This window comes from Camelus ferus, chromosome 10 (genome assembly GCF_009834535.1).
Source record: "Camelus ferus isolate YT-003-E chromosome 10, BCGSAC_Cfer_1.0, whole genome shotgun sequence".
In the NCBI taxonomy this organism is placed as follows: Eukaryota; Metazoa; Chordata; class Mammalia; order Artiodactyla; family Camelidae; genus Camelus; species Camelus ferus.
The window spans coordinates 31,063,942-31,289,048 of NC_045705.1; the positions used below are offsets into that span (position 1 = coordinate 31,063,942).

The 225,107-nt window shown below is 40.1% G+C and overlaps 4 protein-coding genes, 3 long non-coding RNA genes and 1 pseudogene across 15 annotated transcripts; 2 read left to right on the forward strand and 6 right to left on the reverse strand.

Moving 5' to 3' along the window:
- Positions 1-7,963: 7,963 nt before the first annotated feature.
- Positions 7,964-25,233, reverse strand: MTCH2 (mitochondrial carrier 2). Its single transcript, XM_032488669.1, has 13 exons — positions 24,989-25,233; positions 22,686-22,770; positions 22,426-22,532; positions 18,750-18,776; positions 18,059-18,121; positions 16,493-16,550; positions 16,170-16,221; positions 15,669-15,728; positions 14,496-14,589; positions 13,709-13,756; positions 12,927-12,994; positions 11,309-11,384; positions 7,964-9,487 (listed from the first exon to the last, which is right to left on the reverse strand). The coding sequence occupies exons 1-13, from the start codon at positions 25,073-25,075 to the stop codon at positions 9,401-9,403; spliced, it is 912 nt and encodes a 303-aa protein (XP_032344560.1). The 5' UTR covers positions 25,076-25,233; the 3' UTR covers positions 7,964-9,400.
- Positions 25,234-34,796: 9,563 nt separating this feature from the next.
- Positions 34,797-71,680, reverse strand: AGBL2 (ATP/GTP binding protein like 2). Of its 9 annotated transcripts, none has more exons than XM_006190284.3 (18): positions 70,285-71,680; positions 69,965-70,100; positions 69,616-69,679; positions 68,408-68,545; positions 65,941-65,994; positions 64,962-65,147; positions 62,050-62,157; positions 56,564-56,717; positions 54,084-54,866; positions 52,434-52,590; positions 50,085-50,211; positions 49,452-49,552; positions 48,334-48,452; positions 45,076-45,142; positions 43,913-44,041; positions 43,291-43,398; positions 41,281-41,370; positions 34,797-39,779 (listed from the first exon to the last, which is right to left on the reverse strand). In XM_006190284.3, exons 2-18 carry the CDS (start codon positions 69,998-70,000, stop codon positions 39,606-39,608), a joined length of 2,595 nt encoding a protein of 864 aa, XP_006190346.2. In that variant the 5' UTR covers positions 70,001-70,100; positions 70,285-71,680; the 3' UTR covers positions 34,797-39,605. The 9 variants fall into 9 exon arrangements, with proteins under 9 accessions (XP_006190346.2, XP_032344561.1, XP_032344563.1 ...); XM_032488670.1 differs by having other exon boundaries at positions 70,227-71,680; XM_032488671.1 differs by having other exon boundaries at positions 39,637-41,151.
- A 144-nt stretch (positions 71,681-71,824) lies between these two features.
- FNBP4 (formin binding protein 4) lies at positions 71,825-101,813 on the reverse strand. Its single transcript, XM_032488678.1, has 17 exons — positions 101,494-101,813; positions 100,501-100,599; positions 97,041-97,177; positions 96,531-96,714; positions 95,771-95,918; positions 95,539-95,659; positions 94,124-94,459; positions 93,006-93,213; positions 90,403-90,527; positions 89,396-89,500; positions 88,474-88,607; positions 87,287-87,474; positions 82,439-82,749; positions 82,169-82,313; positions 81,471-81,814; positions 74,747-74,904; positions 71,825-72,880 (listed from the first exon to the last, which is right to left on the reverse strand). The coding sequence occupies exons 1-17, from the start codon at positions 101,792-101,794 to the stop codon at positions 72,790-72,792; spliced, it is 3,135 nt and encodes a 1,044-aa protein (XP_032344569.1). The 5' UTR covers positions 101,795-101,813; the 3' UTR covers positions 71,825-72,789.
- Positions 101,814-103,680: 1,867 nt separating this feature from the next.
- On the reverse strand, positions 103,681-142,683 carry NUP160 (nucleoporin 160). Its single transcript, XM_006190267.3, has 36 exons — positions 142,536-142,683; positions 142,164-142,275; positions 138,584-138,794; positions 138,044-138,266; positions 136,703-136,781; positions 136,059-136,173; positions 135,123-135,281; positions 131,247-131,324; positions 130,868-130,965; positions 129,072-129,156; positions 127,160-127,228; positions 125,589-125,672; positions 125,132-125,302; positions 124,287-124,386; positions 123,845-124,010; positions 123,258-123,385; positions 123,013-123,173; positions 121,125-121,258; positions 120,233-120,303; positions 119,391-119,550; positions 118,702-118,771; positions 118,009-118,107; positions 117,150-117,269; positions 114,561-114,656; positions 114,367-114,461; positions 114,173-114,269; positions 113,974-114,079; positions 111,795-111,955; positions 110,647-110,707; positions 109,823-109,933; positions 109,518-109,641; positions 108,773-108,874; positions 107,996-108,137; positions 106,383-106,508; positions 105,218-105,322; positions 103,681-104,770 (listed from the first exon to the last, which is right to left on the reverse strand). Exons 1-36 carry the CDS (start codon positions 142,633-142,635, stop codon positions 104,681-104,683), a joined length of 4,209 nt encoding a protein of 1,402 aa, XP_006190329.1. The 5' UTR covers positions 142,636-142,683; the 3' UTR covers positions 103,681-104,680.
- Positions 142,684-142,689: 6 nt separating this feature from the next.
- LOC116666372 lies at positions 142,690-213,189 on the forward strand. Its single transcript, XR_004323196.1, has 3 exons — positions 142,690-142,726; positions 145,635-145,716; positions 212,903-213,189. It is a non-coding gene; the product is annotated as an uncharacterized LOC116666372 (long non-coding RNA).
- Positions 152,761-167,678, reverse strand: LOC116666375. The gene is made up of 3 exons (XR_004323198.1): positions 167,496-167,678; positions 163,277-163,402; positions 152,761-152,878 (listed from the first exon to the last, which is right to left on the reverse strand). It is a non-coding gene; the product is annotated as an uncharacterized LOC116666375 (long non-coding RNA).
- LOC116666374 lies at positions 162,067-181,147 on the forward strand. Its single transcript, XR_004323197.1, has 3 exons — positions 162,067-162,076; positions 165,791-165,792; positions 181,053-181,147. It is a non-coding gene; the product is annotated as an uncharacterized LOC116666374 (long non-coding RNA).
- On the reverse strand, positions 210,876-210,992 carry LOC116666724 (annotated as a pseudogene).
- Positions 213,190-225,107: the final 11,918 nt, after the last annotated feature.

Here is a 225,107-nt window from a genome sequence, read left to right on the forward strand (position 1 = left end):
TGTACAGTATGCTACCATTTCTGTTAAAAAAAAAAGAAAGTAAGTATTTGCTTTTATCTGTGCACAGACTACTTCAGAGAGGATCTTCTAGAAATTATTAACAGTGGTTGCCTCCTGGGAAGAGGAATGGTTATGGGAGAGAGACACACTCTTCACTGTTTCACCCTTTTGTACTTAAAATTTTTAAAAGGTGGGAAGAACCACTATCTTTTTAAGCACTTCCTCGGTTCCTACTGGCTTCTCCTCAACCTGAGGTTGGCTGGAAGCCCTCACCTCTTTCACACGTACCACTGTCAAACTTCCTTCAGCCGGTGCTAGTGCAGCTGATTTTTTAAAAGACACATAAATGCAGGTCTTTTCACTTCTACATTCATCCTGTTGGTTTCAGCTCGCTGTTTCAAGATACTTTACAATCTTGATTCTGACATCCAAATATTAGCTTTTCCTCCCAATAATGGTGCCATCTGCACTGTGAGTGTGGCAGAGACGATTAACAACAACTAAGGTGACCAAATGCCAAGGCTACAAGCATGAAACTTAAGACTTCTCCCCAGATTCATATCAACTGAATAACCAACTTGGGGGGAGGGGCACAGTGGTTAAATGTGCTAGAAACCCACCCGACTGGGCAATCTCTGAGAACCTTCTTTTCCTGCCGTCTCCTCAGTCAGGAGGCATTCCATGTCTAACTGGAAACAGGGTACGCTACAGCCAAGGAAAGTTTCCTAATGGCTGTCAAATAAATAACAAACTAGATTATTGTTGGTATTATTTACTGTATCTTGTTTTCAGTGAAGATAACCATTCTTTTTCTAAGTGTTCTCAAACCCACGGTTTAATATATTCCAGAATAAATTTGGGGGGAATTCACCTGAAATGTACCCACCTAGAGTTTCCAGAATCTGCCTTTCGTCTCTTCTGATACCAGGACATCCACAGCCATTGGGCACCGAGGCCCCTTTCCTTTCCTCCATGGCTTTCTCAGCTACCTCGGCAAGGGTTCCAGGATCTTACTTGCAACGGTTTTTCAGTACCTTGGGACTCGCAACTCATTTTAAATGCCTGGGTGCCAAGGTTTTCTTACTATCTTCTCTTCTCTTTGGAGCCTCAATTTCCTCTAAACCATGTTTTGCTTGACTCAGTTCAGTTGAGAGCTGCTTTTCTTTGGGGGAGAATGAAGAAAATCAGGGCTGAGTATTCTGCTTTCTGACAACCTTCACTCCCAAGTGGAACCCTATCCCCCCTTTATTCCTCTTGCTCTGAACATAACCAACGATATCTTTTATTGTCTGCACTTTTTTTTTTTTTTTTGCAATTTATCAAGGACTTTAACCTTCCTCCTCTTACACCTGCTTTTTCGTCTGTCAGAGAGCTCTTTGCAGAGCCACACGGTCTCTTCAGCTCTCCCTCCTTTTCCTGTCCAAGAATTTTTTGCAAACGAGCCGTCCTCATTTCCTGTTTCAGAGCTTCTCATCCCTCTTGTGCCATGTTCCCATTTAAGTCTCTAAACGTGAGATAGTAACTTTCCTCTAACTTTTTCAAATCATTTTTCTAGGACTCTTTATGTATTCGCTCATCCACTCATTCCATTCCATACCCAACACAGCCTTCCGTCTAGATTCCGCTTTCTCCCCTAGTTCCTGTACCACTGACAGCGCCAGGTAATTTCTTCCCATGGTCAGAAGTAAGGTTGGGGGAGCAGCTCTCTGGTAGTGTTTTCCTCCCACTGAGAGAGGACGGTCGCTGATGCACATGAAGAATTGCTCAGCTGCTCAGCTGCTCAGCTGGTATTGGTGCAGGACTGTGGTTACTGGGGCGGGGTGGGGGTGGGGGTCTCCCGGGCCAATGCACTGCTGCCCTCAGTCAGAGCAACGCGGGGCAGATGGGAGGGACTCCCACGGGGACCTGGCTTCCTAGCGCTCACCTGCCCGCTTCTCCCAAAGGCTCCTCGCGCCTGGCTCCCCCCAGATGGGCAGTGCGCTGCGGTGGAAAGCGCGCTGGGGCTGGAGCCAAGCATATTCAGGTCTGAACTCTAGCTCTGCCCCTTACTAGCGAGTTATTTCAATCTCTGAGCTTCCATTTTTTTCACTTGAAAAAATGGGGATATTATGTGGTTGACGGGGTGATTAACATATTTACACACCTGTGCATAGGTTTCAATACCCATCAACCCCTGCGCTCATCTCAGTTTGGTGGATTTTCACAGGTTAAGTTCTTGGTGGACTGTGCCACTTTCTTTCCCTCGCTGGTCAAGCTGATTCTTTGTGACAGGTTGCAGTCTCTGTCCTTGCCTGGAAACCTTTCTTTGATGAGCCACACCCCTCCAGCCCAATGTGTGGTAGACCCTTGAATCTGGTTGGCGAATCCGCAGAGACGGGGCCAACTGTATATGGTTCCGATGGGGCTGACCCTGGATCCTGACATCTTGAGGCTGGGCCTGAGACTCAGGTCTGCCTGGTAGAGTACTCCATCCCCCAGACACACCGAATGGAATGGTTGACAGGTGGACACAAGCCAGAGTCCTCCAGGGGATTCTTGCTGGAACTTCCCTAAGAGATATTGACTTGTTCTCTGAAATTACAAGCTCTAGGAAGCCGTGTGAGCGAAGCTGCCAATTGTCATCGTGCTGCCAAGTGGAGTGAGCCTGTTTGAGAGGGAAACCAGGCAGAGGTCGCCCAAGGGATGGGGCGAGTGGGAGTCCTGATGCCTTTGTTCCAACCACCAGATTAACCACAGGCCATTCCTGTTACTTGAGCCAGTAAATTCTTTCTCTTAATTAAGCCAGTTTATGAGGCTTCTGACCCAACAATACCGTTGCATATTATGCAACCATAATCTACAACTTGACCCTTTCATTGTTATAAAATCTCAAGTTCCCTCTCGTTTCATTTTTAACCCCTTGTTTAAATCCATTTCCCCTATTCTGATGTAGAAAAGCAGAACTCAGTACGTGTCCATGACATATCAGAAATTCCTCAGACTTGCAGATTCAGGTCTGAATCCTGGCTCTGTCATTTATCAGTCTTGGGCAAATCAGTTTGCCATTCTGAACTTCACTTTTCTATCAGTAAAATGGGGTAATATTTTGTTTTTTTATATGGCTGTTTTACTGGTTGGAACTAATGGATATACGGGCAGGTCATGCAGTGGGCCACCAATAAATATTCTCTCATTAGGTGGTAAGTCCGTTTGTTATCTCAATAGTTTTTACTCTGTATAGCTGTCTACAGAGGCACTGCTTTCCAGGTCACATCTCTTAGCCGCCATGGTTTCCAGGTTTATCATGGACTTGACCAAGGAGAGGGCAGGAACTCACAGGCTTTGGGAAAAGATGGAAGATGAGGGGGTGGACAAGAATTTCAAAAGCTCAAATGGAAGAGAGATGGAATTAGTCTTTTAAAAAACATTTGCAACTGCAGAACTTTACACCCACTTTCTATTTTTAAATATCCTTGTCTCTCAGCTTGGCTTCTCCTGCACAAGGCTCCAGCGGAAGATAACAGACCCAAAGAGCAGCTGCGAGTGAGGCGCAAATATGCAGAGAAGAGGACATTGTAGGAGAACTCGGACTGCATAGCTTGGGCTTGGGGTTTGTGGATTTAAGGATGCTAGGGCAAGAAGTCTTAAGATACTTAGGTCAGAAGGAAGTATTTTATTCCTCGCCGGAAGCCTATATAGGCAGAGAAAAGTTGTAGCCATCCTCCCACACCTGAGTCATGTCAGAGCTCCAGCTTTATCTGCTGCCAACGTCCTGCGCTGGAGGCAACAAGACGAGATAGAAGGCTGCTGCAACAGCTGAGCAGAGATGAAGCACCAAGGCGGTGGGGAAGGAGGGAGGATGACAAATTCAAGAGGTATTTCTGAGGCTCCAGCAGTGACTTCTTAGAAGAGGGAGGGGTAGAGAGGAATCAAAGTCATCTCTGGGGTTTCTAGCTTGGGAAACGGGGTGATCATGAAGTGTTCAATGAAGTTGGAGTATGCAAGTACCACGGCACGCTTGGGGAGTTGGGCTGAGATGTAATTGAATTTGAGGATCCTGAATGTCATCCATTCATTCAACAAACATTTACTGAGAACTCTTAGTTACTGTTCTGGGTACTCATTATATGGCAGAAATATAGCTTTGAAGAAAGGTTAGGACCCGCATTAGAGATGCAATTCCACTTGCCCTCAGCTCTTGGCCTTTGCCAGCTCCATGACCTTGCCCATATTATCTCTACTTACACTTGTAAAGTATCCCCTTGCCGTCTATAGCCGTTAACAGCTACCACATACCAAATATTTACTGTGACACTGCACTTAATTGACACTCCAGTAAGAGGAGTGCTATCCTCATTTTAGAGATGAGGAGCTTGAGGCTTAATACGATCAAAGAACTAGTCCAACGTCGCACGGCTGCTAAGTGACAGAGCTGGAAATTGCTCCCATTCTGGCATCCTGTCTCCCAGTAGCCTAACCTTAAAAAACCAGCTCGGTGTGGGAGGGGGTGGATATAGCTCAGTGGCAGAGTGCAAGCTTAGCAAGCACAAGGTCCTGGGTTTAGTCCTCAGTATCTCCACTAAAATAAATAAGTAAATAAATAAGCCTAATTACCACCCCCCCCCAAAAAAACCCCAAACCAAACCAACCAAACAAAAATAGCTCAAGGGCCCCTCCTTCATGAAGTTGTCCCCGAGTTCCTCCAGCTGGTTGTGGGCTTTTCCTATTGTGGATCCCAGGGTGCTTGGTTTGGACTTCTCCTGGCACATCCTGCCAGTCCAACGGCCATCACAGCAAGTATTTAGGAGACTCGGTGAGAACCTCTCAGCGTTCAGGCTTTGCTGTTTTACACATGGTTCCATTTAACCCTCCCAACATTCCTAGTTTGTATGGTCAGAATGCACCCTCTTCCTCAGCGCACAGTAAGGCCATGGAAGACAGGGAGGGATTTCTTACATCCTCTGCTGCCCCCAGCACAGGGCTCTGCACACTTACTGAGGGTTGTACTTATAAACCCTAAACGCGGGCCCCTCAAGGGAGGAGACACGGGAAGCTAAATTCCAGGGGAGTGAGCAGTCTGAAGTGAGGCGCGGCCCTGCTGTTTCCGTTTTCACCCTCCTTTCTTGTTTCCAGCCAAGGACATTCTCACCAGCCCCTGGGATGCCAGGACGGCAGGGCCCCAGACTGGAGAGAACGCGAGTAGGCACACTTCTGTTTCTTGTCTCACCTCTGGCTCCTCATGCTACTCTGGAAATAAACTGTAAAACCTAATAGATTTTCCATGGAAATGTGGCCTTACCAGGGAACAGTTCATTCTCCTGGCTGCGTGAGTGAGGCAAAAACTGGTGCTAGAAAAAGTTCTCTTCTCACACACAGTGTCATCGTGGAGACTTCAGGACTGTTTCATTATTTGCTCTCCCTCTCAGCAAGTAGGCGAGCCTTGAGTAGCGCCTCCAGGTCACATATCTGTTTCTCCCCCTCTTTTCCTTGACACTCTCCAAAGCACTGTTCCCCAGCCATATTTTGGTGTGTGGGACTGATCTGAATCTATCTGAAAACATTCCTTTTCAGGGTGGCAGTAAGTTGGTTCCAGAACAATTGTGGTTTTTAATACAAAATTTGCCTAATTGGTCCCGGCTGGGAGATTGGGGCCCGAGCTGCAGAGGAATCCACTTACGAGAGAAAGGCAAATGGTCTCCCCAGCATTTCATCTGGTGCCGTGGAGTCACGGCAGTGTGTGTGGAAGATGTGCCTCCCGGAAAGCCCGGGGAGGCAGCAAACCTTTCTCTTATGAACAATATTGGTTAGAAGGGAAACATTCTCAGTTGTTTAAGAAAGTTAATTGCTATTACCATCCAAGATATTCTCTGGAAAAGAAGGTTTTTGTTTTTGTTTTTTTTTGTTTTTTGTTGGTGGCAAGAAAAACAAAACTTTCATTTGCAACTTTCCCTCTGGGAAAAAATCAGAGTTTAGGATTCCAGCTCTCTCAAGTCTGAAGAGATAAGATGAGGGATCAATAGAGGGATGAGACTAAAATGAGATGTCACAGGTGACATCCTTAAATAAGCCCAAAAAACCTCTCCAGAGGAGATAAAACACACATCTTTGTCTACATTTAAAAACAAACAAAAAAACCCTACAAAGATACAAATTATTACAGCACTTAAGAAAGCAGCCTGAATGAACCCATCCAATATGCAAGTATGTTCTGGCAGAATCCAGAGCTGACATGTAGATCACTTTCAAGACATACCCTTCAAAGGTAGTAAAAGTTCCAATACACTGGACTGATGACTTCTAGGAGTAAGTCTTTACTGTATAGTAACTTAGCTTTCTATCTGCATAAACCCTAACAGTCTAGAAAAGTAATGGTGATCAGCTCTATTTTCAGTTGCTTCACCCATTTATCACTCTGCAGAGGCAAAAACTATGTCCTTCCTGATTTAGGACCATTCAATTCTCTTCTGTGGGAGGCCTGTCATTTGGCTCACTGATTTGTCTAAAATGCAGAGCCTTTTTCCTCAGATGGATGAATCACTTATCATGTGGTTCACTGGCTACTTTCTTCTCAGCATTTCATTGCTTCTATGAAGCAGTAAACATGCGTTGGAATTCCAAAGACTCAAATTTGAACTCAGCCCTGAAACTTACTAGCCACATAATTTCAAATGAGTTACTTAATCTTCGAGTCTCATTGTCTTTATTTCTAAAGTGGGGATATCTACTCTACCAAAGATTATGAGAATTCAGACTTAAGACGACAGGCTTGGCAGTCATTACTCCCACTGTTCTCTCTCCTTACTTCCTTACCAGCTACAGCACTTTAAACTGACCAACTTCATAAAGAAAAATGAAAAAGAAAATAAACTGGCCAACTTCATGTACTGTTGCTTCACCAGCTACAGTTTTTCTACAAAGCCCAGGGAGGCTGTTTTAGTGGGCCTGTTTAAAGGGCTAAACATGATTTTTTTTTCCTTCAGATTTCAGATCAGAGATAAGAAAAGCCACTGTTGTGTAAGCCTTGAGCTTGGTGCTGGATGTAGTTTCCGTTTTGTCAGTTTAGTCTGCAGTATAATTACGAGCCTTGGGGGAAGGGGAACTTGAAGGCAAAAGATCTTATCTGGTTGGGAGGACTATGAGAAAGCTCACAAAGAGATGGCACTGGAGGTGATTTCTAGAGTAAGAAAATTTTGCAAAGCTAGGGTATATTTCAGTAACACTAAGAAGCTGGGATACAGGACTATGTTTAAAGTTTCTTTCATTCCAAGGTTGCTTGTATAGCCTGGACTTTTACAACCACCCCAAAAGCCCCAGTAAATCCCACATTCTTCTCTTCAATCAAGCTTCAATGACCATCACATTCCCTAGAGAGAGTATTTCCTTGCACCTAGCTCAGTACTGCCAAGGTGAACCATTAGCCCAGTTTCACAAGTGCAGCTTACCAGATAATCCTTATCTAAATTTACATTACTTACATACATAATGAGCCATTTCATTATTTCCTGATTGTGTATTTTAAGAGTACCTATCTACATTTACTAGCCCCTGAATAAACTTCAGACCCTTGAGTATGTTAATACCTCATAAAACTTTATGAGGGGGGCGGGTATAACTGAAATGGTAGCGTGCTTAGCATGCATGAGGGCCTGGGTTCAATTCCCAGTACCTCCATTAAAAAAAACCCCAAACCACTAGTAATAAATAAATAAATAAATAGACCTAATGACCTCCCCCCGCCCAACGAACAAAAACAGGATCAGAGATATAGTCATATTACCCTTACTGTACTTATAGTTTGGATGCCGTTAGATTGATTGACCAGTACTTTGAATAATCCCAGGCCTTGGTGAAATTTTTGCACAGCCCAATTTATCTGGGCAAAACCAAAGCCTTGGCGCCCTCTGGCGGTAGGTGGTTCTCCTAGTCAGACAAGCTTTCCAACTAACAGGAGTGTGTGAGCACAGAAGCCACAGGATAATAAACATGGCACATTTACCTAGATCATCTTTACTGGAAGATTTTTTTGGGGGAAAAAAGTAGGTAATGCAAAACATTTTTATAGTAAAACAAATGCAGATAATATTGAATAGAATATAAAATTTACATTAGTTTGAGACAAAGAGACATCAAAGACATTCAAGGTAAGCTTCTCATGAGCTTCAGGCTATATTCCTAAACCCTGGGGGAGGGAGGAGACCCTGCATGCTCACTCTAACATTGTGGGTGCTGCTGCTTTGACAGGAAAGTAGCAAATTCCTCTGAGAAACAGCAAATTAAGTGCTTTCTCATTTGGCAACATCCCAGTGGATTATTTAAATAAGTAAAACCAAGTGTTTCCTCATTTTAGAGCATTTTAACCTGCTTTCAAAAGGCCTGAGTAAATAAGAGCTTTAGGCTTGAGGTGAAATTTTATTTCCTTCTAAAGTGATTCTCCTCCCCCCCATAAATGTGAACATGCCTGAGGGTATGACGTGGGTATGACATGCAAGGTGATTAATACCCTAAGAACCCCGTGGACTTGAGTCTGCATCACCAGACATGAAGTTACACGTACACCTTCCAAGGGTGTCATTAGGAATGAAAAATAAACTACTCACCTTCTGCAACAACATAAAGGAAACAAACATAAAAAACGGAAGAACAAAAGATTATATACAGTTAGAACCGTGTAATCATGTATTTTAGGGACTGGCAAAAACTTAGCTCTTAGAGAAGGGGGCTGATGCTGCAGTATTTGCTTTTCACATTTTATATAATAAGAATTTCTTTTGGGAAAAAAAAAAAGCCATTACGTTTCTTTCCCAAATCTTGCTTATTTTCGGTAGTTGTCCTTTTTTTGGTTGTTGGCGAAAATTTATTGCTTTGCAGTAATAGGCTGAAGGCGTGCATGTCTCATGCAGAGATTTTCGAGGGTAATTTAGCAGTATATTGTCCTTTCTTTGAAGTATGAATCAAATGTGCTTAAAAGCATTTAATGGGAGGCAGATTCTGGTGGATGATACTGAGTTTTTAGGGTCTACTAATGAGAAGGTAATTTACAACCTTCCTTATTGTTTGCCTCATTAATTTTCTTGTTTTACAGAATTATTTCTCTTCCTTCTTGGGATTGTACTCTTCATTTTACAAAACCTGAAATTAAGACTCAAATCACATGACAACTTTCCTGTATTTCGAGGTAAATGCAACTTTTTCTTTAGGTAAAACAGTCTGGAGCAAAAATGTCCCACTTCAGAATAACTAAAGGAGGAATATGTGTTTTGCTGGGAAAAAGAACAAAAAAAGGCAGACACCAAACACCTCCATTTTCCCAAGATTAAATGATTATTAAAAAAGCGCGCCACACTGTGTAGAAATCAACATTCTCTCCCATAATTCTGTGCATCGGGGACTATAGAAATGTCACTGTCCCTGCCCCACATCTTCAAATTAACATTCTCAGGTCACAACAATAAGTCTTCCCAAAGGGGACCTTCCGGAAAAACAAGCTATTTCCTCGGCTCATATTTCCCTGGAAAGAAAAAAAATACGAATAAAGTCTGTGTGAAGATGAGGTCAGCCAGTCCAAATCAGCAGAGACATCCAACTGGACATGTTTCTGGGAGACATGATTGTAATGACCAGGACAAAACTGGGAGCGTCAGTGCAGAGGGGCCATTTGTGTTCTGATTCAAGCTGAGCTTCTTGGAATTAGCAAACCATAGTTCTGCCACATGGATAAGGCAAGAATTTCGTACATATTTAGACAGAATTCCCAGTTTGGATTCTGGCTTTGTCCCTTGCTAGATTACCAAATGAGTCACTCCATATGAAGTGCTGAGAAGAGTCCTAACACGCAGAAAGTGCCAGCTTTTATTTATTTTGAATAGAATGGTCAGGTTTCTAGGGAGTACTTATAAAATCTTACAATTAAAGTCGTAACGTTGTGAGCATTAACTGAGCGGACTCTGACATCAGACAGTCTGCACAGAGATCTTGCTCTCCCAAATACAGGCTGTGTGACCTTGGTGACGTAACTGGCATTATTTAAACTGTTCGAAATCCCAGTTTCTTCATTTGTGATGTGGGACGATAAAGAATGGTACCTATTCTCATGTGGTTATTTTGGGGGTAACATGAGCTGATTCATGGGAATCTCTCAGCATGATGCCTGATACAGACAATCCCGAGCCAAGATTTGCTGTTGTCTTAAGCACTTATAGACCAAACGTTCCCTCGGTAAGGCGTCTGATACCGTAATAACTTTCTGTCTGCTTTCTTTCTATAGCAGGGGGTTAGTTACAAAGTGGGGGAAAGAAGGGCCACCTTTCCTTTTAAGTGGGGACCACAAAAGGAAACTGTCTAACAGAAAGTGTGAGACTCAGACTGGACTGTTCACGCGAGGTCTGTCCAGCAACCATCCGAGGTCCTGGCCTGGTTCGCGGAGGGGCTTGTAGGACACGATAAGCAGAAGCCCCCCAGCAGCACTTGGGCTTTTCATTCAGAGGTCAGGCTGGGAAGCCAGAGCCCCGTGAACAAAGGCCTTTCTCACATGCGTCACTAGTACTGTAATATAACACAACAAAGAGCTTTTTCATTCACTTTTTTCCATGAGCCTTTAAAAACTGCTTTTCACTTGAACCCAGCTTTCAACTGATGGGCCATTTTAAGTGATTCTGTGTTAAATTCAGCACAAAGCCAACCATCATTTTGGTTCCTAATAAAGCTTTGTCTAGATTGATCAAGAATTTTTGGTTGTAGACAAACTACTTCATAGCAGTAACAAACAATAAACTGGAGTTTGGACAAAATCATCCACTAAGACCACACAGAGTCTGGACAAAAGACTCTAGAAGTAAGAGATCAGTTCTACTAACTTCACTATGACAAATAATCTCACAAAACAACTTCTTATTTCTCAGTTTCTCCATATACTGCAGGAAAACACCTGAATATATATAAGGAGGTTTTGAAAAGTTACAAAAAAGTGAGTATGGAAAAAAATAACCTGAAATCAAGGCCATCATTTTAACAACCAGGATAAGTGTCTACCCGGACCTTATCTGTAATCTGAATATGATCACTCAAATGCCTCCTAGATCACATCGAGGGATCTTACTTCTTTAGCACCTGTTCTGATGATTCCTAAGCAGCACATTTTCCTACTGTGCCAGAGGTGACACACGGAACTTGAGTGAACGTAAAGGGTACATTAATTCGTAGCTAAAGGATAACATACAAGAATTAACCCGGGATTCCAGAGACATTTAAGAAAACAAACAAAACAAAATAAACTATGAGGAAGGGGTAGAGAGGGAAGGAGGGAAGGAGGGAGAGAGGATGAGAGAAGTACCTCTTTTTGTAGCATGCACCAGCAATCTATCCAAGAATTATATACTGGGGAGTAGGGAGGGCATCCACCAGCAAGCCTGAAACAGGAAAAAGATGAGCTGTTGAAGTTAATGTTTACAAAACACTCTCTCAAGAGTACAATGAATCTTTGTCAAAAATATTCTGCATAAGGGAGGAGGGCATAGCTCAGTGGTAGAATGCATGCCTAGCATGCACAAGGTCCTGGGTTCAATCCCCAGTACCTCCATTAAAATAAATAAATAAACCTAATTACCTCCCCCCAAAAACAAACAAACAACAATATTCTACATAGAAGGTTCCCTGAGAGGCAATTTTAGTTCTAATGACATCCTCTACTGGAGCAGGGGAAGGACCGAGCATCCAAAAGGGTTCTCCCTCCCTTACATTTAGGTTTTGAATCAATGAACAGAAGAGGGGTAGGGTTAGCTCAGTGGCAGAGCGTATGCTTAGTAGGCACAAGGTCCTCGGTTCAATCCCCAGTACCTCTATTAGACATAAACATAACCAACTGCCCCAATAATATTAAAAAAAAAATTAAAGAAATAAACAGAAACTTCAATCAGTTGTGTCTTTTCTAACACATCTCATTTTCAATTGGTGGACACATGAAATTCTAGAACACAGTAATTATATGATTAAAGAGCAGGGAAAGGGGACTTAAAAGCTAAGTGTATTCAAAAGACTCCAAACATGACAGTGGATATAAACAGTGGCTCTTAGTCAGGTTCAACCATAAGCATTTCCTCTCTAAAAAACTGTAAATAATAATAATGATACATTTAACTCATCCTTCAAGTCTGCTCTGGACTAAAATGTGGCAGCTGCTTCATAAATCACAAAACGAACAGAATGTAACATGATATGAAATACCATAACAATGCTGAAAACTCCACACGACTCTCTATTTGACATCTTGTTTGAAAACGACATGTCTAGTGGCATACTGTGGCAGGTACACTTTTGTTACAGAGTTCTGAACTAAATCAAGAGGCAAAGCTTCTGTCCAATCTAGTAGTTGCTAGGCACCTAGAAGCTGGAAATCAGTGGTGTCCATCACCACACCCAACCCCTTCTCGACCAGCACATGAAAGGCTGAGAAACTTTCCATTCTCCACTCAAATTTCCTACTTTTCTCTCTTTAAAACTCATTTTCTCCATGAAGCCCCTAGGAAAAACAGGTATAGGATGTCATTCAATCCCTGATATACCATTTTGTAACTTTCATAAAAGAGGGAAAAGATTTAAAATAAAGGAAAGAAAAAATATTATAAAATAAAATAAAGATGTGAACATAGAGTAATTTGATAATTATCCCACCCATTTTAGAAAAGAACCTACACTACTGGCAAGTGCGTATTATTTATAAGCACTTGAGAAATATTATTTATGCGCTCTCCATTCCAAAAAAGGGTGCGAACTGGCTGCTTATAATATAAATTGATGGCACTGCTGGTACATGGGGCAGACTAAGAAAAAAACTAGGAAATCTAGCAATAGCATCAACTCTACCTTTCTCCCCCCAAATGTCTACTGGGACTGCTCTAACCGTCAGGCATATAGGCAGCCAACTACTAAGATGAGAAAGGCAAGGCACTCACCCACAGTTGTTGACAGCCATAAGATTGGAGACAAGCACAAAGGGATAGGTCAACATACTGGCAAAAAACTGTAAAAGAATAAAAAGACCACTAAGTTCCCAGGTCATTCCTAGTCTTCTTTATTCTTCTTCCTCTCTCTTAGTCCTAGTGCCACTGTGGCTTTCTCAGCATCCAAGGAGAGACTACATGACACATTTTGGAGCCTAGAGATGCTTCCACCTTTTAACATAATATTACATGCAACATTTTAATGAAAGACCAGGAGACTTCTCTTATTCTGTGACTGAGTCCTCATTCAAATAAAACCAAACTTCATTATTTAAGAGAAAAGGTTAAATACAACTAAATACAATGAAGCATTCCAAAATATCCCTGAAGAAAATAAAACAGGTGCATCTTTCCAAAGACAATGGGAACTACTTCAGAAGTCTATTCCTGGAAGACTCCATATGATTAAAGAGGGTGACATTTCCAGATTGGATCAGCAGGATGCGGTGAGCAGCAGGCCTGAGACGCAGGGGCAGCCGTGATGAGAAATGCCCATACACCTGCTCTGAAGGCTGAACACCACCAAACTGTGTGGGCTTATTACTCTTACTGTGATGCAAGGATCTGGGTTCTTCTTACCGCTGACTAACATTAACAAATTTGAGAGACTTTCCTGCGAGACAGCTGGTTGATTTAAAGCAGTGATGACACAGGCCAAATTTAAAAGAGAAGAAAAGAAAACAAACCTATTCCTTAAAGGTTAAGAGGATTAAAAAAAAAAAAACAAAACTCACTCCTGTGACAGCTTGGGAATAACTCTTCATTTCATTCATGGTGGAAACCTAAAACAGGAAGAAAGTCTTTATTAGAATGAGCAAGAAGATTAAGCTGATATTAATGCTAATTGTCTCCAACCATACTAATATAGTCTCTCTCTATTTCGAGAATGGACTTCCACATCCTAGAACTACTGTCCTGGGAAACCACACTTACGGTCTACTGAGGGACAAGTCTTACCTCCAGACACACCTAGCTGTGTACCAGACGCTGTGGAGAAGATCGGCCTCTATACTCAGGAAACCTAGCACACGGATTTAGTCCGACCCCCGGGTGTGTTCTAGCTCCCACAGGCCATGGGGCTGCCCGTGTACAAAGAGGCCCACAACTGCTAAGGCTGCAGAAACATTGCTTTGAGGGAAGGCTGATTCTCAAACCCCTACCGGCTGCAGTTTCTAGAAGACCCAGTACAGGAGTCCCCTTAACACTTCAGATTAGACGGACACCCCGATTACACTATAAAACTGCACTGCTTCATAGTGTCCTCCAAAATTAGGTACTGATAAAGTAATTTCCTTGTAGAACGGAGACAGGCTCCCTCTGCCACACCCTAGAGATCCTCTGGGTGCATTTCTCTACGGTAAACAGGTAAAATGGTCATTCCATTAAAAACTTGACTATTAGCATCTAGCTATTAATGAGTCTGGCACACAGCCAACTGCCATCTGACTTCAAAGCTAACCTAGCTGCCGGCTGACTACAATGAAGCCAGCACCTGCACAGCTCATCAAAGGCACAACCTACCCCACTGTCCAGTGCATAGGTGTTGACGAGGTAGGCCAGCGAGTTACAGAGCCATAAAGAAATGATGTCACCTAGCAGGCGAGGAATAAGACCCCTACATGAAGAAACAATAAAAAGAACCAAAAAATGGGAATAGTAAGAAGATAATCCACTCAATACAAACACTTCTCAAAGTATTAGATTTCAAAACATTCTAGAGAATTGAAAAGACATCAAATACCAGAATCTAACCAGTTCATTCTAGTTAATATAATTGTACTTGAGGCTAATCTCTAATGACTTTCATTCTCACTTTAAAAATCCAAGTCGGCTATACCCTTCTAAGCTATGGCCAATGGCTCACCTTACTGTAAGCAGGGAGGCCAAACATTTGCCTACTTCAAAGAGACTTACATATGATTTTTGCTTAACTACTTGATATTCAAATTTGATAGTGCAAAATATGAGAAACATTGCAAAATGAGAAAGGCCCAAACACAGATACAAGGGAGAGACGTCAAAGACGTTCTCCCAGGGCCTGGGTAATCTAGGTGAGGCAGTGTGGAACAGTGCGATGAACATGACCTCACAGGCTGAAGACAAAGATAAATAAAAACCCAATTACCTCCCACCAAAATAAAAAAAAATAATAAACAAGGTAAATCCAAGGGAATGAATATAGCATTCTCTTAGGATAAGGAAGATACAGTTAGATGAGTTCCCCATTTTTCAAAAATTCACTTTCCTCATTTTATCAACTATACATAGTTGAGAACTTACTATAAGGGTAGAAACTTGGAATGAATTTATTTGTTAAAAGAAGAAACAAAACTCACATTTCATATAGTTTGTTTTTGTTTCAGGGAGAGGTAATTCGGTTTATTTATTTACTTATTTATTTTAATGGAGGTACTGGGGACTGAACCCAGGACCTCCTGCATGCTCAGTACGTGCTCTACCACTGAGCTATACCCTCCTCCCCAAACCCTTATCTCAAACGTTTTGGGTGTTCAGAACAAAAGTCCGGGATCTTTACAAGAGAATTTAAGTCACAGGGGCCTAAATAGAGCTTAACACAGAGTAAACTCAGAGGGTACATTTTCCCCAAGGATTAAACAAAGAGTCATGCCCTCATTCTCATTAAAGCTTTCCACTCTCACAAAAATCACCCACACAAATCAGTAGTTTACTCACGCAAAAAATCCTAGGATGCCTTCTTCCCGATAGATAGTTACTATGGAGTCACAAAGTCCACTAGGTTCAGAAGAAGGAAAGGCAAAATACATTAAGATTATTTTGGAGTTATTAAAAAAAAAAAAACAGTGTTCAATTACCACTCTGACAAGGTCAAATTTACATTCCCCATGCAGCCCTTTCTACCACCCTCACTCTGCAAAGACAGCTGGATTTGGAGACAGAAGTGGAGATATTACTATCTAAGGGTGTAATCACATGGAGTCAGGGTGAATTTTGGCTTCGGTGGCTCTGCAACTTACTGAGAGCCTGGGTAGGTTCCTAAAAGTGTCTGGGCCCTTTTCTTCTATTTTACTGTTTTTTCTGTGTGTGTGGTCAAATGATATAAGATATATGAATTTGTTTTGTAAACCCCAAGGCATCATAAAAATGTGAAGTATTATTATTCAATTCTTTGGCTTCAACAGAGCTCCTTGAACACTTGAAAACAAAAACACTTACCAGTACTTGGATTCTCTGCCAATGAATTGTACCATAGATCTCAGAGTGATCACTGTAGAACATAGAGAAAAAACTTTTTAAAGCTATATTGAGATAAATTTTGATAGCCCTGAAAAAAAAAAAAAAGTTTTTCCACCTAAAGATACTTTGCTATTTGGATAAATTAGGTAAAAGCCAAAACAAGGAAGCAAAACAGAAAACAAAAGCCACGCAGGCAAGGGACTTTAGTGAACTCCCACGTCAACCGATCTAAGTAGTCAGGAGAGATCATGTTATAAAAGAAAGATAAAAAATCAGATTTCAGGTATCAACTGCAAACATACCGTGGAAGGGATGTGTGATGAGGGTAGCAGCAGAACGAGCCATCATCTCTCGAGTTGTCTAGGAACAATCAACACACACTTCTGAAATCTAAATAAATGACACTCAAATTCCTGTGAGCAGTCATGTGGGTGGACACTGCAGAATGAGGAAGTGAGCGACCAGCACTCCTGTCCTGGAGTCAGGAATCGGGAATACAACACACAGACACCACATAGTACACTGGCATTCTAGCACGGCTCTCACTTGTGGATTTCAATGTTCTGTTACAGTTACTTCTCAAAATTTCTCTGCAAAGCAGATTTCTGTTATCACCTCAATTTTACAGATAATAAAAACAAAAGCAAAGAAACAGAAGGTCACCAGCAACCAGTAACCTAGCTGGAATAAAATTATGAGGCCTGTATTAGATTAGTGAGCTGCTCCCTCATTGTGAACGATTTCAGAGACTCTGATATCTATACTAGGCAAACATCAGGCTCTGTTTAATCTGTATCAACATCTCAAGGAGAACAGAATGATTTTGTTTTGTTTTTTGACCACAATCCCAAAACTGTGCAGTATCTCAGAGCTGCTATATTTATCCTAGTTTATCGTTCTTGTCCAGGACTTGCTAAAGAGGTGAGTAAAAGACAAAATTCAATCACAGTCCTTGGAGGTGGGCTGTTAAATATAGCAGGTCTGTTACTCATTTTTTGCATTTAAACATTATCTTCGGTCACTCAGTTAAGAGATTGCTCACCCCTTACTCCAATGGTAGTTTTCAGAACTTATGGGACAGGATGAACTAAATGAAGTTAAGAAAATATAAAATGCATATTAATAAATGTATCTCTACTTTTTTTTTTGGTGGGGGGAGGTAATTAGGTTTACTTATTTATTCTTAGCGGAAGTACTGGGGATTGAACCCAGGACTTCATGCATGCTAAGCATGCACTCTACCACTTGAGGTATACCCTCTCCCCCTGTATCTCTACTTCTGAAGAAAATCACTTCATGAAAATTTACAGAAAACCAAGTTGACTCATATGATGTCTAGACCTACAGCAATACTTGTTTGGTAATATGTATTTTGGCTGGCAGCTTTTACTGAAAAATTATGACCTCACTACAGACAATTAGACAATGTAAACACTACGAGTAAAAGAGTATTATTAAGTCAGGCATGCAGCAAACTCTAATAGCAGAAGACAGGAGTGGGAATCGGGCAATGAGGACATTCCAAAGTCAGAATGATACTGTACAAGCATTTCTGGATATATAATATCCAGCTGACAAAGGGCCTGGTCACTATTTTAACAATTTTGGGCCAGAGATTTTCAACTCTGTTATAAGAGGTTTCAGTAGAAACCTCTTCAATTTTAAAGATGAAACAAATGGGCAAAATATGATTCCTTGAAATGCATCTATTCCAAACAGCAAGCAATGTTCTACATGCAGTAAAGCCCAAATTAAATTGAAGGTCTAATTTCATTTGGAACAGACAGTGAACATACAGGCCGGATGATCCTGATTCCATAACTGCCACCTGCATTTGCTCTGAATTAGGGACGTCATAATCATCTTACCTCCTTGATAACTCGGTCAAAGGAAGATGAAACTTCTTTCTGTACATTTCCAGATCCTGACTCCTGGAAATTAAAATGAAAGAAGACAGACATCTTGATGGTATTTATTTATTTATTTATTTGGAGATTTAGTTTATGTATTTTTAGAGGAGGTACTGGGGATTGAACCCAGGACCTCACGCATGCTAAGAATGCAGTCTACCACTTGAGCTATACACTTCCCCCTTTAAAAATTTTTTTAATTAAAAAATTAAATTAAATTAAAAATTAAATTTAAAAAATTAAATTTTAATTAAATTAAATGTTAATTAAATTAACTTAAAATTTAATTTAAAAATTTTTTAAATGGCTTGTTCAACTATTTTATTTTTTAAAAAATGTACTTATTATTTTTTCATCTTTTTTGGGGGGAAGGTAATTAAGATATTCATTTCTTATTTTTTTAATGGAGGTACAGGGGATTGAACCCAGGACCTCAGGCATGCTAGGCATGCACCTTACCACTGAGCTATACCCTCACCCCCTTGATGGTTTTAAATAGAACTGTTCAAACTGGTGGCCACCCTGTATATCAACACTCTCTGAGGTGAAAGAGAAACTGACTGCTTGTCCCTTCTCCTAAAGAGGACCAAGGAGCAACAATAACTCACAGGGGAAATGAGCTCATGCGTACAAATTGGTTCCAACATACCTCCACCTTGTCACATTCCTGGTAATGCTACAAAGGAAGAGAAAAGAAAGGATGATTAGGGCTACCACAGTGTTACTGAGACAGGATGTAAAATGAAAACTCTATTGATTGGCAGAAATTAAAAATAGTTGGTTTTTTTTTTTTGGCTATAAAACCCCAATTAACTTCTATTTCTAACTAATCAACTGGAAATAAGTATCTCTAAGACAATCCTGTTGCTAAGTTTAACATATTGATTATTCAGCTCCTAAAATACGCTCATCTAAAAGAAGAAAAAGGAAAACAAAACAAAAATCCAAGAACATTATTTACTAAACATACACACATAACAGAAAATAAATTGGTAAAAACATAGCCTAGCACTAAGGCTGTGGAAAAACCCTCAGGGTTTTTCATGGAAAAAGCCAGTCCAATACCAAATTAGGGCAAGACTCTTTTCTTCACTGTACAAAGAACAGAGAATTGGTGCTAAGTCTGAATAGCTGAAATTGCCTGGCTTTTCCTTTTGTATCTGACTCTGTTTCTAAACCACACATTAGAAAAGAGAGCATGAATATACCACCAGAGCTGAGACCATACTGGCAGAGGAAATATTTGTGGGATATTTCAGAAATAGAAGATGGGCGAGGTGACATACAAGAACCAGACAACTGACCTCCTAGCCATAACCAGGTTTTAAAAATAGACAACACTGTCTTTTGTGAAAAGAATTATGTTTTTTAAAAAAATCAGAGGCAAGAGAACAAACATCATGATTAAGTAAAATGATGGGTTTTGGTCAGCTTCCAGGTCTTTGGCCAGAATTAATTCTAACAGTTTCAGGTGTGTTTAAAATTCTAACTCATTTCTAGACTTTGGTTTCATTCCATTAATAAAATTTTCTACCTGTCTCTTTTACATTATTCTGAACAGATTTGAATTTAATTCTTGTTTGGATATACAGAACTCTTTCCTACAAAGGCTAACAGTTTCATCAGCCCTGAACTGGACTTTCCTCTTGACTGTATGAGCTGCTTGTGACACTAAGTGTAGAACCAATGCCCTGTTCTATTTCATTTGTCTGCGTGTGAAACACGTATTCCAGATACCTGGTTATGTCAAGTTTGTCGTACTTTTCCTTTACATGAAGGAATTTGGTCTTAAGCAGTAATTTCATTCTTGTTCTAAGTCTATATGTAAACCTCTTTGAATCACATGACAATTGTTTTTTCCACATGAAAATTTAAACCTCACTTGGGTAACAGCTATTCTTCCACTGAGCCAGAGCACGGGGTGACCGAAAAAGAGAGTAGTAATCAACCCACCAAGCACATGGGCCCACTGACACTCCATCACCCTGACCCATGGGGCCCCTGAAATGGTGCTTCTACATTCCGGCCCCAGGCATGACGACCGGAGTAAGCATAATGGATGAGAAAAGGACTGAGGGGTGAAGCAGCTTCCACATGAGGAACCGACTAGAAAACCTCTCCAATTCAATTCAATGAAGTCTGAAGACAGTTTAAAACCCAAGCCAACTAGATCATGAAATTGTTTAACAAAATCATGATTTGTTCATTAAATGATAAAACAGTAGAATTGGGACAACATTAAAGCCTTAAAAGGTACATGAAGGGTTATCTGAGTACTACTGAAAATAAACAGTTCGAAGAAAGAGAGAGAGAGAAAGAGAGAAAGGGAGGGAGGGAGGGAGGAAGGAAGGAAGGAAAATGCAAACAACAAACAAAACTATACTGAAGTCAAGATCACACGTGACTTTTTAGAAGAGGATCCACATGCCCCTATTCTAAAGGAGGCACTTCAGAAAGGCTTGAGACAACAGGAATCTCCTGGAATACCAGATTATCAAGGAAGGATGAAGGTTAAGTTGGGTAGGCTCAGAAGTCCAGATTCCACAGTTGCCCTATGAGAATGTGAAGAATCCTAGGAAGCAAATTACCCCTCTAGGACAACTATGTCCTGAGCTAGATCTTCCTCCAAAAAGGCTCCAGACTCTGGCAGACTTTTTGAATCTGCAGACTTCAGAAGCTTTAAAACAGCTTAAATTGATAAAGCACATGGTCCGTCATCTTCATAAATAAGAGTCCAGTGGAAATGTGAAGATGTGCTTGATGATAGAAGAACAGCTGGCTCCACCATAGTTCTGCTGTTTCACAACCAGAATCCAAACATTCTCAAGAACCCCAGGGGCATTTTATGGTCCAGACTTCCAATGGTCCCCGTTCTTTGGAAAACATACACTGACATTCCTCAAAAGTTTGCTTCATCAAGTAATTTCCTGGACCCAACATGTTCTCCATTTACACTGAGAAATTATTCTCCCCCAACTGTTGGATTTTTGAACGTATATGAAAATTTTGAAGATAAATGTGACCCACTCTTAGGGTTAGTTAAGTCTTAAAATTAAAAAAAAAAAATCCATGGCAAAAAAAAAAAAAGAAAGAAAAGAAAAGAAAAGAAAAGAAACAGTTTGTAAGTAAACATTTGGAATTTAGCTCATCTAATTAGGTTGAAAGTATTATACAGATTTGGTTAGCACACACTGCTACATTTCTGAGAGCCACAGCACAGAAGATAACATACCCTTGGTGCCAGTAGAAGACAGAATAATGAACTAAAAAACCCATTAGTTTTAGATTCTCAACCATATTCATGCTGAACAACCTTCCTATGGACTGTTCTAAATGGTACAGAATTTGTATTCATAATACATTTATAAATATAGCAAAGGGCAATTCTGTTTGACCTACATTGTAACTGACTGGTGCAAATGAGAAACCAGTACAATCAAAATTATAAGCTTTAGCATTTGAAGTTAAAAGAAGCTGGCAAAACAAAAAGATCACTAAGAAAGAAATGTAATTTTGATGTTTTTAGAAACACTTTATGAAACATCTCAAACGTACAGAAGAATTAAGAAAATATTTCACCTATGCATCCGCCATCAAGGTTAGATTTTGCCCTTTATGCTTAAGATTTCTTGCCTTTGTAAAATAAAACGCCACACATATAGCTTAAGTTCCACCCCTCATTTCTTCCCCCTTAAAAAAAAACCAAACTTCTAAATGTATGCAATACAACACATGTACAGAAAGAGCACACAAAATACAAATGCACAAGGTAACAAATAATTAAATGGCAAATATCCATATAGCCATGATCCAGATGAAGGAAAATCACTTCCACTACCTTAGAACCTACCCCATGCACAGTCCCTCTTCCTCTTCCCACAAAGACAGACTACCCTGACCTTTTAAGTTTATCTTGATAAATTAAAAAAAAAAAAAGTTTGTAACAGAAAACATTTTACTAGGAGAAACACTAGACATAAGAGGAAAATAACTTTAAGAAGAAATGGGTGTTTTAACCAGTTTCTATCCTCCTTCAAAGAAAGAAAATGAGCTATACAGGTGCTCAAATAAGTGTACATAATTTCTGCTCAGAACTGGTCCAGACGAAGAACATTGGGTAGCTCAAATAAAATTACTTCACTTTGGACAAATTCTCCCTGCTCCCCAGGAAAGAATTAAGAATGGGTATTTCAAGTAAATCTTTTTCAAGAGGAAGAAAGGCCATAGCTATAAATATGTCTCTGAAAGTGCTCTGGATCAGTAGAACAAACTGTGCATAATAGGTAATCTCAATCTATGGGAAGAGGGATTGATTTTCTTCTTACCTGTAAAACTTTACCATGGACCACAGTTCCAAGGACCCCTGAGCACAGTCTTGGAGTTAAGCCCGTGAACAAGCCACGCTTCCCGTCGATGCTCGCAATGTGCTGAGCTAAGAACACAAGTCAGAGGTTCACATTCTGGTTGAAAGAAATGATTACATAAAAATTTCAAGGAAACATGCTTTCTATATATTTTCTTTCAGTTAACTCCTGCCTATCGCAGTCCTCAGTGTCATCCAGCTCCAAATAAATCAGACACTCACCGTAACAAAAGAGACCAGGAAGCTGACATACTTGCCGCCCAAAAATATTTCGTCCTATTGTTGGAGGAAGAGGCTCATATCCCACCTTTAAAAACAAGAGAATATAGCAATACTAAGCAGCAGTCTCAGAAATGCCTTGGTTGTAAGGTCTTGAATAAAGAACAAAATTATTTTTTCCCTTAGCTTTTAAACACATAATTTAATAACTTCGTAAAAGGAACTTCTCTCTTTTAAATAAAGGGCTATGTAACCACACAAATAGATCATGTAGACAGTGACACGGGACCCATCGCAGAACACTGGACACACCTGTCTTCACTAAGGAACCAAATCTTTTTCTTTTAAGGAACCAAATTTTTAACATGAGTTAAAATGCAGTGTAGTTCCAAAACAGCGATGAAGGATCATCCTTGCCAGTTTTTTTTGTTTTTTTTTTTAATTTTGTCACTTGATTAAGACTGGCTTCAATAAACTCCAAGTTTTCCTCTGGTTCAAATTTTACAATGCAAACCATGTAGCTGAGATGGACTAATATCAAACTGAAAATAGAATAAGGAAACTTTTGTGTTAGGAAAGCTGCAGTTTACTGAGGAGGCTCAAAAATCTAGCACATTTTAAATATCTGGACAAAGTGAGAAAACTAAGCCAGCATCAACTTCATATCTGGCTAGCAGGACACTTAAAAGGCAAATGCAGATACAGCTGGATAATTCATTTGGGAAATAATTACAAGTGCATGTTAAAGGGACAGACTGTCATGAATAACCTAATGAAGGCCATTTTAGAATTAATGCCATCATTTTATTTCTACGGTAATATTCAAACTCTTTAGTGCCAAAGGAATGCTTTAGAGAATGAACACTGTTGGAAGTGGTTTTGACTCTACTGCTGTGATTCTTAACTTGTTCAATTAAATAACTCCTGGCTGAACTCCCTGAAAGTGTTACCATGCAACTCTTTTAAAAACTGAGTATTTGGGAATTTCACCAAAACTCGAGACACTTGCCAACACAAGGATGTTATGCAATGAGGATTAAGGATATTTAAGTTTTTGAGGCAAGAGCTCTGAATATCACTAGAAAACCTTGCCTCTTTAAGTACTGAACAGTGGGCTTATATCAGATTTACTGCAAAATGCTGTTACCTCAGATACTATTGAGCTACAAATGTGTCAATACTGTTTTAGATGTCACAATACATTTCAAAGATTTTTTCCTTAATCTAAATTACTTATTTCTCAATAGCTTTTTACATACAGATTCTGAATCCACACGGGTCAACTCAACAACACATAAGACAGATTAGAATCATCAACTCAAAAAGAAGTAATGGGGACCTCCCTAGTGTCCTGCATATTTTGACAGAAAAGTAGATGGTGAGGATAGGGGTTCTAGAAACTGCTCCCTTCCTTGGTACAACATATGATGTAATTATGTCAACTCTTAAGTTTAAAAAATGAATGACATGCCCATCACAGGGAAATTTACAAAGACAACTGAAAGTACTATCTAATAGTTGATCATTAGCTAAAACCTGGCACATTTGCCTGTGAATATAAAATACCACTTAAGAATTATTTCACAGTAGGTTAGAAACTAATATATATACTTAAACTGGCTAAATGTCTTTCAGCTGAACTGATTTCCAGCTCTGACAGATGTGATTTTCATTGTCATGGGCCACATGGGCTGCTGTTGGAAAGCGCTCGGTGGATCCTTCCGAAATTTGACTCAGCAACCACTTCATTATCACTTCTGAATGAGCTCCTTGTGTTTCTCTGGGTATCTAGTGCTAAAATCTCAGAACAGAATAGCAGCAGTAACAGTAGGGGGAAAAAAAGGAGAAAAGAAAACCTCATAAAATGTTGGCTCCCCTCTAATTTCAAATTTGTGTTCAAACAGATTTCCTGTCTTGCGTTTGGGGCCCGGGAGGAGAGATGAATGATAATTCCAGAGGGACGGAGAGGGGAGGGTTGGGAAGTCCGTGGTGGCGCCCGGCCAGGATCAACCTCAGAAAAGGAAAAACAAAGTTCAGGGGAGCCACCGGCCACGGCAGGGCAGGGCGGCAGTTGGCTACGGGAAAGGAGAGGGCCTCCCAGCGAAACTCTGGAAGGCCCACGGGCAGTGGAAGCTCCGCGGACGGTGGAAGTTGTCCCTGCGGGGAAGGAAGGGACAGGCAGCAAAGAAGGAGCAGCATCTCGGGAGACTGAGGGCCTGGGAAGGTTGGAGCCGGTCCTCACGCGCCGTGGGCAGCGGCGATCTAACAGGGCGCCGGGCGGGGTAGGGAATGGCGACGACTCATACCTGGATGAGCACCTTCACGTACATGAGCGGCTGGGACAGGATGGTGAGACCGGAGCCCAGGAGCACCTGACTGGCCGCGTCCGCCATGATGGCACCCGCGGACGGACAGACGGACGGAGCCACCAAGCGACCGAGCCGGTCCGGGATCACGTGCCAGGGCCGCCGGCTTCACTGGCCCGCCCGCGGTGCGCGCGCACCCACGCACCGGCTCGCGCCTCGCCGCCCAGTCCCCGCCCACCGCCCCGCCCCGAGAAACGGCAGGCGCTCGCGAGCGGGCGCAGCGGGAGGCGCGGGGCTTACGGACCCGGGGCGCATGCGTCTAGTGGATGGGATCCGCGCCCTCCACTAGGAACGGCGGTTTCTCCTGCGCTTGCGCAGGCCGGAAGCAGCCCCGCGGTGAAGAATGGGCGTGGCAATGAGGGAGTGACCCTGACAGCAAAGGCAAGGTCAGAGGATTAGACAGAATTGAAAAAGATCCTTCGCGGTTCTTCGCCTCTGCACTAGGCCTTTTGGCATCAGCAACGTAACAGACAAAAGGTATTCAGTATCAGAACCAGAAACAATCTAATGGTCAACAAAAAGTAGATAAGTCTGAATAATAAATCCATCGGGGGTTGCTATACATGCACTCATTCATTCAGTTCTTGTTAACTTCTCGGAAATGCCTTCTTCTGACCTCTATTTAAGTTTACCTCCCCTTGAGGGTAGGGTACAGCTCAGTGGTAGAGTGACTGTTTAGCATGCAGTAGGCCCTGGGTTCAATCCCCAGTACCTCCATTAGTAAATAAATTAGCAAGCCTAATAACCTCCCCCCAACACACAAAATTTTTTTAATAAAATAAATTTACCTCCCCTTTGTTTCCTACCACATCGTCCTGCAACACTTATAATTGTGTGCAATTTATCTTTTTGTCTCTTCCACCAGAAAGTAAGCCCCGTGAGTTCAGGAGACGGCACAGCCTTTGTTCCTTGTGTTTTCAGTGCCTGGCATATACTAAGTGCTCAATAAATATTTATTGCATAAATGAACATTTACTTCAGTGCCAACCAGGCTACAGGTAGGCAAAAAGAGGCAAAAAAAAAAAAAAAAAAAAAGGCATTGTCCTCACCCCTTCAGCCCAGGGACACAGGTCCTATTATCAAACACTTGGGCAGAGCCTGACACAGAGAATGAATAGAAAAGACTTGCATTTGGATCCTGGCTCTCCTTTGTATCCAAATGATTCAGAAGTCATTTTATCTTCTTCTATTTTCAGTTTTTGTATCTAAATCTAAGGATAACACTGCTACCTGCCACTCAGGGTTATTCCCGAGCATTAAGCGAAACCGTGCATAGGATGAGATTTTAAAAAACTGTATATTGAAATACAAATATTAGTTTTAATTAATATTGTCCTTTGCTCAGCACAGTGCTAGGTAATTATTGAGAGGCAATTTACAGAACCGGAGGGAGCATGGGCTTTGAAGTCCAATGGACCCTAGTCCAAATTTCACCTCTACCAATTATTAACTGTGTGTGTGTGAGACGTTAGGCAGATTACACGACCTCTCTGAACCATAGACACATGAGTATAGTAATGTCTATTTCATACAGTTGTTGTGAGGATGGAATGAAGGAATATGCCTACCCAGCCTGACACACAAAAATATAATATCAAATTGTAGCTTTTAGAGTTGTAAGAAACTTACAACTTACAAGTTGATTCTAACTAAATTCAGAAATTTTATAGACATCAAAACGATGTCTAACAACACTGTCTAACCAGAAAAGGTTTGATGTCTAACCCATAGAAATCATTTAGCAAGGGGACTCTTTCTGATTTTTTTTTTTGGATGTACAGTTGATGTACAGTATTATATGTTACAGGTGTACAACATAGTGATTCACAATTTTTGAAGTTTATATTCCATTTATAGTTATTGTAAAATATTGGCTATATTCCCTGTGTTGTACAATATATCCCTGTAGCTTATTTATTTTATACATAAAAGTGTGTACCTCTTAATCCACTACCCCATCCTGCCCCTCCCCCCAGCAAGAAGACTCTTTAGTCATGGATTTGTTCATTAATGGTGCCAACAAAATATCCACTGTGTCTGCCCCACTGATGTCTGTGGGCACTGAGAGGTACAGAATCTCTTGCAAGGCTGTGTGGTTGGGAGATGCAGGCTGCCCCACCATGTTGCCCAGTGGTGCAGGGCAGAAGCAGCCCATGAAATTTTGGGAAGAATCTTCAGAGAGGGAACTGAAATCAGAGGCATAGATAAGAGAGTGTAAAAGGTATAGGGCTGCTATGTATAGCAGCCTGAGCTGTGCACTGCACAACTCCAGAGAGTGCCATTCACAAGGACTGTGATTTAAATGAATGGTGTTCCCTGATATCATTCAATATGGGTGATCATGAGTTGTATTTGATGACCCATGCTCAAGTGGTGAGAGGAATAAGAAAAGTCAAAAGGGGCAGAAATAATTAGGAAAGGAAACAGAGCTGGAAGAGCACAGTGTCACTGAAGTCAGGAAAAAGGTCTGGAAAAGAAAAGCTGCCAAGAGGTCAGTAATAATGAAGCCTAGAGAAAGATGAGTGGATTTACGGGTTAAAAGACTGCTGGGCTGGGAGGCAGTCTGAGAAAGATCAAAGGTCCTGTACCTTCCCCCCAACCCATTTTCCAAATCTGATTCTGCCACTTGCTAGTTGACAACCTTGAGGGAGACATTCAACCTCTTTGTGCTGAAGCTGGAGTGAATAAGCCCTCCTTCACTGGCTCATTGTGATAAATTTCAGAAGCTACCTGGCATTCCCTATTCCTTCTCTTCATTTTATTTTTCCTGTAGCCTTTATCACCTTCCAAAGAATTATATAATTAATTTTAAAATTTGCCTCTGCCCCCTACCCCTCCACCCACCGACCTCCAGGAAGGCAGGTATTTTGTCTTTTTTGGTGTTCACTGCTGTGTTCTCAGTGCCTAGAACAGTGCCAGGCACATAGTAGGTACTCAATAAGTATTTGTTGGCATAATTATTCCAGGGAAACCTCTGGAATTTACTAGGGAGTGAGTGTCAGTTGCCTTCCCAGGTCTAGACTGCTCAGTCTTCCTCCGAGTTCCTTCCTGTTCCTCAGCTAACTATAGATCAGATGATAGCTCTCACAGTGCGCCCTCATGTTTTCCTTTCTTTCTTTTTTGGGGGTAGCTTATTTTTTCTCTATTTGTCATTATCTTCCTGAGTATTTTTAAACTGCCTTCGTCTCAACTGAAATACTCATCTGTTCTCTTACTTAGGACTTTCTGTGTGAACCTCTTCTTGTTTAAGAACATGCATTTTGTCCTTTATCACTTTGCCCATCCTTGGCCACTGGCCTGGGAGAGGCTCATGAAACTGAAGAAACACTTTGGACTCCTGGCCAGGTTACGTAGGATTTGTTACAGTTCGACCAGCTCCCAGACGTATTGACTCCTTTCTGTTTGTCCCCCAATTAATCATTTTCTCTTACAAACTTTGGTAATTCCTTACATCTGCTTTCCTTGCCTTTATTTAGTTGTTCTGTTTCTAGCTTAAGTTAGATGCTATATTAGTTTCCTATTGCTGCTATAAATTGCCACAGACTTGGTGGATTAAAACCATACAAATTTATTATCTCACAGTTCTGCAGGTCAGAAGTCCAGTAGCCTTGGATGATTTCCAACTCTGGGTTCCATAAGGCTGAAATCAAGGTGTTGGCCCACTGAGCTCTTATCTAGAAGCTTCTAGAGAACTTACTTCTGGGCTTGTTCAGGTTGTTGTCAGAATTCAAGCCCAGTTCCAGTGGTTATAGGACTGAGGCTCCCATTTCCTTGTTGGCTGTTGGCCAGGGTTTTTTCTCAGTTTCTGGAGGCTGTTAACATTCCCTGACTCAGGGCCCCCTTCGTCCATCTTCACAGCTGGCAGTGGTGGGTCAAGTCTTTCTCATGCTTCAGATGTCTCTGGTCTCCTCGTCTGCCGATACGATTTCATGTGATTACACCCCTACCTGGATAATCCAGAATAATCTCCCTATTTTAATGTCAGCTGATTAGGAACTGTAACTCCATCTGCAAAATCCTTTCGTAACAGGACCTAGATTAGTGTTTGATTAAATAACCAGAAGATGGGAATCTTGGTGGGGGAGGGAGACCATTAGAATTCTGCCTACCATAGATGTGTTCATGACTGTAAACACTGAAGTATGACTTTCCTTTTGAGCACTGTTTTAGCTCATAGATTCTAGTATGTTCTTCAATAGTTAGCAATTTTGGTTTCAATTTCTTCTTTGACCTAAGATTTGTTTGAACTTTTTTGATTTCTCAGTGGCACTTTTTCTTTTTACCTCCCAGATAACATTGGTTACTAGTTTTATTGTTTTCTGTTCAGAGAATGTTGCCTTTTCTATTTTTGATTTTTGGGATTTTATTTATAAATTTATTTGTTTGCTTTATGGCTTAATATATGAGTGATTTTAATGTATTCCATTAGCATTTATTTGCAAAGGACTTCCCCCCCCCCCCCCAGATTTTACTGTTGTGTGCGTATTTTAACTTATTTTTGTCCGCTTGATCAAAGAAAGGTGAAATAAAAGCTCCCATATTAATGTGTATCTAATTCTCCTTGCATTTCCAGTTTTCTCTTTATAAATGTTGATACAATGTTATTTGGTATAGAGAATTTGTAACTACTAGAGCTTCATTGTGTACAGCACACTTTCAGACAATGTGTCTTGTTAAATGCTTTTGGCCTTGAATTCTATCTTATCTGGAGCTTAGACTGTGGCCCCTTATTTCTTTTGTTTGCATTTGCATAGTGCTCCTCTGCCCTTTCACTTTCCATCTTTCTTAGTTTCCTTGTTTTAGGTGTGTCTGTTGTATATGCCATATACTTGGTGGGTTTTGTTTTGATTCAACCTGAAAATCTACAGTTGTCCTGCAGTATCCGTGGGGTCTGCATCCCTGGGATTGACCAACCTCAGATCAAATTCATGATGAAAATTTTCTTTTAACAGATGTATTTAGCTGATTTACATTTCTTGATATGACAAATACTTTTGGCCATAGTTTTGTTATTTTACTGTACAGGTTTTTTTTTTTTTTTTTTTACAACATTTTAAAGAAGTGTTTACAACTTTAAAAGTAGCTTTTTGTTGATAGCTCAAAAGTAAACTTTCACCATATGAACCATTTCCTTTTTGGTGTGTGTTGGTATATTTGAGAGGTTTCTGTTGTAGATATAGTGGCTATTTTGATGACCACAACTTTGTATACAATACCTTATTCTTGATTAGACGGTATCTATTGATTCCCTACTCTTAGCAATGCTGAAAAGTAAATTTATATTCACTTGTTTTCCTTCCTCATCTCCATCATCTTCCTGCCTGCCTGGTTCCACATAATTGTACTCTTGTATTTCAAAGTGTTCACACATGGTGTCCATTATGTTCACACTTATATCTTTAAATATATTTATATACTTCTATTACTTGATTTATCAACTTTACATTTCTTTTTATGAAATCAGCATCATTACCCTACTTTTCACATTTACCCCTCCTTCTCTTTCAACTAGTTTTATAAATATATTAAGTATCACAAGTGAACTTGTTTACAAAACAGAAACAGATTCACAGACATAGAAAACAAACTTACAGTTACTAAAGGGGAAAGTTTGGGGGGAGGGATAAATTAGGAGTTTGGGATTAGCAGATACAAACTACTATATATAATATAGATAAATAGCAGGGGAGGGTATAGCTCAGTGGTAGAGTGCATGCTTAGCATGGAGGAGGTCCTGGGTTCAAACTCCAGTGCCTACATTAAATAAATAAACAAATACATCTAATTACTCTCCCCCCCCCCAAAAAAAGCAAAACAAACAAAAAAATAGATAAACAGCAAGGTCATACTGGTCAGCAGAGGGAACTATATTCAATTGCTTATAATAACCTATAGTGAAAAATAATATTTGTTATGTATAACTGAATCACTATACTGTATACTCGAAACTAATACAACATTGTAAATCAACTATACTACAATTAAAAAAGTATATTAAATATAGTTAACCCATTGCTAAGTTTATAAAATTTTTATTCCGTTTTATAATAAAAAGCTTTCACATTTAAAAAAGTCCCAAGACTAGCATAAAATAAATGCCTTTAATATTTTCCATGAATCCTTTTGGTATAGTTGTCTCCATTCGTCTCTTGGTTGATCAGAGTTCATTTTCTAGTAGATTTTTTCAAAAAAGGATCAGGGAAAATATATTCCTTTAATATATGCATATTAATATTTTAAGTCTATTTGCCTGGATGACTTAATTTCACGTTGAATTTCAATAACTTAGTAAGGCATGTCTTAGTGCAGTTTTATTTTTATTGTTATTAATTTTTCTGAGACCAGGTGTGATCTTTCAATATGCAGGTTTAAGATTTTTTATGCTGGGAGATTGGATTACATCTTTTTACGATTTAATATTATGTTTGGAATAGCTACTCTATTTACATAATTCAAAAACAGAAACTTACCTGAGAGGTGAGGACTGTTAATTAAAGTAGGTTATAAAGCAGTGTATACAGTATGATCTCATTTAACAAAAATACATTTTTTGAAAAAGAAAGAAGATCTGGAAAGATACAAAATAAGGTGTTAATTTGTAAATCAACTGTATTTCAGTTAAAAAAAGAATATAAGGTGTTAACTATGGTCCTCTCTGGGTGATAGCAATATCGGGTTTTAATTTCCTTATTTTTGCCTAACTGACCCTCTGATTTTCTATAATAAATCTGTATTGTTTTACAATAATAAAAGGCATGAGGGGAAATCCTCTCCAGGGCTTCTAGGAGGCTTTCCTGGCCAGCACCAGTGATGTCACGTGGACAGCAAGTGCCCCTGATATAATGTGATGAGAGGGCGTTTCACCTCTGTGGCCTTCTTTCCACAACCCCATAACGCTAGTCAAATCATAAGGACTTCAGACAAGTCTACAACATACCTAATTGGTGCTCCTCAAAACTGTCAAAATCATGAAAAACAAGGAAAGACTGGGAAACGGTCACAGACCAGAGGAAACAGGACAGTGAAAGGCAATGTGATATTCTGGATTGGATCCTGGAACAGAAAAAGGACATTAAAGGGAAAACTGGTGAAATCTGAGTGAAGTCTGGAGTTCAGTTCATAGCAATGTACCAGTGTTGTGTTGGCAAATGTACCATGTGAGGTAAGATGATAACAGTAGGGGAAACTGAAATAGAGTGAGGGGTATATGGGAACTCTATTGTTGCAACTTTTCTGTAAACCAAAAATTATTCCAAAATAAAAAGTTAAAGAAAGAAGAAAGACACACAGGAACAGACGTTCTTTCACTGAGTGTTGTTGGACCTGGTGGTTTGCCTCGATCTGCTGCAGCCACACACGGTAACTTGAGGACAAAGCTGGCACTGAAGGTGGCAGAGCTGGAAGATGGTAAGGCCTGGATCTTTGATGATGCCGTTGAACTGCTGAATAAATTAACCAGTCCTGGAGCTGCCCTACATCTGGATTCCTTGTTTTTATGAAGCAATAACCGTGTTTTGTTTGAATTGTTTTTCCTCCTGCGGACTGTGATTGAGATCACTCTAGTTAGGAAAGGCAGATGAGGAAACAGATTGGTGCGCTGAAGTGTTCAGGTAACTGAGGTCAAAGTTTCTAGGAGGCAAAGGAAGGGCTGGTGGCTTCTGCCTGGGAAACAGCATCAAGACCAGCTTTGCAGAGTGGGCTGCTATTTGAGCTGAGTCTTGAAAGATGACAGGTGTTTGCTAAGTAATGAAGTGGGGGGTGTGGAGTGAGCTGAGAGGGGTAGTTAATTTTCCAGATTCATAGCGAATGTTGGAGGCTGAGGGGGCCAGCAGGGCCATGTCAGAGATGGGCACCTGCAAGCGGACCAGAGTGATCGGACTGGCCTTGTAATGGGCTTGACTTGGCCACTCTGGGTCAGCTGGGAGACCAGATTTAATAGTTTAGGAGGATGAGGATAACCTGTACTGAGTGGGTAGAGAGAAGTTTATGGATTTACTTAGGAGGTAGAGTCAGTGGTACCTGACTGCATGTGGAGGTACAGGGTTACAAGCATGGTAATGATGGTGGCACTGTTTACTGAGAGCAAGAAGACAGTGGGAGGCTCTGGTTTAAGAAAAAGGTAACAGAGTAATTCCATTTGGGAAGTGTTGCCTTTGAGGTACAAGGGAAACCAAGTGGAGATGGAAGGGAGACAGCTGGACCTCGTGGGCTGGGGTGTAGGAGGCCTGACCCAGTGTCATCATGGGTTATAGGTGCTAAGGCTTACAAGTAGGGTATGTAGAGGAAGAAGCCCCGGGACACATTCAGGGAGCTAAGCTGAATGTTGTCTCAAAAGATAAGCCGCCATATTGCATTGTGCGATGAATGTTCCAGAACAGGGTGTCCAGTTGAGCTATAAGTCTGGCCACAATATATAATTTCAATATTTTTAGTAGCTACATTAAAAAAGTAAAAAGAAACAGGGAAAATTAATTTTAATAATACACTTCACCCAAAATATGATTTCAACATGCAATCAATATAAAATATTAATGAGATTTTTAGTCTTTTTTTTTTTTGGTACTAAGTTTTTGAAATCTGATGCATATTCACATTTCAGTTTGGACCAGCCCCCTTTCAACTGCTCCATTGCCACCTGTGGTTTGTGGCTGCAAACTGGACAATTCTAGACTGAGGCAGATCTAGGTTCAAATCCTCTGGGAGACCACCTTTTCTCATCTGTGAAACAGGCGTGGTATCTATCTTCCATGCATAAGGTAAAGAAAGCTCTTGACACATTGTGGGTCTACAATAAATGGGGGTTAATATTAAGGAAGGTGAGAACTTTTAGAAGGCAGGAAGTGTAGATGGCAAGGAATGGAAACTTCACAGGGACATGACTGAAGGTTTTGTCTTTTCTTTCCAGATGGGAAAGGCTTGGTGTGTTCTGGGGCTATGGGGATGTTGCCGGTAGAGAGAAATACAGAAGAGGGAATAAAACAATGCAGCAAGTTTGAGAAAAGGTGGAGAGATGGAATTGAAACATAGGTGAAAAGGTTAGCCTTAAACCTGAAGCTGGGCATGTTTTTCTCTAAAAATAAAGGAAAGGGAAGTCAGGGTGGACAAGAGTGATGGCTACTAACCAAGTGCCTTCAGCGTGTCAGGCACCATACTAAGTACATTATGTGCGTTCTCTCATCCTGTCCCCCAGGAACTCTGAAAGGTGGGTCCTGCTAGTGTTCCCATTTCACAGATGAGGAAATTGAGTCTTTGAGAGAGTAACTTGCCTAAGGTCATAAAACCAGTAGAGCCAGCATTGGAACCCAGGCATTTTGATACCAGAGTCTCGATTTTCTTTTTGGGTAGAATGCCCCTTATTTTTCTTTGTCTCACATTTCACCATTAGATTCAGGGTATGCATTTCTGGCCAGAATACTGCACATGTGTCCTCAGGTGTCACGTCAGAATCACATTATGTCCATCCGTCTCTCAGTGGTCCCTCAGTCAAGATGTCCAATTTCTTCCTTAAACAGTTACTATTTTTTCTTTACAACTAGCAAGCAATCTGAGTGGACACACTTTGAAACCATGCAAATATCCTGCTCCTCACATTTCCTCTTAAATTTAGCCTCCAATGACGGTTCTTGCCTGATGTCATTTTACAATGGTGGTTGCAAAACGACAACCCCGACTCCAGTACTCCCTCCACACCACCGTCTGACTCTCAGCATTCATTCTACTTTCTTTCTCTCCTCTCTCTTTTCCTTTCTCATTAATATGAACTCATTGATTCCTAATTTTTTCAATGGGTTATAATTTATTCATGTCCTTAATCATTTTGGCAACTAATATCCCAGACTCAGCTGGGGGCAGCCCCTTCAAGCTGGCTCTTTTGTCCTGTGACATGCCTCCTAATTTTTTTTTAAGTACTTTCTTACTTTTTGGCATAACAAAATGTTCCAGCTTCCTCATCTCGTATCTGCAATGCGCCAGCCCTGAAAGCAGCCATTTCTCTAATGAACCCTGATTCCTTTTAGTGGGGAACAGTATGAGAGAACAAGGTCTCAGTGCAAAATATGCTTCCTGTTAATGGGGTGTGTTTGATTTTAGACCCTCTTAGACAGAGCTGAATATAGATACATATGTGGTGTTTTATACACACACACACACACACACACACACACACACACACACATCTATGAATATACTTACCTACATATTTTAGAAATCATGGGTTCATGCCAATATCTCCTATTCCAGTCCATTTCCACAGGGTTTTTTTTTTCTTGTTTCCCTCCACTAAATATTTGTACATTTCTTCTTCCAGAGTGAGAACCCTGGCGCTTAACAATATCAACACATTTATTTACTTGCCCAATCATATAATACACCTAAAGAAGTTTCAGAATCATTTTGCCAATACTAGTACAAAAATAAACCTACTAAAGAGAGTTCATAATTCACCTGCAGTTTTCTCCCTACCCCAACCCCCACCAGAGCCCAGCTTCTTAACCACTGTGTGGTAGCAAGACTGTTTGCTAGGAAGTAACACGAAGGTAGCAGGGAGGGAGCAGGGGATGTGAGGAAGGGGAGGAGGTGTGAAATAGCCACAGAGGAGGAAGGGTCAGAGAAGTCAGTTTCAGAAGCAGAGGATACATTTCTGAGGCTGGAGGAGATACGGGAGTGGTGGCCCCGGTTCACTCGGTGACGTTTTCCCGCAGCCATTTTGGCAGCCTGGCTGTAGGAGTGGAGAAGACAGATGGTACGGGTGGCAGGAAGAAGCCAAAGTTGGGGAGCTACCAGGTAGATGTGGCAGAAGGACAGAGGGTGAGGAGTCTGGGGTGCTGGCAAGAAAGTGGTTGACGTAATGCACCCTGGAGTCTGGGCTGAATGGGGAGGAAGTGAAGCCAAGGGGAGTGGCAGGAGTTTGGGCTCTGCTGAGAAGGGGTTTATCAAAGTGATTTCTGGTCACTGAATCCAACGATCGAGCCAGTTCCGGGGCCAAAGGGGAGAGATGGCTTGTGCCAAACTTGATATGGGCAAGATGTGAGGGGCTGTATTTACAGAAACCAAGTGTCTTTGTTTCCCCAAGGACCAGAGACTGAGAGAAGACAGAGAGAAGACAGAGCTGACCCAGGCCAAACAGGGAAGCTGTTTCAAGCACCTTTTTGCAATCTGTGATCAACAGCTGGGGAAGTGTTCAAACAAATGTGATTTTCTGAAAATGAAGAGACCTTAGAGTCACTTCACTTTAAAGTCAGGAAACAAAGGTCCAGAGCTGTTAAGCAGCTGCACGCCTCACCCTCAAGCCTGGGTGGGATCCAAACGCGGGTATTTTAAATTTCAGCCCATGGCTCTCTAACCCACTACGATATTCTAAAGCTATAGCAGAACGTCTTACTGACAGGCTGGTTTTGGTTCACTAGTCTGTTCTCCAGCTGGGTTTTAAGCACGGGGCAGGAATGGAGTCTCACACATCCCTGCGTTCTCTGCAGTGCCTAAGTCAGCCACTGCTGAGTGCATTCTTTCTGATGGATGAATTTGTGGGACAAGCCCGTATCTTAGGGTAGGAGTGTCAGCAGGGAGTCAGAATTTTTACATAGCGTTATTTCTCTCTATATTCTTAGGGATCCTCCTTTCCTTTGATCCTTATTAAGCAAGCAGTACTCTGGGCATGTAGCGTATACTTTGTCACTATAGCTTTGTCTGTAAGCATATTAATTAAAATAATGCCTTTCTGAACCCAGTTTCACAAGAAAGCTTGTTTCGCAGAGACCACATGACTCAGCTGCACAGAGTCAAGGTGGAATCCACCTAAAGGGCAAAAGAAATTCCAAGCTTCTTTTTAAATTTATCAGGCAGCATCAGGGTGAGGAAAAGGGGATAAAGGTGGTGGTTCTCAGCAAGCATTCAGAGAGATGAGCTCATCCTTCCCAGGAATATTCCACTAAGAGATGGACTGAAATGTCACTGGTGGAGTGTAGCTGAACTAAACCTAGCCATGCCATACGGCTTGTCTTGGTAGTTTCCAAAGGCCAGAGTAGGCTTAGCAGCTTCAAAGTCACCCTGTGCGGAAGGTGCCAAGTCTCTGTGCTCTGGAAACAGCTCTGCTATTCTAGGTAATTAAATCAGAACTAGCCTGAGAACAGCCTGGAAAACCAGAAGTTAGCAGTTCTATTTCTGCAAAGCAGAACCTTTTGAGCGGCATTTTTGCCAATAGCTGGGATCAAATTTGATGACAATATGACTAAGCCAGTGATCAACGGTAGTTTCAGAGTGGCTGGGTACCAGCGAATCTACAAAATTCTTGTACTTTTTAAATGCCACATGGAAAAAAACACCTAGGATTTCTATTTTCAAGGAAACTATGTCTATACAGAGTTTCTATATTTAATGTTCCACCAAAAACTTCAGAAGAGTAGAGTAGTGCTTACCACGGTGATCACCTTGCCTGTTTAGACGTCCATCACCTGTCAAAACCAGAAAGGGGTACACTAATGGGAACCTCCATTACGACTTCATGGTCCAAAAAGCGAGGCTTCTAAGGAAAACGTGTTCGCCTGAAATCTATTTTGAATCTTAAAAAAATTACTTTCGTTAGTGACTATGCATTTAATTTATAAAGAAAACAAACTATATTCACAAAGCATGAAATTCTCTAAAAAATAAGACAGTATAAAGTACATTATTTCCCCCATATTCTTAACCTTTGTCAACAACCGTTCAAAGTACAGTTGATCTTGTCTTCTCATCCAACTAAAATGTTATTTTTCTCTGATTTCATTCTCACGGTTCCCTCTGAAGATGCTTTGGGTTGTTTCTCGTGCAGCCTGAGATTTATCACATTCACACAGTTAGAGTTAATTACCTTTGTTTACCATTTTAAAGTTTCTTGCCAGAAGCCCCTCTCTCAGCCTCCTACTGAAGCAGAATGAGAATGATGGGCACACTGGCTTCAATGCTGCAGCATGTAAATTCCCTGTGGGGCACCCTTTCCTAATCCACACAGGAAAACTTGCCCACCTTTTCTTAAGAAAGCCAGCTACCCCTTTACAGGGCTGACTGGGTTCCACAGCCATGGCCTTTCAGCAGTTACTGGGTGTGGAGGCTGTGCCTGGACTGCGTAGCATTCTCTCCTTTTTGCCCCTCTGATATCTTAGGAGCCAAACCGCATCTCTCAAGAAGCTTTTTGCTCTCAAAAAGCACTTAAAAAATAATCTGATCATGTAGTCTGATTTTTGATTCCAAAAATATCACACTGGGGTGCTTTTTCTAAACTTCCTCCAAAATTATCTGGAGCAAAAACAAGTATTTCTGAACAACTTTCAAACAAGGTTTGCCCTCACAGTTTTGTTTTGGGATTTGTCCTTTAAAGATAGCCTTTTAGGAATAAAAAGTGGGCTTTTGGCTGGGTGCTTTCTAGATACTTAAAATGCTAATAGTTTTAGGGGTAAGGTGTGGAATAGGTCATTTGCAAACTCCTTTGTAAAGAGTGTGGGCAGATACTCCCTTTAAAAAGATTCCCACAGTGTGTGTGAGGGATGGCGGGGGGTGGGGGGAAGGTGGGCAGTGTGTGGGAGCTCTCTGTACCATCTCCTCAATTTCTCTGTAAATCTAAAACTGTTCTCAAAATAAAGTCTATTAAAAAAAAAAAAGATACAGACCCTGGGATTAAAAAGTGTTGCCATTTGGTTCTAATCTCGAGTCGGCCAGGTAATGGTGGTGGCTGAAAGGGTTTAAAAGTGATAACGAAAAACATACTAGGAAACTCTCAATCCAATGTGAAAGGAAGAAGGTAAAATCAAAATAGGAGGCCTGGCATGAACTGGAGTGACCATCCTTCAACATGACTCTAGCATGTGGACGTGACAGGCTGTAGCTGGCAGATGGTGCTTGGTGCTTGGTGCTTGTGAGGGATGTAAAATCTAACATATCTATTCACATAAGATTATGCAGTTAACCAACCAAAGGGGACAATTTGTAGGAGAGAAAGAATTTTAATCAATGGGTTAAAAAAATTACATAACCATGTTGAACATAATACATGCAACATTGAATTCCATCCAGGTAATAATACTTGAGCGGTTTTCTCTATGTGCGAACACCTCATCCTCAGCAAACCTGAAATACCCCAGCCTGAGTGATCATTGATTGCTAGAAAGCTTTGACACAAGACTTTTTAAGACAGCAAACTCCCAGAATATGTTTAAAACACAGTTTGATCTTTTAAAATTGACTTGCACATAATTTTTGAGAGACTACCTATTGGTTAAACTGAGGTATATCTGTGTTACAGTTTCATGAGCACACTCTTCAATTTCTGATAAGGGAAGCCTTTTTATACATTGCAGTAAACTATTTTTTCATAAAATGAAATTTTAATTCATGAGGTGTACATCTTGAGAGCCCATGTGCAGTGTAAGTGCATGGTGTGAGGACAGTGCATGATGAACACACAACATAGTACACCACAAATGAACACAGTTCCCTAGCACACAACCCCTTTCCTTTCTCCTTACAAAACATGTCTAACCCAAAACACAGCGAGGAAGTGCCCGTGTGGCGTGGCCCAGGCTCCCTACGGGTAGGTGTATATGTGCAAGGATGGGTATGCCACTGTGGCCGTGTGGCCTCTCTTTGTGGCAGGGTATCTGTTTCTGGACCAGTTTGGCTTCATATCTGGAGCTGGCTCTTGGCTGGAGTTTGTGCTTCTCTTCAGAGAGCATGATACTGCAAATCCTGGCTTCTCTCTCTGTGCAAACAAGATATAAACGCTGAATCACTTTATGTTGCAATTCCTAAAGTTACAGTTACGGTTGGGGCTGGTTTTAAGAGTCAGAGAGAAGTATTTGCATTTCCCCCCAAATACCAAAGTAGCTGACATTGTTACAGGGCAGAGGTGAATCAAGCATTTGACCTAATCCCTGAGACTGCCAAAGAAAGGTCCATGGGCAATATTTTAAATGCCCTGAAAAGGCCAGGGTCTGCATTTTGTAAGCTGTTTTGCTTTATAAGGTGGGAGACTGCCCCATTTTTTTAAAATTCTGCTTGTCTGATATGCCACAGAAGTTAAATGCCTACATCTCTGTTACAGAAATATTAAACGAGAAATTTTAAGAAAATGAAGTGAAAGTAAAGGTTTGGATGGCATTCATCCATTACGTTTGGTTTCACTGAATCCCTAGTTACGTGTTACAGCCTAATGAGCATGTTTCAGTTGTGGGATATGGTTTTAGCCACCCACAGACGTCTTGCAATGAATGCTGAATGAGGAAAGAGGTTAGTCATCAGTTATTAGCGTGTCAGGACAGAAATCCTCTTAGATTTGACTCTGTCTACACCTCTCTTGTCACTGCTCCCAGTTTCCGTTATATCTCGGTGGTTGGACTGTCTACCTGTTACCTCTCCCAGAGGATCGTGGCCTTCAGGGAGGTCTCAGTTCATACAGTCCTCAAAGGTCCCACACGTAGTAGGTTCTCCAATAAGATATTGATGGATAAATGAGAGCATTGTCCCGAGAATTCCCAAGCAACAGATTTGGGAAGACAGCAGGACTTCATCTTGAGAGAAGTGTCCACTATACCTAGTCCACCTATGTTAACCTGGGGTCCTCAGTCTTTGCTCCACCCAGACACACGTGAGCAGCACCTTCCCACAGACACACCCAGGGCTATGTGAAACCACAACTTACCAGCTGCTTCTCTGCCTCTTTTCCCTCCATCTCAGGAAGGAATATGCAACTACAAGTTATTATAGGGATAAATATGAATTCATTCTAACTTATTCTTCTAAAATAAAGCAAATCATTTACAAACCTTGGTACCAAATGATCACTGTAACGCTGGATGTGAGGCACAGCTCACAGCTGATGGCGGGACCCCAGGCGTGGCTGACCTCTCCAAGGTCTGAGAACTGCTGTGCTCACTGTCACTTTTCGCCTGAAATGTTGCCATCGAGTAACAGAATAACTGCCTAACAAATGCTTGTGGAAATAAAACTAAGTTCTCCAGGGCAAGCTTTGGGCCCTGGGTGGGCTTCCTTGGGTCTGCAGTACCTCATGGGCTGTGCCCCACGCCGCTCAGGTGGTTTGTAGCCGGAGGGTGCAAATTACCTTGTACATACATCTGAGCAGAACAAATCCAAGAAGGTGTACCTGTGTGGACGGTGGCTCACCACCCCTCCAAATCATAATACACCTGAAAACCAAATAAAATTAATTTCTGGCATACATGTATACATATTAGGCAAAATACCTGCATTCTCTCCTTGTTTTTAGTCAACATCAAGGTGGTCATTTCTGATGGGTCCAGGGAGGTGCCTCTGTCTCTTCCATTTGCCTGTGACTGAAATAAATAAAACACATTCTCACTAAGTTTTCCACTTGGACAAGTGTGATTACATAGACCACACACTGAGTGCTTTTTATTCACGCATGTGGATTCATTATGATACTCTAACACACAAAGAGGCAGGAAACAAATAGTAATTTGAAGAAAAGAAGGAAACTAATGTTTATTGAATGCCTACCATATACTAGGAATTTTTCACATTGAATATTCTCAACAACCTTATGATGTAAATATTACTCCAATAATTTAGATACAGAAACTGAGCCCCAGGGTGGTTAACTAACTCGTGGAAAATTACATAGTGGGGCTGGAATTGGAACTCAAGACAGACTTCATAGCTTGGCTCTTGCCACTATTACACTACACACCAAATGGCCCTCAATACTGAACAGAGACAGCTGTGCTGTGTGGGCACCTCGGTGGAATGCTGTGGGACCTCAAAGTTAACTACAGGGCAGCATTCCACAAGAGGAGGGCGGAATGCATCCTATCCACTAAGGATCAGCTACTATTGGACCCAAACCTATTTTTATATATAAAAGAAGCAAGGATTTTATAGCCACAAAACTCCAAAGTACTAAAAGTTGGTTGGATGCTTCTTCTGTTTTCCACTGCATCCTACTCTGTATGTAACCTCCTGCTTACTTGTTAAAATCCCCAGCAGACTCTAAGGTCCCTGAGGCAGGGATAGTGTTTTGTTCCATGTTGCATTCCCAGCATCCAGTAGATGGCCTGGCATGTAGCAGTTACACAATACAATTTGTTGAATGGATAGATGGATAGTCAAGGAGCCTGCTCTCATGTTTTTGGTATAAAATCACAATTCATCAATATATGACATCAGACTTCAGTGGTGTCTGATCCAAAGTAATGTCAGTGTCCCCGCCAATTTTAATGTCCCCTGCTCCCGGGGCACTGACAGTAAGGGTGACAGAGGGCTATTGCATTTTTCACCCTGTAGGAGAGACGTACTAATTGGGAAAACCAGAGAATCTGTAACAGTCAAGAATGGAACAGAATAGAGAGCCCAGAAATAAACTCATGTGTATAATTAATTTATAAATGCAATTAATTTTCAACAAAGCAGTCAATAATAAACATCAGGGGAAAGATTATGCCTTTAATAAATGGTGTTGGGAAAACTTGATATCTACATGCAAAAGAATGAAACGGTACCCCTACCATATACCATACATAAAAGTCAACCCAAAATGGATTAAAAATTTAAATTTAAAACCCCAAACTGTAAAACTCCTAGAAGAAATATAGGGGGTAAACTCCTTGACATTGGGATTAATTTTTTGTGTCTTGACATCAAAAGTAAAAACAACAAGAGCAAACATAAACAAACGGGACTAAGACTGAAAGCTTCTGCACAGCAAAGGAAACAATCAATAAAATAACATTTGTAACAAAGTGGATGAACGTGATAGAGGGCATTATGCTAAGTGACATGAGCCAGACACTCACAGACACTGCATGGTAGCACTCATATGTGGGATCTTAAAAAAAAAAATTCAAACTCAAAGAAACAGTAGAATGGTGGCTGCCAGGAGCTTGGCTGGGGTTGGGGGAAATAGGCGAGTGGTGGGAAAAGGGTATAAACTTTCAGTTACAAGATGATTAAGGTGTGAACATCTAATGTGTAGCATGGTGACTATAGCTGATAGTACTGTGTTGTTCAATTTAAATTTGCTAATAGAGTAGAACTTAAGAGTTCTTACCAAAAAAAAAAAAAGGTAAATATTTATTTGAGGTGATGGATGTGTTAATTAACTAAATGGTGACAATCTTTTCTCAATGTTTAAGTATATCGAATCATCATTAAAGTATACTTTAAATATATTATCCAAAAAATGTTTTAATAAATTTTCCATGAGTAAGTTAAAAAAAAGAGTCAAGCAAAAATACTACCTCACTCAACCTTGGTTTTTCATTTTTCATCATTGAAGAACTGGTATTCTTTGAATTTTTCAAAAAAGCAGGCTGCTTTTGCAGAGTAGATGCAAACCCTGCCATTCCCTAGAAGGATTGCAAAGAGAATGTTTTTCAACTGATCTAGCGCACTTAATCTGCTCATTTTGACCCGATTCACCCAGAAGTAAAAGTACCACCTCTGAAAGCACTTTTGTCTTTAGAAAGCAGGGGTACGGCGTGGGCATGGCAGCTGCGAAGGACGTATCTGAGTGTCCTCAGCCTGGCCCAGGATCGGGCCTGATCCCTCAGTGACCCAGCAACTCTGTACTAGTTCCAGCCACCACATTTCCAGTTCCACCTCTTTGCTCTGGATATCTAGACTTGGTCAAATCCCAGACTTGCTATACCAGAGTGTAGTGGAGGATTAGTGGGCCAAGCAGATATCTGCTCAGGGATGTCGAGAGGACCCTGGGGAGAGATCTGAAATCCAAATAGAAAGCTTCCCTGTCCCATTTCCCATTCCCTTTCTGGTTTAGGGCAAACCTTAGCCCTCTGTCCTGCTCCCTCTGTGGAAGACCCTTTAACCGGACGGCAGAAGTAGGCAGCAGAGCGCTCTTACTGGGGCCTCTTCTGTTAACTCTGACTCCTGCATCAACTTATTTTTCTGATACTGTATATTTCGCTGTTTCCTAGACTGAAGTGGCTTCCGTTTTTTCTTCTTATACATCTTCTTCTTCTTCTGATTCAACTATTCCAGAGAGTACAGAGAAATTAGTCACTGAGGAATCCAGAGGTCCGCCCACCCACATGTAGCACCCTTTCCACGCAATGCTCAAGACACAATGGGTAACCCAGCAGGCGGGCCCTCAGGGTGCTGAACTGTTGTTGGTTTGGAGAACAAACCAACAGTTCAGTTACCTCCTTACCATAGGCCCCTCTCCACTTAACACCCCCAAATCCCACTGTTATAGATACACTGCCAAAGGGGTACCTGTACCAATAACCAAATTATCTGTGATATAAAACATGAAGCCAGATTACTTATGGCAGTATTACCAGGGACACACAATACTGATTATTAGCTATGTAGTTAAAAGATAGTGATAGATTGTCACCACAAAGTGACTTTAATAATTAAGCAAATGCAGCCCAGGACTAGTTTTCCAGGCACCTAGGGTGTGGTGAAGCTTATACCGATGGGGCTGCAAATCCAGCTGAAGAACTCGTAAGGTCAAGTCTGGCTGGCGTGGCTGGCTCCTCCCGGCACAGCCTAATCTCATCCACAGATGGCAATGTTACTTAATGCAACTAGGAAATCAGGTATGAACCATAACAGGTTTTTTGCTATTTCTAAAGCTCTATATCATCTGTGTAAGAAAATGTCTGACAGGTTGGGGCAAAAAAATTACTTAATATGTGGAAGTCTAAAAAACTACCTAAGTCCACATGAACAAAGAAACATTTTTTTTTTAAAAAGTATGGCTCATTTTTAACAACCTCTATCTCTTAATATGGTTTTCACTTTTAGTTAAACTCCTCCCCTCACTTTTAGTTAACTTTGGAATAAATACGGAGTTCTCATAATTTTTTCTCCCTAAATTAAAAAAATAAAGTCATAAAGACAAAATGAAAGACTCCAGGGCAGGGTAACCAGTTAGGGTGCTCTTGCCATACTTTTTGCAGATCCCAGGAAAGTTGAAAATTCCACCAAATTATCCAGTAGTGTCCTGCTTTTTTTCAAAGGCTGCTACTTCCTGGACATAAGAGTCTGTAGAATCTCACCTCATTTGCTATGTTCAGTAGGTGAACAGGGAGGCCGTCTGAGAGGGAGCTGTCAGAACCACTGGTGCTGTTTCCAAAAGGAAAGGAAAAAGGGAGATACCTGTTACCACGTCTAGGATGTAAACATTTACCAGACCAGCTGCACGGGATTAGGGGACCTAGTCTGTTACCTGCCTACACTGTCTGTGTTTCAATTACTAAGAATTCCGGCCAAGCATATTCATTCATTCACTCTAAACAGCTCCCTCATGCCAGGCAGTGCACCAGGCACAGGAAGCAGAGGTGAACCAAGTGGCAAAAGAAACACCGGCCAGATGGGCAAAGCTGCCCCTGGCAGTGACGGGGAGAGGCTGGGAGAGGCTTAATGAGCAGCCCTAGAGGATACCGGGGGGCTGAGACTTGTCTGAAAGCAGTGGCTTTGCCTCGTTCATTCCTGTCTGACTGGTACCAGTTCAGAGAGCAAGGATCCTCCCAGGGACTCTCTAAAAATGTGTTGAATATGCAAATACATATATTTAATAACAAAGAATCTGTAGGTCACAGATTAGGAGTATTACTTTTATCACCTCAATTTCCCCTTCAGAAGATTTGCATGCATGTCCAGAAGGATCTAAAGTCTCCTCCACAAACTGTCCCCTCCCCCTCTCTTCAAAGATGAGGACGAGTGAGGACTCAGATAATCTGTCCTTTCTTCCTGCGTCGTGTCCTTTGCTTATCTGTCACATCGTATTTTCCCCTTTCCTGGGGTGTGGTTGGCTAGAACTGAAAGCTCTGCCCTATGACATGTCCTCCATATATAAAAATGTGTCTTAGGCACAAAACTCAAATCTCCTGGGAAGAGACAGCATTTCAAACTGTTCTTTTGCTCAGCCCTTTCATTCTGTTCATGCTCCCCCTCCCCCCAATCAGGGCACAATATGGAGCCCCACAGCAAGACAGCAGGAAGAAAGCCCTCTTGTCTCTGATCTAATTCCCAATTCCCTGTTCTCACAAGGCTTTTCCAGTCTGAGTAGCCTTTGAAGCCACTGGATAACAGCCTCTGCAGTCCCTGTTGGAGACAACAGAAAACTTTAATAAATGGCATAAAAGCATCAGATGCAGTATGCTCCAGAAAATGTTGAAAACCACGTATGTGCACACATACAGCAAACCCAAGCTGGGCTGCCGCACGCACACTCTGATCTCCTGTGTGACTGTGAGAAGGGACAGGTGGAGCCCCGTGGAGGCCCATGGTAGCCAGCTTCCTGATGCAGAGGCTGGCGAATTGGTTTCAATAATTCTTAACTAGATGCATCTGAGCATCCCCGCTGAGCCACTTAGAACGCAGTTAGGCTGTTTCTGAGTTGGTTGTCCCTGGGCCCTATGGGTATGAGCGGATTTGCAGGGAGCATTTTGTTTTTGAGGCTGAAAGCGAAGACGGGTTGGTGTGGTGGTCCTAATGAGTTAGGCAAAGGCTTCTGGGAGAGTGGAAGAGGCGACAAGGTGAATGGGGCACCCTACCTGGCCTGACGGTCTGGTTTAAGGTTCCTAAAGAGACATTTGGGAGACTTAGCCAGCAGAACCACATTAGGGCCCCCTCTTCTGACTGAGGACAGTGGGGCAGGCTTGTGGCACCCGGGCCAGTAAGCTGGAGTAGAAGGTGTTCTGGCACACCTATAAAATACTCCCCCTCCTAGGGGTGTCCTAAAATAGCTGTGGAGACTGCGAGAGTGGGCTGGGATCCTACACACTAAATGAATTCAGCAAGTATTTACTGAGCTCTCCCTATGTGCCAGGTACTCTTCTAAGTGACTGAGATGAACAAAATCCCTGACCTTGTAGGGGAGACAAACAATAAATAATAGACATAACAAAAGGTGGTAAGATCCTATGGAAAAAAGCAGCAGAGCATGTAAAGGGGATGAGGACTGGCAGGAGGGCAAAGGCAGGGGAGCAAGTTTCAGTATTAGAGTAATGAAGAGTAGGCCATATTGAAAAAGCTGATGATTAAGCAAAGACTTGAAGGAGGCGAGGGTATTAGCCATGTGAATATCTGGGGGAAGAACAGTTGGACCTGCCAGTGCAAAGGCCCTGAGGTAGGAGAGGACCTGGAAAGTGTGAGGAAGCATGAGGAGGCCAGTGTAGCTGTAGCAGTGTGTGAGAGGGTGAGGGTGGTCATAGAGGTATCAGGTGGCTAGATCCTATAGTCTTGTAGGCCACTGTAGGGTCTTTGACTTTTTATCTGAGTGAAGCAGGAGAGATGCTAAGATGTTTTGAACAGAGGGATGATATGATCTGATTTATTTTAAAAGAATCACTCTCCTGGTTTTCTTTTGGTCCTGCTGGTTCCTTCTTAGATTCATTTGCTGGCTCCTCTCTGTCTCTTTAACCTCTTACAGCTATGGTACCCAGCTCAGACTTAGATCACTTCTTTACTCTGCCTACACTTATTCTCTTGGGATCTCAGCCACTCTTAAGGTTTAAATACAATCTATCCTGTGATGACTCTCTCCACTAGACCTCTCTCCACTGAACTCCAGACTCATATAGCCAACTGCCTATTCAGCATCTCCATTTAGACATCTAATAGACACTTCAAACTGAACACGCCCAACGTGAGCTTCCTATCTTCACCACCCCCCAACCTTCTCCACCCTCTTCATTTTACCATCTCAGTTAAAGACAACTCCATCCAACCGATTATGGAGTCATTCTCTTTTTCTCTCATGTCCCACATCCAATCCATAAGCAAATCTTAATGTTTGAAACTTCAAAATACATCTAGAATCCAACCAATTCCCATACCCCAAGCACTACTGCTTGAGTCTAAGCCACCATCACCTTTCTCCCATAGTATTACAACAGCCTTCTAATGAGTGTCCCTGCTTAGACTTTCCTCTTTACAATCTATTTTCCACATGGCAGCCTCAGTATTCCTACTGAAACTAAAACCAAAGTCAGGTCATGATACTTCTCTACTTAAAACCCCCTAAAGGGTTTGCATCTCCCTTGAAGTAAAAGACAAAGGCTTTACAATTGCCTAAAAGCAATACATTACTTGCCTGTGCATCTCCCTAACCCTTTCCAGCTTCTAGAAAAAAAGTTGTCAGAGAACAGGCACTTGATCCATAGTTGTTGAAGGAATGAAGTGTGCTAAGTTGCCATGATTTACTCAATATTTTGTACCTGAGATGCAGAACTAACAAAACAAGAGAGTAAGCAAAACAGTAATTAAAAAAAAGTTAGAACCTATTTTTTCTTTGAAATGAAGTTTGTTACCTGGATTCAATGTCAGACAAAGAGATGTCACTCCAACTTCCTTCTAAATCCGTATCTTTGAATTTCTTATGGATTTCCTGTTGTAAGAGCGCCTTAAGCTCTGCTAGACACTGCATGAACTGCGGAAGTGAAAAAAACTATTTTTGATTATTCCTTTATTTATTAATCAGGTATTTATTAAGTATATGCTGAGGACATAAAGATGAGTAAGCTGTAACTTTGGCCCCTAAGGCCATGTTAACAGCAAGTTACAGGAGCTGTAGGAACAGACAGAAGTGTTTTTAGGGCAGAAAATCAATGAACATTGCTTTAGCCACTTTTTCCTGACTACAGCCAATTATAAACTTCTTGCAAAGGTCAGGTTTATTTTATTTTTGAATAGCAAGGAAGGAAAAGTTAGAATGGGGTTGTTGAGATTTGGGCCTATGACAAATATGCAGGCCCCATGTGTGGTCAAATTCTCTTAAGTATTTTTTATTAAATAGCTGCATCCAGAGTGGTACATATCGTGTGCTCCCAGGGCTGATGTTTCACAGGGGGTATAAGAGGTGAGTCAGAGACCATCAGAACAGACTCCTTTTTGAGAAGCTGAGTGATGAAGGGAAACAAATAATCTCCTGGAAAAATGAGGCCAAAGGAGGCCTCTGTGACTTAGGATGGGGGCAGCTTGAAAGCATCTACAGTTGAGCAGAAGAAGGAAAGGAAAAAACTGTGGTCACAGAAAACAGAGCAGGTAATTAATGAGGCAGGACCTCAGGGAGGTCATAGGGGAGGTTGGCAAGTGCACCAAGGGCAGGGGTAGTTTTGGAGAAGAGAAAGGACACCTGATTTTCTAAAACAGGAGAAAGGGAAGCAAGAATTGGTGCTCCAGGGGTAAGCCTGGAAGTGACGGCGAGATGTGCTGAGAGGAAGCTGGCGGGAGGGCCTCTCTCCTCGGGGAGTGTGAGGTTTCACCCACCATTTGCTGAGAGTTTGCAGCAAATTGTCTTTGATTTAAAAACTTCAGAAAAATATTAAGAGGAAAATAAAGATCACCTAGAATCCCACTGGGCTTACTTTGGACCCATGTGAAACTGATCACAGTAACATCACCAGATTTCTTGACACTCCATTTTTACCTTGGTTCGGTCAGGATCACAGAAATCCAGAAGGGTGTCACAGACATGATAACCTAGGGATTTTAGATCCTCAGTGGTGAAGTGAGTGTCTCTTTTATTGCCTGGGGATAAAATCCATAACACTTCTCATTAAATCTTAATGAGCAAATGCAAATCTAATCTATGAATATCTCATTAAAAACACCACCTCTGATTCTAAAATATTATGCTCCTGGACTGGGTCTCCTAGTTTTAGTTTGTTTCAGAAGAATCTCTGACAATGAACAAGTGTGCAGTTATGATGGCTACAATTACTGAGGTTTTCCTTTGTGGCGGGCACTTTGCCAAGTGCTTTACACGCAGTGCCTCATTGAGTCAGACCTGTAATGCAGGCACTATTATCACTGCCAGTTAAAGGAAGTTCAAACCCAGATCTGCCTGATTCCAGGTCCTGAGCAGCCACTATGCTGTACTATCTTATCAACTATATTTCGCACTCATATTTTGGGTTCTCAAATTTAGCATTAAGGCACAGGCAAGAAAATCCTCTAGGTCAGTTATCTCCCCAACATTCAAGGGGATTTCATCTCCCCAGTGCTTTGCTTGGTTTCCCCTTTTGCCATGCAGGCCTATGATACCCCAAAGAGAGCTCACCCAGGGTGGACCCGCCGAAGGTAGACTCCATGGTATAGCTGTTTAGGATTCCCATCCGCCACATCACAACACGTCCTGTTCCTTCTTTGCACTTTTGCACCTTAAAATTACAACTATGAAAAGAGAACTAAAGAAAAATCCAAATCCTCTGTTAATCGTAAGCTGGCAAATGTAAAATGTCTAAGATTCATTAATATGATACAAAAATGGTTTCCTTCAGGTCTATATATTATTTCCTAATGTATGGTCCAGAAAATACTAATTCTAAGTGATGCTAATAGATATTACAGAGGAAAAACTGAGTTCTGTAGTCACAGTGGTTAGGGGGATGAAGGTTTAACAAACTTAACAGGCTTCCTCTGCAGGACCTCTCAGAGCACTTACCATGTAATTGTGGACTGTGACCCTCCAAAGGGGAGGGACTACATTCTACATTCTACATTCTGATGTTCACTGCCATGAACCCTTCCTTCTCTTCCCCAACTTACACTTTGCAGGACTTCCTTGAACGCCTGCTTGGGAATGTCAGCTTATTTTATTTAATTTTTTTCATTTTCTATTTTTTTTTAACACCTTTATCATGGTATGGTTCCTGTACAGTAAACTACACGCATACAATTTCAGATGTACAATTTGATGAATTTTGATAGACGTATACACCAATGAAACCACTACCACAATCAAGATAGCTAATGTTAGCTTACTTCAGCATTCAAGGCACTAGCCAGCCTTTCTAACACTTATTTTCTACCTTGCCCCAACCCGAACCCTCGGATCCAGTTGGGTTTATCCTCTATCTGCGACTGGAGTATGTCCCAGCCCTACAGTCTCTGCCTAGAACTCTCCCGCTCCCTCACACTGACATTCTTCCTGGCTTGGAGTTCAGTATCCTCCACTGTCTTTCATGACCCCCCCAACTCCTTCCTCCTTTGGAGTTGGTAACATATACTTGGCACCTATCCCAGCCTAACTTATCCTGTTGAGAATGTTTGACATTTGGAAGGCATCTCACTCCCAGTGATTTCTAAATTGTGCTCTCTGAAATCCAGGGGTTCTCCTGAGGAGCTCTGGGGAGCTCCTGCCGCAGCGACCAGGAGGAGGCAGGACGGGCAGGCTTCCACGCCCTCCACGTGCTTCCATTAGTGCAGATCTGCTTTTCTTTGTTTTAGATACTGGGTTCTGGATGTGATTATATGAAAAAAAAAAAAAAAAAAAAAAAAAAAAGAGAGATCCCTGGAAAAAAATAGGAAGACTAAAAAAGGAAAAGAAAAAGAAAGATGGGAGAGAGGGAGAATGAAGAAAAACTTCCTTTTTCTTTTTCTTACATAGAAGAGTAGCAGATACAAAATATTTGTCCTGTATGTCCTTATGTGAGAAAATATGCACTATCATTTTACTACTTTTCTAAATCCAACCTAACTTCTTCTTTCTAATGACAGTTACATTTTGCAGATCTGTTCATGATGTTGAAAGCCAGCTTCTAAACAAGTGCCCACACAGCTGTCACAGAGCTGTTACTCAGTCGACTGTTAAGGACTGTCAAGCTGTTTTCATTAGCCCTTTCATATCTTACAGTTCTACGTGACCTTGTATTACCTGAACTTTTCTGTGGCGGCTCATATAACACTAGCATTTTGTTTGTCCTTCAATCCCTTCTTCCACTGACAATGACAGGATGAACAATGACAGAGAACTCCATCTAGTAAGACTTTGAACTTGTGCCCAGCAAAGTAGCCAGAGCAATTTAAAAAAAATCATCCTTATTGAGATATAACTCACATACCATAAAACTGACACATTTAAAGCACATAATTCAATGGTTTAAATATATTCACAGGTTTGTGCAACCATCACCACAGCCTAAGTTTAGAACATTTTCATTTTCCCCAAAAGAAACCCAGTCCCCATTAGCAGTCACTCCTCACACCACCCTCCCTGGACCAGCTCCAGGAAATCAATCAACTACCTTCTGTCTATATAGTTGTGCCTCTTCTGAACATTTCATAGAATGGAATCAGGTAATATGTGGCCTTTTGTGTCTGGCTTCTTCCACTTAGCATAATGTTTTCAAGGGTCATACATGTCCTAGCATATCAGTACTTAACTATTTTTATTGCTAAATAACATTCCATTGTATAGATATACTACATTTTATTTATCTTTTTGTTGGTCGATGGATACATAGTAATCCTTAAAGCCACACCTTTCTAAATTTTTGAAGTCAAGGTTGCTGGGACTTACCCAGATAATGAAGAGATACAAAGCAGCAAATCAAACACGGCCTAGAGGAAGCAGTGAGTTATCCTTCTCCCTTCTGTCAATGGACAGAAAGTTACCTTACTTGCTTACCTTATCTGGTGCATTTTTGCTTAACATTAAAGGAAAGACTCGCTCATGAAGCCAGAATTTGCGATCGTTGTTATTGCAGCCATACAGGAAGATATTATTCTTACGGCTGTGGCCATGGAAATCACAATACAAGAGAACCTCCCTTTCTTCAAGAAGTCTATTGGAAAAAAAAAAAAGAGCAGTCTATTGAGAGGGCAAAGGATTCAGTGGACATACAAATGCATGAGAATAATCAAGGGTCCTTTGTAGTCTCTTCCTTAAGTATGTCTGTTGTTACTTTGCCTTCTAAGAAAATTTTAACTCCTAATGGCCCCCAAAGGACCCTGTCCCCAACCTCAGCCTCTGCTGGAAACATGACACTGGTTCTCCTTGCCCGAGTTGGTCAGAGGGACTTGAAATGGGTGATGGAAAGGCCTTGTGTAAACTGAGAAGAAAGTGGAGAAAATCTATTTAAAGAAAGCTCACTCTAGTGCAGACCTGTCGAAAGAGGAGGAGAGAGGCTGTTATTGCAGGGAGGGAAAAGAACCAAAGAAGGCCTTGGTTTCTGACATTCCAGGGCTAGCTCCTCTGAGACTCAGCTCTTCTTTGTCTCCTGATCACCAGGACATCCATTTAATCTTCCAAGCACGGTCACCTTCTTTATGTTGATGATGAAGAAGAGGATAACAACAATGTCACACGTTTACAATGCGCAGGGTACTGCACTAAACAGACTACATGGATTATCTCATTGAAGCCTCACGGTAAGCACCCAAGGCAGGCATTACTATCCCCATGCTACAGATAAGGAATCTGAAGCACAGGGAGGTTAAATCACTGAAGTGGTCACAGAACCAACCAGTAGTGAAACCAGGTCTCAGACTCAGGCCTGTCTGACCCCCAGGTACAAGCTCTACAAGCTCTTAGCTATTCTGCCTACCAACCCAACACCACTCCCAGCCTTTCACACAGATGTGGGGAGAAAGTGTGTGTGGCCACATGTTCTTATGTGCGGCAGTCTCATTTCCAGTGAAACGGAAGCTTCTTTAAGGTGGGTGCTATTACATCATAGGCTTCAACTGTTTTTACAAAGGCTTGGAAAATGTAGACTGATTTAGTATTCTTTCTTTATGAGAGGCAATATAAGATGGCAATAAGGAACTCATACTCTGCAACCAGAGAACCAGCTGTATGACCCTGGGCAAGTTATTTAACCTTCCTGAGCCCTAACTTCTTCATCATATACAAAATGGGGATATTGATTGTGCTACCTCATAGGGTGAATGTGACGATTAAATGGGTCACTTGGGGAAGGCACTGAGAATACTGCCTGTCATACCTAAGCAGTGTCTAATTATTAGGTGCCATTATTATTATTATGACACATGTTTCATCAAGAAGACCTATGAACTCCTTGACTTCTGACCTTTTCCACTCAGTCGCTTCACTTATAAGTGAAATGCCTCTAGCTGAAATGCTGTATGCTCAGTTTCAACCGAATGATAAGACATGATTTCAAAGTTTGAAAATGAACAAACCCACGTGGCTGCAAAGAGAACAGCGAAGACTATCTCCAAAGCCACACCGCAGTCCTCCAACATCAGAGGAGACCTCACACCATCAGACAGTGCTCATAGCATCCAGAGAAAGAGCAGCAGGTAGAGCTCTCACCTCTTGATCATGTTCCTGGTGTGCCAGACGCAGGGGAAAGACTCCTTCAGAATGGTTTTATAATGCCTGTTCAAGTCCCTTCCGGCCAGCGAACACCGATAATTCCCCACGATCACCCCGTCTGGATTTAACATGGGAACCACTTTGAAGATAAAGGTATCTCTGAGGAGCTGGGCGTCTGGGGAGTTGCTCAGGATGAAGTCCAAAAAGCCCTTCATGATCCAGGAGCCGTTACTTTCCCCGGGGTGCACTCTGGCACTCAAGACCACAGCTTTCTTCGCAGCTGCCTCTTGAGGGGTGCGGGCTGGGTTGGTGATGGTGAGCAGGTAGACGGTGTTTCCTGCTAGGCTCTGGCATAAAGTTCGGAGTTTGCAGAACTGAGACTGGACAGGGTTGTTTGTCACCGACAGTAGGTAGCACTGCAAGTCGGTGTACGTATAAGGGTAGAAGTGTGCAAAGAAGCAGGTGTCCTGGTCATGTGGAAACTGAATGGTCCACGTGAGACAGTACAAGGGCTGCTGCCCATCATCCGAGTTGTTCCTGTAGTACTTGATTTCATCTCCTTCCCTCCTCCAGCCGATGCTGTGGGTTTTGGCATCCAATTGGGAATAAAAGAGAGGCTTCATCCCGACAGTATAAAGGCTCTTGGGCTTTAGCAAGTTGACGATGGTGAAGCGGTAGGTGGCATCCTTTCTGGTGTTCTGAACTCGAAAATAAAACCACTGCGTGTGCTTTCTTGTGTAGAGGTCAGTTCGCAAGGTGAGTTCATACGTGTAGGTGTCTCTGTAATAGAGAAAACAGAAGAATATCTCTGTCATTCCATACCCCCTTCAAAAAACATAGGGGAAAATGCTGTTTTCCCCAATTAAAAAACAGGTCTTATTACAACAGAAAAGCCTGCTCCTTCAAACATTTATTTTCTCATTTCCTTTGTTCTCTAACTCACATATTAGGCTAGCAGGAACTTGAGGGAAGATAATTTTTTGGGGGTGGGACAGGAAGAGTCTCAAACTCACAGTGCTGCACAGCATGTCTGGGAATGCTATGAGCTTCTTGGCATCTTTCTAGAGCATCCAATAGCAGTTTCTAACCACTTCAACACATTTCTCTGAAACACACTGAAGAGCAGTGAAGCCAGAGCCCTCTGCTGGCTTTCGGTCACATCCTGGACACCGTCACTGCAGAGGAGACCCTTCAGCCCTCTGTGCTGTTTTATAACCGATCATCACTTATTTGAAAATAAGGGGGCATCTCTGGAATGCTTTCACCTGTTGAACTTGCAGAAGACAAGACACAAATGCCAAAAACCACGAGACCAAGTTCACCCACGTGCCTAAACAGCGAAATGCAAATTAAAATAGGATGTCATTCCCCCCTCCATCTCATCAACATACCAATGTTGGGAAACAGGCACTCTCACACACTGCTGATGGGGGCTGAAATCACAGGGAGGGCATTTTGGCAAAAACTAGCAACAGTGAAGTGAGTGAATCCTGGCCCAACAATTTTATTTCTAGACTGTATCTCATAAAATCACACATAATTTATAAATATAAATGCCTGAGTGTTAATTCATTAAGAAAAAATTATAAACATCTTAATTTCCCATCAGTTAGGGTCAAGGTAAATAAAATATGGAGTATCCATACAATAGGACAGTCTGAGCTGTTAAACACGAGGAGTTACATCTGTGATACTGCTTTAGAAAAACACCTAAAATTTATTAAATGGAGAAAAGCAACATGAAAAGCAGTATGTATACCATTTTCCTAATATATATATTAATATATAACTTGTGCATATTACACATATACAGAGGGAGAGAGAAAAATTAATAAAGTATTATCAGTTGTTGCATCCGAGAGGTATGATTATAAGACTTCAATTTTTTATGTTGGCATAAAAATATATAGTATTTTTATTAATACTATAAAAAATAATAAGCAGAAACCCCAATTAAATAAAATTGGGAGATCAGCAGGGGGAGCTCTCATGCCCTGCAGCCACAGCCAAGCCCAACAAGAAGACTTTCTTTCCCGGCAAGGACTCAGCCAATAAAAAGCCATGGACCCTCTGTTTACTCTGGGCCTCCCAACTCCCTTTTCCTCACTGTGAAAGCCTTCTCCTTCCCTTGCAGCGTGGGACTTGCACGTGGTTTCCCAGGATTGCAGACCCTGAATTGCCATCCTCTACAGATCCTAATAAATGGATGCAGAAACAGCTGATGGACTATCTGTTTCAGGTCAACAATACAAATTTCAAATGTGCACTAATTTCTTTTGGAAGCAGAAAAAACAATTTGGATAAATTTTTATTCTGGGGGAAAACACAAGTCACAATTATTCCATTTTTCTTCATCATCCTCGTAATTCTTTCTCATCACTTCTTTCAGAAACTCTCCTGGCTCCTAACACGATTCCTGAAGACAGTTCTGTTATTTCAATCATCATCCCTTTGGGAAATTCCTCTTTGTTACTCACACTCTGACAGCTTTTTGCAGGTTCCCACTCTCAAACCTCGATTCGAACAGTAGAGTATTATCTTCTGGTCCTTGCAAGGTGACAGCGAGTTCCTTGATAACCCCTCGTTTGCCTCCCACTCTGGAACGGGTGAAATAGGAATCCTCCGTGGGCACTGCAGACAAGATGGATGTATTCAGGCCAGGATCTACTCAGAATCCATTTATTCAGCAAATATTTATTGAGCCCTCCGCGTTGACTATTCTAGGTTAACAACAGTGAGATTTCAAATTTTCAATTGTCCTTGCTGAGACTTTTAATTTTTAAAAATGTATTTCTTCGAAGAACTTTAAGTGGTTTAGAGGACTTCCTTTTGCTGCCTGGCTACCCTTGGCATCTCAGATACTTCCTGTACCCATCTAAACCCTCATTTAAAAGGAGGTTGGCAAAAAATGACATTCCAAGTGGAGCACCTGAAAACATTTGTAATCTTATTCTACAAAAACAAACAAAAAAACCCAAATAGTACTTATTAATAAAAAAAAAAAAAAGAGAGAGAAGAGAAACGGAAAAACAAAAAAGAGAAAATAAAGTACAGTCCTTATCATTTTTTTGGTGTATCCTTCCAGATTTAAATTTAACAAAAACAGAAGTTTGAGAAGAATTGCCATGGGTAGTTTGCCTGAGATGGGAACCAAAATGTCATAATAGTTAGTGAAAAGGTTATGATTGAAATTTTATCTTTAACATGAAGCTAAAACAAAAAATTATGAAGTTTATTTTTATTCTTATTTAAGAAAACTTATAAAACTTGGAAGAATAATCAGTTGTTGATTTTTTTTTTTGGGTGGGCTTGCAATTTTTCAGATGAATTCAGTTAGGGTGTCATGTGACACCTTTGATTTTTGCAGTTGCTTTTGCAAAACTCTTGTAGGGCTCCAGTGAATGAGAATTAATAAAATGGCCACACTTAGGCTAACAGATTGCTTATTCTTATACTTGCCCTTAAAACGGTCAATTAACCTGACTGACCAGTTGCTACTCACAGCTCCAGGCCCATTGTTAAAATAAAGCTATTAATTTTACTGCTTCTGCTTTATTCCAGTAATCAAAAGTAATAATTATGCTTGGTCTCTGAGTCATTCTCCAGGGAGAAGGTCACGGGACTGTAACCTTATGAAATAGCTTGAGTTACCAAGAAGATCACACCTTGGGTGCTTATAAGATAAAGAGATTGAAAGAGCAACAACCACTAGCCTCTGTACAACTGGTCACCTGGAGACACCATGATGCCACTCTGAGTCTTATAAGAAGAAAATAATCCTGTTGTTATCTATGCTTTATTAAGCTATGGCTATATAATCACCCTGCCCCATTCCCAAGATGGGTTCATAGTTTAGAAAGCACTAGCCTGCTGTGAGGACCCTTTGCCCAGCAAAGCAATAAAGCTGCCTCTTTTCTTCTAAGCTCTAAGACTCTGTCTCTGAGTTATTTGGCTCATCAGGGATGGGGGCTGATCTTTCAGCAACACCAGTTTTCTGAAGGCCTTTCTTTGTACCACAATATTCTTCTCAGTGTGTCCAGAATAATCTATTTTGTCATCTTTTGTTGATTTTTCTCTTTAACTGTTAACTGATAAAAAATTTCTAGATTCTTATTTGTCAGTGGCTTTGCAAATGATACAAGCAATTTATCAATTTCATACAATCCTGAATCTCCTGTAAGTTCACTTTGCAACTGATTTTTAGTGTATTTGCTTCATACTGTCAGATGTTAATAATATTTACCAATCAGCAAGTGACTGATGCCAACAAAGACGCTGTCCATGGGGCTTGCTGATAACACAAGCATTTAACAGAAATGTGTATGGGGCCTGATTTTATAAGTAGTTAGTTCATTAGCAAATATTTTCAAATTATGATGACTTTTGCTTTGATATGCAATCTTGTCACTGCGGAGATTTAGCAAATAAATATTTGGATAATAAATGAAAGCAAAGGAGAAAGCAAGCATATGAAGTGAGTGAAAGAAAAAAACAAGCACAGAGGAAGTAGCAGCAGCAGCAGCAAGAGAACGTGTAACCCAATTACGAGCCGAGGACCTGGGCTGTTCAGTCTCTTCATGGAACCACAATCAAAGTTCAGACCAGCAACCAGGTATCATTAATATAAGGATTTCAATATATTCTTGAGTCTCTCAGATAACATTAAAAATGATCCAACAGAGGAGGCGGGGAATAGCTCAGTGGCAGAGCACATACGTAGCATGCACGAGCTCCTGGGTTCAATCCCCAGGGCCTCCATTTAAAAGAAAAAAAAAAAGATCCAATTCATAGCCCACAGTGACATTTCTCAAAAAACAAAACCTCTTTCTGTTTTGCCCCCAATATTCTTATAGCATGTAGTTGCTCTAGGGCTCCTAAAACGATAAACTCCCAGATTCTCCCTGGAGCCCCATCTCAGTTTTCTGTTCCTTCATTCCTCCAGTAGAGTGGGCTCAACTCTCCTAGATGAATCCAAAGGACAAGAAGATCAAGACAGCTGCCACAAAGGTGTGTTAACAAGACAACAAGGACTGCTCACAACAGCTGCAGTCACCAGGAGAGTGAGCTCTCGGCCCCAGGGCTTCTTCCTATGCAGAAATACCCCTGAATAAAACAGATGAGGCAATGGGGATTCATGGGCATCAGGTTTACTGAAAATGACTACAGCAAGGTCAACGAGAGGTAAATCAGGCTTACAGTATCCAATAATTTCTGAGGTTGTAGGAGTAGGACATTCCCTGTTATTTATAACCCAAGTCTACCCACTTATGATCTCAGATTTTAAAGTCTCCCAAACTCCTCAGACATTCCATAAGGTGGAGCTAGGTGCACCGTGAGTTGCTTCACCTTTTTATTTCACTGCATATAGCTTTTCCCAAAATATTATTAACATGAGAACTCAAAATCAAGGCAACTGGGAATGCAGCATGTGCAATCACATGTCAGCTGGGCCTTCTCTGCAAAAATTGGCTCATTTTTTTTCTCTCCTTGTAGGAATATAAACACACTGCAGCCAGGGGGAGGGTATAGCTCAAGTGGTGGAGCACAAGCTTAGCATACAGGAGGTCCTGGGTTCAATCCCCAGTACTTCCTCCAGAAGTGAACAAACCTAGTTACCTCTCCCTGCCCAAATAAAGTAGTTAAATAATATAATAATAAATTAATTAAAAAAACACACATTTGTGGCCCTTTTATATTTTTGGTTATTTCTCCAAAACCTCCCCTGATTCCACCAACTTAATACATTCTATTTCTATTAATTATATTTAGTACATATTCTTCCTCCAATAAAATAGATTTCCTTTCTGACCCTTACTATGTATTGGCTCCTTGTTCTTTAACATGACATTTCCTTTCTGTCTTAAATGTTACTATTATCACCTGCCTCACATCCTCCCCAGAACTTTTTTTTTTGATGCTGTAAACTCACATTTTTCAGTTTATTTATTTCATGCATTAGGCATGTGTTCCACATGGGTCTATGGGAGTTGTTCTGAGAAACTGAATGTGTGGCTTTCTTCTCTTAACAGATTTGAAGCTTATTTATTTTCTTTTTGATGTATGGACATCTCAATATAACAAAAATGTTTCACATCATTTGTAAGTCACCGAATTCAGCCTGGCCCTGTGTACAGCAGAATTTTTACTTCTTTTAAACACTTTTTAATTATGACATCTCCCCAGCACTTTTTATAGTCTATTTTCATTATAGCTATTTTAGTGGGTGTGAAGTTGATTCATCCTTTCCATAAATATCCTTTATCAAGCAGAGGAAATTTCCTTCAATTTCTGGTTTTTGGAATGTTCTAATCATGAAAGGCTGGATTTTGTTGAGTACATTTTCTGCATTGGTTGAGTTGATGATGTATTTTTCCCCCTTTGTTCTATTAATGTGGTGGGTTACATTGATTTTCTTATGTTGAATCACCTTTGGATTCCTAGAACAAATCTCCCTTAATCATGGTGTATAATCCTTTTAATATGCTGCTGGACTTGGTTTGCTGGTATTTGGTTGAGGATTTTTGCATTTATATTCATGAGGAATACTGATCTATAGTTTTCTTGTGGTGACTTTGTCTGGCTTTGAATACTGGTTTCATAAGAAGAGCTGGGAAATATTTCCTCCTTCTCCTCTGTTTTCAAACTGATTAAAAATTAGTACTGTTTCATCTTTAAATTCTTGAAACAATTCAGACAAAACCTGTCAAGTCATCTGGGTCAGGGATTTCTTTGTAAGAAGACTATAAATTAGTAATTTAATTTCTTTGTTACAACTTATTCACACTTTTTATTTCTTCCTGAGTCAGTTTTGGTAAATTTGCTTTTCCAACATTTTTTTTCTGTTCATCTATGTTAATTTGCTAACATAAAGTTGTTAATAGCATTACCTTATTGTAATTCTTTTGATTTCTACAGAGTTGATGTTTATGTCCCCGTTCATTCCTGATTTTGATAATTTGTGTCTCCTCCCTTTTTCTTGGTAGGTCTGGCCAAACTTTTGTCAATTTTGTTGATGTTTCTGAAGAATCAGGTTTTAGTTTGATTTTCTGGATTATTTTTCTGCTTTCTATTTCACTTATTTCCACTTTCATCTTTATTATTTTCATCCTTCTGCTTGCTTTGGACTTAGTTTGCTCTTGTTTTTCTAATGTATGAAGGTGGAAGCTCAGGTAGGTGATGTGGGGCCCTTCTTCCTTTCCATTATAGGCATTCAAAGCCATAAATTTAGCTTGCAGTGCTTTAGCTGTATCCCATAGACACTGATATGTTATCTTATTTTCACTTGGCTCAAAACATTTTTGAACTCTTACGATTTCTTTAACCCATGGCTTACTTAGAAGTGTGTCGTTCAATTTCCAAATATTTGTACATTTCCCAGATTTCATCCTGTTGATTTTTAATTTAATTCTACAGTGGTCAGAAAATATATTTTGTAGGGCTTCAATCCTTTTAAATGTATTAGGACTTGCTTCACAACCTAGCATATGGTGTATCCTGGGGAATTTACCATGTGCCCTTGAAAAGAACGTGTATTTTATTGTTGGGTACGGTGTCCTGCACGTTTTTATAAAAGACATGCATTTTACCCCTAGCATGCCTACAAATTAATGCAGGAAGCCACAGAGTAAATGACAGTCAAATGCACATACCACACAGTACTCACTATAGTACAGGAGATGGAGAAAAGAAGAGCAAATTCCCCAAAGATTCAACATCTGATTTTCAGAAAGGAGAATAGTAAGGAAGAAGCTGTAAAATGGACTCAGAACAATTAAGAAAAGGTACTGTCATATTAAAAAATAAAAATTTAAAACTGATTGGTCATATCAGGGCTCCCACTCAGGTTGGTCTGGAAAAGACAGTTTATCACTAAAATATGAATTTTTAAAAATCACTTTTATTATAGAAAATATGTTTAATGTCATCATTATTAATCATTCACGGTTCAGTGTAATGACAATACCTGAATCTAACTGATAGACAACTGTGCCTCCTTCCTCTCCTACAATTTCTGGTATCTTTTCACTTCCCGTAGGTTGATAGAAATGTTCTGGTTGAGGTGGAACCCACTCTGAAATAAGACATTAAAAAAGTATAAAATAAGAATATAAAAGGCACTTTATAAACTAATATAAAATTATAATAATAATTATTCAAATGGCTAGTTTGGTTGAATCAAATCAAATTCCCACCCTAAGTTTCCAGTTTGTTTATAAATTAATTATATCTTGCTTCTTTCTATAAAGACTATGGAGACATTTTTAACAAAAAGCATATACAACAAAAATACAAATTTTAAACAGAAGACTTAAAAATAAGCTAGAAAGGTCAATACAGTTCCTGCAACAACTCTTCAAAATTTGTCTCTGAGCTTCCTTTTTGAGTTAGGAAAATATGATCAGCTACATACTTTGAATTACTATAGAAGAAAAAGTATAAATTTCTTCAGAGGAAACAAGGCTTTTTCATCAACATTCAATTTTAAAAGATTTTCCTATGGGACTGGGGCAATTCCTCAGTATCATTTTAAGTACAGTAGCCACTGATGAAAACCAAGGGCATAAAAAGACATAACTCAAATTCAATAGTACATTAAAAAAATTATACATCACGATCAAGCAGGATTTATTCTAGGGATGCAAGGATGGTTCAATATTCAAAAAACAGCCAATGTGATACACCGCATTAACAAAATGAAGGATAAAAATCATATAATCATTTCAATAGACGCAGAAAAAGCATTTGACAAAATTCAACATCCATTTTTGATGAAAACTCTCTACAAAGTGAGAATAGAGGGAACATACTTCAACATAATAAAAACCATATATGAGAAGCCCACAGCTAACATCATACTCAGTGGTGAAAAGCTTATGCCTGTTCTCACCACTTTATTCAGCAGTATTGGAAGTCCTAGCCACAGGAATTAGGAAAGAAAAAGAAATGAAAGGTATTCAAATTGGAAAGGAAGAAGTAAAACTGTCACTATTTGTAGATGACATATATATATAGAAAACCCTAAAGACTCTACCAGAAAACTGTTAGAACTAATAAGAAATTCAGTAAAGTTGCAAAATATAAAATCAACACACAAAAATCTATTATGTTTCTATATACTAATAATGAACTATCAGAAAGAGAAATTAAGAAAACATTCTTATTTACAATTGTGTCAAAATAATTAAATACCTAGGAACAAATTTAAACAAGGAGGTGGAAGACCTGTTTGTTGAAAACTATAAGGCATTAATGAAAGAAACTGAAGACACAAATAAATGGAAAGATAATCTGTGCTCATGGTTGGAAGAATATTGTTAAAATGTCCATACTACCCCAACAATTTACAGATTCAACGCAATCCCTATCAAACTTCCCATGGAATTTTTCACAAAAATGTAACAAACAATCCTAAAATTTATATGGAACCATAAGACCCCAAAGAGCCAAAACAATCTTGAGAAAGAACAAAGGTGGAGGCACCACGCTCCCTGATTTCAAACTCTATAAGCTATACTAATTAGAACAATAATGGTATTGGCATAAAAACAGATACATAGATCAATGGAACAGAATAGCGAGCCCAGAAATAAATCCATGCATATATGGCCAATTAATTTATGACAAAGGCTTCAATAATATACAATGGGGAAAGGACAGTCTCTTTAATAAATGATGCTGAGAAAACTGGCCAGCCATATGCAAAAGAATAAAACTTGACTACTATCTTACACCATACACAAAAAATCACTCAAAATGGATTAAAGACTTGAATGTAAGGCCTGAAGCCATAAAACTTTCAGAAGAAAACATAGGAAGTAAGCTCCTTGACAGAGGCCTTGGCAACGATTTTTTGAATCTGATTCCAAGAGCAAAAGCAAAAGCAAAAGAAAAAAAAGCATAAACAAACAAGTGGGACTACATCAAACTAAAAAGCTTCTACACAGCAAAGGAAACCATCAGCAGAATGAAAAGGCAGCCTACTGAATGAGAGAACGTATTTGCAAAGCATATATTTGATAAGGGGCTAACATCCAAAAGAACTCATGCAACTCAACTGCAAAAAAAAAAAAAAAAAAAAAATCCGATTTTAAAAAATGAGCAGAAAATCTGAAGACATTTTTCCAAAGAGGACATACAATGGCCAACAGGTATATGAAAAGATGCTCTACATAATTAATCATCAAGGAAATGTAAATCAAAACCACAATGAGATACCACCTCACACCTGACAGAATGGCTATTATCAAATAGACAAGAAATAACAAGTGTTGGGGAGGAGGTGGAGAAAAGGGAATGCTTGTGCACTATTGGTGGGAATGTAAATTGGTGCCACCACTATGGAAAACATTTTGGAAATTCCTCAAAAAATGAAAAATAGAACTACCATATGACCCACTAATTCTGCTCTTGGCATTTATCCAAAGAAAATGAAAATACCAACTTGAAAAGACATATGTGCCCCCATATTCACTGCAGCATTATTTACAATAGCCAAGATATGGAAGCAACTTAAGTATTCATCAATGGATGTAGATAAAGAAATTGTGTGTGTGTATATATATATACACACACCCCCCCCCACAACTTTATATATATAATATATATAATAGATGTATACAAAATAGATATATATGTAGATATATAGATATATAATATATAACATATATAATAGAATATTATTCAGCCATAAAAAAGAATGAAATTTTCCCATCTGTGACCACATGAATGGACCTTAAGGGCATTATGTTAAGTGCATTATGCTCTCTTACATGTGTAATCTAAAGAAAATGTGCTTCACCATGTAGAATTTAAACTGTAAGGTCCCGTAATTCAGTCTGTCAGAACAGGAAGCCCAGGACATGTAAGTCACGTTACCAATGTGATGAATGTTCTCCTTGATGACCTCACATTCCACTGGCCACCTTGGAGCCTGCAGTGGCCCGCTGCCAGAGAAAAAGGCAAAGAGACCTCTGGGTTCTCGAAGACGCAGGTTTACTTTGCCAAACTCATCGTGAAGAAGCTGTCTGCTCTTAAGAAGTGGTGAACTCAACATAAGAGAATCTGCCAAAGGGAAAGTGAATGAGTGTACAATTTCCTTGTCTTCCTCGGCAACGTCACTGCTCAACTGTAACAATTACGTAATTTTAAGCACCATATTAAAATATTAGCAGACATGCAATCCTATGACATGTTTCTCTTGTAAGGAGATTAAGTCCAGGATGGCAGCATGGAAATTACAAAATATTAAGTTAAAATTCTACACAGTCTATTGAATATTTAAATGTAAGGTTTTGGAGTAAGTGAGAAGAAACTTTTTCTAAAATCAAAATTAATGGGTCAAAAAACAATACAAAAACAGAAACAAAAAACAAAATTAATGGGTCTAAGACATGTCAACAGTGGGTTACAAATAAAAAGTTACCATAAAATGCGTGTTATTATTTTTATTTAGAGAGAGGCAAAGAAGACTTTCAATTCACCCACTAGCATTTTAGATAAAAGTACATAAAACTTTATTAGCGACAGTGAAATAATCTACAAACTGAATTTCAAGTTCATAATATAACCATTCAAAGGACAGAGAGACTTAAAAAACAAAGAGGAGGAAAAGATAGGGGCAGAAGAGAGAGAAAGAGAGGTCTTGAGAAATAAAGAATGAGAAAAAAGAGGAAAAGAAAGGCTTAAGGAGAAAGGGGGAAAAAAAGGAAATGAGAGGAAGAATGAAAAGACAGGAAAGTGGGAAGGATAGGCAGAAGGCCGCTGGAGTGTGGCTCCCAGCTCTGGCGGGGAGGGCAGGGAAGACACGCCCCCACAGAGGAGTTTCGGTTTTCTGGTCTGGAAGGTAACGAAATACCTCTGTTCACAGCTTCCATCTGTCTGTGCACAGCTGAAGATAGACAGCTAGGCCCTAGAACGAGGGAGGAAGCATGGTTTGTCCTACAGATCTTTGTCTTTTTTTTCCTGCCTTATCCCCTTGTATCTCCCCCCTCCACGCCCACTTTAGGCCCCTGCATTTCTATGTCTAAATATTTCCCCTACTGTTGAATTGGCGGTGGAGGGGGGAGGCAACAAACATTGGAAAAGATGGTAAAACTGCTCAATCTCACTCATAAAGAAATGTAAATCAAAAAGACAGGAAGATGACCAAAATGACCAGTTTTTAACCTAATAGACAAGAAAACATTTACAGGCTTTGACGTTCATCCTGGCAAAGCTTTAAGAAAACAAGTACTCTCAGAACCTGCTGGCAAAAAGGCAAACTGGTGTAACCTTTCTGGAAAGCAATTTGGCAGTAGCTAGTAAGACTTAAAATACACAAACCCTTGATCCAGCAACCCCAGTGCTAGGAATTACCTTACAGATGGTCTCACAAAAGCTCGTCAAGATACATGTACAAAGATGGTCACTGCAGTAATGTTCAAGTAACAAAAATGTGGACCAACCAGACATCCATCAAAAGGGGAGTTAAAATAAACAGAACATAGTAATGAGATGGAATACTGTCGGTGCCCTTAAAAAGAATGAGGTAGATGTTTTTCGTGCTCTATGAAAAGGCTCTATTATTAAACAACAACAACAAAAATCAAAGTTGGTGTATAGGATTCCCTATGAGCAGTTACAAAGAAAAAATATACAGATACATGAGGATATATATTTTTTTCCTGGAAAGAAAGGTAACAGTGGCTACATCAAGGGTGGGCAGGGAGGGATTTTAGTTTCCTTTTGTTTTTTCCTACCATTTGAATTTTCTAACCTTGTACATAAATTGCTTTTCTTCCTTCCTCTCTTTCTGTTTTTCAAACAAGCAGACTGTAACTCATTCCTTTTTTTACTTTTTCTGGTTTAAACCAACAACACATAAACGCTTTGCTACAAAGATAAAGAAAAAATATCTTCCTCACTCCAATGATCAAAATAGGGGGGAAAAAAGATGTCAGGTTATCAATTACACCCAACTAAAACTCATTTACATTGTTATGTTACTTCCACCAGCTGATTTTGCATTTGATGTTTATTATATTAAGATTGGCAATTATTTCCTATTAATGTTATTTTGTCAGCAAATAGGGCAGGAGGAAAGTGAAGGGGGCGGTCAGCTGGCTCTTGAGCCATCCCACCTCGACAGTCTCCTTTGCTCTACCCTTGCCAGGGGCTCTGGGACACAGGATGGAAGAGCCTTCTGGGCACTGGGGTGAGCAAATATATAAGATACATATCTGCAAATGGAATTTCTACTTCAGGGGTTAAGTACTGTTTTACATTTCCCAGGTGTTGCCAAATTGCCTTCCTAACTGCAGTGTAGGAAAGTGTGTTCTCCATCCCCTAACCGATACTAGGTATAAACTTAAAACATTTTTGCCCAAATCTCCTAATGTAAAAAATGGTACCCTGACATTTTGATTTGTATCTTTAATTAGAAGTGAAATTGAGCATCTTTTCTTTAAGCTTATTGTGTTTGCTTTTCTATGAACTGCTTGCCTTTGCCCATTTTCTATTTGACATGCTGATTTATGAGAGCTGTTGTGTTAAGATTAATCCTTTGACATACTTGTTACAGATACTCTTCTTCAGTTATTTTCCTTTGTTAACGGTACTTTTTTTCTATACAGAAATGTAAATTTTTGCTTTAAAAATTATCAATGTTATATTTATGACTTTTGGGTCTTGTGTCATTCATAGGTTTTTAGCTAGAAAAGGGAAACAATCAGATTTGCACATAAAAAAAGAAAATTGCTGTGTGGAAAATGAATTGAAAGGGGGCATAATGGAACAAGAGAGGAAGCCAGGAGATCAATTAAGAGGCTGTTTCAATAGTGAGGTGATGGTGGGTTGGGGAAGGTGGGGGGTGGGAAGGATGTGTAGTAAAGAGAACTGAATTCACGTCTGGTTGGATATGTGCTCTGGGAGAAATTCAATTGCATTCCTGTCCTTGGATTCCAGAAGAAACTTGTGGAATCCCCATAAATTATTTTTGCTGAAGCTAGCTGGAATTGGTCTCCACCACTCTTAGCAAAGAACCTTAACAAACATATCCATCAAAACTGCAGGAAAAAAAAAATCATTGTTACTCTTGACTAGAGTTTTAACAAATTTTCCAGCAATTTGGAGGAAGATCATCCAGAAGGCACAGAATTCAAACTTAAACCTACAATCTGATACAGCTCGAGAGAAAACATTTTTGAGTGATGTCAGAAACAGTGGCTAAGGCTCTTCCCCTGGCTTCTCCCACGAGAAGGCCACGTTAGGCCATGTTCTCCTGAATACCTGGAGCTGCTGACAGGCAGTGAGGGTTTTGGGGGTCACACAACGCTATTACTCACATAGACGCTTCTCCTTTTGCAACGGGTCCAGTATCAAATCATCTCTTTTTCCCAAAGAGCCACTCAGTAGGTATCGAGGATTATTATTCTTCCAAACGTGCTGGTGCGTAGCAGAGTTTGGTAAACTGCCTCTCTGAGCTAAGAATAGGCAGGTTAGTGAAAAGTGCTAGAAGGCTAGCTAGTTCATCACCTCTAACATTTATTTAGGTCAACACGAAAACCACTGCCAGCAAACTGCCACTACTATTCACCATCCATCACCACAGACCTTACAATGAATACAACCCATTTTCCAAATAGCTTTCACATTCCAATTTATGTGAGTTAAGCATCATTTTCTCCACTGCATGGTGAAGAGAAAACTTGAGAAGAAGTACATAAAGTGGAAAGAGAAAGGGCTTGGGAGGCAGAAAGACTTGTCAGCTACAGGACCAAGTGAAGGCAAGTTCTCTGAGTGGAAGTGGAGCACTCAGAGTGGGAGCTACTTTGTCCTGAGGAGGCTCCGCTGAATCTGGTAAACTGGAAATTGAGTTCTCAATAAATTAGTCATAACTTACAAAATGAACTAGCTAATAGGAAAGTTTAACAAGGTTGACAAAAACAAAATCAATATAAAACCTGAATTTTATTTCTAAATACCAGGAACAGTTAGAAAATCAAAATTTAAAAAGATGCCATCTATACTAGCATAAAAATATACAGTTATACGAAAAAAATTCTAAATCTTTACTGGGATATTAAAGAAAACCTAAGTAAATAGAGAATTAGACTATATGAATAGATTGGAGAATCTGGTATTGGAAAATTCTCACTTCTTGTCAAGTTTGATCTATAGATTCAATGCAATCCCAATAATTTTTTTAAACACCATAAGCCAATTCTAAAATTATATAAAAAGGCAAGAATAGCCAAGACGCTTCTGAAGAACAATAAGGGAGGACATGTCTTTCCAGATATCAAGACTATTTTAATGCCATGTGGTGTCATTAAGAAAAGGTGGTATTATTGAAAGAAAAACAAACAGACTCTTGTATGTATACAGGGAGACTCAAGAGAGGTGACATAGCCTAGCAGTGAGAAAAGGAAGCACTTTTCACTAAAGGTGCTTAAAAAATTTGTCACTAGTTTACTTAAGCACAGCTCTCTCAGTTGATCAATTTATTTTATGAATCCAGGAAAGGCGATGCTAGATAAGGATGAGCTATTACCTTTAAAATAGCCATAGTACTGGAGGTGATGGTACATAAAGTCTTCGTAAGGATCAGGAAGAATCTGAAATGAAAGGCATCTCAGTCAGGAAAGTGCTTTCATAATAATAATTAATTGTAAGAGTCTGTTACAAGAATAATACTGACTCTTAGCAAAAAGTACACAAGCATTGCTGCAGAGGACAGTATACCAACAACTTCAGCAAACAAACCATAAGATGACAAACACTTATGCAAATTATTCTATCTTTGGGATCAAGATCTCCAGCCAAGAAAGGTGCCAGCATTATATACCTTCTGATCTAGTGTTGGATTTCTGTGGAGTTCCTGGAGAGGGGTGTGTACTGACCTTCTGCTTTAGCTCGGTTTCCAATGCTGGGAACATGTTACCTCTGCATGGTATGCTGAAGACCAGTCAGTGACACGGGCAGCCAGGCACAACCGCTACCCAGTTTCCAAAAGGGCAGCTGATTACACAGGAGAGGCTAAAAAACCAGAGCAGGACAACTGAAAAAACTGTCGAAATTTACCCGCACCCCCTCCATCCTCCACAGCTCCCACGCTACTTTAGGAAAACCTGCAGCTGCGCTCCCTCTTCTCTGTCTACTCACCCTCTCAGACAAACAAGGACCCGACTGGTGGTGCCCACTACGAGGCCAGGATGCGCACCTGAAGAGTTGGGGAGGGCGGCGTGTCTTCCAGCATCCTTCTCCCGAGGTGCCTGGACCTCTGCTGGTCCCATGCTTCCTTCTCCCAGATAAGGGAGAGGCCCCCCACCAGGACGCCGCAGGAAAGTGAGAGAAAAGGGGATGAAGGATCCAGAGGAGTCGTCTCGCGGTAGATGGGAACGAAAGGTCAAGGACCTGGAGAGTGGGCTCTGAACATGGAATTCGGGATTTCAGGACTTCCTGGTCCAGAAGGTGGCGAAGCGCAGGTTCTCGAAGAGTCGCGGAGGGGGTGTGGAGATTTCCTACGAAGATAGAGGAAGGGTGCGACCGCCTCCGAGGCCCGGCTCGTCCGGAGCAGCAGGGGGGGGCACGGCGCCTGCCGCGGCAGAGGAGCTTGATCGAGGCGCAGGGCACGGCCCGCGCGTAGAGGACCCGCCGCGCACCAGGCAGAGGAAGCACTCAGGGAGCTCACCAGCCACAGCTTTCCGCGAGGGCCTCGGTAGCCTAGCAACCGCGAGGCGGAAGCTGGGGGGCGGGGCTCCTGGGCGCTTCCGAGGAGCGAGACCCCCTTTCCAAGGAAGGGGTGGAGAACCCGTGAAAAGCAGATGACTGACGTTGAGACACCAATGATAGCACTGGCAGCCCCACATTCCAAACTTATTTGCTGTTCCTCAGCTTTAGGAAACTGTTACTTATTGCTCAAAGGGATCCACTTCCCCTCTCTTTTCACCTTATATTCTCTCCATCCCGTAGCTAGAATTGAAAAAATGCCTTCTACCTTGAAAAAAACGACACAAAGTTAGTAAATTAAGCCCACATATTTTGTCTATTTAAATTGTCAGATTTTTTAAAAAGCAAAATTTTGGCAGGATAGTGACAAATGCACTTGTTTTCTGTGGCAATTCCTGGAAGTCTGAAAAACTGTTAGGCAGTTAAAGCAAAGGCTTTAATGAATGGCTAGTTGATAGCCTTTAATTTCAGAAATTTGCTCTGTGCAAATTACAAGAAAAGCAATTGATATACAAAATGGTAACCCCAAATGGTTGCTAAATGGTAAACAGAATCCAACACATTAGCATACATGACACTAATTAGACAATTATATGCATATATGTATATACACACATATATATATACTGGAATAAAATTCTATTGTCTTTGGTTAACTTTATGACTATAACCATAGTATACACTACCTTTGTAGTCAGAGGAAAAAATATAAAGCACCTTTATTGTTTTCAAAATATTAACCACATTACACCATTTCGATGATTTAAGCAAGCCAAACATTAGCGATTAGAGTGTAAGCTCCAAAATTTGTCATACCACGTCTTCTGGTACTAGAGGCTTGCTTTTCTAATCCTGTTTCCCTGTCCCCCAACTGGCTCAAGATCCTGCCGTTAGTTTTCCTGAGGGCAGTTCTTCAATGTTTGTACATGTCTTATACCTTACTTGATTAGAAAAAACAACTGACTTAAAGTAAGTCTTGGCTACACAGTCATGGAGTAACAGGCAAAACAGGAGCAAAAGGATAACCGATCAGAAGTATAAAAAAAGCTTTATTAGTGCATATATACAAATTTACAAGATCAGAAACTGGAGAAATACAAACAGCTTTAAAACACAATTTGCGTTTTCTTCAGTTTAAAGTGACTTTTACCTGATTGTGATACAATAGAAAGTACAGAACAGTAAACTGCTTTTTAAATACTGGAATTTTATGGAGAATACATTCACACATAAAAGGGAGGTGAACTTTGGGCCAAGGTATGACAATGGAGACACATCAATACATACAGTGGCTCTTGTTATATCTACTGCCACACATGTGAGGGGGAAATTCTCAAAAATCAAAGACATGAACACCTGCTTGCTGCTGCCACCTATTGAAATTTAAATATGCCACCTAGTATGTGAAATGACTGAGCTATCAGTTCTAGAATTTGTGAGAAAGAATACGCTAACGAGTGTGGCCATCTGTTAGCACAAGGTGTACCTCGGCACTTCAGGGGTGGCAGACTAGAGGACGAGGTCGGAAGGAGATTCCTATAATCCCAGTGAAGCAAGGTGGAACACAGAGCTGCCTTCGTAATTGCACTTGTTCTGAAGAGGTTAATGAGAGAGAGCGTGCCACATTAGGAACTACAACGAGCCTCTATTAGGCAGGAAAATCCTTCATTTTTTGTTAGTGAGTCCTCTACAGAGGAATCATACTCATGAGCCACACGTCCCAGATGGATGAGGTTAATGTACCTAACATGCTTTTTCCCAGTGTGAGAGTAAAGGCAGCAGGTCAAAGCATTCAGTCACCTCACCTTTCAGCAAAACAGAAAAATCACATTTCACAAGTGTGGGAATTTTGTACGTGTACGCTCTTGCCCAGGAAATTCATATGCTCTCCCTCATAACATTTCTAGTTTATTGACAACAGTAAAACTGGTTAAGACGCTGAACTGAACATAAAAAAAAATTATAATAAAAATAAAAATTAAAAAATTAAAAAAAACTATGTGTTTGGAGCCATTTTCCTTCTCTTCAGTCTGGCTCGCCAATCTTCAGGAAGGGCTTCAAAATTAGCATTTCTCTCTGCCATACCACTGTGAAAACAACATAGAGATTACTTCACTGGAAAGAAAACACTGTTCATTTCCTGGCAAATAAAAACCTCTAACTAAAATAAAAATTTGATCTATCATATATATATTCATGAAAATGCTTCAAGTTTCGCAGCTAAGTACCAACATATTATTCATCAAATTTCTGAATTCTTAATACTCTTCTCTATAATTTACATTAAATGTATATTTATTTTTGTATCTCCCCAGTAACCATTAAAGCCACACTGAAAGAATATAACACATTCTTGTAAAGGTATTTCTTGGCCTCTAGGAGTTATGATTCTTTGGATTGCTCTCTCATGGCTTATTCAATCATTGAAAAAAATCGATTAAAAATCAGATTCTATCTTGAAATTATCAGAATGGGTGCATTAGGTTATTTTAGATTATTAAAGGATCTAAGATAAATTACAGTATCTTTGTGACTTCCCCTCATCTTGAAATAGTTTGCTATTTCATCACTGTAGGAATTAGTATTATTCAATTCCCAACAACACTAAAAAAAGACTACAAAGAAAACTGAATAATAATGGAATTATCTACAAGGATGATACAAAAATGAAATAAATTAATCACTTAATACCATCCCTCAGTTTTCTCATTGTGTTGCCCCAAAAAAGTGTATCACCTTTCAAGGAAGTAAAAAAGTCTGGAGACATCATCTTCATAGTCTTCCCCCCATCCCCACCTACCCCCACCAAGAAATATTAAGACAATTCAGAAGATGAATGCAAAGAGACAGTAGCACTAAAGATTCAAATTATGATGGTAAAATTGACTAGACAAGTAAAATCTCAGACTGTAAGTGTTAAGAGGACCATAGTCTAGATGAATTGTCTCAAATTCAAGACTGATGAGTGAATAATATATTTCTAAGGTCAAAAAGGAAATATAGTATTCTCATTCAGAAGAACAACTTTCTTCATCCAGTATTTTCTAACAGGAACCGGGACCATCTCATTTTTCCTTAGAAGTTTATGGATCTAAAAATGAAAATGTTTTTAATTATGAAGCAAAGATGGCTATCCTCTCCCAAACGTTTTCATAAGTACTGTATTTATACATGTTAAAGTGCAAAAACCAGAAGTAATGATACGCTAGAACCTATCAGGGATGAATCTGAAATCTGGCATAACTATTTACAAGGTGAGTATGTTCCAGGTTTTGACAACTGAGCAATTAGTTGCATTCAAAGAATGTTGCTCATTTCAGTATGTGTAACTTCAAAAACCAGGAAAATAAAGAAAAATTTGAGTTAGCTATGTTTAAATTTTTATTAAAATTTCTAATTAAGTTTTCTCCTCTGTTACACCTGTAAATGATTTGCAAAATTAAAAAATATATACACACACATGAAAGGGTCTCTTGGATCTATATGGTAAATGGGGATGACTATTTTTCCTTGTATACTCAGGCTTAAGATAGTCCTATATCCAAGATGAACGATCAGTGGGAAGTATTACAATTCTGATATTTCTGATTCTGAAAAAGACTAGACCAAACAACAAGTTTATAGCTCAGAGAACTATATTCAATACGTTGTAGTAACTTATGGTTAAAAAGAATATGAAAACGAATATATGTATGTTCCTATGACTATTGTGCTGTACACCAGAAACTGACACAACATTGTAAACTGACTATACTTCAATAAAACATCTTTCATCTCAGAAAAAAAAGGCTAGACCATAATTTTTATAGGGAACTAAACATTTCTATGAATTAAAAACTGCTTTAGTAAGTTTGTAAAGAAATCAAATTAACGGCTGTGATTTAAAAATATGATGGCTCTAAAAGCACAGCCACCAGCACCACAAGCTGCCTGTTTGTGGTCTCTTCTTTTACCTGACCAGCTGTTGCTGTTTCCACTCTTCAATTCGCTTTTGTGCAGTTGATTCCCGGTCCTCTTCACTGGAACTAGAGTTCTCCTCTTCATCTAACTCACGCTGGATACTCTGCCACTTCTTTACCAGAGATGGCATTTTGGTTTTACTCTTCTTTGCCTATAACAAAGGTTAAAGGTCAGAAGGAATAGAATACTTTGATAAGGCAATGAATCCTCCACGTGAGATCAGGATCTTCTCAGTTTTAAGGAAGAAATGAACTTTAAAATCAAAGGAATAGCAACACTAAAAGTAAATAACCATTCTAACTTAAAGCTTGATTAAAAAATCTGAAAGTGTAACATGATATTTTATGAAATCAGGTCAGAAAATTTTCCTTTAGCCTTTTTCTATGGAATTTAAAACTGCTGCCTTTATCTCCTCAGAATTACAGTGTACCGTTTCACAATTTTAAATAGATGCAGTGTTCATATCAAGTGAAGAACAGCACTGAGAAACAAATGATCAGCTTTTCTGGAAAGAGCAAAGTCAAAAGCAACTATTAAATATGAAAAAGCAAAGAGGTACATCAAAACACCAATGAGATCAAGTTCTAAGATGAGATATAAAATTTTATTTTTCTTCTGTTGGCTTACTTTCATTTTCTAAATTGTCTACCATAAACACATAATCTCATAGCAAAAAAAAAAAAAAAAAAAAAAGATTTTCTATACATCCAACACGGCCTGCTCTATCACCACCTTGAGACTTCTAATCAATGACACTCTAACAAAGATGCTTTCCCTGACCACCCTATATGTACCATCTCCCAAAGGCCACTTTATATCCTCTTACACTGTTTTCATTGTATTTTTAAACATCAAATATATATTTGCTCCTGTTTCTGCAATCTAGTGCCCCCTACTCTCTCCAAGCCCACCAGAAGAAAAGCTCTACAAAAGCAGAGATTTGTCTGATTAGCTACAACTACAAAGCTCCTACAGAGAATGCCTGACAAATAGTGTGTATTCAGAATATACCTGCTGATATTTGTGATTATTCTTTGACAAAAGCCATTTTTATCCCCGTGATTTTGAAGACCTGGCCAAGTTACACTACAAACGTGACAAGGAGGCACTCAAGTGGCAGGTGTGATTGAGTGCTGTGCTCCTGTGAGGACTGGGTATGAGGGACCAAGCTGTTTTTCCCACCTGCACTTGAGAGAAGCACATTTCTTGATTAAGTCTCCAAAGAGTTGAGAAATAAGCTTAATATTTTTAGTCTTTTAAAACTACTTGGCTCCCTGCTCAATACTCTATTCTGACTGTCATTGACAGTTTTTAACTTTTTGGGTAAATGAATGTCCATATATCATGCTTAGCCCTTCCCACATTCCATTCTGTCATTTCATGTGTGGCACAACCTCACCCACTGCATACACACCCTTCCAACAAGCTCCAACACAATCCATCTTGGGTTAGCACGGAACCAACTTAGTAAAAAGTAACATGAATTAATAATGGTCAAGTGTGCATAGACGGCTCTACTAGGGGTATAACCTCTCACCAAACTTCAGCAAGTATGATTAAAAAAACACAGATCTAGGGAGTCATTGTGGTTTCATTTTGACTTCCATAGGGTTTCATAAATTTTTAGAATATTTGATCCCTATATGTCATGGGAAAGTAAGTTATGCTCTAGAAGTTATGTATTGCCTATCACATTAAAAACCATGGATCCAGAGTTGCACTGGCTGTTTGAACATATTTTTAATAGGGGAACACTGCAGTCAGAAGAATAAAGATTAAATGGCTAGAATTCCTTTTTTCTAGTTTATTTTGTAGTAAACCACAGACAAAACCCTTCAGCAAAAATAGAAGAAAAATATACTGAAAATATATATTGGTCTCAAATACTCTTGAATCTCAGAGGTACAATGTATATATTTCATATTCTTTAAAAATGGCCTCTAACAAAGATGGATCGTTATTTTCAGATACTAGGTTATATAAAAATGATATATTAATGTAGAATTCTGGATTTTCAAAACTACTGTTTATAAAAGCACGACTGGCTAAAAAATTATTGGTGAAAAAATGGAGGAGGAAGTAATCACCTCTCTTGGAAGGGTGGAGGAAGAGTGTGTCAAGGAAGGCTTCATAAGAGAAATGATTCCCGAGTGCTGATCAAACATTTAATCATGTAAAGAACGAACAGTATGGGACTGGAGGACAAAGTAAAGACATGGATGTGGTAAACAGTATGTTGGCTCAGGAGAACTCCATGTGGTACAGTAAGTAGCTAAACAACAATCTAGTCACGACATTATCCTACTTGTTGATTTTTATAACACTTTCAGATAGTTTCTGGAACCATGGTACCAACTTGGACAAGTAGTTCAATCCAGAAATATTTTATTTTTTGTGAACGCAAAACTCTTCAAGAAGGTTCCTAGAACCATTATAAGGCAAATAAATTTGTCCCACTGAGCCCTAAGGCAAAAGATTACAGTTGAGGCAGACAACAAAGGAATAGCACTGGGAATGAAAAAGCTGATGAGCAGGTTCCTTTAGGTAATTTAGACCATTCAAAGTGTCCATGAAGACGATGTCAGAAAGATGGCAGATTATGAAGCTCCAAACCCTTGTTCCCCTATGGAAAACATTATGTAAACAAATACAGATTGACTAAAATGGCTTTGTGGCAACTCTGGAAACCAAAGATCTGCAGCAACCAAAAGAATATCCAATCAAGAAAAACACACACTAAGAACAGTAGGAAATTTTGTGGCATGTCTGCTTGCCCTTGTACCACACTCTCTGCAGTGGTACAATGAATGAAGGGGATGGAAATGAGTGTACTGTCTGAAATATTCTAGCCTGTCTGTGGTTGCCTGAGGAACTGGTTTCTGAATTGTCTGACCTGGAGGTCAGGCAGGAATGGTGGCATATTTTGGATCTCACGTTAGAAGCCATGAAAGGCAGCGACAGGTACTGTGGCATGTGAAAACCACAGATGGACAGAAGTCATGTGGATGGCAGGGGGCAGAAGATTACAGGCAGAGGAATACAATGGAAGATATGAAGTTCATAAAAGAAGCATGTATGAAACTTAGGAAAACTGAAAAGTAAATGTTTAAGGGGAATGGGGCAGGCGGGTGGGGGGAAGCCAAGTCCAGGGAACACATATGCCCAGGAAAGACCCAAGAAAGATCTTGCACCTTCATGTTGAGCTCATTAATGAAGGCTCCCCCCCATACGGAATCAGTGTGCGAAGACTGGGAGAATTAGAGGGTGGGGGTACAGCTCGGTTGGTGGAGCTCACGCTTGACATGCACGAGGCACTTGGTTCAAAGAGAGAAAAAAGATTACTGAGAGAATTATTTTGTCTAATGTCCAATTTTCAAAAAAAGATCACAAAACATACCAAGGCAAACACACCTATTCAAGGGAATAAAATAAATCCCTAGAAACCAATCATAAACACATGCTTCATATTTACCAAAGATTTTAAAACAGTGGTCTTAAATGTGCTCACAGAACTAAAAGAAAACAAAGAATAAAAAGAAAGCAGGAAAATGACATATGAACCAAGTAAGAATACCAACAAAGAGATAGGTATCATTATTAAAGAGAACCAAAGAAAAATTGTGGAGCTAAAAAATACGTCAATGGAATTGAAAAATTCATTAATTTGACAGCAAACTCCAATAAGCATAAGAAAAAAAATCAGCAAAAATGATGATCAATCATACAAATTTATCGAGTCTGAAGAGCAGAAAGGAAAACAATGAAGCAAAGTGTACAGAGTCTACATAACTTATAGGACAGCATCAAGTAGACCCACGTATGTATTATGGCATTCCCAGGAGACAACAGAGAAAAGGGCAGAGAGCTTATCTGAAGAAATAATGGCCAAAAATCTCCCAAATGTGAAGACTATGATTATTTATATTCAAGAGGTGTTAACAAACTCCAAGCGGGATAAATCCAAAAAGACCATACTGCAACACATTATCAGTCAAAAGCAAAAAAGAACATTGAAAGCAGGAAAAAAAAAAAGCGACTTGTTTTATAAGAGGGATCCTTAGTAAGATGACGTAAGAGAATTTCTGGAAGAAATCGTGCAGGCCAGAAAGCAATGAGAAAATTGTATTTAAAGAGATCAAAGAAAAAAACTGTCTACCAGAGAATTATATACCAGGCAAAATTGTCCTTCATAAATGAGAGAGAAAAATTAAGACATTTCTAGATAAACAAAAGCTGAGAAAATTCATTAACCCTAGACTTGCCCTACGAGAAATGCTAAAGGAACTCTTTCAAGTTGAAATGAAAAGATGGAAAAAGAATATGAAAACAAATATATATATATATTCATGTATGACTGAAGCATTGTGCTGTATCCCAGAAACTGACACAACACTGTAAACTGACTACACTTCATTTAAAAAAAAAAAAAATAATATATATATACAAAAAAAGAAGAAAAATGATAGCACATAGTAACTTGTCACAAAAATTTAACATTCTCTGGTAAAGGTAAATACAAGGGCAAACATAAAAGCCAGTATTATTCTGATTTTGGCTCATAATTCTCCTTCTTATTTTACAGACTTTAAAAAACAAAAGCATAAAAAATAATTACAAATCCAAGTTAATGGGTAATGGGTACACAACATATAAAGATGTACTCTGGAACATCAATAACATAACAGCTGTTGGGGCAGGGGTGCATCTATATGGGAGTTGAGTTTTTCTCTGCAATTGGCTGTGTCAGTTTAAAATAGATATTACACGTAATTTCCACCATAACCACAAAGTAAACAATTACAGAATATACATAAAAGGAAATGAAAAAGAAACTAAAATGTGTCACTGAAAAAAATTAACTAAACCCAAAGGAAGGCACTAACGGAGGAAATAAGGGACCAAAAAAAGCTATTAGGACATACAGAAAACAAAAAGGAATAGTAAATTCTTCCCTATCAGTAATTACTACAGTGTACTAATAATTTACTAAATGTAAATGGATTAAACTATATAATCACAAAACATACTGGCAGAATGGATTTAAAAAACAGAATCCAATTCATCATGTCTATAAGAAATTCATTTTGTATCTAAGGACATACATAAGTGAAAGTGAAAGGACAGAAAACACATTCCATGAACATAGTAACCAAGAGAAAGGAGTAAATGGATTAATATAAAACAAAATAGATTTTAAGTTAAAAACTGTTTTAAGAGAGATAAAGGATATTATATAATGATAAAAGTAGCTTAACACTTAACAGTAGCATGCAGAAGAATAAAATAATTGAGAATAATTTCAGTGAAGGATGTGAAAGAGCTGTACATGGAAAACTATAAAACACTGCTGAAAGAATGACAGACTTATATGGAAAAGAATCCTGTGCTCACAGATTGAAAGATTCAATACTGTTTAGTGGGTAATATGACCCAAGCAATCTACAGATTAAATGCAATCCCTATCAAAATTCCAAGGCCTTTTATGTTGGTACAGAAAAGCTGACCTTTAAATTCATATGAAATTACAAGGGGGCCTAAATAGCCAATATTGAAAAAGAAGCACTAAGTCAGAGAACTCACACTTCTCAAATTCAAAAACATACTACAAAATTATAGCAATCAAAAAAGTGAGGGGGGAAGGTACAGCTCAGTGGTAGAGTGCATGCTTAGCATGCATGAGGTCATGGGTTTGATCCCCAGTACCTCCATTAAATAAAAAGTAATAATGAAAAAAAAATTTGTTAAAAAAGTGTACTGCTGGCATACAGACCAATGGAATAAACCCATAAGTCTATTGTGAACTAATTTTAGTTAAGGTCTCCCATTCAATGGGGGAAAGAATGGTCTCTTCAACAAATGGTGCTGGGACAACAGGATATCCACACTTAGGAGAATAAAACTGGATATTTACCTGACACCCTACAAAATTAATAATGGACCAAGAACTTAAATGTGAGTGCTAGAAGTATAAAGTTTTTAGAAGAAAACATAGGAGTAAGTTTTCATGATCTAGGATCTGGCAATGAATTGTTAGAGATGACGTTAAAAGCACAGCAAAAATGAAACAAACAAACAACCCCCCCCAAAAACCCCAGTAAGTTTATAACAAAACCAAAAATTTTTGTGTATCAAAGCACACTATCAGTGTGAAAAGGTAACTCACAGGATGGGAGAAAATATTTGCAAATCATGACTCTTATATGGGACTTGAACCTGTAATATATATGGAACTCTTACAAGTCTTACAACAAAAAGACAAAAAAACCAATTAAAAAATAGACAAAAGACTTGAGTAGACATTTCTCCAAAGAGAAACAAAATGGCCAAAAGGCAAATGAAAAGATGCTCAACATAATTACTAACCAGAGATACAAAAATTCCCACAATGAGATACCACTTCATACCCACCAGGATGGGTTTAATAAGTTTTTTAGAAAATGGAAAGTAATAAAACCAGGGGACTGGGGTAATAAGGACTGACTACTTAATGGGTATGGGTTCTCTTCTGGAGCTATGAAAATGTTATGTAATAGAGATAAGAGGTGGTGAATGCACCACATTATTTTTAATGGAAGTAACAGGAATTGAACCTAGGACTTCAAGCATGCTAAGCATGCATTCTACCACTGAGCTATACCCACCCCCTCTGAATTGCATACTTTAAATATCACAACAAAACAAAAACTTTCAATAAAAATTTAAAGAGACTGACTATACCTTCTCTTTCTTTCCTTTTTTTGTCTTCTCAGGTGGTGGCATTTTGGGAGCTGGCGGTGGTGGAGGAGGGGGAGGAGGGGGAGGAGGTGGCGGAGGTTCTATGATGGCCGTGGTAGGCACAGCACCTCGGGCCTGGACTGGCTGCAGTGTGGGAGCAGTCACTGCCATTGGGACAGAACATTCAGCATAGCTCATAATTGCAGAAGCTGATGCTAGTCCCAGGTAATTTGACTGCAGGTTCATTCCTCTGGCCTGATGACCCATTCCTGTTGCTGGATGGCTAACTGATACTGCTTGGTGTCCAACTCCTGCAGACTGGTGTCCAATCCCTGCCGCCTGGTGACCTAACATAAAAAACATTAAATGAAACTATAAAAAGGACACCGTGACAAAGCCAAGAAGAAGGGAAAGGGGATTGGGGGTTAGATCACCTACAAAATGAGTCTAATATACTTTTTCCTCAAAAATAAAGCCACATTTTCTGGTGGCAAAATACTAATTTTTGAGTAGTATTTTAGCATTAAGGTAGTTGAACATCAAGATCATTGATGTTATGTAAATGTACAGAAAACAATCTGGAAATGCACATGAACAGATTTTCCAATAAAAAGCCCTTAACATTTCTTCAACTTATGACATTTAATGCTGGAAACAGAGATAATACATTGATGAAAATACACTTTCATCACAATGCTTACCCGCAGCTATGGCAGACTGGCTGTAGAGGACCGGAGAGCTACCAATGGTAGCTGATCTCTGAACTACTGCAGTACTAATTTCTGTAGCTTTTCTCTTTATCGCTTTAGTGGAAGGAGAACTAGAGATGGTAGAATCAGCTGAACTCTGAAACAGAGATTCAGGTCAGTGGCTAAAGGCCCTGGTTAAAAACATCCTCTTTTAAAATAGAACAGCGTTGATCATGCCCCAGGTCCCCAAAACTCTTCAGAATGTCAAATGGCATTTCTCACCTGGCTAGTTACAACTGTGGTTTGTGCTGAAGGTTTCAATGGAGTATCCTCCTCTGTTCCTGGGGCAGGAGGCTCCTCACTTCCCTCATCCTCCATCTCTACCTCCTGGATCTCACCATCTTCTACAGGGGGAGGAGGAGGAGGAGGGGGAGGAGGGGATTCTGGAGGCGGAGGTGGAGGTGGTGGCATTTCCAAAGGTAACGGAGGTTGAAGCACAGGCACATTTGACTGAAGGAGGGTCCAGAATGGAGTAAGTGGCATGAGTGATGAAGAAGAAACTTGGCCAGAAAAGGACTCTTTACAAAGAGAACCTATGAAAACAAATAGGAGTTAGGGGAAAAGCAAGACTAAAACTCCATGAACACAAAAATGTTCAATTGATTGGTGAGACAAAATTTGTCCCACAGACATGTATTCTACAGTGATATCATAAATACTAAACTCAGTTCAAAAATGGCTTCCGTGAAAAGATCAGTTTATAGTATTTATACTTAGCACTCACCCCAACTGTGTTACACTAGTCTTTTTTTTGGTCCACATTTATGCATGAGTAAATGAAGCACATCACATCAACTCAATGAGAAATTTAGTCATCTGAACCTGAAGTTTTTATTTCAAAGATACACAACCAGAAGGTAACATTCTGGGGTTTTTATTTCAAAAGTGAAGAAGTGAATGATGTGTATTTGCAACACTGATTCCATGTATCTTATTTTTTAGTGAGCTGGATAAGTGATTGGAGATGACCCAGAGAAGTACTCATTCAAATTTTACCCGTTCTAATTAATTTGAGTTACTAAGTTTTATAAATCCAGTTGCAAGGTGGTACTCAACCCTATCATTCCTTCACACCTTTGTGTGAATTATTCATTTGCTAAATCACAGCAACAAATCGGAGGGTAATTTTTTTATTTCTGTGATGAGAAAAAGGGAAATTTAGGAAAATGAATCTTCAAGGTAAAGGATAATTAATGATAAATGATAATACACGAAAGAATGTTTTCAGGATACAGAGGATTTGAAATTGCTGTAGAAGTTAAATTACAGCTGAGGAACTGCAGGGTTAGGTTTCTTCAAAATCTGTGAGAGCTATAGTTAATTACTGTCCATTCTCTGCTGGGAAAAGCTTTAAAGATTAGAGAAAACAGGAAGATATACTTACTTGTAGCCTTCCCCATCCCTCTTTATCGTCAATAGGGAAGTTTCACAATATATGGGACTATTATATATCCCAGGAATGTTGAAGGGGATTTTCTCCCTAAAATCATAGAATTTAGGAGTAGAAGAGACATGAGAAATCATCTAGTTAACCCTCTTGTTTTAAAGGTAGTGAAACCCAGGAGGGAAATGACTTGCCCAAGATCATACAGCTCTTAGTGGCCATTTCTGACCCCTAGTCTAGTGCTATTTTAACAAGATGTCCTGGTGAAATATCAGGAGTCCAAGAGCTTTAGAAATCCCAAATAAATTTCACTTCTCATGGAGTAGAGATCCAGATGCAGTCACCTGTCAAACTTCATGGTCAAAACGGGTTAAAGAAGGACTATTATAAAAGGCTCTAGGTCAAGGATAAGGACTTTTACCTTATTACTTTGCTTAAAATACATCACACGGCACTCAACAATGTAAAACCAAAGCAACCATGAACCATCTGGCTTTTAGAACGGCTTTCCTTTTCATGGAACAGATAAATGATACATTATGTAAAAGACTTCATAGAACGTGATTCACATAGTTACTCTAATTATTTTGAGAAACTGCTTACTATTAAGGAAAAGGGCACTGAAAAAAATTCACCAGCAATCAAGATTGCAATTTTCCAACTAAAAGACTTCAAATACCTCATTAAACCTTTGTATTTGGTCATACCTAATATGAATTTCTACACTAACTTTTACAGTCTGGGTATGGGCAGACAGTCTACATTACATAGTAACAGTATCAAGATTACATCAGGACTAAGGTAACAAATATTCAGGATTAATAACTTACTAAACTTCTTTTTACTAAACCAACCACAACATGGTAGACAAATAAATTTGTCAGATTTTATACATTGATAAGTTACTCATCTAGAAGCACAACGCCAACAGTGGTACGTTTATGATGGTGAGAAGCTGCTATGCAGAGGAAATCAAGGAAACACAGTAGGTTCAAGGTTAATAATATGGTTTACAACCTTCAACAAAGTTATATCAGAATTAATTTAGCTTTGGGTAAATAGGACACAAACTAGACTTGATAATTTTAGATCATACAAGGAACATTTTTAGAGTTAATATTTAAATCCCAAACTAAGTTTACCCAAAATGTAAAAGCTGTATCTTAACATTGATAATTATCTCCTTTAGTTTAAACACAAAGAATTTCAAAAAATCCTAGTTTGAATATCCATGGATGTCATATTACATGATGTTTTTTAAAATTTCTAAATTTAACCCACTTGGTATATTTTCTCACTTAAGAGAACACCAAGTCTGAAGTCCAGAGAAGATTAAAATGATATACAAAGCTTTATTACGTGCTAATAAATTTTTTAAAAGTATAAGCTTAAAAACAGAATAGTGTCGGGATACAAATTTTGAATTCTCCAAGAGCTCGTATTTTCCCATACATCTTTATTTCTATTTAAATAGGAAACCAGGTTTCCTTTATTGTTTTTCTATAGTCTCTCCCAAAAGTATTACTGCTTAGCATTTTGAGGCAAGAATTTCCCAGTTTAAATCAAGAATAAATAAATAATAGCTCCATGGAGACTTTTTTGGAAAAGCAGCCAAACTTAACCTGACAAAAGCCCAACAAGACATACTGGGTATCTTGAAATATTGCTCATTGTTAGAGACATAATGTTAAACACCGAACAATGAACAAGGATTAAAAATGAACAAAATTTTGAAACTTCTTTGCTCCTCAATGTAGTTTTTTTTTGTTTTTTTTTAAAAAAGATTTTAATCACAGTTGGGCTGACAAAAGCATGCATTATAAACTTTCTTTATAGGATTAAAATAGTGATTAGTATTGTTCTTCAATTCCAAAGACCTTAGTAATAAAGGACTTGGATTTTATTTAGATCGAGTTTATCATGAGGTTTTTAGTAGCTCTCAATAAAGAGACTTATGTATATAAGCTGGTTTACTAGTGGCTTTTTCCCTGAGCAGACAGTACCAACTGTGTGTGTCATCAACAAAGGGAGAAAATAACTTAATATTTAACTCTAAGGTATTCACAAACACTTAAGAGTTGGCAACTCTATAATCTTCAACTTTGGAAAATACAAGGGACATCAAACAGTGGTCAAGATGGGAATCACCGAACGAGAACCACCATCGAAGCCTCTTCAGTTTAGTTAACTACTAATAGACAAACAAAAACAACTTACTAGAGACTTATCTACCATTGCTACCCAAAGAATGAGGAAGTAATCTGAAGAAAACCTCTTCATGAAAATGGTAAACTCTGTACCTTAAGAAAATATTTTTCTGAAATATGAAGCAGCAAATGATTCTTTTGCTATGTTCTAAAATTATCACTGCAGTCATAGGTGCTTATTTTGAGTGACCTCATAATGATTCCTGGGCTATTAAGAAGTTAACAAAATTATTGGTACATGACCAGTTTTATGCGGTACATTATCAGAACTTTTCTATTGGGATTGTGGAGCCAGCAGAACACAAGACATTTTTGATAAGCAAAAGAACTCACATCATTACCCACTATCCTACAAAAAAATTCTGTACCTTTTTATCCTCAAAGGTTTAGGATTTAATTTTCATTTAATTAAAAAAATCTGCAGTATAGTTGATTTACAATGTTTCAGGTGTACAGCAAAGTGATTCAGCTATACACGTGTGTGTGTGTGTGTGTGTGTGTGTATATTCTTTTTCAGATTCTTTTCCATTATGAGTTATTACAAGATATTGAATATAGTTCCCAAAGGTTTATGACATAACTTTAGAACCATTCCATAGATTCTTACCTTCATATGCCATCATTTAAACAAATATCCATCATTTAAACAAATATCTACCAGTTTTTTAAATCAAAAGGTTATTTCTTCATCATAGTCTTGACTATGCTTCATTATCCACTTATTTTTGTCATTCCAAAAAAGGTGAATTTGGAAAAAATGTTATCTTCTTTCACAAAGTGGAAATCAAGCCATGGCTCTTCAGATTCTGAGTAACTGAGGAACTATGTAAGTTTTTGTGCTTTTTTAAAAATTTATATAACCAAACTGAAGTTCTCTAAGAGTACTTTAACTGGATTGAGCCACATTGATTATTTTATACTAGAATATTGGTGGTGATTTGCAGTGATCAATTATCTTCCTTCTCTGAAACAAGTATGGTCCAAGTTTCACAGCATAAGGTCATTTTGGTTTGTAACAACCATACTTCTTAGGGGACTAGTGGAGTGGAAAAATGAGGTTGCAAAATCAATAGATTACATGTTCTACAGAGAGGCAGAACTAATCTCTTATTGCTCCACATAGATATTGATAATTTAAGTATCTGGTTCCTTAGCATTAATTAGAATTCCTGTTACTGGACATCCACAGCTTTGTCTGTGGCTTGACAGAGTGGTTACAGGACAATCTTTTAAAATCAAAATACATTAGCTCATCATGTCATTTTTTAGCAGTCTGATATCAACAATATGCTTATTTCCAACTAGTCATTGCTTAAGCTTTCTTCAATATAACTCCTGCATTCAATTTTTTTAAAGGGCAAGTCCATATTTTTTAGTTAGAAATTTCTGTGATTATGATTTAAATTATTTTCTTTCATGTATTATTATTTTTTCTCTAAAATCATTTCTCTCCAATTAATACAGGGTAAACTGTCCCACCTGTGGAATTCTCAGAAGATTCTGTAGAATTTGAGTCAGTGCCAGTTTTGTCTTTCAAGGTCTGTTTAGGAAGAGTCTCGTCTCTACTTTCTTGTGCTTGGCTGTCTTCCTCTTCCTCCTCACCATCTGGGAACTCCCACTGAGACTCGCCCGACTGTTCGTTTACATAGAAATATCGTCTATGATCCCTAAATTACAAGAAAGAAAACGCATGTTTTAAGACCCATTCTCCTACAAAGACACTTTCATTTGGTCCTGTCCCAGGACAGCAGTCTGCTCTCACAGGGACGAACCTCTTCTTAATGGACTGCTATTCACAAAGGCAACAAAGAGCTTTGACAATTGAGGATGGAGAACCAAGGATAATTCAAAGCTATTTGCACTGCCAGCAGCTCTGTGAATACAGCCCTGAGCCCTCTTACTCCAACAGATGACTTAGAAAACACCTCTCACATGTTTTTTTTGTGTGTGTGTGTGTGTGTGTGCCAATGCTTATCAGGGTTTCATGTTTCATTAGCGAAGGGACTCAATTTCCTAGAACACTAATTTCCCTTCCAAAGAAGAGAACAACGAAGTTTGCCAAAGGTGACTCTTCCCCTCTTGAACCGTGGAATTCACATTTCATACTCTTGATATCAAACACAGTGAAAGCTAAAGAGAGGGAGAGGATCTGGGAGCTGAAAAATAAAAGAGCAAAGATTTCAAATAACGAAAAAAAAAAATCAAGAAAAGCCAAATATAAAAAGAAATGTTTTCATCTGACCTGCTGGCAGAAGATAGTAATCTTGTTCTTCATTCACATCTTCAGCCTCGAAGCTTTCCTTAACTTCACCGAGGTTAATCAGGAGTAGTTGCTTCCAGAGGTCCTGTAAAGCGCACAGAGCTCTCGCATGCGCTTAACCCCCAAGCCCGCCCTACTCCGTGCAACAACACTCTGGAGTGAAAACCAGCTTTGTCCAATCTTGGGAAAAAATCCGTTACATGGAACACTTTAAACATTGTTTTTGTTTCTCCAACGTGTGGCTGGCCCAAACTCTGTAAGTGCTTGCGGTGCTTTGCCTGCCCAGCACCGCTAACGCAGCTGCTCTCAGTCTCCAGACAGGCTGTCAGGTCGTCAGGTGGTGGTGATCACAAATCATGTCTGAGATGTCAAAGGTGAAAGGTGAAAAGGGGAGAAGAGTGCGTACCTGTCCCAGTGGCAGGACCAGCCTTTAGGAGTGGCGTTTATTTCATACTGTTTTAGTTGTTCTGCTGCATCCTGAAGCTTTCGTTTAAGGTAGTTTCCATTAAGAGCCCCTTCCCGCCAGTCCGCAATCCGTGTCTAAAATCAACAAAGCAGTTAAGTTAAAGACTTACTATTATGTCAAGAGGCAGAGGTAAAAAAGATGTTAAGTCTTCTGCCATGACTGCATACTCTGGCAGGAGAACAGACCAAACAGAAAAAGAAATCCCATTTTAATTTCATAAAAAGTCTTGTTTTCTGCAGAGTTCTGAAAAATGATACTGGACCCTAGTACTGCCAAATCTCCAATATCTGTAAAAATGAGTAGCAGCAGTTTTGTTTCCTGCTTTGGACCTTAAGTATTAAGATGATTCCCCAAATTCTACTTTTTGGGTAGATAGTTCACTCAATTCAGTAATAGTGTTAATCAAAATTAAAGGTTTGGTTCTTAGGGAAATTAGTCAACTTCCTACAGGAATTCACTACCTGTTCCTACCCTGCTATTTATTATAAAGTACACAGGTTACAAATAGGACTCAGAACTTTTTTCAAAATTGGTTTATAATGCTTTAGCACTTAGAAGGTACTTTCAACATTATATGGTGGTCTCATCGTCATTACGAACAGAATTTTATTAGGAAAAAACCGTATTAGAATATATGCTTATTGAAGGTGGTTTGTATCATCAGTATGCACAAACTTTCAGTATTTAATTTCATAATTATGTTTTGTTTTGCCCAGTACATAGTTTTATTTCCTGGGTAGGGGTGGTTCAAATACACACCAAGATTAAAAATTTAAATTTAGGATTGAAACATAAGACAGATTTCTCACACACAGCATTTCCTTCAAATATTGACTATTTATACCAAAAATAGCTAAATTACCTCAGTCTGTAAAAGCAGCACATGAAAATTGGAGATGGACTGTCTATTAATGCCTAAGAATTCAAATTTACTTGTCAGGGTATTTGCCAGTTCTCCAATCTGAAACTGTAATGCAGGAAAGAAAAAAAGAAAAAAGAAAGATAGAATCAGCAATTTTTTTTATTATGTAAAGTCTTTCATTTATTATAGATACTAGAAAAATGGGTCTGCCTATAAACAGCTTTTCTCAAATACTGCAGTTAATTATCTGGAAGATAAAATCCTAATTTATAGTAAAATAATTCACACAACAAAATGATAAATAATGACGCAAGGTCTAGAGAAATTAGATACATTTTCTAACACAACATGTAAGATGAAAATAGATTCTAAATGACACAACTCCTAATACTGTCCAAACTATCATTTATCCATTACTAATTGCTTATTCTAGTGCACAGTGAACAAAATAATCCCGCCAGTCCCACCTACATGGTTGTACACTAGCTAATGACTTGATAAATCTTTCAAGTCAAAAGAATATAAGTGGTTTTCCCAACAGACCACACTTAAATAGCCATATTCTTACCAGGTCCAATTCTCAAGACATGAAATTGGAACCAAATATGCCTTTGTGTAAGGACAAGTAGTTCATGCAGGAATTAAATTAGTGACTTTAGTCTCTTTAGTACTTCCAAACTAGGGAAGCCTATATTTAACAAGCGACTGCTTTCCAATGGAGCCTTACTTGTAAGAAGAATTATGCATTTAGGATTTATTTTTAGATAATTTCTCTACATCAAATTAGTCTTGCAACTTCTTACTTCAGCCTTAAATACAACCTTTTCACCTAACCCAAAAAATGATTTACATTTAAAGACAGTAAAGTTACTTTTTACTATTTGCTAAAAGAAAGTAGTTCAAAGTTTAGGCAATTTAAAAATATTTATTTGTCAAGTTGCATTAAGATACACTTTCTTACCTCCCCTCCAAATTAAAATAAATCAAAATTAAAAAAAGATACATACTTTCAAATCTTGTTCATCTTCTACTTTAGGTGCTGTTTGTACTTTTATCTTTTCTGGAGATTCTTCTACTTCCATCTCTTTGTCTGAATTTTCATCTACTTTTTCTGAATTTTCAGCACCAACTGCTATAAAAGAAAATATGTGAAATTAAATCAAAAGGACCAAACATTTAACAGATCCCAAATAAATGTTCTTACCCCTGAGCAGAGGTGTCTGAAGGTTTTTTAATGCTCTTTTGCCTGTTTTCCTCGCCTGCTAAAGAAGCCCTAATGACTTGTCAACCTGTCTTTGATCATCTTTTAAAAAATGTATCTACAAACCATGGCTTCAATTATTTATGAAAGCTAGGTATCAAACCTAGAATATGTAAGGGTTCTTTATCAAGTGGGTTTTGGAAAAAAGCTTTCAAAATGAGACCACCATTTTAAACTACCAATTAACCTCCTTCCTGAACTGGTTAAGATTTGAAGACGATTTTTATTGGACCCACACACTCTTCTGGTTGGTGCTATCTGCTGGTAGTGGGAATCTCTAAGAGACTAGGTTTACCACAAACTTAAATGGACTAAAAGATATGAACTCTGTTATGTTTGCTTAACACCAGATTACCAACCTAATCCACACATACAAAGTAAATCAATCTCTCAGGAGGATCACAGATTTAAAAAAAAAAGAAGGAACAAATTTGAGTACCTTTTCTTAACTCTGGTTAATTTTGATCTAAAGAAATGTGACTTTAACATTACTTCTGACAGCTTTTATTAGCCTAAAATTTTGTATTAAGTACTTAACCTTATCATATAATGGCCTTAATCCTTTTGATTGTTAATAGTCCTTCTGCATTTTCAAACTGTCTAAAATTAAATCTTTCTACTCCCCCACTCACTAGTTTATTTGTATATTAGACATCTTACATTTGGTGGCAGGTTTAAGAACTTAATTTTAAGCAGTGCTAGAGCCCCAAGACTTGATTATTTTGGAGGGCAATTAGGCAGGATCTATCAAATTAAAACACACATACCCCTTGACCTAGCAATACAACACTAAGAATATATACTATAACGACACTAAAATCTGCATAAAGACAAAGGATGTACCAAGATGTTAATCACAGTATTTTAATTGTGAAGAATCATAACTAATGAGTATAATAGTTTAAAGAACACACGCATTCACGTGACGACAACCCACCCTGACAGAAGACCATTAATAACATTTCCAAGCTCCCCGGGCCTCTGTGCCATCACGCTCACACCAGACACGCGTACTCTGATGATGTCAGTTAAGTACCTTCCTTTGGTTTCATCACAGACAGATCTTTAAACAATATTTTTGCTTTTTTTCCAACTTACACACAGTGGATACTAACATATGCATTCTTCAGCGGCTTTTGAAATTCAACATTGCTTCTGAGATTAACCCAAGTTGATGCATGTAACAATGGGTCACTTATTTTTTAATTGCTGTTCAGTATTCAGTTGCAAGATTATACCATAATTTATCCATTATTCTTTTGATGGACACTTGAATGGCTTACACTTTTTTTGGATAACAGAAATGCATTAATTTTTAAGAGTGAAACAAGGACACAACTTAAATGTCCACCGATGGGGGAAGAATTAAATGAAGACATCCTTGCCGCTCAGCAGTTAAAAACAATTTTCAAGGCATGTTGGAAAAGTATGTTGCCTAACAATCCATATGGTTAATCTCATCTATGATAAAATTTACACATGCACATAATACACACACAAAAAAATACACAACTACAAATGTACATAAAAATTGAGGAAAACCCTAGAACAATATATGTAGATAAAGAATAAAGAAATGGATCTCATGGGTAGGGAATGAGAATAGTGAAAAGATGAAAGGGGGACTTCAAGAATTCTACTTCATATTCTTCCATGTTGTTGACTGGAAAGAAAAAATTCAAACAACGATGTTTACATTTATTACCTGTGTTTTGGTTTATTTGTTACACACACACACACACACACACACACACACACACACATTTTAATCATAACCTGTAAAAGGCATATTCTGCTTGGCACAAAGTTTAGTGATTAAAATTAGTTCTGATAACAGATTGGAAAAATGCAGCAGGGTCTCTTTTACATTACCCTGAAGACAACTTGGGTTCTCATATCAGTTCCAAACTATACACCCAACCAAAGGCCGGGCAACTTGCACCCAGAGAGAGAAGATGAGGCTGGGTTTGCCAGAGGTGGTCCTTACCTCCCTTGCTTACCAACTGGAAACAGAGAGCTAAGGAGAGCACTGGTCTTTATACAGTATCAAGACAATTACTGTAGCAAGCGATTAACGAAAAGGGGGAGAGGGACCCAATCTCACTTTTCTGTTTTTGAGGGAGAAGTAATCCCCTAATCAGTAGTGAATACACAATCCAACAAATGCCAGCCTCTCAGATTCTTACTCCTTCTCCACTAGAGGTGAAGCAGGGAAAGGTGGAAGCTTCCTTCCCTAAGAGGGTATAAGTGCTAACTCCCTCTATTTCCTGAAGACGGAACAAAAATAGGGTAAGAAGGATTTCTGCTGTACATTTTTCAACTCTAAAGTTTAATTAAAGCACAATTTACCAGTTTCTCCATTTTCTGGAGTGTCTCGTCCAGTTTTGCTAGAACTGCGGCTGGTAGATTCTGGACTGGTAGCTCGAACAAACATCTTCCATTTTCCTCTTTTAGACATAAGTCTACGCATTCCATCTTGAGATGCTGGCTGGCTGATATCAGAACATGGACTAGACCCTGACACACTACCATCTCCTTCTTCCAAGGCACTGCAACTCTGCCTACAATGAACGTGAAAATAAAGTCAGAGTGTCATTAACTGTTTATCTACATGTACGAGAGTAGCAAGAATGATAGCCATGTGTTTTTGGAATTTAAATCCTTTGAAGACAGGAAGTATTTCTTAGTATGTTTTTCCACCAGGACTGAGCATTATACGCTCCATATTCTATTGTTACTCAATAAATGCTTATTCATGATTACAGTTAACAAATACTGATCTGAAGGGGGATAGGTTCTAAAGATCCACCAACAGATTTCCCAATACATGTACACAAAAGATAATGCTTAACTTAGCTAGTCCCTCTTCATAGCTTCAAATTTTTCAAAAGGGGACGCTTCAAGGTGATATTACTGTTATAACAGCTGTTCAGATTTTATTTCATACTCAAGATACAGAGAGACAAAACTGTTCCCAATAAAATCAGGGCAGAAAATAGGTACAAATCAACTTTTCAATCAGGAAAGTTTCCTTTTTAAAAAGGAAAGCACATGAAATAATGAGTTCCTCTTAATTCTCCTGTTTTCTTACAAGGCCCACTTAACTATCCGAACAATGCTGTAGCTCATCACTGAAAATCAACTTGTACTTTAATTGTTGGGTTAAAAACCAGATTACTACAAGAATTAGCAATGCTTATTTGTTATGAAGCTAAATTAAAGATTATTTACTGCATCTGTCCTCAAATCAGAACAATGTTAGCTTCACTGTTTGTCAATCACCAAAAAGCATCATCAGGGACCCAAGTAACTGCAACTCCACCGTTCAAGTTTTTATTGCATAAGCTTAAACAATTCTAGATGAAAGGATAAGACGAACAAAATCCCAAGAATGGCTGTAAATTGAGCACCAAGATCCCAGAGTGTGATAGTACTGAAGGAAGAAAACATTTTTAAGAAAAACTTACTTTTTTCCTTTCCAATACAAGCTCTAGCTCAAGGGTATCTTGTTCTTCTTCCTCTTCACTTTCTCCAGACTGAACAACACTGCAAAGATCCTCCTGAGTAGGGTCTTCCATACTGTCCAACAGAATTTCCGGTGGCTTTACTACTGTTGCTTCTTCTGTTGTACTTGCTTCTTTCTCTTCTGAAACTGGCTCTACTTCTTTACAAATTACTTTTCTTCTCCATCTCTCTTCTTCCTCTTTTATTCCCTCAGGCAATAGAGGAGCAAGCAGTGATGCTGCCACCCCCTTCTTCTCCTCCTCACTATTTGAGAGAGCCTGAATTCCTTCATTTACTTCCTATAAAGAATAAAATAATCCCACTTCATTTTCAAAGAAATCTCACCCGATTATACAGTATATGTAATTGTTCTTGTTAAAAATGACTATACTTTTCCAGTCACTGGATATTCTTAAAAGCCACTGACTCCCATAAGATTAGTATACATATTTCTACCATTTTCCTTGTACATAATGGAAACACTGCTTTTTTAGGAAGGCAGTATTTGAACTAGAACCTAGTTCTGGGTGGGACTCAAACGTATCCTCCCTCCTAGTGTCTATGTCAAAAGGCAGACTAGTAAGACGCAGAAGCAGATTTAAATAAGATCAGAATTTTGTCAGTTCAACACATAACTGGATAAATCTTTACCTTCCTCTTCTATATGATGATATAACTTCACAAACACGTTGTGAAGGTGATTTAGAGGAAAGAGAAATATTTCTAAAATGAAACGTGTGATTAAAATGTCTCATTTTGTCACTGGGATATTCATTCTATACTCCTAGAGCTGTAAAGGTTAACTTATTCTACAAAAGCACTTTTTACAAAATTGTAAATCAACTATACTTAAAAAAAAAAAAAAATTGTTGACACAATCCCCTCCATCATTTAAAAATACAAGATAAGTTAGAATTCAACACAGTCTCTGTAGAGCACAACTTACTTTTTTTATTGACAAGACTATAAAAATGCTCAAGTTTCACCAATCGTTTTTAACTTTTAAGGTAGCTAATCTTCTTATTAAAAAAAAACTTAAGTGGAATCCCCAAATACAACTATTCTGGATTAGAGGAATTAGAGAGGGGAGCTGAGGCCCTGCCTGCCTGCCTTCCTTCCTGGCTGCTCCCGTGTCCTTTGCAATGATCCAAGGTGCCTCTATGGCACCCTGAAGCTCCAAAAGGACTACAGAACTGGGTGACTGCTATGAATGCCACAAAACAGAAACAGATGAAGTGAAATTTTAAGAAATAAAATTTATCCCGTTTCACATCTATGCTATAAAATATTAACAGAAGGCTTATATACCTGTGCCAGAATAACTTTAAAGTTCTTTAGATTGGAAAACAGGCAGATGACATTACGTTGTAACACTGACCTTTTTAACTTCTCGCTTGACTGTGACTGGTCCGCTTTTACTACTTGAAACAGAAGTATTTTTCTCCTTAGTATACATATCCGTATTTACCACAAAACTAGCTTCAGCACCTGTTACAGAACTAAAAAAAATATATGTATACTTAGCAAGAGAAGCAGAAGGCAAATATTACCAGTAAAAGATAATACTCTAATTTCCTTCTAGGTGATTTCTTTTTCAAGTCTGTTCTTACCTGGGCTGGTAATGTTGTAATCCCTGTACCTGGGTGGCAAGATACTGGGGTAACTCCCAAGTCACTTCATTTGTTTGTGTGTTCCAATAATAATAGCATCCCGTGTTCTCATCCCAGACCTCCTGCCAATCTCCCATCTCAATTCCAACTACAAGAAAATAAAATAAATTTTAAGAAGCACATATTCCTGTACAATTCTGACCTTATATCTCAAGTCAACTGTAAAGCCATAACAATCTAACATAGAGTTTCTACACCTCAGCGCAGCTAAACATGGCAGGACAGTTCTTTACTGTGGGGGGCAGTTCTACACAGTGTTCGGCAGCATCCTGGTCTCTCACCAGATGCAGCAACAGTCCCCCTAGCCCCACATTGAGACAACCAAAAACTCTCCAGACACTGTCAATGTCCACTGGGGGAAAACTCCTCCCTCCTGAATCATTTTTGCAAACATGGTTTAAAAAGCAGTTTGATAGTTGAAAAATGTATTCTGAACCCCAAAAGACTTTTTAAAATAATGGCTTTTACTATTTACCAGGCATAATCTGCCACTAGTTTATTAAAAAGCAAACAATCATCTTTTAATAGACAAAAAATATATCCTAGTATTTCTCATTTTCCAAATACTCTATTTAAAAAGTCAGAATCCTAAAGTCTAGGGCCAGAGCATATGGGCGTTCATCTCTGGGAACCTCAAAACCTAGAACACCCTTAAGAACTGCACTTTAGATTTCTTTGAAACTCAAAGGATCAAGCTTACCTCCTGCCAGTGAACACTGAGTATCATACTGCCACCCTGCAGTCTGGGTTGAGTCTGTTCCATTTGAAGCAGTAGAAGAAAGGGCAGATGTGGACTCCTTTGGCTCTGGCCGAGGTGGAGTTGGAGGTGGAGCAGAAGCTCCAACAGGAGCTGCAGGCTGAGGAGCTGTTATAGCATCAATCTCCTTTAGAATGAAAATAGTAACAAATGCATTAATTACATTAAACAACAACAGCAAAAAAAAAAAAAAAAAAAAAAGAGAGAGAGAAAATAGCAATTACTTAAAAAGAAAAAACCCCTACACACTGGGTTCTCAGCTTCTTAAGTCAAAACCCTCCTCTTCCCCATTTTTCTCCTTACAACTGTTACAATAAGAGAAAAGGGAGAGCTGGGGAGGGACTAAGGAAGAGAGGTGGAGAGGGAGAAAGATTGACAAGGAGGCTAACCGCTTGAAATTCAGGTCCTGAGGTGGCTTCAATAATTAAAAACCCAAACAAAAGCACCACTAACCGCTAAGAAGTTGGCCAATGTACTATCAATATCAGTTGACTGGTTTCCATTCGCTTCTTTAGATTGTGCTGGTTTTTCTGAAACGTCACTCTCTTCATCATCACTGTCAGCATATGCACCAAGCAAGCACAGACCTCCTAGAAACAAAAAGGTGAACATCGTTAGTGACAACAATGCCAAAAAGTCCTAGAAAAGTATCCAAGAGAAAATGTGATTCTTTAGCCATTTACCTTACTTACGGAAAATAATCTGAAAAAAGTCTGCAATGAACTACCAAAGAGGTATAATTATGCACATAGAACTAATAAAATCAATGTGCATAGCGATTGGACATTCTTTGCAAAATACATAATTAATTATTCAATCTCATATGCCCTCTGTGAAAATAACACACAGTGTATCTTGATTTTTTAATTTGTTGATTCAGGTGTCCATCTCAAACAAGTAAACCAATTAGGATTTAGTAAATGAAACAAGGAGATTTTCAAAGTGAAAAACAAAGCTCTTTTCCAATGATTTTTCCCTTAAACAAGAAGTGGTGAATTAAAACAGAACCCAAGATGCTAGAACCAAAACCAAAACAAATGAAAACCACAAAAAACTCCTTAGCTAAAACCAAAACTCACACTCCAGTAGTGCTAGGTATGGTCTCTGTAATGCTGCAATGCCATTTCCTTTTAAAAACTTTTTTTGAAATCATATTTTTTTTATTAGTGGATCAATGTTCATACCATTTCCTTTTGTATCACCTGTGGCTACTCCAACGTTACAATTAAGTAAGTACATATACCCTCTTTATATATCATTTTACTATAATAGGTAGAATATTTAAGTCTAGCTACACTTTTCAGTTATAAATGAGACTAAATTTCCCAGTGCCTGGCACATTCTATGTTGTCAATAAATATTGGTAACAAAGGAGATTAATCAGGAGATGAAAATCTAGTTCTCCTTGTCACAATTTCATAAATAAATTCATGGATTCACCTAAAACTAAACATAAGTTGCTTCATTTATCATACAAGAGTTCTTATTCAATACTTTAAATCTTGCTTCCATTATTTTTTTTAAAGTACACAGCTAAGTTGTTACACTATGTATCAATTCCAAAGTATTATTTTAAGCTAATTAGGAAAAACTTTAAGCAGACATTTGAGAAGTTACTAAATGTATCTCATTTTTTGGGCGGGCATACCAGTCAATTTCCCACATTTTCTGAACACGAGGTAAGGGTAGAAGTACATGAGAGATTTCCGTACAGAAAAAATCTGCACTTTAGTTTTCAGCACTGGATGGTTTTTTTTGGTGGGAGATGATGGGAAATTTATATTTTCACATAAACACTTCTTAGTTTAGACCATCGTGGGATTACATAAAATATTGTTAAGGGGACAGAAAGTAATGCTAAAGGAATAAAAGAAGGATAAAATCAAGTTATGAAATGAATATAAACCCTAAACATATCTCTGAAAATTTAGTTCATACATTAATAAAAACAGGCATGAATTCAGAGTAACACTAAAAAAAGACTCACATTATGCAGAACAGCGTAATCTCAGAAAATTAAAAGCCTCACGGGACCAGGCTTCTAGACTACCACTGGGAAGCTGTTGCTACTTGAAACCAGAAGCAAGGGGATTCTTTTGAGCCATTGCCCTTAGCGATCTTTTTTAAGATGAGTGGTGACTCTTCAAACCCCTAGTGGATGGTGCCACACAATTTGCAAATCAACTAATGATATCTGGCAGTGAATTATTTCTTACATATATACTTTACTTTCCTGGTAAGCTTCAAATAGTAACTGTGTCTTATACCTCTAGAAACTCTTATTATTTCCTTATATTATTGTTTGAACAGTGACTTTTAACCCTTTTGGTCAGATACAATGAAAATGATAAAACCTATGGATCTTTTCTCAGGAAAACACACTTGACTGTGCAATTTCAGGGGATTCACAGACCTCTAACACTCATCTATGAGACCACATTAAATACCCTTTATTAGAAGATGCTTAAATACTGCTGACTATTATATTAGTCTATTGACCTAATTTAACAGAATTTACTCTGAATTTTCCCTTAATTTCACATGCATACACCAAAATATTTGTTAGCATGAAAGTACCAGGAATGCTTCTCTATATTATAAAAGCTTAACTTAAAATAACAAAATTTAAATTTCACCTTTGTGCAAAGAAATCTGGCATGTTTATGGAGATAAAAGTAAAATTTTTAAACTATTATCATCTTAAAAAAATATAGTCTAGTTTACTTTACAAAGCCATCCAAATAATGGAAAACTGTTTACCTTTGGGTTTTGTTAGACAAATTTTTTTCCTATGGATCATACCAATTAGTAAAAAATGAATAAAGCTGATACATTCTTATGTTGCAGGATGAAACTGAGCAGAATGAAAACATTTCTGTTCACAAGGCACATAAAGGCCTGAAATGCTGAGTGACACCGCAACCAAGGAAATTTCTCATAGGAACATTTAAATTTCACCTACTGCACATGACTCTTAGAAGACCCAAATGAAATAAAACATGTAGTTTACACATACAAAATGGTTTTTCTCAGTTCTGAAATTTATCTCACAGCCTGTTTTACCTTATCTAATCCACACTTATTTTTGTAAGTGGCAAATGGGGGTGGAGGGAGACAAGCATCTTATTTTAGGTGTCATACTGTACAAAAAGTCCTCCAAATTCAAAAGAATAAAATTACTACCAATTATAGAGTATTTAGTAACTATATATATATTTTTAAAATTACCATCAGTTACAATTTGTCAATTTCTGGTGTACAGCACAATGTTCCAGTCCAAAAATACATTTAAAATTTTTAAGATACACAAAAAGTAGAGAAAACTAACATTCTTGGCACTTGTGTGTCAGAAATGTATATACATGGTTCAGTTTAATCATCAAAATAAATTTAGGGCTGTTAAGATCCATTACACAGATGAATAAGGTCCTGAGGTCTTAGTATGGATGCCAGAGTGGTGATATGAACCCAGGTTTGTCTACAAAACATTTGTTGCAAATACCTCTTCGTGAGTATAAAATATTCAATAAGAGCAATTTTCAGCTCCACAAACACCTACCTACTAGATATCAATCCAAGCAGTGTGTGAGAAAAGAAACATAATGAAAAGATGTAGTTGGTGTCCCTAAAGAATGCCAAAATAGTGGGGGAGCCAGAAAACTAGTTACAAAACAGCATCAGAAAAAAAGCAGTACAAACTATTTTGGCCGCAGAGAAAAAGGAACAACAAATTTTACATTGGCTAAAGCGTAAATATCAACAATCCGTCACAATCAAAAATTTTAAATTTCCATTTTTTGAGAACTATAAATTAATAACACTAAAGCATTCATCAAAACACTCCATACACAAGCCCAATGTGATCCTAATGAAAGATACAGTAGACAAAAACGGGAAAAAATAAAATCTATACCTGTTGCTTTAACGGCAGTGGGCCTGGTGGTCATGACTGGTTTAGGAGGATTCGGAACAACTCTGGGAACCTCCACCACCACTTCCTGTTCATCTGGATCTTAAAATACGAATAAGAGAACTACAGTAAGACAATGGAACAGAGAAAACATTACATGTGACAAAACAATCTTCGATCTGACCTTTCGAGTCTACATTTCTACATGTACGTAAAAATTACATGTGATATAATCCCAAGTTTAAACACACACACACACACACACACACACACACACACACACACACCACTATCTTCTCCAGGCTACCATAGGGCTTTTACAACAAGCACAACTAGAGCATATTTTTTTTTTGCATGAGCTACTCAACGTGATTTTTTTTTTTAAACACCTGAAATAATTAGGGGTCTTTCGGCGCCTGGCCCTGTAGTATCATTGTTCGGTTACTCTTAATCCAAGTACCATTCTGGGGATAAACACAAGTACTCGGGAACCCATGTTCCACTTCTCCAGGAATTTTTGTGATACCTGACCATTAGCGGTTACTTTCGCTTTGGCTGGCGTAATAAAAATGCTATGCTCACTTCTAAAGAATCTCTCGATTTCAACAAAAACGAAGGGAAAAGCAGATGACGTGCAAAAAAGGGCAGGATCCACGGTCACCAAACCTAGGACGCGGAAACAACAACTCTCACATTTACCCTGTAAGTTATCCAAAACGGAGAGCAGACGCAGAGTAGACAAGGTGCCCGGGCCAATCCAATCCCTGCGCCAGAGATGGCGTCTCCGGGTCGGCTCCGGCCGATCGCACACGAGTCGGCAGCCCCTTCCGCCTCCCGGAGGCCCACAGCCGTCCTCACCGCAGGCCTCGGATGTGGACGCCGCCCGCCGGGGTTGCTCTTCGTCTCAGGGCCTGGCCTGAAAGGCCTAGGCCGCAAGCCCCGAGCTCGACTTTCCGACGCCCCACCTAGGGGCCGGGGCGCCTCGCGCACGCTTACCTTCTGAAGGCGAGTCGTCGAGCGCCGCGGCGGCAGTCACCGCGGTCGTCGTCGTCGGGGCTGCGGGCGGGGCTGGCTGGCTGGGCACCGCCGCCGTTGAGTCCGGCTCGGTGTCGGGCTCCGGCTCCGGGTCCCGACCCGGTGTGCTGCTACGGGGACCCGGCGGAGAAAGCTGCAGGATAGGCCTACGGCCGGGTACCGCCCGGGACTTCTTCCCCATCGCGAGCTCGAGCGCGAGCCGCGAGCGTCGGACAGCCGAGAGGGCGGGCGTTCGGCGCGGCGCTGCGTAATCAATATTCATACACTGCGACACCGCCTCCCGCAAGGATCCGCTTTTAACCGGCGTAGCGCGCGCCCGCGCAAGCGCCTTGGGCCCTATATGAGCTCCTGGCTCCTCCTCACAGTGGGGAGGGAGGGCTATACCCACGGGGCTAGACGATTGGCTGTTTTGACTCATTGATAGAGCCAGCAGCCAATGGAAAGGGAAAAAGTGTGAGCGTCAAACCAATAGTGCGGAAGGGTCTGAGTTTAGAATTGCTTCCAATTACGTCAGACTCCATCCATGCGTCTTTTGCGGAGTCTTTTCTCTATCGCCTTGTCCTCCATCTTGTATCCGTTCTTCACTGCGTGCTGCTTTCCAAGCCCATTCCCAAGTTTCTCGCTGATTATTGTGGCTTACTTTGGGTATAACATTGAATGTTAAGTAGAATATTGAGTCTTTTAAGGTTTTGCAAATTTTTTCTTAGAGCACAACGATGACGTATTGTATTGTTTTATCAGCTAGAAAAAAAGCACTAGACGTACTACATACGAGGGAAGATCCTAAATTGTTGCGATGGGATATAGGAGACTTCCCAGTCTGGCTCACGGTACCTGCTTTATTAGATACTTCTTCGTTTAGTACTTGCCTCGCCCCTGTCCCGTTCTGGACCCGTCACTCGGAGCATTTCTCTCACCTTAATCCTTCACGGTAGCTGGAATAACTACACAAGGCAAAATTGTCTTACTTTCTCAAGACCCAGTGCAGGCATTACATCGCTAAGCCTTTTATCTCAATGCTGAGCCCCACCCCAGTACTTGACCTACTGATTAAAAAAAGTATAGGATTTTTTGTCTTAGGGTACAAAATTGGAAAGAGCTGTGAAGATTAAAAAGAAACAGAACTTTCTGTTAATAGGTACCATGTTCTGGTAGGAAAAAAAAGTATCAGGTTGAGGTAAATTAGGTTAATTTTGCTACCAAGACTGTGTTCACTGATAGAAGGCTTTGTAGAACAAATTAACTTTCTTACAAGATAACAAAAATCAGTGATAAACTTGGTAAGAACAGTCAATATGAGACTCTTAGTGTCATAAATTCTGTTAACAGAAATGATACTTCTGTCACAGGCTAGTAAGGTAAGGATCTTATCAGTTACATTTTGTCAAATTATTTAAGAATTATGAAGTTTCCCTCCAAGCGTCACACCTTTATTTAATGGTAGTTAAGGACTAAAAAAGAAGGGAGCTCTTTTAATAACAATTTGTAATCAGAAAATTGCCAAAATTGGGAAAAACAAGGAAAGATGATGCTATTATGGACTATAAAAATACCACATGGTCCAGAAAACAAAAATGCAGACCCAAAGTGGTAAGAAAAGTGAAGTGAAACTGGTACCTTCTGCTCTGGTGGGAAATCAAAGTGAAGAAGGTGGAAGAAAATGGACCCGAGAGTTGGCTCCAGCATAGGTTCAAGGTTTTGAACCAACACAGCCAGGACAGGAAAAGCTGGTCAGTGTCTCAAGAACTGCCACCATGGAAACCACTGCTTTGATCAGCAGTGCAAATGAACAGGTTTCTGGAACAGGGTCAGTCTTGAACCACTTCCCATCCTCCAGAAATGGCTACAACAAGGTTTGATATTTTTCAGACTGTAGGTTGTGATCCATTGGTCACTCATGACAAGACAGTAAGTGAGGATGCGCATTTCGTCAAAGCGTTCTCTTGGTTATATATGTGTATACAGGTCAAAATGTGTTATCTAGCTACAGTTGGAAGCTATAAGTTTATGGATGAGAGAGGACAAGGGCTCTGCAGTCCCTTTTTGCTAATCGCATCAAACACTTGACATTAATCAGGGCAGAACTAAAATGAAAAAAGAACCATATACCTCAGTTACCTACCAATACAAGTACCACAGGGAAACACATTGTTTTGTAAAATATATAATGTAAATATGGTATTGATAGCATCAAAATTAAATGCTTATGAAAAACTCAAGAAAGGTCAAAGGGGATACAAGCAAGTATTATACAGATCATTTCCTTAAAAGATAAATTTTAATATACAGAATAAAATTCAAGAGTTTATCTTTTCATTTCCCCCCAAGTTTGCAGCCATCAATGCCTTTGAATCTGATCAGGAAAGTTTATATTTTGGTCCAATACATTATTAGACTACCTGTATGATCAAGTCTGGCTTGATTATCGTAAATCATAGAGGTTAATGGAATTTACTTTAAAAATCTGTTACTTTTATAGATGATAACATTTCAATTTTTTCTTAGCTAAGAGCTTATTCCACTTTCGCCTCAGAAACCAGATTCAAGATAAGATATCTTCCTTAACAGCTGGACATCATGTTAGGCTTAATCTAGGCAAATTATTTAATACTTTATTGAATATCATTAAAAAAAACTCCACAATAAATAATGAAAAGAGTACACAAAATCATTAGCCTCTGTTTGCAATACAGAAAATACATGTCAGTTCTGGACCAAAATAATTCCATTGAAATACAAAAAGTGACAGGGAAGAATGAAAGGATTTGCAGTGACTGCTTTTGGTGGTCAGCTTACAACAAACCAACAACCGTCAGCTATTTTGGAAAGTGAAAGTGGGTTTTAATTTGCAGATAAAGAATGTCTTCGGTAGTTTAAAAAAATACAAACTCTAAAAAAGCTTGTGAATCATATACAAAAGCAGCTGTTTGAGACCAAGGCTGAAAACCAGAAATTGTGAGTTAGCACCACCAGCAAGCACAGGTCCTGTGACTCATCTGCCCTCCTCTCTTGTGCAGAATACAGACTTGAATTTTGGATGCATCATTTATAGGTATAAAAATCTGCCTGGAGTACAGGTTTCCTGTAGTGTAAAGTCTTAAGCCCTAAGAGGCACCTAGTGGTTACAAAGGCTGGGCAATCATCCATATCACAAGTTCCGACGATACAATAAATCCCGTGTTGCCTTATCAACTTTTTGCTGGTAGTCCTCTAATTTGTCAAGTATTTTCTGGGATAGCTGTAGGAGAGTAGAAGGGAATCATTAGAGAATAGGTCAAGGACTGGAAAAGACTACAGTTATCAATCACTTTGACTTTACCAACTAGATTTCCCCTAATAAAGCTGTTAGCCACTGTGCTTCATTTAATCCCCATTCAGTACAGGAGTCTGCTGTGACTCCATCGATAAAACTGGACTTTGCTGTTGTATGCAATACTCCTACCCTGTTTTCCTAATGAATTTTCTAAATATGCAAATCACACCAGTATTTTTAATAAAAGCTTTACTAGCTCTCTTCCCAGAACCAGAAAGGTTCTATCTGATCTAACTAATCCTTTCCTAAAGGGGTTGGGCAGCATGTGAAAGGCAATAAATGGCTTCTGCCCTCCCCTTGATCCTCGAGAACCAGAAGAGCAAGCCGTAGGTGTAACTTCTAGTGCAAGGGCTCAGGAAAGACTCTACTCACTGCAATGTTGTGACTGTTGGCACTGTTCTCTCCCAGAGCCTGGAGAAGCTGATCAATGGAAGAGTATGGGAGCCACACCATTGGAGCTGTTGCAGACAGTGGAAACTGAAAGGAAAAATATCTATTATTTGAAGAAAATCTGAAAAGTGGACCATTTCTAGGTAGTTACTTTCACAGGCCTCGACAACATGAAATGCTTTTTTCATAGCAGGAGATTACATGTGTATGTGTACATGCACGTGTGCACACAAGTACGCAACTGGAACCCTCCCCCCATGCCTTTTCCATTGGGGAACGTGTCCTTTTCTTAGTTAAATCAAATGTATTATTAAATTCACGTCTTCTTGGAGGAGGGTGTAGCTCAGTGGTAGAGCGCATGCTTAGCATGCACAAGGTCCTGGCTTCAATCCCCAGTACCTCCATTTAAAAAACAAATTATTAAAACAAAAAAAACCCCTAATTACCCTCTCCACCGAAATTTAAAAAAGAAAAAGAAATCTATGTCATCTTTATCTTAAAAAAGCCTTAAGGCCTATTAAGGATAAAAACAGTCAACAAAACTCTTCCCTAAATTGTCAATGAATGATACTATTTCCAGTCTAAAATTTATATTCAAATTATCTGGAAAAAAACTTTGGAAAAGGAAAATTCAGCTTCTGAAGTTCTGAATACTTTCTTGAGAGTTTAAGAACTTGGGTCTGTAGTTAACTAGACCTGGATTTTAGACCTGGCTTTTCTATTTACCATCTGTGTGAGCTTTGGTAATTTAACCTCTGAGCCTCTGTTTCCTCACTGGGTTAAAAAAAAAAAAGGATTAAAACAGTCCCTGATAGGCTGCTGTAAGGATTAAATGAGAAAACACTTGTAGAGAATTAGCACAGTCTTTGGCACACAGATAATGCCATTTTGTTCTTATTTATCTCACTCCTTCAAATATTACCTCATCCACATTCCCTTGATAGAGAAAAATGAAAGCTACTTCCCTTTTATAAACAGGAAACTGGAGACTCCTAGAGTGCCAGTTCCTGCTCTTGGAGAAAACTAGTTGTATAACTACAAACAGTGGAGGTTAAGCCCACTATTCTATAGTTCAATTTACTTCCAGATCCTGCTTTTACTTAGTGTGATAATACAGAATTAAAAATAAATGTGTACACAAGCCTACCTCAATTCCAAAGTACTGATGTCCTTTTCCCAGTACAGCATCCACATATTCTGAAACCAAATCCACAGCTTCTTCTAAAAGGTCATAGTTTAAGTAGAGACGGAGCAACTCAGCGGCATCAACCATCTGTAAAAAGTCAGTGATTTAGAACATTTACCTATTTCCATCTTACATGGGCACTGACCAAAGGATGTTGAGTGTCTGATTCCCTGGCATTTATACTTTTCATTATAAATAAATCGAGCACTATTGTTTACTTATCTTGGGATGAGGGATGAATTCCTAAGAGCTCGGTTACCTCTGAGCATCTTGTGAGGCCCTTTCTGTTAAGTGGCCTTCCTCCACTGTTCTGTGGTCTAAGACACATTTCAATTCTTTTCTATTTCAGTTTCCATAGTTGTAAAAGTCAACAAAACCTTCCCAGAAATGCTGACTACCAAAGAGATGATATAGTCACATTAATTCTCAGAAATATATGAATGACAAAGGTAAAAGAAGTTAAAAGAACCACCAACTTTAAATGCTTGAATTATATTTGTATTTAACTGAGGGTGAGAGAAAAGTGAATACAACCTCAGTTTGGAAGGGCTCTCCTAATGATGTCAACTATGCTTTCTCTATCTGATTTTTTAAAAATTTTATTTATTTACTTATTTAGAATTAATTTATTTTTATCTCTATCCGATTTAATCACAATCTTAACCTTTACCATCTTAGTTGCCTTCTCTACTTTCTAACTTAAAAAAAAAAATCAACTTTCTTGATTTTCAGCTTCATATTCTTTTTCTGTTGTACCAAATGTATTTCAAATACAGTAGTTCTCCAACTTAGTTGTGCATCAGATCAAATTAGGACCTTGTTAAAATATAGATCCTGGATCCTAACTCCAGATTTGATTCTGTAAGTCTGGGATGGAGCCCAGGAATCTATATTTTGAAGAAGCCCACCATCCAAATAATTCTGATGTAGGCGGCCCAAGAACCCAATTTTTTACAAAAAACGAAAGAAACACTTGTAGTATTTGAAAACTACTCCACCCGCTCTTGTGAATTTTTGAGTAATGAATAGTAAATGCTGTGTTATGCATATACTCATTATTCTAAATACACACTCATTGTTCTAAATACATACTCATCGTTCAGTGAGCACACAAGCATGCATTAACTTAATCACTAGCCCGTAGAATGTTAAGTCTGAACACCCAGTACACTTCATCAGGATTGAAGTAAACAGTTCTTAGCGTTTTTAGTTAAGACTGAGAAACTGTAAGCATGTAAGTTGGGGTGGGGAGGGTATAGCTCAGTGGTAAAGTGCATGCTTAGCATGCCTGAGGTCCTGGGTTCAATCACCAGTCCCTCCATTAAATAAATAAATAAACCTAATTACCTCCCCCCAACCCCCCCACAAAAGAATATGAAAATGAATACATGTATGTATTTCACTGAAACATTATGCTGTACATCAGAAACTGATGTACTGTAAACTGACTCTACTTTAAAAAAAAAGTCAGTATATTTCCATAAATTATCGCTCTTTCTTTTTAATCATCTTATGAAGTTTTTCAGGATGATAAACATCAGGTTCTTACTCTCTACAGTTAAGATACCACTCACCTTGTAACTGTTTATAAGCCAGTTAGGCAGAGGCACTCCATGAGACAAGAGCTTGTTGATTACACAGTGGTGATACAGGTTATTCTGGACTTTGTATCTTTCCAGGTAAGTTGATAATAGTCGCCATGCTTCATCTGTAGCACTTGATAAAAGCAGAAAGGACTGATGAGTTCCAGATTCTTAACAGGTAATTATAGTTCCATTCAAAGCATGTATTTATAATGGAAGAATCTTTGGAAGCTCACAACTGAATTGATAATACAGCTAAATGACAACTAACATCTTAGGGCCAGTGTGACTTAGGGTGGTTCTAGAAACTGGATGACTTGGATTCTTGTATAATTCTCTCCCAATAACAACATATGGATCGAACTATACAATTCACTTAATATCTTTGTTCCAGATTTCTAAAACAAGGAAATTGGCTCAGATCACTGTTTCCAAACCTGATCAATCATTAGAATCACGCCGAAGTTCTGATTTAGAAGACTAGGGTGATGTCTTTTAATCTGTATTTTAATAGTAATTCTGGTGTGTTAAGTTAGGGGTTGAAAAATAATGTCAGAGGACTTCAAAATTGTAAAATGCTATAATTCTAAAGTGCAAATCTGCATAATACAAATTGCAAATGCAATTCAAAGAAGGGAGATTTGCTAAGGGTTAGGGATGTTAGAGAAGTATTCTGAAGACACTGAAGTACATTCAGCTCATTGAGTGCACAGGAGAAGTATAGGGACGGTAAGCCCTCCCAGGGTCGGATGAAGACTGAGGCTGTACCTTGACTCCTTAGTGGTGATGACTGACGAGAGCTGATTGGCTGCCAGCCAGGCCCAGGCTTCTGCTTGTGCTGCCTCTCCTCCAAATTGCAGTTTGATGCATCTGCAACAAAAATGGTTCCAAACACAGTAAGCTAATCTGCCGACAAGCACCTCATCATTTTATTAATAAAAATGGAAATACGATGACAACACTAACTCTAGTCTATTGCTGAATTTACTACTGGGATACTGGCCCTTCCCTCTCCTCACAGCTACACAGCTAACTAGATGACCCACAAGGCCATTAATAAGTGTTAAGAGATAATTTATTTCCAAGAGAAAACTGATGAAAAATTCTAAAAGTTTAAAAAAATGTTTCCAACTCACAAACTACTTGACTATTTAGATACAATGTAACTTTAATAAGAAGTATTTTTTAAGTGTTTACAGGGGCCAATAGATGTCCCAAAGGATTGAAGAGAACATATGCCTTGTCTAAATGAACACCACTATTTAACTGCCGGGTGGAGCATATGGGCTTGGGAATGCCAGATCTGATTTCTCAAAAGAAGCTATAAATTAAGATTTAAAAAAAAAACCAAAAAAAAAAAAACCCAGTCAACTACAAAAAAAAAACCATTGTGTGGACTACAGAAAAACCACTTCTTTAAACTTGGCTCATGGGCCCACTGCTTCACACTAAGCAATGTATAGTATTTTTGCATTAAAAAATTAGGACTATAAAAAGACAATTTCATACATACTTGAAAGCAAGTCCCTCAAAGACTGGCGTTAAGGGAAGCTTAAAAGTCTGACAGAGTGATATGGCGGTGTCAAAAAGGCCAGCCTGAACCAAGAGAGTGACCATCTCCTCTGCTGATGAACTTCCTGTGGAAATGGAAAAGAGCTATCTTTAGTGCAACCAACAGTACGTGCAAATAAACCGAACCCAAAGACTTGTTGATGACTATCTCAGAATAACAACCACGTGCTTTACCCCTGTCTAGCACACTGTGCCCATGCCCCGCCCTACAACTTGTATTGTGCTGACAGATTGCTGAACGCCAACCTGCCACCGCGACTGCTGAGGGGTCGTGCTGCGCCAGAGTGAGGCGAGTGCGGGCCAAGGAACACTCCTTCTCCAGATCTTCCAGTTCCAGGATTTCAATCTGTCTGTTTGCTGTAAGCCAAAGAAAAACATTTCCAAGTCCCAAAGTACAAAGGAAGTGCCTGTTAGACAAACTCAGCCTGTCAATTTCCACTAAACATTAACATCCAGTTTAATTTCATGACAAAGGCATGAAGATGGGGAGAAAACAAGGGGCTCAAGACAAGCTAACTTTAAAAAAGCAGCAGCCCTGCTTCCTGCTACAGCTGAGTCAGATCAATGTGCTCTAGTATCGACAGCTGCCGATGAGGAGGCACCTGCGAGGCATTTCAGGTATAATTTCACTTAACTCAATTGAATTACAATTACGTAATTACAATTTATTCCTTAATTACACTTGCAAAATACTGTTATTTTTATGAATAAGAAAGGAATAGGCCCAAAGCGAGAGGCAAAATTAAAGCCAGGTGTGTCCAACTCTACAGCCCAAGCCTCCACGGTGATACCAAAGGAGCCCTGATAAAACAAATGTTTGGTACTAAGTGATTTAAACACAACAAAAACACACACACACTTTTTTTAAGCATTCTCATTTTTCATACAGGCAAAGAAAGCTTTCAGAGGGCTGCCAGACAACCTTTAGCAGAAAACTAAAAATAAATTAACAAGAAGGAACTTAACAATATTTTTATAACTACTATACATAATACAATATACTACAATATAAATATACATAACACTACTGAATTACTGTTCAGCAAAGAATCAGTGAGACCCTGACTCACTTGGGGCAGCTGTGCATTCTCCATCATGATTCCTCTTAGGGGATGCTCCCGGGCGATCATACTGAAAAGACAAAACAAGTGATTTAATTGTGAAAAACTGGTATTTTATTTTTCATATCATTAACTATGATCCAGAGCTTTCATGCTTAAATTCTCTCAACAAAAATTATGTTTATTTCAACTACACAGCTCTTCTTACAAAGATACTGAAGCTACCAGACAAAGAAATGGAGTTGTCTGCCAAGGTGGCACACTTAGCTAAAACACGTTACTGTCCAAGGGCATGGATTTGATCTCCATATAAACCATCTGACTTTCCTTGGTTCCAGATTTATATTCTCTACCCATAACCCTGGGAAACAGCATAGTATGTGCAGGAACTCTACAAGTTAGCTGGGACTATATGACCCCATGAGCAGACAGGAAAAGCTCAAGGTTTCCCTCCTTTAAAAATACTAATTGTAGATTAAATGAACAAAAATGAATGAAATAAAGCAGCTACCATTTACTGAGCACTTTTTGCAGGTCAGGCACTGTCACTGTTTAAGCAATCTACATGAATTATCTCAATTAATAGCTAAACAATCCTATAAAGTAGACATTATTATCATCAAACCTATTTTATGCAAGAGGATAACTGGACAGTAAAAGATTAAGTAATCTGCACATTCTGTTGATTCCTGTTTTGTGGTTGGCTTTATTCCTTTGATAACTATGTAAGTTTAAAAAGCTAAAGCTGTAAAATGTTCTTAGAAACAATGATCAGTACATATATGTAAACTGAAAAAAATATGTGCAGTATATTGTATGTATGTATTTACATGCAATATAATGTATATGTGCAGTCAAACTAGTAACTCTACCTAATAAAACTGAAAAAGGGAAAAAAAAGATTAAGTAATCTGCCTGAAGTTAGTCAGGTTGTCTAACTCCAAAACCACTGTGCAATACGTATTCCTGCCATAACTCTGAACTTGGGAACTTAAGGGGTAGTAATGTGTAACAAATGAATTGCTGCAAAAATTAAGTTTATAAATATTCCAGTGGAAATTTTAAATAAAATGAAACAAAATGAGGTAATAGTTTTGAAAGGACCAAACCAAATAAATTCAATGATCCCCAAATTCCAGGATGAGAAATTTTCATACCAGTGCACCGGATGCTGGCTGCACAATCCATGCATATTCTGGACGAATAAGTCGTAAACAATTAATAGCAGCCAGGTAACAGTTGCCTTGCTTCTCAAGTCCCCGGAGAGTTCGCACCTCTCTGCCAAGACGCATTCCGTACTCGAACATCACTGTGCCAGCTATGAGGCAGTAACACACATTAGAATTTAAAAAAAAGGGTATTTGTACACTCCTGTTCACAGTAGTAATATTCACAACTGCCAAAAGATGGAAGCAATATAAGTGTCCACTTATGAGTAGACAAAAATGTGGCATATACATACAATTGAATATTTATTCAGTCTTAAAAGGAAGGAAATTCTGACACGTGCTACAACATGGATGAACCTTGAAGACATTATGCTATGTGAAATAAGCAAGTCACAAAAAGACAAATACTGTATGATTCTGGTAACCAAATTTATAGAAAGAGTAAAATGGTGGTGGCTAGGGGTTGGGGGGAGGAGGGAATGGGAAGTTTAAGGAGTAGAAAGTTTCCATTTTGCAAGATGAAAACGGTTCTGGAGATTGGTTACACAATACTGTGAAGATACTTTACTAAATACTTAAAAATGATTAAGATAGTAAAGTTTGTTATGTGTATTTTACCACCCCCCTACCCAAAACAAACCTCACAAAACACCCTAAAACATCCAAAATGTTACTTCTGGTGTTTAGACACTACATTCCCAGATAGAACAGAACACTAGCTTAGAGAAATCAGTCTCAGCCATACTACCACCTACCCTCACCCAGGATTCTGAAACTGAGAAATGTCTGGGTGCTCTGTTCAGGAACACAGACTTTTATTTTTATAATACTTTAGTTATTACATAGGTTGAATGGAATACTGAAAAATAGATTGTTCTAAGACAGCACAGGACTCCAGAAACTAGCATTTAAAACTTTTCTTTCAGTTTTCAAATCAAATTATTTTTCATCCCAACAAATATTTTTAAGTGCCTGCAATATGTAACACATTTTCTCAGAAAAAGAGCCTTGCTCCAGAAAGACCTGAACATTAATCCAGCTAAACTGGTCTTAGGTTGATGTAAATGGATGTTGTCATTGTGGAAGCAGAGAGAGATCATGAATCATCTCTACTTCCCTTCCTGTATGATTCAAGAAAATAAGGACTATGCAAACATGTTTTACCACTAGGAATATTAAGAACATGACTATGAATTACTTCCATCCACTCTTCCCAATGACAATCAGCAAGAAACCTAATGAAAACTTCTGAGTGAAAACGGTATAAAAATGCCGGATGTTCCAAAGGGGAACCACAATGGTTATCTTGGAAAATATGATCTTAAAACAGACATGTAATTCCTTCATTTTAGCTGACCTACTGAAGACCTCATTAGTCATCACACAAATCCAAATTAAGAAACATTCTACAAAAATGACTGGTCTGTACACTTCAAAAATAACAATGTCATCAAAGGCAAAGTAAGGCTAAAAGAATCCTCCAGATTAGAGAAGATTAAAGAGAAACGACAGTTAAATGCAAGATGTGATCCTAGGTCGGGGATGAGGACAATATAGGGGGAATGTACTATTAAAAGAAATCATTATGACAATTGGCAAAATTTAAATCTAAATAGAACATCATATAAAAGCACTACATCTACATTTAATTCACAAAATTAGTTACATTTTCTTAATTTGATAATTGTATTGCGGTTATATAAGGAAATGTCCTTGAGATGCACCTGAAGTATTTACGCATTGAGACGTGATGTCTGCAACTTCCAAAAAGAATCAGCAAAAATAAGTAAGGATAGAGAGAGAAGGCCAATGGCAAAATGGCACGGGAACTTAAAACCAGCCTCAAGAATTCAAAGTGCCTCTGGTAAAAAAGTTAAAGTTTCCTTTAAAAGCAGATGGAAGATACACACAGAATGCCATCTCACTGGAAATGCCTCAGGAATGTTTCAGGATGGGAGTAAGTGCCTGTCTTTAAGGCTAACAGGTAATCTACAAAAACGTGAAGCTAATCTTAAACTTAAACGTAAGTTCCCCAAATGCTTGTGGAGAATACTTGTCCAATGGTAAAAATAAGGTAAAAATTATGTTAAGTCAAACACATAATATTTTTGTGAAACATGATAAAACTGATAAATTGCCTCCAAGAAAGACTGCTTCAACTGCTCACCCTTCCGGTAATTGTGGCGATAGATGTGAAAGGCATACAGAAGCTCATAGTAATTGTGAGTCATAAGGTCCACAGCTCTCGCACGGGATTCAATTATTCCTACAACCTGACAGAGGGAAAGCAATCAGATATCAAAGTCAGTAGCCATCGTGACAGCCACCAAGTTTATGTCTCATCATTCGTGAATACATAAAATTACCTCATTGTGCAGATTCACATAGGGAAACTCTACAAGATCCTGTAGCTGCGACCGTTCACAAAGAACGACCACCAGCTGCCGTAAACAATCTAACTGCCTAGAAGGAAAGAAAGGGATATGAGGGTAAAGTGTCTTAGGGGATTACACAGGGCTGGTCAATTGCCTTCTCTAAATAAGACCGTGAGGTTGACTACCTGCTGGAATCAGGAATCTGGGTTAAGGCTTCGTATGCTTGGCTATTGTGACCTAAATCCAAATGATGTTTGAAAATGCATGTCCTTAAAGTAGCCTAGAAATCAATAATAGGGGAAAAAAAGAGTAATAGAAATTAAAACACCACATTCATGACAAAATCAAGGGCAATAACTGGAGTAGAGTCGGTTCTTACCTGACTTTTCCAGTCATCACCTGCTTCAGTTATCGCTGATGTGGCCAACTGAATGACCAGTTCAGGCAAACCAACAACGTCTAGCAGACGCAAAACCTAAGGGAAAGTAGAAGAAATTTCCATTAAAATTAACATGGTGAAGTGTACTTCAAAATGAGATATGATTTAAAATCAATTAAGTAACTAGGTAAGATAAAGATTAAATTAAAGGTGCTGACAAGATGGACAAGATTTCTTGGTTAATATTTTAAGATTTTCCTTTAGATTCTACTGTTAAATAAGAGGCTTGTCATAAAACTCTCTTGGTTTTCTTTTGTTCACAGCTCCATCATCAGTGTGTAGTACATAATAGGCTCTCGGTAAATCTTCATTGAATAAAGAAACAAATACAATTTCACTACTAACTTTTCCTACTAACTAGATAGGCTACAGGTGTATTTAAAGCCTAGTAAATTAGCACCATAGCCTTATAAAAACCCTACAGAGAATACGTTACTGTTTGACATAAACCATTTCTAATACAACATAAAACAGTGCTCTTCAAACTTTTTTGTCTACTCCATTAAGAATGTCTGCATATACTCCCCCAGACATGTGCATGTGTATTTACTTAGATACACACAGTTCTCTAATAAATATGTATAATACACTCAAAATACAAATTTCTAAAGGATGAAAATAAGATAGAAGTAGTTTAAAAATTATTTTTATTTATTAGTACTTATTATCTTTTCCCTTTATCAACAGTATAAAAACATCTTTTTGTTCTGGATGCTTAGCTTTTTTTTAAGGTTATGCTTTTTAATGAAGTATAACACATATTTAGAAACGTACACAAGTCCTAAGCACATAGCTGACTGAATGTCCACCAAGTAAACATATCCATGTTCCCAGCAGCCAAATTAAGAATTCTATCAGTACTCCAAAGCCCCCGTGTGACTCCTGTCAGCCACTACTGACTTCTAATAGTTTCTTCTTTTAATTTCATGAAAGCAGAATCTATGGTATTTCTGTGTGTGTTTGCCTTCTTTTGCTTAACATGTTTGTAAGACTGATCTATGTTATTTCATCAAACAATTCATTTCATTGCTGTGTTATATCCCATTGAAAGAATGTACCATAATTCATTGATCCATTCTGTTAATCAAAGGTGCAAGCGCCAGCTCTTTTCCTCATTTGCCTGCATGTACTTGGTCAGTATTATCTTCAGTCCGGCTTCTTCGCAGGAATTTTTAAAAGCCGAGTCCATATTGTGAAAGTGATGTTCATTAAAATTAAGCAGTATAATGTGTCAATCAGCCTAACCAGGCAAACATAACCTACTGAAAGCAAACGGATGAGTGAGGATGTCGCCCTGTACCCCCACCCCTCGCTGGGACTCTCTTCCCTCACACACGTACCTTGAGACTAAGTGACAAATGACCACTTGGAAAAGGACCAAATAAGGGGACCAGAGTCAATCATATTAAACATTAGCATATCTGAATTTATTTCTTCTGTGAGTGAGAGTTCTAGTGTTTTCTTCCCAAGTCCCCCCACATTGGGGTCCACTAGAGCAGTGATTTTTAACGTTTTTCTCGAATCAACATGTTTCTTCTGATGAAAGCTGTAGAACCTCTCCACAGAAAAAAATACAAAACATTTTGCACACATTTTCAGGGGATTTATCAATACCTCAAACTTATCTGGCCTAAGATTAAAAAATTCATACTTAGGATTCAAAATACTTTTCTTATTAGTAGGGTGGTAGAGGATTATTAAAAGCTACACATATATCTTAGTATAAATTCATTTATCTCTTCAACAAGCAATGCACAAAAACAGTGACGCCTGCCTCTGTTGCATTTACTTTTTGGTAGGAAATCCAGACAGCAAATCTAAAAGATAACATCAAGCTTGTTAAATGTCATAAAGGAAAATAAAGCAGGGCAAGGAGGGAGATTGGCCGCAGCGCCTCACTCCGAACGTAAGGGAGGCAGGGAGCAGGGGTGCAGGAGAGCACGTGCACAGCAGCTGTTCTGCACAGGTGAGGCAGGGAGGAGCTCTCCAAGGTGACACAGGAGCAGAGGCAGGAAAGAAATGAGAGCATGAGAACCTTGACAACCTGGAGGAAAGGCATTCCAGGCTGAGAGAACAGCAGGTAGAAAGGTCCTGAAGAGAACAGAGTGTGTGCTTGGCTCGTATGAGGCAGTAAGAAGGCCACTAGCGTTACAACTGAGTGACCAAGGTAGAAGGAAAAAAAGGTCATGAGGGTGGCTCCAGGGCTAAATCAAAAACTAAGGCTAAATATGGCATTACAAGTTAATTCTTTGAGATGTCGGCAAGACTAATATGAAGTCATAAAATTCTAATGATGATGGGGCTAATAAAATGATATTATGGGAATTTCATTTATGTTAAAAATATCAAACTTGACTAAAAATATGTTTCTTCAATATCTCTAGGCAAATTCATTTTTCTTTTCACTTGTAAGTTGAGGGCATAATTAAATTTTTATGTTATTTTTCTCCCCAAACACCAAAGCAATGTATTTCAGATATATTTTTACACAGGGAGGTATAAGGGGGACCAAACCAGGACACAGTTCACCTTATCATAGTATTGCAGCCTGGGGGTGGACACGATCTCCCCGTCCTCCGAACGGACCAAGCGATCTAAGAATTCCTCTTTGCCCACTTCAGATGCTGCCTGGCAGAAACATTCCAGAGCCTGGAGAGAGGGGAAAGTACAAAGTGACTTATGACAGACTGTTCCACCTCTAGGTGCTGTTAAGTCAAGCGTTCCTGTATTGAGGAAAGCCAAAAAAGAAACAAAATTATTTAAGACCACTGACTGCATTTACAGTTTCTGCTATATTTATATTCTCAGTTTCTGTCATATCTCAATTCTTTCTGAAGCATCATTAAATATTTCTCTTTAATTTATCTATCTTTTTAGCTTAAATACTGTTAATTAAAAAGTAAACTTTAAAATAAGATAATTGATGGTAAATATGTGATACAGCAAATATAGCACCATGTTAACATTTGTAGAATTTGAGTTGGGGGGGTACATGATTGTTTAGCATAAAAATCTTTAAACTTTTCTATATGTTTGAAAATTTACATAACAGGATGTCAGGAAAAAATGAGAAATGTAAATCACCGTAACAGGAAAAAAACATTAAAAAAAGATATAATAAAAAATAATGTAACTGAAAAATAAGTTTTATTTATAAAAATCGATCCCTAGAAACACCTACACAGGGGCAGCAGGATTTTAAAGTTTTCATCTTCATCCTAAGTCATCTGCAAATTACATGAAGCTAAATAGTCCCCACAGACACACCATGCCCTGTGTTGGCACTGTCAGTCTTCTTTATTCTTATCTGGAGGATTCTATGCCTCCCATCCCCTCCCTTAGTGCCCTCCTTACACTAAAGGTTGCTCATCTGTCAAACAGAGGTTACCTTCTGTCCTTCTCCCGTCACCAGGTAACACCGTCCCAGCATAAATCGACAGGAACCAACATTGACTTGACACCAGGGATGTAGCAGTTGAATATAATCCTTAAAGGCATAAAAGGTGCTTTCTGACTAGAGAATAAATACTACTTAAAGAGAAACTCATTTTCAAGTTCTTCACAGATGAAGATAATGGTCAATCAACACAAAAGTTTCATTTCCAGAAATCATCTGGAGATTAAAACCTAATCCTGTTAATCTATTCTTATATTAGGTTACTGGACACTTAAAGAAAACAAACAAGACTCTAATAACACTAACACATGTAAACATACACTTTCCATTTTAGCAATCTCCCAACTTTTAGTATTTACTTGTTTAACTGACTAGATTCCAGTAAAGATTTATATAAAGACAATGGTATGTTTCTCTTACTATAAAGAGAACCTGTCTTACTATGAAGAGAACCTAATAGAATTAACAAAAAGTTCTCTATAAAAAAATTGTGTTAGGAATGATACTGTCAAGAGGGAAGTAAAGAAAATCTCTCTAGGGTATGTTTCAGTGTAACAGCGTGTAAATCATTATGGTTCTTATTATTAGCCCAATTAAGATTCAGGAAACATTTACAAACAAAAAAGTTCCAGCAATCCCATTCTTTACAAGAATTCTTATCCTGACATCTTCAACAGTACTTACCTGCAATTGTACATACTGACAATTTCCCATCAAACATTCCAGAAAGAGACAACCAGGATTGCTAGGCCATCTAGTCACTGATTAAGGAAATTATTTACAGACTTGGCAAAACTTAAAATATACACATTGGGCATGAAACTCTATGAGATGGCTTAATTTTTAAAAAGAAGGTAAAGAGAAGGTGGCAGGGCACATGTTCCTTCTGCATAACTATGTAATTTTGATATGAGACAAACAGTGAAAAGGTTATATACTAGGAGCCTAGCCACATAGATTAGAACTCAATTACCAGAGGGCTAAAGCATGTATTTCATCCCTGATTGCTCATTTTTAATTATAGCCAGTATACTGCACAAGCATACTGTGCCAGGGGATGGATACCCAGCACCTAACATAGTGCTTGGCATATAAAGACATTCAATAAATAAATTTCGTGAATGTATATTTTAAAAGAGATCTAGGTATTAAATGTGTGTGTACCAACAAAATCTGGCTCAACTCCCGAGCAGAAAAACAAAAAACATAAAATTAAAATAAAAATTGGGATATCTGAAAAAAAGTATTATCATTTCTTTTTGGGGGGATAAACACCCAACCTCATTAAAAATCTTCATTACACAGGCAGAGAAAGAGCCTTAGATTATTTGGATAGAAGAAACTTTTCCACTGGCTTTTAAATAAAAGGATACAAAAGCTGCAATAAATAACTGGTAATTGCGGTAATCATCTCAGGCCAATTCAACCCAGTTTGGCTTAGAGGTGCCTTTGGTTGAGAGAACAGATGAGATATAATGTGTTTTCTTGCAACTTCTTGGAAGAATAATTCCACAATTGTCTGAGGGCTAGATACTTAAAAATAAAAAGTTATGACAATCACTAACTTGTAAGAGTAACATCAATGTTCAATTAAGACAGTCTACCAATTCATTTTATGCCTGTAACAAACATTTATTATTTTAAAATATAAAATGCATCATTGGTGTAATCAATGGCAATATAAATAAAAGCAATCTATAAACTGTGAAGTACTATATGAAGACAATAAAAAAGCCACTTAAATCAACACTGTAGTCATTCCTTTTCTCTAGAAAGTGTTTACAATAAATACAGCCCCAAGATTCCAAGTTTTATACCAAAACAATACAAAATAAATTCTCCAGAATGGTTTTCAAGCGTAAGAGAGGGCTCCTTTTGAATATCTGTTGATTAAGACAAGATTACAAAAGCTGTATGAACTTGGTACATTTGAAAAATGATTTTGTTGAATTAATCACTGGAATATCAATATACAATGGAAAAGCAGTGGTGTATATATACATATGCAAACCCTTCATTTATGCCTGATCTGGGACTCCAGTTTCACAGGCCCCTTGGCACAACTAGGGGTCTGAGGACACAGCTTGTTTATACTCTCTCAAAGTGAAAACACAGTCTAGCCAACATTTCCAAAGCAAAGGTAGCAAAGGACCACTTTAATGAGTATGCAATAAATGCGAAACAAAATCAAATGCACATGGAGTCCAGTCCTTACCGAACTTATTTGCCATTAAAGCACCAGAGTCAGTTAGTTCCAGAACTGATAAATGTTGAAGATTAGACTCCCTGTGAGGAAAGGGGGAAAAAAAAAGAGCTCAGTAAATTTTCCTATGCTAAACATTACTTCAACAAGTATCCTATCAAGAACACTGTCCCTTCTATTAATAAATTACACATGAAAATTCCATTGAAAGCACAAAAAAAAAAAAAAATCCAGAAAATAAGCCATGGTTTAGGTTGTTGCCCATCATATCACTCAGTGATCCTTCAATGAGAAGCCAGAGCAGAAATTTTGTAGACCTCTAAGCCATAAAAAGCCTTCCCTTGTCAGAAAAAACCAAAATGGCTTATTTAACTGAAATGAAACGTCAACCTTATAGGTACGTATTGAGTTTTCTTTCTTCTTCGGGTTATGAAGAATCTCAGTTTACCTTTAATAACGATCACATTTTTGTATGTGGTCTAACTTACCCTGTGACCTCATCTTATTTTGCCTTCAACAGGCTTCGTCTTTACAGTATACAAAACACATATATAATAATAAACACACACTTACTATTTTCATTCTTATAGGATGCCTTTAACGTTCAGAAAATGGAGTACCTAAAAGCTCTGAATTTTAAAGGCAAATCATGCCATAGCATAGTATTTACATTTTTTTCTTCAAGACGAAGGAAAAAATAATTAAGCTCATAATTTATTTTTAAAATAATTAGAACAGGGGGGAGGGTATAGCTCAGTGGTAGAGTGCGTGCTTAGCATGCACAAGGTCCTGGGTTCAACTGCCAATACCTCCATTAAAAATAAATAAACCTAATTACAGCCCCCCCCCAAATAAAAAAACAAATTAAAAAATGGGAAAAAAAAAATAGAACAATGAAACTCACAGTGTGTCAACTGGAACATCAGTTGCCAAGCACTGACTTCCCCACTTGATGAGGGAATAAGACAACAGGAGGGGAGCTGTTCGATGTAGCAGGTCTTGCTGAGCCTGGAAGAGCTGACCAGCTCCCAGAATCACCTATACGTGACAGGTGGTGGGTGAGACAGAAATGGCAATTAGTAATGATAATGCTTAGGTTCCGGTGGAGGTAAGACAATACAGAGGGCATACATAAACGCAACACATGTATTACATTTTGGGGTAGCAGGTGGCAAAAATATCTACCCATTTAACAGTATGGAGTAATCAAAACCAGCTCACCAGGTCGTGGGAGCTACTGGTGAAAAAGAAAACAACAGAAAGCTTAACTTCCATAAATCTGTAGGTTCAGAACTCAAGAAGAGGAATGAAGCTAAGGCCTTTCTTAAGCTTCTGGTCTTGGGTAAAAATAGGTATGACCTTTAGAGGAAAATCTGGTAAGACTACCAAAAGCCTTAAAAATGTGCATAACTTGTGACCAGTTCTCTAGCTCTTACAATTTATCCTGGAGATATAATCAAAGGAGTACAGAAAGTTCTCTCCATAAGGGGAAAACTGGCAACAACCTGGATGGCCACAGGATTGGTTGAATAAGTTAATATTATACTATTAAAAATACTGTACTATTAAAACTTAAAAATGTCAAAGAATACTTAGTAACATGTGAACATGCTGGTGAGATTTGTGAAGGGGAAAAACAAAAACAAGCAGATTGCAAAAAAAATACTACATAGCATAGCCTAATTGTATAATTAAAATTTACAAACTATTTGTAGAGAAAAAAAAAGGTGTATACCAAAATGTAAATAGTGGTTATCACTGGGTACAAGACTATAGATGAATTTTTATTTTCTTTTTGTTTACATGTCAAGACTCTAAAATGAACATCTATTCTGTGTTTAGAAAAAACTGACAAAGGTTGTAATTAAAAAAACAAACAAACAAACCCAACAAACCCTGAAGAAATGGAAGAATCTACAAAGACTGACAAGAACTTAGTAAGGGCTGCCCTAAGTGACGGACTCTCAACAAAAGTTTGTTTCCTCTTGGTGGTCCTAAACAAATCTTCTCCCTAAATGTTTTTTCCTTATTTTTACCTGAAAGCCTGCCGCTTGCAATATATCTGAGTTAATAAATTCTAGTTTAAAACGTATAAATACCTGTGGGAGCTCCAAAGGCCTGTCAGTTACTTACACATTAACATGAATTAGCTTATTAATCAGACTGCTTCCTTGTCAGGCTCGGGTGAGAATAACTGAGTGAGAGACCAATGGGACTTTTGATGGTGGGCAGAAAGGTAATTTTTGAACATAAAACATTCAATACAGTGGGAGACAAGGACAGTAAGATGGCAAAAAGAGTCTAGTGGCCTAAGAGGAATAGGATGGAAAAGGAAGCACTGAATGGAGTTGGGAGGACCTCTTACCCCCAAACAAACTCTGCGATCTCAGAACTGCTTAGGGTAAATCCTGTACTGTAGAAATAAAGAAGTTCTTTTTCTTCTTCTTCCTCTCCTCCATGCTCAGTGGTACCCTGCTATCACATCCAAAGTCGTACTAATGATACTAAACTTTGGGAGAGCCAACCTGGGAAATTTCCCCACCATTATACATACAAAAGTTAGAGTGAAACAACCTGCTTCATACATGTTCCTAATCTGTAATTCTAGGTTATCATGCTTACACAGTCTTAATTCAACATGTATTTCTAGAGTAGCTACTAAGGGCCAAGCACGGGGACAGAGCAGTGAACAAGGACAGAGGTCTCTGCGCTTGTAGAGCTGACGTTCTGCTATGAGCTAAGGTCGAGATGAGGTTTCAGACTTTACCAGCTTTCCCCCAAGTAGTACTTACTGCATCTCCCAGCCTCATTAGTAACTGCTGCAAGATCAAAAGGTCTCGGCAGATGAGGAAGCGAGTACTGGCAATCTTACACACACTTCTGCACACAATATACCCTGCTGTGGTGCTACCATAGAGCTGGGAAAGATTCATTCGAATATTCAATGGCTGAGCTGTAATTAAAAAAGAAAAAAAAAGTTAAATGTGTCATTGTTTTCTCTAAATCAAATAGGAGCACTTATTGTTTTGCCATTTACCTGGATTGAATCCCTTTTCCATTTCCACTTCTGTTTCATAATCCATTTCCCGTATAAGAAGTCCAATGGCATGGATTGGGTTCCTAATTTCTTGCAGTTTACTACAAATATCCTCCATCACATTGTCTCTATAAGAAATTATAAAGTTCCTATTACTACTGAGAATACGTAAGACAGACTCTGCATGTCCTGTAAGCTAAATGCTCTATGAAACAGGAAAACCAGCCATATAATAAACGGGTGGAGATAATCACTTAGGCATACAAAATTCTCTTACTCCACGTAACAAATTTTCCCTCATCTTTTCAGAAGTGACAGATAAAACATGAGAAAAATACTTTTACATTTTAAAATGTATAGCTCAGTTAATAGCTAATACTGGACCATAATTTATGAGCCTGTTTCCAGACCTGAAATCAGGTATTAGATTTTCTGTCTAAAAGCTGAAACACCTACTTAGACTCACAGCACTTTGACTTTAAGCCACTACTTTGTACATAACTGAATGTACATTAAAAACATGATTTTGGGATTAAAAATTGCTAAATTCCCATTAGGAAATGGACTTTACCCTAAATTCTCCTTACACATCAATAGTGATCAAATCTTCCAGAATCTGTTCTGCAGCCTTTTCTGGAGACTGTAGGTTGTAACAACTCATTTCCATCATTACTGACATATCCATATTTACTGACTCTCCGATCAGCCGAAGGCATTTTATAAGACATATGACATCCCGAGCAAGATCCGCATCTGTGAGTAAGAGAAAGTTAACATTCATGTCTCAAGCCAACGAAGAGCTACTGATTAGTATTATATTAAAATAAAATATTACTAATTAAATTCCAGGTATCTATCTGAGGCCTTGAAGATCCTTAGGCCTCTCCAGTTTTCCTTAAAAGAGCTATAATGTGGTAAACTGACCAGGAAAGGTCACAGTGGCAATCAGTGGTTTTTGCATCCATTCAAAAGAAAGCATAGGGTTCATGTAGAAAGAGGCTTGAATAGGGAAATAACAATTACTATTACCATCAGATATGGTTGTCTCATCCTCTGTCAAAAGGTTCTCATCAGGCAGGAGATATAAATGATCCACTAAGGAGGAAGGCACAAGGAAAGACAGGTACCCCTGGAAATACAAATCTTCCAGTGAATGTTTAAAGGTATAAAATAGCTGAGACCTGAATCTTATTATGAGGTAACCCCAGACAAATCCAAACTGAAGGACATGTCAATGTCATGAAAGACAAAGAAAGGCTGACAATACTTGGTGATTAAGCTGAAGAAACTTGATAACTAAATATATGCAAGATCTTGGATTGGATCCTAGATCAAGAAGAAAATTATAAGCACATTTGGTAAAATCTGAACATAAACCATACAGTATTATATCAATAGCAAATTGCCTGATCTTTAAATTGTGCTGTGGTTACATAAGAATACCCTGGCTTAGGTAATCTTGTTCCTGAATAATCTTGTGCTTAGATATATACTAAAATGTAAGGAAAGGGGGAATGATGTAGACAACTAACTCTCAAGTGGCTCAGGAAGACAAAAACATACCTATAGAGAGAAGGAAAGCAAATGGAAGTTAACAAACAAAATCTGGGTGAAAGATATACAGAAGTTCTTTAGTCTTGTAACTCAAATTTGAAATCACTTCAATATAAAAGGTAAACAAGATGCAAAAAATTATAAATAATGCATAAGACTGCTTAAATACAAATGAACTATAGTTTTAGGAAACCTGTCACCTTCCCCCCACAAAAGCCCCACTGAAGTCCTAAAAGCTGACTACGACATGCAATAGACACTACATTCTGAAAGGCCCACTGAGCCGTTTAAAGGAGTTCTGCGTGCTTCAGCTCCCTTACTTTTTTCAGCAGGCACACCATGTTTGTGTGAGGATTCAAATGCAGGGCAAGAGGATGAGAAAGGGCTTCTTGATACTGAAGACAACAGGCATAGAATTTGCACCAGAATTCCTGCTGCAAATTTCGAAACTCTTCCTGGGAAAATTCATACTCTGTTACACTTCCTTGGAGCTGGCAAAGGAAAAAAAGATGAAAAAAAACTCTTGATAACATTTAGGATCCCCACCCCAAGCATAATTGTTTAGTATCCTTTTACTAAGCTATAGGCAAATGAATATTCTTCATGCATTACATGCCCTAGACTGTATAAATATATATGTAATTCTTTAATTAAAAGGTTTAAGCATTTATATTTCTTACTAACAATTTGAACCATTTCTCAGTACCAATCTATATTGAGATGGAAGAAATTATTGAGATGGAAGAAATTACCATTTGGTCTTTACCCAAACCTCACCTCACTTTCAACAGCTAAAGTAACTTCTTTCTTCAGTTCACTCCAGGAAAGATCTAAATTCCTCTCAGTTCCTCGACAGAAAATCTAAAAATAATAGACACTTCAGAGTATCACATAATACCAAAAACTGAATGAAAAACACTCCAGTTCAGAAAACACTATACAACTATACAATAGAGATTGGACATGCCTGAAATACACATTTACCCATAACACTGTGCCAATAATTTCTGATGTGAAATCATAGCAAGTTTGAAGTAGTTTCTATAGATCAGAATAAACTATAGAAATCCATGAGTCTAAAAGAATTATAAAAGGGTACAACTAGTTCATTACAAAAAGCAAAAGGAAACATAACAGCTACTGCTCTGTTGGAAGGAAGATATAAGATGATGTCAAACACACATCCTGAGTCTGGCACAAAGATAAGCTAGAATAGGGGGGTGGGGATGGGGAGTGTCACTACTGGCAATGATTCTCCTAAAGGAAAGCATCTGATAAATGCCTGACTGGTTATTCAGTCTCTCTGTGTGCAAGAGGTATCATGAGAAATTATACATCTGATTATTGTTAACAAGAAGTGCTGATGAGATGAAAGAAATACACCTTAGAAGAAAGTGACCCGTGTCACCCTGGAGTTTTATTAGAGAGAAAAGAGAAAACATGGAACTGCCAGATATTCGAGAATGGACCTAGAAAAGCCAAGGGTCTGGAAAATATAGCACTGAGGGAAAGTTAAGGAACTGGGTGTGTTTAGCCTGGAGCAAGAGAACATGGAAGGACTCTTAAAAGATTCGAAGGGCTGCTTTACAGAAGACAGACGTGGTCTATGGAATTCCAAAACAAAGATGTCACCTAAAGGATGGGGGTTAAGTTTGATCCAACATTGGGAAGAACTTTTAAATGGAACAATAAGTCACACAAGAGCTGGTGAGAAACTCGTCACCAGAGGCAGAGACAACTAGAAGCTGAACAGCTGTCTGTCAGAGAAGCCTCAGAAGGTATTTCTGCTTTGTGTGGGAGTTCAGATCAGGAGAGTCCAAGGAACCTTTCAATTCTATGAGTGATTATTCTATTTAAATTCATGAAGCTAAGTGGCAATTTAAGGAAGCCTAAGTGACCTTGAAGCTTAGATTTTTTTAGAGTTTTCTTGAACCTGAACCAAGCCAGACCTTCACTGTACTAACAAAAGGGTCAAAACAGAGTACCATCAAAACTACCCAAGACATCTAAAATTTCTTTCAAGTATAGAGGTTATATGCAGTGTAGCACAGTATCTTTTTACAGTAGTGTAGGCATAAGTTTCCCTTTTTACTACCAGTATGCTTCACTAGTCATTCAGAAAGTGCCCCCAATCCTACCTCCCTCCTGGGAGTCTTGCCATTTTAATGGAAAGAACATTTTAAAAAATTACAATCATATTTAAAAACACATGTATGTACAACTGCAAAAATATGTTCGGTGTTTAGTATATGCAAAACAATAAAAATTGAATGTAATCATTAATTATATAGTAATAGTAATGAAGTAAGAGATCGTCTTAAATAAATACTAAATATTTTCTCACTGACCTGTAAAGCTTTACATAAAGCTGCATTTATGAATCGTCCAGGTGTAAAAAGACTGTGCAAGTACATCTCCTGTTAGAACATTAAAAGAAGAATTAATACTATTCTAAAAAAGATAAAAACTGGAAAAATTTGAAGGAAGAACTCAAAGTTTGCATTTCTATCATATGAACGTGGAAATTTTGTCTTTCTGCATTTGAGCAATAACAGGTAACAGAGCAGGCATGTTTTCATGCTGAAAGTGAAGATTGCAAGTGTTTTCAACTCAACTAGATGTACTGTCCTGAAAATTCTGTGTTCTTCACGGAGCACCTCAGTGGGTTCCACTAGAAAACACAGCTTGTCAAATGCCAATCTTATTTTTTTTTTTACCTATTTTTTAAAATATATTTTTATTGAAGTATAGTCAGTTTACAATGTTGTGTCAATTTCTCGTGTACAGCATACCAATTCAGTCATAGGAACATACATATATTCATCCTCATATTCTTTTTCACTGTAAGTTACTATAAGATATTGAATATAGTTCCCTATGCTGTACAGTATAAATTTGTTTATCTATTTTATATATATTAGTTCAAATGCCAATCTTAAATGGAAGAGGTGAATGGAAGAGATAAAAATTTGGTAAGAGAATAATTAAGCTGATTTCTACACCATCAACAAAAGAACTCATTTTATGGTTCACATATAAAAGAAAAAGAACCAATAGTAGGTATTATAAGTAAAAAAACAAAAAACAAAAATAACTGCAACAAGCTCTCACAATTGGGGAAATGAAGTCTAGAGAATAAAATGAAAAGTCTTGTACTGCTCCTTATTTTGACCAAATTTCATAAACCAGATTTGTCAGTAAGCAGCAAACCTGATTGATCTTCATTCAAGTTTCCTTCCTTTTACCGAGGTTCAGGGGGATAATAAAATGACCAAAATGAAGGAGAAAAACAAGGATTTTAATAATTAGCACATGCTTTTGGTTTTTAGACAAAAGTCAAGTACCAATAAACTCTTGAGATTAGAGATTAACAATATAGCAATATTCAATTTCAGACATTCAAAGTGGGTTTTCCAATCTTACAAGTAGTCATCGTTTCAGAGCCAGAGCCCATCATCTTTAATTTCATTTTAACATTAATGCATCAACTGAAAACTTTTCCTTCCACTTATCTCAAGGGTGTCCCTGAAAAACAGGGAGACTGGCCTGTTTTACTCTATTGCCTTCTCACTTGAAGTTACATTCCTCATAGCATACACCTCTACCAGAATTCAGCTTACTTCTAGTTCATGTGCATATAATAAAATGAACTAGACACAGAATAACATGGTTAGTATACTGGACACCTACTGTCTGTATCTGTCCAGAATCCATGTTCCCTTCTTTTACTAACAAGTCCCTTATCTTTCTCTGGGGAACCATTCCTCCCCTACCCAGATGCAACTGACTTCACCTCCCTCGACAACAGCAAGGCACAGGCTGCATGTGTTTCTCATGCCAAGCCAGAACATTCTATTCCTTCTGATCAAAGTGACTATGTCAGGAATTAGCACATGACTCAAGCCAGGCCAGTGTCAACTCCGGGACCTGGGACAGAAGTGCTCCTTCCCCTAGGGCTGCTAAGTTCACAGAATGCAAGTTTGCTCAGGGAGCCTGCCTGACAATAAACCCAACAAGGAGGAAAGCAAAAAGAGACAAAGGAGAGATCAGGCCCTGAAGGCGTTGTTCCAGACATGGCTGAAACCAGGCAACTGAATTTCTCAGCCACACAAGCCAATACATTCTCCTTTACAGCTTACATCCGTTTGAGGTGGGTTTCTTCCCTCTACCTCTGAAAGAGTTCTGCTAATACAACGGGTTCCTTTCAAACTAATGATCAGGGGAAACCATCCCCTTACGTAAGACTTTAGCATTGCTTACTCTGGGGTCTTGATCATCTCTGATAACAATTTCTTCCTCTGGCAGAGGCTGCATAAAAACTGGATTCCACTGACCTGCAACATTACTACAGAGAGAAAAAGACTATCAGTCTACGAAAAGATGATGAATAAAAATGCTGCTTATGCTGTTGGCAGTATCAGGGCAGGGAGGGTCCCATCACTGAACTTCTGCAACTGTTGCTTGATCAATTCTATTAAAAACTTTTCCAAAAGAAGAGAAACATATTCATAGCAGAGTCTGGATTATAGAAGTGCTCTTACCCATCTTAACAGGCACCTTCCTGAAATTAAAACTCTAAACACAAATCTATAAATAATAATTAACTTTCATTCTACATTTACTATATGCTAGACATTATGCTAGGTGCAGTTAATAGATACTACTCACATGTGTCTCATGATAACTCTTTGAAGGATGCATTGCACTCATTTCGAAGATATGAAAAGTGGGGTTTGTGGTATCTCACAGATAGTAAGTAGTAAAACCAGTATTCATACACTCATCTGACTCCAGATTTTTTGCTTTTTTACCATTTTGCTTAGATGTCATGTATGAGGAGTATTCAATTTTCTGAGGTGTGGCTCAGGGTCAATCTGGGGGCAACCATTCCTAGAATTCTATTCTAGAATACAAGGTTATGAGGGTCTCTTTGGATTCAATTAGTTTACAGTTGACTTAAATGACATGGGGTTTATGAGTGCCAACCCTCTGCATGTCCAAAATCCATGTATAACTTAAAAAAAATTATTATTGCATAATTTAATTATTTTTATTTAGGCAGGGTGGGGGGGTGGTAATTAGGTTTATTTATTTTATAGAGGAAGTACTGGGGATTGAACCCAGGACCTCCTGCATGCTAAGCATTTGCCCTATATCTGAGCTATACCCTCCCCCTGAAAATCCATGTATAACTTACAGTTGGCCCTCCATATCTGTGGATTCAAGCAACCACAGGTCGAATAGCACTGTATACAGTATTTACTACTAAAAAAGTCTGTGCATTAGGTGGACCCCACAGTTCAAATACTTGTTGTTTAAGGGTCAACTGTAGTTTCAGGGATGTCAAGCTGCATTCCAGGGGATCCTCCACAGGTGTTTCAGGGATTACACAAGTGTTTGATTCAAAATTCATCTTTAAAATGTATTTTGTAAGTATTAAAAAATTTTAAGTGAATATCATGTACATTAAAAAAATCAGATAACAAACATATCACGTCTAACATTAGAGATTACCAATGTTAAATTGTATTATAATTTTATACTCATAAAATACTAATTTGTTATATATTAGAGTTCATTATTTTTTGAAAAAAAGGGTTTCCTGCTTTTTAAAAAAGTTTGAAAAACATGGTACTCATTCAATCTATTACAATGAGGAATCTATTACATTCACCCTCTTACGATGAGGAAACTGAGACCCCAAAGGGGTTGCAGTGTCTTTTGGAAGTTGTAGGTATCAGAAACAGTCTTTGCTCAGAAGGAAAGAAAATATCCAGATTAGAATTTTTTTGGATATGAGCTATCTTATCCCAAGAAATATGGTACTATTTTTTTTTAACCTCATTCCGACTTTAAGAATCCTTATTTTGTCCTAAAACCATGAGGTTGGAAATAACACAAAATTCAAAAGAAGTTATGTCAGAAAACAGGCAAATCCAGGGATGAATCCTTTAAATGCAAACATCTGACTTTGGTTCTACATAAAGAGCTCTCTGGTTTTCTAAGTATGAAACTGCTTGCGGTAAGGTAGGATGATAGAGGGGAGGGACCCGTACTGTTCAAAGTTGATGTATTTTACAACTGTTTGGTTCTCAGCATCATGCCACAGGGCCCAGATATCCGTGGAGGTTAAGGCAAAGTCAATCAGTGTCTCCTAGGAGGAAATGTAGGGGGAAAAAACAAACAAAAAAACAGGTTAAAATAAGAAAGAAAAGGTATTAATTTATGGCGACTTAAATTTGTATTGGCAGGAGAGGTAAAAGCATGAAAACAAAAGACAGTACCACATGAATTTGGTAAAATCCAAATGAAATTTTTTTGAGTGAAATTTCATTAAATACTCCATTTTTAGATTTCAATCCCATTACAACATAGTTAGTTAGTCAATGCTTCTTTCCTGTACTAATGTGATAAGCAAAGGATGATTCAACCTACCTGAGAAATGAACAGTGAGGAAATGTGATCTAGACTGTAGCGGTTGTTCTCAGTGCTCACCAACTGGAAAACGCAGAACTGTTAAAACACAAGTTGGTGATTTAGTACTTGAAATAATCAACAAGCTATTTTTCTAAGCAACACACTGGCATTCAGAAACCAAATGTTTTAAAAAGTGTAATAAATTACAGAAAGTATTTACCATCTGAACTATTTTGAAGCATGTGCTTCAGTAGTATTAAGTACATTCACACTGTTGTGCAACCAATCTCCAAAACTTTTTTCATTGTGCAAAACTGAAACTCTATACCCATTAAACAACTCCCGATTTCCCCTCCCTCCGGCCCCGACAGCCACCATTCTACTTTCTGTCTCTATGACCTTGACTACTCTATATAACGGAATCTTAACAGTATTTCTTTTTGTGACTCTGTTTCACTTAGCATAACATACTCAAGGTTCATCCATGTTACAGTATGTGTCAGAATTTCCTTCCTTTTAAAAGTTGAATAACCCATTTTATGTATATACATCTTGCTTATCCATTCATTCATCAATGAAGACTTAGGTTGCTTCCACTTTGGGGCTACTGGGAATATTGTTGCTATGAACATGGGTGTACAAATACCACCTCAAGACCCTACTTTGAATTCTTTTGGATATATACCCAGAAATGGAGTTACTTGATCATATAGAAATTCTATGACTAATTTTTTGAGGAACCACCATGCTGTTTTCAATAGTGGCTGCAAAACTTCACATTCCCACCAGCAATGGACAAGGGTCCCAATGTCTCCACATCCTTGCCAACACTTGATATTTTCTATTTATTTCCCCCTACAGTAGCTATCTTAATGTGTGTCATGGGGTATCTCACTATGGTCAGAAACCTATTTTTAAGTTTATATTTTTACCAAAGTACCAGACATCTTGAATGTGGATGTCTGTGGCAATGTCAAGTCACTGCACAAGTTTGTGAATGTGTTCTCTCACTTTCTGTACTTATGTTACTGCAAACTGGTAACAAACAATTTGTGGCTCAGGACCATTCCACGGACCACACCATAGGTCTACAGTAGGACTTCTGTCTTGAGATTTTTAATAGTGTGGAAATACAGATGGCATCCTTCTAACACTGAGGATATGATGCTTGAAATGATTAAACTAATGCACTTATTAACAGTATTAGAATCTAAAGAACCAAAAGAAAACTGAGAAGAAACAAATGAGATTAATAGGAATGGATGTAAAGCATTATAGAGATTAAAAAGAGAATCTTCAAATATGCAGATTAGGGAGAAAAAACACGCTGAAGAACAGTTTTTATTTAAGAAAAAAAAGACCTCAACTTCATTATACGCTGACTGGTAAAGAAGTGTTACATAGCTGCTAAGAAAGTGCATCTGATTTTAGGCCTCATTAATAGAACCATAATGCTCAAAACAAAGGAGGTAATAGCTCTGCTCAATTTGATACTACTCCTAGAATACCACATTCACCTTCAACATAACTTTCAGAGCAGTGGTTCTTAAAATGTGGGCCATAGATTCCAAGAAGTCCCTGAGACTGTTTCAATGAGGTCAAAACTCTTTTTTATAATACTACATTATTTGCCATTTTCACTGTGTTAATATTTGCACTAATAATGCAAAAGCAAAGGTGAGTAAAATATTGGTGTCAACGTGAATCAAGGGAGAGGCACCAAACTGAATATCCTTTCATGATAAAAACCCTTAACAAACTAGGAATAGAGAGGAACTTCCTCAACACGATAAAGGGCATTAATGAAACAATTCACAGCTTACATCACACTCAATGGTGAAACACTAAAAGCTTTTTCTCTTACATCAGGACCAAGACATGGATGTCAACGTTTGTCATTTCTATTCAACACTGTATTGGAGGATCTTTCCAAGGCAATTAAACAAAAACAACAGAAAAAGTCTCCAGATTGGAAAGTAGTAAAACTACCTTTATTGGCAGATTCTATTGTCCTATAAATTTAAAAAGTCCCACTCTAATCCTAACCCTAACCCTAATAAGAGTTCAGCAGGGTTACAGGACACAAGATCAATATTAAAAAAACTGTATTTCTATAAACCTGCAATGAGCAATTTGAAATGTTATTAAGAAAATAATTTCACTTACAATATAAAATACCTAGGAATAGACTGATAGAAAAAACCACAAGTTACACTCCGAAAACTACAAAACATTGTTAAAAAAAAATTAAAGATCTAAATAAATGGAAAAGCAGCTTATGTTCATGAACCAAAAGCCTTAATACTGCTAAGATGGCAATAATTTCCAACATGATCTACAGAGCCAACACAATCTGTATCAGAATCTGTGAGGTAATAATAAATATATATAGTGATCTCTGTCCCTGGCTTCTGACACCAGCTCCTAAAACCCTTTCAATCTCCTGAGTGATAAGGGTGCGAGAAGCATCTTTTGTTCTAACATTTGGTTTTGGACACTGGTTCCTGACACAGAGCTCCTAAACCTCTTGGAATTTCCTGGATGATAGGAACACTTTCTGTTCTAAGGAGATGACTCCTGGATAGCTTCAGGGTGGGGGCTGGTCACCAGAAAGACCAAGCTTGGAACTTTCATCCCTGACTCCCATCCTCTGGAAAGCAAAAGGAGGCTGAAGATTGAGTCAATAATCCACTATGGCGATGTGATGCAGCCTCCATAAAAATCCCTAAGGTACAGTGTTTAGAGAGCTTCCAGGTTGGTGAACACATCCATGTACAGAGAGGGTGGCCTGCCCCAACACCCTGGGACCCTTCTGGACCTTGCACTACGTACCTCTTCATCTGGCTGTTTTTCTGTAACCTTTATCATACAATAAATTCGTAAATAAAAGTGAGTCCTTCCCTAAGTTCTGTGGGTCATTTTAGCAAATTATCAAGCCCAAGGAGGGGGTCGTAGAACTAATCAAGAATCCAAGGAGGTAAGAAGGTCTCCATGTTTGGGAGTAGCCTGGCTTAGGGTGAGGTGCATGAGCAGGGCAAGAGGGTTTCCACATATATCGAAGGCCTGGCGCAGGGTGAAAACTCAAGCAGGATGAGGAGAGTGTCTATGCAGGGTGGCAGTCTGCACTGGGGCTTAGAGCCCAAGTAGGTGAGGAGGGTGTCCACTGCATGGGGGTGGACTATTGCAGAGTGTCAGGGCCCAGACAGGGTGAGGAGAGCATCCATATGGAGGGACAACCTGGACAGGGACATCAGAGCCCAACAGCGGTGAGGAGGGCACCCAAGCAAAGCAGCACCCAGCATGGGGAGTCAGAGCTCCAGCAGCATGAGAACAAACCCCACCTCACTGGAATGTTATTAGGATTAAATGGATGACATGTGTAGTGTGTAAGCCCACAGCAGGCATGGTCCAAGCGTTTGCTATTGATGTACATAAAAGGAACACATAATACCCAACAAGTGGCTGTTTATTATATGATTACACCATTACATTGCATCCTAAATACTTCATCTACATACACACAACAGATAGTGTCTGGATGATGAGCAAAATTATTTCTAAAAATTAACTTCCCCTCAACCACTTAATAGCACCTACGTCCCTATCATAACTCCATTGTTTTTTACCCATACTTTCCAGATGACTCTTTCTTGTTTAGTTTTGGGTTAATCTTTCCTTTCATACTCCTTTAAACTCTCTACCCCTCTTCATTGTGACTTCTCCTTCAAGATCTTTTCATTCTCATATTAGCATAAAACCAACAATCTCTGTGGAACAACACATGAAACATCTAGGTTGGTGTGCAGAGTTTAAACAGACTCAGTGAGTCTATAGCTACTTCCCACATCAGTCTACACAGAATACAACTTGATACGAGTCTTACTGGTTTCATACCTGTCCTCGCTTTGGTGCATGTATGTATATCCCCAGGTAGAGTCCCATGGAAGGGGAATAAGCAAGCCGCAGTTTGTGACCAGTCCCAGCAGTCAGCCGAAGGTCTTTATTCACAGGGACATACTCCAGCATGTCGGCGACCATCAGGCACATTTGGTCCTGCCCAAGGTAAGAGTTAATAAGTAGTATCAGAGAATATTCAGGTTAGAAAAACGCCTTCCCTTTTTAAAGAATGTACATCCAACAGGGGAGGGTATAGCTCAGTGGTAGAGTGCCTGCCCAGCATGCACAAATTCCTGGGTTCAATCCCCAGTACCTCCATTAAAAATAAACAAATAAGAACCTAATTACCTCCCCCAACAAAAAATAAAAAAATAATTAAAAAATTAAAGAGGGGAGGATATAGCTCAGGCGCTAGAGCACATGCTTAGCACGCACAAGGTCCTGGGTTCAATCCTCAGTACCTCCCCTAAAAATTAACAAATAAATAAACATAATTACCTCCCCCATTAAAAAAAAAAAGAATGTACATCCATATCTAGCAGCCTATCTAATTTATCTGCTGAAGAGTGCTTTTTTTAAAGGCTGAGATGAAAATATCTCTTTAGTTCCAATAGATAAAATCATCAGCTGTTTTGTTTGAAAATCTTGAAAACTATTTTACCAACTTGTATTTTAAAAACACATTTGTTCCTAAGTGAAGAGTATACTCTGTACCACCTCACTTTTCTGTAGGACTCATAATTTTCAAAATAAAAATACAAAAAGAGGAGAAATGTATGAAAAATAAAGTAAATGAAACTGTCTAAATATGAAAATTTCCAAACTAAAAGCTCTTACCAGAGCTCTTCTAAGAGAGGAAGTAAGATTTATTTAAATTCCCTTATAATTCGCAATCCTATTTTAACTTACAGTAACTATAAACGTAGCATTTACCTTATAAGACCACATTCGTAATTTATGATCTTGACACAGAGCAAAGATGAAGGCATCGTGTTCAACACAATGAACAGCAAGACTGAGGGGACGATCCGAAGGCCCCTGATCACCTCTAAAAACATAAGGCCAAGTTTTAGAGTTCTATTGTTGCAAATTATTTAATTATCAGAACTTGCAATTTAAGAGACAAGATACAATTATAAATGCACACTCTTAACAGAAGGAGCAATAGTTTTCAGGCTGGTCTAAGAGAATTACATTTTTCATTTGACTTATAACCAATTACTACGATAAATTTTAAAACTCTCTAAATATCAATGGAATACTGTTTTAAAAATCAAACTTTCTACTTCTAATATTACACAAAATTAGATTTGGTAAGTCAGGGCAGAGCACTGAACTGGATGTTGTGAGAAGAAATACAGTAAGCCAGTTTCTGTCATCAAAGTGTCCAGTCCCAAATGAAGTGGGCTCTGGAGTGTGGCTCTTCTCAGAGGGAACGTGATGCTGTGTAGCCCCTTCTCCTTCCTAGTATAATGTTCCACTGCCTTGGAGTCAGACTGGGAGCGCTAGCAAGTGCTGACCAGTGCAAAAAGATTAAATTCTCACGCCCTTTGATTTACCTACCAGAGACCACCCACCTGATAGCTGTTGGCATCCAGCCTATAAGCAACCGTTGCATTACTGAACTCTGTTTCAGCTCCACAACCGACACCATCCCTACAAGGTTGAAAACAAACCAGTCATATCCAAGGCACCTCTTGACCATACTTGGTGAAACCCAAAGGTGAGGAGGATGCAATCATAAATGAGGAATTTATGACAGGTGATGGGCTTCTACGTAATACACCTTTCTACATGTATCACACCTTAGATACTTTGAATCATTATTAGATCAATAAAAACAGCATCTTTACATTCCTAGAAGAAATTTTTGCCATTTACAAACAGTAAATTATATTCCTGCTCAGAAGAATCGCTTCATTCTTCCAAAAGAAACACTGGACACCTCTCATGTGCCAGGTACAGTTCTAGGTGCTGCTGATAAAACAGTCAACAAAACAAATTAAAATACTCCTGTCCTCATAGAGCTTACATTCCATTGAGAGGAAGAGAGAAGCAGGGACAGATAATTGGTTAGAAAAATAAAACACAGAAAGGGCATAATGAATGCTAATGGTGGGGGTGAAGGTGGGGTGTTGCAATTTTAAAAAGGTGGTCAGGGAAGGCCTCACTGGCACGGAATAAAGACCTAAAGGAGCTGCGGAAATGAGCCACGCTGGTATCTGGGGGACTATCCCCTGCAAAAGCCCTGAGGTAGGTGTGCTTGGAATGTTCAAGGAGCTGCAAGAAGGCATGTGGCTGGTGTAGAGCAGAAGGGGAAAGAAGAAGGTGAGGTTAGAGGCAGCAGGGCATCACCGTAAGGACTTTGGGTTTATTCAGAGTGAGATGAAGAACAGCCCTATTTGAGGGCTTTGAGGAACAGAGTGACATGACTCAACTTAGGTTTCAAATGTATCAGTCTGCCTGAGAAGTTTCTGCAGAGGGGTGAGGACAGATCTGGGGAGATCTTTAGGAAGCAAATGCAATAATCCAGGCAAGTGAGCGGTGACCTGGACAGGGTATTAGCAATGAACTTCCTTGTTTCAGTTAATTTACTTTAGTTACGGTACCTCAAACTGAAGGCAGATAACCAGTCAACTCATCTCTACTAAAGGCCTTAGAAAAGAACTGTCTTACAGTTTTGTTTTCTCTACTCAAATAAGCTGTACAACTCCTCATCCACTGTATAAAATCTTGCCCTTTTGGGAAAACACGGTCAAGCATTAGGGACTCATTAGGCAAACAATAATGAGCGACCATTTTAGGGCTAGTATAGAAACAATTCCTACATCGGATGATGGCCTTGGACTTCTAATGTCTGCTTTAATGCCAATATTCCTTTGTTTAAAATTAAACCCATGCTCAGCTCCCATTCTTACCGGGTATGTCATAAGGAGGTAGTTTAAGAACAAAGATTCCCCCAGAGGCAGATGGTAGAGCAAACAGAGCCTCCCCGTTGTTGCTAAGCCAGGCTGCTGACGTGGTAGAATTTGGTGAGAGTCCAGGAACTGCTGGAATTAACTGATAGTGGCAGGGATCCCTGAAATCAACTTTTCCAATGTCAGTGAATATTGATTGCATCTGACTTTCAATTACCAACTCCTGTGGAGTAATTAAAAAGAAAAATCTGTTAAATGAAAATAAACTGGATTTTGTGCAGTTCCTCTCAGTTACTACAAAAGTTTTTAAAGTAAAAAATTGTTGAGCTTAAAAAGAAAGCTATTCTTTTGTAAGACAACTATTCTTTTCAACTTAGAATGTGTCTTTATCATTTTAAATAGTAATCATGAAAATATGCTTCATTAGGGCTAGCAAGGAATCTGAATTTTCTTCAATTTTGCAGGACACTGCTTCAGCACTAAATCTGTGACAGTCAGAGTAACTTGGGAAATAAAGGATATTACACTTAACCAACTTACACTCCTGTACATCCGGGAAGGGTGTGGTAAAAGTAACCTGTGCACTGTTTGATTGGTTAATATCAAGATTATCACATGATTCTGAGTCTCAGAGACATGAACCCCTGCAGGTAAGAGGCTGCAATTTTGGAATTTGAGGCGAACTGCATTATTCAACAGATTTATGTCCAGTGACTCTTCCACCAGCTCCAATGTATCTCCAGAGGTCTTCCTATTAAAAAGAAAAGACATTTGTTTTAAAAGTTTATGCTTTTCTTTCTAACTTATTATTGCATTGAAATGTATGGCAATAGTGTCCAGGTGAAGTCTCTCAACTTGAAAATTTTGGATAAACAAACTCAGACCAATTCCAAACCACCACACTATATAGTCTACAAAACACAGCATTATATAAAATTCAAATCTTACTATACAATTGTTAAATGGAAGCATTCCCAAACTTGATAGTCCATTTTCTTTAAGAAGAATATTCAATGCCACTAAACTCCACTATAATGAAATCTCACACCATACACCCTTATTAGTTATAGTGGAATGTGGCCTCCACATATATTACTACAGTGTCAAACTACAATGACCTTAATAAATGTGAGTATTTCCCCTTCTGTGACATCTTCCTGCTAAGATGCAGGGCAGACTCTTCTTCAGGCACAGCTCTGCCACGTGGTAGCTTTAGAACCACAGAAAGCACCATGCTGGGAATGCCCGAACTTCCCATCACCCCGTCTACCACATTACCCGAATCCATTCTCTAGGTGATCTCGTTCAGTGTAGCAGCTTTAAATGGCACTGAATGCCAACAATTCCTCAACTGTGTCTTCAGCCCAGACCCTCCTTTGAACTCCTGACTATGCCTCAGCACTTCCCCTTCCGTATCTCACAGGGATCTCAAACCAAACCTGTCCAAAACAGAACTCTTGGACCCAGCAAACCCTCTTCACCTGTGCTCTTTTCCAACTCATTAATGGCCATCTCTATAACTTCCAGTTGTTCAAGTCAAAAATCTGGGGGTCACCCTTGAATCTTCTCTTTCTGTGTACCCTACATCTGATCCAACAGTAAATCCTAACAATTTCAACTTAAACCGCATCCACAATCAGAACCTCTCTCACTGCCTCTGCCAATACCAGCCCTGGCCTAAGCCATCATCATCTAATGTCTGCAACGTGGCACCAACCTCCAGGTGGTCTTCCTACTCCCACCCTCTTTCCACTACATTCTGTTCTCAACACAGCGGCCACAGCAACCCTTTAAAAACACAACTTAGACCATGCCATTCCTTCACTTAAAACCCTCCCATCTCACTCAGAGTACAAGTCAAAGCCTTCAAATAGCCAACAAGGCCCTAATCTGGTCCTTGGCTACCTTATTTCTCTATCCTTTCTTCACTCAGCTGCAGACTCCTGGCCCCTTGCCATTCTTTGAAAACAACACACAAGCTCCTGTCTCAGGGTTTTTGCACTTTTCATTCCTTTTTCTTGGAAGGCTGTACCTAAAATTCTCATCCCCCAGATATCCTTACTTCTTCTTCTCAAATATCAACTTATCACTGGGTCTTGCCCGACTACCCTATATAAAATATTAATAATAATTCCCCTTCCTTCTTCTCTATTCCACTTACCACCTTACAAACTATATTTACCTGATTTTAGGGGGTTACTGTTGATCACCTGCTCCCTCCACAAGAATAAGGACTGTGCTTTGTTCCCTGCTATATCCTCAGTCCCTAAACGTTGAGTGGAACATACTAGGCATTCAAAAATATTTCTGAAATAAATAAGATTTGTAACTCTAACATAGGTCTTTTCTTCTGAGCCTCAGACCTATACATTTCAATGCCTACTTCACACTGCCAAAGGGCTGCTACACAGATACTTCATTAGTACATCTAAAAGAATTATTCACATTTCTTCAAAATCCATTTCTATATCTCAGTAGATGACAATCCCTCTGCCCAAAGTCTGTTTAGTCACACCAGAAACCTATTTTTCCTTTACCATTCCTTATCCCATATCCGATCTATCATCAATTCCTAATGAAGCTGCCTTCTATGTATATCTTGAATCCACCTATTTCTTTTTTCCTAGTCACTCCCACAACTGAGTCACCAATATGACTTATTTGGTCCATCATAAAAACAAATTGTTCTTTTGTATTATACCCATCCCACCCAACTTACTTTCTGTGGTACCAACTGGTGCCTGCTGAGGCCCTGCGACTCCCAAACTCCCAGCCCTTAGGCATCTGCCTGCTCCTCTTCAGAAGGTAAAGTACATCCTTTTCTGATGTGTGTTTGCCCTAGCAGGATTAATAGCCCTGGGAAATGGCTAACCTCACAACAGCTCAGGCTGACTTGTCTCAGTCTGCGTTTCCTCCTTATCGGAGTCGTAAATTCCACTACCTTACCATACACCAAAGACCCTTACCTCACTCATAGCCAGTCAAAAATCTGTTCCCCTATTCCTTTGTGTTCACAGCCCCTTCCTCAATGAAAGGCCCTGCACGTTCACCCTCAGCGCTCACACACTTGCCTCTCCTCTGTGTGGCCTGCTGTTGTCTATGACAGTGCACCTAATAAACTCCTTCCCTATTTTCACCCTTCGTCTTTGGTAAATTCTTTTACCTCCCGAGACACCCTCCCACCCGTGTCCCTCAACACTTCCCACAAAGTAGACTGGTTATTTAAAAATGCAATTTTGATCACATTAGTAACCCTTTAAAACCCTCCAGTGAGCGCTCGATGAATTTAGGATAAAACCTAAAATCCTTAAATAGGACCTGAGGGTCCTTTGTGATATGAGTCCTGCCTACCTCCCTGGTCTCAGCATCTCTTCCATCATTTTCCATTTTGCCCACTGCGCTTAAGCCACAAAGACTTTCAGTCAGTCCCTCAAACCTGTCAAGGTCTGCACATGGACTTTGCGTATGGTGATCCCATTTGCTGAACTGCTCTCTCCCCCAACCCCTTGCCCGACTAACATTTCATCCTTCAGGTCTCAGGTTAAACGTGATTTACCTGAGGCCTTTCCAGCCCCATCAATAACATTTTGTCTTCCCATTAGCCTCTTATAGCCCCTATACTTTTCCTTTGAGGAAAGCAGGAAAAACTTGTATTTATATACCTATGTGTGGTCATTAGTTTTATGTTTTTTTTCCTTCTCAAAACTGCCCCATGAAAGGTGGGTCCACATCTATTCCTACACTGCTACAATATCTTGCATGATGAAAATGGTGATTGTTTTTATTCATCACCCCCAGTATACTTAGCAGTGCCTGTCATGTAAAAGCTCAAACGTATCTGTAGAATGAAGGAAACAGTAAAGCACTATAAAACTGGTCTTTGGGGCTTTATCCCCTACGCTACATTCCTTCCGCTTTTAGTGCTGCCTGAGAGGGAACCTCTTCTAGAACTCTGTGTCTCCTTAATTTCCCACTGATTCAGATATAGATAGAAAACAGTCTTTCTCTTTTCCTGCCAATAACCATTTCAGAAAATGAATGACACCTTGGGAACCACCACGAAAATTCCGAAGCCGAACAACCCAACCTTCCAGAGGGGTTTGACAAACACTGCACTTACCAATGAATGAACCTGTTTCTGGTGACGGAGAACAACTTGCCACTTTCCACATAGTAGAAGCCTCCCGCGCTCTCACTGTATTTCGCGGCTCCGGCCACGGCATTTGCAGTTCCTGCAAAAGGAGAGTGGGAAGCCTGCACACGTGGTTCTCCAGGGATGACACGCGCTGAGAAAGCGGAGGGTGATGGACTGACAACCCATACAAAACGAAGGGGGAGAAAAGGGGAAGAAGTAGGACACTAAAGAAGCTCTGATTCCGGGGCTATAGGCATGTGGGCTCAGAAGGATGAACTGGGGGTCAGAGATTTAGGGATCCACGGGAGGAGTCCGAGGGGAAGGATCGGATCGCGCCCTACGGGGATGCTGCCGTACCAATGCCGCAAACTGTGAATTCCCGAAAGTGCCTCGGCCTTTCGCGCTCAGCTCCGCTGAGTTCCACGAAGCTCCGTTCCAGGGCTCCCGCCGCCGCCATCTTCCCGCCGCCGCCGCGAGGCCCGACGGGACACCAGCGGGGCCGGGCGGTGGCGTCACTTCCGGAGGCGGAGCGAGCGGAGAGCGGACAGGTAAAGCGGCTGGGAAAGGCCCCGGGCGGGCTCCACTCTGAGCTGTGAGGCTTCCACCGACTTGGTTGGAGACAGGGTGGACAGGGAGGAAGCCGGATGAGAGGGGCAAGGGGAGCCTGCAGACTCTACCTGCGAGAGCCTTTGCGTGGCGGGCTAGGAAGCCCCAAGGAGCGGCGCCATTTTCCCGGCGGCCTCAGGGCAGGGGGCGGGGCCGAGTTTGTTTCCATTTTAAAAACCGCGGCGCGGGCGGCAGGGCTGCGCCCCCCGGGAGGGGCGAGGTCCTGGGAGGCTGGGCGTATGGCGCCCTCTGCCGGATTCCGAGTTTGCCGTCACCTCTCCCTGCTCCGCGGTGTCAAGTGAATCTCTGCCCTGTCTCCTTTTCTTCACCTTTCGGGGACCCTTGGGATGGGGAGTGAAGGGCAAGAGGCCTTTTGTTTGGTGTTGGAATTTTTTCAAGAGACTATATTCGTGTATGCTTATATAATGAATCATAATTTGTTCACTTAAACATTGATGCTGCCACCCTGCTGGGATTACGTGAATGCTGCTTGCTTGCATACGTGAAAAGGAATTTGCCTTTCCTTCCATTTGTGATCCTGGATGTTTGGAAGGTATTGCGGCTTTACCCGTATATTTAGAGCAGAACAGATGCTCGATTTGGGGGAAAAATGCTAATTTTCAGGGGGAAAGGTGTTTTTCCCTTGCTAGGCAACGTTTGTTAAGCACTTCTGTTATTGTTTCTTGTTGATACCGGTGGCCAGGACCCTTCTCTGTCCTTCTGCTTCATTCCTGTATTTTGGGTTGCTCTCCACTATATTTCCAGCTCACTCCTAGGACACCAACTCCGGCAATGCAATCCCTCCGTCCCACCTACAATCCATTGTTCCTGTCATCTTTTCACTGTCCCTTACTACTTTGATGTTTCCTTCTAGCTCTGCTTAAATTCCATTTAATTTACTCCCTTGCCTAGCTCTCCCTCATCATCATACTCAGATAAAAACTACTGCTTTAATTAACTCCAAGTCTGCAGCTGCGTAGAACTGGAGAAAAATGTGCAGATGCACTGGCCTGCCTCCCTCTGCCTCCATCATGACTCTGAACCTTCAGTGGGCCCATTCTGCTGACCAGCAAACACACTGTACAGTAAAGTTGCTTTCTACCTTTTGCCAGAAAGGAGGTACAGAAGAGGGGGTGACTTCCAGTCATACGTATACATAGGTATATTTGTTTTCATATTCTTTTTCATTAAAGATATTGAATATAAATCTACCTTCACTCAAAAAAAAAGATATTGAATATAGTTTCCTGTGCTATACAGAGGAACATTCTTTTATCTTTCCATTCAAACTTTTCCTCCTACAGCCTTCTGCATTTCCTTCTTAGGTAGCTGAACCCACTCCAGTTGATCTTACTTTACGCTTGCTCTCCCTGTCTCTCTGTTTTCCAAATACCCTATGATGTAACTCTTCCCAAACACCACGTACATTGTTTTGTTTCTTTTTGTTTGGACTCCTATCACAAAATACTGTATACTGGGGTTGGGGGGACGGTATAGCTTAGTGGTAAAGTGCGTGCTTAGCATGCATGAGGTCCTGGGTTACATCCCCAGTACCGCCATTAAAAAAATAAACCTAATTACCTCCCCCTCCCCCCCCAAAAGGGACTCTGGAGGAAAAAACAAACAAACAAACAAAAACCAAAATAAAAAAAAAGATTCTATATACTGGGTGGCTTAAACAACTGACATTTACTGATCACAGTTTTGGAGCCCTGGAAGTTCAAGATCAAGGCATTCAGTGTCTGGTGAGGGCCTGCTACTTGGTTCCTAGACAGTCATCTTCTTGCTCTGTCCTCAGATGGTGGAAGGGGCAAGGGAGCTCTCTAGGGTCTTTTTTATTAGGGCACTAATCCCATTCATGAGGGCTCCTAATAACCTAATCACTTTGAGATTATAATTTATATAAAGAATATCATATTTGGTCTTTGTCCCTCTTCCTGGCCCAGAGCACCTAAAACCCTTGGAATTTCCTAAGTGACGAGAGGATAGATATGTCTTTTGTTATGTTAATGAAGCAATGAAAGTTTCTGGGTAACCTAAGGATGGGGACGGGTTGCCAGGTGAACCAACCACTTGATTAGAGGGTTGGAACTTTCAACCCTACCACCCCAACCCTTGGGGAGGGGAGAGAGGCTGAAGGTTATGTTCAGTCTCCAACGGCTAATGATTTAATCAGCCATACCTCTGAAATGAAGCCTCCATAAAGCTAGAAAGGATGGGGTTTGGAGAGCTTCCAGGTTGGTGAACCAGAATGCATCCATGTTCCGGGCCCCAAACTCTATGGGAACAGAAGCTCCTGCATTTGGGACCTCGCCCTATGTATCTTTTCACCTGGCTGTTCATTTGTATTCTTTAATTCTGTTTCTAGTAAGTGACTGGTTTTTTGAGTTCTGTGAGTGACTCTAGCAAATTAATCAAAATTGAGGAGAACATCGAGGGAACCTCTGATGTATAGCCAGTCGGTCTGGCCATAGGTGACAACCTGGAGTTGTGATTGGCCTCTGAATTGGGGGCAGTGTTGTGGGACTGAGCCCTTAACTTGCAGAATCTGCTGCAATCTCCAGGTGGATGGTGTCAGAATTGAGTTAAGTTTGTGGGACACCCAGTCAGTTTCTGGGAGGAAGTGAGTTAATTGCTTGGTGGTGTGGAAAAACCCCACGCACTGGACCTCCCCAAAGCCCCTCTTTGAAATACCATCATATTAGGATTACGTTCAACATGTAAATTTGGGGGAGGACGTAAACATTCGGTCTGTTCCACTTGTTAAAAACTTTCAGGGGCTCCTGTAGCCCTGATTTTCAAGATCTTTGTCCCTATTCAACTTTATCTCTCTCCTTTTAATTTCTGCAGCTCCTTGAAGGAGAAACACTTTTTTTTTGTCCCAGTTGTGTGCTGCTGTCTTCATGCAGTGGGAGTACCCGCTCGAGTCCAGGTGAGATTCAGTCATATCTGAGCACATCTGTCAAACTGGTGCAGTGGACTTGCCAGAAACCTATTTGCAAGGGGACTGAAAAGAGTCTTGGGAAGCGGTTTTGCCTTGGAGAAGGAACCTGGAGCGGTCCAACGATGCCGTAAGACTTGGCTGTAGTTGAGGGATCATTTTGAGTACAGTGATTTGTTTCCCTCCCGACTTCCACTGGACTTGCCTCTGAGGCTGCTGCTGGCTGAGTGGGGGACTATAGCGAAAAAGAGTAAGTTCATTACAAATTCTATGAAACATTGAGGGCCCGCAGTGTTTCACTGAGACTGCTGTCACAGAGAGTGCAGGAAAAGGAGAGAGCCAGCATTCCCTCGGCCCGCCGCCAAACGACCCCAGAGCAGTTTTACCTATTTAAAGGCTCCAGCACGTTGGAGGGAGTGCTTTCCATAAGTCTGGTGACCAAAGGGGTGGGGTAAGTACCTGGCAAGAACTGGTGTCCGGTAGAGCAGGGGTGGTCCTCCAGGGAGCCTGGAGGCTAGCCAGCACAGCAGTTCTTAACCGTTGGCAGAACTACCTAGATTACTTAGAAATGGATTGTTTCCTAGGCAGATTGTGTCATGAACATAGACACCTCTTGGGTACTCCCAGAAATGCCTGAGGGACTGTTTAGCAGGGACTGAGAATCTGCCTAAGTAGGTGGGGGCAGAAGTCAGGAGAATTTGTTCGCGTTTTTAATGTAACTGTGCTTTTACTCATGGGTTGGGGAAACTTGAATTTTACCAAATTGAATTATTTCACTTGTGAAGATGTTGCTGGCGATTAGGTTTTTGTCCTGTCCTGGAAAGAATTCAGAGACGGGACACGGAGGCTAAGAATGTGAACTGAAGATTTATTAGGGGATGGATAGTACATTCTCAAGGGGAGAGCGGGCAGGCTCAGGTGAGCAGCTGCCCTGAGTTTCTTTGGCAAGTTGGTTACATAGAGTGTAAAAATGAATGGGCAGAATATTCACTGGGGAGGGAAGGGTTTGGGGTCATAGTCCCTGATTTTCATCCCAACTCCACCTTCCCAAAGGGAGGACGGATTTTTGTCCTTATTTAGTCTTGATCAGAAGTATCATGGCATTGGTGCATGATGGGTACTTCTAATCTGCAAGGCTAATTTTATTGAAATGAGGGCAAAATGAGCAAAAGATTACATTTGGACACTGGAGATTCCTGCATTTCCCCACCTTTTTTTTAATCAGCCTCCAGGTCGCTCTTCACTTCAAAAGCTGTGACCGCTGATCAGCCCAGAGGTTCCTGCTTTCCATTCTCTGCCCAGGGACCCCTGGTGCTTACATGATGTGTGATTTCCTGCATTTGGCCTGTGCCCTTCCTTTCTGTCCAGTTCCTGCCATTTGGCCTGCATCCCCCTTTCTCTGCTCATATCTAACTGTCAGCCTGCTCTAACAATGTCATCCTTCTTTTAGAGTTCTATGTGCTTGATTGTATGATTTTTTTTTATCGCTGCTGTAACGAATTACCACAGATTTAGTGGTTTAAACGATGATACTTTTATTATCTCACAATTCCATGGAAGTGCAACACGGTTCTTATGGGGCTAATATCCAGGTGTCTGTAGGGCGCTGAGGACTGGCATGGCCTCCCTGAGTCAAAACCAGCTTCTGCCATTTGCTTTATTTCTCAGATTTTTGGGGGGGAGGGGAGGGAATTAGGTTTATTTAATTTATTTATTTTTAATGGCGGTACTGGGGATTGAACCCGGGACCTTGTGCACGCTAAGCGCATGCTCTACTGTGACGGAAACAACAGGCCAGTCAAGAAACAAGCACCACTCGGAGGGTTGGAGTACTCAGATGTATTACGCTGGCGGGCTCAGAGGGGCTTCTGCTCCGAAGCTCTGAGCACCTCCAAGATGTGCGCATGAGGTTTTATAGGATAAAGTACAAGCTTGGGGTATTCGGCCAATAGGCATGGAACAGCTTTAGCAGCATTATCATCACAAAAGTGGAGGCGGGGAGGCAGCAAACCAACATTCCAAAGCCAGATATGTATCTTTGAAAACCCAGCTGGCTAGCAAAAAACATGAACAGCAAACCAACACTAATTAACCTAGATTTACAAGTTAGTCCAGCAGAACTCAGATTAGTATTCCGATACTTAGATTTGTGAGTTATCTTGTTAGATCAGCCCGGTTTTTCCTTCACACTACCACTGAGCTGTACCCTCCCCTCAAACTAACTTCTGAGTCACACAACCTGTGACCTTTGGGCCATTTAGTTCAGACTGTGTTAATTTCTTAGGTACTTGTCTATCACAGTGCTTTCCAAACACAGTATTTTCTCACATCTATAAAATTTTTCCATGTATAAAAAGTAAGAATTTAAAAAAGATTTAAAAATGTGTTACATAATAAATGGCTTAACAGAAAAAATTAAACTATTTAAAATTTTAAGTGTCATGCAATCAATATGTGATTTAATGTAGTTATGTTTCTTTCTTTCTCCCCCCAAAAAGTGGTTGTTAAATTGATGGAGCATCTTATAATTTCTCAGGAATCCAGGAATTATAATTTTTGACAGCTGTCTCATTCCTCTTCTCCAGCATCCATGAGATTTTTCAGAACTTGAAAGTTCCTCTGGCGGTGAGGGTATAGCCCAAGTGGTAGAGTGCATGCTTAACATGAAGGAGGTTCTGGGTTCAATCCCCAGTACCTCCTCTAAAAATAAATAATATAAACCTAATTACCTCCTCCCACCAAAGAAAAAAGTTCCTCATACATCTATCAAAATACATCAAAGTGTACATCTGAAATATGTGTAGTTAACTGTACAGGAATTATACCACAATAAAGGTGTTAAAAGTTCCTCATAAGTGTTTGAAGGGATGACTAAATGAATGAAAAATGCACATATACATTCTTAGAAAACTCAAATACCGTTTAAATGATCAGCATCCTGGCAGGGTATGGTTGTAACATAAGTGGAATCATATTGCCATCTAGTGGTTAGGTGGTAACTTCATTTAGAAACAAACGCAGAATGTTAGAGGAAGATTATTGCTTGTGCAGCAAGTTTTTATTTATAGATGTTTTCATAGGAAAAAATATTTTTATTTCTTGACACTATAGTCTTGGTTTTTCTTGAGAATGTCTTGGTTTGCCAGATCACCACTAATGAGTAAGTGTAAGTGAAGGGTATTATAAATTGAACTTTAAAGCAGATTTTCCTAAACTAACTTAATAGCTATTCCTTGAAAGAAGAATTTGGTGGTTGAAATAAGCATGGGAAATGATAATCAATAAAGTTCCGTGTATTTCTTTCCTTCAGAACTTTTCAAAGACATTAATATGATAGTGTGCTTTGCATAGCTCCGAGAGGGGCTTGTGTGTGATGTTTTCCAGACTCTATACTCTTTTCAAGAAATAATTCATTGAATTACTGTTCTATGGGTAAAAAATGTTAGGAAACACTGTTCTATTGTCATTTTCCTCACGTGTTAAAAAATCTGTTAGTGCATAGTGTTTTCCTGACTCCAGAGCCTTTTGTGACCTTCGTGTCCATGTTCTAGACACAGTGAGTTCAAGGAGCACTGTAAGAAGTCAGCAGTCATGCTTTACTAAGATAAGGATCTAGTTAATTTTTAGGTAATAATTTCTTTAATTGAAATTAGTATTATGTCACAATGAACACTTTGTGTATGTGTGTGTGTAATCTTTCTTTGACGTTCTAGGAATGTGGTTTCCTGCCGTTTGGACAGTTACTTTCAATAGTAGCTATTAGCAATAGCAGAATGACTTGGGATATAACCACAATGCAAATGACTTAAGATTTTCTATTTCTGTTAGGTCTTTTTATATTGCCTTTCACCAATGTGTTGCTGTATTAATCACAGCGACTAAATGTCAGATTCCTGGCAGGAGCTTCGTTTACCCTTCATTTATTCTTTCAGGCTTGACTGCACGCCTACCATGTGCTCGGCACTGGGGTAGAAAGATCCCTCAGAATATAAGCTCTTGTACACCAGAAATCGACACGTTGTAACTGACTATACTTCAATTTAAAAAAAAAAGAAATAGAAGATCTGTGCAGTCAAGTGTCTTGTCTGCCTTGTTTTCTGTTGTATCACTGAGGTCTAGCATGGTGATTAGCACTTACTCAGAGTTCATGATGTATTTGCGGAGAGAATAAAAATTTTATGCTCTCTGCTGTTGAGACGCGATCAGTTTAATAGACAAAGAAGAAATAGAGATAACAGTAAAATACGTTAATTATTATAAAAGAGATACCTACAAAAAGGAGAAAGAGCATTCCAGGCAAAAATTCTTGAAAGCATGGAGATAACTAGGGTGAGGAGTGGTTGAGAAGGCTGGGGTCATTTTGCAGAGAGCTTTTCCTTTCTTGCTGAAGAGTTTAGATTTACTTGACCGTCTTTTCTTACAACTCCGTGCTTAAAGTACTAAGTTCCTGTTGTAGATTTGGTATAGGAATTTTATTTGATCTCAAACCAAACTTTGTAAATAGTTAAAAAACTTTTTGAAAGGTGGATCTGACCTCAGTCTAGAGAGGCTTAACGTGTGTGACTTGAAACAGAGCAGACATCACTGTAAGGCTGGTAACTCCTGGGGAAGCCAGGATGAACTTGTAGGTTCTTAATAATTGTCCTGACATGCTGTTTAGAATTTTGAAATTCTCCCCAGGAAACCCCCAGAGCAGAGCCCTGCAGGAGGAGTTTCTTTAAAAATGCAAAATTGTGGAATAAATGAAGTGTGTCACTTGTCACTTCCTTTTTCATGATTCTTTCTACCCGCTTAGGAAACCATGATTTCTGGCGCCAGGACCCTCAGATGGCCCCTGAAAGCCCAGAGTTCCCACTCAGACCTGATCTTCCTGTGCTTTGGACTTAATCTTTGGGATCATATGTCTTGGATTTTTTTCACCTTTCATATAATAGTTCCCATAAATTTCAATATGTTGTGATTTCATTGCATCCTTACTTAAATGTTATTTTTACATTATTGGAAGAGCTTGCGTGTAATTCACAAGATCAGAAAAAAGAAATCCTTGCTTGAACTGTCCTGAGTTTTGCTTCTAACAGTATACATGCTATACCTCTTGAAACCAGCATTGGAAATGATCTGATGTGGATTCATTCTGAGATGCCGGTGATAATAAAAGCTTAATAAATTGCCCTTCCCGGAGGTATGGGTACTGCGTCACACATTGCCTTAGCGTGCAGAGCGTTGTCACTCTTTCCTCTCTTGCTCACCTTGCTAATCAGTTGCTGGGGAGGTGTCCTTTTCTACCTCAGTATCCTTTCAACACAGTGATTTGGACAGCTGCTATCAGCCGGCTGAAATTGACATGTGGCATATAATCCATGTACCATCGAATCCAAAGGAATGGAACTCTTAATGGTGGAGCTGGAGGCTTCACCAAGGAACCAGATGTGTAGGCAGGCTTAACAGGGGCAGTTAAGTCATCTCAATAAAATATGATTAATATTGAGATTAAAGACAAAGATCAAAGCTGATCCAGGAAAGAGTTTTATTTGCATGTATAGAGCCCAGAACTGCTTTTTCATGTAAAAGCACACAATACAATTAAGAAGCTAGAGATGCAGGTTTTTAAGTACAGATTCACATTTAAATCTAGATTCTTGAGAAGTTGCACCCACACCCGAGGCTTCCTTCTAATTCTGTCCCTTCTTAAAACCTCAGGGCTGTCGCTTCTTTTGTTGCTGTGAAATCGTGGGCAGTGCCAATCAACCTACCCGTGTTTTTGCATCTTCTTTTGCAAAATAATGATGGCAATTAATAACAACTGGGAGATTTTGCCATCTGTTTCATTCGTATCTCTCTTCATCTCCTCCTGTGAGTTCTCTAACTTTCTCCTGTTCTATTCCTTCAAAGAGTAAAAAGGTTCAAACCATAAAAATAGGAAGAGTTTTTAGAAGTATTACCCCTTCCTCATTTTGCCTGCCAAGTTTCCATTTGGTGCAGGTGCTGACAGATGTTTATGGGCAAAGAAAATAAGTTATTTCTATACCACAAGGCAAGGATGCTCGCTGACCTGTGTGAGGGTTAGGACTTTGATTAGAGGCTCCAGTTTGAGGTCAGAGGCCAATGCTTTTCTAAATCCCAGACTTTAGTTTTCTTTTAGCTCGCCTTTGTTATCGCCCAAATCCTGCAAGAATGTCTGGAAATTAAATAAGTTAAAATGTACGACCGTAATCTTGGGCCTGGCAGAGCTTCTATAGGCAACCACAGGTCCACACCCAGTAATTGTTTATACTTCTCCTGCATCCTCCAGGATCCTGCTTACGCATCAGTTTCTGTTGAGTAACTGTGCAGAGCCAAGTCAGGAACGGTAATGTTCCTTGTCTGCCTTCTTGGGCTGGCCTGACGCTGGCTCCTGACAATGCCAGGCTCGGGAACTATTTATTTCTGAACTCCAGCCAAGAAATCTAACAATTCTCTCCCTTCCTTTCCATCGCCCTCTTCTTCCTTACCAGTGCCAAGTCTGGGAGTTTTCCTCGTCTAGAGACTATACAGGCAAGGAAATGAACTTTCCTGGGATACGACAGACCACTTAACAGAAAATGTATCCTTTGTTCTCATTGAAATGCCTTTTCCTTAAATGACATCTCTCTCTAAGGCTTCTGCAGACGTATCCGCTGTTAGCTACTTAATTTCTGCAAGGTCCTTCTCAAGAGGCTACGAAGCAGGCATTGAAATTCTAGTTTTCCTGATCAGGAAGCAATAGCTCAGAAAGGAAAACTGGATTCAGTCAAGCAATTCTCTTAGTTGAGCCTGAATCCATTCTTTAAACTTATTTAAAAATCCTTTTAGCTTCTGGCAACCATGTCTAAGACAAAGGAAGCAAACTCTTATATTCCCCTACAGAAAATAGAAGCAGGTCTTGTTATTGATTGCTGACTCCACCACGAATCAGAAAATTTTACTTCATTTGGACATACCCAGGGACAGTCCAGCATGGATTACAGTCAGCAGGGATGTGGGTTCTACTTCCTGCTGTTAACCCGCCACTTGACCTTGGGCAGGTCACTTCACTTCTCTGGGCCTCAGTTTCCTCATCTGTAAAACAGGGCTGTTGGGTTTCATGATCCCTTTGGTTTCCTTCCAGTTTCAGAAGTCTACATGTGGGAAAAAGCTGAAATAAAGACATAAGGCTAAAATATCTTTAAGAAGTCGGCAAAATAATTATACATGTAAAACACATGAATAATCTCTGGTAAATAAAAATATGTATACATTTTGACTCGGCAGTTTCACTTTGGGGACTTAGTATCTTAAGGAAACAACGAGAGATGTGCTTCAAGATACAAGAATGACTGTCACAGTGTTTTTTTGTTTTTTGTTTTTTGTTGTTTTACTTTTAATTTTAAGGTAGTTTTAGATTTGCGGAGAAGTTGCAAAGACCAGTGCAGAGAGTTCCTGTATACTCCGTCTGCCCTCCCTCCTTCCCTCCCTGCTTCCTTATCAATAACATACTAGTAGGACACATTTATCACAAGTAATGAACCGAAACTGATACATTATTATTAACTAAAATCCATACTGTAATCATATTTCCTTACTTTTTACCTAATGTCCTTTTTCTGTTCCAGGATTTCTGTTCCAGAACACCACATTATATTTATTTATTTTTAATTTAAAAAATTTAGGTGGGGAGGGGAGGTAATTAGGCTTATTTATTTGTTTTTTAATGGAGGTACTGGAGATTGAGTCCAGGACCTTATGCATGCTAGGCACACACTACCACTGAGCTGTGCCCTCTCCCCCTACCCCACATTACATTTAGTTGTCATGTCTCCCTTGGTTCTTTAAGATGGTGAAAGATTTTCAGATTTTACTAATTTTTGCTGACTTTTGACAGTTTTACAGAGCGCTGGTCAGGTACTTTGCAGAATGTCTCTTGATTTGGGTTGGTTTGATTTTTTTTTTTTTAATTATGAGTAGACTGAGATTATCAATTCCTGGGAGGAAGATCACAAGTTGCCGTTCTTGTTACATCATATCAGTCGTACAAGATGTCCACATGAGTTTTCACCAATGATGGTAATCACATAGCAGAGGTAGTGTTTGCCAGATTTCGCTGTGCTATTTTTAAAAATTTAAGTAATTAATTATTTGGGGGGTAATTAGGTTTTTATGTCTTTATTTTTAATAGAGGTGCTGGGGATTGAACCCAGGACTTTGTGCACGCTAGGCATGCACTCTACCAGTGAGCTATACCCTCCTCTTTGTGCTATTTTTTTTAAATAATAAAACTTCTCAAGCTAGACGTCAGTAACAGGACTGTAGACTCCATGAGGGCAGGGGCTTTGCTTGTTTCACTCACTGCAGTGCACCCAGTGCCAGGCACAGTTCTGACACCTAGGTGTTCAATGAATAGAATTTGTTGAATGAGAAAGACCAATTTAAATAAATTAATTTATACAACATGATAGAATACCAGCAGTCATTGTGAATATTTAATGATATGGAAAAAATGTTAATGATAAATTCAATGAACAAAACAGATTTAAGAAGTTTCTATACATCCTATTTTCTGTAAAATAGGATTGTGCATGTGTAGAAAAAGTACTATGAGAATATGGTCAAAATGTTAACAGGGGTCATTGGTTATTGCTGGGTGGAAGGATTATGGGGGATTTAAACTTTCCTCCTTGTTCAGTAGTTTCAAAAAAAATCTAATAATAAAAGGGATTACTTTGGACATCAGAAAAACATACAATAAAAATGGAGAGAAGTTTTAACCTTCAAAAAGATTCTGGGCAAGAAAAACAGATGTTCCGATACAATGCCCAGCAACCACATTATTTAGCCATGTATTAGTATCTGAAGGAACTGAAATCAGTGGTGCAGTGCGTAGAGGGTGTTGTCCTCAAAATTCTGCAGTTTCTAGGAAACAGGGTACACTAGTCACCATCTGTTTCTGATTTAGGGCATTAGAGTTGCAAGATCATGAGCTGTATCTTTGTTACTCTCATAACAAATTGTTTAAAGTTAAAGAAAAAAAAACCCAGTAAAGAGCAAAACCAAATGCACAGGATGCCAGAGTGAATGGCATTATTGTATCGTTTGCTTTCTCCTCCCTGGGGCTTAGCATTTTAAAAACACATGTTGTGGTTTTTCTATGATTATCTTCCCACTTCCTGTGTTGTATCTCCCTTACTGTAAATATCCTTTTGTATAGTCATGCTTTTCTTTCCTTGTATCTCCCATGCATGTATGGCTTTCTTCATATTCACTAACTTTCTCCAAATTTCCACTGGATATTTTTCCTAATTTGTATGAATCCAATGGCATTTTTATTCTCTAACGAGATTTTTAGAACCCTGGTTTCAAATCCTCATTCTATCTTTTATTATAGCTGTGTGATTTGGGGAAAGTCACTTAACCTCTCTGAGTTCCCCCCTCAGAAACTGAGGACAATATTATGTACTCAGTGAAGTACTGCAAGGATTAAATAAGCTATAACGTAAATCTGTAGAGGAACTATCTAAGCGCTAGTCACAAACAGGGCACTTAACCTTTGGTATCTTTTACTTCCTTTTCCCCTTCCATGCATATTCTATTCTGTGTTTCTCGCCATCTTTCTGAAACGCCAAAATATACTGAAAGATGGAGTCCCAACTTAGGCTTTCAGTGTCCTTTTCAAATGAAGCCCAACCCATCTCACTGGTCTCACTATCTTCCAGGCACATTCTATACACACCATAGGCTCCAGCCACACCAAGTCACTGGCTGTTGCCTAAATACATGTCACTCTTTCTTCTCTGCTTGCCTTGACACAGGCTATTTTCTGTGTCTGGAAGTCTTTTGTGCTCCTACCTGACAAATTTCTTTGTGAAGCCTCTCTGACAGCTTGAGGCCCCTATGCTCCCCTCTGACCACAATAATTTGTTCCAACTTTTATTAAGACAATTCCTTATTCAAGTATCTATATCATTGACTCATTTATTCAACAAAGAGTTATCCAGCCCCTACTATGAGTCAGGCAGTGGGAAAGCAACCTCTAGTTCAGTTATGGACTCTGCAAGGATAGGGGTCTTGTCTTATTTCCCCCTCCCCAGGGCTTAGCACAGGAGAAGAAGAAACACTTAATGCTGGTTCGTTCAATGTTGAATAAAATTAGAGCACTTCATTTTCAATATGCAAATTGAAAAGTCATAATGCTACCATATACTTCCTCGTTTGCCTTTTAAAGGCAAAGATAAAAGTCACATATTTTCTTTTACATGTAACATATTGTTATGCTTACTAACAATTCCAGGGGGCTCAGAAATCTTCCTTTGCTTTGAATGTTCTCCATCTGGAAGAGTTTAGCTAATTAAGCCAAAGACTGCAGATGAGTTGGCCCCATTTATCTCTGATGGATGAAATCTTTTTCTCTCCAGAGATTCCTCAGACAAATAGCAGGGGTCAGTGTTATTTTTAGTAACATATAGTTTTGAAAGTCTTAAATTTTTTTTTTCAATTTCTAAATTTGGTAACACATACTTTTGAAAATCTTTCCATTAAAAATAATTTAAATTTACTAGTGAACCTTAGCCTGTACAGAAGCATTTGTCTCAACTCAAGGGGATGTTGAATTACCATATTGGAGGTTAAGTTAGCCATTAATCTACAAGAAAAGAAGTTAGAAAAAAATGCTTTCTCTTTCCTTTTTTTTTTCTTGGTAACTGCAGGATTCCTGTTGATGATAATATTCTGGGTAGCTAAATGGTGATTCAGAGAAAACTATTATTATCCTTCCTTTTGAGGGATTTTCAATTTTTGATGATTGTCACCATTTCTGAGCTTTCATTCTTGCCCTTCCCCTCTCCCATTCTCCATCCTCTCCTCATGTAAAGAAACATATGGCTCTTGTTTTCTTGCATTAGTTTGGATCCCCATTGTACAGTTCACAGGACAATCATGAAAATTTATGTGCTAGTTACATGCTGATTTCTTTGAGGTTCAGAGAGAAAACACCATATAACTTCACATTCACAACAATTCAGAAATGGCCACAAGAGCTGAGTTTTATTGATATAAATTCAATTTTTTTTTCTCCAGTTGGAAATAATTCATCCACCTCCTGGGTTATATCATGAGATTTAAACTGAAGGGCCCTGATAGGAAGGAGGTATATCAGGTTTTACTGAAAAAGAGACAATGCCAACTTTGATAGTGAATAAACCAAATTTAATGGCGAAGACTACCTGCCATCTTTGCTAGGAAGTATCAGCCTGTATGATGGATTTAATTGAATTTCTTTTTTGGGGTGGGGTGAGGGAGGTAATTAGGCTTACTTATTATTATTTTAAAATGGAGGTCCTGGGGATTGAACCCAGGACCTGCTACATACTAAGCATATGCTCTACTACTGAACTATACCCTCCCCTCAGGACTAAATTTCGTGGAAACTGAAAGTCAATAAAGAAAGTCAGTGTGTGGTAGCTCATAGCAGAAAAAAAATGTGACAATGAATATATGTATGTTCAGGTATAACTGAAAAATTGTACTCTACACTGGAATTTGACACAACATTGTAAAATGACTATAACTCAATAAAAAAAGTTTTTAAAAAAAAAAAAAAGAAAAGAAAGTGTGGGGCCAAAGAACCTGTAGAAGTTCCTCAGGCCCTAAGTGAGACCCCCTTTCACTTCCTGCCTGAGGTTGTCCTGCAGCCCTTCTCAAGACTCTGACTTCGACTTTTCCATCTTTTGGGGGTACACAGGAGCCCAGGAAAGGCAAGGACTCGGGTGAGGGTTGGCTGTGGTATTCAGATCGCTGAGTTTAATAAAGCAAACAGGTTCTATGGTCATCACAGCCTGAAATAATAGATTTGATCAAACCCTTAGCTCCTGGGTGGTATTTGGCATTTTTCCATTGCCCCGAAATTCCAAAGGGTGTCACCAGACACTTTTCTCATTTCTCTCCTTTGGGGCCCTCATGGAGGTCATTCTGTCCATCCTTCATTTCCCCGGTAGTGTCAGAAGAGGTTAGTCCTGTTTTGTAGCCTCGGGTAGAAATACTTCTATCTCGTGATTTGGTGTTACAAGAAGGGCGCAGGCAAGGCTTCGCTGTGTTCTGAGAAGGGTGTTACTAGGATACTGTTCTTTAAACTCCTCTGGAGGGATCCACTGGAGACACTGTAGTTTTAGAACAGTTGTGCTGCACCTCCTGCAACCTATTCATCCTTCAGGGACATTGTGCATTTTGTAATTCATCATTTTTCTCTCTTGCGCTAATGACTGAGAGGCTCTGAGCCAACTTTTGTCCCCTCTATAGCAAAGACTCCACAACTTGCATCTCACTTCTATACCTTTGCTTTCCCTCATGTTTCTTATTTCAAGTTTATTTGATCTTCCTAGACTGTTTGCATTTTTATAAGCAGTCTTAAATTCTTCGTGCAAGAAGATAGGTTGTAGATAAACAAGTAAAATAAACATTCGTGGGTCGGGCAATTCAGAGAAAATGAGTTCTCTCATTTCCCTTGCTAGGACTGAGAACTGTCAAAATGGTACGGATTGTGTTAGAAAATGCAGTGCCCCTTTGAGCATCATGGTGATCTGTATGGTATGGATAAATATGGCAACGAATGTATGGAGCCCAGGGATCAGTGAATGAATGGTGAAGTGGGAATCTAGGAATGCCTTTTTTAACTTGGTTTTTGAAAAAGATTAGTTCTCCTACAGGAGAAAAACTTAAGTGACCCAAAGGAAGTGATTCATAGGGGATGAAACCAGAGCATGGTGACAGAAAGCTAAAGATGGCATCCCAGAGGAGAAGTAGGAAGTGCCAAGCAGAAACTACAAAAATAAAAAAAAAATCCACACGTGTCGGAAGGCAAGTACATAAGCCATCTAAACCAGGGTCACAAGCTCCTAGCAAAGTGGCTAGAATTTCTGCTGATGAATTGAAGGAAATTTGCAATAAGGAAAAATACACCCATCTGAAAAGAAATCCAGTTCATAAGGTCAGCCCAACCCAAAACAACATCAGTGAACAGGAATTTCATTCTCTGAACAATACCAATCTTAGCCCTACTGTGGCCAGCTCATTCCTTTCCAAAGGGCACACAGTTCACACCTATTTTTGTACTGAAAATTCTGTGGAGAACTTTTGAAAAAAGTCCTGCACAGTCAGGAACCCTCAGAAAACGTGATTCTGTTTCCTTGTACAGCTGCATGGTGGCACACATCCTTTTACTGTGGTAGCAATTGCCAGCTTCACTAAAACTGCACAAATGGGGGTAGTGAAACCACCAGTTACCTCACACACAGCACACCTCTCAGGGAAAAGAGACAATGCCACATTGGAATATTTTACATTTAAGCACTAGCCTATAACAAATGACCATAGCCTCTTAAAAAAACCGATAACTAATACCAACCTCTTATAGATACGATGATCATAATAATTATAATAGCTCATACTGACATAATGCTCACTATGTACTAGACCAGTGCTAAGCATTTAACACATATTAATGCATTTAGTTTAATCCTCATCACACTTCCTTTTAAGGTAGTCATGTCACGTAGCCCTATATAGCTTTACCATTTTGATAGTGTCTATATGTATATGTCTTATTACCATATTCTAGGTCAAAATTTTCCCTGAGCCTGAATGTTTATGAGCTCCTTCAGATTACTTGGGCTGGTGGTATAAGGAGGTACCAGGTGGCCTATTCATTGAATTCCTGCTCTGTGCCCGTCCTATGCTAGGCACACATTACAACATCAAACCCTTAAAACAACCCTTGGAGGTGGTTTCTATTATTAACCCCATTTTACCTTTGCAGGAACTAATTCAGGAGGGCTAAGTACATTCAGTACCCTGCTGAAGATAGCACAGCCAACAAGTGGCAAAGTTGGAATTTCATTCCAGATTTGTTAAGCCCTGGAATTTTAGTTCTTAACCAAGAGTCTATGTTGTCCTTCTGGTAGACTCCATTTGAGGGTGGGGTTGTGTCCCAGTTGCTTTTAGGTTGAAAAGTTTAAGGTGTATTGGAACCAATATTTACTGAAGCCCGCCAGGCTCCAGGCACTGTGCTTAGGCATTAGGTATGCCATGGAGAACAGAAAGGGGGACTGGCCCTTGACTTCATGGGGCTTCTAGTCTAGTCAGGTAGACAGATAGAAAACGCAGACACAAATAAATAAGTACTTGGAAGGAAAACAAAAAAACAGGCTTCTTTTAGGAAAGTAGCAAGACCTATGTAATTTAGCTCCTGCCCACCTCTCCTGCATCATCTGCATCTCCTGCATCTCCTGAGCACCTCTCCTGCATCATCTGCTTGCCTCTCCTGCATCATCTCTTGCATCTCCTGCCCCTCTCTCCTGCATCATCTCCTGCCATTGTCCCCTCCTCCCATGAGTTCCAGCCCACAGGTCCTGCACTTTCCACTCTCTCTCTGCCCCTTGTTTGTTTCTTATGTACACTCATCACAGTTTACAATTACAGTGGATTTTTATCTTTTCTGGGGTATACTTCTTTTTAAATGATCAACCTCATTAAAATGTATGCCTTGAAGGCAGCCATTGTGTCTGTTTATATACCTTTGAGTCACTGTCATGAGCATATTCCTGGCTCTTATGTAGTGTTTGAAAATCGTTTGTCCAATGAATGAATACACAGGGTGACCTAGATGGAGTTGGGCTGGATCGGGGGAAAGATCTCAGTTTTTTGGTTCCACTTTGGATTTTCTCAGCCTCATTCATCTCTTGTTACAGCTATGCATGGTGCTAACAGTTTCACACAGGTGTAACCTGACCAGATTGCTCCCAGTCTGTACCTCACCTCTCTGGCTTCCTGCTCTTGCACGGCTCTGTTGGCACTACCAGGAGGCCTTCCCATTGCGTACGACCACACACACCCAGCCTAGAAATGCAGGGGAGTTAACATGCCATGGCTGAACCTTTGAGCATTGGGGGACAGGAGCCAGAGGATATCTCCCTTTTGCTTGCACTGAAGGATGGCCCCAAGACACAGTCTATTCAATTTCCTGGGAATTTGATCCTGCAGATTAAGTGATCAGTTGCATCTGGAGGCGGCCAGCACGTCCTCACATTGGCTTTACCTCCTTCCTCGCTTCTCTCCCAATTCCTCAGACCTGTGGTGCTGAGCGCCAGAAAACTCCCAGGGAAAACTCTCCGCCAAAATGCAAAAGCAAAGGAAAAAAATGAAAAGCAACGATTTTGGACCAGGCTGGCATACACTGTGAGCCCAGTCTGCCATATTTACTTTTTCTTAATCTAAAATAACAGAGATAACATACACAATAGACTTTCTAACTTGCCACTTTTCCCTTATCTTTTTTCCCTTTGTGAGCCTAAGACATCATGTTCTTTCATACAATCCCTCAAAAAAAAAAAAAAAAAAAAAAAGAAAAGGAAAAAAAAAAAAAAAACCTTGGTCATTCCATTCCCCGCTGCCCATGGAGAAGAACAGACTCTATCTGATATTTCAGCTGGAAGGCCGGGTGGCAGATTCTTTCCAATGGGGTGGCGACTTCCTCCCTACTTTCAGAACACACCCCTTCCCAAAAATACGCCCTCCTGGGCGCTCAGCACAAAGGGAGCAGACCCAGCTTTCAGCGTCAGCAAATGCCCACATCCCTTCCTTTTCCTTTTACACCCAGTGGCCTCGGAATGGCACAAGAGCTTGGGGCATCCGCACCGTAAACCTACGTAGAGCCCCTGTAGGCCTGGACGTGGCCTTACTCTCATCTCTTGCCCCCCTAGCTGGTCCTCCAAACCAGCTGCCATAGTGACTCCTAACTCGCCAATCTGATCACTCCATCTGCTGAAGAACTTGCCATGGCCTTGTAGCCCACAGCAAGGATTTGAAAACTCCAGCCTATGCGTATGGTTCTATGCAGAGGTTGGCTATAAAAAAATGATCATATTAAGATTCTAGTTTGTAGAGTTTAGGGTAGGACCTGGGAATCTGTGTGTTACTTTGCATTCTTCTGGTTGTAAGTGACAGAAACTCATCTCAAAATAGCTTAGGTCAAAAGAAAGGAATCCCTTATCTCCTTTGACTAGGAAGGAGATTATCTCAATTATATCTGGGGGACTTTAATTTATGGACATGATTGAGTGATGACAGGGAAAGGTCAATGTCATTGAAAGAAGAATTTATTCCTTACATTTCCTGAGAGCAGTGGGTATGTCATGCCATGCAGGGCACCTGGGGAAGCACCAGTTTGGGCCAGGAGGCAGAAAAGAGCCAGGGAAAGGTGAAGATCATGGCCTTTTGGGGGTTTCTGCAGGAAAGGCAAGGCGGGGTAGGGTAAACAGCTTGGGTTTGAATAATTCTGCTGGGCTTTGGGGCATAGTGGCTGTTCCGAGTTGTCTGATACCTGGCTCTGGGTTGATTTGGGACAGGTGAAATAATGGCTTGGTGAATGAGAGTTAGATAAAGGAGGTGATTTCAGAATGTGAGCTCTGGATCTCAGAGGAGATGGAAACAACTTCAGCTGTGAGTTTGGCCCTATGACTAAGGAATGCCAAATATACAAATAAAGAGTCTAAGAAATCAAAGAATAAGAATTTAGCAGGAATGAATCCAGAGCCGTGTGGCATATAAAGCAGCCACTAGCCACGTGTGGCTGTTGAGCACTTTTTTTCCTTTTCTTTTTTGCTGAACACTTTAAATGTGGTTAGCGCAGATTCAAATGGGATGTGAAATATATGCCAGCTTTCAAAGACATAATAGAAAAAAGAGAAAACTATGTCATGAATGATCTTTGATATTCATTACATGTTGAAATAATATTTTGGAAATGTTGGATTAAATACAATATAACATGAAAATTAATTTCGTTTCCTTTTCCTTTTGTTAACATTGCCACTAGAAACTTAAAATTGCATACTACAGCTAGCATTTATGGCTTACATTATATTTTGATTGAACATCATATTTCAATTGATCTGATCAAGATCAAATGATCTTCAGAGGGAGGGTATACCTCAGTGGTAGAGTGCATGCTTAGCATGCACAGAGTCCTAGGTTCAACCCCCAGTACCTCTGTTAAAAAAAAATACGTTAAAAATAAATAAATCTAAGTACCCCCCCAACAAAAAGATAAAATGATCTTCTCTCTCTCCAGCTCCCTCACTCTTTCCATAATTCGACTCTGCTCCTTTGGGCATATTTGGAGTTCATTCTTTCCTACTCCAAACTGTCCTCTTCTGTGTGTCCCGGGGAAGATGGCTGCTCTGGACTTAGAGAATTCCAGCTTCCTCATGCCGTCCAGAAGAGATGTTCTCCTGCCATTGCTCATGTATCAGTTTCTGAGAGACACACTCATTGGCCCTGCTGAGGTCACCTTCCAATCCCCTTGAAATGCTTCTGTCCAGAAAAAAACTTCCTATATCAACAGCTTGATTTTCCTGAGGTACAGGTGGTACCCTCTCATCCCCATGATTTTGTGTGTGCCAGCCCATCCGCCTGGAAGACCTTTCCTCCTCCTCCGCCTGCCTAATTCCTAACCTAGCCAGATTCTTTATAAAATGTGAAGCTCTGCTATCTCGATCACAGCACTTACCTCCTTTTATTGTCCTTTTTTTTGTTTTCTTCTCTGTCTCCTCCACTGACCTTTAGCTCTTCCAAGGCAGGCTCAGTCTCTTATCCTTTGATTTGGCCCCAGCTGGATAGTGAGTGCTCTGTAAACCTTGGTGAAATGGAGGTGAGCTTGTTCATTGTAAGCACTGTGCAAATGGTGAGTCTGAGATATCTGCTTTATGTAATGCATTGGCTTTGTATTGCCATGTAACAAATTACCACAAATCCAGAGGTTTAAAGCAGTACATTTTTAAAAATTTATTTGGGGGGGTTAATTAGGTTTATTTAATTATTTATTTTTAGGGGGGTACTGGGGATTTAACCCAGGACCTCATGAATGCTAAGCATGCACTCTACCACTAGAGCTATACCCTTCCCCCTAAAGCAGTACATTTATTATCTCACAGTCCTATGTATCAGGAGCCTGGCTTGGCTTAGCTGGGTCATCTGTCCAGGAGCTCAGCAAGCAGTAATCAAGGAGGCAGCTGGGCTACGATGTCGTTCAGTCTGCAGGCTCCACGTGGGAAGAGTTAATTTCCAAGATCATTCAGGTTGTTGGTAGAATTTATGTCCTTACAATTGTGTGATTGAGGTTTCTGTTTTCTTTTTGGCCATAAGCTGGGGCTACTTTTAGCTCCTAGAGGCTGCCGACAACTCCTTGCCAGGTGGCTCTCTCCGTAAGCCCCCTCGCAACACGGCAGCTTACTTCTTCCAAGCTAGTAATGGAGAGCAAATCTCTGCAGTGTGTGCTAACCAGGCGGAACCTTGTGTGTATAATTGTAACACTAATCACATTCGCCACATTCTGCTGGTTCCAAGCAAGTCAAAGCGCCCACACATACCCAGGGCATGTCTTCCACAATCGGCTATGTAACTTGTTGAGAGTCTGCTGTGTACCAGACACGATACCAGGCATGTTTTGTTGATTATTTCATTTAATCCTCAGACTACCTTGTAAGATGAATACTACAAGAGCTGTTTTACAGATTTGGACATTGAAGCCAAGAGAAATTGGTTTTGACTTGTTGAAGGTCCCACAACCAATACATGTCAAATCTGGGTTTCAGACTCAAGGTTGATCTTAAAATAACCTTCTACCCTTCAGACTTTATCTTTTAAACAGTTTGCCCCAGAAAACTCCTTTAAAATTGCCCTCTTCTTCCTTTTTCTCTAGGATAACAACAGAAATTTTGCTTCTTGGATTCATATTTTCAATCATAGTCAGAATGAATTCTTTCTGCTAAGAGGGGATGTCCAGATCGAAGCTGGCTCTTCAAGGAAACATTATGTTGCAGTAAATTAGGGCAGCCTGCCAAAAGAGGGAATGAGACCTGACCTGGATTTTCTCAATGCTGTTAGAAAATAATTATAATAACATGTCATAGTTACATAGTGAGTTATCAATTGCTGTCACATTTTATCTTCATTGTCCCTGTGAGTCAGCCAAGAAGGCAGAGATTTTTATACATTTAGTGTAGAGATTATTCTGTGTATATAATTTTGTACTTTGGATTAAAAACTTAAAATGTTATTGCATGCACATTTTCCCCCATATTCTTATATCTTCTCCCTAAACATGATTTTAGGTACCTGCTTAATACTCAGTTCAATGGATCTATCCTAGCTTACTCTAAAATATTTCCCTAATTTTGGCTATTTAGGTGTCTTCTTGTTTTTCACTATTGTAAAAAGTATTGTTATAAACATCTCTGTATGCACGTTTAAGACAGGGTCCCAGAAAATGAATGGCAGATGACACTCTCAAGCTCTTGGTCCAAACAAAGGCGTGAGCATAATAACCCCTACTCTTCAGGAGAGGAAACACACTTAGAGTGAGACTTGCCCAAGATCAAATGGCCCATAAATGTACAGTTGAGACTGGGATCTGAGTCTTCTGCTTTCTAGAACTTTCTAGTTCAACTGTACAACTAGCTGCTCACAGTCTGCTCCTTGGACCAGTAGCATCGGTAAACTGGGGAGGAATGTTAGAAATACGTTACCTCAGGCCCCACCCAGACTGTGAATCAGAATCTGCATTTACCATGATCCTGAGATGCCTCTATATGCATTAAAGTTTGAGAGCACTGCTTATGACACATCTTCCCAAATAATCCAGTGACGTGCTTTAAAATGAGGCAAACCACCACTGACTTTGGTGTTACCAGTTTCACTGCAGCTTTGAGATATCTCTTTCACATTTCCTTAAGGGCTGTGTGCAGTGTGCCCACCTCATGAAGGGATTTGTTAATTTCATTGTGAAACATCAAAATCTATAACTTGCCTCCATATTACACCTGGATATGGCCAAACCCTCCTGCTCAGGATCATATAAATAGCATTTTGGAATAATCTTCTGTAAGTATCATAGTGAAGGAGAAAGGGTATTATACCAGGAATTCTGGTCCAGGTTCCAACATTAACAAGCTGGGTGATCCTGGGAAGCCTCGGAATCATTCTTTATTGAATCAGATTCTGAGATGAGAACATGCTTTGTAAGTCGTAAGGTACTAGACACACCTGTTGGGAGCTTTTATTTAGACATCATCTTCCTTGTGAGAGAAATGAAGGTGCTTAGACCAGATGATCCTTGGGGCAGCTATTCAGAGGACCAAATCCTTCTGAGAAACCTATTTTAGGTTGGATTCCACCTGTGCTCCCCAGGAATATAATGGCAGAATCAAATCAGGATGGGTAAGAGTGAGAGCATGGAGGAACTGATCTTCAAAGTCTCTTTTAAATCTGTTGATCTTTTACCTATGATCTTTTACCATTTCAACATGAAAAAGGAATGAGAATTCTGGTATCAGCTGGTCATTTTAGACAGCTACCTGCTTCCGGGAAAAAGAGCAGCTATTCTATTCTTTAAAATTTGAATTTATTTCAAGTCCCATTTGTGGGATTAAAATATTTCTTTTTGTATGTGATTTGATCCATTTCACTTGCCTTAAGCACATTCAGCAGTCAGAGACCAGGCTCAGGTCTTCTCAGATGTCATTCCTAAAGTCACTGATCTCTGGTCTGTTTTCCTTTTTTCTCTCCATGTATCACCTTTCTTAGAGGAAAGAAGTTAAGCTTCATGTTATCTCAGTTTTGCAACCACATTTCTGAAACTTAGAGCTGAGCAGCATTATGACTAAAGAAGCAGCTCTTACTCGGCCGCTTGGAAAGACAGGTAGTTAAAGGAATTTATATGTCACATGCAGCAGATTTTTTAAAAAAAGAGATCAACAATAGCTATTTGCCCTGAACATCAAAGTAATATCTTCAGAAAAAAGAAACGTATTTTTGAGACTAAAATCTCAAACTTTTCTTTTGTTTTACTGTATTATGTAGAATCTGTTTTCTTCAAATAAATCAGATTATCTTTTCCTTTTTTCTTAGAGCTCCTTTGATGTGGGGGGGGGGGTGTTAAATTGAGCTTTTTAATAGTGAGAGGTCAGTATTTCTAAAATCCCTAGTTCCAAGAGGTGGGAAAAAGAGAACAGAGAGTATTTCAGTTACTTCCAGAATATTTGCACAAGGGTCTGTTACTTAATGCTTCTTATTAGGCATGGATGGGAAATTAGCCACTCATTCATTTTACACATATCTGGTAAAAGCTTATTATGTGTCAGACATGCTTAGAGATCCTGGGTGAGAGACATGGCTCCTGCCCTCAAGGAGCTTAGGTGGAATGGTGCTCGTGGAGAAGGGTACACACAGGATACTACAGAGATAGCAGGCACAGAAAATTTCTCTGAAGGGGTTGAAGAAAGCTCCCTAGAAGAGATGTCCCTTGGGCTGAGGAGGAGATAGCCAGGGGATGAGGAAGTGAAAGTATTTCAAGCAGAGGGAAAAGCAAATGCAAAGTGCAGAGGCAAGTGAGAGAATGTCAAAGAACTGAACGTGACTGGATCTTGGCAGGCAGGTGGAAGATGGGGAAAGACGCAGGAGCTGGAGGCAGAATACAATGCAGTCCTTGCCAAAATAAATCAGACAGACTGAGCCAAGGCCTCCACCGTATAAAAATTTCAGACTAGAGTTACTTTACAGGCACTTTAGAAATAATACCTGTTAGAGGAGGGAGGGTATAGCTCATTGGTAGAATGCGTGCTTAGCATGCACAAGGTCCTGGGTTTAATCCCCAGTACTTCTATTAAAATAAATAAATAAGCCTAATTACCTTCCCCCCCAACAAAAATTTAAAAAAAAAGAAATAATACCTGTTAGGAATGAATTTTAGTTTGGAGAAGGTACCATTTCAAGAAATCCATTGGCATCATAGTTCTGATTTTGCCTAGGCTTAATTTTTTTTTCTTTTTCTTTCTCCTTTTGAGTGCAACTGCTTCATCTGTCTTTGGAAGAAAATGAAGTCTCAGTACAGGCCGCGTTTCATGCAGTGCTCATTTGATCTGGCTGATTCAGGAAACAGATGCATCCTCTTGGTCTTAGCACAAATCGTTGGGGTTTCTTTTTTTTGGTTTCACCAAAGCCAGATCTGTGTCTCGATCAGCACAGAGGAAAAAAGTAATTACCGAAGTATTAGTGTGATTATTATTTCCTGATATGAACTGCTGCATTCCTTACTAGTATCTGGTTCTGTCCCTAGGCTGGAGTTAGAAAATTTAAAAACAAACTCTTCTCAGACATAAGCCTATATTAATTATTTCTAAACTTGTTTGCATGAGAGAACTCTTTGAGAATTTTAATGAAAAGGATAAAGCCTCTCCTCAGAAAAATTCATTTTCTCACACCTACACAATGCAGCATAGTTTTAAGAGGTTCACAAACTTCTTTTTTTTAAACTATTACACTTTTTTTCCCAAGTGTCTTTTTTTTTTTTTAATTTAGTTTTTTAAAGTTTTTTTTGGAGGGGAAGGGGAGGTAATTAGGTTTATTTATTTATTTTAAGAGGAGGTACTGGAGATTGAGCCCAGCATGCACTCTACCACTTGAACTATGCCCTCCCCTCTTTTATTTTTATTTTTTTGTAAGAAATTATTTTTCTATGTATTTGCAAAGTGAAAGGGACCAAAGAATGTTGTCAATTGCCAACTTTTTTTTTTTTAATGGAGGTATGGGGGATTGAACCCAGGAACTTGTGCATGCTAAGCATGCACTCTACCACTGAGCTATAGCCTCCCCACAAGAGGTTCATAAACTTCCTGATGCCCTTGAGGACCCTTGAGGAACTGTAGACCCTGATGATGAACCTCTGGTCTCTACAGTCAAAAATAAAATGGAAGAAGTGCTTTTTGAAATTGGACTGTAACAGTTTTTTGCTAGCTGTGGCAGTTTGGTAAATCAGAATAAACCTGATTGCAATGGCCATATAGTTGCTCAAGCCTCTGCTACAACACTGATTCAGTGGGTAGATCTCAGCTTCCCTCGTGTCCCGACCTCTATGCCAACCAAAACACAAGTGACGGTCCCACAGGAGCTGGGGGAGCAGGAAATCACTCAAGACTTTTAATTTTCTAAAGTTATCTCTTGAGACTTTTAATGTCCTAAAGTTCAGTCTCCCCATCCTTGGAGTTAGAAGAAGACCTGGTTTTAATCTTAGCTCTAACACTTTCTATTTATATAATTGTTGTGAGTCATTTACATTTTTTGAGAATCAGTTTCCTCATCTATAAAATGGTGGTAATTTTAATACCTTCCACTCAGAGCTGTTCTAAGGACTTAGTGAGATAACAAGTGTGAAAGTGTTTACCAGACACCTGGTAAGATGTTGCTTGACAAATGTTAACTAAAATGCAGTTCTCCTAGGGCAGAGGAAGACCTTTTAGAGACCCCTCAGTATTGAAGGGTGGGGGACTTCCAGTTTCCTGTCTGGCATGTAAAGAGCTTAGAAATTACTGCACCATCCTAACAACAAGTAAAAAGCTGAACAAATGAAAAAAAATTTTCCTAGATCCATCAAAGAAATGAGATCACAAGGCAAACCATTGAGACAGATCAGTAGATACAGAGAATCATAACTTATGGGAGCAGAAACCACCATGGGAATCAACAGTAGGGAAGGAAAACCTGAACTGTAGTTGACAAGTTTCTGGAGGCTCAGTGCAGACAACTCTAAGAGTTAAAAAACCCCAGGGGGACCCAGTCATAAGGGAGGGGTCCACACTTTTGTACTAATATTCCTCACAGTGAATAATGGAGAAAGGCACGCATACTTCCAGCAGGTGGAGGAGAAAAAGGAACCATTTTGAAGTATGTTAGAGTATTCTGTTCTTCTGAATAAGACCTGCCCTCAGGAGAAACTATTTTACCAGAGCTTAAGCTACTGGGGCTTTATCAGAGCCTAACTTAACCTTGGTGGAAGGGAAATATCCAACTCTAGCCCCCTCTAGCCTTCCATGTGGGAAAAGGGAAATTCATAGCCCCATACTGGCCCAACTGAGGTTGGGGGTGGATGGGTGTTTAAAGCACTGGTGAAGTTCGCAGTCCAGGATCACGGGCTCGCTGAAAGACTGAGACCTCATCATAGGACTATAGAACACTTCTTCTTCCCCCTCACCCTTTACCATCATGTTACTGAAGGCCTATTTTCTGCAGTTCTGTTTACACAGTGCATCATGTTCACCTTTCAACAATAATTTACAAGCACCCTAAAGGGCAAGAAACATAGTTTAAAGAGATTGAACAAATATCAGAACCAGAGGCAATAAGGTAGGAATGTTGCAAATGTCAGACAAGGAATTTTTTAAAACTATGATTACTATACCAAAGATTTTAATGGAAAAAGTAGACAACATGAAAGAACAGATGGGTAATATAGAGAGATGGAAATTCTAAGGAAAAAATAATTTTAAATACTAGAGATAAAAAACAAATGAAAAATGCCTTTGATGGGCTCGTTAGAAGAATGGACATAGCTGAGGAAAAAACTTCTGAGTTTGAGAATATGATAATAGAAATTTCCAAAACTGAAAAGCCAAGAGGAAAAAAAAAAAAAAAAAAAGACTGGGGAAAAAAAACCCCAAAATAGAATATCCAAGAACTGTAGGACAGTTACAAAAGGTGTAACATACATGTAACGGGAATACCAGAAGGAAAATAAAAAGAGAAAGAAATAGAAGCAATATTGGAAGCAATAATGACTGAAAATTAACTCAAATTCATGTCAGACACCAAGCCACAGAACCAGAGAGCTCAAAGAACTCCAAGCAGGATAAATGCCAAAAATGTTGCACATATGCATATCATATTCAAACTTCAGAAAATCAAAGATAAAGATAAAATTTTGAAAGAAGCCAATGGGAAAAATATCTATAGAAAAGAAAGGTAACAATTACATCCAACTTCTCCTTGAAACTATGCAAGCAAGAAAAATGGAATGAAATTTGTAAAGTGTTGAGAGAAACCCCCACCAACCTAGAATTCTATACCCTGCAAAATTATCCTTCAAAAGTAAATGAAAAATAAAGACTTTCATACACAAAAATTGAGAGAACTTGTTGCTTGTAAACATGCCCTGCAAGAAATGTTAAAAGCAGTTCTTTAGAGGGAAGAAAAATGGTATGGGTCACAATCTCACCTATAAAAAAGAATGAAATAATGCCATTTGCAGAAACATGGATGGATCTAGAGATTATCATACTAAATGAAATAAGTCAGAAAAAGACAAGTATCACTTATATGTGGAATCTAAAAAAATAATACAAATGAACTTAGTTACGAAACAAACAGACACAGACATAGAAAGCAAACTTACCATTACCAAAGGGAGAGGGGTGGAGGAGGAATAAATTAGGAGTTTTGGATTAGCAGATATACACTGCTATATATAAAATAGGTAAACAATAAGGTCCTACTGTATTGAACAGAGAACTATAATCAATATCTTATAATAAACTGTAATGGGTAAGAATCTGAAAAAGAATATATATATGTATGTATGTATGTGTGTGTATATATATACACATATATATTCAGGTATATATATATGTGTGTGTATATATATGTATATATACACACACACACACACTCATATATACATATACCTTAATCACTTTACAGCACACCAGAAACTAATATGAAATTGTAAATCAACTACACGTCAATTTTTTAAAAAGAAACTTAAGAGGAGACATTCACGAGACACTTCAGATTCTATGGACATTGAAAGGATAATAAAGGGGGAGGGTGTATCTCAAGTGGTAGAGCATGTGCTTAGCATGCACAAGGTCCTGGGTTCAATCCCAGTACCTCCACTTAAATAAATACATACATAAATAAACCTAATTACCCCCCCAACAAACAAACAAAAGTGATGCTTTAAAAAAATTTTTTTAGAAGGATAATAAAGAAATGTTATGAACAACTCTATGCTCACAAATTTGATAACGTAGATGAAATAGACCAATACTTTAAAAGACACAATCTGCCAGAACTCACACAAAAAGAAATAGAAAACCTAAATAGGTCTATATCTATTAAAGAAATTGAATAAATTATCAACAACCTTCCAAAACAGAAAGTACAAGGCCTAGAAGGGTTCACTGATAAAGTCTACCAAACATTTAAGGAAGAAATTATACCTGTCCTCTGCAATCTCTTCCAGAGGATATAATCAGAGGGGAGACTTCCTAACTCATTTTCTGAGGCCAGCATTACTCTAATACCATATTCAGATAAAGAAATTATAAGAAAAGAAAACTACAGACCAATATCTCTCATGAATTCAAATGGAAAAATCCTCCACAAAATATTAGTAAATTGAATTCAACTATGTTTAAGAAGAACTATATACACCATGACAAAGTGGGATTTATTCCAGATATGTAAGACTGGTTCAAAAGTTGAAAATCAATTAATGTCATCCATCACATCAACAAAATAAAGAAGAAAAATAACATTATTATAGGATTAGGTACAGAAAGAGCATTTGACAAATTCCGACATTCATTCATGAGAAAAACTCTTAGCAACTAGGAATAGAGGAATAGAGTTCCTAAACTTGATAAAGAACGTCTACAAAAACCTACACCTGATACACATAATGGTTAGAAAGTAGAAGTATTTCCACTAAGATCAGGAACAAGGCGAGAGGTTGCCTCTCACTACTGCTTTTTGACATTATTCTGGAAGTCCTAGCCAATACAGTAAGTCAAGAAAAGGAAATAAAAGATGTACACATTGGGAAAGGACAAATAAAACTGCTTTTTTAGGCAGATGACATGATTGTCTATGTAGAAAATTTGAAAAAAATCGACCAAAAAGCCCCTCATGAATCTAGTAAGTTATTATAACAAGATTTCAAAATAATAAGTAAATATACAAAAGACAATTGTTTTCCTATATACCAGCAACAAACACATAGAATTTGAAATTAAAAAAAAAAAACAAAAACTCCTTACATAGCAACTGCCAAACTGAAAAACCTACAAAATATTTGAAAAATTTATGAGGAAAACAACAAAACTCTGATGAAAGATATCAAAGAAGAGCTAAATAAATGGAGACTTATTCCATGGACAGATAGGAAGAATCAATATTGCAAAGATGTCAGTCTTTCCCAGCTTGATTTGATGTAATGCCAGTCAAAATCCCAGCAAGTTATTTGTGGGTGAAGACAAACCAATTCTAAAGTTTATATGGAAAGACAAAAGACTCAGAATGGCTAACTTGATTTTGAAGAAGAACAAAACTGGAGAACTGACACTGCTCACTTTCGAGACTATAAAAGCTGTGGTAATCAATACAGTGTGATATTGGTGAAAGAAAAGACTATTAGACCAGTGGAACAGAATAGAGAGCCCAGAAACATACTCACATGGATATAGTCAACTGATCTTTGACAAGTGAGCAAAGGCAGAACAATGGAGCGAAGATAATCTTTTCAACAAATGGTGCTGGAACAACTGGACATCCACGTGCAATAAAATTAATTTAGACACGGACCTTAACACACTTCACAAAAAGTAACTCAAAATGGATCATAGACCTAAATGTAAAATGCAAAACTATGAAACTCCTAGAGGTTAACATAGGAGAAAACCTGGATGACCTTGGGTATGGCAGTGACTTTAGATTAAACACCAAAGATATGATCTACTAAAAAAATAATTGAAAAGCTGAGCTTTATTAAAATTAAAATCTTCTGCTCTGAGAAAGACACTGTCAAGAGAATGAGAAGATAAGCCACAGCCTGGGAGAAAATATTTGCAGAAGATTCATCTTATAAAGGATCGTATTCTGAAACATACAAGGAACCCTAAAACTCAACAATGAGAAAATGAACAACCCAATTAAAAAATGGTCAACAGGCTGGATAGACACTTCCCCAAAGAACATATACAGACGGCAAGTAAACATATAAAAAGATGTTCAGCAACATATGCAATTAGGAAATTGCAAATTAAAACAATGAGATACCACTACACACCTATGAGAATTGCCAAAATCCAAAACGTTGACAACAAAAATGATGGCGAGGAACTCTCAGTTGTTAGTGGGACTGCAAAATGGTACAGTCATTTTGAAAGACAGTTTGGCATTTTCTTAGAAAAGTAAATGTACTCTGAACATGTGACCCAGCAATCATACTCCTTAGTATTTGCCCAAATGAAAACTTATGTCCACATAAAACCTTCACACAGATGTTTCTAGCAGCTTTTTAATAATTGTCAGAGCTTGGGAGCAACCAAGATGTCCTTCAGTAGGTGAATGGACTATTACTCAGTTCTAAAAAGAAATGAGCTATCACACCATGAAAAGACATGGAGGAAACTTTTAAAAATGCATATTATTAAGTGAAAGAAGCCAATCTGACAAGGCTATATAGTGTGATTCCAACTACATGACATTCTGGAAAAGGCAAAACTGTGGCAACAGTAAAAAGATGAATGGTTACCAGGGGCTGCAGGGAGGAGGAGGGGTGAATAGGCAGAGCATAGACGATTTTCAAGGCAGTGCAACCATTCCGTACAATAATGCAGTGATGGATACATGTCATTATGATCTGTCCAAACCCATAGACTGTACGACACCAAGAGTGAACCCTAATGTAAACTATGGACCTCAAGTGACAATGATGTGTCAGTGTAGTTCCACTGATTGTAATAAGTGTATCACTCTAATGTAAGGGGATTTTCATTGTGGGGGAGGTTGTGCTCATGTAAGGTCAAAGGGGTATATATGGGAACTCTGTACTTTTTTTTTTTAAATTTTTTGGCTGACAATGTTGTGTTAGTTTCTGGCGTACAGCGTAGTGATTCAGTTAGGGAACTCTGTACTTTCCACTCAATTGTGCTGTAAACCTAAAACTGTTCTCAAAAGTTAAGTTTATTCATTAAAAAAAGCAAAAAAAATTGTAGTGCACCTCCACTCCTACAAGTAACGTGAACTAAGAACAATGTATAATAAATAAACCTGAGGGAAAACATTATTTTTTTCATGTCATCAAAGCTTTTTTTTTTTTTTTGAATCGGAGCTTTTTATTTATATTTTTTAAATTGAAATGTAGTCAGTTTACAATGTTGTGTCAATTTCTGGTGTACAGCATAATGCTTCAGTCGTACATGAACATACGTACATTCATTTTCATATTTTTCACCAGAGCTTTTTTAAAAAAGAAAAAATTGGCAGGGACGGTATAGCTCAGTGGTAGAGTGCCTGCTTAGCATGCATGAGGCCCTGGATTCAGTACCCAGTACCTCCGTTAAAATAAATATATAAGCCTAATCACCTCCCTGCTGAAAAAAAAATTTTTAATCAAATTCTTTTTCTTTCTCGTGTGTGTGAGCGCGTGCGCACACACCTGCCTTGCTGATATCCAGGGAACACGCTTCATCTTCTAGCTGGGTAACCCAAGCACTGAATTCCCCAAGTACACAGTCCAAGATCATAATCAAGGACGTCAGAAAGGAAGAGTCCTTCAGTGAAAACCGTCATAGTCAGGTTCACAGACACCAGAACAGTTTCTTCTGAGGGTTCGTCATCAGGACTCCTGCCCCTGGGTCACCGTCCCAGCCAGGGTGCCCCTCCCCTCTCCCGGCATCCTCCCAGCAGTTGTATTAGTGAATCGAAAATGCTCCTATAACGCTGTGTAGCCCGCCCCTCGGAGGTGTTGGTCACCTTAGATGGCCTTTCTCTTTCTAAAGCAGAACTGAAACTTCACCTGGGCAGTCAGCTAAAGCAACCGCAGAACTTTCATTTCCTTTTATCTTAGGGAGAGTTTCTGAATGCTGTTACTTCACCAAGAGAAATTGGGTGCTGGGTGAGTAGTGGCTGAGTGGGGGCTGGGTTCACACCTGAAGTTCCTAATCCAGGAGATTGTTGGAATCACCTGCGGGAACTCGTGATGATAACGATTCCTAGGCTCCACCCCAGACCTACTCTGGGCAGGAGTCTATAATGTCTTACATGCTCCTCAAGTGATTCTGATGATCTCTTAGGCTTGGGAACCACTGGGCTAGAGAAAAACTACCTAGGGGAGGGTGTAACTCAAGTGGTAGAGTGCATGCTAAGCATGCATGAGGTCCTGGGTTCAATCCCCAGTACCTCCTCCAAGAATAAATAAATAAACCTAATTACCTCCCCACAAAATTAAAATAAAAGCTGCCTTCCCTCTTCTGCCCAAGAGTATTCAGCCTTCCCTAAACTGGACACATGTTTTATGTTTTATGATCTTTGACCACATCTCTCTCTTGCTGCTCCTTCCTATAATATTTGCACATACTTTATTATGTCACTTATACAGTATTATGTAGTTTTTCTTCTTGACCAGATGAGCTCCTCAAGGCAATCATGCCTTATTCATCTTCGTGTTTCCTGTACCCAAGGTTGCCATGTATAGTTGAGCAGGTTGTTCACTGTGCAAAGGAGTTCAGTGGGAGGGCTAAGTGGGTTTGTACGTGGGACTGGAATCTAGCCTGACTCACCAAGTCATGAACACTGATTTTGACCTCTAAATGTCTAGAGGAGGGATGCCTTTTCTTAAAAAGAATTTACTCACTTTTGGGTGGGGTGGTAATTAGGTTTATTTATTTACTGATTTATTTTTAATGGAGGTACTGGGTTTTTAAACCCAGGGCCTCATGCATGCTAAGCATGCACTCTACCACTGAGCTATACCCTCCCCTTGGGATGCCTTTTCTAAAAGAACAAAGGTGCTTATCGCTGGCCCTGTCTGCACTTAGCATCACATTAGTATTACAAAGGCTTATGTTTCCTGAACATCTATTCTAAGAAAGGCATGGGATTTAGTATTTTTGGTAGAGGGTAGGTGATTACATCATATTTGTTAAATTGAATTAAAATCCTTCTTTCTCATCTCTATCTCTCATAAGCTTCCATTTCTGCAAGGACCTGCAAAATATTACTTCTAGGTGAAGTCTTCCTCCAGCCCCAATTCATTGCCCCAGTTCATTCCTCCTTGGAGATACAGCAGCATCTGGTTTGTATCTTTGAACAGCACTTTCCATGCCCTTATGTTGGAGCTGGTGTCTCCCACTTTCCCGTGAGCCCCTCAGAGGCAGGGGCTACCTTATTTAGCCCCTACATCCTGGATGTCTAGGCATCCTAATGAAGCTGTATTAGATGAATGAACACCCCATCCTGAAGTGGCCCTTTAGATTCTGTGTTTCACCAGATCGTGTAAAGATGCAGTAGCTTTCATCCCTATCACCTGAAACTGGAAGCAAAATTTCAGAAATTACTGTTAATTCACCTCATTATATACATGTGTGAATATGTGTATGTATATATAGTGTGTATATTATATGTGTATGTATATGTGTGTACGTAGACATATATATTAACATCAGCTTTGTGGGCAGCACTGGGCCAAGTTAAATTGGTAATTGGCAGACAGTTCTGCTGGTTGTTCATCCTCTAATAATATTTGAGTGTATGCAATACTAGGTTACAGCTGTATGTCAGGAAGTTTGCATCTTGGTTTTACTGATGCAGTAGACAGTTCTGGGATTGCCCCATGTCTGAGATTTAAAAATAAGCCTTGCCCTGAGCTAATCTTTCTGCCTTTTGCCAGGAAAGAGGTTCAGAAGAGGGGGTGACTTCCAGTCATACATATACATACATATATTTTTTTCATATTCTTTTTCATTGTAGGTTACTACAAGGTATTGAATATAGTTCCCTGTGCTCTACAGTATAAACTTGTTGTTTATCTATTTTATATATAGTAGTTAGTATCTGCATATCTCAAACTCCCAATTTATTCCTTCCCACCTTTCCTCCGACTGGTAACCATAAGTTTGTTTTCTATATCTGTGAGTCTGTTTCTGTTTTGTAGATAAATTCATTTGTGTCTTTTTTTTAGATTCCACATATGAGTGATATCACATGGTATTTTGCTTTCTCTTTCTGGCTTAGTTCACTTAGGATGACGATCTGCAGGTCTATCCATGTTTCTGCAAATGACATTATTTTATTCTTTTTAATGGCTGAGTAGTATTCTGTTGTGTGTGTGTGTGTGTGTGTGTGTGTGTGTGTGTACTACAACTTTAAAACAATCTTAATTCAAAGTGCCATGGTCCAGAATCAAGTGTAGTTCCATCCGTGCAGCATCGTGACTCTAAGTTCTTTTGTAGATGATGCCAAAAGTAAACCTGAGTTCTTTGTCAATGTAAAGTCCAGATTAAATGGCTCCCATCTCTTTCCCCAGTTTGCCTAGCATCAAAGAAGAAATTTAAGACCTACTATAGGACGTGTTTATTGAATTAATGGGAGCTGAAGGTGCCAGGTACAGAGGCTCTCGCTGATGGAATCAAATTGCTATGAGGGCATCAAAAAAGGCACATTGGGCGGAGAAGCATTGGGTGTTTGATTAGAAACCAGGACCATTCAATACGCACATTTGCTTGGTCTTCCATGGGAACTGCAAAGTCTAGAGAACTTATTTCAAATCCAGGCACAGTTGGGAAGGCACAGGATTGGTCTTAGTCATTTTGACTTTTGGACCAGGTCCAATGCACCCAAGTGCATTCTTGGGCAGCCTCCTCTGGAGTTAGATGTTACATAGGGCAAATGGAATGTGTCCATACTATAGGATAGAGTTATTGAGAGCAGTTTTCCGGCAAATCAAGTCCTTGTTTATGCATGCTATTTCCCGCCTTTAGATGTGAAGTCATCTGCTCTTCTGGGGCCCCAAGTCTATCAGAGGAGGTGGGAAACAAAATTTGGCATCAAGTAGATGAAGAAAACCCCTTTGAATTGTAGAATTTGTGGAACTGTCCTCTTCAATAGCCCCAGGCTGAGCCCAGATCCTGGCATCAGACTGACCTGGGATCATGGCCAAAGTTAGAAATCAAGGGGAAGACAAGTTAAGTTTATGCTGTGGACCCAGAGTCGGCAAACTTCTTCCATAAAGGGCCAGAAGTAGTATTTTAGGCTTTGTGAGCTCCATGACCTCCGTTGCAGCTACTCAGCTGTGCTGCCATCACATGAAAGCAAGTGGCTGACGTGGCTGTGTTCCACCGAAGTTTTCTTTCCAAAAACAGGTGGCAGCAGACTTGGCCCACAGCCCATAGTTCACTAACCCTCACTCTGGGGCACCACAAACAGAAAATGGCATCTTCGAGAAATATCAAGTCTAAACTGTGATCGAAGAGCATTCTTGACTCTAGAAAAGGGACCCCTCGATTAGGTGGGCTTGAATCTCAGATTTATTATTTACAAGTTGTGGGACTTTGGGGAAAACACATAACTTCTCCCAACTTCAGGCTTCACATGTGTAACATGGAGATGATAAAACCCGCTCTTCCTGCCCCAGGATTACACTGAGGCTCGAATGAACTGTAGTGTATCAGCAGAAAGATGCTCTTATTAGCACTATTAATTGCAGAAACATCTTTTGAGTTAAAGACTAAAGCTCCTTCAGTGGAGGAGATGGTGTTCATTTGCCATTGACTCTTTAGTACCTGCCACAAATTGGCACTCAGAATAAATTTATTGACCCTGTAAATGAAATAGATTGGGGGAGGGTATAGCTCAGTGGTAGAGTGCTGTGCTTAGCATGCACGAGGTCCTGGGTTCAATCCCCAGTACCACTATACAAATAAATAAATCTAATTACCCTCTCCCCCAAAACCCAAAAAGAGCAAAAACTTTTAAAAAATTTAAAAAAACAAGCAAAAAAAAGAAATACATAAAATATTTCCTTCTTTCAAACCAGTGTGGCATTATTTGAATAGCCTGGGCAGATAGAAGCCCACAGTGAAATAATCTGAAACTAGCACATAAGCCATTTGATTTTCGGAGTTTAGCTACACTTGGGGAGTGTTTCTGGACCAACTTGCCTAAACAGCTTTGGACACATAGAGAAGTGCTCCCGTCAGGATATTACATACACATTTCCAACTGCACTCAGATATGCTGGAAGTGTTCCATCACTGAGGGAGGGTTTTCCCTCAGGCCCTTAAAAATTTCTCATCAGTAATATCCTCATCACAGGAGAATCCTAATTGAGCCCCTGGGACAGCCCCTGGTTTCAACCCTGGACCCCGTGTCTGGACATGACCATGGGCACAGACTTCTCAGACTCACAATCCCAGCTTGCTAAGCAAGTCGGGGGTTTGTTGGGTGTTCTACAGATGTGTCATGGCCAAAATAAAGGCTAAAGATAACAATCTGTTATGAATACTACTGATGCCACTAAAAAGAAAACGAAGCAAAAATCTTCATTATGCTTGTATCCTGGCCCCACTCTTTCAATTTCGGAGGCAGCAGGGAACAGTGGAGAGAGCAGGAGCTTTGAGGGCAGCCAGACCTGCGTTAAGATCATGATGACAGCATGTTAGAGAGTGTGGCCCTTTGTGGTTTACTTCATCTCAGTTTTACATCTCAAGATTACTGGGAAAATAAGACGAACCAATGTAAATAAAAATACCCTGTGCAGTGCTGCTGGGAACCGTTCTTGGGTGGAAGTGGAGGAACGTCCTGAGAGGTGAGGGCTGTTGTGGGCTGGGTAGCCTCCCCTAAAGGGGTCTCTACCATGGCCTTCTTCCAGGGCTTTGCCTTCTGCCCATCACATATAGGGTCAATGAAGATGAAAAACATTCCTGAGAGTAGATGAAAGACACTCCCAATCAGGGTATGATGGGGAGGAAAGTTTCCTGGACAGTCTTGAAGGAAGTGACCAAAAGACTAATGGGCAGGGAGAGAGGCCCTAGGTGACCATCCCAGGGAAAGGACCCACTGTTAGTGATTGGCTTGTTCGTTTCCTTTTAACATTTCCCTCTGTTAGCTTGTTTTTTTTTTTTTATTGTTGAAGTATAGTCAGTTTACAATGTTGTGTCAATTTCTGGTGTACAGCACAATGCTTCAGTCATATAGGAATATACATATATTCGTTTTCATATTCTTTTTCACCGTAAGTTACTACAAGATATTGAATATGGTTCACTGTGCTATATAGTATAAACTTGTTGTTTATCTATTTTATATATAGCAGTTAGTATCTGCAAATCTCGAATTCCCAATTTATCCTTTCCCACCCTCTTCCCCCTCCCTGTAACCATAAGTTTGTTTACTATGTCTGTGAGTCTTTTTGTGTTTTGTAAATAAGTTCATTTGTCTTTTTTTTTTTTTTCAGATAATACATATAAGTGATATCATATGGTATTTTTCTTTCTCTTTCTGGTGTTAGCTTGTATAATAAGGGTCTGTCTGCATCTAATGCAACACAGTTGCTTTTGGTAGCAATCTGAGAGTGTGGTGTACTGGTTGGGAAAGGAGGCTTTAGACTTAGACTACCTACTGGGCGAGTTAGTTGGAGTCTCTGAGTCCCACTACCTTCTTTCTGAGGGTAATAGTCTTCATTCTCTACTCTCTGTCTTTCCCTTGTCTTGAGGCTTATGCTTACCCAGAGCTTCCGCCTGTTTGTCAGTGCAGTTCTTTCAGGGCCATAAGGCTAATCACTGAGGTCTCTGGGCAGAGGTGTTCATTTGAGATGCCTCAGGAGCTGCTGGCCAGTCTATGGTTGCCTGCCTATTGGTTGGCTGCCCACCCCAGGTCTAAGCAGCATGACGAGCAGGGAAATGGGGTGGATGTGGTCACATAAAGTAACTCAGGGCTGGCTGCTTAGCCAGAGACTGCAGACAGGGCCGTTTCTCATAGGAGATTGTGGGTGTGATGTGCACCATGATAGATGCCCAGGACGCAGAGGTAAGAGAGAGAGCTGTAATGCAAGCTAGACAGTGGTAAATGCAATACAAGAAATGCTGATAAACAGCTTTAAAAGTTCACTTGAGAAGGAACTTGCTTTCTAGCTAGGGGAGTAAGGAAAAGACTCTATGGAAGAAAAGGCCCCCAGAGCATCTACACCGTAACTAAGTCAGTCAGGGCTCATCCCTGGACTCGAAGGCGAGGGTCAGTCCTACCCAGACCTCACACCTGGGAAATTCAGGGAGTCCCTGAAAGGAACTTGTCCCATCCCCTGGCCACAAGCATTGACTAAAGGAGGGGAGTATGACAAAAGTCAGGCCAGTCAGGGACAATGAGATCTACCAGGAAACAGACGTTCCACGTCTTTGCTGAATTTGACGTGGAAGCACGTGGTCTTAGAAGCCCCTGGCAGCTATCTTACAGACACAAGGGGAGAGACTTCTGAGAAGAGAACCCTCACTGAGGAAGTAGAGCTGTCACACAGAGTAGATGAAATGGGGTTGGTGGGAGAAACTGGGCCTTGGACACATCATTTTGGGAACATACGGGGAGTAGAGGGCAATAGTGAAATACACAATTCACTGGGAGCACTGGAGCAGGGATGTCAGTATTGGAAAGACAGATTGGAAGGAGGTCATTGGGGGTCTTGAGTGGCAGATAAGAGGCTTTTTTTTCTCTATAAGCAATAGGAAGCTACTGTGAGGTGAGCAGTGCTGTGAATAAGTTGATCAGTGATGTGTGCAAAATAGATTGAAATGGAGGGAGGCTGCAGGTGGGGAGGCCATTGGAACCTTATTGCAAAAATCTGAAGAGTTGAACTAGAGCAAGTGCAGTGGGGCTGGAAAGAGGAGAAAGAGGTGGAAAAATAAGACCATAGATTCAAGTTTGCAGAGTAAGATTTTGCCACTTATTAAAGACTGCATGAGTGAAAGAGGGTGTTTACGCACAAGCCAGGGCTGGAAGAGCACCATACCTCAACTTCTTGGATGGCTCTTCCAGGCCAGTGGTTTATCACCATAAAAAAGCAGACAACAGATTAGATGAAAGATTTTCTTTAGTACCTCGTCACGATACAAATGGATCATGATAAAATTTTACAACGTTGAGAAATAACTTGTGGCATTGACTTACCAACATACTTCAGGAGCTATTTATAGAGAGTGCTCACAAAATATTTTTGAAGGTGGCATAAAACATACATATCAATTTGTTAAGATGGGAACTTTTTCTCTAACTAGCTGTGTGACCCTGGGTAAATCACTAACCCTCTCTGAGCTGCAGTTTCTTCAACAGTTTAAAAAAAAGATTAATGCTTCAGAAGAAGCTTTGGGGTTGTAGTCCTTACCTCATGGTCTCGTACGAAAAAGTTGCCAATTTCTAACAAATGAGAAGTAAAACAAAAATATTAAAAATAACAATTAAAAACGTAAATATGTTTCAAACCTCTCTCCTTTTCTAAGTATGCTTTTTGCAGGCTGCCCTTCCACGGGTACAGTTTGTGTGTTGTCACAGCTTGCTTGATAGGTTCATGCAGCTTTTATGGTTTAGTCAGTAGATTCTAGTACCATCTGCATTACAGAATCGGATGGCCTTTCGTAGCTCTGTATTCTGTAAGAGTGGACTAACTAAAGCACAGTATTTCATTACGATGATTTGCTGAAGGAGCTAGAAACTATCCCTGATTTATAACAGTGGGGGGAAGGGTGGTGCCCTGCAGCAAGGGGCTCTGGGTGTGAAAAGCACTGTGACTGACACATGTAGAGTAGGCAGGTAATACGGATGCTACAATGCAAGGGGAAGTGACGAAGAACATAGAAGAAGAATAGATGAAGTACCACAGCGAGGTGAGAGCCACTATTGTGGATCCAGTGGCACAGATCTATTGGCAGCTCCCCATTTCCCCTCCACTACCATTTCTTGAAGGCTCTGTATGCTAAGGGTTCGTACTATTTCATTCAACTTTGAAATAACCCTCTGAGGTAGATAAAGCATTATTATTGTGCCAAATGAGCATAATCTGTCAAATGGACAGATGAGGATACTGAAGCTTAGGTCACTTGTCCAAGGTCACGAAGACAACTAGTAAGTGACAGAGCAAGGACTTGAAGCTGAGCTTTACTAATTCTAGAGCCCAAAGGTTTAAGTATTGCCCCAGATTGCCTGTGCTGAGATTTCCTGGAAAGACCTCTCTTATCTTTTCTTTTATAGGCACGTGATTTATATCACCCATCTGGAATGGGATGGAGTGAAAAGGGGGATTCAGCAACTATTGCCTCTTTGAGATTACTCGACTCTTTGATTTCTCCCCTGGGAGCCACACTGACTGTCAGCTAGAAGGTGCTGGAAAAAAATTAGATTGCTCCAGTGTGTTCAGTTGTATGCAATTTATTATTTCTAAAGATAAAGCCTAAAGAGACGGCTACATTGCATTATATTTCTTCCAGTGAATGAAAGCAGAAGGGCGTCTGTTTAGCATTTGAGACATGCACCTGGCTCGCTTTGGTTAAAAGAGAAAAAGAAATTACTAAAACATAGTAATCCAAAGAATTACTCCCTCTGTGGCTAGCTTGCCTCTGCTTTGAGTATGGGCCTCAAAGGCGATAATTTAAATTTGGGGCTGCCAGAAAAGGATGTCTTTGCTCTTGATTAATTGGGGAGACTAAAGATCTCCGTAGGAGAGGGCTTGGATTCCCTCCCAGCGTCTAACCCTCCTAGATCTGGATCTGAAGCTTAGAAAAAGTGCTGAGAATCTATCGGAGGGTGAGACAGAAGAATATCTCCTTCAAGACCTTTTGACTGTGGAAGACATTGATGCCCAGTGTGCTGGGTACCTGCTGCTTGCCCCTCCAGACCTGCTCTCCATCCTTTTCCACTCTGTTCTGTGTCCTGGGAGGCTGCCCTGTATGTATTTATCACTGGGTTGCCTTACCTTCTGGCATTTAGTTTGATTAGGCCAAAGGGGAAACGCCCACGGGGGATCAGAGGGCAGGAGATTGAGGTAAGGGTATTCTTTCCTCAGCTCCCTCCCCTGCTCGGGCACCTGGACGGGCTGCAACCCTCTGACAGTCACAGCCCCCATCAGGTGGCTCCTCAATACAGCCACCCTCTCTGGTCCCAGTGACTGCTTCTCCTTTTCTCCTTCAAGGCCTAGCAGTAGTAAGGGCTCCTTGGGGTCACTAGCCCTGAGGTACTGTGCTGTCTATTTTGTGCACACGTTTTTGTAAATAGCCCTGCTATTGCACAGCAATCCAATTGCCCAGTCCGGATGTGCCATCTGTTTCCTGCTGGGTCCCTGACTGATATACCCAGAGAAGTTTAATGACTTGGCCAAGGTCTCAGGAGGATTTGATTACCTACCAGTACGTGCTAATGAGAAGAAAAACACTGGTGTGTTTTACAGTTTACAAAGCATGGTCACAGCCATAATCTCAGGTGTGAGTAGGGTATTAAGTTTTCCACCTGGAGACTAGGAAATTGAATCTTAGAGAAGAGGAGGGATTCGCCGTAGCTGGGGAACATCAGAGCCATCCTCAAACCCAGTGCCTGGGCTCTGCCGGTCACACCCTGGCCTGCCTGCAGGTCAGGGCTGAACCTCTAATTCTTCACTAGGACAACTCTACACCTTGAGCATCAGGGAAACAAACATACCCAGTGTTCCGTCTTCCAGGCCCAGAGCTAATGATGCTACAAACACAATCCAACAGCTTGTGAGGCCAGTGGTGTCATTTCTGTTTTACAGATCAAGAAAGTGAGGCTCAGAAAGCTGAATATCTTACTCCAAGTCATGCCACTGGGGAAGTAGCTGGAACTGGGACCCGAGCCTGTCTCCTTGTGCTGTCTCTTTGTGCAGAGATGTGGATTTCTGAAGGCACTGGCGGCTGCAGGCCTAGCACACCCATTGTATTTTCTCTCATCAAACCCATCCAGCCCAGCCTTCATACTAACTCTGGGACCTTGGCCTGGCTTTCCTGTTGGGCAGCCAAGGAGGCTTTTGTGGATAAACCATGATAGAAAATGGAGTGCAGCTGATTGAGACCAAGAGATAACAAGGCAAAGCCAGGCCAGCCCTTTGTGTGAGACAGCCTGGGAAAAATGCAGCTGGGCTCAGGACCGCCTCTGTTGTTACTACTGAGGGCGTATGGTGCCAGAGGGTGTTCTGCTGCTCAGACAAGCCTCCCAGTCGGCAGGGCTGAAGGGTCCCTCTAATCCACCAATTTAGTGGTAAAAAATAATTTCCTTTACCCACTAGCTTTCATGACACAAAAGCAGAGTCAGAAGCAGTCGTTGGCTGAACACTGACCTGGGGTTACCCCCTCCCTGTGTGGCCTAAAGGTCTGACTTCTCCAGTTTGGGCCTCAGTTTCCTTATCTGAAATTTGGAAGAGATGGGTGAATCCAAGTCTCTACCACCATCTTCCCCATCTGTCTTTTATCCGTTTGGGAATCTGGGGAAGTATTTGAGACTTCCAAGACTTCCCCTTTCACCCCCCACCACCCCTGTCCCTTGATGGATTTAGATCAGTCAATTCACATTTTCCCTATTTACTCACATCATAAACCCCTGGCCAAAACCACACAGTGGCCTGTGGTTGTGGAGCGGGGCAGGATCGGACTCCGGACTTTATCTGCACAGCATTTCCACCAGCCACCAAACCTTGAGTGGTGTTTTGTAGTCTGGGGAAGTAGTAGAGATGAAGAGCTGGGCTCACTTCCCTTTGCTTTACAATAGGGAAAAGGAGAGCCTGGGATGCTAAGTGGCTTTCCCAGGACACCCAGTGCCCCGGTATTAGAACAGGGCCTCCCCGTGTACTGTGCTCTTATCACCTAGGAAAACCCTACCGTGCTTGATGAGAATCTCCATTTGAAGTTACTGCTTTGAGGATTAAACAGCAGTGATAAACCTCCAGTGAAGGGAAAAAAACAGAAAATGCAGATAAGCAAAAGGAGGAAAATGAAATGGGGTGATTTGATGCCCTGCCGTTTTGGCTTAAGCAGAGCAGGGATTTTTTGAGATGTACTGGAGCCTGGCTTAAAACCCAACAGAGACTGAACTTCTTGTTCTTGTTGGCAGGTTCAAGGGTTAGTGGTCACTGCTTTCTGTTTTGGGAGGGCCCTTGGCCAGAGTTTCAGAGTACTCAACTCAAGCCAAGCGATGAAGCAATTCCAGTAGACAGAGAAAGGGAAAGTGTTTCTCCTGTGAGGAGGTGGCTCCTTGGTGGTTCCCGTATCACATCACTCACATCTGGTACACCCACCAGAAGATGGCATGGCCCCCAAGACAAGTGGGAAAATCTACAGGGACAGTTGCTCTGTGAGAAGACTTGCTTCCCTCTAGTGCCCACTTTTGGAGGGTGGTCCTCCTTTCTTGTATCCTAAGAAATCACTGCTTCCAGATTTACATTGGCATCGAAGACTGTGCTTCCCATGATCCATTAAAAGAAAACTCTGCTGAGGGTTAAGACTCAGAATTTCAGAGTGTCTGAGCCCAGGAGGACCCACCTAGCCCCAACCAACTTGTTTAAAACACAGGGAAAATGAGGTTCAGAAATAACAGAAACTGACTCACTGCATATCATATAGTAAGTAAGTTGTTGGCAGGGCCAGGCCTAAGACGTAGGTGGGTCTTCTGGTTCCATTCCGTGCGCTCTTGGGCTAGACATCAATTTCAGACACATGAGAAATGTGTTTTCAGCCAGCGTGGGACAGTGAAAGAGAGTCAGTGCTTTTGAATAAGTAATTAATGGCCTTAATTCCATAAACATAATAATGATGAGATGAAATTTACTCAGATTTATGTGCAGTTTTGTAGTCATTATCTCATTTAATGTCCACAGTAACCCATGAAGGAGATGTTATTATTCCAAGTTTTTTGGATGAGAAAACTGAGGCTTAAAGGAGTGACATAACTTGTCCAAATTCAATCAGCCAACAAATAGCTGAGAGGATTAGAACTTAAGTCTGATGCAAAGCCCTGTCTCCAGCTCCCTAGATTAACATAAAATGATCCTGCAAAATTTGGTCTGAAATGAGACACAACTTTAAAACATCTTTTTTTCTTGGTATCTGAATGTTTTAGTAAATCCATGTGAGACTGAATGTAAGGGTTTAAAGCAGTAGTTCTCAAGCTCTAGTGGGCATCAGAATCACCTGGAGAACTTCTGAAAACCCAGGCTATGGGCCTCTCCCCCAGAGTAACCCAGTAAATCTGAGGTGCAGCCTGAGGATCTGCATTTCTAGCAAGTTCCCAGGTGGCGCGGAAGCTGCTAATCTGGGGACCACATACAGAGAGTCACTGATATAAAGGAATCGTGAAAAGTTTTTGTGTCAGCTGAATTTTCTTGTGCTGGGTCTCATTTTCCAAGTAAATACTCAGGAGCAAAGCTGCTGTGTCTCAGTGGAAGATTCTCTTCAGGAGATATGGGAAGCAATATTATCAGTCACTTGAGTTCCTAACTACCCTCTCCTAACAGTTCCTAACAGAGTTGCTGAGGAGTCTTCAGTTGTGATGAATTGTTAGGAAGGCTACAGATTCAGGCTAAAAAGCAGAGGCTGCAGCAACAAATAAATCCAGGCATTTCTTCTGTTCCTGAGGGAGTCTTCTCAAGACTGAGGGTCCCAGGGGGATGGGTATAGCTCAGTGGTGAGGTGCATGCTTAGCATGCTCAAGGTCTTGGGTTTAATCTCCAGTACCTCCATTTTAAAAAAAAAAATTCAGGGTCCTGGAAGAGAGAATGTGAGTGGCTGAGCTTAGATCACATGTCCATTCCTGAGTCAACCACTGTGGCCAGAGAAATGTGATGCTTTGATTGGCCAAACCTGAGTCACATGCCCACTTCTATCGCAGGAAGTGAGATTGACTCCTGGAAATGAATTCCACCCAGGTGCAGGACCTGGGACAGGGTTATGAGTGGTCCCCCCCTGGGAAGCCTGGCGATGAGGGCACAGGAAAGGATAAATGGATACCAGGTGCCACCTATGCCCATCTTTCTAGTTGCCAAGCAACCTTGTATCTTTCAGTTCTGGTTACTCCTCTTTCCCACAACGTTCTCCTAGCACGAGGGCTGACTTAGGAGAGGGCCAAACCCAGGAGGCTTTGAGTGAAAGGGAAAGAGATCTGGGCTGGAGATTTGGGTTTCAGTCCTGTTCTGCCACTAGCTTCCTTCCCTCCGAGCGTCTGTGGGTTTGTTTTTTTTTTTTTTTTTTTTTTTTTTTTTTTTTTTTTGTCAGCTGTTAAACAAGGCAACTGGATAGGATCTCTGTGGGCCCTTGCAACTCTAATAGGTGGTGGTTCAGGGCAGTTTCATAGGCAGTGGGGCCCTCCCAGTGCCTTTCACATCATATCTCAGAAATGAAGGCATCCTTCTTTAGACATGGGCAGTCCCTACAATGAATTGACATGGCTTGCTAGAAAGAGTCTCAGTCTTGGCATCAGAGAGACTTGTTTTGATTCCTGACTCCTCTATTACCTGTGTGACCTAGGAAAATTAGCTGAACCTCTCTGAACCTCCTTATATAAAGTGAAGTTAATGATAATCCCCACTTGGTCTCAAAGGTTGTTGAGAGAATGAGACAGTGGATGTGAAAGTGCTTTGTTAGCCCCCCTAGTGCCGTGCAGATGGAAGGCCTACCCACCCAGGGCTCCTGCCTCCCAGGCCAGTGCGGTTCAGGGACTCAGCGCTCTGAGAAAAGATTAGTGCCCACATTCAATGAGCATGAGCCCTTCCACAAGGCACAAGTCTGCTACTTACAAAGCATTTGTCCTAAACCTTGTTATTCTGTACATGCATGCTGTATCCAGTGGTAAACGGAGGCAACTGGGAGGGTGTGGGGAGGTAAGAGGGAGAGGCCACTGATGATTCCAAATCTTGCAGAGAGAATCTTGCCTGGAGTGTCAGGGTGGGGATCCAGGACCCAGAGGCTGACAGTAAAGGAGTAGAAAGTCAGGCTCTGCCCTGGTCCTCTGACCATCCTGACCCTCTGAGCAGGCCTTTGGACAGAAGCCTCCCTCTGACCTGTCTAGTGGGGAGGGGGTTAGCCATCTCCACTGTGATATCTTACAGTCATCTCAAATTAATATGTTTAGAATGGGTTTCTTAATCGTGGTCCCCACCTCCAAAATCTACTTTCTCCTAATTCTGTAAATGTCACTCTCAGCCATTGAGTCTCGCATGCAAAATACCTATAGGTCATGACCCTTGACATCTTTCTCTTTCACCACCCACCCCACTCATCATCAAATCCTGTTCCTTCTTCTTTTAAAGTATATTTCATTTCTGCTGATTTTTCTCCCCATTCCCACCACTACCACCTCTGTCTGAGATGCTGTCATCTCTTACCTGCAACTGCCTCTCTCTGGCCTTTGTCCAGTTCATAAGCAGGCCAAGTTCCTGCAAATCCCAATATCCTTTCTCAGGCTGTTCCCCTCCCTCGTCCGCCCTTCCTCCTTTCATCACACACAGATGATATCTGTTCATCCTCAGGTCTCAGCCACAGGGTCATATTTTCAGAGAGGCCTCCTCTAATGATCCTATCCAAGTAGTCCCTTTGTCCCTTCCCACTTCCCACCACTTATTCTGTCTGTCTCCTCCATAGTGCTTACTACAATTCATATTTATCATTGTGTTCATTTAGTTGATTATTGCCTGGCTTCACTAGGCTGTAAACTCATGAGGGCAAGGAAAATGCCTTCCTATTGTATGCTGAGCACCTATTTGCTCAATAAATATTTTTTGAATGAAAGAACAAGTGCAAAAATTAGAAGCCTTGTCCCTCTGTCTTCTTCAGAAGATTGTCCCCCAATATGCTACACTGTGGATCAGTAATTCTAGGTACTCTTTAGGAGCCAGGAATAAAAAGAAATGCTGGTGGTGTCTGGCTGTACCCAAGTTGGTAGAATAGTTTACCCTGTCCCTTGACCTTAACCATGCCCTTCCCCTCCTGCATGTCCACTGTTGCAAGTACCTGGACCCTCAGGCTCTCCTAAAACAGCTTTCAGAAAAGGATCTGATAAACCCAGCTATACCAGCAAATGAGAACAGTCACGATATTTTTCACAACAAACAATAAACCAGGACACATGCAATGACAAGGATTTTTGTGACCCCTCCTGCAGGACTGACTGCATAATTTGCTGGGTCCAGGACAAAATGAAAATGTGGGCTGCTTGTTAAAAAATTATTGAGTTTCAAGATGGTAGAAAACAAACTTATGGTTACTAGGGGGAAAAGGGGAGGAGGGATAAATTAGGAGTTAGAGATTTACAGATACTGACTACTATATATAAAGTAGATAAACAATAAGGTCCTACTGGTTAGCACAGGGAACTATGTTCAGTATCTTCTCATAACCTGTAATGATAAGGAATATGAAAAAGAATATATATATATATATATGTAACTGAATTGCTATGCTGTGCACCAGAAACTAACACAAAATTGTAAGTCAACTATACTTCAATTAAAAAAAAAAAAGAAAGAATTTGAGGATGGTTACAGCAGGACATTATACCAAGTGCAGGGCTCCCTCTAAGTTGCCTCAGTTGCAAACCCATGAAGCCAACCCTGCTTGCTGCCTCCAGATGCAGGCCAGGAGGTGAGTTTGGATTCTCTGAGCTGGCCCTGTTATTTCTGGATACCGTGGCTTCCAAGAGACCCTTTTTCCCATCAGCTCAAGAATGATACTGATTCCAGACAGGACTCTCTATCTCAGCAGCCAGGATGTACCAGGCTCACAAGAGGCAGCTGCCACTTCTTTACCCCAAATTTCCCCCAGACTCCATGATTTCATGTCAAGCCAGTTGACTGAGGGCAGAGCCAAGTTTCTTTCCTTCCTTCCTTTCTTTTTAAAATAGTTTATTTTTTAATTAAATTTTTTTCTTTTAGACTTTTTTTGGGAGGCAGTAATTAGGTTTATTTATGTTTTTAAATGGAGGTCAGGGGGATTGAACCCAAGACCTCATGCATGCTAAGCAGTTGCTCTTCCACTGAGCTCTACCCTTCCCCCTATTTTCTTCCATCAAGTAGTTTAAGGATGCCGGAGGGTTGTTTTGGTAAAACTCCGTAGCAGGAAAACATGATGACGTTCTCTTCTTCTGCTTACATGAACACACAGGCATGGAGGGAATGTCTGTTGCCATCACACGCCATTGTTTACCTGTCCTTCACACACCTCCAGTGAGTCAGTGAGCCACCTCCTGCAGGGACCCAGCCTTCAGGAATTTGGCCTTATTTGAGTGAAGGGGAGAGGTAGGGAGAGGAAGGGTGAGGGTGGGCCCGGGGGTGTGCCTGTAAAATGAAAACAGGAGGGACCCTGGCTGACATTTCCTGAAAGCCACCAAGAGAAACCAAACTACATTCATCAACGTATTCAATCAATTTATATTTCGAATAAATATAGTTGTGAATTTAATTGGCTTTGTTTTTGAACAGGTAATACATTCTAATGGCTCCAAACTCAAAAGTTACAAAAAGGTTTATGGTGAAAAATCTTCCCTGCTCCCAAGTAATCCAGGACTCCTCCTTACAGGTTGTCGTTGTAACTAGTTTTTTTTGTACCCTGGTAGAAATACTGTTGGCATAAATAAGCAAACATGAATATATCACTCCTTTTTTTTTTTCCCCCACCATTAATAGCATTCTTTAACAAGGTCCTGGACTTTGGTTTTTCACTTAAGATTAGATCCAGGAAATCTTTCTATATTAGGTCACAAAGAGCTTCCTTGTTCTTTCGTAGGTATGCGTGGTATCCTCATTGTACAACCAAGTGGACATTTAGATTCTTTCAGTTTTTTGTTATTACAAACAATGGTGTAATGAATTACTTTGATGACTGAGGGTCAGAGCTCCTCTTGGTTCCTTTAAGGAAACTAGAAATCAGATTCACCCTCCTGACCTCATTTTCAGTCACTCTGAGTTGAGAACATGTGCATTTATAAGTTTGTTGGATACCACTATTCGGCCCTCTGGATTTCCACAAATATTTATCTAGTGCCCACTTCATGCTAACACTGTTGTAAAACACTGGGGATACCTCGGTGCTGTGACAGACCCTGCTCTTCTGGGGACAGTCTGCTTGGGGACTGGGGTAAGAGACCAGTGATCATCTAGACCCAAATGAATGAACAAGAGAATTTCAGACAGTGATCCATGCTGTAGAAAAGAAAAAAAGTCAAACCCAGCTGATGTGATGGAGCGTGTGCAGGCTGCCACTGAAACGGGGACCAGGGATGACCTCTCTTGGAAACCTGAGCTGTGCTTGGGGGATGCTTTCAGAAGAGGTAAAAATAAACCCGGCACTGCGTTTGTGTGATTTGTGAAGCCCTTTCAGGCTTCCCCCCATCAACTTGGTTCCCTAAATCCCTATTACTTTGTTGGGGTGGAGAGATGGGACTTTCTTTTTTCTTTTTTCTCTCACTCTGTAATTCTGTTTTTGCAAAAGAGAAAATAATCTTCAACTCTCCACTCCAAAGAGGATTGCCCCTCACACTGAAGAGGAAAGACCATGGGGCAGTGGCCTCGGGACAGTTCCGGGGAGGCCCCGGCCTCAGTAATTCAAGCCACCTGAGCTCAAGGTTTTCATCTCATCTAAGTGGCCCGCAGGCTGCAGAAACTGTCTCGTGGAAGTGCCCGTGGTGGTGGCAGCTCGGCTGCAAGGATTCCAGAACATCCCTCTGTTCTTCAGGCTTTCCTCCCTCATCCGTCTCATTTGGTTGCTCTCAGAGCCAGAAAGCCCTAGTGTAGGAAGCCTGGACAGCAGTCCTGGGCACGGAAGTTGGCATGTCCCTTCTATTCAGGATAGTGTTAAAAACTGTGAGCCTTCGCCCAGCAACAGCAGCGACCAATCAGGCAAAAGCCAGATGCTTCGCCAAATGGATGTGTCTCTCCCACTCCCTGCCTCTCCATTTCCTTTCTTCCTAAGGCAGTAGGCAGTTCCTTATTGTTTCTGCCTTTTAAAATCCTTCCCATCCTTCAAGTCCTAGTTCAAGTGCCCCTCGTCCCTCCTCCACGAAACCCCTCCCTCATTGCAGCCTAGTTGAAAGCTTCAGTGTCAAGGTAGGCATTGTCTTTATCCCCTACAAGGTCCCTTGGGGCAGAAGCCTTGACAACTGAACCCAATTCTGTCTCCCCCAAAGCCCTGTCCCTAGTAGAACCTTAACACACAAGTACTGTCGGGGGAGTGAAAGGGCCGCCCCTGGTTTGTGAGGTGACACTATGTCCATGCATGGGTGAGCTGGTGATGCTTAGGAGACTGATTAGCACACGGTTGCTCCTTGACGTTGTTCTAGTGGGTCTATTTCCCATCCAAGTCAGCACTCTCTTGTTTTCTATTTTGGGTCCAAATTCACCAGAATGATTAAACAAAGGGGAAATGATCAAAAAAACCACAGCCAAGCCTGATGGGGTGGAGGAAAAGTCAAAAATAAAGCATGTGGGGTTGAGGGGAGGGTGATAAAAACACAGTCAACAAGTGAGAGTCCCAGGGACGGGGCAGCCCAGACTCAAACTGGAGCAAACGATGGATGCAAAACAGGACCATATGGCAGAGGCTTTGGGAAAGAGCTTTATGAGAAGGGGGGCTGAAGTCCAGACAACTTCACCCTGGGAACCGGTCAACTCTCCTGACTTGTAAGAGAGGGAAGCCAAAATTGCTCCAGGATTTTTTTTTTCTGGAAAGAAGCATGAACAGAAATTCCAGCTGAAGGGACTGTTTCCCCCTCCCTTCCGCCGCTGCTTGGGCTGGGTGCTCAGTTCCACTCCCTGGGGAAGAGGATCCCCGCGTGCATTCCATTCCCAGGGCTGCTGGGAGAGAGGGTCGCTTCTCCCGTGCTCCTGTCCTTGGTGGAGGAGGCTGACCTTGGACACTCCCCATGGCAGAGAGTCTAGGTCCCTGGTGGGTCACAAGAGTGTCACAGAGGGATATGCCTCCGAGTGGAAGCGGCCTGGAAGGAGCAGGAACCTGCAGTATCCAAGGGGGATTCTAGAGCCTAAAGTGGCTGAGGGCGGGTGCTGAGGGAAGAAGAAAGAAGGAGGCTTGGCTGCATCTGGAACTTCTGCTGATTTGAGCTTTTTTACCAGCCCTTTTGATCAGAGGCCCAAAGCTCTTGCTTCGGCACAATGGTCCCCATACCCTTTCCTCCAGAGATGGCAGAGCTGGCTGTATGGCTGTAGCCACGCACCACTTGAAACGTGGCTGGTCCAAGTGGAGATGTGCTGTAGGTGGAGGTGTTAAATACACCCTGAACACTGAAGTCTTTGTATGGAAAGAGAACATAAACTATCTCATTAAGAATGTTCATATTGGATTCCACATATAAGTGATATGAAAATGGGAGAATTTTAAATAAATGCCGTACTTTTTAAAAAAGTTTTTTTAATTTTATTTTTTATTGAAGTGTAGTTAATTTACAATGTTAGTTTCAAGTGTACAAAGAGATTCGGTTATACATATACATACATCTATACATTTCAGATTTTTTCCATTATACGTTATTATAAGAAACTGAATATATTTCCCCATGTTATACAGTAGGTTCTTGTTGTTTATCTATTTTATATATAATAATGTGTATCTGTTAATCTCAGATTCCTAATTTATCCTTCCCCCACCCTTTCCCCTTTGGTAACCATAGTTGGTTTTCTACGTCTGTGAGTCTATTTTTGGTTTGTAAATAAAATTGGTTTTCTTAGATTCTACATATAAATGATACCATATGATATTTGTCTTTTTCTACCTGACTTACTTCATTTAGTATGATCATCTCTTAAGTCCATCCATGTTGCTGCAAATGGTATTATTTCATTCTTTTTATGGCTGAGTAGTATTCCATTGTATATACACAGCACATCTTTTTTTAAATTGAAGAACAGTCAGTTAACATGTGTCCATTTCTGGTGTGCAGCACAATGTTCCATCATGCATATACATACATATATTTGTTTTCATATTCTTTTTCATTAGAGGTTATTACAGATATTGAATATAGTTCCCTGTATAGTACATCTTCTTTATCTAATCATTTGTCAATGGACATTTGGGTTGTCTCTATGTCTTGGCTATTGTAAATAGTGCTGCTGTGAACATTGGGGTGCATGTGTATTTTTGAATTATAGTTTTCTCTGGTTATATGCCCAGGAGTAGGATTGCTAGATCATATGGTAAGTCTACTTTTAGTTTTTTAATGAACCTACATACTGTCCATGGTGGCTGCACCAATTACATTCCCACCAACAGTGTAGGAGGGTTCCTTTTTCTTTACACACTCTCCAACATTTGTTATTTGTAGACTTTTTAATCATGGCCATTCTGACCAGTGTGAGGTGATACCTCATTGTAGTTTTGACTTACATTTCTCTAATAATTAGCAATACTGAGCATCTTTTCATGTGCCTGTTGGCCATCTGGATGTCTTCTTTGGAGAAATGTCTTAAATTCAGTACTTTAAAAGGGTTCTTTACAGATTTAAATTTACGGTATCTGATTTGGAATATAAGAATGTATTGTATAGACTTTGATTTGGGGAGTTTACATATATGAAAATCCTTAACAAAAAGGAACATCTTTTCTCTTCACTTTCTTTCTACGCCTCCATTTTCTTCTTCTTCTTCAAATCCAGTTATTCTGCTTCCTTTCCTGTTTTTCTCTTTTCTTTCTGGGGCCTCCATTCTCTGGCTAGAGCTGAAGGCAACCTCAGTGGATGAAAGGTTGAGAGGGAGAAAACTGCCTTGATTCATGTCTCTTCTGTTGTCCAACAATGCCCTGGTGCCATCTCAGGACTAGGAGAAGGCTGCCACTTTGGTTGTGCATTAGGTTCAGGTAATACAGGACAATGTTAGGACAATCCAGTTGTAAAATCATGAGCTTCTGAGCTGGGAAGTTCCTTAGAGATTGTCTGGTCCAATCCCATCGCTTTATAAATAAGGACATAAAAACCCAGAGAGGGCAAAAAACTAAAAATAGACTTACCATATAATCCAGTAATGACTCCTGGTCATATATCCAGAGGGAATTCAAATTCAAAAACCTACATGCACCACAATGTTCACAGCAGCACTATATACAATAGCCAAGACACGGAGATAACTCTAAATGTCCATCGACAGATGACTAGATAAAGAAGCTGTGGTATATTTATACAACAGAATACTACTCAGCCATTAAAAGGAATAAAATAATGCCATTTGCAGCAACATAGATCGATCTGGAGATCGTCACTCTAAATGAAGTAAGCCAAAAAGAGAAAGAAAAATATCATATGATATCACTCATATGTGGAATCTAAAAAAGAAAAGAGAAGAAAAGAAAAAAGAAGACACTAATGAGCTTATCTACAAAACAGATTCAGACATAGTAAACAAACTTATAGTTACAGGGAGAAAGGGGGCAAGAAGGGATAAACTGGGAGTTCAAGATGTGCAAATACTAACTACTATATATAAAATAGATAAAAAACAAATTTCTTGTGTATAGCACAGGGAACTGTATTCAATATCTTGTAGTAATCTATAATGAAAAAGAATGTGAGAACAATTATATGTATGTATATGTATGACTGAAATATTATGCTGTACATCAGAAATTGACACATTATAACTGACTAAACTTCAATAAAAACAAACAAACAAACAAACAAAAAACCCAGAGACACGAGATGACAACCAAAACCTGGGACTCCTGACCTCTGCTTGGTCTATAATACACAGTGGCTGGCCCACATATTTTTCCAATTTTTTTCTTAAAAACAAAAGCAGTTAAAACTCAACTACATTAAACCAAACCAGACTTTTAGATTTTATTTTTCAACCCCTAAGCCTTTTAGACAGATCTCAGTAAAAATTTTTGGTCTTGATGCATGGGAGAAAAGAGACGTTCTGTAAGTTCCTTTTGAATGAGGAATGACTCCGTTCTAGAAATATTTTAAAATATTGTATCATGTTTTAAATCCTAGTTATAAATTAAATGACTGAAAATTGCCTAGCTATCACAATTTATTTTGTTTTTGAGGGAGGTAGGTAATTTATCTATTTATTTTCAGTGGTGGTACAGGGGATTGAACCCAGGACCTTGTACGTGCTAGGCACACACTCTACCACTGAGCTATACCCTCCCCAATCACAATTTATTTTGTGACTTTGCTTTTTAGAAAAATGAATGTTGGTGAAAAGCTACTAACTAAAGTAAAGCAAGAGTTTTCATCTCATTTTGAAAGCTACTAACCAAAGCATATCAAGGTATTTTACATATTAAACATTCATCTGATAGGGAAAGTAACCTTTAACAAAACAGCATGCAAAATAGCTAAATTTAGTGGAGTTTGCATAAAAGTATCTGTTTTTCCTAGCGATTAGATAATAGTGTACTTAGTGGTTGAATGTTAAAGCTGTAGAGAAAAATCCTTGCTCTGACACTTAGAAGCTTTTTGAGCTTGGACAAGTGGTTTAACCTTTCTGGGTCTGTTTCTTCATCTTATAAAATGGGGTTACTAATAGTACCTACCTCAGAGAGTAACTGTAAGGATTAAAAGAGAATCTATATGAAGCTTATAGTATTGGACTTGACACATAGTAAGCATTTAATAATAATATTTTATTATCATTATTTTTTTATTGAAGTATAGCTGATTTACAATGTGTTAGTTTCTGGTATACAGCACAGTGATTCAGTTTTATATATATATTTTTTTCATATATTTTTTCATTATAGGTTATTACAAGTTATTGAATATAGTTCCCTGGGCTATACAGTAGGACCTTATTGTTCATCTATTCTAGATATAGTAGTTTGTATCTAAATCACTACTTATTTATTACATATTACTATTATGAGATAATGTGAGCTTTACAAATTAAGTGCTGTGCAGATGAAATTTTTAAAAACTACACTGATATTTTGAAAATATTTTAATTATTAAAAAGACCTCAGACTCTTTAAAGGAAGTTTTGAAAATAAAAATTTGGGAAAAAATAAAGATCAGCTCATAGTGTCACCATTCAAATGCAACAACTGACCCTTCCTTTAGTTTATTTCTGCTCATCTTTTTTGTAGACACGGTGTAGTTTTACCTTGTATATATCATTTTAAAACTGGGCCTTTGTCTTTGGCATTATTTCATTATCTTCATATTGTTTGTTAGAACAAAGGTATAGCCCACTGGCAGCAAGCCTGTGAGACCTCATGTGTGTCCGTGTGCCCTTCTCCTGTCGAGTGTCCCTCCCCTTCTTGCAATTTATCTTACCTTACTGTATGTTTATGAGTCTCTGTAATTTGTCTAATATTCTTTATGGAATTAGCAGAGTAGAAATCAATGACTCTCAATCCTGATTGCCCATTAAAAGCACCTGCAGGCTTTGAAAACAATACTAGTATTCCAGCAACATCCCAATTTAATAAAAACTTCTAGGGATGGGGTGGGGCATCAGTATTTTTCAAAAAAGCCCAAATGTTTATTTATGTAAATAAACAAATAAATAGAGAATTATAATAATCTGTACTGTATATCACTATTGCATATCTTTCCTAAACACATACTTTAAAAAAACCTCAAAAAACCCCTGAACTTTTGTGGTATTATTATCAAAAATGCGTAAGCTGAATGTAATCATTGGGAAACATCTGACAAAACCAAAGAGAGGCATAGTCTACAAGATACCTGGCCTGTGTTCTTCAAAAATGTCAATATCTTGAAAAGCAAAGAAAAAATTTAAAACTATTCCAGAGTAAAAGAAAGTAAAGACAGGCCAACCAAATGTAAAATGGGATGTGGGATTTTGTTCTGCTATAAAGAGGCTGTTGAGACAATTTGACAAATCTGAATAAAGTTTGAAGATTTTGTATATCACATCACCATCAATAAAGTATTTAGGGATAAAAAGAGCTCATGTCTGTAGTCTACTTTCTAATGATTCAAAAACATATTATGTATGACGTGTGTGTATGTACGTGTGCATGTATGTGTGTACGTCTGTGTGTAGAGAGAGAGAAAATGATAAAAAAAATGCAGTAAATTGTAAATATCTGGGGTGAGGATACAGTACAATTCTTGTGTTATTCTTGCAAACTTTTGTAAGTCTGAAATTATATTAATATACAGTTAAAAAAAAAAACCTAAACCTTTACAAAGTCCTAAAGATGGGGTAAAGTAGGGACAGAACTTTAAAATGCAAAATAAATCTTTTTTTTCTTTAAAAAATAATCCATAGCTATATGGAGAGAGGTTTTACTTAAGAAGAGAGAGATCTCAGAATACAGGTGAGGGAGGTCTGGGCTTCCGTTCAAGGATCTGCTGATTTAAGGATCCAACAAGTATGCTGGCAGAGTACCTCCAATAGAGGGCGGTGCAACATTATGAAGACTAAATCACATCACATGGGTTTGGGGCGACATTACTTATAGTGGATTCTAAAGTGTTAACAAATAGAACAGAGGCACTGAGAATCTTAGAGCTGAATTCCATCTGCATTCCATTTTACAGATGTGCAAACTGAGACTCAAAAAGGGGAAAAAATCCTTGCCTAAAATCATAGCCACCAGCAGCACAACTGCCTTGCAAATAATAACCCCAGCTATGATTTATGGAAGGCTTACTATATGCCAGGCACTGTCTGTACTAAGCACTTTGTATACATTTCCTATTTAATCACACCTCCACCCTCCACATTTCCCCCCCACCCCCTAGTTATATAGCTGAGGCTCAGAGAAGTCAGTAACTTACCTGATGTCACTAATAAATGAGATTCTGGCTGCACTCAAGAGCTAACATGCCATTCTGTCCTGCATGTTTGCTGGTGTACCTGTCTTACCCTTGAAGAATCAGTCACCTTATAGGGGAAGTCAGAACACAGCCATCAAAAGAGAAATTTATCTCAGCGTCTACTGAGTGATACACACATACACAAGGAATCAGAGCTCAAGTGAAGGAAGATTCCTAGGACTGAAGATAGCAGAAAAGGAAGATGTCATTGAAATGGTGGGGTGTGAGTGGCATGCGAAAATGGGTAGGTTTCAGGGAGGGTGGAAGTTGGTGTAGCTCACCGGTAGAGCACATGCTTAGCATGCATGAGGTTCTGGGTTCAATCCCCAGTACCTCCATTAAAAAAAAAAAAAAAGAAAATGGGCAGGTTCAGACATGGTGAAGAGAAAGCAGAGAATAGAGAGTAGAGGTGGAGAGAAAATAGGGGAAAGAAAGCACAGGTCTTGTGGGGAGGCAATGAGTCTAAAACCTGACTCCTGTCTCTGCTACCCTAAGTCCCCTCTAATGGATCCATCATTAGATGGATAGATGGATCATGTTTGCTCTGCTTCCAGAGACATCAGTGATCCCTCCAATTCTCTCCATCTGCTCTGCCAACCCCCTCACTTCTCACCTTTACTCTTCAAAAGCTTCTGAAGGGGGAAGGTATAGCTCAGTGGTAGAGCGCATTCCTAGCATGGGCAAGGTCCTGGGTTCAGTCCCCAGTATTCCCATTAAATAAATAAACCTAATTACCTCCCCCACAAAAGAGAACAACAAAAAACACTAAAAGGTTAAAAGAAAAAGCCTCTGAACTGGTCCCCTTGCTTCTTTTCTTGCACTCTCCAGACTCCAACCAGTCATCTTTTAAAACCTGTGTTAATCATGTTACGCCCCTATGAACATCTTCTAACAGTTTCCCATGCACTTTGGAAGAAAATCCAAGCTCCTCACCAGGCTCTGCTTGAGCTGGTCCCTGCCTCCCTCCCGGACCTCTTCTCCCACCAGCCTCTCCCTTGCCTGCATCACTTCAGCCATCCTGGCCTTCGGTCCACCCCCAGCACGTGTCAAGCCACCTTAGGGCCTTTGCACTTGCTCTCCCTTTGGCCTGGAACACTCTTCTCAGGTCTCTGCCTGGCTGCCCCCTTCTTCTCACTCAGGCCTGCCCTAAATGTGGCCCCACAGACAGGCCTTCCTGACACAGGGTCTAAGTATTCCCTCTGCCTTTCCATCATCGCTTTTTTGGTGCTACTGTATGTGCTTTTGTTACCGTAGCACAATAGCCAGGTTATCCTTGTTGTTATCTGAAATAGTCTTGTTAACTCCTTTGCTTGTTTATCGTCCAACTTTCCCCTCTAGGATGTATTCTTCTTGGGGACTGGAACTTGTCTTGTCATCATAGCAGCGCTCAGAGCTGCGAGTGCCTGGCACGCAGTAGGGATGTAATACATGGTTACTGAATGAACAAATGAATGGTCTGAGTTGATTGGAGGAGAGAATTCTGGTGCAACAAAGCAGAGTGGGGTGGGGAGGTAGGTTAGAAAGGATCAGGACAGGATGAAGGAGGGCCTCAAAGGGTAGGTTCACCCCTGCCAAATGCGTTCTGTAGGCAGTAGGGAGCCACTGAAGGTTTTTGATTTCCTGAAAGCAAGGCTTGTTTATTTAGTTTCCAGGTAGTGTGTAAGATGGATTGGAGAGGAGAGCCTGGAGAGGGACCGTTAGGGGACTAGTGGAAACCCAGGCAAATGCAGAGTCATTTTTTTTTAAACTAAATAAATTGACCATATGAGAAAAATAACTTCCGCAACTCATCCTTATACAGAACTGACTCTGCTTTTGTCTGAGTGTCTCAGCTGACCCGGCCGGAATGTCCCCTGGTGGAGTGAGGGCTGAAAGAAAACTAGAAACGGAATCAGATGGACAGAGGTTTCAACTTATCCTGAGTCTGCAGTGATGGTTCATGGGTAATGTTTGAGTCGGTCTTTAAGGGTTTAAAGTCAGGTCATAGGATTTAAGAATTTAAACGTCTTAGCCCTAAAAGGGAACCAGTCCACATCTTGTCATTTCTATAGAAAAGGAAACATGAAATGAGAGAAGGGAAGGGACCTGCTCAGGGCCAGGAGGCCAGGAGGCTAGGAGAGCTGCTTTCTTTTCCAAAGACACTTCATGTCTCTGTGTTAGGTTTCTTCACCTAGAAAATGCAGAGAAACAGTCTTCTTTATAAGATCAAAGAAACACAGTGAGAGGGTCTTGCAAACTTTGAGACAAGAGGCTCACGTGATATTTTATTACCTGGCCCTACCTGCCAGCTTGGCTTTAGCTCAGGCTCAGATTCATTCTTTCCACAAATTTTTGGTTAGTTTTATTTAGCCTACGAATGCAGGTCCTGTTCTCAGCACAGGAGACACCGCAGTGAACACAGCCCCGACAAGCCAGAGTCCTCCCGGTGCTTACATTCCGGTAAGCTGTGTGTGGGGGTGTGTTTGCTCTGCGGTGATAAGTGCTGTAGAGAAAAGCAAAGCAGGAAAGGGAATGGGGAGTGGCCAGAGGAGGGACAGAACCTGGAATCACACATTGGTGGGGAGGGTGTCAAAGAGGGCCTCTCCCAGAAAGTGACCCAGATTCTAGACTGCACCTGGCACAGTGAAGGGGAACTTTCACAATTAAAATTTTGAAAATTTTTGAATGAAATATATTTGTTCTTGAGCAGCAGAGCCTTGAGGGGGAGACTGATTTGCTAGGGTCTGCGGTCCATCGACCCTGGCTTGGAGCGCAGGCTGTAGAAATGAAACTCTGTCATCGGCATTCTTTTAGACAGTTAGATACAACTTTCTGCTTCCTTCTCACAAAGCAAACCCAAAAAAGCCTTCAAAAGTTAGCATAAATGATTTGCATGAAGACTTATCCTCAGATCTTTGAGTAGTTAGGGAAGGAGGCAGGAACCCACACGGCAGCCCTCCTGGGTCCTAAATGCAGCGCTAGGCTCCTACACACCCATCTCATTTCATCCTCAAAGCAGCCCTGTGAGGGAGATATTATCACTTCCATTTTGCAGATGAGGAAACTGAGGTTCAGGCTTGCCCAATGTCAGCCTGGCTGAGAAGTGACAGACCAGAGATTTAAACCCAGATCGGCCTGGCTTCATATCCTGTGCTCTCTGTGAGGTCACAGCCCTTTCCCTGGACGAGGAGCTGGAGTGGTTTTGAAAGCACTATGGAAACCTTTCCTAGAAGGGATCCAGGAATTACACAGTCCGACTCCATTTTTCAGATCAAATGAATTAACAACCAGAACATGCGTTTAAACACCTGGTTGCCATGAATGGATGTTGGTTTCCTGTCTTTGCAGATCAGAAACCAGTGGTTTAGAGAGAAGTTGCTTCCCTGAGGTTTAGAGAGCAGGTCAGCAGCAAGCTTGTATTCGTAAGCAGCCTGGGACTTCTACATCTTTGCACTGCCCACTGAGGCCCTTAAGGCTTAGCTGTCAATCAAGGGCTGTGGTGTCAATGACAAAGAGAAAGAGGAAGAACTGTCAGGCCTACAGAGCAGTGATCTTTGAAGACTTCTATCAAAATGACTCCTGCAGGGGAATGGCTGGGATGGGTGGAGGTCTGGGGTTAGTAACAGCAGGTCTGAGCCAGTGGGCAGAAGATGCTCGGTTGATACTGAAGTGGTGCCGCTCTCATCTGCTGCATAGACTGGCACCTGTCACGTTGGATTTGCTCTTCAAAGTGCTTTGCTTTGAGAGGTAGGGTGGAGGTGGGCACTGCCAGCAGACTGTGGGCTGGGTGTCCTGGCTCCCCATTCCCGCTCACGGAGTGAATCTAAATAGCAATAATAATAGCAATAGCTAACATTTAATGAGTCTGCATCTCAGGGGCTGGGCTGGGGAGCTGGTGTGTGTGTGTGTGTGAGAGAGAGAGAGAGAGAGGGAGAGAGAGGGAGAGTGAGGAGAGAGACTCCTACTGAGAGGAATGTGGGCTAAGCTTGGGGGGTGGGGAGTCTAAATCAGGAGGAGGTGGGCTCACATGTCATCTTCCCAGGACCCAATCAGGTCACTTGATTTTTCTTCTCAGTTCACAGATGAGAAGGCAAAGCCTCAGGGAACTTCAGGGTCACATAGACAGTGAAGATTAGAACTCCAGTCTAAGCTCCATTTCCCCAACTTATGTTGGGTGTGTGCGGGTGTATGTGTGTGTGGGGCTTAACTCTTTCTTCTTTTTGAATGAGAAAATGCCCTCGGGGTCAGGATTTAGGGAGGGGGCAGGGTGGGGGGAGATGGGGAGGGAGGGAGGGCTCTGGCAATTTCCGTTTCTAGGAGTAAAGGCTCCATACTTTTGGAGCTGTCTCTCTTTGTTTGGGAAATTCACCAGGATGAGCCTTTATACAAACATGAGGCAAGTCTCCGCCCATTGTCCTTGGGGAGGAGGGTGGGGTCACCCCAATCTCTCCACAGATGGAGAGGAGTGCATTGAGTTCTCTTTAATGATGTGAATCTGCATCTTTTTAACTGCCCTTTACCCTTTGGGAGCTGGGGAGAAATAGTCTTCCTGAAGAGAGATTCCAACTGGACATTAGGTGCCTCCCTGGGAGGTTTTTGAAGATTGAGTAATGGAGACTAGGAAGGTACCGTGACTGCTCCGAACCACCCAGACACCCCTTCATTCATTCGCTCGAGCTCTGCTAGGCTTTGGGGAGTTACTGGTGAGTTGCCCCCAGCTGAAATTTGGGAGAGTTAAAAGGGCTGCAAAGCAGCCCCCAAAAGGGCAGCTGAGATTGGAGCTGACTTTGGGACCCGTGAAGCCCTCCTGGGATCTTGACGTCGGGGTGGTGGGAGAATGCAGAGGTCTGGGTCAACGTCAATATTTGGATATTTTACAACGAAGGAGATCAAATGGGTGAGAAGATAAATCTACAGTCAGAGTCGGGAATCAGGGAAATGGCAGCTTGGAGATGTGTTCAGTTAGTAGAGATTATTTTTTAATTTGAATTTAAATGCCTTTAGGTGGGGGTTGCAATCCCAGCTTCCTGGGTTCTCACCACTCCTTCCTGGCCCCGTCTGATTCATGTATTTACACTACTGGCCGGCCGTCTGCCCAGTCCTGTGGCTAACGGAGTTTTCTACCCTAACAGAAGATGTCTCCAAGCTGAGAGTCTATTTAGTCAAGTATAAATGAACCAAAGCAGATTTGCAGCATCTCGTGTGGTGTTAAAACTTTGAATATTTCTCTGATTCTCACTGCATTGGGATAATAATGGTGATTTTTTTAAATGATTTTTTAAAATCTTAACGTTTAAAAGAAAAATTGAAGTATAGTCAGTTTACAGTGTTGTGTCAATTTCTGGTGTTCAGCATAAGGTTTCAGTCATATTCTTTTTCATTATGGATTACTACAAGATATTGAATTTAGTTCCCTGTGCTATACAGTATAAACTTGTTGTTTATCTATTTTATGTATAGTAGTTAGTATCTGCAAATCTTGAACTCCCAATTTATCCCTTCCCACCCCCTTCCCTCCCTGGTAACCATAAGTTTGTTTTCTATGTCTGTGAGTCACTTTTCTGTTTTGTAAATAAGTTCATTTGTGTCTTTTTAAAATATTCCACATATGAGTGATATCATATGGTATTTGTCTTTCTCTTTCTGGCTTACTTCACTTAGAATGATGATCTCCAGGTCCATCCATGTTGATGCAAATGCATTATTTTATTCTCTTTTATTGCTGAGTAGTATTCCATTGTATACATATACCACAACTTCTTTATGCAGTCATCTGTCAATGGACATTTAGGTTGTTTCCATGTCTTGGCTAGTAATGATGATTTACTAGTGATCTTTATTGATGACAATAATTATTGGTGATACATAATGGTGAATAAGCTGACCTTCATTTCCATTCATTCCACATGTTTCTTGAGACCTGCTATGTGTCAGCGATTTTCTAGGTCTTGGGAATACAGCAGTGAAGAAATCAGAAAAAAATGGAACTTGAATTCCAGTGTGGGTGGAGGGAGGCAGACAAAAGAGGAGATACATGATGGAAATAGACAGTGTATTAGATGGTGATCAGTACTAAGGAGAAAAAGTGGGAAACAAAGTAAGAAGTATTGGAGGAGGAGGCATTAGATAGGGTGGCCATCACAGGCTTCACTGAGAAAATGAATATTTAGTAAAGACCTCAATTAAGTGAGGGAGCTGTCCACCTGGGACAAAAACATTCTCAGCAGAGAAAGTAGCAAGTGCAAAGGCCCTGAGGTGGGACCAGGCCTGGTGTGTTAGAGGAGCCCTCTCAACATACTGTTCGAAGCTCTTTTACTTCTAGGAGGGGGGTTCTGTTATTGTTCCTATTTACAGATGGGCAGACTGTTGCCAGAGAGTCTAAGAAACTTGCTGCATGTTAAATCAGAGGCAGAACCAGGCTTCTCACCAAACCAGTCTAACTCCAGAGCTTATGCTTTTAAATATGAAGCTATGTTAAAGAAAGATTTATTTCGTTGGCCTGGGTAGACCCAGGTACCAAAGATTTACACCTCCAGCTATTAGCAGCCTTCCAAGGCCCTGGAGGAAAACCCTGGGCGTGGTGGTAAGGGAGAGAGTGACTCAGACCTTGGCTGGCTTCCTGCTGAGTCACTGCTGATGGGCCGTGAAGGGAGGCGAGTGGTACTCAGGCCTCACCTCCTCATGCTGGCAGGTTCCTGCCTTTTGAGGGGAGATGCCTGGCTGCAGGCCCTAACCACACGCTCTTGGTGAACGAATTTGTCTGACTTTCCTAAGAGCTCCATGGTGGAATTGTGGGTGGGCTCCATTTCCTTGTGCGGCCCCACAGCCCTGGAGGCTGACTTTCTGCCCACCTTGGCCCTGCCTTCTTCGACATGTCCTGGACGGATACTCTCCATCCCTTGTCAGGCTGGCTTCCTTCATCTTGGGGGAACTCTTCGAGAACAGCTGTGTCCTGGCCACACCACTGCAAAGAACGAGAAGCAGAGGGTAGCCACGCACATTGCCCTGGGCTTCGAGAGGCTCGCCGTCTTGACATATTCATTGAGGAATACAGCAAGGAAGCGATGCCTAAGTACAATAATGTGTACATCAAGTTTGTTAAGATTTCAAAACAGGGACTGATGGCTGAGGACAGCTGGCCGGTATTGGGCACTTACTGTGTGCCAGGCAGGATTCTGTGCATTTCACGTGGTTTATCTCATTTTCAAATTCTCATAACACCTGATGACGGAGTAGCTTTCCATTTTACAGAAAAGGAAACAGACTCAGAGAAGTCACACCTAGCATCAGAAAGTGCAGACTGGATTTAGGAAGGAGCTGGAGCAAAAGGACGGAGGAGGAGCAGAGTGAGAGGCAAAGCTGGAGAGGACAGTGGGATCAGACTGTGAAGGGATTTTTTTCCTTTTTATTGTTTTTTTTTTGTCTTTTTTTCTTTTTATTGTAGTGTTTTTGTCTATTTTATTTTTATTTTTATTGTAGTATAGTCAGTTTACAATGTTGTGTCAACTTCTGGTGTTCACCATAATGTTTCAGTCATGTGTGTGTGTGTATTTATATATATATATATAAATATATATATATTTATATATTCCGTTTCATATTCTTTTTCATTATAGGTTACTATAAGATATTGAACATAGTTCCTTGTGCTATACAGAAGAAATTTTTTTTTAAACCCATTTTTATATACAGTGGCTAACATTTGCAAATCTCAAACTCCCAAATTTATCCCTTCCCAACACTTTGTCCCCTCTGGTAACCATAAATTTATTTTCTATGTCTGTGAGTCTGTTTCTGTTTTGTAGATAAGTTCATTTGTGTCTTTTTTTTTTTTTTTTAGACTCCACATATGAGTGATATCATATGACATTTTTCTTTCTCTTTCTGGCTTACTTCACTTAGAATGACGATCTTTAGGTCCATCCCTGTTGCCGCAAATAGCATTATTTTATTCTCTTTTATGGCTGAGTAGTATTCCATTCTATAAATATAACTTACTTATCCCACACTGTTAAGTTTGGATTGAGTTCATGGTGATAGGAAATCACTGAAGATGTTCTAGCATGTTTCTCCTTGGTGCCCCAGTGGTATCACTTCTTTGTTGCTTTGGTTTGGGTTCACCTTGGAGCATGAATGGTGGGGACTGAACAAACACAATGGAAAGAACTCAGACTCTCTGCGTAGTGAGATCTCTAAATTGCTCCTTGCTCACTAAGCATCCTCTGTATTTGTTGAACATCTGCTGCAGAATATCTGTTGGTGAGAATCATATGTTCCAGGAAATGTCCTGACAGTTGCTGTCCACAGTTGGCTGGTCCTCTCCACTGGGGCCATGCCCACCTCCCTTGATTCACCTCTTTTCCTGGCCTCCACCTCCTTGCTCCCCAATTCTAATGTGCACATAAGTTGTTTCTGTCTAGCTAGGTTTCTACTTCTTTTACAAAGCTTCTCCTCCCTGTGTTTCTTATGTGATCGGGCCAGGTTGCCTCATGACATCTTCTTGTGTTAGACACCATTAATTACCTACCCAATCTAGTCTTCTTCCTTCCTGGCTTAAGAAATCCCAGTTTTGTTCAGGGTGACCACGTAGCCAGCCCCAGGCAATGGATCATGATACATCTAAGCCAACAGCATCCCCGTTTCCCACTTTCCTAGACTTCCTTGCAGCTAGGGGTACCCATGTGATTCAGTTTTTGCCAATAAGACCTGAGAGGAAGCCTGCTCTAGGGCTTCTGGGAAAGCTTCTGACTTTTTTGACAAAAGGGAACAATTCCAGCTTTCTCCCCCTGACAAGTCCTTCCCACTGCTCCCAGCTTAAACACAGTCATAACGGCGAGAGCTCTCTGTAGCTGGAAGGATGTCAGCTGAGGATTGTCAGTAGCCATCATGTGGAGAAAGCCTGCCTTCTGAGGAGAGAGTACCATCAAACACAGAAAAGCACCAGAACAGGGAGAGAGAGAAAGAGAGGAAAGGTGAAGTCTCGTTTAAATGTCTAGATTCACACCTGAAACCAGCACCACCCCTGGAATTCCAAGTTACATGAACAATACATGCCTTTCTTTTTTCTTTATGCTTATTCAGATGGTTCTGTTATTCGGAACCTAGGCCCAGGTGTCCTATCTTGACGGTGAATATTCAGCAGGGCTCCCAGCCTTCCTCTGTCTGTAACACCCGTGACCTTGACAGGCTGTTAGGATGTGTGTAAGGGCATGTAAGGATATGTAAGTCACATGTCATCCACCTGCCCATCCTCAACCTCAGCACCCCCTCCCGAGCGCGCGCACACACACACACACAGAGTTATCTCCATTTCTACCCTCTGGTCAAAAGCTGGCCCAAGGGAGTGAGGAATGAGGAAACTCAGGGTGTCACCCCATACCAAGGCCACCTCAACTCCACAGCATCCTCAGAATGCCCTTGCTACGCCCTTGTTTGAGAAACAGCGGAGTTAAGAAATGGGAGTCAAAGGAAAGTGGGCTGGGTGGACAGGAGTGAGGTGCATAGAGTCTGTCTGATTTGTGAGGGGCCTTTGAGATCATTCAACTGCTTTCTCACTCATTGTTCATTCGTAAAACACATTCTTTTGCTTTTCTTCTTCCTACTATTATTAACTGAGATGTATTTGACTTACAGTATTGATTTCAGATGTATATGATGATTGATGTTCGTACATATTGTGAAATGATCACCACAGTAAGTCTGGTTTACATCCATCATCACCCATAGTCACAAATATTTTTTTTTTCTTTTGATGAGAACTTCAAGATTTATTTTATTTACTTATTTTTGGTGGAGAGGGGGAGGTAATTAGGTTTATTTATTTATTTTTTAGTGGAGATTCTGAGGATTGAACCCAAGACCTCATGCATGCTAAGCGGGCACTCTACTGCTGAGCTATACCCTCCCCTGTGATGAGAACTTTTAAGATCTATTCTCTTAGAAACTTTCAAATACACAATAGTACTATTAATTATAGTCAACATGCTGCACAGTCCCTCCCATGACTTATTTATTGTGTGACTAGAATTTTGTACCTTTTGACTTCCTTCATCCATTTCTCGCCCCCCTCCTCCACCGCCTCTGACACCACCAAGCTGTTCTGCACGCCACACATTTCTTCAGTCGAGCACCTACTTGGTGCCAGGCTCTAAATGTTCCCTGCCTTCTCTCCATCAGTGAGGAAATGTGAAGTACCGCCAATGAAACATATAAAAGAAAGAAATGGACTGGCGAAGCCTCCATTGTCTCTCCTTCCCAAAGAGGAAATTGACCTTAAAATAAAACAGATGAAATCCAGATTGGCCATGAGAGAGCCTTTCTATTGAGTGGGATTTGGGATGTTAAGATGAGACATCACATTGGAAGTTAGTAGAATCTCCTTTCCTGGAAACCTTCAGGAATGAAGATCTAAGCCACTGACTCGTCTTTAACAGGCATCTGCGTCGGGTAATGCAATGGCTTCTTCTTTTCAAATTGAAGTTTAGTTGATTTACAATGTTGTGTTAGTTTCTGGTGTACAGTGTAGTGATTCCCCTATACATATACTTTTTCATATACTTTTTCATTATAGATTGTTACAAGATATTGAATGTAGTTCCCTGTGCTAACCAATAGGACCTTGTTGTTTATCTATTTTATGTATAGTAGTTTGTATCTGCTAATCCCAAACTTCTAATTTATCCCACCCCCCTGCCTTTCCTCTTTGGTAACTACCAGTTTGTTTTCTATGTCTGTGAATCTAAACAACATTAGATGGTGGGATGAAATGCCACAAAGCAGGTGGCAATGCCTTAACCGTATGTGTGCTGTCAAGGCTTCTCCCATCCTTGTCCAGGGGAGTGGTAACCTGTCCTTTCACCCAGCGCTGCAAGGGCTTCTGAGTGAAGACACTGAGGTTCGAATCCTGATTGCATTCTTGAAATGGGTAGGTTTTGACAAATCGATAAACCTCCCCGAGTCTCAAGTTTCCTTTGAGTTACTGGGAGTGTTGTCTAAAGATACTGTTATCTACCGTTCGGGGGTCTTACTACATTCTGGTTCTGATCTAAGCACTATATGTGTCTTAACTCATTTAATCTTCACATCAAATGAAGAAGCTGAGACTTGGGAAGGTCAAATTCCCTGCTGGTCAGTTGTAGAGCCTGGCTTTGAACTCAGGGAGCCTGGCTCTGGAGCTTGTATGTGTAACCAGTTCCCTGAGGGCTTGCTCTTACTGGTAAAATGGAGACACAGTCGTTTCAACCACTGGGGAGGACACGGCAGTGGTAAGATGCTCAGGCTCTGGAGTTTCTCTTCTCTGGTTCAAATCCCAGGCTTATTACTCATTAGCTGAGTTGTTATGAGCAAGTCACTTAATTTCTCTGTCCCTGTCTTGATTTCCTCCGCTGTAAGATGGAGCTGATAATAACACTCTTGGGCTTTTTGTGAAAACTGAGGTAGTGAACACAATAAACTTTTGAGTCATACCTGGGACATGGTAAATACTCAATAAATGCTACCTACTCTTATCTTTCAGGTCTCTCTGCTTCCTCCCCCTCTCCCAGTCTGAATTATGTTCCTCCTCAGAGCACCCTGTTGCTGTCCTATCCAGCACTTAGGACGATTTGCAATCATGTGTAAGAGTAACCACCTCACAGGGTTCTTATGATGATGAAATGAGACAGTGTGAGTAAAGCACAGAGCTTCTTGGCGTGCGTTTGACTCTTGGCAAGTGCAAGTGAATATATTATCATTATTATTTACACTGGATCTCTTCCTTGGTTAAAATCACTGATGTTTGGATGTATTGACAATGTCATCAGATCTAAGGCACCCATCAATTGTAAACCACACCATTACTGACGCATTTTTTTTTTTATTGAGGTATAGTCAGTTTACAATGTGTCAATTTCTGGTGTACAGCACAATCCTTCAGTCATACATGAATACGCATATATTCATTTTCATATTCTTTTTCACCATGGGCTACTACAAGATATTGAATATATTTCCCTGTGCTGTACAGTATGAACTTGTTTATCTGTTTTATATACACCAGTCAGTATCTGCAAATCTCCAACTCTCAGTTTGTTCCTTCTCACCCCTGCCCCCCATGGCAACCACAAGTCTGTATTCTATGTCTGTGAGTCTGTTTCTGTTTTATATATAAGTTCATTTGTCTTTTTTTAAATATAGTCCACATATGAGTGATGTCATATGGTATTTTTCTTTCCCTTTCTGGCTTACTTCACTTAGAATGACAATCTCCAGGGCCAACCATGTTGCTGCAAATGGCATTCTTTTATCATTTTTTATGGCTGAGTAGTATTCCATTGTATAAATATACCACAAATTCTTTATCCAGTCATCTGTTGATGGACATTTAGGTTGTTTCCATGTCTTGGCTATTGTAAATAGTGCTGCTCTGAAAACTGGGGTATAGGTGTCTTTTTGCATTAGTGTTCCCTCTGGATATATGCCCAGGAGTGGGAATCCTAGGTCATTTGATAAGTCTATTTTTAAGTCTTTTGGGGAATCTCCATACTGTTTTCCACAATGGCTGTGCCAAACTGCATTCCCACTAATAGTGTAGGAGGGTTCCCTTTTTTCCACATCCTCTCCAGCATTTATTTACTGATGCATTTTTTAAAAACCATGACACAAAGCTTTCCTATCATATAGAATTTTCATTTTATGCATATGGAAAGAGCTCTCTGAATTTAGACATAGATTTTTATCATATGTTAAGCTGCTCTGTTTCTTTGCCTCTTTAGTCCACAATAACTTTTCATTTCAGTGCCAAACCAGCATGGAATCTTTTCTGAAGACATTGTAAGTGGCGATTAAACCAACACCCGTGGTGCTAATTGTGTCCAAAGCTCAAGGGACACACGGACAAGATGGGGAGCTATGACCAAGTTTGTGCACATGCCATCAGTGGCAACTACATCATGACTATCTCCTGGCCACCAACTATTTGAGATGCCATCGATGACAACACACAACCTTATTTCAGAGATGTAAAAATATTTTTGAAAAACTATCATAAGTTTGATGGAATACAATATTAAAATTTAAATGTCTCTCCTATCAGTTGTTTGATTCCTTATTTGGTTTTCCAAAAGCCACCATGGTTTAAACCAAACCTATTAGGTTTTCCTTCTAAGTAATGGCTTCATCTTCAACATAGAGCTTTAGATTGGTTAAAGCAAAGCTGGCTGCTGTGAAAGATAAACCCTAAAAACACTCTAAAGGTTTATTTCTTATGCATGTAAAGTCCAAATCAGACATTCCTCATTGACGGCAAGGGCTTCACTCCATGTGGTCATTCAGGGATCCGGATACATCGAGGTTTTGTTGGTTTCAACCGGTCATTTCAAGGGTTGCCGTGGTCCCATGACATAGAAGGTTTTCTGGGCTAAACCTGGGGGTGGCTTGCACAGCACACTTTTTCTCACATTCCACCTCCAGATCTTGGTCACAGGGCTGCGCCTAACCACAAGGGAGCCTGGGAATCGTCTTCTGGCTGTGTCTTCACGAAGAAGAGGAACTGAGTTTGGTAACTGGGCACCAATTTCTGCTCCAAGCTTTACAGAGAATCCAAGCACTGTGATGGGTGGGCATGCTGGGTAAGTTAATTCATTGCACCCTCACAGCAGCCCCACAAGTGGTTATTATCTTCATTTCACAAGTAAAGAAACTGAGGCTCAAGGAGATGAAATGGCTTGCCCAAGGCTGCATTGCTCCACTGTCAGGGAGCCAGAGTTGAGGCCTTTCTACCTATGTTCTTCCATTACACCCACCTGCCTCTTTGAACTAGCCAAGAAAGGCGAGGGGAGAGAGGGTCACCAGTCCTTCTCATATGGGGCTGACTCACACATAGAGTATAGTTTAGTTTTCTCCAGGGCTAGAGATTTCACTCATACTCAGGTCACCTCCTACTAGTGGATGGGAGGGGACCAGGCCACAGAATTTGCTACTTGCCAATAGCCTGGGTTTCTTTTGGCTGGGTCTGGCTCTAATGTGTCCTCTTCTGGGTACATGGCTTTGGGGAGCAATCATTCTGACAATGGAGATCTGGGTATAGATACAGATGTTGATGTAGATGAGATGTAGATACAGATATTAAAGAGAGACTTCAGAGAGGAGGATATAGCTCAGTGGTAGAGCACATGCTTAGCATGCACGAAGTCCTGGGTTCAATCCCCAGTACCTCCGTTAAAGAAAAAAAAAGTAAAGAAATAAAAATAAAACCTCATTACCTCCCACCCACAAGATGATGTAAAATAAATAAATTTTTAAAAAGAGAGATAATCAAACACAATGAGTAGATGCTGAGTGGATCCTACTTTGAAAAACCAGCAATAAAAAAAAAAGTTTTAGAAACAATTTATATATTTGAGCATAGGCGGAGTATTTGGTTATATTAAGGAATTATTATGATTTGTGTTGGGTGTGATAGCAGTGTGACCAAGTAGACGACTGTCTTTGGTTTTTAGAGACGTGTATTGGAGTATTTTGGGGTGAAATGTCATCCTGTTTGTGTTTTAAGACACATCGACAACAAAAACAGCAACAGAAAAATAGAAGAAGCAAACTTGGCAGAATATTAAGAACAGTTGAATGTAGGTAAGAAGTATGAGGATGTTCATTATATTATTTTTTTTCCCCATGACATTTAGTGTTTGAAGTAAGACAATGGGAATATCTCGATGAGGCTCAAGAATGAATAGTGCTTATTACGGTCGGGTATCTCTCTTGCCTTGTTTGTTTATTGACTGACTGATCAGTCAATTTCCACCCCCACCCCCATCCCCGTGACTGTCAGTCTGTGGAAACAGGGACCTTGGCACCTGGATCCTAACATAGCCCCTAACACAGTACCTAGACACGGTTGGATTTACTTTTTTTTCCCTGCTAAACTCAATTCTCACTGATGTTCCTGGCTCTCCTCCTTCATTCCTGGCCTTTGTTTTGGTTCTCCCTGGTTCTGGCTGCATCTCATGGTCTCCAGGTACCCCCATCCCTAGCCCTCCCCGACCTTGTCTTGGTTGATCCCTGGTCACAGGAAGCAAAAGACTGCCGTTGGCCCTCATGTCACCAGAGTCTCAGCACGAGCCTGCAGCTGTCTCCCACCCTCCCCTGATTCTGCTGCCCTCACACTGTTGGCTCCTGCAGGGCAGGGACTTGGCTTGACACTGCTCGGTCCTTGCTGAAGCCGAACCACACACACCCAGTGCTCTGAAATCATTTGCTGATTGGTTACTTGTATGCATCCCCCCTGGGCCTAACTTCATTCTTCTTTGATGAGAGATATTTTCCCATGTCACTTTCTTTTCTCCTATTATTTTTAATTATACAAGTAACACACGGTCATGGCAGAAATTTTAGAAGACAGAAATAAATGAAAAGAGAAAGGATTAAAATGATCTGAAATCTTATCTCCCATTGTTAGCATTTTCATGCATTATTAACTTTTCTTTGTGCATACATTAAAGGGTTTTTCTCTTAGGGAAACTTGTGCACTGTCGGTGGGAATGTAATTGGTGCAGCCACTGTGAAAGCAGTATGGAGGTTCCTTAAAAAACTAAAAATTGAACTCCATATAATCCAGCAATTCCACTCCTGAGTATATATCTGGAGAAAAAACAAAAACACTCATTTGAAATGGGTTGGGGTATACACAATGGTAAAGTACGTGCTTAGCATTCATGAGGTCCTGGGTTCAATCCATAGTACCTCCAGTAACATTTTTTTAAATTAGAAAACCCCCACTGATTTGAAAACATACAAGCACCCCAATGTTTATAGCAGCACGATTTACAATGGCCAAGGCAGAAGCAACCTAAATGTCCATTGACATGAATGGATAAAGATGTGGTATGTGTGTATATATATACACACATACATGTATATATATATAATGGAATATTACTCAGCCATAAAAAAGAATGAAACATTGCCATTTGCAGTGACATGAATGGACCTAGACAGTATCACACTCGTTGAAATAAGTCAGAGAAAGACAAATATCATATGATATCACTTACATGTGCAATCTAAAAATTTACACCAATGAACTTATTTACAAAACAGAAACAGACTCACAGATATAGAAAATAAAACTTATGGTTACCAAAGGGGAAAGGGACGGAATGGGGATAAATTAGGAGTATGGGATTAATATATACACACTACTATGTATAAAATAGATGAGCAACAAGGATTTACTTCATAGCACAGGGAAATAGATTCAATATCTTGTGATAACCTATAATGGAAAACAGTCTGAAAAAAATATATAACTGAATCACGTTGCTATACACCTGAAACTAACACAACATTGTAAGGCAACTATACTTATATAAAAAAAGAAAAGCCCCCAAAAAAGTTTTTCTCTCCATAAAATAGCATTATTTTTATCCTGCTTTCTTTCCCAACAAAATATTGAGAATATTCTTCCAAATCAATAGGTATACTTCAATGCCATTATTTTTAGTATCCATGAAGTGTTCTCTTATAAGACTTACCATACTTACCTAGTGCCTATGGCAGGCATTTCAGGTGGTTCTAATTTGCTCCTGTACTGAACATACTTGCTTACATCTCTTTTTATGCATGTCAATCATCCAGTGATTCATTAAATAGGTTTTTACTGAGTCCCTTCTATGTGTCAGGCTCTTTTCTAGGCAGTGGAAAAACTACCACAGTGGGTTTTCTGGGGGTAAATATACCTTTATTATTATTGTTATTATCATTAAAGACTTTTAATACTTATTGCCCACCTGCTTCCAGAGAGACTGGACTGGTTTCCATTCCCTTCTACAATGTGTGTGCCCCACGCTCCATCCCGCCGTGGTCCTTCAGGGCCAGGGAGGCGTCCAGCAGTGTGCCCGGCACCCGTTCCCTGCTCTCCTCCTGCTTCGGGTTCTTTTCTTGGCCATACCCACTGCCCTTTCAGTATCAGCTCTGGCCTTTTGTCCCCGCCTTCTCTGGCTCCATGACCCTAACTTCCTGTCTGCCTCTGAACACGCCTTTAATTTTGAGGTTCCCTGCAGAGATTTCCTCCACCTGCCATGGTCCCATGCAGTGCTCCCCACGGAGTCAGCCACCACTTTTAGGGCCCCCAATGGAGGGCTCAGACAAGAGGACAAGAAGCAGGCAGGAAGCGGGGGCTCCACAGCTGAAGGCAGGTTTTATCTTCCCTTTGCTTCTCTGTCTAATTGCATCAGTACCCTCAGGAACCAATCAGGGGGCCTCCCCTGATCTGTGTGCAGGAATAGCTGGTATTGAATCTCAGCCCGTGCCCAAATCCTTCCAGGGTAGCAGGGAAGTCCCTTGGCTTCCAGGGATTAGTGCAGCCTGAGCAGCCATGTATTTGGATGTGGCCTTGGGAACAGAGGGATTAGTGGTCCTATGGGAAGGCATTCTGTTCTGAGAGTCCCTGGGTCTGAGCACTGGCTCTGTGTGTCCTGTGTGACCATAGCAGACGACCTTTGGGGAATCTGCTCAGTTCACTGCTACCCCTGTCTCTGCAGCTGCCCCGCAGTGGGAAGGGTCTTTGGTAGCGATTGTTAGATAATGCGACCCTGTCCCCTCAGCTACATTAATTAGACCAGAGGTGGGCATGGGATCTGAGCCAGCTAATCAGGTTCCTTCTGGGAAGTGGGATTGGACATGGTCTCGGAGTCACTATAAGAACATGAAACAGAAGTGAGCAAAACTGGAAAGAAGTACCCAGAGATGCAGCGCAGGGCGGCCTGCAGGAGACGGGCAAGAGGCAGATGTGCAGGAGTCCTGGCCCAGGCTCTTTGTGGGTGGTTTTGCAGGTCTTGGTGCCAGGCCGGGGAGGCCCTGGGTAATACCCAGGAATCCTGCCTTGGGAGTCTGTGAGACACCCTGGAGTTCTCCTCATAAAACCTCCTTTTTGCTTAAGCTATTTCTGTAATCTGCAAACAAGCAAACACAAGTCTTACTTAAGGTGTGAACAAGGAGAAATATCAGTCTTTCTGAGCCTCCATCTAATCTGTATGATGGAAAGAGTAACGGAGCCCACTTCTCAGGGGTGTCGAGAGGGCGGGATGTATTTCTGTTTGTAGGGCTGTGGGCCGGTGTCTGTCACCAGAACCTGTGCCTGATGAGTTAAACTATTGTGAGCATCACCCTTGACGGTATGTGAAAGAACTCTGTAAACTTTAAAATGACATAATGCTGTGTGTACATGTGTGCGTGTGCACGTGTGTCCACCTCTCTATACACGCCACCTCCCAACCGAATCCTCATGCTGACTTTTCCTACAAACTTCTCCAGGGCCTTAGACCATCACTGACCTTCTTTGAGGCCTTCATTTATTTACCTGTAAAATCAGGGGCTGAATGCATGACCTCTAAACTCCCTTCTGGTTCTAGGAGTGGAAGGTCGAGCTGGCCGGCTAATACCTGGGTATGCTCCAGGTGTGCAGAGAACACACCTGCCCCAGGTTGATGCTGAAGGCCAGGAGGCCAGGAGCCAGACATCCTCCCAGGTAACAAATGCCAGATTGCATTAGGGAGCTGGGCTATATTCCGTCACTTCTCTGCCCTGTCTAGGTTTATGCTTCTGCTATGTGGCTGTCTTGCTTCAGGCATAATGAGTCTCTAGGTTGTCACTGTGTCAGCAGGGACCAGAGTAAAGAAAATCTAGCTTTGCCAGAAAAGCCAATACCTTGAGGACACTGGTTGTAGCTTTTCCTGCATCTGGGTGTAGCCTTACCTGCAGCAGGGTTACAGCTGGTCTACAAACTCCTCTCTGCTGGATGCCTCTGCTCAGGACGATGGCCAAGTCAGACCCAGAGCCCAGATCAGCCCAGCCCAGCCCAGCTGGCTTTTTGCTGGCTTTTTGCCTTGAGCCTCTGGCCAGGGCTCAGGGGCTTGAGACAAAAATGCTTCAGGTTCTGTATGTCTTTGGTGGCTGCAAGCTTCAAGGCTTGGCATATTGACATCTCTTCACAGCCCAGAAATTAATGGAGGTCATTTGAGAAGGGTGGAAACCTGGAATGTGAGAGATCTTGTTTTCTTCCCTATCAGTTATCCAGAGGAAAGGGAGCCTGTCAAGAAAGATTGCAAGACAGAAGCCTTGTTACTGAAACACTGCTGATACACAGACAGGCTGTGTTACCATTCACCAGTTACTCAGCCTCTCTGAGCCTCAGTTCCTTCATCAATTTCTTCATCTGTAGAATGAGCTGGTTGGACTGGATGGCCTCCAAGGTTCTTTGTTGTGTGTTACATTTTACAGTTCTCTGAGTCTCAGAGTGATAAACCCTGAGAGCAGCAACGGCGTCTTTCAACCGAGTGACGAGAATGACAACAGAGGAAAATGACAGCAGCAGATGAACAAGAATCAAGGGAGATGAGGAATTCGTCTCTATGTCCCCATCTTGAAATCATTCACTTACTGTGTATGTGCAGGGAATTCAGGGGCATCTGTATCACGCTGCCCTTGGCAAGAGGCTGAAGGTTAAAGGACCGCGTGGGGCCTTAGACCATCACTGACTACCACTAGGGGTAGGGAAGGAATTCTGCAGAGGGACCTCCTTAGGCCAGGCTATCTGCCCTGGGAAGTAATCACAAAGTGGTTAACACAAGCCTTGACTTCAGCCAGATTTGTGTCTGCCTCTTGTGTGCTTTTGAGCAAGTTATTTAAACTGTACGTGCTGTTGTTTCCTTAATCATAAAATGGGAATCATGAGAATAGGAATCAAGCCTATGGTATAGAGTTGTGGTTATAAATATACAGATAAATAAGGATTAAATGAGACAAAGTGTAGAAAGTAGCTTGCACATAGCCCGGTACATAGCTGCCAATAGTGGAGGTAAGTGTTATATCTTAGGCCTTACCCTCTCCTGATCTTGGATTGTAGTATCTAAGTAACTAAAAAGAAACTCTTTAAACATATTCTGCTTCTGTGTGCTAGTCTAGACCATTCAAAATTCATTTTGCTTCCTAGGGAAAAAAAAATCCCACAGGTGGAGAACAAACGTGAGAGTATTTTCCCAAAGTGTGTCTGCAGGAAGGTAACTGCGTCTGGATCACCTGGGAGCTTCTTAATTCTGGGCCCTGAGTTCTAATTAGAACTAGAACCTGAATTCCGAGTCTCTGAGGATGGCCCAGAAATAAGCATGTCAGACAAGTCACCCATTGAGGCTGAGCGCCAACGCTTAGGGAGCACGCTGTCCTGCCATCCACCTAGCCAGTGCTTCTCAAACTTTAAGGTATATAGGAACCTACTGGAGAGCTTGTTAAGATGCAGATTCTGATTTAGTGGGTATATTAGGGTTCTTCAGAGAAACAGGACCAATAGAAAAAAATATATATATGAAAAAATATATATTTACAAATAAAATAAGGAGTTGGCTCCTGTGATCATGGAGGCTGAGGACCCCCATGATCGGCCATCTGCAAGCTGGAGCCCCAGGGAAGCTGGTGGTGTCATTCAAAGGCCTGAGAGCTAAGGGTGTAGATTTCAGTCTGAGTCTGAAGGCCTGAGAACAGGAGCGCTGGGGCAGGAGACAATCATCGTCCAGCTTCAGCAGTCAGGCAGGGAGAGAATTCAACCCTCCTCCGCCTTTGTGTTCCATTCAAGCCCTCAGCAGATTGGCTGAGGCCCACCCACACTGGGGAGGGCCGTCTGCTTCATTCAGCTTACCAATTCATGTGGGAGTCTCTTCCGGAAGCACCCCAACAGGCACATCCAGAGAGAGTGTTAACCAGCTATCTGGACATCCCAGGGCCCACTCATAAAAGTCACCATTGCAGGAGGTCTTGGGGTTGGGCCAGAAAGCCTGCATTTCTAACAAGTTCCCACGGGATGTTGTGCTGCTGCTCAGTGGACCACACTTCCAACAGCAGGATTGTGGAGGCTCTGTCACTGCGATGGTCATGAGTATGGTTCACTAGACGTTTCTAGCTCTGCTTTCTGGGCACTTGGTAGGACTGCCCTTCCTGGCCCCCTTGTGGTTGCATGGAGCCACATGACCAGCTCTGGCTAACGATCTGTGAGTGAAACAAATTAGTGTCATTTCCAGGATGGAGTATTTAATTGCCTGTGGAAGCCTCTGCAAAGCTCTTTTTCTGTTTGCCACAGCAGTTGACAACGTTTCCGAGAGCCACTGTTCTAGCAGATGGTTCCTAGGGTGAAGATGACGTGGAGCCCAGCCCTCAGCTGACCTGTGAGGACATGTAGTGTGAACAAGACATAGCTTGTTTGTGTTTTTTTCAGTCACTGAGATTTGAGGAGATGTTCATTACTGCAGCATAACCTAGCCCATCCTGACTGATAGACTCATCTCACCCCTGTTTCACAGCATAAGAAACTAAGCCCAAATGAAGTGACTTGACTGTGCTCTGACACTTGTTAATGAAATATTACAGTTCTGACTCCCAATCTTCTTGTTTTTTTCCATCAATTACTGTGCCTTTACCACTTGGGTCTCCTTTGTGTGTGTCATTTCCTTTCATCTTCACAAGGATGAATTATTATCCCATCCTTCACATGAGGAAATGGAGGCCCAAACTGCATAGCAAACATAGGACTTGAACCTCTGACCATCTGTTCCAAAGTGCACATTCTCCCCATTACACTAATCTGCCTCAGATCTGCCAAAAATATAATTTGAATAATGGCAAACACTTACATGGTATTTACTTTATTCCAGGCAGTATTGTAAATGTTTTAACTATTTTAGTGCTTATAAAAATCCTATGAGGTCGATATTATCATCAAGAACATCCTCATTGAGAGATAAGGATATTGATGCACAGAGAACTTAAGCAACTTGTCCAGGGTCACACAGCGAATACATGGCAGGACCAGGATTTAAACCAGGCAGCTGAATCCAGAGTCCATACTCACAGCCATTATGATTTATTGCCAAGAACAAAGCTCATGCATGTATCTACCTAATGTAATATATATGTACACGTGTTTATATATCATTTAAATACATAATGTAACTATATTATCCTGTATGATTTTTATTTGCATATTTGGATTTTCAGGGTATTTTCTTCTGTACTAGCAAGAGTCCACTACACAATTGTTCCTACACAATTTGATTTTTTTGCCCTAACTCTAGGAACCCAGGTGCTGTAGACATCCAGCCCAATGTGATTACGATTTTATTTTCAACCTGAAAAAAATAAGTTTCTTTTTCAAACCTGAAAAAAATGAATTTATTTTTAACAAGCCTGGAAGGACCCAGCTGCCAAGAAGCCCTGGACTCTAGGCCTCCTGCTCTCTCTCCCTCTTCTTGTCTTTATGCCTCTTGGCCCTTTCTTTGTCAGAGGTGATGCTTCTGCTGCAGGCTTGACTGCCTCCTGCCCCCGCCTGGTACTTCTGGTCTTTGTGCAGAAGTCATTCTCAAGCCCTGGACAAGAAACCCTGATCCCCTAGACCCCAAGTCTCCATGCCACCCACTCCTTGTGTTTCCAGATACCCTGGGTCTGGGACCTGTTCTGCCGGAACACGAAGGTACTGGGCTCCCTGGGAGCTTGACTCAGGACCTAACAGCTGGGAGTGTTAGAAGCCAGTGGGCTCATCCCTGTGGGTGCCTCAACTTGGGAAAGGGCGAGGACTCTTGAGAGCAATGGCTCTGTCTCTGCTCTCTACACTCTGAAAATCTATCACATGCTACTGTTTCTTTGTAAGTAAATTTTGTTTCCTATCTCAACATACGACACACACACAAACAGAAATATGAAAATGCTTAATGTTTCAAGTGCTTGAAGTCAGAAATGAAAAAGGCCATGCCAAGCAAGGTGCATGGGCAGGTGATTAAGGCACTGTTTAGGGAGGAACTGAGGTCTGGTGCACAAACATGGAGTTCTAACCACAGCCCAGTTATTAGTCCACAGGAAACATCCTGTTACTGTTATAAAGATGAAGTGCAACTTTTTTTTTTTTTTAAGAACTTTCTAAAAGTCTTCTTTTCCATTTCTGATTCAGTTCAAGTCTATGAGGCAGGAAGCTCTCAGGGCAGCCATGCCTGCAACATTAGCTAATCAGACTCCCAAGAAACATTCCATTCCGCTTAGGAGGGCTTTGGAGAATGGTTTGCTCATGGTGGCTTTTAAAATAAACTGAGGGTTGCCAGGCTGAATGGACTCCCTGCGGGGCCGGTGACCTGGTTCCAGGCTGGTGCCCAGCAGGCTTGCCTCCCGCTGGGATGGTGGACCTGTCATTAAACACGGTTGCCTTGCCTGTTTCCCTTTCTTGGGGGATGAAGTAGAAAGTCTTGTACCTTCTGTCCCTTCCTATTTTAAAACTGGGGAAACTGAGGCCCAAGAGAGGAATGATAAAAGCAATAAGAACAGCCAACACATAGAACACTTTATATTAACTTATCTACAGATGTCAAGGGGAGGGATTCCATGGTATAGAGGCAAGAAAGGTATGGTTTCAGATTCTGGTTTTGCCTCTCTGAAGCTGTGTGATTTTGTGTAAGTAACTGAACCTCTCTGAGACATAGTTTATTTTTCATCAAATATTGCTAATGATACTTATTCTGTAGAGTTGTTACACGGAGTAGAAATGATGGATGTAAAATACCTAGAGTGGTGCCTGGCACCTAGGAAGTACCTGATCAATGGTCTTTATTATTATCAGGGATGCAATGCAGGCCAGCCTTAGGATAAACAGTATTTTCCAATCCTGCTCACAGCAAGAATTACCCAAGGAGCTGGGTAAAAATACAGATTCCCAGGCCACAGCCTCTGCAGTCTAAGGAAAGGCACGGGGATGTATATTATAATAAGCCACCGGATGATTGTTATCAGGCAATTTTGGAACACATTCAAGAACCCTCCCCTCCAACCTCTTGCTTTGACCCTTTTGTTCTTTATGCACCTGGCCCCCTATTCAGTAAAGCTTTAGCTTTTGCTTGAAGGTGGGCATGATTAAGAGGTCAAATATCATTATATATTCTCAAAGAGAATGTGCCCTGAACTTTGCACAGTAGATTTATTCCTGAAAAGCTGTTCGCAAATGGAATTTGGGGTGTGTGTGTGCCTATGTGTATGAACAGACATATATTTAACACCTTAGTTTGTTATTCAAAGGAATGTATTCAATTCAGCTAAATAAGTAGTATTTGACTGCCTACCATGCCCTGGGGATACAATGACAAACAAGATGCAGGCCCTGTCTTCAAGGGCCTTATTTAGAGTCCTTTGAGGAAGACGGTCAAATAACGGGTGATTACAACACTGTGGTTAGTTAAGTTAGCACAGGGAGCTATGAGGGGGAAGAGTACCCAACCCTGGGTTGGGGCATCTGGGAAGTTTTAGGGGAAGTGACATCTGAGACCTGTAAATTAGAACCTAGTTTCAAACCCTTTTGCAAAATGAATGACCCCTCCCTAATTTATCCTTGTGGAAAAATGAACTTTTACATCGTGCTACCCTGGATGCATCGATAACAATCATGAAGCTGGTTAAATACTAAATTTCCTGCTAGGGGAAGGCACTGAGTGAGGCTTCACAGAGTAGCCAGGGGGAGAAAGGCACAATCTCTGCCCTTAGGGAGTTCACACCACCCCTACTCAGCATTAATTTCACGTCTCATACAGGTCGTTAATCCAGTGTGATCTGTTTATGATCAAACGGGTAGTTTATTATTCAGGTTGTAACTCCCTTTACTGAAAAGGCTGTTTATTCTCTTTCATCACCACGCAGTGGGGAAATCCGGTTCCAACCAACACAATCGTGAACATACATTTTGTCCCAGAGAAAATCAAAGTGCATGCTGGAGTTCCCGGAGCTGTCTGCAGACCCAAGTCATGAAGTTGTGGAGGCCTGGATGCACCCTTAGGGTCCGTAGGGTCTGAGCATCCTGGGAAGTCCAAAGACCTGGTGGCACCTGCACTAAGTCAAGCTCTCCTTCCCTCTGGCCGTCATGGACAGGAACGCCTTTCAAACCACCTGTCTCTGCCCGAAGGGGAGGAGTCAGGAAGGAATGGAATTCC

Excerpts from the sequence above, each read along its gene's own strand:
- MTCH2 (XM_032488669.1), bottom strand. The coding sequence starts at position 25,075 with ATGGCGGACGCGGCCAGTCAGGTGCTCCTGGGCTCCGGTCTCACCATC. Across the intron at positions 22,771-24,988 it reads ACGTGAAGGTGCTCATCCAG|GTGGGATATGAGCCTCTTCC; the intron begins GTATGAGTCGTC and ends TTGTTTTTAAAG. Across the intron at positions 14,590-15,668 it reads GGCATCCTAGGATTTTTTGC|GGGTCTTATTCCTCGCCTGC; the intron begins GTGAGTAAACTA and ends TTCTTCATGTAG.
- AGBL2 (XM_006190284.3), bottom strand. The coding sequence starts at position 70,000 with ATGTTCCCAGCATTGGAAACCGAGCTAAAGCAGAAG. Across the intron at positions 69,680-69,964 it reads AAACCGAGCTAAAGCAGAAG|ATTCTTCCTGATCCTTACGA; the intron begins GTCAGTACACAC and ends CTTTCATTTCAG. Across the intron at positions 65,148-65,940 it reads GATGGAAGCTGTGAACAGAG|ATTCTCTTATGTTGAGTTCA; the intron begins GTATTTCGTTAC and ends TCCCTTTGGCAG.
- FNBP4 (XM_032488678.1), bottom strand. The coding sequence starts at position 101,794 with ATGAATATTGATTACGCAGCGCCGCGCCGAACGCCCGCCCTCTCGGCT. Across the intron at positions 93,214-94,123 it reads TTGTATTGGAAAGGAAAAAA|AGTTGCAGTGCCTTGGAAGA; the intron begins GTAAGTTTTTCT and ends CATTGTAGGCAG. Across the intron at positions 82,750-87,286 it reads ATCTTCTGAGAATTCCACAG|GTTCTCTTTGTAAAGAGTCC; the intron begins GTGGGACAGTTT and ends TTGTTTTCATAG.
- NUP160 (XM_006190267.3), bottom strand. The coding sequence starts at position 142,635 with ATGGCGGCGGCGGGAGCCCTGGAACGGAGCTTCGTGGAACTCAGCGGA. Across the intron at positions 119,551-120,232 it reads TTTAATGGCAAATAAGTTCG|TATCTAGCCCTCAGACAATT; the intron begins GTAAGGACTGGA and ends TTTATTTTTAAG. Across the intron at positions 106,509-107,995 it reads GGCTTATAAACAGTTACAAG|ATGGTTGATGCCGCTGAGTT; the intron begins GTGAGTGGTATC and ends GACTTTTTACAG.